Raw genomic sequence first — 288,358 nt, forward strand, 5'->3', positions numbered from 1 at the left:
ATGCGCCCACACCTTTAATATTGTGTCTAGTTCTGGTTGCCCCCTCTCAAAAAAATATAGTGGAACTGGAAAAGGTTTAAAGACGGGCAACAAAGGTGATCAAGGGTATGGAACGGCATCCATTTGTGGAGATACTAAAAAAGTTAGGGCAGTTCAGTTTAGAAAAGAGATGGCTAAAGGTGGGATATGATAGAGGTCTATAAAATCATGAATGGTGTGGAAAAAAGTATTACTTACATTTTCATGCAATACAAAAAATGGGTCACTTCATGAAATTAACAGGCAGCAGGTTTAATACAAATATGAGGAAGTACTTTTTCACACAGTGCACAACTAACCTGGGGCACTCATTGCCATGAGATGTTGTAATGGCCAAAAGTATAACTGGGTTCAGAAAAGAACTGGATATGTTCAATGACTATTAGCTAAGATGATCAGGGACGCAACCCTGTGCTTGGGGCAACCCTAAACGTCTGACTACCAGAAGCAGGGAATGGAAGATGGGTGGATCACTCCATAATTGCCATGATCTGTAGTCTTCCCCTAAAGCTGTGTTGGTGACAGGATACTGTGCAAAATGGACCATGGTCTGACTCAGTATGGCAGCTTTTATGTTCTTATGCCAGGAGCTAGTCAAGCAACCGGACAGCCTCAGAGTTGAGTGCACAGTTGTCTTCAATTCACTGTGTACACCACCTCCAAGTTATGATGAGCATTTCCCTGACATGGAGCAGAATCTATCCCAGAATACAGAAAAGCAATGAATTTCTCTGATATTGTCAGGCTCACAAAGAGCAAACTCTGTGGAATTTTCTAACAGAAATAAGAGAGCAATAGCTATTGATAGGCCTTATGCAAAACAATTTTGCATTAATTTTTCAAATTTCTACTAAGGTTGTAGGGGCTTTGTTGCCCTCCTTTTGATTACTGAATTTTATGAACGTCAGAAGAGCTGAAATATGTAATTAAAGGTATAAATTGGAAAAATAAACTAAGTAAATATAATAACTCGCAAGTTCTCTGCTTTTGCTGGTTTTGTTTTAGCCCTTTGTCTGACATTTAATCTTTGTACGGCTGTGAGCTGTTTTCTGTGTTTTAGCTAGTAAATGTCATTCATTCTAGTACATTGTTGCATTCACTTACACTAAAGCAGCTTTCATTTGCAGTGGCTGCCATGTGTCAGAGTTCACTCTGTGCTAGTTTTGGGGAGGGGGAAACTACAGGTCCAGCTTGATGCCTTTCAACAGCCATAGAAAATGCCGAAAAACAGGTAAAGCAGTATTAAGTCAAAGTGTTTCGCTGCTGCCCTTAGGATTCTGAATAGCAGAGATGAAATTGACCAGATTATGCTGCTGCTGCAGTGCTGTGGGCTAGTCTACACTGGCAATGCTAAAGTGCTGCTGTGGCAGCACTTTAATGTGGCTTGTGGGGTCGTGGCGCAGCGACGGGAGAGAGCTCTCCCAGCGCTCTAAAAAAATCACCTCTGTGAGGGGCATAGCTGCCAGCACAGGGAGCGCAGCTCCCAGCGCTGGGGCACTGTTTACACTGGCACTTTACAGCGCTGAAACTTGCTGGGCTCGGGGGGGTGTTTTCATACCCCTGAGCAAGAAAGTTGCAGCGCTGTAAAGTGCTAGTGTAGACAAGACCATTGTCTGTGTGCAGACTCAGGAAGAGAGTATCAGTTTACACTTAATTCACATTTGGAAGATTTTCTTTGTAACCATTAGGGGGTAGAATTTTTTTTAAATGAAAGCTTAAGTTCTGCAGACTTCAACATTCATTCTCAAAAGCTTGGAGAGTGGATTTTCAAACCCTGGCATAGGTACTCAATATTTAGCACAGCAGCAGTTTTGAAAATACCGCATATTATTTTGATTTTAAAAATCTAATATGTAGAATTGTTCTCAACCGACTCTCATCTTAACCAGATTTGGGCTAGTATGAAAAGAATTCCACTGTAATTGTATTATACAAATATATTGGTATTTTGTTACTGCTTACATGTAACAAAAACATTTCATGGTTAATTGGGGCAATGCATAATACTCAGTACTTCTGACTTATTATTTCAAAGATTAACAGAGTATAAAAAGTGTTACCCATTAAACTGTCTTTCCCCACTGTAAAAGTTAATGAAACTCAAATGTGAATAATTAATTTCTGTAAGAACCACACTAAAAAGTGACATTAATTTATTTTGCATATAAGCTTGGTGGCTTATTTTTTCTCCCACGAGAAAATGTTGTCCTAAACTGTGTCATCCAAAGACTCCCAGATGTCTCTCAAACTTACTATATGTAACTTTCTACCCAAAAAAGTCTTTAAGAGTTGGAGAACTGGAAAAACAAAATTTAAGTGCCTAAAATAAGTATATTTCACACAAACTTTAATGGTCTGATCCTGAGAGTGCTGAATTAATGGGAGTTGCGTGTGTTTTTAATTAGTTTTGCTGACTGGAGCAGGGGACAGGGAGCCAAGACTCCCAGGTTCTGTGTTCCTGGGTACGGGACAGCTGTTCGATCTTAGCTAAGTCACTTTTGGCCAGAATTTTTACACGTGAGTGCCTAAAGTTTGGCACCTAAATATCAATTTAGGTGCCAAACTTTAAGTACTTAAATAAAAGCGGCCTGTTTTTAAGATGTACTGAGCACCTGTAGGTGTGAGAAATGCAGGACTGAGTCTATAACACAAATTATGTGACCCTATTATCTAAAATTATTCCTATTTTATATTACATCCCAGGGAAATAAAGTTGTTTTAGCCATAATAAAACACAGTGTCTCCATTATTTACCAAACAATCTGCAACTGTTCCAAATGTGCTGATAACAGTCTCATTCAGTTTGGTAACCCTGACCCCTGCCCCTGGAATCAGGCTACTTTTACTTAGGAAACTAATGGCTAGCCTACACTGGCAACGCTAAAGCCACCTCCACAAGAGGCGCGGCTCCCAGCGCTGGTGCACTGTTTACATTGGCACTTTACAGCGCTGAAACTTATTGCGCTCAGGGGGGTGTTTTTTCATACCCTTGAGCAAGAAAGTTGCAGTGCTGTAAATTGCCACTGTAGACAAGCCCTTAATGTGGGTTAGATGGCTAAAGGCATCCTAGTTTGAAAATGTTGGCTTAAACCTCTCTGTGCCTCATTTTACCAATCTGTAAAATAGAAATAATCTTTATTTCATTACAGTAATTAATGTTTGTAAGGCACAGAGCCTCTGATGACAAGTGCAAAGCATTGTTATTAATTATATGCATGTAGCTACAAAAGAGCATAATGGTAACAAGTTTTGGTAAAAACTCCCAAGTGCTTACTAGAAAACCCCCAATAATTCAGCAGATCAGCTAAAAAGCCTGATAAAAGCCCCAATTCAGCAAAACATTTAAGCATGTACTAAGTGTTTTGCTGACTCAAGGCCAAAATTCAGGAGGTTTATAACTATATTGCCAGTTTCAAGAAATCCTAATTAAACTCTTCAGGCTTTATTGTGCCCTAAGCCCATGCACGGAACTCCTGTTATCATCAATGAAAGCTCTGCCTGAGGCCAGTATTTGACCCCTATGTTTTGCTAGTAGTGTTCCTGAAAGCTATTGAATTTTGATCCCTACACAAAAAAGTCCCTTCTAGGAAAGGAGCAACATCTCCCACCTTACCACAACATTTGACATTTAAAATATGTTTTTTGGCAGCTGTTTGTTTTCTTGTAAGCCCTACTGTAAATTTGCCTTTTCTTTTTGTTTAGTTTTAATAAATGTCTAAGTTTTATACATGTAATAGTTTATGGAAACATCTAAGGTCTCTATACAGTATAAGAAAATCTGATAATTGACTTTTGTTCTTAAATATTTTGTTTCTCTTAGATATTGTGCAATGGACCAGGAACATGTGTTCCTGTCTGTATATCTGCCCTTCTTCTTGAGATACTGGCGCTAAAGAAAGTTATCATTGTATATGTAGAGAGCATCTGCCGAGTGGAAACTTTATCCCTGTCTGGAAAAATTCTTTACTACTTTTCGGATTACTTCATTGTTCAGTGGCCTGCTCTGAAGACAAAATATCCCAAGTCTATATATCTTGGTCGAATAGTGTGACAACAAAAGACAAACTTTCTTTGTAATGAATTCACATTTCTGCAGGTAGCTCCTCTTAATGCTTAAAGGAATATATTTATTTTTTCCACAGGTACTTGATTTGAGATTTACTGGTTGTTGCAAACCAAATGTATAAGTCAAACAGCCAAGACTTGAAAGCCGACTGCAATAAAGAGTTACATTAAAAAAGAAAAAGTTATTTCTGCATACACATTTGTTGCCATCATGTGGATTTATTCACCAGCTTCCCTTCACACTTGTAAGGGAATAGCATTGAATCATCTCAGTCCCAGGTTTCAGCTAATTGTCTTGTGACATAAACAGGAAGATTTGTCTACAAATAAATATAAGAGTTTGTCTGAATTGTAACATTTCCTATAAGGAAACTTTCTGTAGTATTCTAAAGGGTAAAAAACATGGTCTTCTTGTAATACAACAGACTGTTTCCTGTATGCAAGCAGCAAAGTGCCTAGCGAATCTTTGGAATATAAAGAAAACAGTTATATTAAGTTGGCTTCATTACAATTAGCACTCTACAGTCTTCCAAAACTCTGGACATTAAATCAGCATCATTTTTTCTCTTGATTTGTCAAAGCTGCTTCTGCTATCCAAAACATACCTCTTGTTTAAATTAAGATAAATAAGACGGTGACAGATATTCTGAGACAGATGCAGTATTTGTATAGTCGAAAGATACACACTTCAAAATGTACATAAAAATATCCTTTGCAGCTTTACATCATAGAGAAAACTGTCACAGTGGAGTATTGAGCTGTTTGGCCCAGTTTGCTGCTACGTGTATTAACAATGGCAATAGAAATGGGGAAAAATACCTCTCTTGCTTGGTGAATTTGATTTCTGTATATTTTGTTTTGTCTGTTTAAGAAAAGAATCTCTTTATTTCAGCAATACAATGCACATTTAATAAAAAAGGTTTTTTTCATGGAAAATGGCACTTCATATCCGACAACATTTAAAAAATTATTTTGTGGGAGAATGAAGTATGTGTAAGTGTACTTTAGTCTTTCAAGTTCATCTGGCAAAATGTAGTCCTATACAATGTTCCATGCATAAAGCAATATAAACACATCTGTCATCTGTAGATATACACACACGTATGTTTCTGGCTAGAAAAACACATACAGAGAAGAAAGCTCATAGAAGAGTGGAAATGCTTTATAGAGAATGTATGAACTGACTACAAGGAGGCCAAGCAGCAGCTCCGCAAGCAACCACGTGAGGATAAAGTTCTGAGGCCTTTTCCGCTACACCAGAGGTCAAAAAAGTCATGGAGGTTATCTTGGTAACTAGAGCAAGGATTGGTTTATTTCCACAGAAATAGTGGTGCCTGCTTTTTGGAAATAAGGGTGTGAGGAGACATTTAACCTGTTCCCTGGAAAAAGTATCCTGGTATGCTAAGTCCTGTATGAGGGCCAGGTGTTGCATCCCATCTGCAGGTTTAATAATTCTTAGTGGGGGGAGGAACATAATTGCAAAGATTCCATTAATTTGGTCACTAATGTGTTTCAGAACCCTATATATTTTACAGGGTCTTAACACAGACAGTGACTTAACACAAAAGGAATGCTAATGGATTAGAGTTTTGTATGAAGACATCTTTGTGCAGTTTGTATGGATCACCACTTAGGTCCTTGAAAATGACCTGATGTGAGTTATGATGATATGTGTAAGTTTTTCCCTTGGTAACTGGAATGAGGACCATGTTATCAGGACTTTCTGCACAGTTGTAGATTGGTAAGAAGGGAGACACTGTTTTATTATGGCTAAAACTACTTCGTTTTATAGAAGCGTTACCTAACTTATTCTGTGAGCTGGATGCCGCCCTCTACTGCAGTAAGGCACTCGAGTTGAGGGGGGAGAGGGCATAGGGACCCTCTTCCCCTGCTCCCTGTAAAAGCAGCAGTGCAGGATCTCTCCCTAGAGCAGCAGTCCCCAAACTTTTGAAGGTTGTGCCCCCCATTACCCATATCCAGCTCTGGGGTGAGTGGGGGGAGACGATGGACGGGGTGAGTGGGGGGAGACGATGGATGGGGCAAAGGGGCCAAGGCTGGGGCCACAGCTGGGAGCGCGGCTGCAGCCATGAGTGGATCTGTGGCTGGAGCCAGGCCAGGAGTGGTAACATGCCGAGGCTGGGGACGGGGCCAGGCGTAGGGCTGGGAGCCAGGGACATGTCTGGGAGTGGGACAGGAGCAGAGCTGGGGAAGGGAGTGCTGGGTAATGGTCCTCCCTCCTTTGTGGGGGCTGGGTTGGGCCCTGCTGTGCCGCTGCATGTTCCTTCATGCCCCCCTGAGGGGGACATACCCCACACTTTAAGGGTCCTTCCGCCCTAGAGCTTAAAAGCCCACAAAAGGACTCAATGAGTGTTCCCTTTTATGCACCATGTCCTCAAGGCAGTATGGTCTGTTGATGAGAGGGTATGTCCAGTTCCCAGGCTTACTAGTATATATATACACCACAATCAGGAACATGCACTGCTGGGGTCACATGCTGTTCCTATTTAGAGCAGCAGAAAAGTGTATACCACCACACCTCCTACAAGCTCACCCCATGGACTCCTTGGGTAAGTAGGAGTTGTAGACTGGTGGGTGTATTATGAGCAACCTTGTTCCCGTTTCCAGCATGCCCAGGGCAGGATTTTACCTTCTGTATGGATTATCAAATGCTGTGTGGATGAACTGTGTCTTTGACGGAAGCCTTCAACAAAAATTGCTTTAGTAATCATACCGGGTACAACAAAGAGGAGAAGTGTTCCTGGCTTTAACTGTGTTAAGGGAAATTTTGTAATCAGTTAAATCTTTTCAAGGAAAAAAACAAACCTCAAATGACTGTTCTAGTTCTCAAAAAACCTTGCAGAGCTGAAGTAAATTAGCATCTCACCTTTTGTTTGTAGTAGGTGGGTATAACCAAACTATCATTTTAAAAGAAAATCACATTCTTCCTGCTTTCAGCAGTGAAACATTGTGCTAATGCTCCACTTCAAAGACTTAAAATTAAGTGAATGTGTGAAGTGATTTTACTTGATTCTCTTTTGCTGTATTTATTTCCCCTTAAATAAACCTTGACATTCAGACAGACAACTTTGTACCATATACACGCCTGAGCGTGATAAAATTGTCATTAAGCTCTGAACCCAAATTAGTAGTTGTTACTTGATTCCAACAGGAGGAGAGAAGGGAAGGGAAAGGGTCGGTATTTAGTGAAATGTAAGTATTTAGTGAAAACACAGAATAATTTTTTAATCCCTCCCTGCTCTCTACCTCAGTTAAGGCACCAAAATCTGCATTTTTGCCTACAGTGCTCCTATTGTACCTTTTAGTACATGAGTGTGGAAAGTAGATCACAGGGAAACCACAACACAGTTGGGTGGTGTTAGGGAGGGTTATTTAGATGTAGGGATGCTTCCCTTCTTTCAAAAAATGAGAATATAGATAAATGCAGATTTGAAACAAAATGGAGCAGAAAGTACATTTTTAAAGAAAAATATGACTTTATGGAAATATCGTTCCCAGAGTTGGCAAAAGATTCAGAAAGGAATGAAAAGCATGCAAAAGATTTCTTCATTCAGTTTGGGCCTGGGAGCCAAATTTGAAAGGAGGCATAGTTTTCGTGGTGGGTTACCCAGAGGTTTATAATCCGACAAGTATGCTAGATGTTTAGAATGAATGATCTCTGTTTTCACTTGGTTGTCATCCTGCAGGAGCATATGCTAGGAGCAGCTAGAATGCGCCGCTCATTCCAAAATGCAATGAACTTTCTAAAAATTCTTGCTCTGATCCTACTTCCCCTCTCTCCCCACCCACTGCAAAAGCTAGGTGCCACTTACATCATAATAAGAATGATAACAAAGAAAGGATGAGGAGTTATAGAGTTTGAAAGATGACTTCTGAGATGTGCCCCAAAAACTCGAAACAAAATCTCATGGCATTCAGCCAGTGAACCCAACTATTTATATTTCTTGTGTAAGTATTCTGAGGTAAGGTTGTTCTATATTACAACATTTCCCAACCCATTAATGATTTTTTAGGGCTTGAGTCTCAGTTTTGAAAGTGACCTCTAAAACTGCACCTATAAAAATATTCATATAGGTTTTTGCATGCACTAACACCCTTAATTTCTGATGCAGAGTTCAATGTATAACTACCCCAAAAAACTAGATTGTGACTTGGGCTACATGCGTGCCGTGGGAAGTAAGAAGCCTCTTGCATACCTGTACATGGACAACCAAAATTTGCATAGCACCTGCTTAGTCCCAACAGAACAGAGTCAGCCCCTCAGGTGAGCTGGTCAATGCACTTGACTGAGTGTGACAGAAGTCATAATTTGTTACTGGTATAAGCTGGGGCAATTATTACTCTTTTCAAGCAGGGAATTTTGTCTCAAAGGAGTGCCTGAGATATTCTCAGGGATACTCATCATATGCACAAACCCTTGATAAAGGCACAATCTAGTTAAATATATTTTGCCCTGTGTCTTTTAGACCTTTGATAACAGCATTAAATGTTTGCTTTACCACTGTTTCCCTCTAGAGACTTCCTCTCTTCTTTGTTCATCATCATGTTTTCTACAGCAACTTACTAATGCCTTCACAGTTGGCTCAAGTACATTGACTACACGGTTCTTGGATTTTCCTTTTGTTCTTCTTGTTCACGGAAAAATCTCATGTATTAACAGTTTGTTACACCACCAGTCAGCTTGTAGACAGAGAAAGAAGTTACAGTAATAGCAGACATGAATTGCTGACTTTAGTGGCAAATTCACATGTGCTAGTACATTTATCAAGCTTTAGAGTAACAACAGAGGCCCTTTGAGAAAAAGACGTTTCACAAAATAATTGATCTTGAACACGTGACTTGAACACTATTCCTCTAGTGCTACTACCAAGTGATGGTGTGGCATGCCACAAAACCAGATCTTCCTTCTCTAGGAGAATTTTTTTGAGATGCTGATCCACCTAACAAGTATTTGAGACCCATCATGGTTTAAAAAACAACCAACCAACCAAACAACAACAACAAAACCCACACACCTCAGATTTTCTGTTTTGCACTGAACTTCTGACCTGGAATGACATTGCTCATCTGGAAGATGAATTAGCCACAATTCTAGAACACTAGTGATGTTCAGACACTCAGATTGTTTGTTTGATTTTTTAAAATGTTCTTTATGTAAAGTAAATTTGTCCCTATGCACAAATAGCTCCATTGACTTCAATGGAAGCTATGGAACACAGCCTTTGCTGGTGTAACTCCATTGGAAACCAGTGGAGTTTCACCAGCAAGAATTCGGCCCCATTGGTGTGCATCCAAGGGTAAAATTTAGCTTTTAACCAGAAAATACTAAGTGAGGTGTTACACTTTAAAACGAGATGTATCTTTATGCACTCTCCATGAGAAGACAACTCAGTACATTAATAATAATATAGCAATTATTCAGGAAAAACATTACAACTAGAGTTCTCAAATCTCCACACAAACTGTTTAAAACAGAAAAATAAATAGCTTTTCTTACAGTGACTTTTGGAAAGATAAGATAAGAATATTCTTCACCTCTCTTAATTTAACTGGGCAGAGAAGAAAGTTGCACAGAAGTTCAGAACTATTCTTATGGTTTTCTTGCCTTCTATCTTGTGATTAAGAAATTCTGCATTATGCCATACCACTTCATGGCCAGGGGAACGATGTGTAAATTACAGCTTCTGGTGCCCCAGCAAGGCTAAATTGTAGTGCTTGATACAAGGTCAGAGCCAGGAAGTTCATAGCACCTGTGAGTAGTTTTTCTGGCCCTGATGTCATATGTAGCTGCCTATTTTGAGTGATAACATCTCACTGGAGGCATTGGTAGAACCAGTGTTAGTTACTCAAACCATTTACTGAGGCCAGCAGTGACAGTCTTAAGTTCCTTATATATATTTGACATACACAAACTACGTATGTGCCTATTGTTTGTCCTTAAAAAAAAAGGCATTGCTTTGATTAGATAATGTTTCTAGCTTCAAGGTTAGTGAGAGTGTACCACCAAGAATGATGCTAAGAGGTCAGAATGATGTGATTACACATCCTCTTCCATGAAGAAGCAAATGTATTTCAAATCTAGACAGTATAAAGCTCGCCGACATCCAGATGCCCAGCAAATGCAAGAGAAAAATGGCATAATAGGGTATAAAAATATTGTATGGTGTCAATCTTAAGATCCAGGAGGTTAAAGTAGGTCTGTCTGTGTAGATATGATTATTGGTATTTATGGGGGGAGAATCTTAATGGTAACAACAACAATGAGTTGAAAGGCTGGGGCCAATTTGAGAAGTGAGTCTGTGTGGACATAAGCTGATGCAACTTCCTACTTCCTGACTTTTCATTGTCTTCTATTCATTAAATTAGACAAGTGGTTCTCAACCTGGGGTCTGCACTACCATTTGAAATTTTTTTAGGGGTCTGCAAATGGAAAAAAAGTCTGAGAACCACTGAGTTAGACCACCTTAGACTTCCCTAGACTCACCTTTGAATTTGTCTCATGGACTTCCCAAATCACCCATTTCTTCATTTTTCTTTCCGTTCCTCTTTCTTCTTTTCTGCTCTCATTGGCACATTTTGCATCACAGTTACCAGTTTGAAAACCTTCATTGCTCTTTCCCACCATTACTGGAGCTTGCTTTTTCTTTTTTAAATCGTTTTAAGAGGGTGCCTTTCTTTAGTGACAGATGAGTACCCGTGATGGTATTATATGATGGGCCAGTGCTTGTTTTGTGCTTCTCTACTAAGACGCCAGTTGGTTTAGTAGAAAAGTTATTTTGTGGCATTTTAAGGGATCATATTGGCTACTTAATTTAGTTTAATCATTAACTGAACTAATACATTTTAGAGTTTATTCTTTGCAGTATTTTCTAAAGTTCATGTCAATGAAATTAATACTGATTTAAGTCATCAGTCATTAAAAGCAGACTTGTGTGATGGTTAGTTTCCTAGATATGTTTTTATTCTTTGTAGTGAAAATGAAATTGTTCTCAGTGTAATATTAATTAACAGTTCTTATGTGCATTCTGGATGGAGTATTGGCTAGGAAGGTGGTGGAGTGGAAACGCATAGCTTCAGCAATGAGCCTCCAATAAACTTAGTGCTCCCTGCAATGGTGTGGGCAGGGCCAGGCTACATCATTGTTAGAAGCAGCACTTCCTTAGCCCATTTCTGTATTGGCAATTTTCCTCCATGTCATTACTCCCTCTCAACTTGAGGAAAGATAAAGAGCTTGGATCAGTGGAATTGAATGAATGTAACAGAGGAAAGTGTGACCTATTTTATCTCATCTTTATAGAAAACAAGTATTCTTTTCAATTACTGTCTTAAATGGCTGTCTCTGTTTAAAATTACTTATCTGCCTATATGCTTGCTGGTTAGTAACCATCTCTGTAAGACTTCTGCATCTTCTCTTAGGGATGGGAGGGAACAGTAAATTACTATATTTTGTTTTAGCTAATGGGTTACAGAGAAGCAGACACAGCACAATTTACATTCTGTTATAAATTAAGTGTGGGTGATGGTATATGCTTAGTGGCTGAAGCCGGTATGTACGATAAATCAGAGTTAATAATATGAATAGCGGGTTTTGGCATGAAGTAATAAAAAGAGGGAGAGAGAGCGCAAACTATAACAACAACATTTAACCAAACTGGAAAAAGGCTATTTCAGATCGTAATTATACTTCCAGTGAGCTGAAGGACAGGGATTTCAATAGAGAGTTTGGTATATTTGTAAAATGGGTGTCACTTTCTCACCATAAACCCCATTTAAAAGAGTTTATATGCTCTGCTTGGGGGGTGGGCGGGAAGAGAGCTCTATAGTGAGTTTAGCCTTCATTCTTCAGTCAAGTCCCTTTGTGCTATTTGCAAAATTCATCCAAAACTGAAGACTTAATTCTACTGTCCTTACTCAGGCAAAAATCCCACCAAAAATTGAATTGATGAGCTTCAGAACTTTACTCAAAAGTGTGACCAAGCTGCAGTCTCAGGCAAGACTCCAAAGGAAGCCAGTGGGAATTTTGCAGAAGTAAGGGCCTCATAATCAAGCCCTCAGTTTGATCATCAAAAACGGATATGCCATCTGCATGTGTACATTACTGATTATCAATGGACTGTTTGATTTAAATTTCCAAGGCAAGATTGACAAAGGCTGCTTTAAGAAACCCAGTGTTTCAGATTACAGTTCTGTTTCTGGTATTACTTAGCAAATCATTGGCAAGTAAAAATACTTCACACCTATTCCAGGGATTATTTTTCTCTCTCTCTCTCTCTCTGTGTGCGTGCACGCGTGCAATTGCCTAGATTTGTATCCTGAGGTAAACCAGGTCAAAATGGAGGCATCTAAGAAAAATTAAGTGAATATGAATAATAATAATAGTGAATGAACTTTCACTGAGCCTCTTAACTTGAAGTGCTGTACACAGTAAATGCCTGAAGGACATTAAAATCAGACTACACACTTCATAAAATCTGTGTGTTACATTTTGTAGCAATCCAATAAAAATAAAAAATAAAATATCAAATTATTCCTTTGTTTGGAGAGCTGTTGCATATTTTAAAACAAGTGGATATATGCAGTAAACATTTTTCATAATTTTTTAATATGGATTCTGATCAGCACTATAATTGTTCTATAGCATGGATTATGTTAGTGTTATTTCAGTGATGAGCTACTAGTCTAGACAAATGGTTGAGTCTTCCTCATCTGAGGGAGAGGCAAATGGTAACCAATCCAGTTGTAGGATTTTCACATCTAGTCCCTCCTCCTCCTCTTGACATTCAGGCAGGCTTCCTCTCTTTCTTCCCATTTAATCTTTCTCTGCTAAAATGCCAGTCATGATGCCAATTATTGCTCTGAATTTTGGGATGCAGATCCAGAACAGCAGAGTTCACTAGAAATTAGAGGCCACTGCACCTGTGGCACCAAACAGCCATATCAAATGGTAATGATCTTCAGTCACTACTGTCTTGGACTGGATTTGAATTTAAGACCTAGAGGTAAAAGGCTGGATCCCCCATTCTGAGTTCTGTAAGCCATCCATTCTTGAGGGTGAAAATTTTTCATTAAGCTTACAATTCAGGGAGAATAGTATTTAAATTGTGGAAAAGTTGTATGACATCAGGGATGTATTGTATGTAGTGAATACAATAGGATCACTCAAGTTAAGCTAATTAATGGAACAGGATCTGCATATCATGTGACAGGAGGAAAAAACAAACACCAATTCAGATACTTCACTATGGAAAACAAAAGGGTTTTCAAAAGTGTGTGTTCAAATAACAAATTTTATTCTTTGATGGATTTTGCACTCTTGGAAATTAAGAACTTCTATACTGGTTAAAGCAAGTCAGCACAAACTGCAAGCTTTCCTAATGTAGCTCTGACTAACTGTTTCTCATTCATGGTCTTCAGTATCCTTGATATCACAGTTCTGGCCCTGTTCTGTGTTGAGACTACCTGTTGTATTGATGATGATGGAGTGGTGTTTGAGGTGGGTAAAGTTAATCAAATTCACTTCCATTTTGCTGTCAGACATAAGGATTTGAACCCAGATCAATTCTGCTCTTCATTGGTTTTCTCACAATAAGAATAATAATCCTCTGACGGGAAGTGTTCGCTCAGTGTCAGTACTTTGCTGTCTCTAAGATGAATTCTGATTTAGCACATCCCACCATGAATTCTTGTTCAACATCCAGTTTCTTGTGAGCCGAATCCATGATCTGTTTCTTAGAATTATTCATCTCCAGCAACACAGCTTATACACTGCAGTGAGTATTGAACGGCCAAGAGCAGTCAAAGTGCAGTATAGATTCAAAACAGCTCTTAGCTTAGACAAAAAAAAAAAAAAAAGAAACCCCACCAAAACACCCTCCCCAACACACACCTTTTCCAACTCAAACATTGCACAGAATACATTCCATAATCCTTATTAGTCCAAATATGATTTTCAGTATAATATTATTTGTTCTATAAAGAACTAAATTCTGAGAAGGAAAAAGTATATATTTTATGCACACCCCCCTCTCTCTTTGTATATTCACCTGTATTTTTGTTATTAGTTATTTTTTTATTCTTAATGATGTCAAATGGACATTAGATATCCACAGATTTAGGGTAAGCATTTTTGGCTCAGTGAAAACATGGGATTATATCAGTTTCCTGATACACAAATTTAGAGCTGGAATGAAAGTATCTGAGGTACCCATCATTTCTTTGAATGAATTTGGAACGTGGACACAGAAGTGATATTTTGTGAGACATTCTGGATAGTGTTACTTTGGTGAGTAATATTTTGGACAGTGAGTTGGTAGTACTGGCCCTATTATTTGGCATTTCAGCGGAATCATAATGCAATCCTCATGGGTAATATAATATGCATTGAGTGAATCTATTGCAGATTGATGTCAAAGGCTTTAGCCTCTGATATTTCTGTATCCACGTCCTTGTGCCAAGCCTGTGGCAGATTATATATTTCATAGGGAGATATAAAAGTTGGAAATCAAATGTTTGTGATATTTTGTATATTGAAGGTATTACTCTATGTCTGTTGTATGAAATCAGACTAGACAGCTGGATCAAGATTTGGTGTAGAGTCTCTTAATTGTAGGGACATGTGAAATTGCTTTGTTTCTGTACTGTGCAGTTGATCAGAGGACATAAGAATATTGAGTCATTCAGGATTATAATCCTTTTATGTCAGATTTTTTTAATATGTATTTTCAGCTGCAGGGTGAAATTGAGAAAGTCTAAAAGGAGCATTTTAAAGAATCACTCCATAAAGGACAGAAGGGGAAGGACAGATATGAACATATAGTCTTATCAGTGTGTCTCAGATGCACATGTTCCATCTACACATTAACTTCCAGCGAACATAATGAACATCCAGGTGAAAAACTGAAGCAGTAGGACATCTGTATATTTGCAAGTCATGTTGCACCTTACTTCGTTAAATCTACATGGTATTTATATTATAATAAAAAGAAGAGAACAGATCTCTCTGCTTGTTTGATACTCATTAAAACTGTGCAATGTATTTTAAGTTCTAATTTTCTGCTCACAGTGGTTCAATGATTAATACTTCCAGCTTTATTGTTATACTTTCCAACCAAGTTCTGTTGCCTTGAATTTTACTACTTAGTTTGGGATACTAACCCAAATCCAGCTTCTAGCAGTGAGAGGTTTAGGGACACCTGGAGCATAAGGTTGCATCCCTGACCTCAGCCAATAGCCATTGATGGTCCTATCTTCCATAAAAGTATCTAATTCTTTTTTTAACCCAATTATACTTTTGGCCTTCAAAATGTCCCCTGACAACAAAGTTTGTTATGTAATACATTATGTATTAAAACTAGGGCTTTCAAATAACAGTTAACTCATGCGATTAATTGCACTTATAACAATAGAATACCAACTGAAATTTATTAAAGATGTTTCGATGGTTTTTTACATTTTCAATATTGATTTCAATTACAAACACAGAAGTGCACCGTGCTCACTGTATATTATTTTTATTATAAATATATGCACTGTAAAAATGATAAACAAAAGAAATAGTATTTTTCAATTCACCTCATACAAGTACTGAAGTGAAATCTCTTTATCATGAAAGTGTAACTTACAAATGCAGATTTTTTTGGGGTTAGACACTTGCACTCAAAAACAAAACAGAGTAAAACTTTAGAGCCTACAAGTCCACTCAGTCCTACTTCTTATTCTGCCAATCACTAAGACAAACAAGTTTGTCTATATTTTACGGAGATACTGCTGCCTGCTTCTTATTTACAGTGTCATCTGAAAGTGAGAACAAGCGTTCTCATGGCACTGTTGTAGCCAGTGTTGCAAGGTATTTACATGCCAGATATGCTAAACATTTGTATACCCCCACCATGCGTTGGCCACCATTCCAGAGAACATGCTTCCATGTTGATGATGCTCATTAAAAAAAATATAATGCATCAATTAAATTTGTGACAACTCCTTGGGGGGAGAATTGTAAGTCTCCTGCTCTGTCTTACCCACATTCTTCATATATTTCATGTTATAGTAGTCTCGGATGATGACCCAGCACATGTTTGCTTTAAGAACACTGTCACAGCAGATTTGACAAAACGCAAAGAAGGTACTGATGTGAGATTTCTAAAATAGCTACAGTACTCAACCCAAGGTTTAAGGATCTGAAGTGCCATCCAAAAATCTGAGGGGGATGAGGTATGGAGCATGCTTTTAGAAGTCTTAAAAGAGCAACACTCTAATGTGGAAACTACAGAACCCAAACCACCAAAAAAATCAACCTTCTGCTGGTGGCATCAGACTCAGATGATGAAAATGAACATGCATCAGTCCACACTGCTTTGGATCGTTATCAAGCAGAACTCATCATCAGCATGGACGCATGTCCTCTGGAATGGTGGCTGAAGCATGAAGGGACATATTTACATGCCAGATGCGCTTAAGATTTATATCTCGCAATGCCAGCTACAACAGTGCCATGCGAATGCCTGGTCTCACTTTCAGGTGACATTGTAAACAAGAAGCTGCAAATTGTAATCAGCCTTGTTTGTCTGAGTGATTGGCTGACCAAGAAGTAAGACTGAGTGGACTCGTAGGCTCTAAAGCAGGGATCAGCAACCTTTGGGCACATGGCCCGGCCTGGCCTGCCAGTGGATTTCTTTGATGGGCTGCATGCCAAAGGTTGCCAATCCCTGCTCTCAAGTTTTACATCGTTTTGTTTTTGAATGAAGGGTTTTTTGTACATAATTTTACATTTGTAAATTCAACTTTCATGATAAAGAGATTGCATTACGGTACTGGTATGAGGTTAATTGAAAAACACTATTTCTTTTGTTTTTTTACAGTGCAAATATTTGTAATCAAAAATATAAAGTGAGCACTGTACACTTTGTATTCTGTGTTGTAATTAAAATATATTTGTCAAGGTCAGGCTTGACAAAGCCCTGGGCTGGGATGATTTAATTGGGGATCGGTCCTGCTTTGAGCAGGGGATTGGACTAGATGACCTCCTGAGTCCCTTCCAACCTTGATATTCTATGATTCTATGAAAAGGTAGTAAGCATCCAAAAATATTTAAAATAAATGGTATTCTATTGTTTTTTAATTGCTTGACAACCCTAATTAAAACCAAGGTTTTAAATCAATTAGTTGCTGTACAGAGACTGCACCATAATTAACACTGACTAATCTATTGTTAATGGTTTCTGGCATAATCTTTGAGAATCTAGCTGATAAGAGGTACTAAGGACCACATTTAAAAAAAAAAAAAGGCACCTAAAGTTACGGATAGACACTTTTGAAAATGCCAATAGGGGTGGGATCAATAGAAGTACTTAGGCGCCTATGTCCCCGTTTTGGCTGCATTGAGAATCACTGAACTCCTACCAAACCCTGTAGGTGCCTAAACTCTGTTGGCACATATGTTTTTCAGGGTAAAAGTTCCCTCAGCACCCATGTTATTGCCTCTGCAGATGAACAGTGCTGCCTCTCTCTAGGCATCCACACATTTATCTCCTACCTAAGGCCCAGAGCGATCCATGAACCAGCAGAAGATGGGTATAAGTAGCCTTATGATTAATTTGGATGCACAATGTACTTGTCACCAATAACAGATTCATTCATGCCCAGCTCAGGCAAACTCTGAGCCAGCACTGGCCACTGCAGAAGTCATAGAAAGTCATGGAATCCGTGACAGACTCACAGCCTTAGTAATGAGTCATTCTCTCTTGCCCAGTGACTGTTCCACTATGGATAAATACCTGAATAGTGATTGGGTGAGAGAGACATGACATGTGGAAAAATTGGAAAACGTCCAGTGGAGGGCAACAAAAATGATTACGGGACTGGAACACATGACTTATGAGGAGAGGCTGAGGGAACTGGGATTGTTTAGTCTGCGGAAGAGAAGAATGAGGGGGGATTTGATAGCTGCTTTCAATTACCTGAAAGGCGGTTCCAAAGAGGATGGATCTAGACTGTTCTCAGTGGTAGGAGATGACAGAACGAGGAGTAATGGTCTCAAGTTGCAGTGGGGGAGATTTAGGTTGGATATTAGGAAAAACTTTCACTAGGAAGGTGGTGAAACACTGGAATGCGTTACCTAGGGAGGTGGTGGAATCTCCTTCCTTAGAAGTTTTTAAGGTCAGGCTTGAGAAAGCCCTGGCTGGGATGATTTAGTTGGGGATTGGTCCTGCTTTGAGCAGGGGGTTGGACTAGATGACCTCCTGAAGTCCCTTCCAACCCTGATATTCTATGATTTTATGAAAAACCCCTTTATTCACATTAAAAAAAAAATCACATTTAAAAACCTATTTAAAATGTTATAAAGTTACAATACATACACAAAAATAGGAATAAAGTAAAACACAACATTAAATATGGATCACTAAAGCACTATCACCACCAAGTTCACTCAAAATATTGTTAACACATCAATGAAAAAGTTTGCAAGTCAAGTCCATTTATAAAGGTCTGATCAATCTGCAGCTAGGCCACAGTCAGTGTGTGGAACAGCCCTACCACATTACACCCCTCTACCCTAGCTACTCTGTTCTGGTGAGATTCAAAGCTGCCAATTTCGCCTCACTCAGCAAAAAGATAGGCAGGAAGACAGCCAACTGCCAGCACTGTATCTCACTCCCAGAGCAAATAGGAGTGTGGAGAAAACCAGTCCCAACCTGAAAAGCTGCAAAAACAAAAAAACAAAAACAAAACAAAAACAAAAAACCAACCACCAAATGGGGGCAACAGAGGTGAAAATGGAACACCATGTCTGAAGCCAAACAAAAGGGGCACTGTGCAGACACCTCAAGGGTAATATAGTTCACAAAACAATTAGTTGCTATGATAATATGCAGGATCCTCCACTGTAAGTCACCAGAGCATCTAGGAAGAGGCTTGTACAATGTCCTCCAGGCCAGGGACAGTGTCACTCAGAAACATAAGCATCATCCAGGCTGTCTCAGGGAGATCAGAGAGGGTTGGTTGGCTGGCCTGGGATGACGGATCCTCCTCACTCCCCTCCAAGAGGTGTCGGGAGGGGACCGTGGCACAATTCCACACATGCCATAGAGCCGCTTCTTGGTCATGGTTGCAAAAAACATTTACCAAATTTTCAGGACAACAATCTACCTGGATGCATAAGGTTCTCATCCACGGAAGAGAAGCAACTAGTGAAGGCAACACAGGATTCTCCCCTGGAAGAACAATCCCTGCAAAGACTTTCTGCAAATACTGATCAGCCCCGTGAGGCAGCAATGTCTGGACTTCAGCGAGGACCTTATCCAAAAAAACAAAAACAAAACAAAACAAAAAAACCCACCACAGACTGGATTCTAGTCTGAACAGCAAGAGCTGTTGCCAACTTCCAGCTTGACCAACTGGGAACAATTAGGTGGGACATCTTGGTCAACCTGGCCTGGAAAAAGACCATTATAGAATGGAGGCAAATTAAGGTCCTGTAATCAATCAGGTACCAACAAAAATAGGTGAGGGTCAAGCCCATCCGCAGCACAATGAAGGAGAGAGAAGGCAAGGAATTTTCTGGCCAGCAGGGAGTCAGAGTACAACAACTGCTGAACAGACCAAAGGGAAAAGGCTGCTACCCTGCTGACTAAGGCCACATCTACACTTACAGCTGTGCCGTGGTAAGATTGCTCATGTAGCTGTGTTGTGCCCACAGGAAAGAGCTCTCCTGTCGACATAATAAAACCAGCTCAATGAGTGGCGGTAGCTAAGTTGGTGGGAGAGCATCTCCCTCTGACATAGCACTGTGCACGAGTGCGTATGCCAGGTGTGACGCACTCCATATGATTTTAAGAAAATATGCTAATGAGTGTGAATATAATATAACTGGAATATGCTTCATACAAAAGGTCTCTTGTAAGGTATCATTAGAAAGCTTATAATCTACTGAGTGTGGTCATCCTATCTGTGTAAATGCATCCTTGTATCTGAAACTAGAAATATGAAATATAACTCTGAGGTCCTATTGTAATTATGCAAAGTGTAGGCCATTAATGATAGTTTGGAATCTTGATGGCTCCCATGAACTAGGACAATTGGTTGTAAATGGCTCTGTTTACTTGCAAGCCTTCCTGTGAGTCAGGCCAGGAAGAATGAAGGCTTGGGGTCTCACAGGACATGTGACCATGTCACCTGGTACTGGAATCCATCTTAAACCTGGTGCTTTTCCATTTAGAAAGAGGGGTGGGGACCCAGAGAGACAAAAAAGATTCCTGCCTTGTGCCAAAGCTATATAAGCGGGTGGAACAGAACAAAGGAGGTTCCAGTCATGAGAAATCTCCTAGTTACCACCTGAGCTGGAGCTAACAAGAACTGTACCTGGGAAAGGGTTGGGCCCAGACTAGGAAGGAGTCCAGTCTGTGAAAGAAGCTTACTGGAACATCTCTGAGGGTAAGATTTTATCTGTGATCAGTTTCTTAATGTTTTGGGCTTAGACTTGCATGTTTTGTTTTATTTTTCTTAGTAACTTACTTTGTTCTGTCTGTTATTACTTGGAACCGCTTAAATCCTACTTGTTATATTTAATAAAATCACTTTTGCTTATTAACCCAAAGTAATTAATACTTGGGGGAGCAAACAGCTGTTCATCTCTCTCTCTATCAGTGTTATAGAGGGCAGACAATTTATGAGTTTTCCCAGTATAAAGCTTATACAGAGTAAAACAGATTTATTTGGGGTTTGAATCCCATTGGGAGCTGGGTGTCTGGGTGCTGGAGACAGGAGCACTTGCTAGGCCATTTTCAGTTAAGTCTGCAGCTTTGGGGCATGTGGTTCAGACTCTGGGTCTGTGCTGGAGCAGACTGGCATGTCTGGCTCAACAAGGCAGGGTTCTGAAGTCCCAAGCTGGCAGGGAAAACGGGCTCAGGGGTAGTCTCAGCACATCAAGTGAGAGTCCTAAGGGGGTTTCTGTGACCCAACGTGTCACACCACGAAAACTTATGTTGCTCAGGGGTGTGTTTTTTCACACCCCTGAGCGACAAAAATTTTGCTGACAAATGCTAGTATAGACATGGCCTTAATCAATGAGCCCCTGAGCCTCCTCATCTATGGCAGGAACAGTAAAGCAGGGCGCAATAAATGGTAACTATTTTTTAAAAATGGTTAATATGCCTCTAAATCTGATCCAAGATGCCTGACACACTAGCCAGTGCCACAACATTGAGGCCACATGGTTGTTAGCAATCAGAGCCACCCCCTAAAAAGAGAATCTAGGAAGGAGCCAGTCTCACTTTTGCAGGGGACCTTGCACCTTTTCCTCAGCCCTCTCCCAGTTCTATAACATATGTTGTTCAGATCTGAAAGAGAGACACCCCCCAATCCCAGAGGTGCCACATTGCACTTGTTGGGGCAACAAAGCGGTGCTGCTATGTTGCCAAGAGCTCAGTAAGACTGACTTGCTCTTAGCCCAGTTAATGCAGGCAGAAGATGCATGTTCAGACACTTGTAAGCAAGCACAACGTGCTGACACATTACTGTCAGACATGATAAATGGAGATATCAGCATAGGCTGAAAGACAAATCAGGAAAGCATCCAGCACCCCTGCCACAGAAAGGCCAGTCAGGCAGCTTCTTAGGAGGTATGGGAAGAGGCTCCAAGCTCAGAGCCTACAACATCGCAGACAGAGGGCACCCCTCACGAATGCCTCTGTGGACTGGGAAGCAGCAGCTAAGACCCCCACTAATCTTTAGGATGCTAAAAAACCTTATGGTACAATAAATATATGAAGAGAACAAAAGCTTCCAAGGTTTTTAAAAGATAACTGTGGTTAATGCTACCAAAGGCCTTATCCTAGTCCACTGAAATAAGCCCCACATCCAGATCCCAAAGTTTGCTAACAGTAAAATCACAAATTAAAGTTATACAAATTATTAAAAAAAAGAAAATAGAGCACCTGGGAATAAACTATTTTTGATCAGGGTGTATCAGAGTCCAGCTCCTTCAGTTGGTTAGCTAAGGCACTGGATAAAATCCTAGAACAGAGAAGGAAAATAGGCCTCCAGTTCCATAAATCACTTTTTTTGTGCAGCAGGAGGATACCTGCCCTGCGGCTACTGAGGCAGCTCTTTTTCCTTGATACACTCCAGCACCACTGGAAAGAAGTCATGTCTGATAAGATGCCAGAGATGCTTATAGAATTCAGATGGCAGCTTATCAGTAGCTGAGGTCTTGATTGCAGAGAGCTGCTGGATGGCAACAGAGAGTTCCTGCAATGACAGCAGGTGGCCAGCCACCACTTTTCCTCATCGGTCAGATGGGTAACTTTTAGTGCAGCTCCTCCATTGCTGTACAAGGAATACTGTACAAGGAAATAGCTGCTTTCCAGATCTCATCAGGGTTAGCTGTCAATGACCATCCCGCAACTGGAGGTGAAAAAAAAATAAATCTGTCAATGGTCCATGGTCTTCTCCAACCCCCCAAAAAATCTTTTAGGAGTATCAGTTTCATGCAGCTGAGTAAAACAGGCCCAAACCACAGCTGCTTGCACCTTCTCTTCCAACAGGCACCCCAGGAGCCAGTACTTCTCAGTTAAGGCTTGGTGAATCTGCACCAAGTTTCCCACATCAAGATTGCCATGAAGGCCCAAGATGTCTCATTCCAGGGCTTGATGCAAGGACTGCATGGCAGGCTGTACTTCTGGCAAAACAGTTAGATCTGAACAATTCTGACATCTCAGCACTGTCTAAAGGGCTAATACAGCAGCTTTTGCTGATGTCAGCACTCCCAAAACACAGCAAACATCTACATGAAATTCAAGTCCTTAAACAATTTGGTATTAAGCGCCAGTGGGAAACACATGCAGGAAGAGGGAGAGATATTGATGATCAGACAAGTGAGTGGGTATTGGATCATATTAAAGAAGTTCTGTATTAAAATCACAAATGAATTTGATTCCCCATAGTTTAAATTCCAGGGTATTACTAATTAAGAGGACTCTTGGTTTTTGGTACTGTTTCTCTCCCTCTATGTGTGAAACTTGCAAGCTGCTAATTGTGTTAGTACATTCTAAGACAGAGTCTGTTCTTAAAGCAATTCACAGAGAGAGAGACTCAAAGCAATACTCTAACAACAGAAACAGCACCCAGAGATTCCCCGCCCTTTTGTTGTATTAACAATTGTGATTAAAATAGAGATAGAGGATGTATGTGGATGGATGCTTGGTGTGGATAATAACTGAATGATCACGGAGGTGCCAGCCTAAGAATCCAGTGTCCATCGGCTGAAGAAGGCGTCAAGTGGAAATAACCAGAGGACCCGCCCCCGCCCTCGGAGGTCAGACTGGAATCCACCCAACAGCCTCAAGAATGGGAGAACCAAAGAACAAGATAACATCTTGGAGCCGTCAGGAATGTGCTATCTGCTGACTGATTCAGCAACAGCATGAAGCAGCAATTCCCATAGACTGGCATAGGAAGAAATTCCTATAAAAATAGACTCTAAAAAGTGAGAACTTTGGGGTCTGATTCTGCAAACCAACTTCCAGGAGCATCAGATGAGCATCTGACAAGGCCCTGCTCCCTCCTCATGTCCAGGCCACCTGGCCAGTGGCTTGGCATGAGCAACTCTAAGGCTGGTAACTATGATAACAACCTTGCTGGTAACTATGATAAGAACCTGTGTGTGTGTGTTTGTATGAATGAATGTGTGAATAAATATGAGATTGAATGGAATGTTATAGCTATAACTAACTGCTTACTATGATTCTTTCTGTATTCACAATAAATGTGGTATTTTGCCTTTTTCCCTTTAATAAGATCCTGCTGGTTTTTATTTTATTGGTATAACATGGGAAACATGGAGAACAGAACAAACATATTCAAACTGGCCTTCATGGTATAAAAGCAACCCAGTCTAGACCCGGAGTTATGGTTGTGAGTAACCTTTAGCCAAGAGTACCGCCCAACAGTGGGATGAGAGAACCTCTGAACATCTACTATCCTAAAGGTCTGCAGGAGACAATAGAGTTCCCTGGCTCACTGAGGGTGTGGCTCCTCGTGGTTCCCATCTAAAACATAATTTACAGTTTAATTGAAATCCCCTACCGGAACAGTAACATCAGGGTCACAGCTAAGCATGGCGTAGGCAAGTGTCTACAAAAAGGAGGCATGGTCTCACCCCAGGGTGGGAGGCATACACAGTAAAAAGATGGGGAGGGGTATGAAACAGTCCCAACATGTATCTCCACCTGGAGGAGCCAGCCCTGTACAGTTTCTTTCAGAGGGGATCTGTGCCCTTGCACCTGGAAAAAGAGAACAGCTACCCCTGCAGTGACATTGGAGCCATAGCTCAAGAAAGCTTCCCCTTCCCTCAACCAGTTCTCCTGATTATCATGGGCTGAGTGAGTCTCTTGCAAAAGGACAACTGCAGCCCATTTTGGGCTGAGAAATTCAAAGAGTTGTGCACTTTTATGACCATCCTGGCATCCATTAATATTTAGAAGTTGATCTGCATCATAGAGACTAGAAGGAGAGAACCAAGGAGCAGAGAGAAACAATGGAAAGTAGAAATACTTTGGAAAAAAAGCCACAGGGAAGCCCATAGGTGCCAAATTTTACTTTTCCCCAGGGATGCTCCACCCACACTCTACCCCAAGGCCCCACCCCCACTCCACCCCTTCCCCCAAGGCCCTACCCTCGCTCCACCTCCCTCCCCCAAGGCCCTACCCTTGCTCCACCTCTTCCCGCTCCCACTCTGCCCCTCCCCAAGGCTTCTGCCCACCCTCCACTCACTGGTCTTCACCCTCCCCCAAACCCCTCTCAAGCCGCCAAACAGCTGTTTGGCAGTGCCCTTGATTAGCTGATCGAGGGTGCTACCAAACAGCTGTGGATGGTGGGTGCCAAGCACCCATTATTTTTTCCCCATAAATCCACCTCATCTGTGTGTTCATACCCCCATCTGTAGAGCAAGCAGAGACAGGTTCTAGAAAGAAGTGCTCCTCAGCCTCCAGGACTTGCTTCTCTCTAGGCACAAATGACAGAGTCACAACAGAGGCGTTCTCTGGGGGTGCTGCTCCCTGGATAATGGCAGACCACATAAGGCATGGGGCACGGATAGAATCTGGCAGTGCAGATGTAGGCTCTGTCTCCTGCTGGTCCCTTGATGTCCCAGCCTCCTACCCCGCTACCCTGGGATCCCACATTCTTACCAGATACCCCAGAGCCAGTAGTACATAGGTAGAAACCCCTCAAGTGACCAGGGTCACCACACAAGAAATATTTAAGATTTTCAGAGATAGCACTGTATTATCCACCACATCCATGAGGTCCTTTACTTCCAGTTTCAAGGGCTGTTCAGGGTTATTGAAAACCACGTAAACCTGGCACCAGAATGACATAACATGCCTCACATTTGGGTTCTTGCAGCTTAATGAATCATCCCTGAACAGCAGAAACTGCCTTCTCATAACATGGGAGAGCAGACATTTGTGTCTCATTGTGAAGGGGGGAATTGGAAAAGACCTCTTTCAGTAGCAGAAGTAAACAAGGATAAAACTGGAAAAGAAAACTCCTTGCCCCAGAGCCCCTTCTGTACCAAACAATTCACAAACTGCTCCTGGGCCAGGAAAAATCATCCCTATAGATTTGCTCATTTGAGAGTAAGATTTATATTAGCACAGCCAATAACTTTGCTTACATTCAGCAACACATCCTCCACAGCTTGAGAGACAGCAGGTACATACTGAACCCCATGCTTGACAATCACTAAACCCACCTGAAGTGGACCCCATGAAGAAGCCCAACACACTTCCCTCCTCCCCAAAGAAAAACAGGAGAGAAACAGCAATTAACAAAACAAGACAAACACAAACACAGCTAGTATACAGCACATACCAAAGATAGCCTCACTCTCAGCCAGTCCCACAATCCAGAGAGACTGACTCTGTAGTCTAGTGGTGAGAGCACCCACCTGGGAAGTCAGAGACCCCGGGTCTAGTCCCCCTGCTCCAACCACTCTTTATTTATCCAGTGTGTAACAGCTTCAACAGGAGAGATTGAGGGAGCCCCAGATCAGAATATTTCATAGCTCAGTGACTGGAAAACTCTGAGAGGTGGTAGATCCCTGTTTAAATCCTCTCTTCCCCTCTGGTAGAGCAGGGTGGGACAGGGAGGCAATTCACCCTGGGTCTCCTATGCCCAGATGGGTCCTGTAACCACTGGGCAAAAAGTTGTTAGAAGAGGAGTAGCACCACCACTTCCTCCAGCCATTTTGTGTGGAGCAAGGCAGGCACCCAATTCATTCCCACAAGAAACACTTTAGGCACGTAAGCTATCTGACTCTAGGCGGCTAGTTCCTGTTTGTGAATCACTAAGCAGAGCTAGGCGTCTCCCTGCAGCCTGGATTTAGGAGCCTATCCCTCTTATCAGCAACTCTCATTGGCTAGGTTCGGTGGCTACATGTCTAGCTTGCTGGCTTTTGTGGATCATAGTCTAAGATTCCTACCTGTCCTCATTCATTGTATAGGGAGTCTAGGCACCTAACTTGGCTTTGTGGATTGCCATGTGTTCCTGGATTCTCTAGGTGCCATGATACTCAGCATTACAACACCTATGTCCCATTTGTGGATCCCACTCTAGGCACCTATCTGTATCTTTAGGCACCTGAATACCTTTTTTTGAAATCTATCCCTAAACGAATAAAGAGTGAAAAACAATGCAATTACAATGCTGCCAGTGTACTTTTCTGGTAACTCGGGACTGAATAAAAGCACAATAGTTGCAAGTTAAACAATCTGAGATGCAGTAGTTAAATCACTCAGGATTCTGTACTACACTGTAACCTAAATTATCAGATCAATTATTCTTAAATCTCTGTGATCCAAATTTGGATCATGCCCTCCAACATCTATTACATAAATTGAAACTTCTGTTGATTATCTGAAATTTATTTATCCAAACAGACTCAATCTCTTTTGAGATTTGAATAGCTGAGTCTGTACTGTATAGGACAAGGGTGGCCAACCTGTGGCTCCGGAGCCGCATGTGGCTCTTCAGAAGTTAATATTGCGGCTCCTTGCATAGGCGCTGTCTGTGGGTCTGGAGCTATAGATGCTAACTTTCCAATGTGCCGGGTGGTGCTCACTCCCCCTGCTCTGCCCCCACTCCATCCCTTCCCCCAAGCCTGCCATGCCCTCACTCCTCCCTGTCCTTCTCCCGGCCCCGGAGCCTCCTGCGCATGCGAAACAGCTGATTGCGGCAAGTGGGAGGCGCTGACTGGTGGGGCTGCCGGTGGGTGGGAGGCGCTGGGGGCTGGAGCTGATGGGGGGCTGCTGACATATTACTGTGGCTCTTTGGCAATGTACATTGGTAAATTCTGGATCCTTCTCAGGCTCAGGTTGGCCACCCTGGTATAGGATTTCCAGCAGGACTGTAGCAAACCTGACTGAGTCAGAGGCAAATGCTGCTACTTCATCTCATCCATTCACTCATCATGGGTGAAATTCAGCTTTTTATCCTATGCAGCAGTTCAATCTCACATAAGCCCCAGTGAGAATTTCATCCCTTGTGCATTCACTCCTTTATTGTTGAAATACCTTCATCGCCTCAAGACCAACATGTGAGTTCACAGGGGGAAAAAAAAGGAATAAGAATTGAAAACATTAAACGAGTAGTTACTAGAAAGTTTTCCCTCAGAGTTTTTGGACTGCCACCTTTAAGTGAGGTAAGTCCCTTTTAAATCAATACAAGCCACGCAATTTTTTTGGCAAGCTAAGGAAAAAGAAAAATGTGGTTTCTTTCCTAATCCTAATAGTATTTTTCACATGTAGCTCCCTTTTCACTAGCATTACACCTTTCTTTATGCAACTTGCAATGCAACGTAACTAGACGCCCATTTTAAGTTTCTTCGCCAAAAGTAATGTGCTTTCAGTAAACAGGTGCAGAGAAGGCTTAAATGTGATCAGAGAACATCCCTCTATTCTCAGCATCTTTCAACCTCCTGTAATTTAGACCATCAAGGAACTGATTTGCTGATTTTAAGTGGCAGCTATAAGGAATTATGGTTTCTTTATAGAATTATTTTACACTGGATATCCAATTTAAAGATGAAAGAATTAACTATATGACATAATTTTGATCCCATCTGAATGGTTTGCATCCAATTACAAAACATCAGTTGTTAAACTTAAATCTCAGATATTGAATTACCTATTAATAGGGGGTTGGAGTTGGGAACTGTATTGCTTGAAGGATTTGTGATGGGATGAGAGACTCTTCCCTCTAAGGCCCTGATTCAGAATAGCACTTATGCACATTGTTACAGGGAAACCCTGACATAGGCATTCTTCTGCAGCCAACCTCAGCAGCACAAACATGACCTACCTCAGTTTCCCCTTCATCAGCCTGTACAAAGAATATTGCATGTCTCAGCAATAAATTCAAACCCTTTGATTTGCATAGATAGCCATAGTCCACAAATCCCTCTTGGTAAAAACAGTTCTTTCCAAAACACTAAAGTAAAACAAAATTACAATGCAGCAGCTCTTCAATCCCATTCAAAGGTCACCATTCTCAGGCCACCCACAAGTTATTAACTATTCTGTCCCAGGGCCATGTTAGGGGGCTTATTCCTTCACCTGCTTCCTTCCCTGGTCCTTCTCGCATGAACAGAGAGCAACAATACCCGAAGTCCAAAGGTGCAAACAATTCGATGTTTACTGGGGTGAACTTCCAGCAAGCATGATTCCAGTTTCCTTCCTTAGTATCCTCCTTCCCAGCTCTGACAACACAGAGCCTTACACCTGTGTCCCTGTTCCCATTCCTGCCCTTAGCCAAACATGATTCCAATTTCCCCAGCCCTATTCCCTGTTCCCATTTCCCCTTTTAGCACAACATGATTCCAATTTCCTTACCCCCATTCCCTGTTCCCATTTCCCCCACCCGCATGCCCACCCCCACCCCCCTACTTCCTGATTGACTGCAGACTATATAGTAAAACTTGAGTTCTGCTTTGCTATACCTTAACCAATCATTTTCCTGAAATTTAACTAACCAATCCTAACATATTGTAGCATGATTATGTAACCAATTATATCCCACCACCTTAAATAGTTTACACCCAGCAAAATTAATTATACAGTAGACAGAAACAATCACCGAAACAGACAGAGATTATACAGACAAACAATAGCAAAGTGGGAACTATAATGACAAAACAATACAGAAGTGAGGATTTCACATCCCAGCTATTGATAAGTGAGTTCTTGCCAGACAGGATGCTATCAAACTAAGTTTCCTTTTACATTTTCTAGGCACTTCCCATTCTCTGGAGGTGATAGGCATTATCAGAACAGGATTGTATTCCTAACAGCCCAATAGCACCTTATTTCAATGTGACTAGTTTGGAATGTGAGGATGTGACCGTTCAATTCCCAGCTTATGGCTGCCTCTGTTGCTTAGCCAAAGGCCTTAGCCTAAGAACAGGGCTTCAGACTGTCACAGTAAGAGAAGGCCCTTACACCGGCAGACAGTGATTTTGATTCTTTCTTTTGTACCTCTATAACTAGCCAAGTGATAAGAATACACCTAAATTCTTAAAGTATCGGCCTTTACAGACAGGCCTGAATATCTATATCCTAACAGGCCACACCCTCCAACCTATCTACCTGAGAGTTCCAGGAGTCACATCTCTCCCATGAGCTGTCTCCTGAAGCCCCATGTCAGATCTCCCACAAGAGGACTCTCTGCAGCATCGCACCTTCAGCCTTCTTGCCTGTAAGTCCTACCCCTACTCTGGGGATGCTCCCTCTGGAGTCAACCCCCATCTTCTGGGCTATGCTTTCGCTGACCATGCTGGTTCTTCCCCGCATTCTTAGAGGCCTCTACACAAGCCTTCCTGCAACGCAGCAGCATTCCCAAGATCTAGCCTATCCTCCTAACATTTTCCCTCAGAACTCATCACAAGCAGCTCACAGTTACTGTTGTCCTTCAAGACTTCTGGCAGCTCTTTCTTTCTCACTGCTGTTCTCAAGTATCTCAACTACCTTACTTGATTCTCTCATGGTTTGTTCACAGGGAGCCCCTTTATATGGTCCAGGTGCCTTATCTTAAGCCCAATTGGGAGACAGCTGACCAGCCACAGATGCACTGGACCCCACTCCATCTTAAAGGGAGCAGTCACAGAGTGATACACATGCTTAACTTTAAGTCTGGACTTAAGTTTCAGTGACTTCAGTGGGACTTAAGCATGTGCTTAATTGCTTTCCTGAACAGGGATGCTTTCCTGAACTGGGCCTAAATCACCTGTTCAAATCAAGCCCAGTTTGGTGCTGACTAGAAGTTATTACCATCTGATGGCCTTTGGTAGCTTATGTTATGCTGTCAGTTGGATGGCATAGAGACCACCAAACCTGTTATGTACCTCTGTGATGTTCTGTCCTGAGCCAAATCAAATCTGGCACTTTATGAAGTAGAATGCCTGTGAGGGATAGATAGCTTTTGATGCCATCCAATTGTGTTTTCGCTCTTCTGGGGTGGCAGGCGAGGGAGATGCTCTTTTCCATCCTGCTTTAACTGGGTCAAAGTCAAAGATGATTCTCCCAGGGAAGTTGGTAGGCATTTGGAGCAGATGACCATATCACTGTAGGGAACACTGGGGGACCACTGAGTGTGCGGGACCTGTTTAGTTAGAACATGGATCTCTTCCTTTGATTTTAATTTGTACCATTTGATGTCTTCCATCATTTGGAGACGCTTCAGCTGAATTGTGTCTAATTTCTTTTCAGTCTTGACTGTGAGGGGCCATGTAGTAGCCTCAGTCCATTTCCTACTGGAGACCGAGTGATACAACAGAACTATCACTACATTAGGCAGCAAATTAACCTTTTTTGCAGTCTCAGCAAATGTAGGATGCCAATGACTGTAGAAGCCATGGAACCTAAACTGCCTCCACCCTTTGAGTAGACCCTCCAGAACAGGGCTGAGTGGGGAAACAACTGATCTGTGGATAAACAGGTACTATGAGGCACCTTCCAGACAATTATTCTCGTCAGAAAAAAGCACATGTACTTTATTGTTGCTTTTAGATACATTCTAGTCAATACTAGAAACATACAACAATTAAACAATTTAAAATAACTGCAATTTGTACAGGCTACATATCCTAAATAATTAACTCTAATTTTAATCTTAGCAATGAAATTGGATCTTTGAAAGTTAGTTAAGTGGCTTTGATATCAAAATGAAAGATGAGAGTATCCTGTGGCTTTAGAAATTCCAAATGTGTAAACTTTCCCTCTACTTTAGGAACAGCCTGTGAAAAGAGACAAAGCAAATGCTGACATCATCTGGGCTACATTTGTTCAAGACCACATATTTCTATTTATGGTATACTCATTCCAGTTGAAATCCAGGATTGTTTGTCACAGTCATGTAATCACAGTGGTAAATACATTTAAAAAAATAATGAATTATAATTTTTGCCTTCTCAGTGTGAAGTTAATTAGGGTCAACTGAGGACACCATGAGCCTGCTCCTATTGCAATCGATGGCAAAAGTTCTATTATTTTCCACGAGAGCAGGCTCAGGCCCTATGTCTAATTAAGAATATGTGCATTTGTACAGAACATCTACTTAAAAGCTCCTACAGTCACTTTGGAATTACAACCCAAATGGAATTTTAAGAATGAAGTCCTACTTTCCAGTGGATTATTGTAATGCTCTTTTCCAGTTAAAAGAAACGTCTTGTTTAGAAGATTGTGCAGATCTGCTAGTTACATAGATTTTTTACATTGTCACACTTTTTAACAGCTGTAACGACCTCCATCACATACTTCCTGGCAGTTAATCCCCCCCAGAAAATAACTGTATCAACAATTATTGCTTAAATTAAGACTTTTTTTTAACCTCTGTGATGTGTCTCTCTTGTTACCGCCTTTTCTTTTTGACACCTGAGCAGACTAAATTCCATTTTATTCAGCACAGATGAACTGATCTGACCTTTTAATATGATTTCTGAGGTTGGAGATTGTTGGGTCTGAAAACTAGGTTCTATTCTGCTCATGTATGACATTCCTTTTTTTGTGTCCTCCATGAAAACAAAGCTGGAAGATTTCACAGGCCAACAACTGTATTTTATATCTATTGGACATTACTTATGGCACACAGATAAGAGCATCCATTTATATTACACCTGTATCTCCTTCACTGAATTTATTTCACTGGCTTGAGCCAAATAAAAATAATAAGACTGAATCCAAAAGAATATGGGTTTTTAGCCCTTCCAAATGTCAAAACCTCACCAATGGATGGTATTATAGTCTTTTCAGAACTATATTGAATATGCTGAGTGTCTGTGGTCTCTTGGAAAAAATATTTTCCCTCTCTTTTTAAAGGGATTCAAAGTCAATATTTACAACTTCTTCTCACACTGCAATTTTCTAGAAGAGGAGTTAGATTAACTGAAAGAGAAGTATGATGGGGCAAGCGAATCATGAAGTATGCTATGCAGCATGTCTAGGTCCTTAAATGTTTCTCTTTTTCTGAAGAGAGCAAAACTAACTTCTTTGGACTTTTAAGTAGCTTCTCTTCCTTTTAGTTTGTTGTTCCTAAGTTTATAATGTGATGGTTCCCGCTGTCCACCGACCTTTGGAGAACTATCCTTCTGTGACAAACTCATGAACCTGCTTACTATGATTATTATGTTTTGAGGGAGTGGAAGGTTTTTTTGTTTGTTTTTTTAAAACATTTTAGACAGATTTTGATTATGTTACAAATGATAAAATCTAAGCTATTACTATTTTTTCCTGTTTATTGGTTTTGTCTAGTTAAAAATAACTCAGAAGAAAGGGACTCACTCTGTCACTTTTCATGTACTCTGAACACAATCAGTCTGAACTGTTCCCCACTTCTGAGTTAGATTGTCTGCGCATGTGTGTTTCTACATTTGTTATTTTGTTTTTTCCTTTTTGATTGATTGAAACCTCTCTGGCACCCACTATGCCAGCTCTGGTTACATTGCTGCTACTGGAGATGTTGCTACAGTATCATCTTTCAAAGGAAGGCAACTGTTGTCTCATAATTTAAGAATAAACTTAGACTTGTGCCATAAATTGTCTTTTTACATTAAAAAAACAGTTTAAAAGAATTATGACTTATTTATCCATAAAAACTACCATTTTCCATCAACTATGCAGGAAGTAAGCGAAATCAGGACAAAGAAACATCTTATGTACTGGAATCAATGTCAGGGGAAAACAAACAAAGCACTGAACTGTGAATGCTGATGTAGATAAGTCTTTCAAGTTTGGGGTAAATGTAGTTTTATTTTCACTTAGGCCTCATTCCTGCAAAGACTTACACACATGAATAATTCCATTGAATCAATTGATTTACTCATGTGCACACAGGTAAGTCTTTGTACGATCAAGACCTTATGCCTCAATTCAGAAAAAACAGCAAAGACCATGCATCCTTCCTAAATAGGGACCTTAATTTGTATTTTATTATTCTATTGTCATATCATGGCCCTAGTCCTACACCAAAGTCTATGTGAGTTTTGCCATTGTCTTCAATAGAGCACAAATAGGCTCCATGTGCAGGAATTCACTCACAAGGTGTGAGTCCAAAGCCATTGAAGGTAGTTACAAAATCAGGCTGAATTTGAGTCTGAATTTGGCCCTCTGTATTTCAGTGTATGGTGTCTCTTTTGCTTAGGTTTTCTTGATGATGATTTTGAAATGCTAGTAAATATCATTATGTCTATTTTACGAGGTATTCATGATTACCAAGAAAATCTATCTTCTACAATCTGCTAGAAAGAAAGATGACTGTGATACAAACACTTTATAGCATTAATAATTGTTCTACAAGGCAAGAGAAACTCTTATGGGATGAGAAGATGAGAGAAATCTGTTAAAGTAGTTCAGAGAGATACAGCACCATACACACAGTAGGGTATGTTTAATTATGGCACGGAGGGCATTTATTGCTGAGACTGTATGCACCAAGGAATTGTGAAACTAATGATCAGATTATACTAAATTATATGCTTGGAAAATTGTAACAGATTTTTAGGTAACACATCAACAGAAATTATACAGACTTGTCTGGAGAAATATTAAAGACATTTTCAAAATTAGTTCAGATAAATTAAGTAACCAGGTGAAAGCATGGGTTCTGGTACTATAAAGCTTCATGTCTGATTATTTTGTAAAGATTTTATCCTTTTTCTATGCTTATTATATTGCTGCATACTAATATTTATTCTTAATTTGTGTTGACGGGCAAGTAATCCCAAAATTTGTTGGGGACAGACCCACAGGCCCCAATCTTGCATTGAATTCAATGGGTTTATTCATGTGCTTAAAATTAAGCACGTGCATAAGTCTTTGCAGGATTGGGGCCTAAAATAACAGCACTAATACCTTGTGAAACATTTTCTACAGCTGGGATTCTCCCCGAAACATGGGGTTGGTTCATCCCTGGAGAAAGGCTACTGAGCTCAATGGAGTTTGTCATGGTCTTTCTCCCTCTATCACACATCCTTGGGGTGTGACCTCATCTTATATTGAACCCCTTATCATACATATCTGGGATGGAAACTCAGCTCTCTGGCTGGATTCTGCTGGAGTTTCTCTCTTCTGGGGTTCAAGAAAAAAGAAAATGAGGAACGGAAAAACAAATGAAGAAGCTCAAACATACCACAGGCTTACCTTCCTTCTGCTTCTGATAAGATGAAGTTTGGGCTAATGTCCTCGGTAGGCTACCAGAAAGTGTCTTGAGGCAATCACTGGGGGTCCAGTCCACTTTTCAATCGGGGGGACTCGGTCCATCTGTAGCATATGACCGGGTTCCATGCTCAGCCAGGCTCCTACTCTAGAGAGGGTATTACAGGTCTGTCTTCCTCCCAGAGCTCTTCCCCCCCTTCCCGTTGCCAATCTTGGGGAGTATGAGTTCCCAGCCTCCAATCTTCCATACCCAGGTAGTCATCAGCACAGGTTTAGGGCCTGGGAGACTCTGCCCTCCGGAGGAGGCCCACAGGAATCTACCCCTTCCAGGGTAGTCATAGTTCCCAAAAATGGCAAAGAAAAACAAGCCAACTAATCAAAGGCAGTATTCGGGCTCCCTTCTGGCAAGGGGCCTCCAGCAGTCTGTAACAGTTCAGCACAAGGCAGGGGGGAGCAGAAGCTTGCTGTAAATGGAGAGGGAGAGGGAGGGGAGCTACTGAAACTTGGGAGTGTGGAGAAGTAAGCTCCGGGCTGGGAAAGGACATCACAGCAGTCTTAATACCGATCCTATGGCAGTTCCTCAGCCACTGGTGTCCAGTCCTTCGCCCTTCCATCAGCAACTAGCATCCTGTATGCCAACAGCCCCCGGCCCCTCAGTCAGGTGCCAGTGCCCTGTCCCTCACCCCACCAGTAGGCACACATGCTCCTGCCCCTCTCCTGGGCCAGGTGTCTCTGCCAGGACCTACAGTGGCTGGAAGGTGGGATGGAGCTGGGTCAGGGAGTCATATGACCATCCACTTCTCCCAGCCAGCTGGGAGCATACACTGTGTCATCCCTGTGCAGTCCCTGCACACCTCCCTGGCTCATTCAGCCATTGCAGCTGGCTGAGTGAAAGAAAATGGACAGAGGAGAGCTCTTCCTGTTGCCCAGCAGCTGGTCTGTGCTCATGCACTGCAGCAGTCCTTTGGAATCTGCTCTAGCCGCCGCACTCCAACACATGCACACAGGGGCAGAAAAATAGCCAGGTTCTTCTCTTGCCTCCACAAGATATTGTGAGGGCAGAAAACATTGTGGTGGTTATGGGTGGGGCAGGAACAACCATAGCCCCTCCTCACCCCAGGTTTCCTGGCATTAGACTACCACACTCGCCTGTTCTGCACCCTCAGACAACTCATTCACAGAACTTCTAAAGCAGACATTCAGAGTTGAGCCCACCTGCTACTTCCCAGTTGGGGTCAGGAATCTCTTTACGACTTTACAAATAGTTGCTGAAGAAATAATTATGATGTCACAAAGAGGATTCTGAGTTCATGTGGAGAATAACTTTTACTTTGTACAAATCCTTTCCTCACACAAATAGCCCTAGTAATAAAGAATGTAGATAAATGATCAAAAGATAAGAGATTTACATATAATGAGCCAGATTCCCCAGTATGCATCAGCTGGTTTGTACCACTCTGGATGGATTTATAGGTTTATGAGGTTCTTAATACAGTGTTTTCCAAAGTTTCCCATGAGGCATAAGCACACTGCTGATCACAAAATCAAGGACAATTTGATTGATCTACAATTTGATGTCCAACATGAAAATGTTTGTCTTTTTACGAATTAAATAAGAAATTTGCATAGCAACTCATGAGAAAAGTTTTAAATGTCATTTTAAATGTCATGGATTCCCGCAGCCATTTTTGAGTCTAGAAAGGATGGTTGAGAGCATTGTTACAGAAGGGCCTAATTCAACTTTAGTTGAAGTTAATGGAAACATTTCCACTTACTTAAATGGGTGTTGAATCAAACCCTTGGTAATTTGTCCCTTGAGGTGCCTGAAAACCAGTCATCCCAAAATCAATGTCCAAAAAATTAACTGACCTACCTTATCCTTGACCTAAGTCATCATTTCCCTCCCCCATTCTTCAGTTCTCTCCCTTCTCATCTACAGTACAGTCTCTCTAAGATGTCTGAAGGGGTAATTTGCCTGATGAGTAGCAGAGATGAGTTCTGCTTTCCTTTAATTATGAACAACTCCTGCTGTTTTCCATAGAGGCTTTATAGAGTTGTGCAGTGGTTTAGGTTCAGCTGGTTCATGACACCACAACAAAAAAATCTTTTTGGCTACCCATTGTCTCTCTCAAGACTCTTATGGCCTGATCCAGCTACAGCTGAAACTTTACTGAAAGATTCCCATTGATTTCAATAGGACTTGGACCAGCGTTTATTTCTGTTTATAATGCCATATTTACAACACAAGACCCAACAGAAACCAGTCTGTCTTGCCAGAAATCAAACAGAAAACGTCTCAGCCTGGGCTACTGCCTCTGGGCCCAACCCTGCAAACCTTTATGCACCAAGGTGTACCATTAAGTATTCACCTTTTGACTAACATTTTCTAACTTATTAAATCTGAAATGTGTTTAATTTGATATGTATACTATAGATTTTAAGAGCTGTGAAGAAGATGGCAGAAAGGCCAGATACAAGGCAGAAAAAGATTTTGAATAGCCAATGTGGTATCCTGGGTGGATCAAAAGGACTACTCATCCACAAAGAGAGTAGCAAAGGATTGTACGGAATGAGCTCCCCTGGTTGCACACCTCCAGTAATGGAGATGCTACATAAGAAGAAGAAATGGAAGTCTATTATTGGGGTAAATATTCTGCACAGTGGGCTGAATTTAGCCATGTGACTGACTAATGCTAACACTGTAGGGTGAACAGCTGAATGCTTACCTCACTGCATTAAGCTGAACAAGGAGTGACATCGGTGAACGTTATGTGCGCTGAATCGTGCAATACCATAAGCACTGCACTCTGTACAGGGGCATGTTCACCTCTGAAACTCCCCAAATTCTTATTCTTTCTTAATCTCATTGTAGTTGTTCTTCCTCTTCAACTCTGTCTCACCTGCTTCTGAAGTTTTACTTGAGTGTGAATTCACTTATTGAAGTTTCAAGATGCCATAGTTACAGAGTGTAAAAATATTTTGGTTTTGTGAGTGACTAGTAGTGCTTGTGTAATGGTTTATGTCCTTTTAATTTGGTACCACTGTCCTATTTTGGATGGCATATCACACCTACTAGGGTCTCCTCCAATGGCTGAGCCAGTGGAATTATTCTTTTAATTTAATAGTTAGAAGCCCAGGTTTTTGTAGTCAGGAGTAAGGGCTTACCTCCTTGGTCATGATGTCACCCAAACTGCAAAATATCACTCTCTTTCTTTTCAAATTTTCTCAATTCTTTTGTGCTTTTTTTGACATTTTCCTCTTGTTGTGTTGGGACTTTTCAACCTATTAGCAACTGGGGAACGGGGAGAGAGGAATTTCTACTTAGGAGGGCTATGGTGGTTCAGGAACTAGAAAGGTGGGAATGAGGTTGTTTGCTGGAGAGGTTGTAGTAAGGTTGGCAACTTGGGGAGTCAGGTTACTCATCAGAGATGGGGACCTGGTCAGGTTGCTCCTGAGAGGATGGGGTGTGCAATACTCATGAATCCCATGACTAGTATTGCACACTCACTTCTTCACAAATCCATGAATACAGAGATGTTGAACTGTGACTGTGTAGGTCCTTAGTCATTATTTCTATTCCTTTTACATACAGTTGGTGGGCTACCAACAATGTTAGTTGCATATGTAGCTGTGAAATATTGCAATGGCTCAGCAGAATAGCACTGGCAAAATACAGGTAGTGACATACAGCAATCATCATAATTCCAGATGTGAAATGGTTTGCTTAGGAGAGTGAGGCGTTTGGTAGGTCTTTTGAAATAGCCAAGATTTGTCATGGTGGTGAGAGGTACAAGGAGTTTGGCAGAAGATAACAGAATTAAGGCTCCTATTACTCCTCCCTTGTAGCTTTATATCCCTTGAAGACTTTCTGGGGTCTCATCAAAGAGAGTGATCTCAGACAGCAGACTATGATTTCCGATTTGATTAGTACGTCTCTTTCTCTCTCTGTAGATAGATGTAGCATGTGTTAAAAATTAGTGGCCGCTTCAGATTCCACAGCAAGGTTCCAGGGCACTGAAATGATTTTTCCATAATGCTGCTGCTGCTGCAAGGTTTGAGCGGCTGCAGATTCTTTCCTGTTGACGTTTCCCCCAGGCTCGGCAAAGCTGCCGAGCAGACCGCTCTCCTGTTACCAGCTCCCAACCTGCCACCTCCCCGCGCTCCCCCTGCCGTCCCGTTCCCAATCCCCCTGCTCCCCGGCGCTGCCCTCTCTCCAGCAGGTGCCCACGCTGCACCTCCCCCAGCTGCACCCAGTCCCTGACCCACCCCCGCCTGCCAGCGTCTCCCGCGGTGCCCCACGCGCCCTCACCTACCCCGCGCCCCTCCCGCTCCCCAACCAAGCCCCCCGTCCGGCCTCGGGATTGGCCCGCGGGCTGCTCCAATGGCGGCGGCGGCGGGGGTGGGGGCTGCGCGCGGGGGGCCGCGGGGCCGCGGCCGGGGGAGGGACTAGAACTTTCCGCCGCGGCCGGGCCGGACTTTCCCCGCAGCAGCCCCAGCAGGAGCGGCGAGCAGAGCGCAGGGAGCGGCCGCCACCCGCCGGGGACACGGACCCTCCGCAGCCGCCATGACTCACTTCAACAAGGGCCCCTCGTACGGGCTCTCCGCCGAGGTCAAGAACAAGGTAGGGGTCCGGCCCGCGCGCCCTGGCCTCGTCCGCGCGGGCGCGGTGGGGCCGGGCGCCCCCTTGGGGGCGGGCTCGGGCTCGGGCTCGGGCTCCTCGCTAGCTCGCTCGCCCGCCCGCCCGCCGGCGCGCTCTTCCCGCTCGTGGGGGCAGGATCCGTCGTTGTCTCCCGGGCGCGGAGTCACTCCTCGCGGCGCCTGGTCTGGCCGCCTGTGATCGCCGCCTCTCGCTCCCTCCGCCCGGGTAGGGGTGCAGGGCAGCGGTCGCCGCGCCTCGCGGCCCGGCCCTCGCCCACCGTCTGGAGCCGGGCTCCCTCCGCGCAGCCTTGCGGGGCGCGCCAGACAAAGGAGGATGAGGCTCCTGGTGTACTGGCCAGGCAGCCCATCGGGGTGCGGGCGTCCCTCTGGTCTCCGCTCCGCGAGGCCGTGACCCACCCCGCCCCAGAGATGGTGGCCGCAGCGGGGAGAGCGAGGGATGCTCCGGGCTGCGTGGCTGGAGCCTGGCTCCTTGCTGGCGTTTGTGGCGTGACTGAGGTGCGCCTCGCCAGGGCAGCCCCCTGCTGAGCCTTCGGGCAGCCCAGCGCTCCCCCTCCCCTCCCCTCCCCTCCCTTCCCCTCCTCCGGGGGTAAGCGCAGGGCTTAATTTGTAACGAAGGGGGCCTGGAGCTCAAGCAATTAGGTACCAGGGCTTAAGCAATTGTTTTACTTTCACAAGTGATGCGACAAGCCCGGAGGTGCCTGGGCTATGAACTGCCAAGCCTAGAGGTGCCAGGGCTCCGTCCTGGCAAGCTCTGGAACAAATTAAGGACTGGTCAAATGCCTGACTCTGCCCGACCACTTGGGGCATATTGGTCTAGTCAGTAAACGTCGTTGTCACGCTGAGGAATACGGTGTTTTCAAAGTTAATGTTCCCTCCTAGAGTTTCCTAGGAGCAGCCGACTTATGTAGTATGTGTCTGTTTGTATCAATGTGTAATATGCCAGCACTTTCCACTACATCTTCCTTCTCCCCCAACATTGCGACTCATTCCTTCTACCAGGCTGCATCACTGCTAGAGCCCCCCACCACAACCATGCTTATCCCTTCATGTATTACTAGCTGCTTCTCCCCCCTCCTCCCCCCACACGCCCTTTGCACTCTTGCATATACTGTCCCTCCCATAGCTTTCTAGTCTGCAACTTGCTAAGGGGATGAAATTCCTGATTCACCTTTGTAGCTTTTAGGATTTTAACTCTCTCCATTAGATTTGCATACAAACAGACTGTGTGAAAGGTGGTGGAGGAGCTGGGTGGTATTTGTCTCCATGTTAATTAGTGAACCCTTTGGTCTGGGAAACAGATGAGAAATTCCCCCCCCCCCCCCCAAATAATTCCAGCTCAAGCTCTGATACATTCCAATCATATTACATCATGGGGTACTGAGGAGAGACCAGCCAATCGCGTGGGCGCTGTGCACAGAATGCTCATTGTCTCCTCTGCTGCTCCAGCCAAAAGGGGGTGGGTAGAAGAGAGGCACAAAGGAGGACTAGGGAGGGTGAGGCTGCGGCTGCAGCAGCTACTGCTGCTGGGGTTTTAGTTTCCATTAGTCTCCTGGGGAAGTAAAGCATTTCAGGATTGCCACCATCACATTAATCTCATTGCCTAATGCAAAAAGGCATGCTCTGGTGGCACCGAAGCCACAATAAAATATGTTCCTGCAGTACTACAGTCATGGCAGAGACACATGGTACAGATAATATTAATTCAGCAATTTCTTCTCCTTTTGATAGTGATTTAAATCTGTTTACAAAATGTGTGTGAAAATACCTCCCAAAGTACCTATTTTTTGATATTAAAACAGTTCTAACATTAGTAGCATAGCTGCTTCTGTACATCCTTAGACCTTTGAGCATCGTTTCACTGGTTTTCTTCTGTTGTTTTTGATTTGGTTGTTATCTCTGTTCCATTATTCTGCACTGTGAAAGATGCTTTTATTAGTATCCCATTATATCAAATCTTAAATGATAGTATTCAGAGCTGAGAAATTGTTTTGGCACAGGCAAAAATCTTTTCAACACAAAGTACACTACTAACACAACATAAAAACATAAGAATGTCTATACTGGGTCAAACCAAAGGTCCATCCAGCCCATGTCCTGTCTACCGACAGTGGCCAATGTCAGGTGCCCCAAAGGGAGTGACGCTAACAGGTAATGATCAAGTGATCTCCCTCCTGCCATCCATCTCCACCTTCTCAGAAACAGAGGCTAGGGACACCATTCCTTACACGTCCTGGTTAATAGCCATTAATGGACTTATTCTCCATGAATTTATCCAGTTCTCTTTTAAACCCTGTTATAGTCCTAGCCTTCACAACCTCCTCAGGCAAGCTAAGAAGTCCTAGCCTCTTTAATCTCTCGTCATATGGGACCAGTTCCAAACCCCTAATCATTTTAGTTGCCCTTTTCTGAACCTTTTCTAATGCCAGTATATCTTTTTTGAGATGAGCGGACCACATCTGTATGCGGTATTCAAGATGTGGGCATACCGTGGATTTATATCAGGGCAATAAGAGATTCTCTATCTTATTCTCTATTCCTTTTTTTAATGATTCATAATATCCCGTTTGCTTTTTTGACTGCCGCTGCACACTGTGTGGACGTCTTCAGAGAACTATCCACGATGACTCCAAGATCTTTCTCCTGATTAGTTGTAGCTAAATTAGCCCCCATCGTATTGTATGTATAATTGGGGTTATTTTTTCCAATGTGCATTACTTTACATTTATCCACATTAAATTTCATTTGCCATTTTGTTGCCCAATCACATAGTTCTGTGAGATCTTTTTGAAGTTCTTCACAGTTTGCTTTGGTCTTGACTATCTTGAGCAGTTTAGTGTCATCTGCAAACTTTGCCACCTCACTGTTTACCCCTTTCTCCAGATCATTTATGAATAAGTTGAATAGGATTGGTCCTAGGACTGACCTTTGGGGAACACCATTAGTTACCTCTCTGAAAATTTACCATTTATTCTACCCTTTGTTCCCTGTCTTTTAACCAGTTCTCAAGCCGTGAAAGGATCTTCCCTCTTATCCTATGACAACTTAATTTATATAAGAGCCTTTGGTGAGGGACCTTGTCAAAGGCTTTCTGGAAATCTAAGTACACTATGTTCACTGGATCCCCCTTGTCCACATGTTTGTTGACCCCCTCAAAGAATTTCTAATAACTCTAAACCATGTTGCTTACTTCATAACTGGTAGTTTCACCTGTTTGTAAAATACCAAATCCAGCATCAGACTTAACAGATTCTAATATGCTGTTTCATACTGATTTATAGTCAAGTGTAAAATAAACATGCACCCAATGATTCCACTAAAGACTAGCCCAAAAATATGTAGAGGATTTTACAAAACATCCAAAATATAATTTTCTTCCTTGATATCTATTGACTTTTTAACATACTTATGTTTAGTTACAAACCTGGGGGAATCTGGCTAAGCAGATGCCTATTTCCAGGAGTTTCTTTTAGATTTCTAGAATTGTTTGTCTAGTAAGGTTACAGTAAAAATGTGTAAAATATTTGAGCATGTTAATTAGAAATAATGCCTTTGTGTTTGATTGAGGTTCTTAGCTGTTAAAAGAAAAATAATTTTACAAGTTGTGAATTATGTACATGGAGTAGTAAAGAAGCTTTGTGTTCTTTCTTCCACTTATTGTCATCAACTTACTTAAACTACTGGGCCCCATGAATGTCTGACAGCAGTCCATAATACTAAAATAGTAAATAAAACCGTGGAACCCATTTCCATAGAGACTGAAATGTTTCACCTTGCTGAGTCCTTGTTATCTGAGTAATGAACTGGTTTCTCTGCTTTCTTCAATAGGATTGTCTTTCCAAAAAGATTCCCTCCATATGCAATTTACGGTTGATTTCTATCCTGTCTTGTGGCTTCACCCAGTATCATCTGTCAACTCAACACCAACATAAAGGATTTTAGAATGGAGTTAATTTCTCTTTTTGTAGCACTGAGCATCTGTTCTCAGAATTTTGTCCTTAATGCAGAGATCAAACACAAGATATTATAGTGCAGCCAGACTTGCAGCTTATTTCCTAATAGGACTCTTGTGTGTGAAGTACAGTAGAACCTCAGAGTTATGAACATGACCAGTCAAGCGCACACCTCATTTGGAACCAGAAGTATGCAATCAGGCAGCAGCAGTGGCAGAGATTCCCCCCCCCCCCCCCAAAAAAAAAAAAAAGCCATACTGTGTTAAACATAAACTACAAAAAAGTAAAGGGAAAGCAGCACTTTTCTTCTGCATAGTAAAGTTTCAAAGCTGTATTAAGTCAGTGTTCAGTTGTAAACTTTTGAAAGAACAACCATAATGTTTTCAGTTACAAATGTTTTGTTCAGAATTACAAACATTTCACAGTTATGAATACCCTCCATTCCTGAGGCGTTCGTAACTCTGAGGTTCTATAGTAGGTCTTCCCTTCATGTAAAGTTCCAGAAGATCAGGAAGAAATGGCTCTACTAAGGTCCAGGTGATCCTTTCCCAAAACTACTTGTGTTTTGAGAATGGGCTTTGTTCATCAGTTGCTTGATTGATCTTTTTGACTTTAGTGACCCAGTTTTGTCACACCTTTCTAAAAATATTCATGCACATGGCAAACATTCATTTTTTCCTTAAATTTTGATACTTGTCACTATCTATCTGCCCTCTGCTGAGGCAGGTAGTCTTTATCAGATTGAAATACTCAAAAAAACAAAACAAAACCCAAAACGTTTTCCTCATGAAGTAGCAATGCTACTGCTATGTCTTGATAAGCATGCTACACTAGGTCCAACTGAACTGGGTAGAGATGTCTCTTGATTTTGTTTTATCATCTCATTTGGCATTGTAACAGTTGTCAAAGATATTTGTTACTGTACTATTGTTTGTAAGAATTTTTTTTTTTGAAAAAAAAAAACAGTCTTGGTGCTCCAAAAGCATTATTTGATTTTTTTAAGAGTAATTTGGAGTGTCAGAAGCTCCATCTACTTTTTGCATTACTAAACTCTAATTCCATGTTTACTCTGAGAGAACTTATCTTTTCCCTTTTGTTCCTAACCCCTTAGTCATTATTAGTAAGGTGCGTTGCCTCTTCTATGGAAAACATTTCTCCCCCCATTCAAACAGATGTCTATATATTTGGTGGTAGCATAGGTATTCAAAGGTCTTATCTACACAAGAAAATTGTATGGACTTAGTTAAATCCATGCAACCCCCTTGTGTGGATGCTTTTGTTTCAATTTACAAGTACCTTCTATCAATTTAGGTTAAGTTGATTACTTACTAACTTAAGTTAAACTGATAGAAAGTACTCTAACCAAAATGAGTGCATATATAAGGGAGTTAAATCACTTTGTACCAATTTAAATCTGTTTACAACTCTGTGTAGGTAAGGTCTCAGAACAAAGGTTGATTGATTCCATATTTTGTGTTTCCTTCAAAAGACTGGACAGAGTTTTATATCTGTGGTATCAGTTTTGAAGTGGGGGCCAAATAAAACTACCTTCAGTCAAGATACAGACTTTGCCTGAAATTTGACTTCCCCCTCAGTGTACTATACTATTACAAATGAAATGGCTTGCAGTTGGCAGGAGTCTGTGCTTCCGTCTTGTGGAAAACATGAGGTGCCAGACAGTGTAGGGGGAAAGGGAGGAATTATTTTCTTGCTGGACCAGGGCCATGTGCCCATCTCTTTCCAATCTCTCCTCTCCTCTCTCCCCCACCCTCTGCCTCAGCAAAAAAGCAAGTCTCTTCCCCATCCTCGGTATCAAAAAGGCATGAGACCTCTGGATGTATGGACATTTTACTAATCTACGTTTTTAGGATGTGTTGACAGGCCCCAGCAAATGCCATTCTCAAATGCTATATCTGCTGCTCCTTTCTGCTGGGGGTTGTGGGTTTTTTTATACTTGTAGATTGTCTAATTTTTCCCACAACTGGAAAAGGAAGAATAGACACAAAGGGTGTTGAACGTATTTGGGGGAGGGTGTCTGTAAATTTGGCATGGTATTTTGTTCCCTATGTCTTATTGCAGGGATGAGCAAACTTTTTGGCCCGAGGGCTGCCTTTGGGTTTGGAAATTATATGGCGGGCCGTGAATGCTCACAAAATTGGGGGTTGGGATGCAGGAAGTGGTGAGGACTCTGGGGAAGGGGGCGGGCTCTGAGGTGTGTCCAGAAATGAGGAGGTCAGGGTGTGGGAGGGGGCTCTGGGCTGGGACAGGGAGTTGAGGTGAGGGCTCTGGCTGGGGGTGCGGGCTCTGGGGTGGGGCTAGGGATGAGGGGTTGGGGGTGCAGGAGGGTGCTTTGGGCTGGGACCAAGGGGTTAGGAGGGGCATCAGGGTTGGGGCAGGGGCTTGGGGCACAGAAGGGGGTCAGGGTGCAGTTTCCGGGTGGTGCTCACCTCAAGCAGCTCCCGGAAGCTGTTGCATGTTCCTCCTCCAGCTCATATGCGCAGGTCCAGCCAGGCAGCTGTATACGCTGCCCTGTCCTCAGGCACCACCCCTGTAGCTCCCATTGGCCCTGGTTCCTGGCCAATGGGGCTGCGGGGGTGTCGCTTGGGGCAGGGGCAGCACGCGGAACCTCCTGGCTGCCCCTACATGGAGGAGCTGGAGAGGGGACATGGCGCTACTTCCAAGAGCCATGTAGAGCCATGGCATGCAAGGAGCAGGGCAAGCCCCCGACCCTGCTCCCTGGCTGGAGTGCCAGAGCAGGGCAAGCCTACCACCCTGCTCGCCAGCGGGAGTTTGAGGGACTTGTCTGAAGGACTGGATATGGCCCCCGGGCCGTAGTTTGCCCACCCCTGTTTTATTGCCACATTCCATACTGTGCTTGGCAAAAACCATCAGCTCCAGCAGGAAATTGACACAAGAATAGTTTTTCTGACCCATGTGAAGCTTACTAATCTTCAGTTATTCTCTCTCTGCAGCCCTGACCTTGAAAGGGAAAGTGCAAGGATGCATGGGCAGGGGAGTGTGTGAAGTGTTTAATTTTAAGCTGGAGAGAGCTAGCTAAAAGAAGCTTGGAAATAAAACACCTTCTCCATTTTGAAAGTGTGCAGGAGTGGAACATTGCCCCTGCCTCTCTCCCAAGGAGAAAACTTGAAGGAATTTAAGTGAAAATTTGTACTGAATAATGCCAACAAGTTTGACTTTTTCTCCTGCAACAGCTGACAGAGAATTTTTTAGAGTGTGATATCTTCAGTTATAGTAGGGCAAACAAAATCTTGAATTCAGTTCTTTGCCCACAAATGACCTTTTTCTGAATATTTAAACTTACAATTTTTATTTCTGTTACCTACTTAAGAGTTTCCTTTTAAAGCTTTAGGGTTAGTGATTTAGGAGTGTGTTAGAGTCTTGGGTGCCTCCAACTGGACAGGTTGGCCCTCTGTCCTCTCCCCTACCTTCACCTAAACTCAAATATTGTTGCCCTACTTATTTAAAAAATAAACTATTCACTCCTGTATATCTTTTCCTTCTTCTCCCACACTGTATATACTTCTGCTTCCATGCTCTATTTCAGTTGCTTTGCCTAATTTTCTTATAGCAATAGAGGATTGCACATGTGCTGCTGCACACAGTACATCTCAAGTAGCATCACCTAGAGGAGTGTAATGAAAATGAATAATGTATAGATCTCGCTGTGCTCATATTGTATCTCTGGATGAGTTGTGTGCAAAGGTATAGGAGATCTTCTGCAGTGGTGATCTAAAAATGTAGGATTTCTGCAGTCTAGTTTTTCCCTCATTGTATGAGGTAAACGTATACGTTAACACCTATAAAACATGCAAGAGATCTTAATTACACTGTTAAAATTCAAACATTTTCAGTTTGAATTATAGTCAAAGTCTTTGTTTCCTCTATATGGAGAATAAATTAAATCTGACATTATAGTAGAACTCTTTGTAAAAGAGATTACAAATTAAGTGCAGTATTCCCAGAGAATTTACCAGATGGTCACTTGTATTTAAAACCCAAAGATATTTCAGAGTATGTAATGATGTGGTGATCTTATGCTCAAATAACAGTACTCAAGTCTCATTATTTTCACCTGACTGTAGCTCTTTAAATGGATAAACATTTGCTAGTTAAACATCAGTTTGATTGTGAGTAACACTAAAAAAATTACTTCTTGTCTTAATTCTGTAGTTTGTTTCCCAAGAAACTATGAAACTCTCTGGATCAATATGTGAAAGGAATTGAAATACTTAAACTCCAGACTTTTTGGTAATAGGGGACTGCAGTGGAAATAATTCTGTAGTTGTAAAGTATCTCTGTGGTTTGTTAGGAGACTTCTCTAAATCTAATATTTGTATATATTAATCATAAGTGTCTCCATATTGTCCCTATTAGCAGTTACTCCTAAGCGTTCTCTGCATTAACTGATATATAGGGATTATGGAATATTGACCAGAGGATTTTTATTTGCTTTAGTAGAAACTTAGCAATATGCAATATTTGGGTGCAGTGGACCCAGTGCAGGAAGAGGTGGTGCATAATTATAAGCATATTCTTGGAGAGAATGATTCAACAAGAAACAAGTTACAAAATGTAGATAACGTGGTGGTATAGTGACTCCATACTTAAGTTTGCATTCTATTAAAGCAGTTAGCTGACACTGTCCAAAGAATGTGATTAATTATATACATTTACATCACTAAACTTAAAAGTTTATATATATTTTCTGACTTGAAGTTAAGATGAATTTCCACAGGTCCATGTAGGTAAACAAATGAATTGTCAAGAGTAATGTAGCTTACATAGAATATTCTAACTAGTCACTTTCACTGTTTCTATACTTGGGCTGCGTGCACGCTACAGCTTAGGTTGGTATAAGGTACATCGCTCAGGGGTGTGAATAAGCCACCCCCCTGAGTGATGCAAGTTACACTGACTGAAGCGCTGGTGTGGACAATGCTGTGTTGGTGGGGGAGCTTCTCCCATTGACTTAATTACTCCAGCCCCCTCAAGTGGCTGTAGCCAAGTCAACGAGAGAGCTGACACTCTTCCGTCGGCTTAGAGCAGGGGGAGTCAAAGCGTTATTGGAAATTGGGGATGATTTAGAATAGTAGGTCTAAATCAGGGGTACAGATATCCATGGGAGTATTCAGAGGTATGCCAGGGGGTACATCAACTCATCTACATATTTGCCTAGTTTTACAACAGGCTACATAAAAAGCACTAGGTAAGTCAATACAAACTAAAATTTATACTGCTCTATATACTATACACTGAACTGTAAGTACAATATTTATATTCCAGTTGATTTTATAATTATATGTTAAAAATGAGTGTAAGCAATTTTTCAGTAATCGTGCACTGTGACACTTTTTTGTATTTTTATTTCTGATTTTGTAAGCATGTAGTTTTTAAGTGAGGTGTAAATTGGGGGTATGCAAGACAAAGACTCCTGAAAGGGGCACAGTAGTCTGGAAAGGTTGAGAGCCACTGATTTAGAACAATCACAAGATTCTTGTCCTTGCCTTTTAGGCCTTCCTAACTAACTCCCATCTTTCAGAGATGCTCTAGTAACTTCTAATTTTTTTTTTAACATAGTGCTTAGACTAGCAGCCCTATTCATGGATCATCCTATTGCTAGACACTGTACAAACAGAGGGTCCTTACCCAAAGAGCTTACAGCTTAAACTATAAAACAAGAGACAACAGATGTATACAGACAGATAGCTGGAAGAGTACAAGGAACCAGTGAGACAGTATTGGTCAGCTTGATGGGAAATGATATCAGTGGCCTATCCATTGTCAAGTTTTGCATAGGCAGCACAGCAAAGGAAAGTTTTTAATTGTGACGTCAACCTTTGCACCACTCAGTTTCTAGTTTTTACTGCCCATCAGTCAGCTTCTCCTTCATACACATTTGTGCTTTCTCTCATGCTGCCCCTCATGCATAGGAAATCCCTCGGGGTAAAAAATGCATCAGGGACTACCTTATTCCCCTGCTCCTGCCATGCTATTTCACTTCATCCTTCCCTTTACCTCCATTAGAAACAACCCCACATCAACACAACATGTAAATAATGAAATCATGCCAATCACCACCATGTTCCTTTGCATGGATATCTCTGTCCCCAACCCATTGTCTGTCTTTGTCTTTTTAGGTGTTCCAGAGAACTTACCAGATGGTCACTTTGTGTTTAGACAGTGGCCAGCACAGCGGGACCCCAATTCTGCCTTTGGGTACTCCTATAAATGTTTAATACTAAAATGTTAATATATGAACCAGACTTACTATAAAGTACTAAGCCAGTTGTAGCAAAAGCCGGTTGGCGTTCAGAGTTGACAGTCCATATTTGTGATTACACTCACGTTGTGACACCCTACTGTCTAGCCCAGGGGCAGACAAACTTTTTGGCCTGAGGGCCGCATCGGGTTTTGGAAATTATATAGAGGGCCATTTAGGGGAGGCTGTGCCTCCCCAAACAGCCAGGCGTGGCCTGACCCCTATCCCCCCTGCTGCTTCTCACCCCCTGACGCCCCCCCCTCCCCCGGGGACTCCTGCCCCATCCAACGCCTCTGTTCCCTGACAGCCCCCCCTCCGGGACTCCCGCCCCATCCCTCTTTCCTCCCCCACCACTCCCTGTCCCCTGACCACCCTTGGAATCCCCACCCCTGACTACCCCCTGTTGCCCCATCCAACCCCTCCTCTCCTTCCTGACTGCCCCCCTGGGACTCCTGCCCCCATTCAACCCCGCTGTTCCCCACCTTCTGATCGTCCCGACCCGTATCCACACTCCCGACTCCTGACCACCACCCCCGCCAAACTCCCCTGCCCTTTATCCAATCTCCTTGAGCTCCTTACTGCTCTGCCTGGAGCACCAGTGGCTGGCAGCTCTACAGCCATGCAGCCTGGCTGGAGCCAGCCACGCCACCGCGCAGCACTGAGCACTGGGTCAGGCTGGGCTCTGCAGCTGCGTTGCCCCAGGAGCTCGCAGCCCCGCCGGCCAGAGCATTGCGCTGGTGGCGCAGTGGGCTGAGGCTGCGGAGGAAGGGAAACAGCGGGGGAGGGGCTGGGGGCTAGCCTCCTGGGTCAGGAGCTCGGGGCCAGGCAGGAGGGTCCCGCGGGCTGGATGTGGCCCGCGGGCCGTAGTTTTCCCACCTCTGGTCTAGCCAGAGCAATGTGACAGTGTTTGTGCTGAGCCAAAGACTAATCCCATTTAAAATGAAATAAATATATACTTAGGAACTTCACAGATTTGAAGAGTACAAAGAACCTTATTAGTATCACACCCTACATTAATTAATAGAATTATCAAACAACTCCTGAAATTACTGAGAGACACTTGAGTTGGACACAGTAAAAATGGTGACTGTAAAGTTCTTAAGGTTGCCAATGTAGGACAGATAGGCAATCAGAATTAAGTTGCTAAACAGTTTGATTTTCCCAGAAAGCTTCAGCCAGTCATTGAATAAACCACATTTTTGGTGTCATGAGGTTTCTTTAACTATTTAAAAAAAAAAAAAAAGTCTCTTGAAGTACTGACCATTTTGAAAGTGCCAGAACACCTATGGGCTCTGATTTGAAATACTGAACTCCTTAAGTACATATTGGTAATCTAAAGTTTTAACAAACTAATTATTTGTCCAATAAGAGAAATTTAATCTTTATTGCAATAACTTAACTATTTGACTAGTCCTCCAAAGTCTTTACTGAAACTGTTAGTAATGGAAGAATATGAAGCTTGCTGAGTCTAGTAACATGTACAGAAAGGTTAGCTGCATGACTTAAGCTTATTGTCTGCATCATAAGACTGTTTGAATTAAGAATGTGGGAAAGACAATTTGCTTGAGTCCTGGTTGAACCAAGCTGAGGAAGTGGGATTGGGGGTCTCTGAATTAAACAAGTTTAACTTGTATTTCAGTAATGATTGCTTGTTAAAATGTACAGCTGAAGTTGTTTTGAATGCAGTGTCAGAGTGTGACTTTATTTTGAAATTTTAGATAAAATTTTGCTATATTCTTGATGCCATATCAACCCCATAAGGGGATGACTCATTCATTATTTCATGCCGATGAAGTTTCAGTGAATTTGATTTTCTCTCTCCTTTATTTGTGAGCACCTTAAATCAAAAGACATCGCTTAATTTTTTGCAGTAACCTGCCTTTGAATATAAAGGATAGATAGAAGCTTTTCTATTTTCAGAACTGTTAGCTTCTGTAGCTATGTAATGCCATATACAGTGTGCATCTAACACATCCTTTTAAGGAAAATTTTTTAGAGATTCCTATCCCCTATGGAACTGTACAGGAAAGGCTTCCAATAAAACAGGCTGGAGGCCAGGACACGAAGGGCAATTTGAAACAGATTTTTTCTAAGTGAGATCATGTGAAAAATCACTTTCTTCCCTTTAAAACCTTTTTGCTAAAAAATACTTTACAAGTAGTCATTCTAAACACTACACACTGTTCTGCCTCAACCCGTCCCTCTTGTGTAACTGTTCGATAATATAAATTTACATTTGGGTAAGTTTGATATTTTTTTAACAGCATGTTTTAAGTTTGTTGTGTGACAATATGTTCACTGACCAATTAATCTGATGAAGTTTCTCTGCAGCAAAATAAAAAATTTGAAATACTATAAATATTTAAAGCTGTACTCCAGTTTATGTTACAATTTCTGAAATCAATGCAGAAACTTCCCATATAGCGGATACTAAAAACCTATAACTTATAGGTTAAAAACCTATAACCTTTGGTTGTTTCCACAAAAACTCATTTTATCTCTACCAGACATGACTGGATTTAACATTTCATAATAGATACCAAAACATAAAGGTTTTAGTCATGCTGAAGGAACTTGGCGGTAAAGAGTTTCCAAAAGAGCATTATGTTGAAGAATGAGTAAATTAAACTTCAAGTATCATATACAGATTTTAATTCCACACAGAAGATGTAGTCTGAGCATACCTGACTAAATGGCTTTTTCTTCTGTTGTGGAGATTTTGTTTTAGGAAACTTTTTATTGCAGCAGTGGTCTAGTCTAAATACAGTTAGTGAAGAATGGGGACTGTCTTCAAGAAAGTAGATTAATAAGATAAAATATCATAATGCTGCTATATAAATCGATGGTATACCTAAACCATGAATACTGCATGCAGTTCTGCTTACCCCATCTCAAAAAAGATGTTAGAATTGGAAAAGATATAGAGAAGGGCAACAAAAATGATTAAGGGCGTGGAACATCTTCTGTATGAGGCAAGTTTAAAAAGACGGCTTTTTCAGCTTGGAAAAGAGATGACTAAGAAGGGATATGAAAGAGGTCTATACAATTGTGAATGATGTGGAGAAAGTGAATAAGGAAGTGTTATTTACTCATTCACGTAACACAAGAACCCTGGGGTCATGCAGTGAAATTAATAGGAAGCAGGTTTAAAACAAACCAAAGGAAGAAGTACCTCATGTAATGCACAGTCAACCTGTGGAACTCGTTGCCAGGGGATGTTGTGAAGGCCAAAACTATAAGGGGGTTCAAAAAAGAATTAAATAAGTTCATGGAGGATAGATCCATCAATGGCTATTAGCCAAGATGGTCAGGGACACAACCCCATGCTCCGCGTGTCCCTAGACTCTGATTGCCAGAAGCTGGGAGTGAACACCAGGAGATGGATCGCTTGATGATCACCTATTTGTTCATTCCCTCTGGGGCACCTGGCATTGGCCACTGCCAGAAGACAGGATGCTGGGCTAGATGGACCATTGGTCTGACCCAGTATGGCCGTTCTTATGTTCTTAAAGTTAAAAAAAAAAAAAAAAAAGACTAAAATGCTGTTTCTCAGTAGTAACCTTTTAAATAAAAAAAAGGTACCCAAAGCACATTAGATGAAATATAAAAACAAACACTGAAATGCAACCCTTCTGAAATAGAATGTACTTTAACAGCACAGCAGCCAGTAACATCAGGTTAGGATGAAGTAAAGAGCTATTCTCTTGAAAGATGGGAAAATTTGGAAGGCAAAATGTAACTAACTTGGAGTTTGGCCAAGATACCAGCACACATTTAATCCTATAAGAGGGGTCATGAAACCTTTAAAGGACAAATGGCGAGGGCTTCTATTTTACGCTTCGTCTGAAATATGGCACCACCATGAGTGTAGTGCTTTCTGCTGTATGGTTTCAGAAGTAAGTTGGGTTGAAGAGCGCCGCTGCCTGTATCATCTGGGTTTTTCTTAGAGGGTTAGGCATGCCCAGCCCCATAGGACTGGTGTAGATGGTTTAATGTAGACCAGGGATTCTCAAACTTCATTGGACTATGACCCCCTTCTGACAACAAAAATTACTACATGACCCCAGGAGGAAGGACTGAAGCCTGAGCCTGCCCGAGCCCCACTGCCTTGGGTGGGGTTGGGCAAAGCCTGAGCCCCACCACCCTGAGCTGGGGGCCAAAGCCGAAGACCAAGGGCTTCAGCCCAAGGCAGGAGGCCTGTAACGTAAACCCAGTTGCCCAGGGCTGAAACTTTCAGGCTTCAGCCTTGGCCCGAGATGGTAGGGCTCGGGCTTCGACTTTGGGCCCCAGGAGGTCTAAGCCAGCTCTGGTGATCCCATTAAAATGGGGTTGTGACCCATTTGGGGTCCCGATCCACAGTTTGAGAACCACTGAGTAGACCATAGACAAATACAATGATCTGTGGTCTGACACTTTATTGTGAAATCAATGATATAGTGAGGTGACGGTGACTACTGACTTTTCATTTATTAGATTGAAAAAGATCAGTATCAGCTTTAGAATTCCTACTGCATCTAGGAGAACTACACAGTAGATTCCACTTATTAGCACCCCCTTAGTGGATGGTTAAAAGTTGCCAGGAATAGGCAGTTGCTAGTTAGTAAAAGGCAGATTTGCCAGGTTGTGTACAGGTATGAAGCACTGGGACATGCCTTCCGTGGCTGCAGCAGTGCAAACTGCTTGCAGCTGCTGCTCATTGTGTTCCAGGGCTTCCTTTTAGGTTGCAGCCAGAGAAAGCAGCATTGGGGCTGTATGGTGCCTCCCACTGCACTTTGGGCTTTATCATGTGCTGGCACAGGGGGCCTGGGCTTGGGAGGTCCTAGTGCTTCCTTCCCTGGCTGCAGCCCTTGCTTTCCAAGGGAACCAGGGGTTACAGCCAGGGATGGAAGTGCTAAGATGCGTGGAATCCTGGCTCCTGCTGCTAGCAGAGGATGCAGCCTGGAGAGCCCAGAGATACCATTCAGTCCCATGGGCCTCCAGTGCCCCCACTCCTTGTAGAAAGCCCTGGCATCAGGGTAGCAGCCCCCTTCTCTGCTGCTTTCATGCCCACAGCCTACCCTGGGGCATGGGCTTGGCACATCCCAGTGCTTTCATCCCTAGCTTTAATGCTGCAGACCTACCTGTGGCCATGCTTTTCACATGGAGTGAAGGTGCCAGGGACCCACAAAGCTGCATGGCACATAATAAAATTGCTAATAAGCAGCAAGCATGTTACCAGTAACTAGACCAATTAACATTCTAGTCAGTTGGATGATTCCAGGTAAAATGTTTCTATTCAAGGAAAGTTAACAAGTTGCTGTTAAGCAGAATCTATTGTATAAGTAAAGACAGGGTATCAACAAAGGAAAATAGTTTAAAATACAAGTAACTAATCTTTCTTCAACTGTTTTCAGGAAATCTTTGTCCTGGGAAGCAGATGTTGCTTATTCAGAATCTATCAGATGATTGGTAATCCATTATATAAAAGGAGTTATTGTCCCAAAAATTAAGTGATGAACCATAATTAATTTTACCTTACTGGTAAGAGACCCTGCTGGTGTCATTTATTTATTTATGTAAAAGTAGTTTCATTTTAGATCATCTTACAGCTATCTTGAGAGAGCTTTCCTGGATGCAGACCTAATGATGTACTGTAATGGGCAGAGCCAGAATATTATCAGGCACTGGACAATGTCTTTAGGGATACCAGGGTTAAGAATATACTTCTTTTCCATTTCCCCCGTTCTTAAACCCTACAAGGATTCACCGTGGGATACAGAGGCAGCAGCAGATTCTTAAGGTGGCTGGTGAACCCAGCTTCCCAAGTCTGTCAGGTGCTGGGGAAGCAGAGTGGGGAGCAAAATGGATCATAAGGGTCTGAAGCAGCTGATTGATAAGCTCTCCTCACTCCCTGGAGAAAGGAGACTACATATCTTAGGCTTGAATAGGCAACTACACTCCCACCAGAAAACTGGCTGAAGAGTGGAGAAGGCGCATGGCTGCAGGGAATTTCTGTGAGTGCAGTTGAGGGTGTGGGTTTTTTCTCCCAAAACCTGCATGGAGGCTTGTCCTAATGGGCAACATTTCCTTACTTTCTCACACCATGTCTTCTAGCTTCCTTGCAATCCTGACCTATGGAGACTTGCTGTGGCCCCAGCAGTTAAGTTGCTCGATCCTGTATTCGGTGGACTGTTTGTTTTTTTTTCCTCCCATCTTTTGGATTCTAGAAGGTGGGGTGTTCTTGACAGACCGTTACAGCAGATGCCTGCCAGCTGCCTGAGAGCTGCCTTGGTCTGCCGTTTATGTGCAGTCATCATCCAAACTTTCGAGCAGATTGTAGAGGCATGGTTTCAAGACAGGAAATCAAATTTTAAGAACCCTGAGTTGGGGTCTACTGTGCAAAGTTTCATAGAGAATGAGGGAGATACCTATTTTTTTTTCCTGGACATCATATGTACTTCAGTTTGCCTGCTTGATTGTATTCTGTGTGACTGCATGCCGTTAAATCAAAGAAAGCTGTCAGGAGGAACCAAACAGGAAATGAAACAGTGACAGAGATGAAGCTACTGCCAGTGAGAATTTTATTCCTTTGCTCGGCCTGTTATGTACCCTTTAGGTGAATAAATATCTGTTTTGAAGAAGGTGTGTTTGAGTCACTTTAATCAGCTGTTGTCACTGGGTCCTGGAGGAAAAGTGATTACAGGTGCCAAACACCATTGGGCCTGTTGTGTTGTCACGGTTGGGATATAGGAAGAGATTTGGGGGAATTCAGAAAAATGGGGATATGAGCTATGGTGAATTTGCAACCCAAATCAGAGGTTACCTGAGGAAATGGTTGGAGGGTTACCATTGGTGGTGATAAGCTTTCTAGAAGTCAAGTGAGCACAATTTATAATTGTACTGCTAATGTAAAGCATACAGATTCAAAGGGGCTGGTGTCTTGGACCATTTTGTATTAGTAGGGCTGTCAAGCGATTAAAAAAATTAATGGTGATTAATCGCACTGTTAATAATAGAACACCATTGATTTAAATATTTTTGGATGTTTTCTGCATTTTCAAATGTTGATTTCAGTTACAGTACAGAATACAAAGTTTACAGTGCTCACTTTATATTTTTGATCAAATATTTGCACTGTAAAAAACAAAAAAATTAGAATTTTTCAATTCACCTAATACAAGTACTGTAATGAAATCTCTTTATCATGAAAGTTGAACTTACAAATGTAGAATTATATACAAAAAAACTGCATGAAAAAATAAAACAGTGTAAAACTTGAGAGCCTACAAATCCACTCAGTCCTGTTTTTTGTTCAGCCAATCGCTCATACAAACAAGTTTGTTTACATTTGCAGGAGATAATGCTGCTCGCTTCTTGTTTACAATGTCACTTGAAAGTCAGAACAGGCATTTGCATGGCACAGCTGTAGCCCGCATTGCAAGATATTTTACTTGCCAGATGTGCTAAAGATTCATATGTCCCTTCATGCTTCAGCCACCATTCCAGGGGACATGTATCCATGATGCTTACAAGTCCTGCTTGATAACAATCCAGAGCAGTGCGGAATGATGCGTGTTCATTTTCATCCTCCGAGTCAGATGCCAACAGAAGGTTGATTTTCTTTTTTGGTGGTTCATGTTCTGTAGTTTCTGCATTGGAGTGTTGCTCTTTTAAGACTTCTGAAAGCATGCTCCACACCTCGTCCCTCTCAAATTTTGAAAGACACTTCAGATTCTTAAACCTTGGATCCAGAGCTGTAGCTATCTTATCTCTCATTGGTACCTTCTTTGTGTTTTGTCAAATCTGCAGCGAAAGTGTTCTTAAAACGAACAACGTGTGCTGAGTCGTCATCTGAGACTACTATAACATGAAATATATGTCAGAATGCAGGTAAAACAGAGCTGAAGACACAATTCTCCCCCACGTAGTTCAGTCACAAATTTAATTAACACATTATTTTTTAACGAGCGTCATCAGCATGGAAGCATGTCCTCTGGAATGGTGGCCGAAACATAAAGTGGCATACAAGTGTTTAGAACATCTAGCACATAAATACCTTGCAGTGCTGGCTACAAAAGTCCCATGTGAACGTCTGTTCTTATTTACAACGTCACCAGAAAGTGAGAAGTGGGAAGCATTATCTCCCATAAATGTAAACAAACTTGTTTGTCTTAGCGATTGGTTGAACAAGAAGTAGGACTGAGTGGACTTGTAGGCTCTAAAGTTTTTTGCATTCTTTTGTTTTTGAGTGGAGTTATGTAACAAGAAATTGACATTTGTAAGTTGTACTTTCACGACAGAGTAAAACGCTACAGTACTTCTGAGGTGAGTTGAAAAATATATCATTTTTACAGTGCATATTTGTAATAAAAATATAAAGTGAACAGTGTACATTTTGTATTCTGTGTTGTAATTTAAATTAATATATTTGAAAATGTGGAAATATATCCAAAAATATTTAATACATTTCAGTTGGTATTCTATTGTTTAACAGTGCGATTCAAACTGAGATTAATTTTTTTAATTGTAGTTAAAAATTTTTTTTAGTTAATCATGTGAGTTAACTGCTTTTTAAGGGCTTGTTTATACTTAAAACACTACAGCTGCACAACTGTTCTGCAGTATCACTTCAACATAGACGCTACCTATGCCAATGGGAGGGGTTCTCCTGTCAGTAGGTAATCCACCTCCTCCTAAGAATTCTTCTGTTGTCTTAGTGCTGTCCACACAGTGCTGTCAACATGGGGACTTAAGTCAGTTTAATTACACCGCTTGGGGTGTAATTTTCCCAGCCGATTTTAGCTAATCTGACCTGATTTTCTAGTGTGGATCAGACCTCTGTGTAAGGGAGTGTTTTAGCATTAGACTGCTTCCGCATGTTTTCTATCAACATATTGAAGCATTTCTATTCTTTATATTTAAAGAAAAGTGTTCTTGAACCAGAGCTTGCTTTAGTTTATGGTTGCTATTTTTTTTTTTGTAAAGTACCTTTTTTTTTTCTTGTTGGTTTTAATCAGAGGTCAAAGGGGGTTGTTACAAGGTGACCCTGACATGGCTGCCTTGCAGCCAACCTCAGTAGCACAGGTATTAACTATTTCAGTTTTCCCTCCATCTGCCTACAAATGGGAATACGCTCAGCAGAAAAGTCAAGCCCTTTCATTCATATAAAGGCCCTAGTCTACAAATCTCTTGGGGGTAAAAGCAGTTTCTCCCAAGTTTCCAAAGTAAAATAAGGTAACATAGCAGCTCTTCAATCCTATTCAAAAATTACTACTCCCAGGTCACCCACCTGAGAGTCATTAAACCAGTGTTTCTCAAACTATTGTACTGGTGACCCCTTTCACATAGCAAGCCTCTGAGTGCAGACCCCCCTCTCCCCCCTTATAAATTAAAAACACTTGTTAATATATTTAACACCATTGTAAATGTTGGAGGCGAAGCGGGGTTTGGGGTGGAGGCTGACCACTCGTGACCCCCCCCCCTCGTAATAATCTCGTGACCCCCTGAGTGGTCCCAACTCCCAGTTTGAGAACCCCTGCATTAAACTCTTCGTCCCAGTTCCTTTTGCTCCCTATCAAGGGCCCCACTTTCTAGCTCATCTACCAGAGGGGTCTAAGACATATTTCCCCCTCCAGCGTTTTCTCCTGTAACCTCAAGTCAGATCTCCTGTAAGAGGTGTCCCTGCAGTGTTCCACTCAGAGTCCTCCTTAGCTGCAAATCCTATCCCTGCTCCTGGGGACCCCCCCTCCAGAGTCAACCCCTTGCTTCTGGGCCTAGCTTGCACTGATCAAGGTCTCCTGCAATTCTTCCCTCTGGCAACTCTAGTGCTCCTTCTTTCTGTTCTCAGACAGCACTCATTACTCCCACTAACTTTGTGTCTCCTTTATTTGGCCCAGGTACGTTCTCTTACGCCCAGTTGGGAGGCAGCTGATGAATCACAGGTGCACTTGACCTTGCCCCCTCTTAAAAGGGCCAGTCTTGCTGTGACAGGGCATTGTGGATAAAAGACATGACAGATCTTCCTTTCTTTTTCTCCCTGCTCTATTTTGAAATTCACTTGTAGGCTAGGGAAGGATTGTGTTGATGTTGCTCTCAGAATCATTCAGTTGCTTAAGAAGTTGATCTTTTTTACTTCGCTGCTCGTACATTGTGTTGCGTTTAAATGTGCTGATATACATATGCAGGCGAAGTCGAGGCACAGATGTGGTCTTTTGCTGCTATTGGTGCAGAGTGGAGGAGTACAGCTTTTCTCTGAGTTTTCATTCCGTTTCCCCCCTGGGTTTCTCGCCCTGAGGATATTGTTGCCTCTACACACAATAGATACTTAGCCAATCTGTAGTATGAAACTCACGAAGAAGACTACGTTTATAAGCAATTGCTGCTGCTTAGTTAGTGGGTAATATCAAAGGTGGGACAAGAAATCCTAGGAGACTAGAAGGGCAAATTAGTATTAATTTTAGGATAGAATGTATATTGGAATTTCTTGCAGCTGTCTATCTGAAGTTCACTAGATTGGTAGCTGAAAGGAAACTATTAAAACAACCACTGACACCTGATCATCTTGTTATTGTCTCACTTCTTTCTCCAACCCCCAATAGATAAAAATCAAATCAAATCATTGTGGTTTGAGAAAAAACGTAAGACACAGGAAACTTTGAGCCATGTAGACAGCATGATCTCTGGTAGTATAATTAAAGACTACACTTCAAGATTTCTTTTGTTCTGACTCAAGAGAAGTGTTGCACTCAAATATTTAATGGTTCCTTGTCTCTCCCTCCTGTTAAAGCTTTGATCTACACGATTTTCTGTACTATAAGATTTCCACCATGATGTTTAAAATAGAAAATTCTGTTTTAAAAGCAGAAAAGCATGTCTCATAATTAGAGGGCAAAGCAGTAGAGATTAAGTGAAGAGCTTGTTGGCATGGCAGGGTGTTAATTTCTGTGATGGCATGTCAATTTGCTCTAGTTAATACTATCTTGGTAATGTATCAGACGCATGTGAAGACATGGTCTGGAATGGTCTCTGCTACAGTGGCAAGCTATTTGTAACAGAAAAAGGGTAGATTAGAGTAGATAAAAGTAAAAATAAGATTCTGAATAAATCACTTTCTGCTGCTGATAATTGGGTTTGATTTCTGAATACATTTTCTATCAGTTTTTAAAACTTTGTATGGAGCATGGTTTGAGGATGGCTATCTTACTTATCCCCAGCTCTTAGCTTTGTTACATGTAATGTTGCTCATGACTTGTCTGGGAGAATCTTTTGAAGCTTGTATCTTGTCTCAGTCCAGGTTCCTCTGAGAAACTGGGCAGAGCCTTTTGTGGCTTCTGTTAAGACTTGCATACTAGGCAAGGATTTTCATGAACTCCCCTTCACTCTACTGTTAAAAACTTGAAAGAGAGTGCGTCACTGATCAGGGCAACAGCATCATTATTTCCTCCTTATGGTCCAGTAAGGGCCCCCACTCTTAAGCGACGACGAAGGAGCCAGAAACCTTTCTTGGGCAAGTCTCTCTCCCTCCTGACGGGGGTATTTTCAGGCTGCACAGATTCCTGCCTACACTCTGAATTCCTCAGCAAAGTCAGACTATCTTAAGCAGGCCTGATTTACTTCTCTCCTCAGAGATTATAAACAGTGTAATTACCCACAGTTAAGTTACCACACAGCTCTTTCTAAGCAAGCACACTTGTTTTTAAGGTGAAAGCATTACAGAATAAACCTATTACAAATAACAAAAGAACCCACATGCATGCTAATAAGCTTACCAGAGATCATCCCAACTCCAGCAAGGACTCTGGCCGGTGAACAGTCCTTGTGACCAGAGAAAACCCTCTTTGTGGGGCCTGAAGTTCATAACAGCTTTTGTTCAGCACGTGCAGCCCCATGTATCCATGAGTCACTGTTTTATCCAGTCTGAGCGTCTGATCTTAACTGGACCTCAGTTAATCAGCAGATAAAAGTCCCCTCCTCAGGGTGCAGCTTCAAAAGGTTGAGTCAGGAGGTGAGAAGTTGCCTTCCCCTCCTCTCAAGTATTTCCTAGGAGTCCCATTTTATAGTGTTTGTCTGCTCTAGCACATTTGTTTCCAAGAGTCCTTTGAAGCTCATAAGACTTCCCAGGGTTTACATTAGCTATATCTCCTCCCTAGAGATATTTCATACAGTCCCACAATAATACATATACATTTGCATTTTAATAGACGTCTAAGATACTTGAAACTTAAATCAGTATAGTTTAAATTAATTCAGTAAGGTTCGTCCAGGATATTGCAGGAAATTTCTGTTATTACAGGAAGAATGAGAAAAGAGGCTCCCAGCAAAGACTATAGCAAAAAAAAAAAAAAAAAAGACTACTGCACATCCACCAATGTGATATATGCCATCATGTGCCAGCAATGCCCCTCTGCCATGTACATTGGTCAAACTGGACAGTCTCTACGTAAAAGAATAAATGGACACAAATCAGATGTCAAGAATTATAACATTCATAAACCAGTCGGAGAACACTTCAATCTCTCTGGTCACGCAATCACAGACATGAAGGTCGCTATCTTAAAACAAAAAAACTTCAAATCCAGACTCCAGCGAGAAACTGCTGAATTGGAATTCATTTGCAAATTGGATACTATTAATTTAGGCTTAAATAGAGACTGGGAGTGGCTAAGTCATTATGCAAGGTAGCCTATTTCCTCTTGTTTTTTTCTCCCCCCCCCCCCCCCAGATGTTCTGGTTTAACTTGGATTTAAACTTGGAGAGTGGTCAGTTTGGATGAGCTATTACCAGCAGGAGAGTGAGTTTGTGTGTGTATGGGGGTGGGTTTTTGGAGGGGGGTGAGGGAGTGAGAGAACCTGGATTTGTGCAGGAAATGGCCCAACTTGATTATCATGCACATTGTGTAAAGAGTTGTCACTTTGGATGGGCTATCACCAGCAGGAGAGTGAATTTGTCGGGGGGGGGGTGGGGGTGGAGGGTGAGAAAACCTGGATTTGTGCTGGAAATGGCCTAACCTGATGATCACTTTAGATAAGCTATTACCAGCAGGACAGTGGGGTGGGAGGAGGTATTGTTTCATATTCTCTGTGTATATATAAAGTCTGCTGCAGTTTCCACGGTATGCATCTGATGAAGTGAGCTGTAGCTCACGAAAGCTCATGCTCAAATAAATTGGTTAGTCTCTAAGGTGCCACAAGTACTCCTTTTCTTTTTGCGAATACAGACTAACACGGCTGTTACTCTGAAACCTATAGCAAAATAAATGGTGTAAACACCCATTTGCCTGTTTCTTGATTTGAAGAGGCCAAGAATGCCTTTTCTGAGCACAGTGTCTTTCATGGCAAATTGTATGTTTGTGGGCCAATACCCACTAGAAACCAGCAAACTCAACTTCATTGATATAAGTCAGATTGAGAGAATGCATTTCCACTGTCCAAGTGAAAAGCTGCTCTGCTAACAAACTTGTTAAAACTTAACCCTGAAACTATACAGTTGATTTTTTTTTACCTTTATATTTGTTTTGTAATAGTTTGAGACTAAATGTGTGAGTAGAATATTGGTATTAAAAAAAAAATCTTAGCTGATCTGGATGAAATTTGGTGTGAGGTTAATATGTTCCTAAACTTCTCCCACCAGACTTGAGCCTCTGCTTCTCTTTTAGCAGAAAAACTGTAACTTATGTGTCATTTTAAACAAGGCTATGAACCCTGCCAAATTTTCCTATCACATATAGCACATATTGAGGTGTGTGCATAACCTCAAACATTATCCTTTTACTCAAAGAAAAGTCCTGGCCATGTCTCCAGTTCTGAGGTGTGTGACAAAGTTCCTCCTCTGTCTTGATGGGTCCTGCGCTTTTTGGCGGATTTGCTCACCTCAGAGGTTCACGGCAGCCCTCAGTTTGGCTGCTTCTGCTAGAGGCTCAAACCTGCCCATACACTCAGCTAACCTCATCACTGACCAGCATGGGGGAAAAGGAGAACAATCTCCACAGTCTCTGTTGTCCCACATAGTGGGTCGGGGACAGGCCAGATCCCTTTCCAAATTAGATCTTCCCTTCTGGTGTTGCTCACAGAGCAGGTCAACTCCTCTTGTGTCTGATCAGGAGTTGAGGAAATGGGGGGAACCCAGGCCCACCCTCTACACCGGGTTCCAGCCCAGGGCACTGTGGATAGCTGCTGTCTATGTCTCCTGTAACAGGTGCATGACAGCTACAGCTACAACTCCAACTCCCTGGGCTACTTCCCCATGGCCTCCCCCCAGCACCTTCTTTATCCTCACCGCAGGATCTTCCTCCTGAAGCCCGATCACACTTGTACTCCTCAGTCCTCCAGCAGAACGCCTTCTCACTCCTTGCATGCACTCCACTAACTGATGGGAGGTTCTTTTTAAACCAGGTATCCTGATCAGTCTGCCTGCCATAATTGATTCTAGTATGTTCTTAATTGTCTCCAGGTGTCTTAATTAGCTTGCCTGTCTTAATTGGTTCTAGCAAGTTCCTGATTGCTATAGTGCAGCCCCTGCTCTAGTCACTCAGGGAGCAGAGAACTATTCATCCAGTGGCCAGTATATATGCCTTCTACCAGACTCCTGTAAGCCCACTGCTCGGGTTTCTCTTGACCAGGTCATGCAAGAGGGCACGCCCTGCCCACCCTCCACCCCAGGCCCTCTGGACCTTTTCATCGGGCCCCTGCCCCATGGGCCTTCCTGAGTATCTCGCCCCTTTACCATGAACCAGCTGCACGAGTTGCAGATGGTTTGGTTCCAGACCGCATCACGAAAACATCTGTACAGGCTCGTGCTCCACACCCTTCACGTCCTCACCCTTGCGTCCTACCTGACGCAAAGTGGCAGGACCTCCTGCCACCTCTAGAGGATGAGGAGCCCCAGTGGGCCAGCCTATACTCTACTCTGCTCCTGAGGCCCGCTGGGGATATCAGTTGGCGGCTCCTTCACAGGGCCGTGAGCACGGGCGTGTATTTAGCGCGGTTTACCCCTGTCCCAGACACCTGCCCCTTCTGTGGCGGGAGGGAGACTCTGGCGCACATTTACTTGGAGTGCGCCAGGTTGCAGCCCCTATTCCTCACAAATATTTTGTTACGTTTCTGGCTACACTTTTCCTCTCACCTCCTTATCTATGCACTCCGTATTGTGGCCCCACAAAGCCATGGGACCTCCTGGTCAACCTCTTCCTGGCCCTGGCTAAAATGGCCATCTGTAAAACCAGGGAGAGGAGGTTGGAGACTCCTGTGACCATGGGGCATATTTCCAATCCTCCATCCATTCATACATCCTCTGGGTGGTGTCTGCTGGCTGCCTTTGAGGAGCAGTGGGCACTGTCTGGGGTTCTCTGTTCGGTGTCCCCGTCAGGTTCCCTTCGTTTAGCCCTGTAACAGGAACAGGAGTGAGGTTATGTCATTAGTTGTCCCCTGCAATTATTTGGTATACTGGACCTGTGGATCCTGCCCTTAGGCAAGGGGGAGGTCCTTTAGAGGACCACTTCCTGGATACCAACAGGACCAGACTCCTGTACCCCACTGGTCTGGGTCTGTCACATGTGGCATGCAGTTAGTTGCCTTCTAAGGAAAAAGTGAAAATGAAGTGAAATGAGAACAAACTCCTTTCAGGGGTTGTCAAGGTTCCTCCCCCACTCTGAACTCTAGGGTACAGATGTGGGGACCTGCATGAAAAACCTCCTAAGCTTATCTTTACCAGCTTAGGTCAAAACTTCCCCAAGGTACAAAATATTCCACCCGTTGTCCTTGGACTGGCCGCTACCACCACCAAACTAATACTGGTTACTGGGGAAGAGCTGTTTGGACGCGTCTTTCCCCCCAAAATACTTCCCAAAACCTTGCACCCCACTTCCTGGACAAGGTTTGGTAAAAAGCCTCACCAATTTGCCTAGGTGACTACAGACCCAGACCCTTGGATCTTAAGAACAATGAACAATCCTCCCAACACTTGCACCCCCCCTTTCCTGGGAAATGTTGGATAAAAAGCCTCACCAATTTGCATAGGTGACCACAGACCCAAACCCTTGGATCTGAGAACAATGAAAAAGCATTCAGTTTTTTACAAGAAGACTTTTAATAAAAAATAGAAGTAAATAGAAATAAAGAAATCCCCCCTGTAAAATCAGGATGGTAGATATCTTACAGGGTAATTAGATTCAAAAACATAGAGAACCCCTCTAGGCAAAACCTTAAGTTACAAAAAAGATACACAGACAGAAATAGTTATTCTATTCAGCACAAGTCTTTTCTCAGCCATTTAAAGAAATCATAATCTAACACATACCTAGCTAGATTACTTACTAAAAGTTCTAAGACTCCATTCCTGGTCTATCCCCGGCCAAGATGACTACAGACAGACACAGACCCTTTGTTTCTCTCCCTCCTCCCAGCTTTTGAAAGTATCTTGTCTCCTCATTGGTCATTTTGGTCAGGTGCCAGCGAGGTTACCTTTAGCTTCTTAACCCTTTACAGGTGAGAGGAGCTTTCCCCTGGCCAGGAGGGATTTCAAAGGGGTTTACCCTTCCCTTTATATTTATGACAGGGGTCCTGGAACAATTTGTATAATGGGCATAGGCTCTGGGGCTGGAATACCCATGGGGGGAAAAAATGGCTAAGCACCCAGTGGCAGCCCCCCAATCAGTGCCTCTCCTCCCCAGCGCCTCCTGCCCACCACAGTCAGCTGTTCCATGGTGTGCAGGAGGCTCTGCGGAGGGAGGAGTGAGGGGGGGGACGCATCCATGGGTGGGGTCAGAATGGGATGGGAAGAATCGGGGGCAGGGCCTTGGGGGATGGAGTGGAATGAGGGCAGGGCCTGGGGCAGAGCTGGGGGTGGAGCACCCCTCATTCACAAATGAAACAAAAAAAAAAAACCTCCAAGCTGCTGGTGTGGCAGCTTCTGCACCATTTACATTTGAAGTAGAATACTTATATTAAATAGTTAAGATTTGTGAATACAAGTAGTAACTGTGCTAGATCTATGGATCAGGATGTTTGAATTCAGTCTGACACATATTCTAGCACAGGGGTTCTCAAACAGCGGGTCGGATCCCTCAGGGCGTCGCAAAGTTATTAGATGGGGGGGTCGCGAGCTGTCAGCCTCCACCCCAAATTCCAGTTTGCCTCCAGCATTTATAATGGTGTTCAGTATATAAAAAAGTGTTTTTAATGTATAAGGGGGGTTGCACTCAGAGGCTTACTATGCGAAAGGGATCACCAGTACAAAAGTCTGAGAACCCCTGTTCTAGCAGATAAAAACATCTGGCTCACAGAGCACATTCTTCAGGTGAAAATTACAGTTTATTGATACATATTAAATTCCTTTTTGAAAGAGAAATCAAAGCACACTAGACTGAAAATCAGTTGCAGACACTGCTTGTGCTCTGGTAACGTGCTCTCCATGTAAGACTAGCATGATCTAGTGGTTAAGAGTACAGAGCTGAGAATTGGGCATTACAAGTTCAGATCCTGACTTTGAGGCTTAATGTATGAATCTTAAGTAAATCATTTTAATCTAATTGTTCCTTAATGCCAACTTGTTGGGGAGTTTTGAGGCCTAAGCAGTTAATATTAAGTGGTTTTAGACAAAATACTATGTAAATGTTAAGTATTATGGCATCGCAGACAAAGAGCATCAAAACAATCTCCATTATAACCCTGCTTCCATTCACTGACAACTCTGAAACTCACCTTTGGATCTTAAATTTCCATGCTTGTATCAGGTTGGGAGTTGAAGGATTTTGAATTCTCATCATTCCATTTCTATAGATGGATGGGTTAGTCATTTGAAAATTAGCTGTCTGTGATATGAAGAACTCTGGGGTGAAAGGTGCTATGTAATAATTCAAATATGTAAATTACTCAAGAATACTTCATTGGACACAGTATATTGGTATTTCTCCAAATAAATCAATTTTAGCCTGTCATTGTAGTTTTATTGCACTAAACTTATTGGCATAAATTCAGCTAGTGCCAAGTTGTCTAATGGTCATTAACCAAGTATGAAATTCTATGTTAAGATTTAGAATGGAAAATATTTGTTGCCAAGCACAATAAAAGGTGGATTTCTTTCGTACCCAGGAAGCCTGTGCTTCAGGATAGCAGTGGTTTGGTGGTGATTGCACTACTTGCACTTTTTGCCAGCCAGCAGAGCATTGAAGTCCTGGTGTTCATTTCCCTTGCTCCTCCTACCGTTCCTGGTTTTTGTTTTTTTTTTTAAGAAACAAACCAAGTGCAAAAAGAAGATAAAGGGACACCATCTTCACATAACATCGAGTAAAAATGTTTTACACAAGAATACTATAATGAAATTGGAGGGTTTTTTAGTTTTATTTGTGAACTTGACAGCACTGAACATAGGTAGTGTCACTGCTTCCTTTGTATTGTTAGACAGTTTCTCCTTTTGATTGTGTGGGTCTTCTATACAGCATCAGGGATAGTGGGGAAAAAAGCCTTTGCAAGTTTTAGCTCTTTTTTCAAGTTGGTGTTTCTTTAAAGCAATACTGAAATTGCATGAATGTGCACAAAAGTCAGGAAAGGCCAAAGTTAAGTTTGCGTATGTAACCTGAACACTACTTCCTTATGTATTATGAAGCACTCTCACCATGATCACACCTTTTCTCAAATAATACAGTAAAATAGCATAAAGAATGTATTTCTGCACCCTTGGATACGCATTCAGAGTGGCTTAAAAACCCTCTTGTTACTCCTGGGGGAATTCTGTGCCAAAAATTCGGCGTATTTTTATTTGTCAAAATAACACATTCATGACAGTTTCAATTATTTTTGGTCTTTTATTTCAAAATACCTGTCCGCAAGTATGTCTAACAATACGGACAACAAAAAAGATTCAGGAAATGTTTTTTTGACATTTTAGATTCCTTCCTAGGCATATTAATACAGAACTGAGTAATTCATTTAAACTACACTATAGAACCATATTTCCCACCCCCTCAGAAGCAGTGCAAAGGCTTGGGGGAGTCAGGGGTAACGGAGGAGCTGAGGGAGAGGGAAGTAATTGCTGGGAACTTTGGAGGGTTGTTTGGTATGGGTGGGAAAAGTATAGAATAGCTTTTTTTGGGGGGGGGGGAGGGATTGTTAGGGACTTCCCCCATGCAGACCCTGGCTGAGCCCTAGCCTCTACCATTCAGTGAGGCACATCTTCCCTGTCCCCATGTGCCCCTCTACCCCCACACCTACTCTTCCCCCATCCTCATGTGGCCCTGCACCCCCTACCCCTGTGTCTTGGTGCGCCACTTATCCACCCCACTGTTCCCCTTCCTTCGTCACCACGTGGCCCTGCATCTCCCTCCCCGTTGTGGCCCTGTGTCTCCACTCCCATTCAACCCCTGCCTCAGTCTGTCCTCCACCACTAGTCCTTATGAACCCCCTGTCTGACACCTCCCCTCCCCCCCAGCAGTCCCATGCTGTCTGTCTCCCCATAGCCCATCTCCTGACCTGGCCTGACAGGCACTGTGAAGAAGGCAGGCTCTTTCTCTTCCCTAGCTGGCTAGGAGCTGCTGCTCTATTGCCTTAGCACCCTCTGGTGGGCAAAAGGCAGAACTCAGCAACTTTCCGGCCAAAGCCTTTTTCTGTGCAAAAATTTAAATATGCATGACTCATTAATTATGCACACACGCAGTGGTGCAGAATTCCCCCAGGAATAACTTATTGACTAGTAGGGAAGTTTCCAGGGGAAGTGAGTTGGAGAAGGGCAAGACAAACTTTATTTTTCAAAAAAATAATTAGCATTTCAGATATGAAACAAAGGTGGACAGTGATTTCATTCTGAATCTGCCGACTGTTTGTGTGTCTTTCGTACCCGGTGTTATGAAAATGAAAGTGTTAATGTGCAAGAATGAAAAATTACAAAATTCTACATAAAGAAAAGGCGTACTTGTGGCACCTTAGAGACTAACAAATTTATTTGAGCATAAGCTTTCGTGAGCTACAGCTCACTTCATCGGATGCATTATATCTAACATTGTAGAAACATTGTAGAAAGTGTTTGCAGTATTTAAAAAATAGCATGTTCAATTAAGGACTGTATCATAATGCAGATGCTCAAGGGACCTAAGTACTTAATTGTACAATGTTAATTTAAATATTTTTAATTTAATTATGAACTTGTTATAAAAGGGTCACTTATCTGAAAAGGTTCCTGGAAACAATAATTTATAGCAGCATTAACACAAGTACTGTGAATGAAGCTGTTTAAGTAGTTTTTCTATCTTCACTGGAACATGCTTTCTTTTGCCACAGATGTAATTGTAAAGGCTTTAAAAAAAACCTTCTGATGCAACTACAGCACTTACAGGATCGGATTTTGCCAATGAAATTGTCACTTGGCACATAAGAGATTCTTTTTTCCATTATTACTATTTTAGTACTTCTCAGTATATTAAAGCTTCCAATTTTCCCTCAGATAGCCATCAAAAGAAAATTTGGAACAGGTCTGGCAGATTACTTAGGGAAAATTTGAAATATTCCCTAGTTTAGTATGTTAGGTAACTTTTTTGATCCTGTCATTAAGACCAAGAAATTGGGGGAGGGATAGCTCAGTGGTTTGAGCATTGGCCTGCTAAACCCAGGGTTGTGAGTTCAATTCTTGAGGCGGCCATTTAGGGATCTGAGGCAAAAATTGGGGATTGGTTCTGCTTTGAGCAGGGGGTTGGACTAGATGACCTCCTGAGGTCCCTTCCAACCCTGATATTCCATGATTCTGTGATATTATACACTTTTATATCTTTGACTCCTGCATCTCCTCACTCTATTTTCTCTTTTGCTTAACACTTGTCACATGTTTGAAGTTAGATTGTAAGCTCTCCAGGATAGGGAGTCAGTTCCTTGCTGTGCTGAGGTATTGTTGGATTCTATAAATTATAAATCCTTGAAGCAACTTCCACCAATTCTTTTCTTGGACTCTTGACAATCAAGTATTTCACTAGTCCAAGGAAGTTTGTGTTATGTGCCATGAGTGCATCATCTAATCCCAGAGCAGTAAAAATCACGATAATCTTGCATTATCGTGTAATCACTGAAGCTGACAATGAAACAGATTTTAGTGCTAATAAAATAAGACTTTTTCCACCAGGGATTTGGAGCAATCAGATTTTTGAATTGCTCCACTCCAGCACCAATAGTGACTGTTCCAGCTCCGCTTCGACTCTGCTCTGCGCTCCGACTCAAATTAATTTTTAACTAAATAAAAAAGTGCATATTGTAATTTTGAAAAAACTTTTTATTCAGACTTTTAAAACAATTTAAGTGTCATCAACAATTATACAAACTAGAATAATTCATAATTCATTCTGTAAAAAATTATTGCAGCAATCAAGTTATCTTTCATAGCCTGCCGCAAATCATTTTAAATGAACTTTAAGCCGAAAACAGTCGCTCTACATAAGCTTGAGTTGTTGGCATGCTTAAAGGAATTCTACAGGCAGCCTGAATGCGGTGTGGGTAGCTTCGAATGGCCTCAGAAACAGACTTAAATTTTTAGCTTACCAGTAGACTCCATCGCCTCACAATCTTCCTGAAAGTTTCTCTTGAATAATGCTTCATTATAATTATGAATCGCAGAAACTCACCGGCGTCTGTCTTATTTATCCAATTCCTTTTCGAAGGCGTCATCTTCTGAAGAATCGGTACTTGAATTATCTCCATTTCCCTGTGATGGTTGAAGACACTCGAACAAGTTCAGAGTGGAGACGGAAGTTTGAGAACAATCTGCTATTTCTGAAGGATGTGAACTTTCTGAAACCGCAAATTTTGTTTGTAGATGACTCCTTTTGTTGTGTTTCGTTTTCTTCAACCTCTTTCACCAAGTTCAAATGTAGCAATAGATTTTGTTTTTTCGAGTCGTCAAGCAATATCAAGGAGCCCTTCCTTTGCCTTTGGTATTTCCCTTGAGGTAAGAAGAAGCCGATACCGTGGGTCAACATAAACTCCAGCAAGGACATGAATATTGTCAAAAGCTTCTCTTCGCGTTTCTGCATGGAGGATAGAATTCTTTCTGCAATTTGTCCACCATTTTCTTGCAAGAATTTTGACGGTTTTCACCATTCCTTCATTAAAACTCCCGGGGTTACAGCGACAGCTTGAAGATTCATGGTTGTTTGGTTTGGCTTTGCCAAGAGGTCTCCCAGGTTCTTCACTTCATCCCATTCAGCTTTTGTTAACTTGAGTTCTCTTGTTCCAGCAACAGCCACTTGTTCACAGTAAGATTGAAAAACGAGAAACCGATCAATCATAGCGAATGTTGAACCCCAGTGAGTCACAGTATACAGTGATTGAGTTACCCCATGTAGATCAAGCAGAACACTTCGAATACTTGGGGTTCATAGTTTGACAACAGCTTGTTGAATTTTTGCCAGTAATTGCATGTTTTTTGTTCAGTCCATCCCAGATTGCCAACTGAAGAGTGTGAATACCACAACTCATCAGTTGGATTTCTGAGTCATCCTCATTCAGCCATGATGGAAGTATGAGGCTAGGGTCATTGACCCATTGCGCAGCAGCTTCCATGTTGAGTTCGATTTCACCCATTCCTTTAGTTCCTTCATCAGGCAAAATAGCGTCAGTTCTGTCCACATCCCTGTTCTCAGAGGTAGAAATGGTTTCATTGTTCTCGCTCAGATTTTTGACGGCATATGTCATGTTTGCTGCATTGTCAACGCAGATGCTCAGCACTTGCATTTCACTGATCCCAATTTTTTCTAAAATAGTTTTTACTTGACTTTTCACGTATGAAGAATTGTGACGCCCTTCAGTGTCGATTATGTCCAAGGTTTTTACCACAGCTTTATCTTTTCCTTCTTCGTAGTACTGAGCATTGATTGCAAGGAAATTTCTGTTTCTGCGAGATGCCGCATCCGTTTTCAGGTAGCACAATTTTTGCTCCAAAGCTTTCTTGAGCTCTTCACAACCAGACTCAGCTGTGCTGACAACTAAATGACGAACCGCATTTGCCCCATTGAAACGCCAACCTGCTGACCCATTTCACCTGCAATTTTTTGGAATCTTTTGTTCTTTAGCCTGAAGGTAGTGAGTGGTGTTGAACTCAAGCAAACCATTTCCATCAGCCCTTCACAGAAAGTATTGGCATCCATGGTGACTGTAACCTTTGAGGACTTCAAATATGAGTCAAGTTTTATTTGCTCAATTTTGGATTCCTTTTCAGATGAAGCTCTGCAAAAAATCTTTTCTCCAGGAGTTTTCAAAGAGCCAGATGAATGTCGTTTAACCGTGTCAGCTTTCTGTTTTGCCTCCTCTTCCTGGTCCTATTTTGTAACCAGAGCTGCATAGTTTTCAGGATGGTTATGTTTTACATGCCGCTAAAGGTTGAAACTTTTCACGGCACTTACTTCACTTGTCTTGAAGCTACATGGTTTGAGCTCGCCATTCACTTCCTATTCCACCTTGCACGTTGCCGATTTCTTCTTTGTTTTTCCCAAAAGCCCAAATTTGGGCTTTTCAAATTCAAAAGTAAAGACGTCGTTGAGATCCTTTTCCGTAAATTGACTATTAATCTTGGGGGGCAGATTTGATTTTTTTGTTGAAGCCATGGCCAAAACTACTTGTGCTGCTACCGCATCCAAATGTTTCTTATGATCTTCGAAAAGCAATGAACAAAAGTATTACTTTTTTTATAATGTACCTGCTTGTGATATCTTAACCATTTCAGGTACTTCAAATTTATTTTGGATTTTCTGGACAAAAACTATCGCATTTTCTTTGTACACAAAATTATTAAAGTATATTTTAATATTTTAACATGTTTCTTGCAGTTTTAATAAAGTAAGAAGTATTTTAATATACATAATATAAATTTTTATTTATAAATTGCAAGTTAGCTTTTCATATGAAATTTTGCGGTAAAATATTTGAAATATTTTCCAAGTTCTTAATTAATATCCCAAAAATGCTTTAATATAGCTATATCAGTGAAATTTGGTATGTGCCATAGCGTTAGTACGTGCTATTGCTGTTCTACAACTGGTTTCAGAGCAACAGCCGTGTTAGTCTGTATTCGCAAAAAGAAAAGGAGTACTTGTGGCACCTTAGAGACTATGCTCAAATAAATTGGTTAGTCTCTAAGGTGCCACAAGTATTCCTGTTCTACAACATTAATTGTTGGGAGGTAACGAGGCTACATGTTACAAGGTTGAAAATAAACTTTAACAGGAAACGGATTCAAATTGCAAGCTGTCCTTTTAGTAAAGAGAGCAAATTTTCAGAAATATGTTTTTTTTCCTTCATCAGGCTGGAAACAGAGCAAACAACAGGTTCTATCTTGTATAATGTTTCCAGCCTGATGAAGGAGAAACATATTTCCGAAAATTTGCTCTCTTTACTAAAAGGACTGTGCTTGCAATTTGAATCTGCTTTCCCGTTAAAGTTTATTTCCAACGTTCTATCATCAACATCATTCAAATAAAATTATTTAAACTGCAGGCGTCATGAACTAGGGGACTGGGCCAATTTTATTTAGTATTTTTTATATCTTCGACTATTTAACAGATATGACCCTGGAATATGATTTAATGCTAAAACATGTATTAAAATTGTATTCTTAGTTTATTTTGTGTAATTAACTGTTTCCGAGAAAACTGTTTTACAAATTTTAATCCGCTTAGAATGATACAAACAATTTTACTTATTACTTATTTTTCAACTTTGGGACCATAAATTTTAAACGTAATAACCAAAAATTATTAACTTATGATGGAACATAATATTACTGCTCGTAGCCAGGGGCAGTCAACGACAAGGCTTTCTTGAAATATGAAATAAAAAATGACCAACCGCCAGTTCGGGACACCTATGGTTTAAATAATTTTGGATGATGTAATATGGTAGCACATACTAACGCTAAGACACAGATATAATTTCATTTCTTTATATTAAAGCGTTTTTGAGATATTAATCAGAAATTAACTTTTCATCACGTCCTTGAAGGGACTGTAGCTCCCTTAGGAAGAATTTTAGGACACGTGTTCACAGAAATGTTTTTTCTTACAATGACTAGGGATTCAACCTCAAAGTTGTGTTGGACATTTTACAATCACTCTGGATATATCACAAAAATCACTCCTAGTTTATGCAAAAATGTTTACTGTATATTTATATGCCTGCTGCACGCGACTTTTTCAGTAATTTAAAATTACAAACAACGCTACCAAAAGACCGTTGGACAGATAACATAAAATAAGTCCATATGGGAGCATGTACAAATGAACAAATGTACCAGTAACGGCAGCCCATGTGAAAAATGAGCTTAAGTGGTTAATATCTCTTGTGATATCTTTATATCAATAAACAAAAACATTATTTTTTTGCAATGTACCTGTTTGTGATATCTTAAATGTTGCATCTTGTGTCACATTTTTCCGTAATCACAGCGTCTCGTTGATCAACCGTTACAAAAGAAGTATGAACACACTTATCTAACTAATCTATGCGAGTACGCCTAACCTTGGCACAAGGGTGGGAGCAATTTGCAGTGTTGCCGGATGTCTGATAATTATCTGATTCTTTAATAAAACGTATCTCCAGAAAACTTGGTAATTTTGTATCTGTACATTAAATCTTGATTCGGCTGAATAACTGTGACATATTACGTAAAGTGGTAAAGTAGATGTTAATATCAATTGTTATGTAATCTGAAACTTTTTGTCACCTTTAGGACTTTCTTGCTAAATATCATTCATTTTGGATTGAAAATGGGAAGAAAAAAAAAAAAAACTGAAGCAGTGGAGCAATCAAGATTTTCTGTGCTCCGGCTCCGCTCCACCTCCGGGCAAAAACCTGCAGCTCCATTGCCCCAGGCTCCAGCTCTGGGCTCCGCTCCAGAGCCCTGCTTTCCACATGTACGATCCATTATTCATTTGCATCTTTAAGCACAGCAGTTACAGTTGAGAAGGCACTTTCATTTTATCCTCTTAAAATATTTTAAGACCTGTTTTTTTTTTAAAAAAAAAAAAAAAAAAAAAGGCAGATCAGGCCTGTGCTTTTCACTTATGCATTAAACCCAAAGTAAATATTTTTTCAGTAGAGTTTAGTAAAATTCCATCTGGATATTTCTGAGTTATGAGAGAATGGGGGTAGGAGGAGAGGTATTTCGTGATCTTTTGTGGTCAGCTCACCACTTCATTTTAAAACATCAAACTTGGAATGTGCTTAATATACAATGAGGAATGTGTTTGCCAGCAAGTGTGGAAAAAATGGTTGAGAAATCAGCTAGACTTAATTTTTTTTAAAAGTTTTTTGGAGTATTAAAAAGCAGGTGTTTTATCGAAGTGCCATGAGTCAGTCCAAATCTAAGTAGGTATAAGAGTGCATGACCGTCCCTCCCGATCAATCTCAGAGGGAGGCCATGCCCCTTTCCTCTCGGGCCTCTCTTTAGGCAAAGATTGGTACAGGATTAGCAGTGTCTAAGGCCCTGGCCCTCTAAGCGGGGCCAAGTGGCAGGTAGTCCGGAGTCCCAAACAGTTCGACTCCCTAGCTCTGGCAGACAAATGCAGGCCTTTTGACCTAATGTGGGGAGGCTGCCACCCCAGGGGTGGGGTTGGGGCACCCAGGCCCACCCTACTCCACTGGTCCCAGCCCAGCGCCCTAACAGTGGCGGAGTGTTCCGCCACGGGATCATTGGGGATCTGTCTGAAACATGGTGACCTGGATTGAGGCAACAACCCAACCAGACTATAGTCTAGTGTCCCTGGGCTTCTTCCTATCGTCGTTTGGTACCTTGACTCCGTTGGTGTCCTCCCTCTCCCGGGGGTATATAGCCAGTGGCAGTCCCCCCAGCTCCTCAGCATCTGGATTGGCTGGCAACTCTGGCAAGGGATCCTCTTTGGACTCCAGGCCCAGCAGTGGGTGGGAGGCATCTGTCTCCTCCAGAGGCTCCAGCCCAATTGAGCGGCAAGACCTGCCTTTTATACTTCCTGTCCTACCCCTCTGCTTCTGGTGGTCTGAGCGTGGCTGGCTCTGCCCACCAGAGGGTGGGTGGGGTTTCCTCCCTGTCAATCTCAGAGGGAGGCCATACCCCCTTGCCACAGTGGGATTGAAGGGGAATCCAGCATGTATGCTGGCCTTTCTGCTCATCCTGCATCCTCTATTGGGATGAATATTTTAGACTGCAATGTGTTCTGGAGGCTAAGTCCCCAGACCCAATATTTATTTTTAACATTTGTTTGCACCTTTCCAAAATACCTGTCTACAATCTGACAATACTTAATACATTGAAGTTCTACTGTAGATCCAACCTTTAAAGTAACAGACACCTTGGGAATGCAGGTTGTCTCTAACTCTGAAATGTTTGTAACTGAACAAAATGCAGCTTCGGCTCCAGCAGTTCACACTCTGGGTCAGGTTCCAGAGGCAGCTAGGCAGCTTCTTTCCCTGGCCTGAGCAAGCTTGTCCCCTTCCCAGCTGGGGTGGGAGGGGTGAAAACAGCATGTTACCTCCCCCCTCTCCCCCCCAAGAGTGTATGTGTGTGGAAACAGCACCCCCCAGCCAGGGGAGGGGGGTGAAAACAGCACCCACAAACACAGAGCCCAGTGCTGCTCCTGTTGCCTTGGGCTGGCGCTGGGGGCTCACAACTTTGCCGGCAAATCTGAGCATCTTCAACTCCTAGTTGTAAGTGGGTGCCCTGGCTGTGGGGGTGCGTACAGGCAGCCCAGATGTGCCTACCTTTAAGATGCAATACAGGCATAGTACAGTAATTGCTGTTTGGTTTTTTTGGTCTCCGCTGCTGCCTGATTGGTTACTTCAGATTTCACATGGTGTTCTGTTGACTGGTCAGTCCGTAACTCTGGTGTTCATATCTTTGAGGTTCTACTGTATATAACTAGCAGAGTTGGAGGGGGCTTGTACAAGCCCTTGTTAACAGAGCAGGCCATTGGGCCCAATGGCAGAAAAAATAATTAGCCTTGGAAATATAAACAGGTGTAAATGGATCACTAGGGCTGAAAGGAGCATGAGACTTGGGACAGGGCAACTAGTCATTGTTTCTCCCTCGCACTCGCAACCCCCTCCCCCCCCGCCAGTGTAAAACGAGTCTGTTGTATCTAGAGTAAATTCCAAAGAATGATCTTCTGCGGAGCTGTATGATCATGGTGAACAGGAAAGTATGGTGGGGGTTATGTTACCTGTAAATAGATGAAAATATATAGAACATTATTGTTGTTTAACAATGACACACAGAAGCATTTTTGGATTAAAATCTCAGCAAATGTTGAAATGTAAGCCCTGAGAGCAATCTCGTGTGTGTGTGTTTCGATTTTATTGAAGAATAAGTTTTGAATCCACTTTCTTTGCATTGGAGCTGAAGGGTATTGTGTTTTGCCCGTGATCACTTACTCTGGCAGTGTTCCTAATAGTTTTGTAAAGACGACTGCAGGATGTCAGACTAGTTTGCTTCCTTTAGTCCCCTACTATGCTCATTTCTGCTTCCCCTGATTTTCTCAACTAGCTGAGTCTTGGTTGGTGGATCAGTCTTTTCCAGGCTTGCCTGTCCAGTCTCACTCCACAGCCACTCCATCCTCCCTTAAAGAGTCTACCCACCGTTATGTTGGCTGTCAGCTTCTCCACCTGCAAACTCTAGTCTCAAATGCTTCTTACATACCCATACCATCTCAGCCTCCTCTCTTGCACGTTCTCTGGTATTGTAGACCTTGGTCTCACTCTTGCTGACATCGTTCTGCACGTGGTCCGGCATTGCCACCCCTCTGTGCCATCAAACATCTCATTTCAATGGCATCTAGTCTTAAGTGCCTCTCTTTGTTCATCTCTGTCTGATCCAGACAGATGTGGCCTCACCCTGATTTTGTAGAGTTATCCCTTAAGTAGTCTGGTCATAAAAGTGGCATAAATCGCTCCACTCCGCTCATGTTGCAACTGACTTCCGCTGCACTTAGCAGATGCTTGGATTTCTCTGATTTCTCCATTTGCTGTTAACTACCCTGAAGTTACCCAGGGCATCCACCTAGGATCGCAGCTTCTCAAATCAATACATTCTTGAAAAAACTCCACTCTTCTGTTGTTCTAATTTGTGTACCTGTTGGCTCAAATTTTGCAGTGGTCTCCTAAACTTTTCTGTGCAGTCACCACCTCTAATGCGTGACTTAGGGTATGTCTACACTACGAAATTAGGTCCAATTTATAGAAGTCTGTTTTTTAGAAATTGTTTTTATATTGTGTATTGTGTGTGTCCCCACACAAAATGCTCTAAGTGCATTAAGTGCATTAACTCGGCGAAGTGCTTCCACAGTACAGAGGCTAGCGTCGACTTCCGAAGCATTGCTCCCACAGTTCCCACAGTCTCCACTGCCCACTGGAATTCTGGGTTGAGATCCCAATGCCTAATGGGACAAAAACATTGTCGCGGGTCGTTCTGGGTACATGTCGTCAGGCCCTCCCTCCCTCTGTGAAAGCAACGGCAGACAATCGTTTTGCGCCCTTTTTCCTGGGTTACCTGTGCAGACGCCATACTACGGCAAGCATGGAGCCCGCTCAGCTCACTGTCACCGTACATCTCCTGTGTGCTGGCAGATGCGGTACTGCATTGCTACACAGCAGCAGCTCATTGCCTTGTGGCAGCAGAGGTGCAATAGGCCTGATAACCATTGTCATCATGTCCTAGGTGCTCTTGGCCACATCGGTGAGGTCAGTCAGGAGCGCCTGGGCAGACATGGGCGCAGGGACATAAATAGGAGTGACTCGACCAGGTTATTCTCTTTAGTCCTGCCAGCAGTCATATTGCACCGTCTTCTGCCAAGCAGCCAGGAGGTGAGGATGGCTAGCAGTCCTGCTGCACCGTCTGAGACCAGCCTAAGATGTAAACTATAGCTGGAGTGGATCAAAACAAGAAATAGACCAGATTTGTTTTGTATTCATTTGCTCCCCCTTCCCTCCCTCCATGAAATCAACGGCTGGCAATCGTTTCGGTGAGGTCTGTCAGGGGCACCTTGAAAAGTTTAATGGAGATTCAGTCCTACCTGGAATAGCAGGGGGAAGGATAGCTCAGTGGGTTGAGCATTGGCCTGCTAAACACAGGGTTTTGAGTTCAATCTTTGAGGGGGCCATTCTGTGTGACAGTTGTTTTTGTTTCTCCTTGATGTAAAGCCACCCCCTTTGTTGATTTTAATTCCCTGCAAGCCAACCCTGTAAGCCATGTTGTCAGTCACCCCTCCCTCTATCAGACAAACGTTCCGTGCCTTTTTTCCGTGCAGACGCCATACTACGGCAAGCATGGAGCCTGCTCAGATCACTTTGGCAATTATGAGCACATTAAACACCACGCGCGTTATCCAGCAGTATATACAGCACCAGAACCTGCCAAAGCGAAATCGAGTGAGTAGGTGACATCAGCACAGTGACGAGAGTGATGAGGACAGGGACACAGTACGGGCCCTGGCAATGTGGGCATCGTGGTGCTAATGGGGCAGGTTCATGCCGTGGAATGCCGATTCTGGGTCCAGGAAACAAGCACAGACTGGTGGGACTGCATAGTGTTGCAGGTTTGGGACGATTCCCAGTGGCTGTGAAACTTTCGCATGCGTAAGGGCACTTTCATGGAACTTTGCGACTTGCTTTCCCCTGCCCTGAAGTGCCAGAATACCAAGATGAGAGCAGCCCTCACAGTTGAGAAGTGAGTGGCAAGAGTCCTGTGGAAGTTTGCAACGCCAGATAGCTACCAGTCAGTCGGGAATCAGTTTGGAGTGGGCAAATCTACTATAGGGGCTGCTGTGATCCAAGAGGCCAATGTAATCAAAGATCTGCTGCTATCAAGGGTAGTAACTCTGGGAAATGTGCAGGTTATAGTGGGTGGCTTTGCTGCAGTGGGATTCCCTAACTGTAGTGGGGCGATAGATGGAACCCATATCCCTATGTTGGCACTGGAGCACCAAGCCAGCGAGTATATAACTGAAAGGGGTACTTTTCAATGGTGCTGCAGGCACTGGTGGATCACAAGGGACGTTTCACCAACATCAACGTGGGATGGCTGGGAAAGGTACATGACGCTCGCATCTTCAGGAACTCTGGTCTGTTTCAAAAGCTGAAGGAAGGGACTTTCTTCCCAGACCAGAAAATAACCGTTGGGGATGTTGAAATGCCTATATTTATCCTTGTGGACTCAGCCTACCCCTTAATGCCAGGGTTCATGAAGCTATACACAGGCAGCCTCGACAGTAGTTAGGAGCTGTTCAACTACAGGCTGAGCAAGTGCAGAATGGTGGTAGAATGTGCATTTGGACGTTTACTGACTCACTTAGACCTCAGCGAAACCAATATTCCCATTGTTGCTGCTGCTTGCTGTGCGCTCCACAGTATCTGAGAGAGTAAGAGGAGATGTTTATGGCGGGATGGGAGGTTGAGGCAAATCATCTGGCCGCTGGTTACACGCAGCCAGACACCAGGGCGGTTAGAAGAGCACAGGAGGGCGCACTGCGCATCAGAGAACCTTTGAAAACTAGTTTCATGACTGGCTAGGCTACGGTGTGAAAGTTCTGTTTTTCTCCTTGATGAAACACCCCCCCCACCCCCTCTTGGTTCACTCTACTTCCCTGTAAGCTAATCACCCTCCCCTTCCCCCTCGATCACCGCTTGCAGAGGCAATAAAGTCATTGTTGCTTCACATTCATGCATTCTTTATTAATTCATCACCCAAATAGGGAGATAACTGCCAAGGTAGCCTGGGAGGGGTGGGGGAGGAGGGAAGGACAAGGCCACACAGCAGTTTAAAAGTTTAAAACTTTAAAGCTTATTGAATGCCAGCCTTCTGTTGCTTGGGCAATCCTCTGGGGTGGAGTGGCTGGATGGCCGGAGGCCCCCCCACTGTGTTCCTGGGCATCTGGCTGAGGAGGCTATGGAACTTGGGGAGGAGGGCGGTTGGTTACACAGGGGCTGCAGTGGCGGTCTGTGCTCCAGCTGCCTTTCCTGCAGCTCAACCATTCGCTGGAGCATATTAGTTTGATCCTCTAGCAGCCTCAGCATTGAATCCTGCCTCCTGTCATCACACTGCTGCCACCTTTCAGCTTCAGCCCTCTCTTCAGCCCGCCACCTCTCCTCATGTTCATGTTGTGCTTTCCTGCACTCTGACATTGTCTGCCTCCATGCATTCGTCTGTGCTCTGTCAGTGTGGGAGGACAGCATGAGGTCAGAGAACATTTCATCGCGACTGCGGTTTTTTTGCCTTCTAATCTTCGCTAGCCTCTGGGAAGGAGAAGATACTGTGATCCTTGAAACATATGCAGCTGGTGGAGGAAAAAAAAGGGAGAGTGGTTTTTAAAAACACACAGTTTATAGAAGAATGGGTACATTTTCACAGAAAACTTTGCTGATAACATTACATACATAGCACATGTGCTTTCGTTACAGGGTCGCATTTTGCCTCCCCCCACCACGTGGCTCATCCCTCCCCCACCGCATGGCTAACGGCTGAACAGAAATGTTCCCTGCCACAGACAAACAGCCTAGCAGGAATGGGCACCTCTGAATGTCCCCTTAAGAAAAGCACCCTATTTCAACCAGGTGACCATGACTGATATCTCTCTCCTGAGGATAACACAGAGATAAAGAATGGATGTTGTTTGAACGGCAGCAAACACCGGGACCACATGCTGCCATGCTTTCTTATGCAATGATTCCAGACAATGTGCTCCTGGCCTGGCGTGGTAAAGTGTCCTACCATGGTGGACAGAATAAGGCTCCCCTCCCCAGAAATCTTTTGCAAAGGCTTTCGGAGTACATCCAGGAGAGCTGTATGGAGATGTCCCTGGAGGATTTCCACTCCATCCCCAGACACATTAACAGACTTTTCCAGTAGCTGTGCTGGCCGCGAATGCCAGGGCAAATGAATCATTAAACACGCTTGCTTTTAAACCATGTATACTATTTAAAAAGGTACACTCACCAGAGGTCCCTTCTCCGCCTGGCAGGTCCAGGAGGCAGTCTTGGGTGGGTTCGGGGGTACTGGCTCCAGGTCCAGGGTGAGAAACAGTTCCTGGCTGTCGGGAAAACTGGTTTCTCCGCTTGCTTGCTGTGAGCTATCTACAACCTCGCCATCATCCTCTTCCTTGTCCCCAAAACCTGCTTCCGTGTTGCCTCCCACTGCATTGACGGAGTCAAAGCACAGAGTTGGGGTCGTGGTGGCTGAACCCCCTAAAATGGCATGCAGCTCATCATAGAAGCGGCATGTTTGGGGCTCTGACCCGGAGCGGCCGTTTGCCTCTGGTTTTCTGGTAGGCTTGCCTCAGCTCCTTAAGTTTCACGCGGCTCTGCTTCAGGTCCCTGTTATGGCTCTGTCCTTCATTCCCTGGGAGATTTTTACAAAAGTTTTGGCATTTCAAAAACTGGAATGGAGTTCTGATAACACTGATTCGTCTCCCCATACAGTGATCGGATCACGTACCTCCCGTTCGGTCCATGCTGGAGCTCTTTTGTGATTCTGGGACTCCATCATGGTCACCTCTGCTGATGAGCTCTGCACTCACCTGCAGCTTGCCATCCTGGCCAAACAGGAAATGAGATTCAAAAGTTCGCGGACCTTTTCCTGTCTACCTGGCCAGTGCATCTGAGTTGAGAGCGCTGTCCAGAGCGGTCACAATGGAGCACTCTGGGATAGCTCCCGGAGGCCTATACCGTCGAATTGCATCCACACTACCCCAAATTCGACCCGGCAAGGCTGATTTCAGCGCTAATCCCCTTGTCGGGGGTGGAGTAAAGAAATCTATTTTAAGAGCCCTTTAAGTTGGGAAAAAAAGGGCTTTGTTGTGTGGACAGGTGCAGGGTTAAATCAATTTAACGCTCCTAAATTCGACCTCATTTCCTAATGTAGACCAGGCCTTACTGGAGAATAACTTAATGTGGGTCTATTTGCCAGTTACAACCATTACCACCAGTGGTTTGTTGGGGTGTGACCATTTTGCTTGGGATAATCTTACAATCCTTAACCATCTTCTGACTTCTCTATCTACTATGCAGTGAGTATGGTAAACTAACAAAGTAACCGGAGGTGATGCTGCCCTGTTTAAAAAAAAAAACAAAAACAAAAACAAAAAACCAAAACCACCTCAGTCAGTTTCTCTCTTTTGGTTTCTCTTAAATGACAGAGAAGGTGGAACACACAGATTTTTGCAAGAGCAGCAGTTATTCTGCAGGGTTGTTCATTGTACTGGTATACTTTTCATTTTGTGCTGAAAATGAGATGAGTAAAATCTGATAGTTTATACTAAATCTAGATGAGAGAAAAGTGAAGACTATAGTCCTGGTTCATGACTTACTCCTGAGAAAACTCTGTACCAAAAAAGTAAAATTCTGCACATTTTATGTCCATAAATAAATGTGGAGGCTCCAGCATGGCAGTGGGGAGCACAGGTCACTGGCTGCATGGAGGTGGGAGATCACCCTGCAGCCCCCTCCCCGGGTGGACTCAGTGCTGAGGCTGCACCCAACCCAGTGCAAGGGCCGGGCCTGTCCCAGAAACACCCCAGGGTCCTGCCCCTCCATGCCAGGTGCACCAAGATAGCAAGCAAGAGGGACACACTCGTATACATGCCCAGCCCTGGCCCCTGATCCAGGTGAGGAGCAGGCAGGATCCAAGTGTAAAGGGGTTTGCTGTGAGGGGATCCAGGTGTAGAGTGAGAAGGTTCTGTGTGGGGAGCTTGGTCGGGGGGGGGGGTCTGGGTGCAGTGAGGGCTCTGGATCTGGGAGTTCTGAGAGGGGGAATGAGATTCAATGGGGGGATTTGGGTATGGGGGGGTCCAGATGCGTGGGAGTTGGGCAGACAGCGGAGCAGCTCCCAGTGTACAGTGACCACTGACCCACAGCTGAGGAGTGATGAGGCAGGAATTGGGGGTAGGTACAGAGGTTTCTAGGGTGGGTCTGACCCAAACCTGGCCCTGGCTGCTCCTTGCAAGGGAAGAGGAAGTCCTGTTCTCCTCATCCAAGCTGGGACTAGCAGCTGAACCTGGTGCAGGTTAGGAGTCACCAGCCTCCTCTTCCTCCTCCTCCCCGCCCGTGATTTCTCTCTCCACCAGCTGCTCTGGGCGCCAGAAACATGTCTGTGCTGCTGGGGAGGGGCATGTGACTGCTTTTGTGACTTCCCTGTCAGAAGATATTTTTCTGCAGGGAAGCAAAGAAATCTGTGCAGGACATGAATTTTGCATGCACATCCCCTTAGACACCAAGATCTAATCAGAATGATGTGATTAGTGTTTAGTTTGGTTTTAGGCAGTTCATGTTTGTGGATTGTATTTGTTTCTAGTCTTAGTAGTTATTCATTTCTAGTCCTGGTAGTCTATCGATCTGATCAGTGCCATACCTTCTCAAAGTGGTCACTGGTCTCTCTCTGACCACAGGTTTTTTTGGGGCTGCAGTCTAGGAATGAATGTGACAAGTCTTAAGTAAAAACATATGTTACCTGGTAGGTATGACTTCCTTGTTAAGTAGTGTTTTGGTTCTATTCTTTAGCTGAATTGTCTTTCCATTAAACAGAAATATTGTGGGTTTATTTTCTACACTTGACTGTTGGGTTTGTCATGGCAATTTGTTCTTATGTTTGTTCATGGAAGCTGTTACACTTAAGCCTCATCTCACAGTTTAGCTGGCATAGCTATGTTGGTTAGAAATATGAAGAAAAAAAAAAAACCCCTACATGATATAACTGTGCTGCTCTAGTGTAAAAGTACTACTTATGGCAAAAAAGTTCTCTTGACAGTATAGATTGCTTTGCTTTGATTGGGGAATTGGTACAAACTATACTAGTGTAGCAAACCTTAGTAGTACTGAAGAAGTTGTTGGTGTAGATGGAAGGAATGTTTAACTGATCTTCAGTGTGACCTGCAAAGGAAAACAATTGGATTTTTGCCTTTTATGTGATAGTTTTAACTAGTTGTTTTTAATAATAGAAATTCTGGTTCTGCCTGTACTGAAGGCCTCTGGTTACTAGAGAACAAATACAATGATGACCTCAAATGTCAGAGTGAAATCTGTGTATTTGAAAGGGTCAGGAGGATATTTAGTCAGACCATTTAAAACCTTGTTTTTGTTAAGACCTTCTTAACTTCAAAGAATAACATAGGCTTCCTCCCTCTGAAGTATGAGTCAGCATGCTGACCCTTTAGTTGAATTATGAGGTCTCATAATTCATACCGTCTTAGGCATCCAGACAATCCTCAAGCAAGCCAGGTTTGGTATTCCTGATATTTAAGGTAAAAGACAAGCAAGAGAACTCTATTGATGTGGGGAGGAGGCAGCAACTCTACAGTCTTCACAAATCATAGTCAAGAACGGGCATAAACCCAACTTAATCCTTTCTTGGTTACCTATAAAACACTTGTATAATGGCCAAAAGTGTCTAATTCATTATCTGAGCAGTATCGCCAATGGTGCTGGAACACTTTTTATAGTGGGGGTGCTATGAGCCATTGAACCAAACTGTAAATCCTGCATATAATGGAAACCACTTCAAGTCAGGTCTGCAGCACCCGCCCTGTACCTTTAGTTCCAGCACCTATTAATATCTCAGTCATGGTGCAGGATCCAAAAACCTTTGTTCTCATAAGATGAGAACATTTATTCATATGTTGCTATTTCACTTGCTGCTATTGTAGAGCTTGACTAACCGATTTCTACTGCATTGGGAAATTATCAGAACACTGGTATGTCTGAGAAATGTTATAGAATATCCTATGATACAAATTAGCTTTACGTTTGGACTAAAATATTTCAGGGGAGAGCACAATGCCATCTCTTTTTAAGTAACTAATTTGTATTACAGATTGCCCTGAAATATGATCCACAGGCAGAAGAAGATCTACGCAATTGGATAGAAGAGGTTACGGGACTGACCGTTGGTGCAAACTTTCAGTTGGGCTTAAAGGATGGCATAATCCTATGCGAGTAAGAAACAAATTTTCTTTTTATCTTAGTTAGTTTTGCTCTTTCCAGGTTCTAGAGAGCACTAGCTGAGGACTCCCTTTTGAATATATCACAGTTCTCAATAATCAGAATACGGGTACTACCAGGGAAGAGTCTGCTTCCATGTCTGCTTTCTCTTCCTTGGGCTCAAGAAAGACTGAGAATTGAACCCAGATCACCGGCACTTCAACAACATTTATCAGAGATATGACACTACAGTATGAAACTGGCACATTTTTATGGATTTGTGTATGAATTAAGAGACTGATCAGATTTCTTCGAGCCTAAAATAGGCCTTTACATAAATCTAAATCTTTTAACCATGACCAGACATGTTTTGCATCAAGTCACTACAGCTATGGTAGTATGAACAATAAAGATTTTTACATAATGCCTGTACAAATAGTGTGAAAATGAGATTCACTATTTACACATTTCATTAATTTTTTCCCAGACTTATAAACAAACTGCAGCCAGGATCAGTGAAGAAAATCAATCAATCAGAACTAAATTGGCATCAGGTAAAAAAAATAAAAAATCCCACCTCCCTTGTTTCCAGAACTGACGTGAATGGGATTTTACTGCCTCTTTACTTAAATCTTTCCAGTGGTTGATTAACTATGTGTATGAAGTCTTAAGCAAATGGGTAGACTTGGTTGTCCTCTAAATGCTACTTCAGTACAAATGTTTAACAGCAGCTTTAATTACTAGCAGAAATTTCAGGTATTAGACAAATAGCAAGACTACTTCCTTAGGAGGAAAAATTTTTAAAATGTCTGTCTTAGTTAAACTTTTAACTAGAACTTTCCACCCAGCCAAAGCTGCTAGATACCACAGTCTATGCCATATGAAGTTAACAGCCCTGTATGCCATACTGTTCAAGGTTATTGCATGAAATGTCATTCTTCAAAATAGGAATAAATACCACTGAAATCCTTTCATTACGCTTTTTTTAAGCGGTGTTGGACAAAATATTGGTATATAACTCAAAAAAAGATTAAAATGGCAAAATGCACAAGCAGTAATTGTATCTCTGATATCCAGATTAAAATTTAAATTAGGCTACAAATTTGTTCTTGTACATAAGGATTGGTCTATCTAGTACACAAGACAAGTTATGCTTGATAGTCCCTTGTAAATGGTCTAGGACTGCTCTAAACTAAACAGCCTTCAGAACAGTTCTTCTGTCATGCCTCTGAAAGAAAAGGCCAAATTTAGTCCTTACTTATGCTCTATGCAACCCCCCTCATCCTGACTGGGACCTAGAGGCACTACCCAAAAACAACTAATAAATAGTACCTGAAGTTAGGCTGAATATGTCCCAGTAAGATGCACAGTAAAAACAGGTATTTCACATTTGACAGGTTATTAATGGACCAGTTTAAGTTAAGTTGGACATTAAGTGCCTTCTGAAACACACCCGTTATTCCATAATTTCTATAAATTGTAGTTCTTCCTTCAAAAAAGTATTTTATAACACAACTCCGTGGAACTAGACTATTGGCACAGAAATTTGACTTTTTTTTGCAGGGGGAGGGGTATTATTGAAACCAGTGGCTCTCAACCTTTCCAGACTACTGTACCCCTTTCATGAGTCTGAACTGTCTTGCATACCCCCAAGTTTCACCTTGCTTACAAAATCAGACATAGGTGTGCTGTGACACATGTATTTCTATTGCTGAAAAAATTGCTTGCCTTTCTCATTTTTACAATATAATTATAAAATAAATCAATTGGAATATAAATATTGTACTTACATTTCAGTGTCTAGTATATAGAGCAGTATAAACAAATCATTGTATGAAATTTTAGTTTGTAGTTACTTTGCTTGTACTTTGTACGTAGCCTGTTGTAAAACTAGGCAAATATCTAGATGAGTTGATGTACCCCCTAGAAGACCTCAGCGTACCCCCAGAGGTATGCATATCCCTGGTTGAGAACCACTGATTTAAACTAGAACATCTCTGGGGAAAACAGACAGATGCTGTGTAGTGCCTTGTCAAAGACATCTGCTAGGGATGTCAGCCACTAGCCACTGTTGGAGACAGTGGCCAGACTAAATGGACCCCAAGTCCGATCGGGTATAGCAGTTCTGTGTACAAAACAAAAAATCCAAATGCAGAATGAATGATCGTTATGTTAAGCTTTACCACCCATTTACTTTGCTCTATGTTGTATCCCATCTGTATTACATCTTGGCTAAAGCCTTCAAGGCAGGGAGCTTGTCAAAGTTCCTACTGTACTTTTGAAGCTATAAATATTTTCCAAAATGAAACATTTGCCTCGACATGTTTTATTTTTCAGTTGGAGAACATTGGGAATTTTATCAAAGCCATCCAAGTCTATGGTATGAAGCCACATGATATTTTTGAAGCAAATGATCTTTATGAGAATGGGAACATGACCCAAGTTCAGACTTCACTTGTGGCACTAGCTGGTCTGGTAAGTATTTACCTACACAGAATATACTGTACCACACTGAACTGGTAGAAATCCATGCATTGGCCAGAATCATTCCTTCCACTCATAAGCATAGAACACTTGGCAGGCAAGTCCTTCTGGTATGCTGCTCTCTCCCCCACGGGTCGTGCAGAAGCCACACTTTGGGTGCCTTGGTTTCTCCCTTGTCAAAGTAGGGGGTACAAGGATTGTGGGTAAGAGAGGGTTGGGATTATGAAAGTGCTGTCTTTAACAGCATAGTCCCCTGCTTACATGTGACAACCCAGGAAGGAGTTTGATACAGTATTAACTCATGCTAAATCTTCTCCACAACAGCTGTTGAGCAGCCACAGAGTAACTTTGCTAATGGTGGCTTGATATATACTAAAGCTATTCTTGCAGGGAGCAGAAGCCAAGAGGGTTAGCTGTCCGTACAGGACAATGTTTTTTCTGTGGACTGGGGATGTCCTAGGTCTGTGAGGTAGGAAGATCTTGTGTGTGTTCTGAGTACAGCAGCCAAACCCCATTCACTAGAGGAGAAGTCTGAGAATGTGGAGGTTAACCTCAGAATCCTTAATATCTTTAGACCCTCCCCAGCCCATGGTTTTTTCAGGGTGAATACGACCAGTGAATCACATGTATTACTCCTTTTGAATTTCACAAGGCTATATGAATAATTACTATTGTGGTTGGCCATGTAAACAGTAGAAAAAATCCTGCCAAAGAACACTTACCTCATTGTACAGGATGACTGTAGTTGAATATGAGAAAATGTTTCTAGCAGTAAAAGATATACATACTAAATGTAAGGTTTCAGAGTAGCACCCGTGTTAGTCTGTATTCGCAAAAAGAAAAGGAGTACTTGTGGCACCTTAGAGACTAACCAATTTATTTGAGCATCAGTTTTCGTGAGCTACAGCTCACTTCATCGGATGCATCCAGTGAAGTGAGCTGTAGCTCATGAAAGCTTATGCTCAAATAAATTGGTTAGTCTCGAAGGTGCCACTAGTACTCCTTTTCTTTATACTAAATGTAAGACTTTGTCAAGTAATACTTTCTCTTTTCAAGCAAATCAAAAACTTGCTGGCCAATATTTTAAAGAAGTGACTAATGATTTTAGGTGGTGGTTCTTTAGTTCCCATAGTGACACCTTAAAGGGACTGATTTTCAGAGTACAGAGATGCAGCACTTTCTGAAAATCAGGCCCACATAAGGCATCTTAAATTTGGGACCCAAAAGTTGAGGCACTCAACTATTAGTCACTTTTGAAAAGCTTAGCCTGCTGTCCTTGGATGGGGTGTAATTCCTTCAAGAAGTTCTAGTGGCAAGAAGTATGATTTGAAAAGTGAGTGTTCACTTTTTGAATGACTTATTTCTACTTAGGCAAAAACCAAAGGATTCCATACCACAATTGATATTGGTGTCAAATATGCAGAAAAGCAAGCAAGGAGTTTTGATGCAGGAAAACTAAAAGCTGGCCAAAGTGTAATTGGCCTGCAGGTAAGCATGAGATTAAAGTTTTGTGTATGGTAAACCAAATTGAGAAACCATCCTCAAATGTGATAGATAATTTGCTGTTTGAAAAAGCAATTGATTGTAAAGTGGTATTCACTTAAGGGCTTGTCTGTATGAACGTTTAGTGCATGGCAAACATAAATCTACCACACGCTAGCCTGCTATGTACGAACTGTCCATGTGGACATTGCCATTGCAAACTACAAGTTCTCTAGTGCACTTTGTAGTATCCAGCAGCAGGCTCGCATGAGGTAGATTTATACCACAGCTTGCTGCGTGCTGTTTATGTAGACAAGCCCTAAAATGGGTTGCTGGTTTCTCACCTAGAACAAGTTCTCTTTCTGCTGTTAGTGTGCGGTTTGTTTTCTGTCTTTTTAAACAATTGATAGGATTTCTAAAATTGAGTGACAGTCAGTGAAAGGAGTTTCTTCCTCTACTGTAATCTCTAAATTAGGCTTAGTAGAATTAGATATTTATCAATAAATGTTAATTTCACTGTACACACACAAGTAGATAAAAATATTTCCATTCCTACGAATGAGCAAAGAAAGAAAAATGCTGTTTGAGAACTTGAATCCCACCTTACTGTTTATAAAACATGTTGTTTTACCAGCATTAGAAGAGCTGGAATAGGGGGTGCTGTTTAGGTAGCTTTAAACTTTTTGAATTGCAGCATCTGCTATCATTAAATAATTATTCAGTGACCCCTTTCATCTCCCCATATGTTCCTGCAACTGTGAAAATTTAAATTGGCAAAAATGAAAAAAAAAAAATGCATAACCTTTAATTTTACACAACTGAATATTTAAAAGCAATGATCATGCTTAAAAATAAACATTGATCTGTCAAAACTATAAAAAAATAGAATTCTGCCAGGCCTAAATATAATAGGGATTCAGAAGTGGGCTTAATGGTTCTTGTAAACATTGTTGCTTCTAAACCACTATTTTTTGGGATAGAGAAAGTTAGAAGCTTGCTGGATGCAGTGCTACTTTGAATTTTGAGGGGTCTGTTCTTTCCATTTTCTGTGCTAATCAATCAGAACAAGACAATAGCATCAAATGTTAATTTGTTGTACCACACAACTGCAAGTACAGTAGAACCTCAGTTACGAACACCTTGGGATTGGAGGTTGTTTGTAACTCTGAACAAAACATTATGGTGTTCTTTCAAAAGTTTACAACTCACTTAATACTGCTTTGAAATTTTACTATGCAGAAGAAAAATGCTGCTTTTAACTATCTTAATTTAAATGAAACAAGCAATTTCTTTGCCTTGTCCATTTTTTTTAAACTTTCCCTTTTTTAGTAGTTTACGTTTAACACAGCAGTGTATTTGCTTTTTTCTCTGATACTACGTGATTGCGTACTTCTGGTTCCAAATGAGGTGTGTAGTTGGCTGGTCAGTTCGTAACTCAGGTGTTCATAACTCTGAGGTTTTACTGTAATATGATATGAATTAGCCTTTCCATCATAGCTAAAATATGCATTAGTGCACAAAATGAAATTAGGTTTCTCTCTCTAATCAGCACCCTATTGGACATAGCCATTGAAATATGGCATTGGATTACTTGTCATTCTTTGCTCAAGAGAAGCTCAGTATCTGTTTAGAAGTGAACATTAAGGTCAATGGCCAAGCTGTAACTGCTTTCTCTATGTTAAGGTCCAACCAATGCAATTGTTGTTTGGATCTCTGTTCTTGGACTAGGTCTCCTTGAGTTGCTATATCACCCTTTTTTGTGTTTTTATAAAGATGGGAACCAATAAGTGTGCCAGCCAGGCAGGTATGACTGCTTATGGGACCAGAAGGCATCTCTATGATCCAAAAATGCAAACTGATAAACCATTTGACCAGACAACAATTAGCCTACAGATGGGTACTAACAAAGGGGCCAGTCAGGTAAGCAAGGTTACATGTGATACAGTATTTCAAAATCAGCTATTGTCATGACACTGCAACACTCCAGGGGGCAGGCAGATAGGTGACAGGCTGAAGGGGTGGATCTGCATCTTGCTAAGGAAGTCTTCAGTTGAGACCTTGGGTGGGCACAATACCAGTAGTGCATCCTTGCAATGATTCAAGAGCTGAGTCTCTTGTGGGCACATGATCTACTTCCTGCTGAAAAGAACTAGAGGGAACAAAAAACAGTGCCTACAGCCAGCCCCTTTTTCTGGCTGTATTGTCAGAAAAATAAGGGGAAATTTCATTTCACATACTCACTAGCCAAAACCAAAATGAAAGACAGCTCCCTGGGCAGTATCCTGGTTGAATGTCCACCATTCCCTTTGCAACATCCAAAAGGGGGGCATGCTGGGCTTCTCAGCAGGGCCTTCCTACTAGGGGTTGTAGAACTATAGCTTAACTTTTTTCACTGCTGTGTTTAGTAGGTGTTAACTGTTGGTCCTGTAATATTACTGTATTTTAAGTCACTTTTTCCATTCAGCTTGTACAAGTGGATGCTGTACATACAGAACTCAGTGTCAGGATTCTTAACTGAATTTTAGAGTATCCTTACCATAATGCTTACTTTATTATCCTGTTTCACTAGGCTGGGATGCTGGCACCAGGCACCAGAAGAGATATTTATGACCAGAAGCTCACATTACAGCCAGTGGACAACTCTACTATTTCACTACAAATGGGTACTAACAAAGTGGCTTCCCAGAAGGGAATGAGCGTGTATGGGCTTGGACGACAAGTGTATGACCCGAAATATTGTGCTGCTCCAACAGAACCTGTAATTCATAATGGAAGCCAAGGAACAGGAACTAATGGGTCAGAAATCAGCGATAGTGATTATCAGGCAGAATATCCAGATGACTATCATGGCGAGTACCAGGATGACTATCAAAGAGATTACCATGGTCAGTACAGTGATCAGGGCATTGATTATTAGATCTGAACCACATGCTCAGTATATTAGTCCATTATTTTATTCAGTAAAAACAAAACTAGCCTTGTGGAATTGTTACCCGTCTTCCTACACACTATGCTTAATGTTCCTAAAGAAAGATTGCCTTACATACATTCCTTTTTCCTTTCTCTGACTTTTCCCTCTTCTAGTTGCCTTTAGTGCTGTAACAGTTGTAATCTACAGCATAACCAATAACTGCATATGAAGTAAAAAGGAATACTGTGAAAGGGGAGTACTCTTGTACAGCCAATTCTTTTAATAAAGATCTATGCATCTTCACAATCCCCTACTTAAATAGGTATTTACACACCACATCCACCCCTCCTTTTACTTATTTAGTACTTACCTAATTTCTGCATGGAACACTGAAAAGACTTCCATGCTTATGTTAAATGCTAAAAGTTAAGCTGCAGTATATTAGTAAATAATTACTTTATTTCTGCAGTATGGTTTGCTTTTTTAAAGTCAGACAGTAGACAGGATAAATGTGCATTTGTGATTGTGTATTCATTCCATTATCTAAACTGACCAAACTCCTAGAATAGTTGTCTTACTAAAAAGGGAGCTTGTACAAAGTCCTTGAGCCCACAGAAGTCCCATGTTTTGATGGTGCATTTATTTTTATTGTATGTGCCATAATATATCCATGTAGAAATGCTTTTTCTTCCTTGAACTGTATTTATTGCCACATTTCTCATCATAAACTGATCCCATTGTATTTTTATAAATATTTTTTTCTTGAAGGTGCATGACTTTGATGTCTCATTTATTTGTTACATTACGATGCTTAGAACGTTAGTTACCATAGAAATTATTCCCAAATCTTACTCTTGGCTATGTCAAGGTAATCTAGAACCCCCACAGCTCAGGAAATGTTCTGAAAAAAATTCTAGTGGATCTATGTCAGGCCAGAGTATGAAATGTTCTTTTCAACATTAGAGTCCTAGAAAGGGAGGGGATCCCCTGCCCCTGCAGATCCCAACTGGGAGCAGCATACAGAAGAGAATACTCTCTCCAATCCCATGAGCTACTGGGTGGAGCATCTGTAGGGTTTCACTAGGTGGTCCTCCCTAATGTTGAGAGCAATATTGTCTAACTACACATTCTGCAGGAATCTGCTCTGCTTACCCTCGCTCATTCCCCCTGACGCCTCTAGGTATGAAGCAGACATCAACTTGAAACATGGAGTTTGTATTGACCCCTATGAGAATAATCTGTGGAGGGGAGAATAGCAGTTTATGATGAAAATGCAATTACAAAATCCAGAATCTTACAATTTGGGAATAGGAGAGTTCATTTCTCAACACAATGAGGAGTTGCAGAATTACAACAGAGCCTCTGGTTTGGCCTATACCCTTGACATGGCAGCATGTATATTCATACTATATCTGCTACTCAGAAGTGGTGCTTCAACTAACGCTTAACAAATTGCCAGAGCATTAAGTGTAGCATTCAAAAACTACAAGCATACGAATCTTAGGCAGCTGCCAGCAAACCAAAAAAAAAAGGGCATTATTTGTGAGTGGAACAGAAGGCTGTCTCCCTCTGTGTAGACTACTGAGAAGCAACACTAAGGGTTTGTCTACACTTGAAACGCTACAGTGGCATCATTGTAGCATTTCAGTGTAGACATACTTATGACAGAAAGGCTTTGCCTGTTGTTGGTGTAGGTAATCCACCTCTTCCATCAACCTAGCACTGTCTACACCAGAGGTTAGGTTGGCCAAACTGTTGCTCAGGGCTGTGGATTTTTAAAACCCCTGAGCAAGGTAGCTGTAGACCAGGCCTATCTTATTTGCCTTCTCTAACCACTTTAACAATAGCCTAACACTAGGGCTCCCAGGGATGCTAACAAGGCTGTGCCAACATTAGCAGTGGAAGGGGGACAGTTAAAAAACTGTAGATGGGGTCTTTGATGTGAGTACTTAAAGAGTCATGCTAATAGCAAGCAGCCTGAGCTCGTGAAGGGCCCTTCCTTGAGGAAGAGAGAGAAACTGCTTGTTTGTTACAGAGTTCCTGCTGTTTGCTTTTGATATGGTTTGATATCAGACATTTTCAGCTGGCCTGATGACTCTAGCTTAGCTATTTATGTCTAACAAATCATCCTGAAGTAGCTGCTTGAGTCAACAGAATTAAAAATAACCATTTCACATATTAAGGGAGGAAAAGAACTGTCCATCAAACCTGTGAACTATATTTTTACTGCAGTTAGTTCTGTATAAGACAGCATAGGAGTTCAATCCCTATGAAAGTAATTCATCTCAGTGCCCACCTATCATGTTAAACAAAATGCTTAAAAGCAGTATTATGACTACTATGTCAGTTATATCATATGGATTAGTTTCCTGGAGCTTGCTTTTTTTTAAAATAAACTTACCTTGCTCATTAGGACCACAATCCTGGTCCAGCTGAAGTCAATAGTACAGGATCAGACTCAAATACATATAATTATTTTCCCCATTATGATGCAACAGGGAACAAGTTAATTAGCAATGTAATATGCAAATCACTTTCCTCAATCTATAAACACAAGTTTTCATTTTTCAGTAGTTTAAGGTATCATGACTCTGAATTTAATGGACAGTCCACAGTAGGCATGAGGGAATACCCACATAGTGCTTAAAAATAAACTATAAATTTCGTACCAACTAACTAATTGGTACATACATACAGTCACAAATGTCATTACCTGTTTTCTTAAAAGCCCATGCTTTGTGTACAATTGTATTTCAAATTCATGTACTTTGAAATACACTAAAATTGATTAATACACTAATTCTGATGTCAGTCACTTAATGCTGTACTGTCATGCGCATGACTTCCATGTGGCAGACCTGTACATACCAGACTAGTGCTGTACATCCGAAACAGACTCCAGTACAGATTCTTACCTGCAACATCCCTTCTGATTTTAGAGTTCCCCACTACGAAGTGTGATTGCCTGTCAACTGCCAAATTTTAAAAAGACCTTTGTTCACAGGAAAGGTACTGTAAGGGCAGTGGCATTGCAGCCTTCACCACAATGTCTTAAAGCTGGTCTTAGATGAGAAGGTATGTTTTTCAAAACAGACCTTCCTTCCCTCTACCATTCTAGAAAGACTTATTGAGTCAAGGCCCTTACTCATCCAGACTCATGGAAATTCCATTTAGCAGCACGGGCCTTGCATTGAGGAAAAAGCTATTCTTCAGCAGTAACTGATACCCTCCTAACTTTGTGATTTAATTCTTAATCTGGCTCCATTATGCTCTGTAGACTGATAAAATTAAGGGAACGTTGTTATAACTTGTTTATCAATTCTTAAGATAGTCCTTTTGGAAGTGGTCTCTCTGAAGAGTTCTTTAGAAGGGAAGCCCAACCCCACTCTAGCCACATGCAACAGGTTTGGTCCTGCCTCTTAATGTAGCAGATCAGAGGAATGGAGAGCCAAGACATATATCGGGATCAGATTTTACTTTTAAGAGCCTGCAAAAAAATGAAACTGACCAACCTAGTTTTACAGCAACATGTAAACAGCATAAATGGTGAAAAGTAAGTAAAGGCAACGGAATATAGGACATCAAAAGACTAAAGGCATTAAGTTGGCAGTTGCACCTGACAACATTTGATATTCAAGTGCTCTCAAGTACCTTTGAAAATGATCAATTTGGCATTCTTTGAAAGATGTAGTTAAATGTATTCGGGAAGTGTATCTTTCACACAAAAGCTCATGTTCCTATTTAAATGCTTAATCTCTAGAATTGTCCTTCCTTTCCCACTTCTAACAGATGTAGCCATGGAAAGATGACACAATGCATAACATAAACCAAAAACTCAAACAATAGGAAACCATTAAAAGACGTCTGTGGGAGAACATGGAGATGAAACAATGATAGAGGACTGCTGTTAGCTTAGTCTGGGAATTAAATGCAATATAGCTTAACTGTCCTCCAACATATTGGAGTGAGAGAAGGTAGCTAGTCAGTAATCCCTCCACACATTTTCTTAACATACTCAAGTTCTTCAGGGTAAGGAAAAATCTTTCCTTTGTAATAACACTGTACAAGTTTAAGGGACTATCCACATTATTATAAGACAAGAACTGAAAATCCAGGACTTTCTTTTGAGAAGAAACGATATGTTGTTTGGTAGGATACTGAATGGCCATGGATACTTATCAGGTTTCTGAAGTCTTAAGATTTTCTGAATTTTGGTAGGGGTTAGAGCACTCAATTTTTTAAAATAGGAATGTACACAAGATAGGTAAAATGGTATCTTTTATTAAACCAACTTCTGTTGGTGGAAGGTACAAGCTTTCAAGCTAGACAGAGCTCTTCAGGTTCTGAAGAAGACCACCTCTGCACTGCTCGAAAGCTTGTACCTTCTACCAACAGAAGTTGGTCTAATAAATTACCACCTCATCCATCTTGTCTCTCATACATCCTCTGACAAATATGGCTACAACTCCACTGCAAACAACTATGGAAGATACTGTACTTAAAGATCATGTCTCCTTTTCTTTGGCTTTAAGGTCCCTGCACGGCTTTAAATTTACCATTATAAACTATACTCCAGTTTCTGACATAGCATCTTTTAAGTGGGAGGTCATAAGTTTTTTTCTATTTTTAAATTTCTTGTAAAATAAAATTTTATAAATGATTTTCTACTTTCCTATTGGTGTTTAGAAGTCTTTTCAGCAACAGAGAAACTGATTACACATAAAGTGCTATTAAATGCACACAACAAACTTACATGACAGAAAAAAAATCTATCAACTTCTTTAAGTTATAGTCATACTAGGGGTTGCTTGCATCTATCATGGTCACTAAGTTTTCAGTCAAGGACTATTTTCAAGATGATCATGTACCTTTAAAATAAGTCTGTGCTGTTTAATTAGGAAGGACTCTTGAGTGGGTGAAGTACAGTACATGCTGTCCTCTGTTTGGCCTGAAGGCTGCTGATCTAACAATGAGGACATTGGGTCAACAGGACTAACCCTATATGAAGTTGTCCTGACACCATCTAAAGGTAGGGTAGATACTCAAAGAGACAAAGATAGAATACAAATGAATCATTAATGATATCTTATCAAAGATAGGTGAGAAAGTCTGTTAGCCTTTGTCTTTGCCAATTGGATAGAGCAGCTATTAGGGGCAGGCTCTCACATAGTAGGAATTCACTTCTGGGAGCCTGAAGTGAAGTAAATGAACTAATTTTAGGCCACCTCACAAAATACCAGCATAGTTTGATATACTTCTGCTGAACATAGGTATAGACATGACTGGAGAAGCTTTCACGGTGTCTGGCTGAGGTATGTGCCACTTGGGTCATTCTCCTTTTACAGCAGAACCTCAGAATTATGATCACCAGAGTTATGAACTGACCAGTCAACCACACACATCGTTTGGAACCAGAAGTGCACAATCAGGCGGCGGTGGCAGAGAGAGAGAGAGACAGACACAAAAAGCAAATACAGTAGAGTACTGTGTTAATTGTAAACTACTAAAAAATTAAGGGAAAGCAGCATTTTTCTTCTTCATAGTAAAGTTTCAAAGATGTATTAAATCAATGTTCAGCTGTAAACTTTTGAAAAAACAACCATAACATTTTGTTCAGAGTTACAAACATTTCAGAGTTACAAACCTCCTCCATTCCCAAGGTGTTCATAACTGTGAGGTTCTACTGTACTAAACTCTCCCAATGCTGGACCCAATTGCCCTGTCCCAAGGGAAGAACCTCAGTAGGGGGCTAAAGGGGAAGAAATCTCCACAGTATTTCCCTTGTGGAATTTTCTCCCCAGTGCATGGGTTTTCAGGCCGGGCTTGCTGCCCATATGGAAAAGGCTGCAGGGCCTGCCCCCAAACCTTAAGTTCTCCTAGGACAAGCAGGAAGCTGGGTCCATCCTCATAGAGGACCTGTGTCTCTGACCACCCCAGTAGCAGTAGGGCTTTCACAGCCAGTGGCCATCCCTGCAATCCCTTATATACAGCCTCTAGGAATGATCCCACCCACTGCGTGCTCCCCTCCCCTGTATGGATCCCCAAACCTATAGAGAGTGTTAATGTCTGGCTGAAAAGGTGGGAGATAAGGAAATGCTGACACAGAAATGTCTAAGTCTCCTTTTCACATGGTGGGGGGAGGAGGGGGAAGAATCCATAGATTTCAGTGGAATGGTCTCACCAATTTTTATTAGAAGACAAGAGAATTGCCACCAATTGCCTTTGCTGCCTCTGATATTTCCTCAGTTACTAAACAAACTGTCCTCCTCCACCTCTGAGTTTGTTCTTTAGGGCAGCAAAGACAGGAACTTTCTCTTACCTGCAGAAATGTTCCAGCTCATAGACTGAAACCATCTGTACTGCCTGTATATTTCTGCTAGAGACACCTTCTGGTCTCCCACTCAATCCTGCCCTCAAACAGGAAGTTCAAGCAGCTCTGGGGAAGAAGCGGGGGGGGGCGGAAAAAAAGGATTGTGTAGCACTGAGTAAATATCGACATCAGATCTAGATCTACGTGAATTTAAAAAACTCACTATAATATCCTGATCTTTTGAAATCTTCTCCAATTTCCTCCCAAAAGAGAAAAATTGATCCATGTATCTCACAGAATGAGAAAATTTTGACCTCATGAAAATGTATGACATCCAGGACCCAAACCCAACCCCAGAGCTCAATGAAACTTCAATTGTGCATAAAAAGACATTCCCTGATGCTCTTTGAGGGTTTTATTATTATTTAAAACTTTTTGTCTACTCCTTCAGCATCTCTTCTGGAGGCTCCTCCTCTCTCTCAGAGTCTTCTTAGGACTCCATCCTTTGTCATCTTTTCACTCGCTCCCCATGAGGTAATTTCCTTCACTCCCCAAACTACCACTTCTATGCCAGAAACGTCCACATCTACTTCTTCACCCTAGTACTCAACCTCTGTCCAATCACGTCTGCCTCTCTATGCCATTTAATCCTATGATCTCAGATCAACATAAAGAGCCCAGCTTATTTTCCCTGCTTTCTGTCACATACAAAATGTCTGTTCATTTTTATTTACAAACATTGGTATATCTAGAGGATTTATCCCTCATCTGCTGTGCAGAGAGGAGCCAAAGTGCTGTTCATAATTTTCCTCTATTTAAAACCATTCCTCACCAAAACCACCCATCCACCTGCACAAAAAACCCCTCCCCAAACCAAAAAACAACTGACCGACCTCCCACAAACCCCACATACCTCGTAGCCATTGTCTTGGCTGAGGGAAACTGGAGATAATTTCCCTCCAATAGCTTCAATGTTGCTCCTTAATTGGGTCTACAATGGGGAGGGGAGGGGGGGTTGGGTTATTAAGGGATATTAAATGGTCCAAATGGGAATGATCTAAAAGAACCTTCTTTACAATTCAGTGCATCAACTGACCCAGGGACTACTGGCCAATATTTTCCATATAGGTGCATACAGAATTACTGGTGGGTCACATCAGCTGACTTATCAAGAGGGTCCGATACCAAAAGGATAGCTCTTAGACTTTGTCAACTTAACGGTTTTTAAGCAGCACCACAAACCTTAGGAGATTTGTTTATTAATTCAACTTTTATAAAACATCATAAATACTTTTACACTAAAATCAGATATGCTGGAAAAATCCATTACTGTACATAAAAAAATTAAACAATTAAATCTCTAATTTTTTCTTCAGTGCAAGAGGTACAAACCAGGGTTTACACATCTAAAAATTACTTTGTCCCAACGTATCTGTAACCTTCACTTTGTTTTGTCTGAATTTCTGCTATTACTGCTTAGCCTGCATGCTTTCAAGGTCAATCTCAAATTCAAGTCTACAACGGGGGGGGGAAATCAAATATGTAGCACTGGCCCAGATAACTTTGTCAAAATATTTGTAAAATGTGATCTTTCAAGAAAATAAAGGGGGATTGTGCACTCTTGTATCTGTGTATCCAGGATTTTCTTTGGTGGGGAAACTATTTTGTATTCCACTTTTGTGCTTTTCAATAGGTTTTGACTAAATTCACCAAAAGTACAAAGAATGAAGACACCAAGCACAGACATTCATAATCAGAACAATAAACTTAAAACCATGAATTCTAACGGAAGAGCTTAGGTTATTTCTCTGTACAACAATGTCATGAAAAAAGTGTAAGGGCCTGAGGCCTGGTCTACACCTAAAACTTAGATCAACCTAGCTACATTGCTCAGAGCTGTAAAAAATTTCACACCCTGTGGGAGGTTAAGTCGACCTACCCCCCACGTAGATGTAGAGAGGTGAAAGGTACCATCAGCCTAGGCACCGTCTCTCAGAGGGTGGATTTGCTAGAGTGACAGAAAACCCCTTTCCATCGCTGTAGTGTCTACACTACGATGCTGCTGCAGTATTGCTGCAGCCCTGCCGTTGTGCCTCTGCAGCAGCTGTAGCACAGACCTACCCTGAGTCTGCAACCTCTGAAAATAAATCAAATAAAGTCACCCAAATATATGGTTATGAGCTGGACAAAACCTTCCTACGGGTGACTGGAAGGTTTGCCTCGGCATTGTGACAGGCAGACAGAACACACAGAAACTGAGGATAGACTCAGGCGATGTCTACACTATCACTTATGTTGATCAGGGGTGTGAATAAGCCACCCACTGAGGACCATAAGTTACACCGCCCTAAGGCTGGCGTGGACAGTGCTGTGTCGGCAGCAGAGCTTCCCTTGCTGGGGGTGGATTAATTAAGTCGGTGGGAGAACTCTCTCCTGCTGGCTGTGAGTGGCTCCACTAGAGACCTTACAACTGCAGAGCTACAGCGGTACAGCGGTGCTGCTGTAAGAGCTCTAGGGTAGCCGCAGCCTGAGTGAGTGACACTGACAGGCTGAAGAAGCAGATGAAAGTGGGCGCCTCACCCTGGATGACACGTGGGGAGAAGTTTTTGGGTCAGGTGCAGACTGAAAAGACTGCTCTTGGTGCTGTTAGCAAAAGAAGCTGTTTCCTGCATGTTCAGAAAGACAGGACTTGGTACATTCGTTGTAAATAACCAAAACTGCATCAAAGAAACACTTGGCTTTCACCAATTTGTACTCCCACCTGGAACACTCACCAGGCCCCAAACTTTGACTAGTCACTTGGGTCAAAAAGGGGCAACAATACTGACTTTCTTTCTGTGCATGACACAATTTAGCAGGACGTGGAATGGGTGCTGCTGCTGCAGAACATTTATCAGCCAACCCTGGCTTTACTGAGAATTATATTTTGTGCTTGGGTGACAGTCGTGCTGAGTTCTAAACACACGGAGTCAGATTCTCAGCTGATGTAAATTGTCATAGCTCCATTAAAGTCAACTGGCAACCTTTTTCTCTGAGAGCTTGTCTTCACAGCAACATAACTCGAGTTTGTACACTCAAAAAACTGCATCTGAGCTAGCCTACCTCAAGCAAGAGCAACCACACTGCAAAAAAACCATGGAGTTACAGAGTGATTTGATTAGCAGTACAGAGTAATTGGATTAACAGAGTGATTGGATTCGCTGCTAATGACTTGTAACTCAAGCTGTTACATCCCCACAACATTAGGAGCTTGAGCTTCAGCATCACTTAAGTCTCAAACTATCCCATCCCTTCCCTGCCTAAACAGGCTTGAGCATAAAGCACCATTTAAGGCTAATGTCTACACTACAAAGTTAAGTCGCTGTGATTAAACAGCAGTTGCACGTCCACACTAAGCTCCTTGTGTCGGCGGAGTATATCCACAGTAGCAACTCTTGCATTGACACAGAAAGCAGTCACTGTGGGTAGCTATCCCACTATGTAACTGGTCGCAGGGTGTTTTGGAGAGAGTTTGCAATGTCACATGGTGGCAGGTTCAATGTCACATGGTGCAGGTTTCTCAATCCCATCATTCCGTGGGCATCCTACTAGGTTTCCAGCTGCTTTTCAACTGCCCTGGTAACCTGTGAGCCAGCCATCTGTGGCAGAACGCTTGGATCCTGCACTGCTCTTTAGTATTGTGCTGGCCTTATAACTACAAGGCTATAAGAGGAGCTCAAGGCAGGGAGCTATTCACCAACACCCTGACCCCAGCCCCCTCCTTGTAGAAGCAGCATGTCTGCAGCTCCGCACCAGAGGTGACTATTTGCCTTTTTATGCCTGCCACAGCTCTTTGAACTGCTGTACGTCCCTATCGGAGCCCTTCTCCTCCACTCCCCGAGCAAGTTTCTGAGGCTGGAGCAGAGCTGCATCTACACAGCCTCCTCTCCCCCATCCAGGAGATCCACCACCGGGTACTCAAGGCAGGGTACTGTGTGGAGCCAGCATGCTCAGGTGGGAAGTTGCTATGTGAGATCTTCACCAGGAGCAAACAGGAAGAGCAAGTTCAAAACTTCCCTGGGCTTTAACAGGTGAGGGGCGTTCACTTGTATACTAGGCTGCAGAGCAGAGGAGTTCAAAATGGTGACCAGAGCTGTCAGGGTTGGCATTGTGGGATACCTCCTGGAAGCCACTTAGGGTGACGTATGCAATGCAGTGTTTACTCTGACACTGCATCACTCTAACTATGTTGCCCTAAGCTCTATTCCTCTCATCAAGGTGGTTTTATTACATCAGCGTAGCAGGCAAGTTAAAGTGGCGGGAGGAGCATTGCAGTATGTACACTTCTATTTAGGTTGACATAAGCTGCCTTATGTTGACAAAACTATGTAGTGTAGACATGGTCTAACTCAAGCTAGAGATCTGTGAGTGAGGATGGGAGTCTAGGGGTAACACTGAAATTATAACTTGAGTTAATTGTGCTTGAAGTCAGACCCTTAGTCTTTAAGTCTGAAACTGCATCTTGAGGGGGCATCTCCCTTCTTTCACCTCCTAATTTTTAAACAGTGTAAAGCACAATCAAACAAAAATGTCAGCTTAAACCATGGCCAGAAGTGAGAAGCTCTAGCCCACTGACTGGTATCAGCTGGTCTTTCTTTCATTTGCCGGCCTAGGTTGATAATGTAGGCCCTCCCATCCAAGCATCCCAAAGTGCCTTGTACAGAAACAGGAAAATGCATCTGCTATCTTTTCCTTTGGTGATTTTTGTTTGCTGCCTAACCCTTTTTAAGGTTGTTAATGTTTAGCTTAAGGGCCAATTGATCTGACTGTGACACGGTTCTTCCCCCAGGATCAGGCTACCCAGAATTCACACTATGAAGTTCAATATCTTGCGGGGAGTCTTGGGGTAGATGACAGGAACCCTCACACTGAGGGCAAAGTAAAACCTTAAATACCTTTAGTACAATAATGGATAAAGCTAGAATAGACCAAAGCCACATAACATGACAGAGATAATACAGGATCAGGGGATATGAGTCAACAGTGTGCCCCTGTTGCCAAGAAGGCTAACGGCATTTTGGGATGTATAAGTAGGAGCATTGCCAGCAGATCGAGGGACATGATCATTCCCCTCTATTCTGCATAGGTGAGGCCTCATCTGGAGTACTGTGTCCAGTTTTGGGCCCCACGCTACAAGAAGGACATGAAAAATTTGGAAAGAGTCCAGCGGAGGGCAACAAAAATGATTAGGGGGCTGGAGCACATGATTTATGAGGAGAGGCTGAGGGAACTGGGATTATTTAGTCTGCAGAAGAGAAGAATGAGGGGGGGATTTGATAGCTGCCTTCAACTACCTGAAAGGGGGTTCCAAAGAGGATGGATCTAGACTGTTCTCTGTGGTAGCAGATGACAAAACAAGGAGTAATGGTCTCAAGTTGCAGTGGGGGAAGTTTAGGTTGGATATTAGGAAAAACTTTTTCAATAGGAGGGTGGTGAAGCACTGGAATGGGTTACCTAGGGAGGTGGTGGCATCTCCTTCCTTTGAGGTTTTTAAGGTTAGGCTTGACAAAGCCCTGGCTGGATGATTTAGTTGGGGATTAGGTCCTGCTTTGAGCAGGGGGTGGACCAGATGACCTCCTGAGGTCCCTTCCAATCCTGATATTCTATGATTCTATGTACCAGATTCTCCACCACATCTGAGCACTGCTCAGTGCAGGGAATTGGGAAATCTACACTAGTCCCAGAGTGAATTAGAACAACCTAGCACTACAGTAATTTACACTTAAGGCCTTTGGTCCTCCATTGGCATAAAGGCTCAAATGTGGCTGCGAGGAACCCTGCAACATGCTCTCTCTGGGCCTCTTCATCCCTCTCTATGCTTGGGATGGGAAGGGTGGCTGGCACAAAAGCCAGTTCTGCCTGCTTTATACCAGCAGAGTTCACTGCTGGCCATGCATGGCCAGAATCTGGCCCTGAGCTTCCAGTGTCAGTAACAGTGATTAGTATGAAGGGATGAAAGCCCTGGGACTCAACAATTTGGCTGCTGCGAGAAATCACAAAGTAGAAAATAAATATTTACAGTCTATCCCCATTCTTGTAGTACACCTGGGAGACATGTTATTTGAGGTCCTCATCACATCGTCTTTGTTCCTGTTTCACCATAGGCTGTAGCTCTGTACCATCTTCATTGTTTCGGGGGGTCTTTTGCTTTCTGTTTTTTCCCCACTCTGTTAGCTTATTGCTGTGATTCACAAAACTCTACAAAGCAGAAATAGAGGATGAGGTCATCCAGAAATTTAAACTGTTATATAAATCAACAACCTGGTGAATCACTGAAAAGGAGTACAATTAACATGGAGCGTTAAACCCTTTAACTAGTTCAAGTGGATGACATTGGAAACTGGCTATGTCAGTGGGATGATTACAGCTGTTGAGGACAGGGCACTCTCTCTACAACCCCCCTTACTGGAAAGCTTCATTTCCCTCTGGCCCCAAGGGCATGGCAAGTTTGCCAGGGAGTTAAGGCCAGAGTTGGAGAGTCTGGCAGTAGGGATTAGGAAAGAAAGTAGACAGCAGTGCAGTGCAGGCAGGGAGTGGCTATAAACTGCCTTCTTGAGGCAAAAATTAAAGTTATACACATTCTGGCATTTGGCAAATAGTTTCTGGTTGATAGAAGGAGAAGTCTCTCATTTGAAGAAGGAAAAGTTTGGAGGGCCAGACTCCAAAGTTTCCACACTCAGGAATGTATCACGCTATTCATGACAGAACGTAAGCATGTGGTTAAGTGCTGTCCTGAAGTGGGGCAAAAAAACCAAACTGTCTTCTTTTGGCCAAAGGTTAAATTCATTTATAGGAAGTTTGGGTGTTTAAAAAAACCCAAAAAACCCTGAATTCTGTGAACATTACAAGGAAAGTAACAACTACCATTTCAAATCAGATATTATGGCATTTTTTCTGATGAAATCCATCGAGAGCATCCATACTGTATGGGTTATTCTGGCTGCTAAATTTATTTTTCATGGACCAGTAACACTGTCTTTGTCACATGGCATGTGAGGAAAAATGCAAACCTGTCCAGAAAGCAGCATGAACGGAAAGAACATCTGTCTCTTTAACCTTCCTCTCCATATGAAAGGGAAGGTATATGTACATTTAAACATTCCACATGCCTTTGTAACTAAAGCACCTTTTACCATCACTAACTACTGAACATTTGTTTAAACTAAAGCTGTCTTCCTAATCCTTCTAATGATTCTCCATGTAACATCAGGAGTCTGACACAGGAATTCCCATGGTACAGATAAACAACCCAGTGGAAAGAGACTGATTAAGTTTGCCAGACATGGATGAGGCTTGTTCAAAATTGTAGTGTCTTCAGGGCTCACCATAGCTATCTGAACAACTGCTGAAAACTAGAAGGAACATTTCTGGATGCAAGTTAAGATACATTACATCTACATTTCTAGTTTTAGGTCTTCATGATGTAGATGGGGACTCTACATACTGGGTCACCTATTAATTTGTTAAGCCCCAATAATGTATTTAACCTATGCAAAACACAAACAAAGATGGTCTTTATCCAGAGAGGCTGGGTGTAAAAGACTGAAGCAGATGCACTGGGAGACCCAATGGGAGGTGTTAACTTTATTACACAATTTGTATCCTTTTGTCCAAATCATCTAAGGAGCTGGAGAAGGCATTTATTGTAGGTTAGTTTTTAAGGGGAGGGAGAGTTGGAGGAAGAGTGAATCTTAGGCACTAGATCGACACTTGATCAATACACTATTAAAACATATTACTGAATTTATCTGCCTGCTAAAGTGTCTACGTTACTGTCAAGAGTTTACCAGTAATTCTTGATCCATGAAATATGGCTTCTCTGGAGATCCATCATTTGTTTCCATATCAACAGCAAAACAAAAAAACAGGGCATCCATGACCACTTCGAATACCGACAAAAAGCTGTGGGCTACCAAGCAGGCAAAAAGTGCAACTAGCAACAGAGGAACTACCCATACATGGAACTCACGATGGTAGTTAAATGCCATTAACCCTCCAAAAACTGTGAAACATACAACAAACACCTGTATAAAGGGGAAAAAAAGGAAGCAGCTATATTACAATATGCACCAAAGCTACAGCAAATATTTTATTGGCTGATGTTTTAAAGACAATTTCTTTCATAAAGGGGAGAGAAGGCTTGAGATCAATCAATTTGAAACTATCTACCTGTTCACACAGGACACATGTGGGTACACAGATTTACTATCATTGTTATTCTTGTCCTCCCATCCATGTCCCTTCCATATGTTTGTTATACCCACTTGTCATGCCTTGTCTTAAGTTCTAAGGGGCACTAACTCTCTCTTACTATGCATTTGTACAGCATTTAGTGCAATGAGGCCTCTGGATGCTTCTGTAATACTAATGATAATAATGAAGTAAATATAATAAGCAGTGAACTAAGTTCCTCCAACAAAAATGCAAGAACCTGATTCTCCTCTCACTAAGCCCATTTTACATCAGTGTAACTCCATGACTTCAACATGACTACTCCTGATTTAATTGGTGTACGTGAAAAGAGAATCAGTCCCTAATCTTTGTCTTCATTATTACAGAATTCAGCCTATAGTTAGTCTATAATTAGGAGTTTATTCATGGACTTTGTAAATTACAGTCTCTTACCTTTCCTAGAAAAATGATGAAGTCTCCAAAGCAATTAATGAATGCTATATTAGCAGAATTCTTTGCTAAAATAAAGAGAGCATCCTTTGCTGAGGTACAAAAATTTGTCCCATTTATGGCCGTTGTGGTGTATACATGCTGAAATGAGAGAATAAAAAGATAAAGTGATTGGAAAAAAACGTAGAAATCTTTTAATCTGGAATTTACTATAGGAAAAAGAAAGCCTTAAAATATCTTTGGAAATACTGATGTTGTGCTTGCACATACAAGAGTTATTTTGCATACTCTTGCAGTTTAACTTCAAGCAAGTATAACTATGCCTGTAACTTCAAACTGACTTTTCACATAACTTTTACGCTGGGTAAATAAGGACAAAAGTAAAATCTGTATTTCTGAAACTACCTCTTTCCAATTTCTTTTGGACCGATGAAGAGCCACCCCCATGTCCTTTGGTAATGAATAACTAATATGACATGTAAATTACAATGAAACTCGTATCTGGACATATGCCATGCTGGCAGCCTTTTCTATGTATATGCTAGCTAGAGTGTTGTAGTTGGTAGATTGTATAAGTGAAACAAAAGGTAACCCTTCTTATTACACTTTTCATATTAAAAAAATCAATGATTAAACAAGTTTTATGTGTGACCCTTTCACTTACTATTGAGCCTTTGAATTTTCATGGACCCATAACCATAAAAAATACCGCTTCACAGAAAGACAAAAGAATAATGGAAGAGTGGCAGGGAGTGTCGGGACTAGATCAGTTGGTCCTATGAGGGGAAAACTTATGTTGATTTCAGTGGAAATTGCGGGCACTCAGGATTTTCAAGTAGGTACCAAGAATTTTGCAAGATTAATATTAATTGTCTTCGGGTGGAGTTTTGCAAAGGCAGACTGGAGGATAGGCTTATAATCTACTTCTATAGGATTCTTCTAGCATTTTTCAAAATAGCTTATATCAACATAATGGATAGAAATCATCAATGAGGAGTTGAATTAGTATCTGAATAAAGAGCAGGAAAAACGTCACTCTTGATATATAAAACATAGTTATTCTATACTAGTTTTTGAGAAAAAAAGACAGATTATACAATATTAAAAACATTAGTTAAGTTTGGCATGCTCACTAAGACTAACAGCATGCAAGAGTTTTTGTGCAAAAGGAATTTGACGGCCCCACCATTTATTTAGGGATTAGAATACCTTCTGCTTTGCTTGTGAGTGAAAAAAATTCTCCGCGTCTGCTGAAGAAAATATTTATTTCTGGTCCAACTTTCCAGTTTTTCTTATTATAAATCAAAATGCAGAAATGCCCAGCACAGCTTCTATCTCCTTTACATATTCCTGCGATGCCCAGTTATGTACCATAACTTGATAACTAACATCTAGGCACCAAGTCCTGCTATAATATAAATTGATATGACAGTACCTTAAAATATTTTAAAAAGGGAATTCATAAAAGCAAATTAAGACTTTTAGTATAAATGTAGTAGCAGAATATTCATTTTTTCTGATGAGACAAGGGAAATAATTTCAGTTCCTAAATCAGTGAAACTACACAGTGGGGACATGTAAGCAATGATGCTCTTTCACTGGGAAATTATTATATAGCACCAAATGTGTTCCAAGTGCTTCCACAGAGCTTAAAATAATTAATATCAAGACTGATTTCTACAGCACTGGGCAATACATACTTAAGACAGCAGAATGGACACAGTCCACTATGTGGAATGTTTGCATGAATATCTGCTTGTTCATATTATTTAAATAAGTAGGTTAGAAAAACAGACTCCTGTACTAGACAGTTTCATTTGTACTCAAGCTGCTCCTTTCCCTTGCCAGTACGGTAACAATGTCTGTGCAGGGTATAAAAATATTAGCTAACTTATCTATTAATAATAATAATAATAATTAGCAATACTATGGGCATAGCATGTCTTCCATCTGAAGATCTCAGTGCACTTTACAAACTTGGATGGATTTACCTAACACTGTGACACTATGTGCCTTCAGTATCATAAGCGTAAAGGCTATGTACCTGCTCCTGCTCCACTGATGTGGATGTGAGTTTTGCCATTAACTTCAACGAAAGCAGGATTGGACCCTATTTATATAATTGGCACAGTCTCTTCTCTTGAATATTAAAAGAATAGTATGCACTTTTCATTGTACAAACCCTATCTCCATCCTTCAAAAGACAAACAAGCAGGTTTCAGCTCTGTTGGGTTGTGAATACCACCTGCATGACGATTTGTGGTTCTACAAGCCACCACAGCAGACACAGAAGCAGCAGCAGCACCATTTACTCAACACTTTGAAATCTCAAAGAACCGTATAAACATTAACTGAATCACCACAACACCCAGCAAGGCAGACAGGTAAGTAATGATGCAGTATTACAGGAGTAAAAAGAGGCACAAAGCGATTGAGTGAGTTGTCCAAGGTCACAAAAGCAGTCAGTGACTGAGGCAGGATTAGAACTCGAGAGTTCCTGGCTTTCACAGTGCAGGCTAAATCTCACAAACCAAGCTATCTCCATGCTTTGATCAAATTTATAGTTACAAAATAAAATGTATGGTTTAGAGAGCAATTCCATGCATTTTAATCACATTTTACTAGTTTATTATACAAACAATGAAATAACACATTGGTCCTACACATATAAAACCTCAATCTCACAGTTCAGGTCTCTATGGTCCTAATCCATTAAACCACTTATGTACCTGCCTAATTTTAATCATATGAACAGGCCTACTGAAATAAACAGGACTACCTGCATGCTTGACATTATGCACATTACTGGAGGGTTTTGTTGGATGGTGGCCTTAGCCACTGTGAAGAACTGGGGTCATTATGCCTGTACAGTTTAAGAGTTCTGGTTGGTATTGTGAAGTTGATTTAGGAAAAACTGCTGTATCACAAGTGTCTATATGCATGTGGAGCCACCACTGCTGGCAGGTACACACCAAACTGATACAACGTGGGTGCTTAGGACTCAGTGACCGTAGTCAGGTATCAGAGCAGCAGCCGTGTTAGTCTGTATCCGCAAAAAGAAAAGGAGGACTTGTGGCACCTTAGAGACTAACCAATTTATTTGAGCATGAGCTTTCGTGAGCCACAGCTCACTTCATCAGATGAAGTGCATCGGATGAAGTGAGCTGTAGCTCACGAAAGCTTATGCTCAAATAAATTTGTTAGTCTCTAAGGAGCCACAAATACTCCTTTTCTAGTCAGGTACAAACACCTGGGTACAATGAGTGAGCTGCATCTTTACAAAACCAGTTTTGGCTTAATCCCCTGAAGAGTGGAAGAACGAAGGAAGGAAGGAGCAGTGGAAAGTTACCTGAAAGGTAGAACAAAGGAAGTCAGCAGGGTTTAAAAAGCAAGCCACACAGGAATATAAGAGCCAGACAGGAGGAAGAAGCAAGGGGGAGGAGAGAGTAAGGTCACCCAGCATGTAGCAGCCTCATGGGACAAAGTGCCCTGACCACTTTTCTGAGCTCAGATGGCCCCACGGCCTCTGAAAACCCATGGGACTCCGACCCCAGCCCAAAAGAATGCCCTGGAGTGATGAGGAAACTAAGACAGGGACATGAATTTAGTGATTATTATTTTATATGAGCTACACTCTAATGTTTTACGTGATCAAGTACAAAAGAGAATAAATGTGTTAGACATGCAGACTCTGTGTGCATGTTAACTGCTTCACAACCGCTGCATGCACCTTAGAGAGTTAAACTATAAACCAGAAGCTTAACCCCTTTGGGGTGGAGTTCTTGGAGAGGGTGTGTTTAACAACAATGTAGCTTGAGGGGTCACCACTGCACTCAGAGGGATTAGGCAGCTGGACAGCAAGTTCCAAATCACAAGGAGGTGCCAGATGGAAGGTCTGAGCCCTGAAAATGTGCCTAGGGACCCAGAAAAGGAGAAATGGCTGGACTCCATTCATACTCCATGGGCTTAAAACACACAGGAATCTAGAGCGAAAGAGGCTTGGATTCCCCTCAAAACAGTATTAGTGAGTGGCTGAAAAGGGGAACTTGCTAGGATCTGCGACAATCACCAGCAACCAACACAGACAGAGACAGCCAGACAGACAGACAATAGTTAAATCAGTGTCCCCAAACTGAGCAGTCAAATTAGTTACACCCCAGAAGAGCTCTCTTCCTTTTTGGACATTCACATTTACATTATGCTCAACCTAACAGCTATTTGGAAAGAGCGGCCCAAATCCTAAATCACAAGGAGCATTTCCAACATGTTACGAAACCTTAAACGTTCCACTGTTTTCTAGTTATTGGGAGTATTCACCAACTCATTTCCTTTCAGATATATTTGCTGAGTAAGAGAAGGTAAATCACAGTCAATTTAGAACTTGCTCTCATTTGGAAACAGGCAATATAAATACGTTTTTCAATAGATTTTAAACTTTTCCCTTAGCTTCTGTTTAATATACCAGTGATTTTGCATTAGCGCAGTCCTTCCAAAAGCTACAGGCAAGCAGTTATGACATCAGAGTTGCGCCATAAATCAAAGGGCCTGGGATGTCGTAGATAAGACACAACCTCACTCCTTCACTAAAAAGAGTTAATGTACCACCACCACCTTTGTGAAGAACACAGCCCTCTTTGCTTTGAAGCCTGGGAACCAGACATATTTCTCAGTATCAGGACAGATAAAGAAGGAATGTGAAAGTTTACATATTTTCTAATACCACAGTATGCAAGAAAACTATTTAGAAAAACATCCTTCTATACTTCACAACACAGAATGTCAAGGGTCTTGGAAAAACTGACATGCTAGCTTCAAGAGAAAAGCACTGTGGCAGAGATCCAGGCTGTAAATTCCCTGTTTGTTGAGAATAATTGCTACTTTGCGTAACAGCTGAATGCAGTCCTCCATTGAAGGACTGGCTATAAAGAAATGAGCTCAGTGAAAAAGAATTGCCATCACAACAGAGTCATCTTAAAAAAGAAGCCAAAACCAAGCTGTTCAGATATCCCACTTCAGCTTCTTCTGCCCAGCCTGGCCTGATTTTCTCCTTGCTGCAATAAAGCCACAGAGTCAAGAGGGCTGGCCTGAAATGTGGTGGATCTGAGTTTGAATCCTGCGTGCCATAGAGACATGCTCAGAGAATGAAAGCTGGATAAATAAGAGACTATGATGTCACTCTGGCTAGCGTACAGAGCAGTATCAGAGCAGACTGTGGAGGAAGCCATGTCATGCCACCTTTGAATAGAGGGAGGAAACAGAACAACACAGGGCCTTTGAGAACCACAACAAGGAGGAAATGAAGGACTCCTTTGGAGCCTTGGAAAATGCCATCTCTTGAAGTCTCAGGAAATTAAAAAGGGCTACTTATCCAAAGGGCTGCATTAAAACAACCAGGCCACCAATATTGCGGCCCTCCAACAACTTTCCTGATGTGCCCCACACAGACTCACAGGCCCCCCTTTCTCAACTCCTTGATCTTCAACCCTTCCCACCATTGAATCCTTGCCCCGCTCAAAGGACTACTCATGCCCCTCCACTGTCTTCTTGTTCTTTCCCATGCATGTAATCTAGTCCCTCCCCGGCTATCAAAGACAGACCAGAACTGATAGCACATTCTCAGTCTCAGCCCCATCTCTCTCCTTCAGCAATTCACTGCTGCATCTGGGTTTCCTCTCAACCCTGGGACCTAACCATAAGGATCCTGCCTCTATCGACCCCGTAGCCATAATATATTTCTATATTAATTACTAACAATGTTCTCTGTAGTTAGTGCTACATGGATTTTCATTTGAATGTTCTCAAATAAACCTGCACTGAGCCCCAGCGTAGTTCAGGAGCTACCCTTCTGAAAAGCACCATTTCTGAATTCCTTGGCACCTGCTTCCTTGTTTTAAAAAGGAAGTCCAATTTGGCAGACGCTAATGGACATTCACAGATCACAGTCAGGTCTATGAACTACACTTGCTATTAACTGAGAGCTTATTATGGGGTCAAAAGTTCAGTTCAACCTGCATCAATGGAAACATAGGCCAGTGCAGTATAATTGTTCTCTGCTCTCCACATAGTAAACTATACAATAGAATATATAAAACTGAAGGAGTTTTTATTTCCTGTTGAGGCATTTATGAAGGCCCTTAGAGAAAGCAAACAAGCTTTTTTTTTTTTTTAAATGATTTAACTGAAACTATTCATTCTTTTATTTGACTCTGTTTTTTGTGAAGCCTGAAAACTCTAGCCTACCATCTAGTAGCAAATCTGCCAGTGACATTAAATACAGTATTTTTGGGAGGATGGGGACGGGAAGAGGTATTTGATGAGGTAAGACAGTAAGAATGTTTGGCAGTCTGCAGAAGAAAGTGTATTTACATTAGCGTTTCTGGATTTTGTCTGCATCCACATCACTTTTGCACAAGGTATTTTAATCCCATGACCACAAAGCTCTTGCCAGACTGCCACCCAAAGGTTTAAATTACAGAAGAAAGCCCACCAGTAGACATGAACATGATTGTTAACCAGGGTTACTATTACTTTTATATTTATACACTAAGGCAGTTAAAATAATTTCATAATTTTGCTGAATTTCAGTGCCAAGAAATGGTGAGCCATAACACTGGCTATTATCAATAATGGCCACCACAAGGTTGTATATGACATTGCAACCTCAAAATCATGGTACTGATCAGAATAAAGAAACCACACACTTCTCAGCTATTCCTTCAGAAATCTGTGTGCTGCACTTTGGAATGGGTGCTTGCCAGTTGGCTGCAGATCAACCCAAACCGGACACAGAAAAGCAAAATTATACTTCTGGTGATGTACTGTAAAATAAATTTACTGAAACAAGACTAAGGAAAGAGATATGTCTTTGAAATACCCAAAGTTAAGGCACTGCCACAACTATTTAAGAGAGGAGACAGAAATTATGACTACCAAACCAAAAAAAAAAAAAAAAAAAGAGGGGGGGGATTATTTTTATGGAAGAGAAATTTCAATCCACCAGATTTTACTTGACATGATTTGGATAGGTTTCTCTGGGCCTTACTGAAACCATGAATGCAAGATGATGAAAAAATCTATGGTAATTCTAACAAATGTTGGCAAACAGAAGGATAATGATTTTGTATTCATAATGCACCTTTCATCCAAATAGATCCCAGAGAGTTTTTACTAATGTATTATACACATGAAAATCAGAAATACAGCAGCTTATTGGTGAACTGTTTAACACAGTAACGTTACGCCACACCACAGAACCCAGTTGCAAGTACAGAGGGAATTTAGGCAGGCAGAATGTAATTACCCAAATTGTAGTCCAAACAGGACATTGGGTTAATACTCCTGCTCATGCAGAAAATGTCATTGGATCTTTAATGATTATAAGCGGCCACTGCAACAGAACTCTATAGTCTGCATATGTTGTAACTATTAGTGACTAAGGAGTAAACCAGGTAATGGCAGGATGTCTTTGAGAGTATGTCTACATTGCAATTAAAAACCCACTGCTGGCCCATGGGGCTGTTTAACTGCAGTGCAGACGTTCGGGCTCAAGCTGCAGCCTGAGCTCTGGGATCCTCCCACTTCGCAGGGTATTAGAGCCTGGGCTCCAAACCGAGCCTGAACATCGACATCGCAATTAAACAGCCCTTAGGTTAAGCCCCGCAAACCCGCATCAGCTAGCACAGGTCACTAGGTTTTTTATTGCAGTGTAGATATCCCCTTGGGTATCTCTTGAGCAAGGTCCTGAGAGATCTGAATGAGACTCAGAGGAGTGCTTTGGGATTATGATTCACTTCAAGGAGGCTGTGTTTGAACTGAGCTGGGGGGAGAAGAACATAGACATTACTATATACCAGCTGTTTTCTAGCCTAGGACCTGATGCTTTGAGTTAGTGAACTAAAGGCAGAAGAGTGGAGATACTGCAGTGCAGATAACCCTGAAAATCCACAGACGGGACATTTATTCAGTGAACAGGCCTTAATGGAAGGTTTAGGGAGAAGGTAATCAGTAGGAGGTTCTTATTGCCTGAGCCATTTTTTAAATCTGTGGATGAGTGAAAGGGCAGTTATAATCTCTTTCCATTATTTAGAGATATAGCATACTGTTCATGTTTTGGTATATTTAATATTAATATCATGTTGTTCTGCACATCCAAGCTACTGTTTCTATTCCACATGCAGGTTTTTACATATTGCATGTGAACAAATATATCTTTTGGACTGTACCATATAGATAAAAGGAAAGAAAAGCTGAATAAGAAGCCTAAATGGATCCACACTTGAACAACATTATGTTGTAACAGATGCTTAAGTGGGGGATCACCAAATCCACACAGCACTGGACAGTTAAAATAACATAGTAAAATACCCCATGGCTGGCAATGGGCTAATTCTCCACCTGTAGGAGATGCACATGACAATCAGGGCCCAAGTTTAAAATCTCATCTGAATGATGGCATATCCAACTGCACAATGCCCTCTGACAACATAACGTGCCACTGGGTTGATACTATCTCACAGGTAAGAGTGCTATCATCTGAATTACCAACATTACTTCCTGGGGCACCTGCTATTCCTCTGCAAGTTTCCCATCCAAGTACTGACCCTTTCAACCCTGCTTAGCTTGCGAGATCAGAATTTGTGTCATTCAGATTATTTAATTCCTCCTCAGAGACAGGAAGGAGAAGAAAATATCAGTGTTGGAATGATGGGGAGAGATTTGTAATCATTTTTTAAAAATGTGATTTCTTCCCACCTATCAGAGTTCCCAATAGATTTCTTTTTAGAATTCCCAGGTAACGATGCATTTGGAAAGGGAATATTATCGCTGATAAGTAAGACTGGGACAAAGGACAAACACAGAATGGAAAATGTCAGTACACACAGTAACTCTAGGGTCAACTTCAATGACAACTGTTCTACATTTGAGTAACTAAAACTCCTCTAAAAAAAATCTGAAAAGTACTAAAAGCTTTAAAAATATCAGAAATATACAGACAGACCAAATTTTTAAAAATGAGTGCCTAAAGTTAGGTTCACACCTAAGTCCAAATTAAGGAACTAGATAGGTGGCACTCAGCAACTTCCACTGATTTCAATGAGAGTAGCTGAATGTTCAGCACTCTTGAAAATCAAGCCACTTATTTAGGTGCCTAAAATTGGGCTTATATTTTTTAAAATCTTGGTCACAATTTTGTGAACTTGAAGCCTGGTTCATATTTACTTACCTAATCACCCCCCCCCCCAAAAAAACGTGCATACACCTTATTTTGTTGGAGGAGGGGGGGAAGGATTAGACAAATTGCTTATCCTGCATAATACACTAACCTGTGCTCACTCTTACTTTTCATACAGCTATAACTTCTATAGGTTACCTTACAAAAGGTTTGTGGTTATCTTCTTTTCTAACCTTCTCCTATATGCTATGTTGCTGTGGTTTTCAAAGCTGAAGCCATGGTCATCTTTGCCAAAAACATACCCAAACAAACAGTTTAACAACAGGCACAGTAATATGATCTTGAATTAAAAAAAACCAAAAACAAAACAAAAAACCTTCAGTTTTTTATTTTTTTTTTTAATTCTATTTTTTACTACAATGGCCAAGGAAAATAACAGGAAATCTTTTAACAAAGTGAGAACTGAAGCACAAGCCTTTGACCCAAGCAAACAGTATTACAATAATTAGGTATTCTTGTAACAAACACATAAATAACATACAACAGCAGCTGGAGAAAGGAAATGCTTTTATATTGGCTATCATCTTTGAAGGGCAGGAAGCCAAGGTGAAGGGTGACAATAACATGCTTGGAGTCTAAACTAACTACAAGGCTCTTAACCAAGTCAGTGACCATGAGATCTAACCCAGAATGTAAGCCGAGAAAGTTCACCCCACAGAACTAATGATTTTCTTGAACAAGAATTTAGTGTGGTCTGGACTAAGACATACCCTATTTCTTCCAAGCCATTCAGCATTCATTTTCATTTATGCAGCCACTTTAAAACAGCAAAGTGCAGCTCTAGCAGAATCTGATTTAAGAGTTATCAAAGCTCAACTTGTACTGCCCAATGGCATCTTCAGAACTGTAGCTTTAGAGGGAACTGGAGTAAAACTAGAAGATGTGGAAGAAAGGACCAGGAAGAAAAGAGTAGAAGTCAAGTATTTTAAAACTGGCAGTATGTAGAAGATCAATAATTTCCAATAAAAACACTTCGGAAAATAACAGTTAAAAAAGTTGTCTTTCTAAGAAAGGGAATACTGTATTCTGTGGATGCCCCATTTTGGTTTATCTTCCAGATATAATAATACTGAAAATCAGAAAAGACCAGTGAGAGAGTTTTTTCTTTTAGTGGAAGCTCCCAGGGTGGACAGTTATTTATCCATCTAGATTGTATTATAAACTCTCCAGGGCAGGCACCATGTATTTTGCTATGTTTGTATAGTGCCTGGCACAATTAGTTCCCTAAACTGAATGCATAAGGCCTCTAGGTACTGTTTATCCTACAAACACAATAATAAATAATAAGCCACACAGTGTCCATGAGCCAGCAGGAAGCTGGACATCAATTAGGCTTCTTGCATCCTCTAAATCCTCTATTTGGGCCTCCTGCATCTCAATAGCCTGTCACCTGACTGTCAGAACTCTCTGGTTTTCTAACCCTTGAAGAAGGGAAAAGCCCACTGTAGCTTTTCTAATAAGATCTTTCTAAACTGGGGTTCTAAACTTGGGGTCAGCACCCCCCAGAGGGTGGCAAGGTTATTACATGGTGAGTCATGAGCTGTCAGCTTCCACCCCAAACCCCATTTTGCATCCAACCTTTATAATGGTGTTAAATATATAAAAAAGTGTTTTTTATTTATAAGGGGGGGGAGGGTTTGCACTCAGAGGCTTGCTATGTGAAAAGGGTCACCAGTACAAAAGTTTGAGAACCACTGTTCTAAATTATCAGATCTGCTACACCATCCGTTACACCCAGCTACTTGTAGCTGATTGTAATCTCCCTGTTGCTTTGCCACAAGCACCTCTGGATATGCTAGTGAAACAAACAACCCACAAAAGCCCTCAAATCTAGTTGGAGAAATGTTGCCAACACCCATCTTCAGTTTGTCTACACAACTTTGTTTTTAAAACTCAAGTTAATTGATTGCCAGTTGACTGGGGTTAAATGTTTGTGGTGCATCCAGACTCGCATGGACAAATGTGTTAGCTAACTCAAGTTAATCAGCAATCAATTAATTTGAACTAAAACAGTCTGATCACTCATCTGGCACGTCTACATTAATCTTCCTGATTTTACACACCAAGATTGTGCCTGTGTAGGACAGGATTCTCCCATACTGTAGACAATAGTCTATAACATTTAAACTAATATAGCTAGACACAATGTGGACAAAGACTCAGTGTGAAATGAACTCTATGACACAGAGTACAATTCATTTATATACAGGCTTCGCTATATTGAATCTAACTTTACTTGTCGATTACTTTAGATATGCACTTGATATAATGTATTGTACCTGGTTAAAGTATCTGAGGCACCTTTCTAGACACCAAAAGCAGCAGAAACAGCATTTGAACATGCATCTTGCACATGCGCTCTCCTGCAAGGAAATGAAGTAACTAGTTAGTGCAGACAGATTTTATATAAAACTGACATTTTACACCAACTTGCTTAACAGGACACTGCAGTTCTTCTCACAAAGCAGTCATGTAAACAGCAGAGATTTCCTTCCTGCTTATGGGAATTGTTTTTATTTCAGATCCTACAATACTAATGATTGATGAGCTGAACATTTTTTTCCTTTGGATGGAAGATTCTACTCTGGAAGGAAAATAACTGCCGTAAGCAGCTTTGGTTTGCTAACAGCTGCATGTAGCACAAAGCACGCAGGCAAATCAGTAACTGTCAGTGTACTGATCAATGACCAACAGAGAGTCTATTTACAAATTATTATTTTTTTAAAGGTTTCAGAGTAGCAGCCGTGTTAGTCTGTATTCGCAAAAAGAAAAGGAGGACTTGTGGCACCTTAGAGACTAACCAATTTATTTGAGCATGAGCTTTCGTGAGCTACAGCTCACTTCATCAGATGCACTATATATATATTAGAGAGAGAGAGAGAGAGAGAGAGTATTTACATTCTTTGTAATTTAAACAAATGTTAGTTTTATTTTTGGGCCGTTTTTCAACTTTTTGAAATAACTGGAACCCTGTCTGACAGAAATATAAAGAATAGAGAGATTTACACAAATGTGCACATGCACACACAGGAAATGTCTACATAGCAGCTGGGAGCATGGATAGACATGCTAGCTCTGCTTAAGTTAGTGTGCTAAAAATAGCAGCGTGGGCATGGCAGCGGCTCAGGCTACCCACAAAAGTACAAACCTGCCTAAACCCCGGGGTACATACTCAAATGGCTAGCCTGAGCCACCACCCAAAGCCACCACAGCCACAATGCTATTTTTAGTACGCTATCTCAAGTGGAGCTAGCGCATGTCTTGTCTATCTGTGCTGGGAAGCACACTCCCGGCTGTTGCTATGTTGACATACCCATGGAGTACTTTAATTTTATTAGGAAAAGCGAAAACGGCAGGCTTAAATTCTCAAGGAGATCACTCCTTTCAGGAAACAGTTTGAATTCTTACAAAGACTTTGACGAATATTAGCTTTATATTAAACAAAACAAAACAGGGAAAACATCTAACATTACCTCAAAAACCAAAGTTGTTAATCCTACAGGGTATTTTAAAATATAATTATGAAATCCTACGTCTTGAGGGCCACTGTGGCATGGCCATTTTCCCCAGATGGTATTTAAAGGCAAATTCCATTTGGTAATATTTGATCAAAAGCCTTTATCTTCTGTCTTCAGGGCTCAGAAAGGTTTGGTTTTGTTTTTTTAAAAGTAAAGCTCTTAGAATGGCTGCGTGACATCTTCAGGTCATATGCATAGCTGTGGAGTTGTATGGAAGCAGTGAAGGTGAGAATTTTTTAATCTGGAGTTTAATATCCTTGCAAATTTTCCAGCATTCAATATTTTTTTTAAATATCACCACAGAATAATACCCTGAGCCCAACTTAATGGAAATACTTTGCGATGTCGTGCTGGAGAGCTGCGTTTATTAAAAAAGCAGCATGCTAATTTCCCCACAGTGGACAATACTCATCCCCTTCCACATTAAAACCCAGAGGAGGAGACTCTGCAGGCTGCAATTCCTCCCGGTAATTCTGTCAGGAGGGAGGGAGGGGGCTGCCTGGTAGGAAAGGCCCAGATGTCCTTCTACAAACCCATGAAACTCCAGGGACACCTGTGCAGACGCTCTGGCCTCTAGCAGTACCCTCTCCTCTCCCAGACAGCATGACTGCAAAGGAGCCAAGGATCCCCTTTCTCCAGAGGGAACAGGGACTTCTGTGGAAAAGGTAATACAGTCTGGGTAAGTCCTGTGAGACCACAGGAGGGATGATTTGCATCCCATCCAGTCTGCCCACTCCCCAACCACTGCCACTTTGTGGGCCCCTGTACTTTGTGGAGGGGAGTCTGCAGGGTCCAGGAATATGGTGGATTGTACTCTGGTGTGCCAGAACAGAGTGGTATCACTGGGTGGGGGATCTCCTCCATGGATTTGGGGGAACAGTCAGGAGCTCTTTAGGAGCTGTTTAGCAGCTGCACTGCCTAACTTCAGAGGAAGTCCTGTCAAGTCCTCCTCAGCTGGAAGGCTGGATGCTGGGCAGCAGGGTCATGGAAGGTAGAAAAGATGGTGACAACATATAGGATATACCTAGGATACAAATAAACCCTCTTTGCTAGACAATATTGGCTCATTCAAAATTTATCCAGAATTTCCAGCAACTAGCAAATCTGCTTCAGATGTACAACAAAAGCAGCAGACCATAAAGTTTCTGGGTAGTTTAATCTTGTGATTAATCTGTAATCTCCCATTTGTTCTTATGCATTATTTGTGACTTTTACACAGACTCCAGTGAATGTCTTGTATGCTTGTGGTTTTATGAATGCCTTCACAAGTGGAAAATAAAACATATATTCTTCCTAGTAACAAAACCCTTCTTATCCATCATATTTATTGGCAAAAGGCAAGCCTCAAAGTGTTTAACTGAACCAAACATCCAAGGTTTAAGGGCAAAATTTTCCACAAATGGGTGCCTAAAGTTGAGCAACTACATCCAAGTTTAAGCACCTAAAAAGAGTAACTTGATTTTCAGAGGCGCTGAGCACCCACAGCTCCAATTGACTTCAGAGAACGTTCTGAGTGCTCAGCACATCTGAACATCAAGTCCCTCTTATTTAGGCATTTATAGGGTGCCTGCAAGTGGATTCCTGCACTCATATGGAGCCCCAGTGATGTCAGTGGAGCACCACACAGACGCACTACTGCACCTAATTTATTACAAACTGCTGATTTAGAAATAGAGCTGGACACCTCATGAGAACCAGCTCCTCCCATGAGATTTCCAGAAATAACCACCATTCGCATTCCTGTGTTATTATGGTACTTCTGTTTCCAGCAGAACCCTGGACATGCAGAAGTGCATGAAAATTAAAAAGACAAACAACAAAAACACTTAACCACACTTCTTTATGCTTTAAAAGATATGCTGAAATTCTGGACAAGAATGTGGGCTAGTTCTTATTTTACCTATTCTTTTTATATACTCTTGAGCATCCCATCACAAGGCAGGTGAAATCACCTAGAAAGGAGAGCTTTCATGCTGAAAATAAGCCATTCTTGGTAAGTTGGATTGTTTAAAAAATGATTATGATGTGAGAGTTTTAAAAAATCCTTCTGTCATCTCTAAATTGTTCCTTACTCCTCATACAAGATTTTACATTAAAAAAGTAAAAATAAATCACCTTTGATTTTCTTATTTAAAATTAAAAAAAAAATCTGATCTGAGGCAGAAAGGAGTAGATACAGACAAGGAACTATTTCATGAAGAAATCAAAATAAAACACACTACAGATCACATTTCTATTTCTTACACAGAGGTTAGTTTTTCAGTACATTTCTTTCCTGAACTTCACCCCTTAACCATTGTACTACTGTGTTACACAAGTATATACCCACCTTTTCTTTCAGGGCATCATAAAGGTACATAAGAATAATTCTTGGAATTCTCACTATTGTGATTAAAAACGACCCTTTTACAACTGTTCCTTGATGATAGCAAAAAAGTACTGATATGGAAGACAGGATCAGGTGTCGTGGTGAGCTTCTCTTATTTCTAGGGGGGAAAAACAAACAGCATTTTAAAATGTTATCGAAAGAGAAAATACAGTGAATTCTACTGCTGTTTAAACAATTAATATCTTTTATTGTTTCACTTTCTTGTAATACAAGTATTACTGGGAGGGCATATCTAGTGGAATCCCATGGAGGTCAGTCCTGAGTCTGGTGCTATTGAATATTTTCATTAAATGACTCGGATAATGGAATAGGGGGTATGCTTATAAAGTTTGCAGATGACGCCAAAGTGGATGGGATTGAAAGCATGTTGGAGGACAGGATCAGAAATCAAACACAACCTTGGCAAATTGGAGAATTGCTCTGAAATCAACACGGTGAAATTCAATAAAGATAAGTGGAAAGTACTACCCCTTAGGAAGGAAAAATCAAATGCCCAACTACAAAACGGGGAATAACTGGCTACATTGTAGTAGTGCTGAAAAGGATCTGGGAGTTATCATGGATCACCAATTGAATGTGAGTCAACAATGTGATGCGGAGAAAGCTAATATTCTGGGGTGTATTAATGGGAGTGTCATATATAAGTCATGTGAGATAATTATCTTGCTCGCCTCAGCAACGGTGAGGCCTCAGCTGGAGAACTGTTCTGAGTGCCACGCTTCAGGAACGATGTGGACAAATTCGAGAGAGTCCAGAGGAGAGTAAGAAATATTACAAAAGGTTTAGAAAATGTGACCTATGAGGAAATGTTAAAAATCTGGGCATGTTCAATCTTGAGAAAAGAAGACCGAATCTTCAAATATGTTAAGGACTGATATAAAGAGGATGGGGATCAATTGTTCTCGATGTCCACTGAAGGTAATACAAGAAGTAATGGGCTTAATTTGCATCAAGGGAGATATAGGTTAGATATTGGGGGGGAAAAATGTTGTTATAAGGGTAGTCAAGATCTGGAATAGGCTTCTAAAGGAGGTTGTGGAATCCCCATCAATGTAGGTTTTTAAGAACAGGTTGGACAAACACCTGTCAGGGACGGTCTAGGTTTACTTGGTCCTGACTCAGCATAGGGGACTGGACTTGATGACCTCTTGATGTCCAGTCCAGCCCTATAGATCTATGATTCTATGATCAATCTGGTATCTCTTTTAGGGCCTGATCCAACTCCAGACTTTTATTGACCTCAGTTGGGAGTTGGATCAAGCCCTAAGTCCAGATGAAGGAAAATAAGTTTAAATATTTTACTGGATTAATTAAGTGCATAGGCCATGACTATTTTTGTGCGCTCAGTAACAGACATCACAACAGGAAAACTGGCCTGGGGGGGAAGAGGGAGGAGAGGAAATGTTCCAAGTAAACATAAACAGTGAATGAGAATTATTCTTCCTTTGAATGACTGTGTCCTGCTTCTGTCATCTTTCTAGCCCCACTGCACTCCTTATTTGATGATGTTACAATAGGAGATCAGTCTGCAAGACTGGGTCCACTTGCACTGAGACAGTGGTCAAACTAAAAATCAACAAACAGTCTGGCAAGATCTTACATGCAAAACTAAGATTTACTCTCTGATGTCACTGTAATGATTGGGCCAAATTTTGCTTTCAATTTTGCTGATTTAACTCCAGAGGAATTATATTGCATTCAACAGGTTTATTTCAGATTTACAATGGAGTACATGTGAGCAGAATTTGGTCTAATGTGTTTAAAATATTATCTGGCCTACTCGTAACTGAAAATACATAAGTCTACTGCATTTTTAGCCGTGATGTTTTGAGATAATAACATAAATGTTCTAAAATCTAAATATACACATGAAAATTAACTTCATGTTTTATCTTATAAGCGATGTCAGAATCCCACATGCAAGAGGTTTTTTTGTTTGCATTTTAAAGGTCACTTTAATATGAATCAGACACAAGAAATGGCATGACACAGCTCTCAAGAATTTATACTAATTAACGCTCCAAAACCAGGAAATGAACTCAAAAATAAATAAATAAATGACTGAAATCAGTCTTCTCAGCTCAACAAATCCCCCCAAAAACATTTTGGGGACTTCAAATACACAGATTACTATTCACGGTAGTTACATTAGCATAAAAAGGCGAGGAGACCCTTTTATTAGCAAACCCTAAATAATAGGCTCAGTGCTGAAATATTTACTCAAGCGAAAATACATTGAATTAGGAATTAAGAAAGAATCAGACCCTAAATCAGGGATCGGTAACCTTTGGCACATGGCTCGCCAGGGAAAGCCCTTGGCGAGTTGGCCAGTTTGTTTACCTGCCGCATCTGCAGGTTCAGCTGATTGCAGCTCCCACTGGCTGTGGTTTGCCGCTCCGGGCCAATGGGATGTGCTGACTGCCCTTTCCGCAGCCCCCATTGGCCTGGGACAGTGAATCATGGCCAGTGGGAGCTACAATCGGCCGAACCTGTGGATACTGCAGGTAAACAAACTGGCCCACCCTGGCAGGGGTTTTCCCTGGTGGGCCGCGGGCGAAAGGTTGCCGATACCTGCCTTAAATCATAACTAAAATGTTCACTCTTCATAAGGAACTTTTGAAGGATTCATTTATCATCTTTAAAATGAATATTTACAGAAAAAACTAAGAGCATAAAAAGGGTTTGTGTGTATGTGTGTGAGAGACAGAGCAGCTGGGTGGGGTTTGAAAAGGAAGGTCTGCAAACACATTTTTATTAAATCTTCACCACAGCAGGGATTTACATAACTAAGTGAAGATAGGTATCACAGTGCTGCAATAATCCGGAGTATATCACTGCAGTCCTTTCATAACAGTAACTACTTTGCAGCTATAAAGTCATATTTATATATGTCTATGCACCACATTATTTTAAATAGGAAATACCAGCAAAGCGGTTGCTAGTATGCAACAGTTTTGATCTTATGGCCAGGGGAGCAGCTTGAGGGATGGTGATATTTTTATGTAGAGCGAGTGCTTTGATAGCCTTTCTTAAAAACATCATTCTTAGTTTATCAATACATATGTATTTCTGACATATAACAATTTCACCCCTGTACTACTGCTCTTTTCTATTCATGATAGCTTACAGTCAGACCTGGGAAAATTAAAGGTTAAAGAACAGCAAGTTAAAATATTAACCAAGTTTAGAAAATATAGGAAGGCAAAGTTTACAACTCTGTTAATAGTTCATTTGCTGCTGAAGAGATAAGTATAATTTTCCTTCTCTACTTTAACAGTATTGATTAATAAGTTTGGTTTGCATAAACCTCTACAAAATTTGGAGGCTGTTGCAAACCTCCTTGGTCTACCTGAGAACTGTCATGTTCTAATGAGATTTCATTATGGTTCCAGGCATGTTGGAAATTGATTTTCCTTCTAATCATGAATCAAAACAGGAAGTACCAACTGTAAGAAAATGACCAAATTAAGAGAAAACAACCCACTAGTGGTATTTGTGTCTCAAAACTTAGTTTGCCTTGAATCAGTTATTTTATCTTTATGGATTCACACACACCCATAGCTCCAGATCCTGCAATGAGCTCTGTGCAGGTGACCTTGTACTCACATGGAGCCCACTGAAGTCAGTAAAGCTCCAAATGGACATGCATCTACCTGCACAGAACTCACTGTGGGACTGAGGCCTTAGTTTGAATTTTCCTTTCATATTTTTGTTTCATTGCCTATGCATTTCTTGATTTATACAGAACAATATTGCACCAAGTCCCTGTGAAGTTGTATTTAATATCACACCGGATAGCTGTACTTGTGCATTTTATTTCTAATTTTGCCAACTCCCATTATTTTATTGTGAATCTTTTGATATTTTTCTTAAAACCACAGCTTCTGGAGTCAAATTATTGTAGGATAGTTGTAGCTTTCGTTTAAAAAAAATTCTCTCTTTTGGTTGTGGAACAAAGCTTGAAAATGGCTCAGAAACAAAAGGAAAATAAGAACCCAAAATGTTTGTTTTTTAAACAAAAAAAAACCCAAAAAAACTCATGATTTTTAAGCCAATCATGATTTTTTTGAGCCTGACTCATGATTTTTGAAAACTCACAGTTGCAATACGCCTCTATGTTGCGTTCAGCTCATGAAGCACTTTACAGAAGAGAGTTCAAGAGATGGAATGTAAACATAATTTTTAAAAGCTATTAAAAGCAATTACTAATAATTTAGTGAAAAGTATTAATCTCATTTTTTAAAAAAAACTAGTGCAATAAAATATAGCATGTGTAGTAGGGCAGATCGTATACTCAGATCTGTCTGTCTGAGGACTAACACATATGGTTTCTCCTCAGTGCCGAAAAGTTCCCAGAATACATATTTTTCTTGTTATACATAACACTATACTAAAAAGCAAATGTTCAGCTATTAAAAATCTACTATCAGTATTTACACAAGCGTTTGCTTACCTGCTCAAATACACTAGTTTGAGTAACTGTACACTGAATTGTCCTTTTACACGTATAAATGCAAGTTTATGACCATGGAAACAAACATTCTCACAGATATTACAGACATGGATTTTCAATAGGCTGTTGAAAGTTTGGTCCTCGTTGATCCCTATTTGTCTGAACCTACAACGCACTAGCTTACTGTGCACTAACTAGCCATGTGGACCCTGCTGCCAAGTACTAAAAGTTCTGTAGCGCAAGCCACGGAGCCACTTAGTACACAGCATGCTGGTGCGCTGCATATTCACACCCTAGCTCGCAATGCACTAACTCTCCATGTACACAAGCCCCAAGTGCCTGATCCTGAGAGATGCTGAGTACACTCAACTGCTACTGAAGTCAGTGGGAGTTGTGGTGCTCAGCAGCACTTTTTAGGGTATGTCTACACAGCAACTAGACACCCACAGAAGGCCCATGCCAACCAACTCAGGCTTGTCACAGGGCTGGGCTGCAGGGCTGTTTTATTGCTGTGCTTTTGGGCTTGAGCCTGGGCTCTAGAACCCTGTGAGGTGGGAGGGTCCCAGAGCCCAGGCACCAGCCCAAGCCCAGAGTCTACACAGCAATGAAACAGCCCTGCAGCCCAAGTTGGCTGGTACAAGTCAACCATGGGGGTCTAGCTGCTGCGTACACATACCCTTAGAATCAGGTCCTAAAGCCCCACTCCTACAAACATTTACACACACTCTTAATTTTAAGCATACATTACCCCTTGGGGCATTCTGTGCCAAAAAATTAAAAATTCTGCGCACAATATTTTAAAATTTTGCAAAATTCTGCAAATTTTATTTGTCAAAATAACCCTACATAATCATGCCAGTTCCAGTTTAAATTACTTCGGTAATTTATTTCAAAATACCTTCAGCAAATATGTCTGTAACAATACAGACATGCACAAAAATTCTCCCAGGAACAGAGAGTTTAAAAAACACCTGGGATAACCCAGTTCCTGTTTCTCTTCCCTCTGCCCCCAGAGCCCAGCCAGGAGGCCAGACACCCACAACCCTTCACCCCCAGAGCCCGCCTATGGGGGCCCCTGCCAGCCAATATACCCAAACCCCCTTCTCCCCAGCTTTCAACCGCAGGACCCCCCCAGCCAGACACCCATCCCCCTCCCGCCCCAGAACCTAGGGATCCAGAGGGAGAAACAGCCTGATGCTTGGTTCCAGGCTTGCATGGAGTTTCCTGAATGCCACCATCTCCTTCCCTCAGGGCACGCTGGGAACTGCAGCTACCAGGAACCCTCTAGCTCCCTCTCCTTCCTTCCAGCAGTGTCTTCTGTGTGCAAGCTGGACTCTGCCAAGTCCACTGGCCCCTAGTGGTGGCTAGCAGCACTGCAGCCCATTTCTGTGGGGGACAGGAAATTCTGCACGCACAACGTTAATTTCTGCAAAATTCTGCATTGCGCAGTGGTGTAATACATGTAAGCATTTGTAGGATCAGAGCCCTGATCCTGCAAACACTTAAGCATGCGAGTAAAATTACTCACGGAAGTACTATGGGACAATTTGCACGAGAACAGCTATTCAATATGCTTGAGCATTTGTAGGAGTTGGGCCTTCAGTAAATAATTTTGGGTAACTAGTCAAATCCATAAAACCTTTTTCTTTAAATCAGTGACAGGGACAACGTCTGCTTGCAGTGAGGAGGCAGCAGCTATACACTTAACCCCTCAACACATGATGGAAAAAGAAAAGGAGTACTTGTACTTGTACAAAGTAGTCCTTTTCTTTTTGCGAATACAGACTAACACGGCTGCTACTCTGAAACCTGACATGATGGAAATAAATCCTTATTCAAAACAAACCAAGCTAACAAGATTTCCACAAAGAGCTTTCTACAAAAAAAAAAAACAAAAAAACCAAAAACGGGCTGTCAGGAGAGCACTCTCTTTTTGCAAGTTATAAAAGAGTAGCCGTTTCATGAACCACTATTTCTTTTATTAAATTAATAAAGCCTCTTAGGAATTTATCTTTTATCTGAATAAAAGAAAGCAAAGTGTAGTTTCAGTATTATTATTTCAGGTCAAACAGATGTCACCTATAAAGCTAATCCAGCTGAAATAACTCTCTGCCCTCCCCATTTTTAATTCCGCTTATGGACAGTGGCTGCGAAGTGTTTTGTGTGTTGGATTGTTGTGTGTTGAGGAAGCAGGTTTCCTCAGGGAAAGGCTGTTCCATTTCCTGTGGCCATTCACTAGCTAGAAGGAAAACCTCTCCATGGGGTATCATAAACAAAGCACTTGTGACAAGCATTTATAAGGCTGCACCACAGAACACATTAAATTGCAGATTCCTGGTGACAAATTCATTGTTGTCAATAAGAACTAAGATCGTTCACTGCCCTCTATGAGGTCTATAATATTGCTAATTCACCTTTCTATCCCCCTTACCTCACTGCTTTGATTTATCTACTTATCTGTACTGACAGATCGAGGGATAGGAAGAGGGATCACCACCATTAAATATATATATAGCATTTCCCTTCCCATGCACAACTCTCTCAACACAATGGCTATCAGTTGCCAAGCAAATGAAGTACATGTAAGGAGAGAGATTTCAATGCAATTTGGAGCACAGAACTTGTCTACTCCAAGAGCCCAATCCTGGACCTCACAATGGTGGTGGGAAGTAGCTGGAAAGCTGGTAGGTCTGGTCTCTTGAGAATTACCTAATCCTCTGGGGGCAGAGAGCCAGCACAGCAGCTTCAATGTTGCCTTACCAGCCCTAGTTGTAGGAGGCATGGCCAGGTTGTCTCCATGTCCTGGGGATTCCTAGCTTCCAGAATAGTCCTTTGGGTTGCTGGCAGCCAGTGCAAAGTACAAGAGCTCAAAAGCTGCACTATATTTTTCACCAGAGACTGCCTTAGTAGCCCTAAGATCAGTAGAGCCCTGTGCGGATACAAAATTTATATCCGTAGCCGATCCGCAAAAATGATCCACGGATGCAGATATCTGTACATATAAAGCGAATATCTGCGGATTTGCTGGGCTCTAAAGATCAGATGTGTGTGTGTGCAGTATATGAGAGTAGCTTAACGTCACCTTTTCCTCCTCACCCCTGAACTACTCCACATGCACCTTGGAGCATCGTAGTATCTGGGCCAGTGCTTTATGCAGCACTGCGCAAACTGTCCATGCTCAACAAATAATGGCAATTTAATGACTGTGGCCTTCAGTATAGGTGTCAAATCAGAGAAAGCACTGGTGCAGATGCCCCTGTAAAATGTGGAAAGATTTCCACCCCAACCCCCAAGTTCCTGAAGCAATGTGGTTTGGACCAAATCTTTAGCGCCTTATTCAGGCAAACTCCCAATGACTACTGCTACCCAAAATTAATGGAGTAAAAATCTCAGGATTTGGCTCTCTAGTACAGTGGCTCTCATCTTTTCCAGATTACTGTACCCCTTTCAAGAGTCTTATTTGTCTTACATACCCCCAAGTTACACCTCACTTAATAAGTACTTGCTTACAAAATCAGACATAAAACAAGTGTCACAGAAGACTATTATTGAAAAATTGCTTACTTTCTCATTTTTACCATATAATTATAAAATAAATCAATTGGAATATAAAAATTCTACTTACATTTCAGTGTATAGAATATAGAGCAGTATAAACAAGTCATTGTCTGCATGAAATTTTAGTGCTCTGTTATTGAAATCTGAATTTCTCAATCTTAAACAATGAATAGTTATACTAGAGCAGTGGTTCTCAACCAGCGGTATGTGTGCCCTTGGGGTACACAAAGGTCTTTCAGGGGGTACATCAACTCATCTAGATATTTGTCTAGTTTTACAACAGGCTACATAAAAAGTACTAGCGAAGTCAGTGCAGACTTCTTTTACAGGATTGAATGCCATGCTGTACCCTCAGGAGCAAAGGGCCAATTAACTACATACAGCTCTGTAGGAACACTAGTTACCTGTGTTGATCCTTCAGTCAGAGAAAGGAGATTAAGTAGGAAGTGTGAACCGGTGAAATGGTAACAGATTATGTCAGCATACTGATCTTCTCCCCAAACCCTTTAAAATGGGCATTTTAGATTCTGCACTTGGAATACTTTAAAAAAAATGTCCACTGGCTAACACCAGTTCAGTCTCAGCTCTATTGAGAACCCAAGAGCATATGAGCTTCTGACAGTGTTTTAAATGCTGTGTTGATTAAACTTACTTTGAGCAGGGACAGAAAACACAGTGCTTAAAATGGTGGAGGCAGCCGGCAACCTGTCTACTCTAGGGCTCCCAACATTGCTAACACCAATGGAGTGGAATCAGAGTTCCAACAGGGGAAAATTTTTGGAAAAAAAAATCCTGATTGTGGATAAGGTCTAAGCTGGCTTTCCTGTGGGAAGAGTAGAGTTCATCACGAGTTTTCCAAAAGAACACTTTCTATCCAAAAGTGCTGACTTGTCAAAATCAGAATGTTCTGGGGGATTGTTTCGATTTGGATGAAATTTCAACAGGAACCAGGCTGGTTTCCTGACAGCTTACCTGATAGCTCCCTGTCAGCCTAAGAGCCTGGATGCCCTGGGAGCCCCAGCTCCCACACAACCCAGATCCCCAGCTCTGGGGCAGCCTGCCAGGTGGGCTGTTGTGCTTCCCAGGCAAACTGCTACAAACCCGTAGCTCACACGGATACCCATTCCCCAATGGCCATACAGCTTTTCTGCAAAAAAAAAAAAATCCTTTTTTGTTGTTGTTGTTCCACTGTGGAATAAGAATTTTTTCGAAGTCTCAGACTTTCACAGAACAGAAAATGTGTTACCAACCACATTTGCGTGGAATGGAGCAGAGGAAACACAGTAATGTAGTTAGAAGATCAAAACATTCCCCTGCAGTGTTGGAAATTGAAACAAAAACAGCACTGATTTACTGCATGAAACCCATCTTGTTTCACTATCCAATATGAAGGAAGTGCAAAACGTAAAACAGGATAAATAGTAAGAAGTAAATGAGATTTTTACAATTCCTGTACGTCTAGCTAAGGTGGTGTCTTGGTAACACAAACTAAAACACTTCAAGTAAAAATATTTGAATGGCATGACAAAAGATTTTCAATTATCTTCTACAGTAAACTTTAGAGGCTTATTCAGCCATACCAGATTAAAGCCTGGTAGGAGGGATGGAAAGGAGACCAAGTCACACTACTTTAGAATTACTCTGGCGATATATGTTACACTTTTACTTAGAACTACCAACATTTACTGAGAAAAGGTTAAAACTAATCTGGGTTTTGTCAGAGGAGTTACACGGGTTTGCACGAAGGCTTAATTTGGCCCAAAATTTTCTAGGACTTAGAGAGGTGATACATGTCACATGAGATCGTGTTCAAAGCCTTGCAATGAGCTGCTTGACTTTCTAGTCTCACATTCTTAGAATAATTTAGCTCCCAAGATACTACCCTAAATATAAATCCAAGGCATTTTAATAGTGGTTTTCCTAAAAATAGACAAAGTCAATGCTAAGAAAAAACCAACTATACAAGGAGGTAAATTTTGCACATACCGGTTAAAATAGCAAGTAACCACTGCTCCAGCGATAGTCATTTGCTGACAAGCCAGGATGAATTCACTTGTCCAGATAAGGCCGACTAAATGGTACCACCACATGTAGCGAATGCCAGAGAGAATTTTATATTCTACTTGTCCTCCTGAAATGACTTGTGCACTCCCTGAGAAATCAAAGATATCAGAATATTAAATCACAACTCAGCAAACAAAACAGAACTGACACATGTCCCATATATCCCATGTATTCACTTTTCTTCAGTAAAGTTATAAAATAGAATCCAGCTGTTTAGTTCAGCAATATTTACTAAAGCACACAACTAATTTTGAGAAAAATATTCTCATAGGTCCTAATGCCTCAGTTTTAAGTCAGGTCACTTTTACAGTTGCCAGTAAAGTCAATAGGATCTGTGTTTGAGCAAGGATTTAGGAGAAACCAGGTTAAAACTTCAGGATCTGCTCTAAAATGAATGTTTGAGAAATAAACGAAAAATCTTCATTATCAAAATCTGAAATCAGATAAAGGTAAATTACAGAAATGTCTAAAAATTAAGTTTTCACTTATGAGGACAACAGCATTATTATGCGGACAAAGCACAACTGGAGTTGCAGCGAGCAAGGGATGCAAAGGTTAACAAGAAGGGTTTCTACAGGTACATTAGCAATAAGAAGGTGGTCAGGGAAAGTGTGGGACCCTTACTGAATGGGGGAGGCAACCTAGTGACAGATTATGTGGAAAAAACTGAAGTACTCAATGCTTTTTTTGTCTTGGTCTTCACAGACAAGGTCAGCTCCCAGACTGCTGCACTGGGCGGCACTGTATGGGGAGGAGGTGAGCAGCCTTCAGTGGTGAAAGAACAGGTTAAGGACTATTTAGAAAAGCTGGACATGCAAAAGTTCATGGGGCCCAATCTAATGCATCCAAGGGTGCTGAGGGAGTTGCCTGATGTGATTGCAGAGCCATTGGCTATTATCTTTAAAAACTTGTGGCAATCGGGGGAGGTCCTGGACGATTGGAAAAATGCAAATATAGTGCCCATCTTTTAAAAAAGGAAGAAGGAGAATCCAGGGAACTACAGACCAGTCAGCCTCACCTCCATCCCTGGAAAAATTATGGAGCAGATCCTCAAGGAATCCATTTTGAAGCACTTGTACGACAGGAAGGTGATCAGGAACAGTCAACATGGATTCACCAAGTCATGCCTGACCAACCTGATTGCCTTCTGTGATAAGCTAACTGGCTCTGTGGATATGCGAAAAGCAGTGGATGTGATATATCTTGACTTTAGCAAAGCTTTTGATATGGTCTTCCACAGTATTCTTGCCAGCAAGTTTAAAAAAGTATGGATTGGATGAATGGACTATATGGTGGAAAGAAAACTGGCTAGATCGTCGGGCTCAGTGAGTAGTGATCAATGGCTTGATGTCTACTTGGCAGTCAGTATAAAGCAGAATGCCCCGGGGGTCTGTCCTAGGGCCAGTTTTGTTCAACATCTTCATTAATGATCTGGATGATGGGATGGACTGCACCCTCTGCAAGTTTGCGGATAATGCTAAACTGTGGGGAGAGGTACATACAATGGAGGGTAGGGATAAGGTCCAGGGTGACCTAGACAAATGGGAGGATTGGGCTAAAAGAAATCTGATGAAGTTCAACGAAGACAAGTGCAGAGTTCTGCACTTAGGACGGAAGAATCCCATGCACTGCTACAGCTGAGGACTGACTGGCTCAGTGGCGTTCTGTAGAAAAGGACCTGGGGTTACAGTGGACAAGATGGTGGATATGAGTCAACAGTGTGCCCTTGTTGCCAAGAAGGATAACAGCATATTGAGCTGCATTAGTAGGAGCGTTGCCAGCAGATCGAGGGAAGTGATTATTCCCCTCTATTCGGCACTGGTGAGGCCACATCTGGAGTATTGCATCCAGTTTTGGGGCCCCCACCACAGAAAGGATGTGGACAAATTGGAGCGAGTCCAGCGGAAGGCAACGAAAATGATTAGGGGGCTGGGGCATATGACTTATGAGGAGAAGCTAAGGGAACTGGGATTATTTAGTCTGCAGAAGAGAAGAGGGAGGTGCGATTTGATAGCAGCCTTCAACTACCGGAAGGGGGATTCCAAAGAGGATGGAGCTAGGCTGTTCTCAGTGATGGCAGATGACAGAACAAGAAGCAATGGTCTCAAGTTGCAGTGGAGGAGGTCTAGGTTGGATATTAGGAAACACTATTTCACTAGGAGGGTGGTGAAGCACTGGAATGGGTTACCGAGGGAAGTGGTGGAATCTCCATCCTCAGAGGTTTTTACGGCCCGGCTTATCTAAGCCCCCTGGCTGGGATGATTTAGTTGGGGTTGGTCCTGCTTTGAGCAGGGGGTTGGACTAGATGACCTCTTGAGGTCTCTTCCAACCCTAATCTTCTATGATTATACTAAAAGAGCAGGGAGAGAAAGATTGATGGGAAAGATTAAAGATATATATGTACCATTGAAACAAAACAGAATAAAGTATATGTTATAGCTGTGACAAAACTAGGTTTTAGAACATTAAACAGACAAAATTCAATCCAAAAGTGAATGACATTGCTTTTTTTTTTAAACAGAATGTAGATATCTTTAAGATAACAAGAACTCTAAGGCTGTTTGCATCAGATGTGTATTCTTGAACATGAACACACATTTATATCTAATTATGCTAGCAAATTTTATTTCCACTTACGTTGACGAGACGTGAACGTATTTCTTAAACAAATGAGGGCCTTACACAAAAGCCTAAAAGTAGCTACACAAAATTAGTGATGCACCGTCCCAAATGCTGAGTTCGAGTTAGACACTCCTATTTATAATTCCTGAATTTGAACTTTTGTTTGGGGGTGGGAGACAGAGACAGGATACTTTTTGTGGAAGGTCACTGGATCTGGAACTTACTCTCTTTATCACTTTGCCAGGGCTCAAATTTGCTGACCTTAAGGATACATCTCTAAGGGTGAGCTGTGGATATTCCTTGGTACTAACTTCCAGTACAGCATTGGTGCTGTCAATGTCAACTCTGTGAGTAGGGGCACGATAAGGAACTGTCCACTGATGTCCCTGCGGCCCGTGCTGCTTCCCACAGCTCCCATTGGCCGGGAATGGCGAATCCCAGCTACTGGGAGCTGCGGGCGGCTGTGCAAATGTAAACACACTGTCTCACGGCCCACCAGCGGATTACCCTAATGGGCCGCAGGTTGCCCACCACTGGTCTAGTGAGTAGAGCTGAGAATTGGAAGTCAAAACAGATGGGTTCTACCAAATTCAGGTAAACCTTGTTCTCATTGTTCCTTGGATCAAGAGTCATACCCTGCAACATGATGCAGCTGGACTAGACTACTAAAAAAAGTTCATAGGTTGTAACACAGACTAGTTAATTGTTGCCCATGAGGCAATCCTCACTGAAGTGAAGACAGTGATGCATGCACTGGTTATTTCATGTTCAGAAAGATGTCTGAACAGGAAAGCACTGTCATGAGCTGCAGGCATTTGAGAGAGGTTAGGACTGTGCACTGCTGTAAGCATGTTCATTCAGTGGAATACTGCTACTGAAATTTGGTTCTAATGTTTTTTAGACCTGTGAAAATTCAAGTTACTTTACAAGTGGAAAATCCTTTGGTACCATTTCTCTCTTTCCCCCATCCCACCCTCTTTTTTCTTTTTTTTTTTTAAAAAGCAGACCCAAGAGTTATTTTTCTTTCTCAGAGAACTCTGAAATGGAGCACATTTCCACATACCATCAAAGTAAATTTCATCTGATGCACTGTACATTTGTGTCTCATTTTGTATTCTGAACATTTCTCAACTCCATTAACTCTTCCAGCAGTTTTAGGCTCCTATGTTCTTACAACATGTACAACTAGCCAAACATGCTCATATATCAATTGTAATCATGACCAGCAGCAACTGTGCAATACAGTGGATAAGATAAATGGAGGTCTCTTCAGCATTCAATTTCATTTGAAGAGAAGTCATTTCCTTCAGTAGCAGAACTGAGGACTATTTCCTGGTGTTCAACCTTTACTTTTGAACATTCCTATTATGCAAATTGTTAGGATATTTTACTTCTGTGCCAACAGACTGGTTAAAACAATTAATGAATGTCTGCAGCACAAACAGTAATTTCATTGCTCTTAACACCCACTGTCATTTAAAATAATGACTAACAGTAACAGCCTTGGCTAAACAGAAATTGTCATGGGCTAGTATTGTGTGCATGTGTATCACTGCCCTCTGCTGGATGTCATCATGTGTCGATGATCACTTTCTTTGCTGAGTAAGAGGAGCCAAAGATCATGTGTAGTATTCCCTCATGGTGTCTGTCTGTGCCTGACTGATACCCTTTGTATCTATAATTACCAGGCACATACAAATCTGATGACAGAATAATGCATTATATTATGTTTCACATATAAAGATGAGAGTATATTGATAGCATGGATCAAACAGCAAGGATCTCTCTGACATCCTATTAAAAAATACATTTCCTTTCCTCGTCATTCCAGTGTGATCTGGTCATGGAGGCACAAAAAACAGAACAAAACCTCAGAATATGGTTCTACTTTGTCTGCAGTATATTTTTCTTCCAGCAGCATAATCACAGCAGAGAAGTCATTCTCCGAAAATCAGTCCTGCCACTGCAGCCATTTGCCAATTCCAAGTGGTTAATAAGTGACTAAAATCCCCATTGTTGGGCCATGACATTGCAGAAAGCTGCCTAATCTATATATACTTTTCTTTGCATCAGAGTAACAAATCTAATACTTCAAAAAAATGTTAGTCAGATACCAAGATGTTGCCATAGCATTTTCAGAAAGACTTTGAAAAGTTTCTCCATCTGATTCACTAGCCCAATACTACAGCCTTATATCAGTCACAGCCAAAGAGATGCACAATATCAATATCAAACAGTATATTTTGTGACTTGCAGACTTCTGTCATACATTCTACGGGAGTGGCTATTGGGAATTTTTTACTGATGTCTGGAGAAACCAGAAGTTTTAAACGGTTGGAACTCCTAGGAACCGGAAATCATATTTTCCTCAATTAATCAATTCCACTGTGGGCAACAAAGAACAATTGGCCAGAAAGTACTAACTCAGAACTGATTTCCCAGTTCTTGCTACTATGAAAATATTTTCCACTTTTAATGCTTCCTGCTGCAGAGTCGGGAAAGGTTTCACCATTGTTCTATAAAATTTGTGTTTCCTCCCAACTGAATTTACTTTGTAGCTGCTCCTTTTTCACACATGAGAATATACAATTAAGTTAGCTGGATTTAGTTGGAATATCTTGGATCTGACAAGAAATTTACTTTTACCACTGGTTTATCAGCAGCACATCTTTACTGTGATAGTTGTACTCCTCACTATACTCAGAGATACATTTTCATTATGTGAAAATCTCGCCTAGCACTCCTATCTTACACTTATGCTCAGTATCCTATTCCTGATGTGGATTTCACTGTTTCTGCCAAATTCATATATGAGAGAACACACATTACAGTACCACTACTGGAATACCACAAGGCCACTTCTAGTTCTACAATAAAACAACCCTACTGGATTTTCCAAATCCTCACTGAGCTCCATTCTCATTAGAATACATAGTTACAACTGGTGCCACTTGATTTTTGTGCTAACTCCAGTCTCTTGCAATTTGGCATCTCATCTGGCATTTGTCCAAGACATATAGATTTGCAGTACACTTGGCTTCAGCCGCTCTTACAGCCCCTGATTTAGCAAGGTAGTTAAACAGGTGCGTAACTTTAAATATACAAGTAGTCTCACTGAAGTGAGGCTGCTCATGTATTCAAAGTTAGGTATGTGCTAAAGTACCTTGCTCAACCGGGGCTATAGTTATCTGATCCTCCCAAGGAGTTAGCTTCTTCTCAATGTAACAATAGATATTAAAAATTACATAAACAAGGTGATCTGCATGGATGGATAAAGATCAGCTGCATCACAGTTGAAACATGGATCAAGTGCCTCAGAGTTACAAGATGCACAGAGGTTGTAAATATTACAGAACTGCAAGAAGCACAAGGGAAACCTTAACAGGCGCAACACAGTAGCAATTCAATTTCATTAGCCCATCTCCTCAAGCTGCACATAACTAAAAACAGCTATTTGCTGAAAAAATGTAAATATATATGATATCAGAAAATATTTTGAGAATGATGTTAAGTCCAAAGTAAAATTAAGTGGGCGCTTAGCCGAAAATTAGAAACTGCTATGACGGAAAGGTAAAGATTTTACAAACTGAGCCCCTTCTCAGAAACACAGAAGGCTGGAGTTCTCAAATGACCAGCACCTGGAGGTTCAGAGCAGTATTCTGATCTCCCTCAAAAAACCCAGAAACAACAGAGAGCAAGAAAAAGTTTTCTTCCATTTCCACAATCAGTTGATTCCAGAGAGAGTGGAAAATACAAAAGCTGTTCTGATAATACACTATGGAATATGAACCTTGTAAAACCTAGATGAGATTTTATATTAAAGAGTGTATTTAAAACAAAACAAAAAATTATTTTTTTTGCAGACTGTCAAATAAAATACTATTTATTTTAGAGTAGGAAGATTTACCCCTACTGTATGGAGTTGTTTCAGATTCTATACCTCCCCCAGAAACCCCTGCTAACTTTTTGCCATTTTACAGTAAAATTTTCTTTGAAAAAATAAGTGTTTCTCTCCCCCCACATGCAAGAATAATACAGAATTAACAGAGAAAATTGTGAAATTGGCTTGCACAAAGTTTGCCGTCAATTGCACAAAGTAAACCTATTTTACTCTAATTTTAGGTGTTATTTGAATAAGAATCAGAAAATATTAAGCTATATAATTGCTTACATAAATGTATACAGTTAGTGTACCCTCCCAGGTAGCAAAAAATGTACCAAATCTAGTGTAAAGGTTCCAGAGTTAGTTGTAAATCAACATGTTGTAATGGTATCATCAACCAGTGAGAAAGCACTTTAGAAAATAGCTACAAAACAAGGAAAAGTTGATTAAAATCAATTATTTAAATCAAGGCTTTCCCCTTGGTCATTTAAATCATGATTTAAATTGCTGATTTATATCATCTTGATTTAAATCAATACACCCTGTGAAGAACTATTACGTGGCCCTGATCCAGCAAATGACTTAAGCACAAGTCTAAGTGCACTTCTGGATTAGGGCCAACATGAGTAAGAGTGTCAGAAACTGGCTCTTACAGAGCATCATATGGATTTAGATATTTAGAACTTAATAATTTTGAAATATGAACACCTGAACTGTTTTCTAATGGTTAGAGCATGGGATTGGGAGTCAGAATGACTATTATATTCCTCATTCAGACTATCCTCCTGTGTAAAAAGGATTTTGAGAGGCTTAGTTGTTCTCTGTAAAGCACTTTGAACTCCTCTGATGACAGTACATTAATTTTGCACTTATGTTAATCTTAATAAAGTATGACAATTGTGACAATTCAAGCAATGATGAAAGATGAAAAAACGGTTACCTATCTTTCGTAACTGCTGTTCTTTGAGATGTGTTATTCATGTCCATTCCATTCTAGGTGTATGCGTGCCCACGTGCACAGTCGTCGGGAGATTTTTGCCTTCGTGGTATCTGTAGGGCTGGCCGTGGTGCCCCCTTGAGGCCACACACATGTGCTGGTATATCAGGCTCTGCTGTCCCTACGCTCTCTCAGTTTCTTCTTGCCGACAACTCAACAGAGCGGGGAAGGACGGGTAACGGAATGGACACGAGCAACACATCTTGAAGAACAGCAGTTATGAAAGGTTTTTTCATTTTTTCTTCTTCGAGTGCTTGCTCATGTTGAGTCCATTGTAGGTGACTCACAAGCAGCGCCAATGGAAATGGGCTCGGAGTTCACGGTCTTGCAGCACTGCCCTGCCGAAGCCAGCATCGCCCCGGGACTGCTGGGTCAGCGCATAATAGGATGTAAATGTGTGGACAGACAACCAGGTAGCAACTCTACAGATGTCCTAGATCAGCACCTGCGATAAGTCGGCACCAGATGATGCTTGAGCTCTAGTCGAGTGCGATTTGACTATTGTCGGTGGCGGCACACTAGCCAGCTCGTAGCAGTATCAGGGATGCAGGCTGTGATCCAGGATGAAATCCTTTGAGCAGACATAGGCACAGATATTCTGTCTGCCACCGCCACGAACAGCTGCACTGGCTTTACGGAACAGCTTTCTCCTATCGATATAGAAGGCCAACGCCCTCTGGACGTCCAGTGCGTGTAACCTGCACTCCTCTTTGGATTTATGGGGCTTCAGAAAGAAGACCGGTAAGAAAACATTCTGGCCTGTATGAAACTGGGAAACTACCTTGGACAGGAACGCCGGGTGTGGCCACAGCTAGATCTTATCTTTGTAGAATACCATATAGTTGTGGTTCTGATGCAAGCTCTGATCTCAGACACTCTGCAGGCAGGCATATCCGCCGCCAGGAATGCAACCTTCCAGGAGAGAATGAGAAGAGAGCAGGAAACCAGAGGTTCGAAGGGAGGCCCCATGAGCTTCAACAGCACGAGATTCAAATCCCAGGGAGGGACAGGATCCGAGACATGAGGGTAAAGAGACACTCCAGACCTTTCAGAAACCAGGCAGTCATGTTGTGAGTGAAGACCGACTGCACTTGGAATGGAGGGTGGAAAGCCAAAATAGCAGCCAGGTGGACAGTGATCGACGAAAAGGACAAGCCCTGAAGTTTGAGGTGCAGAAGATAGTCTAGGATCACCTGCAGCAAGGCCCGTTCGGCCCAGATGTGCCAATCCGAGGCCCAGCACATTAATCTTTTCCACTTTGCCTGATAGGTCACTCTGGTGGAGGGCTTTCTGCTACCCAGCAAGACCTGGTGCACCTGGGTCGAGCATTCCTGCTGGTCCGGATTCAGCCATGCAGCAGCAGCCAGGCTGTCAAGTACAACGCCTCCAGGTTTGGGTGCAGGAGACTGCCGTGGTTCTGGGACAGGAGGTCCAGCCAGAGAGGGAGCCGCAGTGGCTCGGTTACCAAAAGTTCCAGCAGCATGCCAAACCAGTGCTGGCGAGGCCACTGGGGGGCTATCAGGATAACCCTCGTCCTGTCCTGTCTGATCTTCACGAGAACACTGTGGATCAATGGCACCGGTGGAAAGGAGTACATCAGGGCTCCCGACCACAGAAGCAGGAAAGCATTTGACAGGAACCCCTGTCCATCTCCTGGAGTGAAGAGAACACGTGGCATTTCCTGTTCTGGTGGGACACAAGCAAGTCCACCTGAGGAGTTCCCCACTTTTGGAAGATCATACTGGCCACCTCTGGATGGAGCAACCACTTGTGGTGAGACAAGAAGGTCCTGCTGAGGTGATCTGCTAGCACATTCTTTGTGCTGGGCAGGTGTGTGCCTACCAGATGAATGGCATGCCGCATACAGAAGTGCCAAAGGCTGAAAGCTTCTTGACAAAGGGCCAACAACCTGGCTCAGCCCTGTCTGTTGATGTAATACATCGCAGCAATAATGTCTGTAAGTACCAGCACCACCTTGACCCTCAGGTGGGGCAAGAAAGCCTGGCAGACCAGGCAAACCACTCAGAGCTCCCTGACGTTCACATGGAGGGACAGATTGTCCCGCAACCATCAGCTCTAGGTGCTCAGGTCAGCCAGGTGGGCTCCCCAGCCCAGGTCCGAAGCATCAGAGATCAGGGTCAGCAACAGGGACGGGGTCAAGAAGGGGACTCCTTCCAACACTGACCCAGTGTCCAACCACCAATCCAGGGATGACAGGATGTTATCCGTCACCAGGACCACCCAGTCTAGATTGTATCTGTTTGGGGTGTAAACCAACGCCAACCATGCTTGCAGAGGCCAGAGGTAGAGCCTGACATGACTGACCACGTATGTACAGGTGGCCATGTGGCCCAGCAACTGCAGGCAGGTGCGAGTCGTGGTGAGCGGGTGGTTCTTGACATGCAACATCAGGTCCGACGTGGCCTGACAACACGCCACCGGGAGGAATGATCTGGCTCGTGTGGGGTCGAGAACCACCCCTATGAATTCTACGCATTGGAGTGGCCTTAAGGTGGATTTTTTCTTGTTTATCAACAGACCCAGGTGGTGGCAGGTGGAACGCACCAGATCGAGGCTTCTCTGTACTTAATCCCGAGACCTGCTCTTGATGAGCCAGTTGTCAAGATACAGGAAGACCTGGACCCCTTGACGTCTGAGGTAAGCAGCCACTGGTGCCACACATTTTGTAAAGACCCCTGAAGCCGATAAGAGGCCAAAGGGAAGTGCTGTAAATTGGAAATGGCATTCACCCACTATAAAATGGAGGAAACATCTGTGACCTTGGAATATGGAGATGTGGAAATGCCCTACAAGTCGAGGGCAGAGTACCAGTCTCCCAGATCCAGGAACGGGATGATGGAGGCCAGGGAGACCATGTGAAACTTCGACTTTTTGAGAGACTTATTGAGTAGGAAGTAGTGGGAGAATCGTTTCCCTTCATGTACTGAGTGACCTCCTCCACCACCCCCAGGTGCAGGAGGTTCTCAACCTCCTGAATGAGGAGTTCCTCGTGAGAAGCCTCCCTGAAGAGGGATGGGAGGGAGGGGCGGCCGAAAACTGCAGGGTGTAACCATGAGAATCTATGTCCAGCACCCAACAGTCCAAGGTGACTTGGGACTAGACTGAACAGAAGAGACGAAGATGGTGGAGGAAAGCAGGGCGGATCCTGGAAGGTGACTGGGGCATCACTCACATCCGCACCCTCAAAACGAGCCATTCTGGCCCCTGGGATGTTTTGCTGGGCCAGGCTGCACGGGTGAGTGGGAGGAAGAAGGGTTACAGCAGCTGAAACTAGCGTCTCTGTGTCTTCTTTTTGCAGATCCTTGACGAGAGAGCCACGGTCTAGGCGGCAGGGGCGACCAGAACTACTTTCTCGCAGGCTGCAGTGTATGCACACCCAGTGAGTGAAGGATGGCCCTGGTATGCTTTAGCCCATGCAGCCTTGCATCCATCTGGTCAGAAAAAAGACCATTCCCATCGAATGGGAGGTCCTAGATGGATGTCAGCATTTCTTAGGAGAGACCGGCAGTCTGAAGCCAGGAGCTGCGCCTCATTACCACTGCAGACGCGACTACCCCGGCTGCCGAGTCCGCTGTGTCCCACGCCATCTGAAGTGAGCAACCTGTCAGCCATAGTGCCCTCCAGGGTGCCAAATTGCTGGGCCAAACCCTGTGAAAGGGACTCCTTGAACTTATGGAGGGATTCCCATAAAGTTCTAATGGCCCAAGAGGGCCTGATGGTTCGCCACCCAGAACTGTAAACTTGCCGTCAAATAAATTTTTTCCCCCAAACAGATCCAACCATTTGGCCTCTTTATTCTTGGGGGTCGAACTGGTATGCCCCTGCTTGTCTCTTTCATTGGCCGCAGAGACCACCAGCAAGCCTGGGGGAGGGTGGGTATAGAGGTATTTAAACCCTTTGGCCAGGACAAAGTATTTCTTTTGGGCCCTTTTTGATGTGGGAGGAATGGAGGAAGGAGTTTGCCAGAGGCCCTTGGCAACCTTAAGGACACCGTCATTCACTGGTAGCGCGACAAAGGTTGGGGTAGAGGCTGACAGGACATTCAACAAGGTGTCTGCCTACTCAGCCATTTCCTCCACCTCCAGGCTCAAGTTCTCGACCACCCAACACAGCAGGGCCTGGTGTTCTTTGAAATTGTCCAGCGGGCTGGCCCTCGAGGGTCTCGCAACCACCTCATCTGGGGAAGAGGACATGATTTCACCACCAGGGAAGGCTCCGGGGCATCTTCCCCCGTCTGGGAGGGAGGCTTAGGGGTGGGGACAGTGTCCTCTGTCTTGACCACAGATCATGCCTCATGCACAGAGCCTGGTGCCATCAACGCCGCCAGCTGCTGCTTTGAGGTGGCGGCTGATGAGCAGTGTGAAGGGGGCATTGCCACAACCAGCATTCCCCACACGCCCCAATGAGGCCACTGGCCATGCTGCCAAGTCAGCGCTGTTGATGTCGATGCAGCCTCGGGTGCCCATTCGCACCAGTGCAGTCTAGGTGAGGGGCTGAACTGGGCTTCCGTGCCAGAGGAATCCCCGTCCGGTGACCACAGTGGGGCCATCGACGCTTGGGTCTGTTGGCTGACTGTTGTTGTTGGAAAACAGTGCCCAGTGCGAGGTGATCGGTGCTGGTATCAGGAGAACCGGTGCCGGGGGGACTGGAGACGCAACAGAGAGTGCTCCCACGAGGCAGGTGACCGGGCCCTGCGCCGAGAGGACGATCGGTGTGAGGGTGAGCAGCGTTGGTAGTACGGAGACTGGCGTCTTGCTCTAGGTGATGCACGTTAAGACAGCGGTGACCGCAAATGTGAACGAGCCCCAGAGGGTCTGGGCTGCTTTGTCTAGGGGGATCAGAGGCACTCCACTGCTCCGTTAAGGGTCTTAGCGGCTGGCTTGCCCTCGTGGGGAGCCTTTGCCGGTTCCTAAGGCACATGCTGCATTGGTGGCACGGGCGGAGGCCTGTGTTCTCTCGGCGCTGGGGGAATCTATGAAGGCGCTGGTACCACCAGAGTTTTTGGTCCCATGCTGCTCCCAGGAGTCGGTGGTGGACCTTTCATGGAGCTAAAGGCCTCGACCAGGGAGGTACAAGTGCACAGCTCCAGAGTGGCCAGGGGGCCCAAAGCGGGTCCCTTGCCTGATGACCATGGCCCTTTTTGCCCAGTGCTGCGGAGTCATGCTTTTTGGTCTTCTTTTTGGGCACTGGCGCCAGGGGCGCACTGCGCACCGAGGCTGAGGTACATGGCGAGTCCTGACAGGGCTGCACGAAGGCTGGGCACAGGGTGGACTCCATGAGGAGAGCCCGTAGCCGAATATCCTGCTCCTTTTGTGTGCAGGGCCGGAAGTTCTTACAAATTCGGCACTTGTCTCTAACGTGTGACTCCCCTAAGCTCCTGAGGCAGCTGCAATGGGGGTCACTTACAGGCATAGGCCTGCTGCAGTCTGAGCAGGGATTAAACCCGGGAGACTGGGACATGCCCCTCCTGGGGCAAAGTCCCTGCTGGGACCCTAACTGCTAACTATTAATTACACTTAACAACTACTTAACACTAACTACTAGAAACAAACTACTTACAAGGCCCTAAGGCTCGAAGTCAGTAGACAAAAAAAAAACGCTAGCCCTTGCAATGCAAGGAAAGGTGCTCCGACTAGCCACCATGGGCGGTAAGAAGGAACTGAAAGGGCGTAGGGTCAGCGGTGCCTGATATACTGGCACGTGTGCATGGCATTCAAGGGCGTGCCACTGCTGACCCTACAGATACCGTTAAGGTAAAAAATCTCTGAAGACCGTGCACCTGGGCGCGCACACACCTAGAATGGAATTAACTTGAGCAAGCACTTGAAGAAGAATGAAAATGAGTTACTCAACAGAAAGTTTTTCAAACTACATTAATGGCATCTAGTGGATTATGGGTGTTACTACAGTTTTCTTTTACTCAACTGGTAGTAACAAACAAGTATCACTTGAATTATTAACAATAGCCACTGTTTAACTTTGATGTACGCCCATGCCATGATCTGATTAGAAGCAGAATTAAAGTTCATAAAAGCTCACTTGCAATTAGGAAAACTAATGAACACATGGGTTGATATTTCTGTATCTACTTAACACCTACTTTAACACTCATACTGTCACTTTAGTTTGTTTTAAGTAACATGCACATTCTCACTATAAATATTAATACTTTAACTGGCTAAATGGCTGAAAATTACGACTATTGACACATCTGTTAAAAACAACCCAGGCACAGGACTGAAAACAAACTCTTAATGAAGTATACAGCAATACTCAGGAAACACCCAACTATATCATCTTGCACTTCTCATCAAATTGATCCTATTACACTAGCCAAAATATTTATAACCTCTACCTCTCTTCTGTATCCCGAAGAGACTAATAACCTTTTTGAACACGTTGGACTCACTTGGCATTTTCCGAATTTAGATTCAACAAGGACAAACTTCACACAGTCTTTTGTTGCACATTGGAGACTTACAGTAAAGGTTCCTTTGGGTTTTTGTGCATTCTCTCATAGTCAGCTCTGCTTAAATGAAGAATGTTTGTGTTGTTTCCTCTAGCATTCCTGGCCATTAGTATTTCAAATTTAGTGCATTCTGATTCATTCTAACTAACAGCTACCAGCTTTACTAGAGTTACTGTAGTTTACGTGACTAATACCTTATACTTAGATCTAACCTCTGACCAAATAGAGCTGTTCAAAAACTGCATGAAAAGCAATCCTATACTACCTAAAAATGAGTAGTTACACCCATACAGCTTAAATGCATAAGCTTTATCCAAATTAATAAAAGGCCTTAACCCAGAGGTGGGCAATCTACGGCCCGCGGGCCACATCTGGCCCGTGGGACTGTCCTGCCCAGCCCCTGAGCTCCTGGCCGGGAAGGCTCGCCCCTGGCCCCACCCCCACTGTTCCCCCTCCCACACAGCCGCGCGGGCAAAAGGGCTGCAAGCTCCTGCCGCTCTGAGCGGCATGGTAAGGGGGCGGCGGTGGGGGGGGTTGGGTAGGGGGTCCCGGGGGGCAGTCAGGGGACAGGGAGCGGTTGGATGGGGCGGAGGTTCTGGGGCGGTCAGGGGTCAGGGCACAGAAGGGGTTGGATAGGGCATGGGAGTCTTGGGGGGCCTATCAGGGGGCAGGGGTGTGGATAGGTTGGTGCAGTCAGGGGACAGGGAGCAGGGGAGGTTGGATAGGGGATGGGACCCCAGGGGTCAGTTTGGGGCAGGAGGTCCCAGGAGGGGGCAGTCAGGGGACAAGGAGCAAGGGGGGGTTGGATGGGTCGGGGGGCGAATAGGGGGCAGGGGACAGGCTTTTTGGGGGGCACAGCCGTCCCTAACCAGCCCTCCATACAGTTTCACACCCCGATGTGGCCCTCAGGCCAAAAAGTTTGCCCACCCCTGCCTTAACCTGATGAAAGCAACCCACTACCTAAAGCTCCAATGGCCTCCTGAGCTATACCACTGCACTGACCATTCACGATTCTGAAAGGGGTGCTTCCCTTTCAGTAACAACCACATAGTGCAGCATCTGGCGTTCCCAGGCCACATGTGACCAGCACAAATAAGGCACAAAAATTACAAGCTAAGACGAGTGCTTTGAAGAAGCATCTAGGATGACATCTCAAAGCAAAGTAAATCTGTCCCACAAGAACTGATGTTCAGTTCGGCAAGAAAGATTCATGAAGAGCCTACGGGGGCTGAAAATTTGGTGCCACTGTGCCTAACAACTTTGGAGAAGCAGCAAGTCACCTGCCAGACAAATGCTTCAACCAAGTGCTTCTGAAATACCTCAACAGTTGGGGATGGAAGAGGAAGAAGGGGAGAAAGAGAGAATCTCTCTACAAATCTGCAGAGCTTTCCATCAAATGCTGGGAAGAGATATTCAGAATAATTTTACATCTCTCACAGGAGGGAAGGCACTTTCCTGTTGTTCCCATAGTAGAAACACATTAATTTCACAACTGCTGTACTAAATCAAAGCACTCCCCCCTTTCTGTTATGCTCCCCATTTACAAAAAGCAACAACATAGTTTGGATCTGGAATGACACTTTTTATCAGGGGTGTCCAAACTGCGGCTCTTCAGAAGTTAATATGCGTAGGTGCTGACTCCGGGGCTGAAGCTCCACTGCTCAATCCCAGGCCCTGCCCACACTCCACCCCTTACCCCAAGGCCCCTGCCCCTTCCTGCCCCTTCCCCTGATCCTGTTGCACTCTTGCTCCTCCCACCTCCATCCCAGAGCCTCCTGTACACTTCGAAACAGCTGATCGCGGCAGGCAGGAGGCAGCGGGAGGGAGGGGGAGGTGCTGAGTGGCAGGCCTGCCGGCGGGCAGGAGGTACTGGGGGGAGGGGGACTGCTGATGTATTACTGTGGCTCTTTGGCAATGTACTTTGGTAAATTCTGGCTTCTTCTCAGGCTCAGGTTGGCCACCCCTGCTTTATATTATGAGACCTAAACAAGAAAGAACAAAAGTAAAGTCTCCGTGAGAGTGCACAAATGTGTTTCTCCCTAACATGCTGTATTATCTTTGACTCACAAAACAGCAGCTACTTTTGCAGTACCCTTAGAAATGCGAAGGTGAAGTAAACAGAAAACAAGATCATAACAGATATATTACAACATATATTACACCTTGTGCACTAACACCAACATGTTCTATGTTTAAAGACCAAATTTTAAAACAAGATAGTGTACACCCATGACCATGATAAAATACAACTACTTACCTGCAGTTCCTAAGCTAAGTAGCACAGCAACCCAGAACACCCAGAAGAAAATGAGAATCAAAAAGGTCCATAGTGGCTGGAACAGTAGGGAAGGGACCCTGCTAATTATTTTATTAGCAACCCAAAAGAGCTGTACAGTCAGCTGAATCCTCTTCCTTAGTACAAATATGAGGGAAAGTAGAACCATCTATTAAAAGAGATGAAAAACAAATCAGAAAAATACTAAACTAGGAATTTCTTTCTTAAATTATCAGAAGTCGTCAAATTTTGTAGGGGGAGCATGGTGCAGATTTCACAAAGGGACCGCAGGAGAACATGTCTTTTCATAAAATTATTATGCACTAAATCTTTAACACTGAACTGCAAACAACACCTAAAAGACATAGCACACTGGAAACTATAAAACAATAAACATTCACAATAGAAGCTGCTTCACCACTTTTCTAGTCTGCTCTACAAAGATGCCAGAAGCTCTCAGAAGAGCCACTGGGAGCAGACGATGTATTTGGAATTCTACAAATGGCAAATGTATTGCACCTGAACAAATCTGCATCCAAAGAAACCTTTTCTTATTCTTGTATTTAGCAAGAGAAGAGGTGCAGTGCCCACCGTCTGATAATGTACAGAGAATATGCAAGCAAGCTCTAGTGTATATCACAATTATATTGGTCACTTTAACACAATACAGACTGTTCATTGTGTGCAACCACATTTTCTTTTAAAGAAACATTAATGTAACTGACTCATTTCCCAACAATATATGAACTATTCACACATTCATACTGGGCTACGATGCTAAATAAGGTGAAACATTCATTTCAACAGCATAAAGTCATACTAATCAGGTTGTGTGGTGAACAGGAGGTGGATGACAGGAAGGCAAAAATTTAGCACTACAGCTTGTGGCCAGCAAACTAAACAGCAGCACTGAGCTTCCACCCCACTGCAATGGCTGTTACCTTGTACATGGCACAAAGGAGCATGTTGGGTCCACAGGATTCACATTTCCATGGATCCAGTGTCTCTCTGCTCACTCAGCCCCACCATTAGCTTAACTGAGGATGGCCTATAGACCCACACTGCAGCAGTGTGCCAAGGGCAAAAGTCCTGCAGCACAGCTGCTCTGCTGGCATCGTCCTACAGCCCTAGCACAGGGTTTAAGTTTGTGGAGAGCCTTGTACAGACTCTACATAATACAGGTGAATGTCCCATAAAATGTAAAAAAAGGATTAAATAATTATAAGCAGATCTTATTTGGCTGCAAATGGAAAGCAGAATGCACCTGAGTGCAATCCACAAAGGGATAAACTGACCATGTCATGGTTGAATCACCATCACACAGCCTCAGTTACTCTCTACAGTGGAGTCAAGTATCAGAACGGTAGCCGTGTTAGTCTGGATCTGTAAAAGCAGCAGAGTCCTGTGGCACCTCATAGACTAACAGACGTATTGGAGCATAAGCTTTCGTGGGTGAATACCCACTTTGTCGTTATTCACCCACGAAAGCTTATGCTCCAATACGTGTGTTAGTCTATAAGGTGCCACAGGACTCTTTGCCGCCTCTACACTGGAGTTTCCACTTTTCTATGTCAAGCGTAAATAAAGGAGGGAGCATGTGCACTCACATTGCTATAATATAGTTTTATTTCAAGGTTTCAGATTACCATCTCTAACATTGAGCTCCCCAAAGATCATTCCGTAAAATTTCTCACCGTAATCACGGTAGATAGGATAGCAAATCCAAGTAAAAATTTTACATTTTCCTTTTCAGTTTCCAGTTCTATGCTTGGGTCGTTGGTGTAGTCATAGTAGAGCCACCACAGAACACCTGAGACAACTAGAACAAACACAAATCCATGAAGGTGCAGACAGTGCTTCACAAGTGACTGGCAAGCTAATGCACACAGGTTATGGCTCTGTTACCTTCTCCTCTTCAATTACAAATTAACTGAAGAATGGAGCAGTGTAGCACAAAGTGAGAAACATTAGGTGTAAATCAAGGGTTCTCAAACTGGGGGTCAGGACCCCTCAGGGGATCTCGAGGTTATTAGATGGGGGGGTCACGAGCTGTCAGCCTCCACCCGAAACCCCACTTTTCCTCCAGCATTTATAATGGTGTTAAATATATAAAATGTGTTTTTAATTTACAAGGGGGGTCGCACTCAAAGACTTGCTATGTGAAAGGGGTCACCAATACAAAAGTTTGAGAACCACTGGTGTAAATGCACATATCTGTGCTCACAGAATAAAATGGTGTGGCTGGTTTGCTATTTTGAAGTCAAAGCCAACATTAGGTCTGGTCTTCTTGCAGCTTTGAAGTTACAGCCTCATTGCAAGAGATAAACATAACTTATAAGATAGCTCACATTTCAGGCTTTGATCATTCTTAATAGTTCTTTCTTTATAAAGGATGCATTGTTAAATTCTCTATTTAAACTTTATTGGAAACGTTAACACTGATCATACTCAAATCATTTGTCAAAAGAAATACAATCTACAGACATCTATAAATAATTGAAATAAAACAAACCTCTCAGCACCCTGATACTACAGCTAGATCTGCATAGTCAGACCTTTTCATCCACACAGAGAAAGGGTCCAGCATGGATCCGATTGCAGGACTGGGACCCAATTTAGCTTACTGAAGGATACCAGAGGAGAAACGGGTTTGCTGTTTTTTCCTTTATGTTTTTCCTTCAAATGCGTTACTTAAACATCCATTATAAATAAATATACTTACATAACAATCCAAACACAACTAGTGTCACGAAAATATGGACCAGAAGTGTGGTGATGAATCTGAAGGTTAAAACCATTATTAAAGAGAAGGCTGGAAAATTAAAAAAAATATATAGAAAGAGTTAACTTCAGATGACTGTTATGATCTATTTAATCAGACTAATTATTTTACAAAGAAAATTTAGTTTTTTCTACATTCCAGATTTTTTATACTTGTAAACACTGATCTCAAAAGCAGAGACCAATAGGTTTTAAAACTGAAGAGATTCTGTTTTGACCAGAAATGTTCCAAAATCAGGCCCTAAAATGACCAGAATTAGTAATTATGTAGAACAGTCAGGTTCTTAGGGTAAATTCATTACTGGCATAACCCTTGCCTTCTGAAGTCCATTCTCTCTAGGATGGATTTACCCTCTGTTCTCTCATTCTGAAGCTAGTTTTTGTTAATTTCAACTTACTCACGAAACATGAAATCAAAGCTATCAAACTGCTTTTTTTTAATGCTGAAAATGTAAAATGTAAAATTACAATTACCTATTAATAACTAGCTTAATTACTTTAATACTTATAGGCATATCAAAATTTTTCAGTTTACATGAGTAAGACTGTTACCTTCCTGTACTGTAGCTGTTGCTCTTCAAGGTGCGGGTGCACATGTATATTCCACTCAGGGGTCCATGCTGAGTGCACCAAAGCCAGAGAACTTTGCCTAGCAGTACACTGATGGGGCAGCACTACCATAAGGGCGATCTCCTCAGTCTCTCTGTTCATCCCCGTGGTTCCAATCTACTGATTCAGTATCATAGTCAGATTTCACACCCAGCACTAAACAGCCTGCACCTCACAGCATGGATGCTGCATGGCTAGACAAGGAACAGGAGTGCTGTTCTGAAGCCGTTCGACAGGTTCTACTAAGGGCTACCTATCTGGCTAATGGAAACATTTTTCAATCTGATCCCTAGGCTGCAGGATTCTACCAATACAATCCTGCATTCAGAACATTCTGGAGTAATTGTTGCACTCCAGTCCTCTGGTCCGTCTCTCAGTTTGTGGAGGGTCCATTTGGCAGCGATTCTGGCATTTCATCCTCCATCCAAAGCAAATCAAAGTCTTCTCAAACTCCATGGTAGTCAGATTTCTGAAAGGATCACTTCTCTTCCCACCCGTGCAGGAAGTGATTCCTCAATGGAACCTTAGCACTGTGTTGGAGGACTCATGAGTCGTCCATTTGAGTCCTTGGCAACTTTGTCTTTTGGTATAGTAGAGACAGAGAATCAGTTATTTGTGGCCATAACTTCTTCGAGTTGAGTTAGTGACCTGCAGAGCCTCATGGCATATACCTAGTATAACCAGTTTTTCAAAAACGAGGTCACTTTGGTGCCACATCTTAAGTTTTTATCTAAGGTCGTGTCAAAATTTCATCTTAATCAGACAATATTCACCTGTATTTTTTCCCAAACCTCATTCAAGCGCTGACGAACAGCTTTTTCATTCCTTGGATGAGACACAATGTTTGGCATTTTACTTGAAGGGAACTAAACCATTCCGTTCATCAATTCATCTTTTAGTTTCCTTTGCAGATTGCATGAAGGGTCTATTGGTCTCCATGCAGATGACTTCCAGGTGGATAACTTCCCGTATTAAAACAGCTTATGGGATAGCTCAGACTTCACCTCCCCACAGGTTAAGAGCTATATGACTAGGTCCGAAGGGCATCGGTCACATTTCTCAGTGGTGTTTTCACATTGGACATTTGCAGGGCTTCTACTTGGTTTTCCATACATACTTTAACCATATATTACATTATTACAATGGAGTGCAGATCAGATGCAAATTTTGGGAAGGCAGTATTGAGCAGACTCTGAGCCCCACTTCCTTCTGAAACTACTTGTGAATCACCTGAGTGGAGCACACATCTACAATCACTCGAAGAAAAGACTGTTAGTTACAGTACAGATAAGTGTTGTTCTTCAAGATGTAGGTGCAGAAGTGTATTCCACGACCCACCCTCCATCGCCTCTGCATCTGAGTCTCAATTCTTAATGTTTGGTGAAGGAACTAAGAAGGGTCAGAGTGCTCTTAAACAGCTTGGGAAGGAGCTAATGACCAGAAGGCACCATCCCTGCAGGTACTACTAGGTAAGGTTCTCTGGCTTTGATGTGCTTGGCACATGCACACTCAAGGGAAATACATGTCTGCAATCACTTGAAGAAGAAACTACTTTCTAAGACCTCAATGGCCCCCTAAGAACGGCAAGAAAAGAGGAAATAGTATATATCATTAAAACACACCTCATGCTAGGATAAATTCTGATTTTATAACTTTTTCACCTAAAGTTTTTAATGGAGTCAGACAAAAAACCAAACAAGTGATGCAGAGTAAGTTTCCAGTCTGGTTTCTATAAATCTGAATTTCATTAGTCTACTAAATGTCTTGTGAAAGCAAAACAGCAGTTCTCTCTTAAACAAAACAAATGTTTCTATGCAGCAAATATCAAGCTTCAATATTTCTAAAAATTGCATTATTCTTCCTACAAAGGTTTGAAACATGAAATTCTATTTTAACAATTTTTTTTAAAATCCCTCTTCTGTTCATAACTTTACCTAGTGCAAGGACACTCAGTCCTATTACAGTATCTCTTCCTGCCATTATTCCACTCAGAATACGATGAAAAGCATCGACTTCATTTACCACATTTATCAAGATGGATGCAAACTGCGAATAGCACTCAGGGTTTTGTGGAACACAGCGATTAAACAATGGGAAGGATTTGCTGGAAAGTTAAAAAAACAGAGGTGGGAGAAAAGATTGATTACTGGAGAGTAAGGTTTCAGATACATTCAGGGATCAATCCCGCAGTCCCAAAACAAGTGCAATTCCCAATCAAGTTCCTGAGTTTTGTTTATATGTTATATTATGTTTGCTTGCTTTTTAGTAAAAATGAAATATGTTAACACTGCCACCAAAATAAAGAAACAGTTCCAAATTAAAGTAAGCAGTTTGTGCTGAATTTGGAATATTCAGACTGAACTTTAGGGTTCCCCTGAACTATTTCAGATTGTCTCAAAACACGTTTCAGAACTTAAGCCAACATACAGAGATCATTTCACCCTACCCACTAAACTGCAGCCTTCTAAACTTCTGGGATAAAATAGCACAGCCAATTTAACAATGCACAGCAACACTGCACAGTAGTTTATAACGGAAAGTGAGTATCTCTACCTGATTAAAACGATGGGAGAGATTTAGGAAGGCGGAACATATTCAGCTAAATTGGAATTTGCTCAGGTCATTGTGATTAATACTCCTACTCTTAGGAAGAGAAACACAGGATCTTTCATGGCCACAAATAGTCGGCAGGTCAGTTATATTTCATCTGAAAGACAGCACGTCTATCAGCATAGTGCCTTCATATGAGGTATTGGTTCACTATTGACTCAGGAAGAGTACCATCTACTGAACACCAACAGTGTTTTCTGCTCATTTTTGGGCTCCTATTCAAATATGAACTGGGCTTGACTTGATTAATTTGGGAGAATGGATGGAATCAAAGCACAAGTTAGTACGGCTGTAGTAATAAGTATAGGTATTTTCAATACACACACAAATTTTGCATAGTGTTTAAGATATTCCAACAATCTTTAGGGTGTATTAAGCTAGACCTGACCAGCTTAGAATACAAGTAGCCCAATCAAATATTTACATATAAAAATAACGTTATTTGGCATTGTTAGCCAAGTGTCTTAAATGTACTATCCCTCTAGTCTTGGCAATGCTACACTAAGCCATCAAGAAGGTTTTTTAGATCTCAGACAAACTCATGTGTGTGTCTAAAAGGACACAGCAGTCCATCAGCATAGTATGCCTCCCTAATTAATAAGTAAATGGTGACTGTTACTAGGGAACAGGTTTCAGAGTAACAGCCGTGTTAGTCTGTATTCGCAAAAAGGAGTACTTGTGGCACCTTAGAGACTAACCAATTTATTTGAGCATGAGCTTTCGTGAGCTACAGCTCACTTCATCAGATGCATACCGTGGAAACTGCAGCAGACTTTATATATACACAGAGAATATGAAACAATACCTCCTCCCACCCTACTGTCCTGCTGGTAATAGCTTATCTAAAGTAATCGTCAGGTTACTAGGGAAACTGCTTCGACCAGTTTTGCTTTTATAGGAAGTATCACATACATAATAGAGACTGTTCTCGAGGATTTCATGCTGCGGAGAGGAAATACAGATTGTCAAAGAAATAAGTGTGAGGTGCCCTCTTTTCAATTTATTTCACGGTTCACCTCTGAAAGGTCTCTCATGCTCTTTTCCTCACTTTCCTTTGTGCAGCGGAGTAGGGAAGCATAAAGAGTCCAGTTCTGTGCCTTCAGGAGGCAATGGGACTTCACTTGAGCACATGCTTAAGAATCTCTGCTGAACAGGGGTATGAACAGTGTGTGTGTGTGGGGGGGGTATAAACGTGAGAATTCAAAAATATAAAATCAAAGATATTAAACAAAGTAAAATCATTCTGATGGTTATGCATCAAGTGAAAACACAAAATGGGAAGGACAGTCTTTGAAAAGTTGTCTTGAATAAACAGTGCAGTAAAGCACCCTGTAATTCTTACCTTGGTGGAACTGGCAGTGTGGGACAAAGCTCAGCTGCCTTTGGATTTAGTGTGTAACTGGATATGTTCAAGTTATAAACACAAAGGTAAGAACCTATAGAATAAAAACCCCACACATGGTAACCTGTTATTAGTTCACATCCATTTCTGGGCAGAAAACACACTTCTTAAAAATACTAAAAATCTAAATAAATAGCACTTAATTGCATGGCTGCTCAAATCAATTGCTGTTTTCAAGATTTTGTGCAGCATAATAAATATTAATTAGCAAAACTGCAGTGTTTTTCCTCAATAATTTTGTATTTAAGTAAAAACAAAAACAAAACAAAACAAAAAAAACCCATGATGCTAAACACTGTTCTGTTTAGGAGACAGCTTAAAATCTTATACAGTCCAGATAACAGTTTCATGAATCAAGATCAAACCCCTATCTGTTCTCTACAGAGAGTAATATTTTCAGTTTTTCCCACTTTTATCACTAAATTGTTGTAACTTGTTTTAGGAGAAGCAAGTACAACCAACTGAAACACTGGAAACCCCAAATTTCACTAAACTCAGATGATTATACTATTTTCTTTTCTCTCATTTCTCATACCTCCAGAAGCCTCCCCTTAGGGCCAAATTCAGAGATGTGTAACATGGTATAGATGAGACTTACTTTATACCCATTTGCTGGGCAGACCAAGCTTAGCCTGAGAAATTCGGCAGCTGATCTAATAGAAGCTCACTCTAAAAATAAACTGCAACCAGCAAGTCCTTTAGTTGTTGCGATTTACTTTGCCACTGGAAATGGTCTTGTTGACCAAGAGTACATAAGTTGGTATGGAACTGCTCCTCCACCTTACAAATTTCTGGCACAGTTTAATAAGTCCCAGAGTAATAGGGGAATGGTGAAAGTGACAGGTGATGGACACCGCTGGGAGTCATAGTTGTGAACCTGCACGTGGGTAGTCAAGACTCTGCATTGACTTGGGGTGATACTGTAGTCCAGCAGCATCTTGATTGACTCAGCTGCTCGACTCAGGAATAGCACAGTTGACCTCAATCAAAGAAGGGTGCTAAAAAAGTTCTCCTGAAATTTGCTCAACCTGAACAGCCCACTGAAGCTGGAGGACATCCCATCACGCAGTCAAAATTCAAACAAGCCTTGAAAAGTTTCCTTTGTTTCAATGTTGCAAGGTGGACTGTTTGTAAGCTGCTTTACTGTCCAAACCAAACTAATGGTCCTGCCCGGTGGACTGCTTCAGTTGCTCAAGAGCTTGAAGGATATTGTATCCACATTGCAGCTCAGAGAAAGATGTGACTTGCTGAAGAGGGTCAACTGGCTGAGGAGCATGCTAGGTATACTTTCTTCTGCAAGGGACACCCACAAAATGAGCCAACACAGGAGCTGGCTTTGCAATCAGAAGAAATTGTGTCTCTTCTCTGGACAGCCTACCCATTCTATGAACGACAGACTGAGAACTCTGACTGCCTCAAGAGGTGAATGTTACGCTTCAACAATCAGGTCTTACACACTGACAGTGATTAACTCTGATGAGGGTGTGACATTTTGGAGTTCAACCCAGACTAGTAAGGGATTGTGTCACCACCTACCCTGCACCTCTGGGTGCTTTCAAAGCTATGCTTCTGTGGTTCACAGCCTTGACACCAACAGCTTGCACACAAGCATGCAGGTCACACCCGGGCTTCCACCACCCAGTTACTATTTGTAGAATGACCTTAATACTTCTCTGTCCTGAATTTCCCCAAAATCATCTGCCAATCTGCTGAGGGCCCCAGAACTGAGTTACTGTATTACCCTCTGACTCAACAAGTGAGAGTTTTGCGGCTGCTAAGCTGTATGACAACTCCCTGACACACAAGCTTGTGTGCCTTGCCAGCAAACTCTTCAGGGCTCTGCCAGCCCAAACCTTGCCCTATAGGTAACAAACAGTGAACCCCAACTCCCAAGTTCCCCAGAATGCCTCCCTGCAGGGTGCAGCCCTCTCCTGGAACATTCACAGAACTTAATAAGCTCTTTGCTCCTTCAAAGAGACCATGCAGCTCATTAATTTAACTGGGGTTTGACAAACACACTAATTTCAGTCACAGCTCTCAACTGGTTTATAGTAAAAGTAAAACAAGTTTATTTTAAAAAGGGCTTAGGATTAAGTGATATCCAGTATAAGGAATAAAGACACAAAAGGCTACAAACAAACAAACAAAAGTAAAAATATGCTGAAAATTGTTTTAGTCTTAGAAGCAAGTTACAATCTTTGCCTAAGCAGGTTTCTCACCAAACTAAGTTCCCAGAAGACTTCAACCCCTTTGGCTGAAGGATCCAGCTCTGGCCCTTTGAATCTCCCAAGTGATGGACAACTCACCTATCCTTTTGCCCTCCTTGTATCACCACAAAGTTCACTGTATCTGTCTCAAGAGCCTAGAAGGCTTCCTGCTGTTCTTCCCTTCTTGTGGATTTCCTATCCTCATGCTAATTTGTATTTAAATGGGGCTTCCATTGTTTTCATTCCACACTGCTTAATTTACATTGGAGACAGATAGATAGCTGCCCTTCCTCCTGTCTGGAAGAAACCCTGTTTTTCCCTGTATTTGATCACAGACTTTAAAGCATAATATCAGTGAGTATCCATAATTCCTCCGAGAGTGTTAATACATACATTTCACAATGATATTAATCACCAGAGTGTCACTGGCTTTCATAAAAAACCTTACTAGATACAATTTTAGAATACAGTAATATTGTATACAGTCAGTTGATTCAATTGCTTATCATTTGAGGTTCAGAACCCCGTCTTTATTGTTAAGAGGCTACCTCCCCCACTTGCTAATTTGATACCTTTTTTTAACCTTGCATGTAAATGTACATTCACTGTCTCTGCCTGATGACCAGGCTTGTCAGATAAGGAAATGACAAATTCCTTTGTCTGAGGCAGACTGTGCTTATGTATTGCTTGCCAAACACATTTTAAGAACATATTTCTAGTGCATATTTATAACTTTGTTCACATCCCATACATAAGTCACACAGGAATATTAATGAGGATATATTACATGCCAACTTTGGAGCATATATCACGACTAAGGATACAATTCTGTCACGGAGGTCATAAAGATCATGAACTCCATGACTTTCCGGGACCTCCATGACTTCTTCTGGGGCAGGGCTGGAGCAGCAGACCCTGGAACAGCTAGCGAGTGGCCAGCCCTGGGGCCGAAGGAACAGTGGCCGTGGTAAGCTCTGGAGCTGCTGGAGCAGCAGCCAGCCCCAGAACCACAATTTGGGACAGTTCCTCAGATCTGTCACCCAAGAAAAATGGCTCAGGTTTGGGAATCTCCCTCACATCCTCAACAGTGAAGACCGATGCAAAGAATTCATTTAATTTCTCCTCAATGGCCTTATCGTCTTTGAGTGCTTTGCTGAGGCAGCTAATAACTTTGGCTTCACCATCAGCCCAACAAAAACCAAGCTTATGTACCAGCCAGCTGCTCAACAGCCTTACCAAGACCCATCAACAAGCTTGGAAGGTACCAGGCTCCAAGTCATCAAACAGTTTACTTATCTCGGCAGCATGTTGAACAACAAAGTGACAATTGACCACAATGTGGATGCGTGAATTAAGAAAGCCAGCACTGTATATGGTCACCTCTATCACTGAATCTGGAAGCAACATGGAATATATCTACAGACCAAAAAATCAAAGTCTATAATGCTGTTGTCCTCACTACATTGTTCCACGGGTGCGAAACATGGACCTGTTACCAGTGGTATGTGAAAAATCTTGACAGTTTCTATTTGTGACACCTACAATGATTGCTGGGCAACAAATGGCAGGACCGGATTTCCAACACTGAAGTCCTAGCAAAAGCTGGTTCAGTTGGCATCAAGATTCATTTGATCAGTGCCCAAATGGAGACGGACTGGCCATGTAATTTGTATGCCTGAGACCCATCTATCAAAACAAGTCTTATATTCCAAATTAAGCTCCAGCAATCTTAAGTATGGAGGGCAGATTAAATGCTTCAAAAGACACCCTGAAACAAAATCTGCAAAAAATGCACATTTTGAGTTGAATAGTGAGCAACTGGTGATTGAGCATTCTTAAGGGTACGATTCGGTGATTTTCCAGAACCTCCATGACTTCCAAAGTGGCAGAGCTGGAGCAGCGGCCCCAGGGCTGAAACAGCCAGGGCCAAGGGGGGAGGAGAACGGGGGTTGGGCCAGCCCCTGCCACAGGAGTGTTAGGATATAGAGTATAGGCCTTTACAGACAGGCCTGACAGGTGGGGAAATTGGAATCATGTTTTGCTAAAGGGGGAAATGGGAACAGGGAATGGGGGTGGGGAAATTGGAATCATGTTTGGCTAAAGGCAGGAATGGGAACAGGGACACAGGTGTAATGCTCTGTGGTGTCAGAGCTGGGAAGGAGGACACGAAGGAAGGAAACTGGAATCATGCTTGCTGGAAGTTCACCCAATAAACATTGAATTGGATATAATTGGTTACATAATCATGTTACAATATGTTAGGATTGGTTAGTTAAATTTCAGGAAAATGATTGGTTAAGGTATAGCTAAGCTGAACTCAAGTTTTACTATATAGTCTGCAGTCAATCAGGAAGTGGGTGGGTGGGTGAGAAATGGGAACAGGGAATGGGGGTGGGGAAACTGGAATCATGTTTTGCTAAAGGGGGAAATGGGAACAGGGAATGGGGGTGGGGAAACTGGAATCATGTTTTGCTAAAGGGGGAAATGGGAACAGGGAATGGGGGTGGGGAAATTGGAATCATGTTTGGCTAAAGGCAGGAATGGGAACAGGGACACAGGTGTAAGGCTCTGTGGTGTCAGAGCTGGGAAAGGGGACACTTAGGAAGGAAACTGGAATCATGCTTGCTGGAAGTTCACCCCAATAAACATTGAATTGTTTGCACCTTTGGACTTCGGGTATTGTTGCTCTCTGTTCATGCGAGAAGGACCATGGAAGTAAGTGGGTGAAGGAATAAGCCCCCTAACATCTTGGGGGGGAGGGATAGCTCAGTGGTTTGAGCATTGGCCTGCTAAACCCAGGGTTGTGAGTTCAATCCCTGAGGGGGCCATTTAGGGATCTGGGGCAAAAATTGGGGATTGGTCCTGCTTTGAGCAGGGGGCTGGACTAGATGATCTCCTGAGGTCCCTTCCAACTCTGATATTCTATGATATAACTTTTTTATCTTTTTTTATCTTTTATCTATGATCTTGGTGCTGGTGACTCACTCGGATGCATCGCATCGGATAGGTGAGTGGCAGCCTGTAAGTCCCCTTCCCCAACAGTCCGTGCAGCTGCTTGGAGGGGGTATCACGAACTCTCGTGATGGTAGTTGTGGGTTCTGGGAAGCCAGGGTAAAGGATTTTTTGGATAAATGGATGAGGAAGAACAGGGGCCCATACCAGGTGCAGGGGTCAACCTGGGATGAGATTAAAAAGGAAATGGAGGAAGTGTTAGGGTACCCAGAGGGATGGGGGGGTGGCTGAGGAGCCCCCCCTCCTTTGGTATATGCGTAGTGGAAGAAGGTCCCTACCCATTGGGACTGAATGCCTTCCAGGGAAAGGAAGCACTTCAGTCCGCTTGTGAGAGGTTTGATTTAACTGGGAATTGGTCCTGCTTCGAGCAGGGGGTTGGACTAGATGACCTTCAGGGGTCCCTTCCAACCCTGATATTCTATGATTCTATGATTCTATGAAGTAAGGGCAGCATTATGGGAAGCTGCCAGTAATCTTTCAAGTTTGGTGCTGCTTCAGCAAGGGCTGCTGAAGGGTTGTAAATTAGTTATGGGTGGTTAAAGATGATTTGGCACAACAGGGTTTAAAGTCAAAAGCAAAGTTAACAGACTACCTTTAGAGACTGGAGCTGGGACTTGGTCCTGGGGGAGTGGAGAGAAAGCAGAAGAAGAAAAAAAAAAAAGGTTTCAAAGTGCAAAATGGCAGGGTTTGCAGGAGCAGGTAACAACCCCCACTCTTCTCCCAGAGCCAGAATGAGAACCTGGGGATAAGGGTTCCCAACTGTTTCAACCCAGGGAGCCTACTCTTGCCTCAGAGCTAACTATGTCCTTTTCTCCTTTTCCTTCTTCTTTTCTTCGGTTTACTTAATTTGTTGCTGGTAGCATATACTTTAAACTGACCCGACAGGTTTAATTGGTTTCTTTCCACCTCTCCCCCTGCCTTTCCACACTCTTTTTGTTTTTCTGAAGTTTTAATGGAGTGTACTTTGGATACTTATGTGAGATGTTTTTGGTTATTTTGGACAAAGTATGAGGGAGGTCTGCTGTATTCCACTGGAATTTTTGGAGTAAAAGATCCATGGGCATCCATGGAGACAAATGTTTTACTGCCTCTTTAAACAGCCTCAAGGCAAAGACAGCACAAGTTAAGGCAGCTGTGTGGCAATAATTGTACTTGGTGGCTAAGTTGTTACAGATAAATTGCACTACCTTAAAGAACTAAATATAGGAGTAAGTAAGTGAGTGAAAAGTTACAAACAGCTTTTGCAAAAATTGATAATACAGGGTTTGCAGGAAAGTAAACATTTGGGAGTTGTGGAAATGGTAAAAGGTAACAGTTGTGGTGTTACAAGAAGGAAGTTTTTGTTTAATGATAAAACCCAGTTATATACATGTAACTGTATGTGCAACTCTGTGCAGTCACATTGGATGGAAGCTTGGTAATTAAATTATCCAAGGGGGTCAGGTAGAGTGGCTACTACCACCACTCTGCTTCTGTCCCCAGAAGCCTTTACAGCTATTCTGAAGGAAAATTGGCTCATTTCCCACAGAAATGGTCTATAAGGGACTGCTGCAGGCAGCAGGAGGAGAGAGAATCTGATCAAAATTATCTGACTATTGGGTAATGTAATCAAAATCACTAAAGGAATGTAAGGGGTTTCTATTGGAACTTAACTTGGCTGCCCCTGATTGTGTCTAGTTGTACAAGATGGAAGTGTAATCGGGGTACAGTTGTATAAAAAAGAGTAATCACAGTGCAAGGGATGTTAGGCAAAAGAGAATTTTGTGCATGTGCACAGGTAAAAGAAAAGGAAAAGGGGAGGAATGATGGGAACACTGAGCCTTGGGGTGGCTCTGGGAGATCAGATTGTTACTTTGGTGGGTGTGCATGAAAACTCTGTGGGCATGGGGGAGGCAGTTACACCTTGTGTAAAATGAATATGGCTAATATAATGTGATGGAGGTTAAACTATATGGAAGGAATGTGCATTTTCCCTGGACGTGTGCAGTGTATATTGGAGAAGGGGTAAAAGAAATGCAAATAAAACATGGTACTTCATTAAAATCCTATTAGGGCTCCAAAAGGAGCCACAATAGGTTGTGCTTTCTTTTTCAGATCTCTGTGTGTTTCGGAGCAGGAGATGAAAGTGGAAAGTAATCAGAACTCTAGTGGAAGTGAAATGTTTCCCTTTTAAGACAGTCTCTGAGCTGGTAATAGCTTTGGATCCAGAAGCAAGCTAGTAAGCCTCTCTGTAAAGCTTGGTACAGCAGAGAAACTATTGCAAACATGGTCTGTTGTACAAGAGGGGAAACGGAGGTACACCACCTCATGAATTTCATAAATGACCAGTGAGTGGGGTAATTCACTAACCTGACTATAGAACAAAATAAGGACAGCCTGGAGGTAATTCTTCTGTTTTTCCTGCAATTAGCAAGGAAATTTCTAAAAGAAAGTGATATTATTAATTATTATTATTATTAAGCAATAATCTGTCCCCACCGGGGGGGTGGAAATTTTTTCTTTTGTTTTTCAGACACTCTACAAGCAAGCTAGCGGGAAAAATAACCCAGAATACCATCGATCTGTGTTTTGTGTTTGTCTGTGGTGTTTGTCTTGTTGCTAGCATTGTTGTGTTTTAATGAACAGAAAACCTCATGACATGGGTGGGGGATGGCTTCAAAAGGCTGACCTGGAAGGGGAGATGTGTATGGGAATGCAAAATGCTCAACTAGGAGGCCAGCACCTGTGTAATAGCTACCGTGGTACCTGGAAATGGAATGGCAACTAAGGTGGTCCCCACAAGCCCTATGGAAATAATGAGAAGGGGAGGAGCTCACTGGGAATCAATGGAGGGGTGTGTAAAATAGTGTAAATCAACAGAAGATGTCTGGATGTGCCCTTCTCCTATGACTATGGAGGAGCAGAATCAATGGCCTACGCAAGGGGTGGACAATTGGGTGTACTGTGTATAAGGTGTTTTGCTGGGAATGTACATATTGCTGGGGGTACAATTACACCAGCCCATAACCAAACTACACCCATCCACACGCTGCTGTCTGGACTTTGGTGCACAAATGGATCTGTGAATCTTACTGCTGTGAATAAACAAACCAGTGCCTACTGCCTGATTCCATACCAAGTGGTCAAGCTGGTTTGGACAATATCCCATTTCTCTGGGAACATTCAGTGGACTTATGATATGGACAAAAGCATGCAAAACTTGCAGGAACAGCTTGTTGCAACTGCCAGCAACTGGACACATAAGATCGTGACCCTGTCAAAGGAGGAGAGGCAGTGTTTTGGGGGTGTCTCGGATGTTGGACCATACTGCAGTGGTCAGAACTCGGTGTTGCTGTGGATTTTGTATTGTTAACTGTACTTGTACTGTACTGCATATGGAGATAACCTATAAGTAATGTAATAAGCCCTCCAAACCCTGCAGTGTACTAGACAACCCGGACCCAACCTTCTTGGGCCCACTATAATGGGAAGTCTGGAACACTAATTGGAATAGGTGTGGTATGCCCGTATGAGAGAAGGTGCAGGGCACTATACAACACAAGGGGCAGTGGGACAAATGGAATATCCACACCTTCCACCTTGATGCCTGGCCCTATCAGGAAATGTGTCGCCATATGTCCTATGCTTTTCCAGGGATACCTGGGCAGGAGGATCCCAAAAGAAAAAAAAGGGGTGGAGTGTTAGGATATAGATATTCAGGCCTTTCTTTAAAGGCCTATACTCTAAGAATTTAGGTGTATTCTTATCACTTGGCTAGTTAGAGGTATAAAAGAAAGAATCAAAATCACAGTCTGCCAGTGTAAGGTCCTTCTCTTACTGTGACAGTCTGAGGCCCTGTTCTTAGGCTAAGGCCTTTGGCTAAGCAACAGAGGCAGCCATAAGCTGGGAAGCGAACGGTCACCTCCTCACATTCCAAACTAGTCACATTGAAATAAGGTGCTATTGGACTGTGAGGAATACAGTCCTGTCCTGATAGTGCCTATCACCTCCAGAGAAAGGGAAGTGCCTAGAAAATGTAAAAGAAAACTTAGTTTGATAGCATACTGTCTGGCAAGAACTCACTTATCAATAGCTGAGATGTGAAATCCTCACTTCTGTATTGTTTTGTCACTATAGTTCCCACTTTACTATTTTTTGTCTGTATAATCTCTGTCTGGTTCTGTGATTGTTTCTGTCTGCTGTATAATTAATTTTGCTGGGTGTAAACTAATTAAGGTGGTGGGATATAATTGGTTACATAATCATGTTACAATATGTTAGGATTGGTTAGCTAAATTTCAGGAAAATGATTGGTTAAGGTATAGCTAAGCAGAACTCAAGTTTTACTATATAGTCTGCAGTCAATCTGAAAGTGGGTGGGTGGGAAATGGGAACAGGGAATGGGGGTGGGGAAATTGGAATCATGTTTGGCTAAGGGCAGGAATGGGAACAGGGACACAGGTGTAAGGCTCTGTGGTGTCAGAGCTGGGAAGGGGGACACTAAGGAAGGAAACTGGAATCATACTAGCTGGAAGTTCACCCCAATAAACATCAAATTGTTTGCACCTTTGGACTTCGGGTATTGTTGCTCTCTGTTCATGCGAGAAGGACCAGGGAAGTAAGTGGGTGAAGGAATAAGCCCTCTAACAAGGAGCAGTGACGGGGCTGGAGCAGCTGCTGGAGTCAGCCCCAGGGCTGCCGGAGCAGCAACCAGCCCCCAGCTGCCATAGCAGTGGCCCCCAACAGCCCTCCTGGCAGCGCTCCTACTGTTAGTCTGCTCTGCTCAGGGTATTTTTAGTAAAAGTTAGGGCTTAGGTTGTGGGCTTCTGTGAATTTTTCTTTATTGCCTGCGATCTTGTCCCAGATTTTTACTAAAAATACCTGTGACAGAATCTTAAGCTTAAATCATACTACATGGTACCACACCATAAGGCAATGTGTCCTCGACTTTGAGAGGAATCATGCTAAGCAACTGGAAGCACAGCCCCAGGCACAGAAACAATGTGCAGCTCAATCAATACAACCAGGCAAATAGCTCTGTGACCTGCGCGATAAATGTTCTTCACAAATTGGTCCATGGAGTCACACAAAGACCCATTAGTAAAAACTACGATTGTCACAGTCATCCTGAAAATCCAGGTGACTAGCATCATCACCACCCATTTGCTGATGTGTAAAACAATGGAGTCTACATTGGTATAAATTAAATGCTTTGGGGACAGAAGAAGGTGTATCCATGTGTATGGTCAAGAAAGAGAGGAGGCTTTTTTTCTTGCTAAACACTTCTCTTCGGTGTACGAGTTTCACCCATCTACATTTCCTTAGACTCAGTGGGTCATACTAAGTGGGAATGTAAATTATACATTATTACATGTAAGTCTAAGGGAGCCTACGGAGAATTTAAGTTGGAGCAATATACACGTTGGAGGGTTGGGAAGATGGTGGAATTACCCCAACTTCAGCTCCCTCTAGAGTCACCTCTGAATCTGGCTCCAATTCTCAGTTTCATTAATACTGAATCTTTAAACTGTAGATTCCAAAGCTATGCGAATTTATTAAGGGAAACAAGCACAGCTTTATTTCTGCCTTATCTTCTGCATTTCATTATCATCGTCAATCACCAATCCTCCAGACTGGAGGCACACAAATACTCTAAATACCTAAGTATGGGGGTCTTGTTTTTTCCCATTAAGATAATGGCAAAAACCTTATTCTTGTAAACTGAAGCAGGATTGGGCCCTTAATGATTTACAATGGAATAAAATATCGTCCAGCCTCAGACCTAAGAACTTTAGTCCAGTATCTTCAGGCCCTCTGCTGGTAAAACACTACATTACCATAATGCTAGTGAAAAAGCAACGCTTGGATATACTCAAACCAATTAAAATGCGATATTGCCAGCTCTCTAAAGACAGATATGCAAATTCTTTAAATGTGGATGGAGTTTCATGTAATATAATTCAGTTATGCTGAGATTATTTAAGGAGCATCACTGGGGTACGCAGCTCTCGATGTACATTAAAAATGTATCAAATAATAATCAAATCTCAAAATTACATTAAAAAAAACTCATTGTAAATAGCTATTCTTGCCATCCAATCTATGAAAATCAAAGAGAACAATTCTCAGAGAGCTAGTCATTGCCTGCCAAATGCTAAACACTCTATTCAGCGAGCAGTGTTGGCCAGGTTTATGTAGTTTATTGTTTAAAAAAGAAAAAGAACCAGATTTAGAATCAGAACTTCCCTGCCTTGTGCCCAGAGAACTCAAACCCTGCGATTTTTTACAAAATGCTCTGAATAGTATATAAATAGTTTCTTAATTGTGCGTGCTGGGGTCCTCCAAGGAGCATTTCAGACTTCCACATTCAGCTTTGTATTCTATACATGGATAGCATTGGGTAGAGGCCAGGTAATTTTTTGTCTCGGTTCTCTGGTATCTTGTGTATGGAGTCTTAGCTGTGTAATGTACTGCTGAGGTAGGGATCAATTTTCGCTTACTCTATTTAAATGTTGAAAAGCAATGCAAAAGAAGTAACTGTTTTTGCACAATAGCTATTTGTCTATGTTTATTTAGAGTATCAGAATACAATCAAAATGATTCTACTTTGGCTCTGAAAACAAAACTCATTACATACAAAGGGCTCACAGATCTGATACGTCGATGGAATAACAGTGTTTCACTATCGTTTTAATTGAATTTGAAGGATCCAATTCAAAGTCAATGCAGATTTCTGAAACATACAAATGGCATCCATTCACTAACTCCCCCTCCTCTGAACTAGTTTGTCCTCAATAGCCACCTTTCTGCTGAACAATCCAGTCCTGTGCAGAAATGCATACAACAGTTTTATACACACAAGAGATCCATAAAATTTCTGATAACTAAAACATTTAAATAAGCATGAACTAGAATATGCTTTCCATTGACTTAAATAAATTAATGATAAAGTAAACATCCAATGTAATATATTTCAAACAGGAGTACATTTTATAGGATTAAAAACTGCATAACTCTTCCACACACAGATTAAGGAATCCAAACTCTTTATTACATACCATTGTTCTTTGCAAAAAGCTGGATGTCTTCCAGAGTGTTAAGTTGCTCTTGAGGACAGCTAGATACACACAAGGCGATTGAATTGATTTTAAGGTTTTTAATTTCCAGACCGCACGAATTCAAAAAGAACACATGTCTAGGAAGGAGGGAAAAGATTCTCTTAAGGCAAGCTTTCTATTTTTCATATCATTTTGAACCTGCTCACTATCTTTAAAAACAGTACAAAACATGACAATCGGTAATGTGTTCTTCCACACAAAATTGGAACACCTGGATTTTGAAGCTAAAAGTTAAAAACTGATTCTAGCACATGCTACATTTTACACTATATTTTTACCTCATCTTAAATCAGATTATAGGCCCCAAACATGCAGTCAACCCACATGGGCAGGCCATTACTTTCTGGTGGAGTTTCCTGGGGTACGTGAATCCAAAGGCAGGATCAGAACTATAATTTTTGCAATTGCTACTGTATAGTATTCTTGCACTCTTATTTGTATCTCTCAGCGCTGGTCTACACTGGGGAGGGGGGGGTAATCGATCTAAGTTACGCAACTTCAGCTACATGAATAACGTAGCTGAAGTCAACATACGTAGATCGACTTACCATGGTGTCTTCACCGCGATGAGTCGACTGCTGCTGCTGCTCCCCCGTCGACTCTGCCTGCGCCTCTCACAGCGCTGGAGTACAGGAGTCGACGGAAGAGAGCTCGGGGGTTGATTTATCGCGTCTAGACTAGATGCGATAAATCGATCTCCGCTGGATGGATTGCTGCCCGCCGATCCAGTGGGTAGTGAAGACATACCCTTAGTAAAGTGCCTATATGCACCAAAGTTTTATTTACTATAGATCATTTATCCCTTCAACAATGATCAAATCTCAAGTGTTCGATTCATTTAAAAATCTGATATACTTACTTTTTATTTGTCATATCCTGTCCAGAAAGAGGTGCACCTTCAATATGAGTGTTCTTCCTACCACATATATTCCCATAGCTGTCATACCCATATACAAGTCTTTCTGCAGATCCAGCTGTTACAGCATAGCCAGTTATAAACATCTATTAAAAATATGTTATATTATTTTTTTCTTTTGAATTCATGATACACAGAATACTATGCTTTTTTTCCTCCCCCATTCAATGAATATTCCTTGTTTAACCTATATAATTTTTGTCTAGTGCTTGAAAAACCAGGCATCAAATTTTCAAACATTGTTTACACTGTAATGAATATTTCAGAGTAAAATTCACCCCTGCCTAGAAGGCCAGAGCAAGGCCTTTGGACCACTTAGGCCCCACAGTATGTTGTCTTTAGGACCCTTCCAAATTTATTATAGAACTTGGAAGGTGTGTAGTTAATGAAGCAGGAAATTACAGGAAAAGAAAAAATGGTCTTGTGCTTAAAGAAGCTGAACATCCTGGAAAACTGCATTCTAACCATGGCTACATCAGAGTTCCTGTATAATGCTGCACAAGTCACTTCCACCAAACTTTTCACAGGTGTTCAGTAATTGTGTATTCCTCATTTTCTGGGTGCCCACTGTGAGACACCTGTGGCCAGATTTGCAGAAGCTCTGAGCACTCACAGCAGCAACTGAGGTCAATTAGAGCTGTGCCTGAATATATAAAGTGATGTAAAAATGAAAGTACTGTACTCCTGGGGACACACATTGAACGAGAAAGATAAAAAAGAAATATTGATTAACTAGCGATTCACTGAAGGAGGCTGGGCTCCAACACAAAAAAAAATAGTATGTGATCATGTAACTAAAGACTGTAGCATAATACATATGCATAAAAACACCAAATTAAGGTTGCACAGGCAACATTACTTATGGCATTTCCTAACTTTTGCATGCTTGACTTTCAACTTAAATATTCTTTTAAGGAGTTTGGGTTTTTTTTTAAAAAAAAACGTAATTAGTCTGTGCAGAACTGAGCCTCATCCTGCAAGGAATTAAGTGCGTTCATTACTTTAATCATATGAGTAATCAGATTTGTACTTAGGTGTTCAGAGTCTAGTGATTTATATCAGCAGTTCTCAACTGGGGGGTCCACAGCCCAGTTTCAGGGGGATCCGCAAGCTCCGAGCCCACGGGTGGAGTTGGGGCAGCATAGGAGGCGTTGCCCCACCCAAACTGCAGTGCCAGAGCGAGGCAGTCCCATAGGCAGCTCCATACTCCCCCCACACTACTTCTCCCCCCATCTGAGGTTCTGCCCTCTGGCCAGATCAGAGGCCGGAAGCTAGAGGCGGGCAGTGTGGGGCGGTTGCTGCTCTGGCTGGTCCCATGCAGTGGACAACTGTGGCACTCTCCCATCTCCTCTTTCAGCTGCTGCTGGTGCCTGGGGCTGCAGTTGCTCCTCAGCCCCCTTCAGCTGCTTGCATAGCCAGTAAGAGCTGCACGGGGGGATGAACCCAGCTCTGGGGCCAGCAGAGCCCTCAGGGAGCAGCGACCACAGGAGAGGGGCCCTCCTGGCACACAGCCCCTAGTTACCCTCTCCCTGCATCCTGAGCTACACCTCTGCCTGCACACAGCTCCTAGCTACCCCCTCCCTGCACCCTGAGCTACCCCCCTGCCTGCACACAGCCCCTAGTTACCCCACCCTGCACCCTGAGCTACACCCCTGCCTGCACACAGCCCCTAGTTACACCCTTCCTGCACCCTGAGCTACACCCCTGCCTGCACATAGCCCCTAGTTATACCCTCCCCGCATCCTGAGCTACACCCCTGCCTGCACACAGCCCCTAGTTATACCCTCCCTGCATCCTGAGCTACACCCCTGCCTGCACACAGCCCCTAGCTACCCCACCCTGCACCCTGAGCTACACCCCTGCCTGCACACAGCCCCTAGTTATACCCTCCCTGCATCCTGAGCTACACCCCTGCCTGCACACAGCCCCTAGCTACCCCACCCTGCACCCTGAGCTACCCCTCTGCCTGCACACAGCCCCTAGCTACCTGTCTCCCTGCACCCTGAGCTACCCCTCTGCCTGCACACAGCCCCTAGCTACCCCACCCTGCACCCTGAGCTACCCCTCTGCCTGCACACAGCCCCTAGCTACCCCACCCTGCACCCTGAGCTACCCCCTGCCCGCACACAGCCCCTAGCTACTCCACCCTGCACCCTGAGCTACCCCTCTGCCTGCACACAGCCCCTAGCTACCTCACCCTGCACTCTGAGCTACCCCTCTGCCTGCACACAGCCCCTAGCTACCTGTCTCCCTGCACCCTGAGCTACCCCTCTGCCTGCACACAGCCCCTAGCTACCTCACCCTGCACTCTGAGCTACCCCTCTGCCTGCACACAGCCCCTAGCTACCTGTCTCCCTGCACCCTGAGCTACCCCTCTGCCTGCACACAGCCCCTAGCTACCCCACCCTGCACCCTGAGCTACCCCCCTGCCTGCACACAGCCCCTAGCTACCTGTCTCCCTGCACTCTGAGCTACCCCCTGCCCGCACACAGCCTCTAGCTACCTGTCTCCCTGCACCCTGAGCTACCCCTCTGCCTGCACACAGCCCCTAGCTACCCCACCCTGCACCCTGAGCTACCCCCTGCCCGCACACAGCCCCTAGCTACTCCACCCTGCACCCTGAGCTACCCCTCTGCCTGCACACAGCCCCTAGCTACCTCACCCTGCACTCTGAGCTACCCCTCTGCCTGCACACAGCCCCTAGCTACCTGTCTCCCTGCACCCTGAGCTACCCCTCTGCCTGCACACAGCCCCTAGCTACCTCACCCTGCACCCTGAGCTACCCCTCTGCCTGCACACAGCCCCTAGCTACCTCACCCTGCACTCTGAGCTACCCCCTGCCCGCACACAGCCTCTAGCTATCCCCCCTGCACCGAGCCACAACCCTGCCCACACAAAGCCCCTAGCTACCCCTCTCCCTGAGCTACAGCTGCACACACTCCTAGATGCCCCCTGCCTGCATCCTGAGCAGTTTTCATATGCTCTGAGCTGAGCCCCACCCCCCCTTTGAATTATACATTTTTGGTTGCACTTTCCCCCCAACCCAGACAGGCTGGGTGGCCTGCTAAGGTGAGTCAGGGGGTGGAGGTGGCGCTTCCTCCCCAGGGCCCACCGTACAGACTTGGCTCAAGCCCTGCAGGGCCATGCCTCCCCCAACTAGAAGTCAAACTATACCTATACCCAAGCCCCTCCCCTTGGAGTTTTTATAGCATGTGGGGGGGGGGTCAGAAAGAAAATGGTTAAGAACCTCAGATCTATATCACTTGACTATTGTCATGCCTGAATTTTTATATATTAATTTCTCTTAATATGGCATTGTAGTGACTCCATAGTTAAGGTTGCTGTGTATATGTGCATCTCAACTCTGTCACAATAAATATTTTTAGATCCAGTTTATTTATACAATAAATATACTTCCAGCAATCAGACAGCTACCTCAAAAGTAGCAAAAAGAGATGCAGTAGCCTTTTGTGACCCTACTTCTAAATATGAAAAATTCTGACAGATGGAAGTTATAAGTCCAACAGAACTTTATTTGCTAAGCTAGCCCATACTGCTTCCACATAGATTGCAAACTAAGACAAAAGCTCAGCACACTGAATCTGATCTACAACTACTACTAATAAATGGCTGGCTGCAAACATTAAATGATTACAAAAGGGTATGCCAACGTGTATGCGTCAATAATGTGCACTTCCAGATCATGAAACCACCTGAAACACAGCCAGTGTGAATAAACACTGGATGTCACCACAAATTTGTTTCAAACTAAAGGAAATCATAATTCAAATGTGAATAATAAAATAATATCACAGAGAGTAAGCAATAAGAATAATGAAAGAATAAAATTGCTGGATACCACCATGGTTTGACATGTCTTATATCTACATGTGCATTAAACGCAGGGTGGCATACAAAACTCATCCTGCTTCTCAAGTCAGTTTAGTTTATAAAGTGTGCCAGAGACTTATGCAGAGTTCTTTTGCATTAATTGTAATTTTTTAAAAAAGATGTCAGAAAATTGAATAGGCTATGATTACTAATTTGCATTGTGGTAATGCCTAATGGCCCCACTGTCCTAGACATTGTACATAAACATAACAAAAAGACAGACTCTGCCCCAAACAGATTGTTCTAAGTACAAGAAGATGATCTTGCCATTGGATCCTTGCAAGCACCTGGTTGAAGGGTCTGTGTGGAGCTAAACTGACTTCATTGTGGCTTTGTGCAAGCACAAAGTTCTCCTATCTGACCACAAAATCGAGGCCCTATAATTTCTGCAGTGAGGTCACCTGAATTTTGATTCAGAATCACTTTAAGCTTACAGTAGTTCTACGTAAGATTTCTCTTTCAACAGATAGCATGCTTACCAAACCAGCCCAAAAAAGAAAGAATAAAATCAACCAGAGTACATCTGTGCATTTTCTATAAATTAGAGGTCTCCATTCTCTTTGTCCAGAAATCCCATCTACAGAAACCTAAAATTAAAAATAAATTTTAAGTGTAATTAAAGTTATAGTACTCAGTTTTAAACATCTGAAAAGCAGTGAAAGAGTAACTTAGTGTGCACAAAATGTCAAACATTTGGTAATGTGTGTATTCTTAAGGATAGCGAATTTATTTTACGTGTAGTGCACAATATTGCAATTTTAAATCACCTAACTGTCCTCCAAATAATGGAAACTACTTTAGAGTGCAGGGAAAATGGGACACATCCAGACAAATGATAGCTATTCACACGGACACCAACATCCGGAGACTACTACCTACTCCTGCAGAAGACCTGGCCCACGAGTACCCTGAGAGGTGCTTCTATGTGACTATACTGGGCGAAGAAGAATTGTCGAACAACTTTAAGCCAGCACATTCTCTCCTCCTTTTTTCTAAATACTTTTCCCCCGATGTAGTGATCGAGTTTGCTGCTTCTTAGCATTTGGACTCACTGAAGTGTCATATCGATCAGTTTAGTATCCGACAACAGCTCTATCGAGGGGCTGTATTCTGTGCCAGCCATGGGATGGACTCGATTTAGCGCCAGCTTTGATCTCAATCACGCCAGCGTCAATGGAGTTACTCTGGACTGGCATGGCTGTAGCAGACATCAGAATCCGGCTCCTAGCAGGTCTTTCCCATCTCGAACTACTAGCGAGGAGTTGTGAGAGTCCTAGAGGGGGAGGAAGCCACCCAAAGACCCCGAAGCTCCAGGTAAATGGGATCTCCGTTAGCAAGAGCTAAACCCGCACAGAAAGAAAAAGGGGGGAGGGAAATGCCGTCCCTGGTTGGGGAGCGAGGGCCGCTGCCGAGCCAGCGGCCACGAGACAGGGAGTGCGTTGAGCAGGGGATTCCCGTACTCGCCACCTCAGGGGACGTGAGGTGGGTGCCCCTGGCTCGCAGCCTCCTCCCTGGACCCTGCCACAGACGCTGTTGCAGCAGGAGGGGGAGACTTTACCCCCCGGGCGGGAAAGACAGCAGCTCCACACTGCGGGCGGGCCACCAGCCTGTCGCTCCCCCGCGGGGCTCGCAGCTGGTCAGTGCAGCCCAGGCCCTTGGCGCGTCCCACGGAGGAGCTGGGGAAGTCGGGGGGGCTGCAGCTGCTGCCGGCCGCGGGCGCCCTTCCCGACCGGACAGCGGGGTCTTACCTGGTACTCGCCCCAGCAGCACGCCATGCCGAGCAGGGAGGGGGCGCCGCGCGCGGGGGCCCGCCTGGAGCGGTGCAGGAAGTGGAGGGCCGCGCTCAGAGCCGGCCCGCCCGCCAGGCGTCCAGCGGCGGCGATGCGGTGCAGAGACACGGCCCCTCCTCCCTCCTTCCAGCCCAGCGCGGGGCGGACCCCTGCTCGGCTCGCCTCACCTCGCCTCACCTCGCCTCCTGCAAGGGCCGCTGCTCGGCTCCCAGCCCCCGGGCAAGGGGCACCCCCGCCTGGCGCGCACTGCGAGCCTTTCCCCCGCACCCCTTCCCCCGGGGAGCCAAGGCGGGGAGCGTGTCCCCCGTTCCGGTAGCTGCACAGGTGCCAGCCCGAGCGTGGGTGGGAAAGGTGCCATCTGCGGGCAGAGCTTACTCCCCTGCTGGGGTACAAGCTTCACACAGTCGCTTTCCCTGGCTAAGGGTTTGCATTGTACAGGCGCCGCCGGCGACACCAGAGTCTGGCTGAAATCAGAGCAAAGCCCCAGTACAGACGGGAGTGCTCCTCGCCCCCTTCGGGGCGTATCCGAGTTCAACCCTTTAAAATGAGATGTTAAATTGAGGAACTTAAACCTCTGCAAAAGACCTCTTAAGCCTCGTCTACATACAGTTTTTGCATCCATTTAGAAACCGATACAGTTAAATCAGTGCAACCCCCTAGTGTGGATCAAAACGTGCCTCCCAGTGCAAATACTTCTATATCAGATTACGTGCATCTGCACTGGGGGTTGCACTAGTTTAACCATATCAGTTCACTTTAACTGTAACAGTTTCTAAAGTTACATACACTGTATAGTTTGTATAGTAACATCAGGGTAAAAAACTGTGTTTAGACAAGCCTAGTTTAAACCAGGCTTCTATTAGTTTAGCTTGCATTAGTAAATTTACAGGCAAAGCTAAACCAAATAAGCCACTCTTGAACTGAACAAAGAATGTCCACACAGGACTTTGCGCAAATGGTTTCACTAAACAGTTCAAATGGTAGAAGTTCATATGCTGTCCATGACCTGTTCCTCCATTAAGCCCAACCTGGTCATGTCCCTCCCTGGGTAGGATGTCCTGCCATTTAGAGGATGGTCACCCTCTGGCTCAGACTGACATTGGCTATTTTTGTATTATTTTCTTTGGCATCCTAACATCTATTTGTCTTCTGCAGTGTTCCCACTATCATAATCTTTTTGATTGTAGCCAATCCCATACTGATTTCACATCCTACTCTCCTAACTTCTTCCCTTGTCTTAAAGTCATTCCACTTTATACCTGACATCTTTTGAAGAACTCTCATCTCTACTGCCTCCAGCCTTTTGATATCTGTTTCATTTAATTCAGCTACTTCCAGACCATGGAGTAATCTGTTAGAACATTGGTGTGATAAATTTGTACTTTGGTATCAAATGTTAATTTTTTTCTAGAGTTAAATTCCTTATCTTATGCAGATGACATCCTTCAATTAGCAGACATATTTGAATTAATGATGATATTTTTTGCTACTATGGAAAATTGGTGTCATTGACTTGGACTTGGAATAAATGCCAAGAAGATGAAGTTGTTGCACGTGGAAAATGGACAATAGATAAAGTATTAAAATGTAGTAGTGGTGAAGTCATAAAACAAGTAGAATCTTTTGTGTTCCTAGGAAGCTTGATTAGTGCTGACAGGTTCTATCAGGGACAAGGTTAAAAGGAGATTTACCTTAGCTACAAGTGCTGCACAGAAACTGACAAAATTATGCATTGATGAAAACATCTAAGAATAGGATTATGAAATGAACTTGTCTTCTGGTGAGAAGTCAGCCCAACGCTGTGTTTTTCTCACATAAATGGAGTTTGTCCACTTGTTAAATGTTATTCTTTTATTTCATAATCTCCATTGGCATTACATGAGAAAAAGTGTCCTGTTATTAAAATGAAATTGTACCTTATGCCTGTAAAATTTGAACTAAATTTTATAACAGTATTGTTGGAGGGAAAGTAAACAAAGGAGGATTTTTTCCACAGTTGGTGGTCATGTCCAAATGTACAGAACTACTAGGATAAGATTCAAGATAAATAACTCAGGTAATGGAACTCATGTTGCCTAGCAACCTGCAACTAATCTTGCTGAGTCTACTAATGAATAAATCTTTTAAACAATAACATAATGTAGTACCCCAGTAAGACATTTAAAAGCCTGATCCTGAAAACACCTACACACATGAGGAGTCCCAGCAGCCTGGTTAAATTTCAATGTAAGTAATTATATTCTCTCTACCTACATTACACTGCTAAACTCTAGATTGCATTTTCTTACCCATAGAACTCAAACATCAGGGTCCTATGGGAACAGCAACCAGGAGTTGTTGAGCCAGTACAAAGGCACAGGTACAAAGGTCTTGCAAATGGGAAGCCATCAGATTTTGAGCCAGGGCCTGTAGCCTATTTCACATGGTGTAGGAGCAGATATCACTAGTAACAGAGAGGGAAGAGGTAAAGAGGTCCTCAGAGAATCCCCTTGCTTTTTTTTTCTGCGATGCGGAGTGAACCAGGCCATGGGTATCAATATAATTAATAGATGTTCACAAAAGAAACATAAAAATAATAATAGCTAAGAGGTGAAAATATCTAGCCCAAATGAGATGGCTCAGTCTCACTTTAGTTGTTGCATAGATATAATACCAAAGAACATGCAGCTCAATATCGAGCCTGAATAAGCATTTCTCATAAGAGAGATGGATGCAGTGGAGCTGCTATACACCTGCTATTGAATCATGTAAGTGGACCCAGGATAAGAAGATTGTTAAAGGAAAAATATGCCCATTTGAGAAGGAAAACTATGGGAAATTTCCTGAATCCTTTTGGAATAGCAAAGGGGTATTTCACTTTTCCAAAGCCTCAAAATGGTTTTGTTTGAATAAATCAAATCACTTTCTTGACTAGTGCAAAGACTGGGAATCCTTTTAAAAATTAATTTGACAAGGGAGGTTCTCAGTTCAATCTTACGGCACATGTCTTAACAGTATCCGAATCCAGTATCCAATTTGATATCCAAATGTGACATTGCAGCATTCTGGATCAGTTTATGTTAAAAAGATGCCAGTAAAGTTGCAGAAAGAGTTACTGTCCAGTCTGAATGTGATATTCTGTATTAAACCATGGGATAACTATTAGAAATTGAATGGCTGTTTACAGCAAGAAGCTTGTTCTTTTATTTCAGAACAAGTAACTGATTGGCAGCCTGGTGGCCATTGGAAGTGCAGTTCTGGAGAGCTAAACTTTGAGCTAACTTTGAATTCATTCACAGTTGTGCTTCCCAGAGTTTACAGATGTACACTGGCTAGTCTGGATAGGGTGTTTGAAGTTACAATTAGTTTATTCATTAGTTTAAAACACAGAATTTGTAGAGATATTTGAAATACAAAATGTTTCCTATTTCTCTATGAATAACCCACTTACATACATTTGGTAATTATCTATGTATTGTCAAAATGCCAACTATCACATCAGTTTGATGTGTCAGGCTTGCATTTTGTAAACTAAATGGCATGGAAATTATTTAGGTTATTATATTAGGGCTTGATCCACGGGATGTGAGCCACAGCAGCAGAGTATTTAAGGCACCCAGGACTACAAGACAGGGAGTGATGCAACCTCTTGCTGGTCTGGGTTGCACCCAAAACATTGCAGGTGCATTGACACTTGGTCATGCAGTATTCTTTTTAAACTCTACAAGATTTGTCTACCTGCTTAACTTCAGGATGCTACTAAAGTATTCTGTGAAAAATCTGTTTGCTTTCCCATTGTTTCACTGAAGTAAGCTAGGTTCTATGACTCTACATCAGAAGCTATAGAAATGTAATGAGAGCAGACTCAGCATCCCTACCTTGCTGTGCTGATGTAGGTGCTCAAGGCCTTATCCACAAAGGGACTTATACGGGGCAGTACTCAGTGTTGCAACACCTAATTTTCAGGTGCCTAGAAAATTAATGAAACAACAATGGGGCCCACCAAGCCTGAGTTAGGCACGTAGGCTCCCTACACATTGCATGCGGAGAGATAGGCGCCTAATAATGTGATCCACCAAAGCCAGCACGCTAGGTGGGGAGCCACCTAAGCTAGCCAATGGCAGTTGCAAATGAAAGGGGTATGTACTAAGTTCCGCCCCCTCATAGAAGTTAGGTGCCTAAATCCAGGCTACAGGGAGGCACCTATATCTGCTTGTGATCCAGAGCTGGGAACCCTTCTCTTGGATTCAGGTGGCTTAGGTGCCTAAGCTCTTTCTTGCAAGAATGAGTTAGGCACCTGCCTAACTATACACAAAGGGGATGGAGGAGAAAGTGATGGTGGCTATTACACTTTGGATAAATATTTAAATAGTCATTAGGCCAGAGAGAGAATTACTCTATACTTTAGCCTGTGAGGTGGGAGACTCTGGTTCAACTCTTTTCTCCCCATCAGGCAGAAGGGGCAATTGAATCCAGGTCTTCCATATGGAAGGCAAGTGTTCTAATAACTACTGGGTTAAAAGTTATAAGGGGTTACCACCTCCTTCTTGATTCTGAATGGGCCCAATCCAGTAGGTATGTGCAGAGTACACCTATTGTATGGGCCCAACAGGACTATCTTCCCCTGGTTTGTAGATTGTGCTGAGGCATAGGCATGAGATAGACACCTAGAGTGAGGCAGCAATGCCCATGCCCAGAGGGAGAAACTTAGGGAACTTTTAATTCCCCAAATCAGGGGGACCTGTGGCTGTTGGCTTTGTAAGTCACAAAGGTTAGTTGCTCTGTTAGCCACCAGGCCTGTTTTTATTTAACTCTTTGTGTGTGTCACAACATTTGATCCGATTCATGGTTTGTGAGACTGACTGATTAGTTTCCAATTAAATTAACAGAAGTTGTATTTTCCCAGGCTGTTTCTGAATGTTTTGGGAAGAGGAGGAGCCAAAGCTAAAACCCTGATCTGACTCCGGGCAAACATTCAGGTGGTTTGGAATGCAAACACAGGTCCATGTCTGAATTTTGAAATTGACCCCTATCTATGTGGTAGGTTAAACTAAATTCCTGGACACAGTCACCTGCAAAACATATGGTGTTTGACATATGGATTGCAACCTCATTGCCCTGGCCCTTTTCTAGGGAAAACCAACTTTGATCTAGTAACAGCTCATGAAAGCTTGACCATAGATATAGCTTTTGCTACCAGGTACTACAATCTTGAATAAAGGGTGTTTTACTTTCTAACCATAACTCCTGCTCAATGGAAATAATTTTAATTAAAAATGTCTTACAAATGATGTGCTAAATAATGCAGTTATCAGTCAACAATTCTTATTTTCATCAATTTGTAGTTTTCCAAATATATAGTCCATTTATTGTCTGCTGTTTTCATAATTTGTAAAAAGTTTTATAGTCTTTAAACCACGATTTGAGGACTTCAGTAGCTCAGACATAGGTTAGGGGTTTGTTACAGGAGGAGTTGGGTGAGATTTTGTGGCCTGCGTTGTGCAGGAGGTCAGACCACACCAGGGGTCGGCAACCTATGGCACGCGTGACAAAGACGGCACGCGAGCTGATTTTTAATGGCATGCTGCTGCCTGCTGGGTCCCAGCCGCCAGCCCCGCTGGACTCCGGCAGGCAGCAGCGTGCCATTAAAAATCCTGCCTGCCCCGGCCTGCCCCTCCTCCTCTCCCTCTCTGCCGCCCATCAGCTGATGGCCCTTGCGAGGAGGGGGAGAAGCAGAGCTGCAGGGCGCTCACTGCTCCAGGGAGGAGGCGGAGAAGAGGTGAAGACAGGGCCTTGGGGAAGGGGGGTGGCATCAGGGCATATCCCCTCCAGCCCCTGCCGTGAGCCGCTCTGGGCAGGGAGCACCCCCACGACCCCAGCCCACACCCCCAGCCATCTGCCCTGACCCCTCCACCCCCACACACCCCAGCCTCCTGCCCTGACCCCTGCACTCCCCACAACCCCAGCCCTGACTCCAGCACCCCGACACATACCCAGCCCCCCCACACCCCATGCCCTGACTCCTGCACCCCCCTCACATGCCCCCAGACCTCTGCCCTGACTCCTGCACCCCCCACACATACCCAGCCCCCCCACACCCCATGCCCTGACTCTTGCACCCCCCACATTCCCATCCCCACCCTGAGCACCAAACGGGAGCTGCCCAGGTAAGCACTCCACACCCAAACCTCCTGCCCCAACCCTGAGCCCCCTCCCTCATTCTAGCTCCTGGCCAGACCCTACACCCCATTCCCCAGCCTGCTCCTTCACCCCCAGCCCTGTGCTCAGTGCAGAGAGAGAGGAAGAGAATGGGCTAGAACTAGGGAGAGGGTAGGTACCCACTCTATGTGGGCAGGGCTGGGATCCCAGACCGGCAGCGAGCTGAACGGGACCGGCAGCCAGGACCCTGGCTGAGCGGGGCCGGCAGCTGGGACCCTGGCTGGCAGGGGCCAGCGGACCGAACCCCAGAACCACTCAGTCCACTGCCGGTCTGGGGTCCCGTCTGCAGGCCCCGATCAGCCTGCTGCCAGCCTAGGTCAACGGAATCCCAGGCTGGCCATGGGATGAGCGGGCCGGTGGCATAAGATCAGCATTTTAATTTAATTTTAAATGAAGCTTCTTAAACATTTTGAAAACCTTGTTTACTTTACATAACGGCAATAGTTTAGTTATATAATATATCGACTTATAGCGAGAGACCTTCTAAAAAACATTAAAATGTATTACTGGCATGTGAAACCTTAAATTAAAGTGAATAAATGAAGACTCGGCACACCACTTCTGAAAGGTTGCTGACCCCTGGACTAGACAATCAGAATGGTCCCTTCTGACCTTAAAGTCTATGATTCTATGATACTGGAGAAGACAACAAACAACAACATGCTGAGATTCTAAAATGTAACAGCTTGCTAATTGATAATCCAAACCTCATTACCCTATACCTGTACTTCATCATGATGAAAAATTGTTATATTTCTAAGCAATGAATTAGACCACCACTAGGTGGCATAGAATAAAATTACACATCATCTGTTACTAAATTGATAACACAATAAATAATTTCTCTGATTGTGTTTAAAATTCTGGAAAATACTATAGTTAAAATTTTTCATTTAGTTACCTGCAAATACAAATGTGAGGTCTCATTCTGCAAGTACTTACTGCCAAGTAGAGTATTTGCTACCATGATTTAAGTCAAGTAAGCACTATGTTCTGTAGTGTTTACCAGAGCAGGCCCTAAATGACTGATTTGGGAGTCTTTCCATTGACTTCAGTTAGCTTTGAATTAGGCACTTATTGAAAAATCATTGTTCCATTGCTATTCTCCTTTTTTCACCTAAAAAATGTAACATACTTCAGGAATGTTGCTCAAAAAAAAAAAAGGTCATGCCTGCTATGAAATCTAAAATTGGAACCTGAGGAAGAAAGGCAAAATAAAACATACATAGCTATATCAGACACAGGATATTAGTAACCTTTGTGTCAAGATAAGTCACAAATTGTTATTAACTTTCTCCTTGATAATTTTCCGTTAGGAAATACATTTTTAAAATATTAGCAGCCTCTTAAATGCACACTCGTTAACATTACCTTGTGAACTTTCATTAAAAATTTATTATTCAAAGAGAAGCTAATCTTTTTCCAGGTTTTACTGCTTATTTTGAAAGTGGGAGAGTGCAAGACTATAGACAAGCTATTGTATTTCCTTTAGTCATATTTAATTTGTCCATCTAGAAAAAATAAAAGAAAGACAAAATTCCTTTTGCAAAATCCCTTAGCCTAGAAGGGTGGCCGGTACGTCCCTCGGCCCGTGCCGCTTCCCACAGCCCCCATTGGCCTGCAGCGGCGAAATTCAGGAAAGCAGTGGGGGATACTGTGCTGTAGACGTTTATTTTTTCTTTCCTGTTTCTACATGGGCAAAGGCAAATTCACTCATGAGGTAGCCCTCTTCACCATGCAAACCACTGGGGCACCATTTGGACCTAAGACACTGTTGGAATACATCCATTTTACTGAAAGTGATTTAGCTTTATAATTGACTCACTTCAAGCCCTTTGTAACATTCTAAGGAAGTTAGTGTCTCAGGGTTACTGCTCTCTGCCTTAGATGTCATGTTAATTACAACCCTACACAATTAGAGTGATCCTGTAGCGTTGCAAAATGTCAGATTTAGAGTATATGAAATATCTTTAATGATAAATTACACTTATGGCACCAGGAAAAAAGTGCTTTAATTTTAAGCTTTCCAAATGTTAAGAATATCAATATCCATCTCAAGTCCAGAGAACTAGGCTGGTGCTCTGTTTGCTATTTCTGCCTGGCCATACCAACGGAGATGGAAGTGAATTGTTCTCAGCTTCAAGGAAACTGACCCACAAATACAGTGAAGATTGGGAATTTCATTAGGTTCCCAGTAGGCCACTTTGCTCTGTAAATTATATAAAAGGAGGGGGGAATGGAAGAAGCCCTTTAGAACAAGGGCGATATGGGAAAGTGACTTGGGACAAGGACAAATCGGGCAGCCAGCTAGTAAGAGCAACATTGGTATGATCTAGCCTCTATAACAATATACCTGTGGATACACACTCACATCTGGATGTGTGAAAGGGACTGAGGCTTTCTAGTCCATTAACTGGATGGAAATCATAGCAACCAGCATTTGTACCAATTCTGTGTTCACTTCAAAGGAATCTGCCTGAACTGAGCAAGCTTTAATCAAAATGGCTGGCAGGTGATTACTGAGTAACAGAACAAATTAATCTTATCAAAGATGGGGGAAGCCCTTTGTCCAAACATAAGAACTTTCATAAGTAATTTCCTTCTCTTAAGAGCAATTCATTTTAATCAAGTGGGTTTAACTAATTTATGTGTATCTATGAAATGTAGCTATGTTGAATCCAAAGAGTTAGGTTGGAGTTCTGACTTTGGACTGGTGCACTGGTAGAATCACTGAAATTTGTCTGCCTACAATTTTGTGGTTACAGATTTCCCCCAGAAGGTGTCAGTGTAATGCAGGTTCATCTGTCATATTATGAAAAGAAAAGGAGGACTTGTGGCACATTAGAGACTAAAAAGTTTATTAGAGCATAAGCTTTCGTGAGCTGCAGCTCACTTCATCGGATGTCATATTATGTAATTACAGTGATATCAGCACTAAGGACTAAGCACTAACTCCCTTCAAAGTGGTTGCTTAAATATCACCAAGTGGTTTTAAGTACAGTTTTGCTTGATTTTTAGTTATAGGACAACCGTGCAACTGATTTTTGCTGATTCCTTTGGTGGCTGCTTAGGACCGTTTTCCCTGTATTTATCACATCCCATAGCATGAAGGAATGCATCTAGACTTTGTTTCCTCCATGTGGGGCTTTGGAAGCATGTAAATTACATTTTCACAAAGTGTTTGTTTAAAAAATAAAAGCCCTGGCAACATATAGTGATGTTTTGGTGGCAGCTTGTCTTTTTTCTTTCCTTTCTTACTATAAATACTCAAATTGATACACTGAGAAGACCTATTGAGTTAGATCACCTCGTCCATTCAGGATTCCCCAACCTGTTGATTGCAACCCCCAGGGAGGTTGTCAAGGGGGCTCAGGTGGCTGCGGATAGGCAGACCCTTACTGTGGGGGCATGCAATAGAATCAAGAGGGGAAATAGGAGGGCAGTCTCAGGAGAGCTGTATTGTTGCAGCAACACTGGGCACTCCCTCCCTGTGGACTGCACCCAGGAAGGAGGAACAAAGTGCTTGGACGCAAATGGGGGAGGAAGAGAAAACACAGACCAGCCCTCCCCCAATCCAGGAGTGTAAAGGCAGAGTTTTGAGGGAGAGAGAGAATATCTGGATGGGCTGGAGCAGATGGGAGGGGAAAACAGGTGGGGAGTGGAGAGGATCTTCTATGGCTGAGGCACAGAATTAATTTCTTTTGTGTGGGAGAGGCACACTATCAGCTGGCACAGTACAGCTCTTCCCATCTCCCTTCCCCCTCCACCCCCCAAGTCCCACACCTTTTTTGATCTATGACCCACAAAACAGACGTAAAATTGTCCTTTTTAAATTTCATAGGTTTCAAGATTATTTTTTTGGCTCTCTTGTGGATGTAGATGGGAAAAAAAGTTTAGAGGTACAGACCTAGTCACCTCCTGCCAGCACAGCATAGATCCTCAGCCTAGGGACTATACTAGTTACTAACCTAATAACAGATACTATATATATTAGGTTAACTAAGAAAATATATGTGCTGTTTGCAGATGGGCAGGCTGCCTGTCTCTGTAGCACTTGTACAGACAGATATGATTTCCAACAAGCAGCACATTAAATTGTGCCAAATGGCAATAGCTCCTTTACGATGAGGAATGAGGACATGTTTTGTAATAACCTATGCAAAATTTTAAAATAGTATAGAATGGATGTATGTCTAAATAACTATGTACAACTTGGCACAACTATAGACTATATAATATGGTGCAGGTTATTATAAAACATGTCCTCACTCCTCATTATACGGGAACTATTGCCACTTGGCACAACTTAACCTGCTACCTGTTCTACCCCAGAAGGGTTCCATTTAGGTATTATATTGAATAAATATATAGAAATACCTAACTGGAATCCTTCTGGAGTAGGGAAATGGATAGTAAATCATCTGATGCATTGAGTTTCCCTTTATAAATGCCTGACTTTTATTTGATTGGCAGAACTGTATGAATTGTGAAGATGTTTTGTGCTACTGTCCCTGTTGGAATAGACATCAATAACATTTGAATTTGTACACTAACTTTTATTATGCTTTTGTCCCGGTTTATCTTTCCACAGGCTCAACTGCATAGTTGGTACGAGTTTAAGAAAAATATTAAGTTAAAATACTATAACTTTCTCTCCTGATGTCCCAGTGAGGTGCAATTTCAAGTAATATAGTAACTACAAAATATCACTGCTGCCAATCCCTTTTCTCTTTTGGAAGAGGAAATTATGCACATTCAGAAACACAAAATAAATGTATCTGAGTGTGTGTCCAATCTTACAAGGTGCTGAACACCTAGTATGGGGCAAAGCCAGTAAGAGATATAGGTACTCAGCACCTTAAGGGCCTAATCCAAAGCCCACTGGAGTCAATGGGAATCTTTCTACTGGACTTCAGTGGGCTTTGAACCAGTCCCTAAAGGAGGTATTTAGCAACTTGTAGGATTGGGCCCTTATGAAAATGTGAAGCACATTATCAGTCAGCTTTTTCAAAGCTTACTGATAGCTTTGATACTTCAGATGTTTATTGATAAGGTATAGAAAAACACACCTCTTCTAATTTTATCTCTGACTTCTGCCAAAAAGTTAATTATGAATTAGGGCCTGATCTTGCAAACCCTTAGTCACGTGAGAGGTCCTTAGACAAATTATCCCATTGAAGTCAATGAAACTACTTACATTAGAGCTTGCAGCATCAGGCCCTCAGTTTGGAACTGGTACATTCTTTTTGACTGGGTATAGAGATGTGGTTCTTTGTTTGTGAACATCATTGCCTGGCAAAAGTGAATTTGCCCTATGTCTTTGCATTGTTTCATACTGAACTGGTGTTGGACAATGTATTAATGAGCAACGTATACCTGCCTAGGTAGATAGACCTGTTGTGCTGAGTCGCATATTGGTCTGAATGAGAATGTAAGTCCTCTGGGTGTAGGAACCTGGCCTTTTTGCATGGTCTTTAAAGTCCTGTGGTTTATGGTGCTAGCTAACAAAATTTTCTTTAAGTAGATGAAAGTGCAGTTTTGATCATAAGGGGCCTGTGTCTGCTCTCACTTATGCTGGTTTTACACGAGGATAACTCCACTGATTTTAATTAAGTTACTCCAGATTTACACTGCGTAAGTGACAGACGAATGAAACTCAAATTGTTTTCCTCATATTTGAAAATCCCATCTCATCAAATAAATGGAGATAGGAAAACCTTGTGCAAGGTGTTCCTTTTATGTTTTATAGATTTTATTATATCAGCATTCCAAGTCAAACTACACTGTGAGTTTGAGCCTACAACACTTACTAATGAGTGCAGTACCTCAATGCAGGATACAGCTTTTAGTTTGTGATTTTGGTTTTCTGTATCACTTATGCAAATGAATGTAAAATACAAGAAGTAGATCTAAAATCTCACTGAAGTGGAGGTTAGAGGAAATAACCGGCATGAAATTAGTGCTTGAAACTGGAACGTCTTATATGACATCCTGCTGAATCACTATGTTATTAGCGGAAGGAAATGTGACATTATATTTGTTCAGTGGTAGCATGTTCCCTTTACAAAGAAGTGGCAAGTTGCTTTAAAAATAGTGATGAATCAAGATGTCTGATCAACATTTGCGAAGTGGTTACTCAGTATGAACTGGTTCATGGCCAATAGATCATCCATTTCAGCTGTTCTCAAACTGTGGGTTGGGACCCCAAAGTGGGTCACAACCCTGTTTTAATGGGGTCGCCAGGCTGTTCCAAAGCTGAAGCCCGAGCCCCACCATGCAGGTCCAAAGCTGAAGCCCGAGCCCCTGCCCTGGGCTGACCCAAAGCCCAAGGACGTCAGCCCAGGGTGGTAGGGCTCAGGTTACAGGCCCCCTGCCTGAAACTGAAGCCCTTGGGCTTTGGCTTTGCTCCTGCCCAGGGTGGTGGGGCTCAGGCTTTGCCCCCCACCCCACCTGGGGCAGTGGGGCTCAAGACAGCTCAGGTTTCAGTCCCACCTCCTGGGGTCATGTAGTAATTTTTGTTGTCAGCAGAGGGTTATGGTGCAATGAAATTTGAGAACCCCTGATTTATTTATCTGACTTGTTACCTAATCTACTATGGATTTACCTTGCCAACCATTCTATAGAAGTATTTTTCATAAAACAGGCAGGACGTCTCATAAATTATGCTGCCCCGTCTTTAAAACAAAAGAGGAGATACTGTCTTTCTCCTTAATTACTCACAAGATTTGTGAAAGGAAAAGGAATGTAACTGTGGAATTAACAGAATGGCAGTGGGGCAGAGTGTGAGGGAATGAGTTATTTTTTAAAATGTTAATTCTGTTTGTTCAGAATTCTGCTGAATCGGTGCAAAGGCCCAAAACTACAAGCTCTCACTCACATTAGTAGTTCTATCCACAGGAGACTTCAGTGTGTCTCCTCACATGAGCAAGGACTTGCAGGGTGAGACTCTAATATCTGATATGTCCCCTGTCAGAAAACTATGGATCACTCCTGCAAGCTCTTACTCACGTGTGTTGTTACTCAGAGAGATAATCTCATTATAGTAGTCCCAGCTCTTAAGGATAAGGGCTACTCTGACCCTATGTGCTATTCTTGCAGAGGGATAGGCTCTAGGATCTAATAGGTCTTTTCTATATCTTAACTAATATGATCCCTATTGTCAAATAATATTGTCAGCACTGCTACATTTAAACATCATGCACCTAATGGTGAAAGTTGCTTATCCTCAATTATATGTATCAGGTTCAGCTGGTTATTGCCACTGGGTGGTAGAAGTTTCACTTTAGTGGCCACATGAGTTCTGACTTAATGGTTCTGTTCAGTTGTCCAGGTGTACTCAAATGCTAACAAAGTATTTGTAAGAATGTCACTCATGTAATTTCAAATATAACTTTTATATAGCTTTCAATGTCTGTTAAAAGATCAGTTGAAACATGAATACAACACATTTTAAGAGTGACAGAAAAAAATCAGATTTCCTATTATAGAAGTAAAATTAAAATTTACTATTTTTATGGTATTGTCACTAAAATGGTTTTATTTTTAATCTTAGATTTAGGAACTATATTTCTCTGACGCAAATTTTCAAATGATAACACTACTACTGCAATAATAATTCACTTGTGAATATTGTGGTCATGCTTATTACTGAATCATGCTTTGGCTTATCTCAAAAAAACTGAAAGCTTCATGTTCATTCATATCGGTATTTGTTTGTATTGATAAGTAATTTTATTTAACACTTTCGTGGTATTATGTAAAATGAGGATAATGATACTTATCCCTTTTGAAATACAACTTAAATCTAGAGAAGAAAAGGTGTACATAAGATCTAAGAATTATTATTTGATTTATTATTATCAGTTGCACAAATGTCCATGTGTTTTGTATATCGGGTCATTACTATTATGATTAAACAATGGAACAGTGTAAGCAGCCCTGTTCCAGTATCACTGAAGTTACTGGCTAACTACTAGACTATGTTAATGTTCATGCAACAAAAGGAAAATATAATTCTACTAGATAAAAGAAAATATTCTCTTTTTTCTAAGAAGCAGTTGTGTTGCACAAAACTTTATTAGTTGCAGTGTGTAAAAGTAAAGGAACGACACTATTACATATGATACAAAAAATGTGGAGAGTAAAAATATCTATATCTTTCAGTTGTGTGGCTGCTGAGGAAACACCAGTCTGTAGCAATCATTGCATGTTTTATAAAGGAAAGATGTATTTTTGGAAAACAGGATATTGCTTTTCTTTCTAATGACTAAAAAGCATAAGCGTGGTGTGCAGTGACAGTTTTGCAAGGCAATTTTTGCAGTAAAATACAATTCAGTTCCTGTTCACGTAATTGCCTACTGTTGTGCAAAATGTAACACGAACTGCTTAGGAAAGTTTATAAAACCCAGAGATATACCTATGACTGGGAATTCCCTTGATCCTTCCTGGTGACTACCAGATATGGATGTATTGGATCAGAGGGAAGGAATTAGCAACCATGGACCAAACTATGCAAACCTTGTGATTTAGTCTTTCCTCATCCAGTGAGCCTATCAAACACATTACTCTACAGATTGTTTTATTAACATAGCATGCCATATAGCCAGAAGTAATCAAGTGTTCTCTCAGACTTTGGCTGATAAAATGACATGCCTCAGCAAACAGTGAGCTGAAATCCAGCTTTGGTATATGAACACAGCTATACTAGAAAACCCAGTCAGGTAAGAGCAGACTACAGTTCGAATCCATTTCTGGCTTCCCTCTGAACCCATAGACATGTCACTCTGCAGGTTATTAGTGGCTTTGGCTTGTAGTGCTGGAAGTGTCATTCCAAAGCAGACTCACAGTCATGGAGCATGCTAGTAATTTGCATCTTTCACTGCATATACACCCTGATCTCTCTGCAGTCCATAAATTCTCATTTGCTCAGCCTATTACTGCAAGAATGAATTGCGTAAAGCAGTAGGGCTGTGTATGGAGCCATGAGAATCTGAGCCTTAGATTTTGTCTCAGCTCTGTCATTGACTTACTAGCTGGTGGCCCCAGACAAGTCACTTCACCATTTTGAACTTCTGTATCTCCATCTGCAAAATGGTGTCAAAAGCTCATCCATTCTTGTACAGTTCTTTAAGATCTTTGGATGAAAAATGCTATATCAAAGCTGAGAATTGTTTTTATTATGTTAATCTGTGCAGGCTCTATCATGGAGTCAGATAATTATAGCAAACAATATGCAGAAAGAACATACCCATAAGTAAATTATATTCTAGGTATATCTTGAATGAATGCTGTAAAAGTTCTTAAGTTACCAACCAGTATGTGTTGTGACAAAGTTCCTCCTCTGCCTTGGTGGGTCCTGCGCTTTTTGGCGGATTTGCTCGCCTCAGAGGTTCACGGCAGCCCTCAGTTTTGCCGCTTCTGCTAGAGGCTCAAACCTGCCATTCACTCAGCTAACCTCATCACTGGCCAGCATGGGGGGAAATGGAGAACAATCTCCACAGTCTCTGTTGTCCCACCTTGCCAGATCCCTTTCCAAATTAGATCTTCCCTTCTGGTGTTGCTCACAGAGCAGGTCAGCTCCTCCTGTGTGTGATCAGGAGTTGAGGGGATGGGGGGAAAACCAGGCCCACCCTCTACACCAGGTTCCAGCCCAGGGCCCTGTGGATAGCAGCTGTCTACATTTCCTATATCAGCTGCATGACAGCTACAGCTACAACGCCCTGGGCTACTTCCCCATGGCCTCCCCCGAGCACCTTCTTTATCCTCACCGCAGGATCTTCCTCCTGAGGCCTGATCACACCTATACTCCTCAGTCCTCCAGCAAGACACCTCCTTGCACGCACTCCACTAACTGATGGGAGGTCCTTTTTAAACTAGGTATCCTGATCAGTCTGCCTGCCATAATTGATTCTAGTATGTTCTTAATTGGCTCCAGTTGTTTTAATTAGCTTGCCTGTCTTAATTGGTTCTAGCAAGTTCCTGATTGCTCTCGTGCAGCCCCTGCTCTGGTCACTCAGGGAACAGAAAACTATTCATCCAATGGCCGTATATTTGCCTTCTACCAGACTCCTGTAAGCCCACTGCTCGGGTTTTCCTAGACTGGGTCCTGCGACAGGGCACACCCCCCCAGCCTCACCTCAGACCCTCCGGACGTTTTCATCAGGCCCCTGCCCCACGGACCTACCAGGCCATCCCACCCCTTTACCACGAGCTGGCTGCACGACTTGCAGCTAGTTCGGTTCCAGACCGCGCCAAGAAAGCATCTGTACACGCTCATGCTCCAAACTCTTCATGTCCTCACCCTCGCGTCCTGCCTTGACACAAAGTGGCAGGACCTCTTGCCACTTCTGGAGGGTGAGGAGCCCTGGTGGGCCAGCCTATATTCCACCCTGGTCCCGAGGCCCTCCGGGGACATCAGCTGGCAGCTCCTTCATGGAGCCGTGAGCACGGGCGTGTACTTGATGCGGTTCACTCCCCTCCCAGACACATGCCCCTTTTGCAGAGTGAGGGAGACCCTGGTGCACATTTATCTGGAGTGCGCCAGGTTGCAGCCCCTATTCCGGCTCCTCCTAGATATTTTATTACGGTTTTGGTTGCACTTTTCCCCTCACCTGTTCATCTATGCACTCCCTATCCATGGCCTCACAAAATTGCAGGACCTCCTTGTCAATCTCCTCCTAGCCCTGGCCAAAATGGCCATCTACAAAACCAGGGAGAGGAGGTTGGCCGATAGGGTTTCCTGCGACTGTGAAGCGTATTTCCATTCCTTGATCCGTTCACACATCTTGGCAGAGTTCCTCTGGGGGGTGTCCACTGGCTCCCTTGACACCTTCGAGGAGCAGCGGGCGCTGTCCGGGGTTCTCTGCTCGGTGTCCCCTCAGATTCCCTTCATTTAGCTCGGTGACCTCACTCCCGTTCCTGTTATCTCATTAGTTGTCCCCCGCACTTATTTGGAATCCTGGACCTGTGGATCCCCCCCTGAGGCTGGGGGACAGTCCTTTAGCCCACCCACTTCCTGGATACCAACAGGACCAGACTCCTGTACCCCAGTGGTCTGGGTCTGTCACAGTGTGTATATTATTTTGTCTTTCTACCAGATTCAAAATGAAGTTAACCAAAACTATTTTTTTTTTGTGCCAGAAGAATATGTATCTTTCTCAAAAGGATTTTAATTTGAAATGTGCTTTCCCCTAGGAATCAGCTATAAAGCAGAGAAGCTTCCATTTCATGTACTGGTGCCCACGGATGAAGTGTGAAAGAAGACAATTTCCTGTTTTGTTTTATTGTCCAACAGTAGAAAAACCCCATAGTGATGCATGTCAGTTTTTCCCGGAATAATGCAATTTCCACTCTCACAAAAACTCAATCTCAGGGATGCAAGCAGTGTATTTGCACTTGATGATCTGTAGCAGATCTGGTTGCAGTCCCCAAAGGGACACTAACACTCACAGCCTGCATTACTTTTGACTAAAGTTATACAATTGTGTGTGAAGTACTGTGGTGGCAGGGTCCAAAGTAAATGTTAAGTCAACAGCTGTGTAACTATGTGTATCATGTGTGGGATGTTAACTGGCAGAAGTTCAGGTTTGTGGGATGTGGCTTAACTTATTTTTATCTGTGTTGATACTCTGGACTTTATGCTTCAGCTCTTCTTATTGTGGCATGTTCAGAATCTCTGGTTAAAGTAATAAAAGGCATATGAACATTTACTCTCCAAATAAACTGACAGTGGACAAACCGTCTTTGTTTCTTTATGTTACAGTTTGTATGATGTTATGTTAATATATTTTGCACATTAATACATTACTAGTCTGTCCTATTGCTGCGTGTTTTTAACTCTAATATGGTAGAACCTACATGCTCTCGTGTTCCAAAGGTATTATCTGTGTTTAAGGTAGTCTGAAGGAAATGTTGGGTCTGCCATTCCCTGACAATGCTGTCTGTCACAAATCTTCACAGTTTAAAAGCTCTACAGGTAATGTATACTACTTCCTTTCAGCAGGCAAGGTCATGGCTTTTTTAATCCTCACCCACTTCAAAGCTTTTTCTTTTCCTGATCTGCAACACACCCCAATTAAAGCCTTGAATAACATACAAAGGTACAAATCATCATCCTACAGTGGAGGCCTAAGTCAGAGGAATGATTCCAACTGGAATGTTAGATGGAATTTAGGAACTAGAACAGCTAAAGTCTCAGAAGCTGAAGCTCCAAGTTAGAACATAGTAACAGCTGTACTGGGGCAGACCAATGGTCCATCTAGTATCCTGTCTTCTGACAGCAGCCAATGCTAGGTGCATCAGAGGGAATGAACAGAACAGGCAATCATTGGGTGATCCACACCCTGTTGTTCACTCCTAGCTTCTGGCAGTCACAGGCCAGGGACACCCAGAGCATGGGGTTGCATCCCTGAACATCTTGGCCAATAGCCATTGATGGACCTATCCTTCATGAATATAATTCTTTTTTGAACCCCGTTACAGTTTTGGCCTTCACAACAACCCCTGGCAACAAGTTCCACAGGTTGACTGTGCATTCTGTGAAGTAGTACTTCCTTTTGTTTGTTTTACCCTGCTGCCTATTAATTTCATTGGGTGATCCCTGGTCCTTGTGTTATTTGAAGAATTAAATAACACATCCTTACTCACTTTCTCCACACCATTCACAATGTTATAGACCTCTGTCATATCCCCACTTAATCATCTCTTTTCCAAGATGAAACATCCCGGTCTTTTTAATCTCTCCTCATATGAAAACTTCCATCTCCTTAATCATTTTTGTTGCCTTTCTCTGTATCTTTTCCAATTCTAATATATCTTTTTGAGATGGGTGACCAGACCTGCACACAGTATCCCAGGTGTGGGTGTACCGTGGATTTATACAGAGGCAGTATGATATTTTCTGTCTTATTATCTATCCCTTTCTTAATGGTTCCTAACATTCTGTTAGCTTTTTTGACTGCTGTTGCACATTGCGTGGATGATTTCAGAGAACTATCCACAATGGCTCTAAGATCTCTTTCTTGAGTGGTAACAACTAATTTAGATCCCATCATTTTGTATGTATAGTTGGGATCTGTGTTCCCTCCAAGGTGCACGGCCGCCAAAGAGTCAATCAAGTGCTGCCCACTTGATTAGAGAGCCATGCACATCTGGTGATGTGTGTTCACGTGTCCCTCTCCCGCTGCTCTGCAGCCATGTTGCTCTTGCCCTCTGCCTTGGAGCTCCTGGCCAGCAGCTCCAGGGACCCTCCTGCTTGCTGTGCAGAGCAGAGGGGACAAGGGGGCGCTGATGTCAGGGTGTCCCCCTCTCCCCCCCAGCCGATGTACCTCATCTCCACAGAGTAGGGGAGAGGGGACAGAGCTCAGGAGCAGGACAGAATTGCTGGCAGCTGCTGTGGTCTGAACAAGCCTGGTGAGTACCGCTGTGCTTAAAGAAACAGCGCACAGTCTCTCATAGACTTCCTCAGTAGCCAGCCCACACACACACACACACACTTTCTCGCTCTCTCTCTCTCTCACACACACACACACACACAGAGTCTCTTTTACATACTTGTGGTGTTGTTGTTGCTACTTCTTGGTACTTCCTGCAATGCACGTCGATTCTCTGTAATTTTATTCTTTCAAAGTGCTGTTATTTTAGTTATTTGACTGGTCTATGCATTTCAAAATTTTACTTTTCTCTGATGCTTAAATTTAATTATTTGAGTAGTGAGTTCTAAAATGCCTAACCTGTCCTAGCTGGAGTAATTATCCCTATGGTAACTTTTAAAAAATATATAATATATCTGGTTGGGGGGTGGTTTTCTACGGGTGGTGCACATAACAAAATTCACTCTGCACATGGATGGAAAAAATTAGAGGGAACATTGGTTGGGCTTATGTTTTGCAATGTGCATTACTTTGCATTTATCAACACTGAATTTCATCTGCCATTTTGTTGCACAGTCACCCACTTTTGTGAGATCCCTTTGTAACTCTTCACAGTCGGCTTTGGACTTCATGAACTATCTTGAGTAATTTTGTATCATCTACAAATTTTACCACCATACTGTTTACCCCTTTTTGCGGATTATGTATGAATAAATTGAATAGCACTGGTCCCAGTACAGATCCCTGGGGGATACCACTATTTACCTCTCTCCATTCTGAAAACTGACCATTTACTCCTTCTCTTTGTTTCGGTTTTAACCACTTACTAATCCACGAGGACCTTCCCTCTTATCGCTAAGAGGCACATGAGGAGGTTTGCAACAGATAAGCTCATTCTAACTAGTCCAAAAGGAAGAGAACTGAACACTGTAGAAATAATGTGCCTTGTCTCAGAGCAGGACAGAGATCCTAAAGCTTGAAGTCATCAATCAGGAAATGGAATTTTGAAGAATAGATGAGTGGAGTCATCTGATAAATCTCAGAAACAGTTTCCTGTTAACTTTAGAGAGACAAGGTGGGTGAAGTAATATCTTTTATTGGACCAACTTCTGGTGGTAAGAGAGAAAAGCTTTTGAGCTTACCCAGAGTTCTTCACATCTGAGAAAGGTACAGTGTCACAGCTAAGGGCACATCTACACTGTCAAAGTTACAGCGCTGCTCAGAGAGCACTGAAGGGAAACTGCTGTTGTGTGTTCACACTGTCAGCTGCCTGCCCAATAGCGTGCTCACGCTTGTGGCACTTGCAGTGGTATTCGTGGGCAGCTATCCCACAGAGCACCTCTTCCTCTTCTGCTGCTAAGACTTGTGGGAAGGTGGAGGGGGTCGCAGGGCACGCTGGATCCTGTCCCAATGACCCGTGATGCATTGCTTCGCATCCCAGAAATCCCTGTGCTTCCATCCACATTTGGCGCCATGTTTCAACTATTTGTGTATTGCGCACCCTGCCTCTTCAGGATGCAGGAATGGATCCCAAACTGTTGACCAGTATGCTGCTGGCTCTGACTAACACGTCACGAGTAGCAGTGGAGTTATTCCTTAAACTACAAAGGCAAGAGGAGTGTGACATTGATCTTGCCACGCGTAGTAGCTACAAGATGAGATTGCTTGTGGCATTCACGGAGGTGCTGACCACAGTGGATCGCTGTTTTTGGGCTCGGGAAACAAGCACTGAGTGGTGGGATCACATCGTCATGCACATCTGGGATGATGAGCACTGGCTGCAGAACTTTCGCATGAGGAAAGCCACATTCATGGGACTGTGTGATGAGCTTGCCCCAGCCCTGCGGTGCAAGGACACCAGAATGAGAGCTGCCTTGCTGTTGGAGAAGTGCATGGCGATCACACTGTGGAAACTGGCTACTCCAGACTGCTACCTATCAGTCACTAATCAGTTTGGAGGTGAAAGTCTACCGTTGGACTTGTGTTGATGGAAGTGTGCAGGGCCATTAATCGCATCCTGCTCCGAAAGACTGTGACACTGGGCAATATGCGTGACATTGTAGATGGCTTTGCACAAATGGGCTTCCCTAACTGCGGAGGGGTGATAGATGGCATGCATATTCCAATTCTGGCACCAGACAACCTAGCCACCGAGTACATTAATCAGAAGGGGTATTTCTCTATGGTTCTGCAGGCACTTGTGGATCACCATGGCTGTTTCACAGACATTAACGCAGGATGGCCTGGAAAGGTGCATGACGCATGCATCTTTTGGAACACTGGCCTGTTCAGGAAGCTGCAAGCAGGGACTTTCTTCTGGACCAGAAGATCACCGTAGAGGAAGTTGAAATACCCACTGTGATCCTGGGAAACCTGCCAACCCCTTAATGCTGTGGCTTATGAAGCCATACTTGAGGCAACCTGACAGCAGCAAGGAGTGGTTCAACAACAGGCTGAGCAAATGCAGAATGACTGTTCAGTGCATTCTTGGGTGCTTAAAAGCCCACTAGCACTGCCTCTATGGGAAGCTAGACCTGGCCAATGACAATATTCCTATGCTTATAGCTATGTGCTGTACACGCCATAATATTTGTGAAGGGAAGGGTGAAAGATTCACTCAGGGCTGGACCACAGAGGCTCAATGCCTGGAGGCTGAGTTTGAATAGCCAGAGACCAGGGCTATTAGAGGGGCACAGAGCAGGGCCATAAGGATCAAGGTGCCTTGAGGCAGCAATTTGAAGCTGAAAGCCACAAATATTTGTTGCTATGCTTGGGATTGCAGTGCTTGTAGGAGGTGATTGGTCCACATGATGCTAAAAGGGGGTTTAACATAATTATAAGTTGCCTTGTAGGGCTCTTTTTGTTTTCAAATAATAGAATAAAGATTGCTTTCAAACCAACACAATTTTTTTATTAAAAGGCAACAACTTGAGGAGAGAGTCAAACAAACAAACAAAAAAAAACACATCAGCAGGTAGGAGAATGGGGGAAGGGAAGGTCCCAGGAGGGGGAGGGGTCCCAGGATGGCTAAAGATTTGTATTTGTCCAGGGATCGTATCCAACCTTCTCCTTTGGCCCTGCCACATTGTACTCCAAACTGCAGAGGGATGAGTGCAGTGGGTAGTGGGAGTCCACAGTGCTGGACTCTGCGGGGGGAGGAGTGGAATGCCACGGGTAGAGACTGGAGCCAGGAGGTTGATAAGAATGTGTTAGCAGTGTCTGGGGGGTGCATGGGACAGAGTTTTGCGACAGCAGCTGTAGGGGAGGCCAGGCACAGAGCTGCTCAGTTCGAAGAGCTAGTATTACCTGGATCGTGTCTGCTTGGCACTCCATAACCTTTAAGAGCTGCTCCGTTGCTTCATTCTGGCATGCCACATTCCCCTTTCAGTCCCTCTTCTTGCTGTCCTGCCACTCCTTTAATTCCTGTTTCTCGGTGGTGAGTGAATCATAACATCATGCAGAAAATCCTCCTTAGTTCTTCTTGGCCGCTTTCTAATTCTGCACAGCCATTCAGACGCCGATAACAAAGAGGAAGGCTGGGCTCCCAAGATAATCTTTGTGAAGTTTAAATGTATCATTTTACAGAAGCAGTATTGTTTGCAATACAGACAACACTGATTCATAGCTTTAAAACACAACCAGTACTCACACACTTGTCACTAACTGGCTGACCCCAGGCAAGCACACATGAGCCACAAGACTCATGGGGGCAAAAGATCTATCTTGCTTTAAGATTAAACTCGATAAGTTTATGGAGGAGATGGTATGATGGGATAACATGGTTTTGGTAATTAAATATTCATGGTAAATAGGCCCAATGGCCTGTGATGGGTTTTAGATGGGGTAAGATCCAAGTTACCTGGGAAAGAATTTTCTGTAGTATCTGGCTGATGAATCTTGCCCATATGCTCAGGGTTTAGCTGATCGCCATATTTGGGGTCAGGAAGGAATTTTCCTCCAGGGCAGATTGGAAGAGGCCCTGGAGGTTTTTCGCCTTCCTCTGTAGCATGGGGCACGGGTCACTTGCTGGAGGATTCTCTGCTCCTTGAGGTCTTTAAACTACAATTTGAGGACTTCAATAGCACAGATATAGGTGTGAGGTTTTTTTTTGTAGGAGTGGTGGGTGAAATTCTGTGGCCTGCGTTGTGCAGGAGGTCAGACTAGATGATCATAATGGTCCCTTCTGACCTAAATATCTATGAATCTATGAATCTATGAAGACCCCCAAAATAGTGAGTAGCCGCAGGCACAGGGTAAATCACTCTTCCCAGACCCTGCTGTACACTGGGCATGTGGCTCTTAGGGAGAGCCAGCATTGTAGGCAGTGCCTGATAATCGTTCCTGTCCCCACACTTTCCACAGGATGTGATCATTATGGAAGATACCTCGCTGCTGAGGGGGAGCAGGGAATCAAGGGAGGGTTTTCTCCAAGCCTGCGGCTTCTGCCCTGGCCCCTATGTGGCTCACATGTGTGCAGCTATGGTCCCCCTCCTCCCCCACCCCATGATGGCAGAGTGGCATGGGAAAGTTACTGTTAATGGGGCAAGAAACAAAGCAGCTGTGCCAAAGAACTGAGTCAGCAGATTGCCCAGTATCTCCATGAGAGTTTCCTTAGGCAGATTCCCGTGAAGTGAGTGAGTCAATCAGCAGCCTGTTTCGCTGCTCAGACTAGGCATGCAATGGGAGACAAGCCTGCTTTCTGCAACTCTCCTGCCCCCAACAACTCATTTCAGCGAGTTCCAAAATCAGATCCACTTACCAGGGGCCTCCTCTCCTGTTTGCACTTTGCCAATCTCCAATACCTGTGACTAGCCTCCTCCGGAGTAGAAAAGAGCTCCTGGCTGCATGGATCTCTGGCCTCCAAGTGATCCTCTGCCTCTGGGTCCCCTACCCCTCCCACTCCACATCCTCATCCAAGATTTCCTCCTGGCTTGGTCCACTCTCGACTGACATGCAAGCCACTGAAGTATCCACAGTGGTCTTCGCAGTGGAGGTGGGGTCACCGCCGAGTATCACGTCCAGCTCCTTGTAGAACCAGCAGCTCGTGGGCGCAGCACTGGAGCAGCAGTTTGCCTCCCGTGCCTTGTGGTAGGTGTTCCGCAGCTCTTTCACTTTTACCCAACACTGCAGTGTGTCCCGCTCATGGCCCCTTTCTGTCATGCTTGGTCAAATTTGGGGTACTGTGGACACAGTTAGACAGTATTGGCCTCCGGGAGCTATCCCAGAGTGCTCCATTGTGACCACTCTGGACAGCACTCTCAACTCAGATGCACTGGCCAGGTAGACAGGAAAAGGCCCGCGAACTTTTGAATTTCAATTTCCTGTTTGGCCATCGTGGCAAGCTGCAGGTGACCATGCAGAGCTCATCAGCAGAGGTGACCATGATGGAATCCCAGAATCGCAAAAGAGCTCCAGCATGGACCGAACGGGAGGTACGGGATCTGATCGCTGTATGGGGGAGAGGAATCCGTGCTATCAGAACTACGTTCGTTTTTGAAATGCCAAAACATTTGTCAAAATCTCCCAGGGCACGAAGGACAGAGGCCATAACAGGGACCCGAAGCAGTGCCGTGTGAAACTTAAGGAGCCGAGGCAAGCCCACCAGAAAACCAGAGGCAAATGACTGCTCTGGGTTAGAGCCCCAAACATGTCGCTTCTATGATGAGCTGCATGCCATTTTAGGGGGTTCAGCTACCACTACCCCAACCCTGTGCTTTGACTGCGTCAATGGAGTGGGAGGCAACACGGAAGCAGGTTTTGGGGACAAGGAAGAGGATGATGGTGAGGTTGTAGATAGCTCACAGCAAGCAAGCGGAGAAACCAGTTTTCCTGACAGCCAGGAACTGTTTCTCACCCTGGACCTGGAGCCAGTACCCCCCGAACCCACCCAAGGCTACCTCCCGGACCCACCAGGTGGAGAACGGACCTCTGGTGAGTGTACCTTTTAAAATACTATACATGGTTTAAAAGCAAGCATGTTTAATGATTAATTTGCCCTGGCATTCGTGGCTCTCATGGATGTACTCCTAAAGTCTTTGCAAAAGGTTTATGGGGAGGGCAGCCTTATTCCGTCCACCATGGTAGGACACTTTACTACTCCAGGCCAGTAGCACGTACTCGGGAATCATTGTAGAACAAAGCATTGCAGTATATGTTTGCTGGCATTCAAACAACATCCGTTCTTTATCTCTCTGTGTTATCCTCAGGAGAGTGATATCATTCATGGTCACCTGGTTGAAATAGGGTGCTTTTCTTCAGGGGACATTCAGAGGTGCCCGTTCCTCCTGGGCTGTTTACCTGTAGCTGAACAGAAATGTTCCCTGCTGTTAGCCACAGGGAGGGGGGAGGGATGAGGGGCTAGCTACGTGGTGCGGGGAAGGCAAAATGCGACCTTGAAACGAAAGCACATGTGCTATGTATGTAATATTAACAGCAAGGTTTACCGTGAAAGAGTGTACCCATTGTTCTATAAAATGTGTCTTTTTAAATACCACTGTCCCTTTTTTTTCCCCCTCCACCAGCGGCATGTGTTTCAAGGATCACAGTATCTTCTCCTTCCCAGAGGCTAGTGAAGATTAGAAGGCAAAAAAACCACACTCGCGATGAAATGTTCTCTGAGCTCATGCTCTCCTCCTACACTGACAGAGCACAGACAAATGCGTGGAGGCAGACAATGTCAGAGTGCAGGAAAGCACAAAATGACCGGGAGGAGAGGTGGCAGGCTGCAGAGAGGGCTGAAGCTGAAAGGTGGTGGCAGTGTGATGAGAGGAGGCAGGATTCAATGCTGAGGCTGCTGGAAGATCAAACTAATATGCTTCAGGGTATGGTTGAGCTGCAGGAAAGGCAGCAGGAGCACAGACTGCTGCTACAGGCTCTGTGTAACCAACCGCCCTCCTCCCCAAGTTCCATAGCCTCCTCACCCAGATGCCCAAGAACCCGGTGGGTGGGCCTTCAGCCATCCAGCCACTCTACCCCAGAAGATTGCCCAAGCAACAGAAGGCTGGCATTCAATAAGTTTTAGACTTTTCAAGTGCTGTGTGGCCTTGTCCTTCCTTCCTCCTCCACCCCTCCTGGGCTACCTTGGTAGTTATCCCCCTATTTGTGTGATGAATTAATAAAGAATGCATGAATGTGAAGCAACAATGACTTTATTGCCTCTGCAAGTGGTGATCGAAGGGAGGAGGGGAGAGTGGTTAGCTTACAGGGAAGTAGAGTGAACCAAGGGGTGGGGGGTTTCATCAAGGAGAAAGAAACAGAACTTTCACCCCGTAGCCTGTCCAGTCATGAAACAGGTTTTCAAAGCTTCTCTGATGCACCCCGCGCCCTCCTGTGCTCTTCTAACCTAGTATCTGGCTGTGCGTAACCAGCAGCCAGGTGATTTGCCTCAACCTCCCACCCTGCCATAAATGTCTCCCCCTTACTCTCAGATATTGTGGAGCACACAGCAAGCACCCATAACAGTGGGAATATTGGTTTTGCTGAGGTCTAACTGAGTCAGTAAACTGCGCCAGCGTGCTTTTAAATGTCCAAATGCACATTCTACCACCATTCTGCACTTGCTCAGGATGTAGTTGAACAGCTCCTGACTACTGTCCAGGCTGCCTGTGCATGGTTTCATGAGCCACGGCATTAAGGGGTAGGCTGCGTCCCCAAGGATAACTATAGGCATTTCAACATCCCCAGCGGTTAGTTTCTGGTCTGGGAAGAAAGTCCCTTCCTGCAGCTTTTGAAACAGACCAGAGTTCCTGAAGATGCGAGCATCATGTACCTTTCCCAGCCATCCCACGCTGATATTGGTGAAACATCCCTTGTGATCCACCAGTGCTTGCAGCACTATTGAAAAGTACCCCTTGTGGTTTATGTACTCACCGGCTTGGTGCTCCAGTGCCAAGATAGGGATATGGGTTCCGTCTATGGCCCCACCACAGTTAGGGAATCCCATTGCAGCAAAGCCACCCACTATGACCTGAACATTTCCCAGGGTCACTACCCTTGATAGCAGCAGATCTTTGATCACATTGTCTACTTGCATCACAGAAGCCCCCACAGTAGATTTGCCCATTCCAAATTGATTCCCGACTGACCAGCAGCTCTCTGGGGTTGCAAGCTTCCACAGGGCTATTGCCACTCGCTTCTCAACTGTGAGGGCTGGTCTCATCTTGGTATTCTTGTGCCTCAGGGCAGGGGAAAGCAAGTCACAAAGTTCCATGAAAGCGCCCTTACGCATGCGAAAGTTTCGCAGCCACTGGGAATCGTCCCAGACCTGCAACAGTATGCGGTCCCACCAGTCTGTGCTTGTTTCCTGAGCTCAGAATCAGCGTTCCACCGCATGAATCTGTCCCATTAGCACCATGATGCCCACATGGCCAGGGCCCGTGCTTTGAGAGAAGTCTGTGTCCATGTCCTCATCAGCGCGATGATGTCGCCTACTCGCCCTGTTTCGCTTTGCCAGGTTCTGGTGCTGCATATACTGCTGGATAATGCTTGTGGTGTTTAATGTGCTCCTAATTGCCAAAGTGATCTGAGCGGGCTCCATGCTTGCCGTGGTATGGCGTCTGCACAGAAAAAAGGCACGGAACGATTGTCTGCTGTTGCTCTGACGGAGGGAGGGGCGACTGATGACATGGCTTACAGGGAATTAAAATCAACAAAGGGGGTGGCTTTGCGAGGAACAGAATGGCCCCCTCAAGGATAGAACTCAAAACTGGGTTTAGCAGGCTGTTGATTTCATGGAGGGAGGGAGGAGAAAATGAATACAAAACAAATCTGGTCTATTTCTTGTTTTGATACACTTCATCTATCTTTATAGATCTTGCTGGCAGCAGACTATGCAGTACGACCGCTATCCATCGTCATCTCCTGGGTGCTTGGCAGAAGACGATGCAGTATGACTGCTGGCCATCGTCTTCTGCTGGCTGCAGATTAAAAGACAGTGCACTGCCGGTAGGACTGAATCGCCATGAAATGAAACTTAAAAGAGAAATGACTTGGCTGAATCACTCCCATGTTTGCCCACTCCCATGTTTGACCTCATCGGGGTTGGTTAAAAGAGCACCCTGGACTATGTCGACAACGGCTACCAGTCATACTGCACTGTCTGCTGCCAAAAGGCAATAAACTGTTGCTGTGTAGCAATGCAGTACTGCGTCTGCCAGCACCCAGGAGACATACGGTGACGGTTAGCTGAGCGGGCTCCATGCTTGCCATGGTATGGTGTCTGCACAGGTAACTCAAGAAAAAAGGCGCAAAATGATTGTCTGCCCTTGCTTTCACAGAGGGAGGGAGGGAAGGGGGGCCTGACCATATGTACCCAGAATCACCCGTGTCAATATTTTAGCCCCATCAGGCACTGAGATTTCTACCCATAATTCAAATGGGTGGCAGAGACTGTGGGAACTGTGGGATAGCTACCCATAGTGCAATGCTACAGAAGTCGATGGTTGCCTCGGTACTGTGGACACACTCCGCCGACTACATGCACTTACAGCATTTGTGTGGGGACACACACAATTGACTGTATAAAAACGCTTTCTACAAAACTGACTTCTATAAATTCGACCTAATTTCGTAGTGTAGACATACCCTTAGTAAGGCATTTGGTCAGCTTCTTTAGAAAGGAATTTGCAAAGTTACGTGCCCAATCAAGAAGCATTTAATGAACAATGTATGTTGGAAGGCTCCAATCCACATAAGAAGTCTTCCTGGAGACATTCAAGATACCATGTGGGCAATGGCTGCTGCCTGTAAAAACTCAGTCATGCATGTACATGTGACTGGCCCATGTGATTCCAAAACTCCATTTTGTAAGTGGATTCTACACAGGGGGAGGGAGGGGTGTCCACCCACAAGAGAAAGTCTATTTAAACCCCTGGAAGACCCCCTCCATTTTGTCTTCAGCTGGCTAAAGAGAGAGCCTCTCCACCCCTCAAGGATACCTGAAAGAAACTGGAACAAAGGACAGTAACTACAGGAGGTGAGAGTGACTGCTGGACCAAGACTAGAAGGAGACTAGTCTGTAAAAGGAAGCTTACTGGAACTGGTGAGGTTTTTATCTGTATTCAGTTTTATTACTGTACTAGATTTAGACTTGCATGTTTTATTTTATTTTGCTTGGTAATTCACTTTGTTCTGTCTGCTATTACTTGGAACCACTTAAAAAGTGATTTTTATTAAATACAGAAAGTAGCATTTATCTATTAATTAATCCAGAGTATGTATTAATACTGGTGGAGGGGGGCAAACAGCTGTGCATCTCTCTCTGTCAGTGTTATAGAGGGCAAACAATTTATGGGTTTACCCTGTACAAGCTTTGTACAAGGTAAAACAGATTTATTTGGGTTTAGACCCCATTGGGAGCTGGGCATCTGAGTGTTAAAGACAGGAACATTTCTTAAACTGCTTTCAATTAAGTCTGCAGCTTTGGGACACATGGTTCAGATCCTGGGTCTGTGTTGGAGCAGGCTAGCAGGTCTGGCTCAACAAGACAGGGTGCTGGAGTCTCAAGCTGGCAGGGAAAGCAGGGGCAGAAGTAGTCTTGGCACATCAGTTGGCGGTCCTAAGGGGGTTTCTGTGATCCAATCCGTCACAGTTGTCTCTTATCTTTGTTAAATGTATTTGTACTTGTGAGACAGACAGTGGGAATTCAGAAAGGTGATCACTTCATTTCTGGTCACTATTCCAATGCTAAAAGAAACATACTATAAAACCTCTTTGTGTAAGCAGACCCAATCAGAAACATCCTAGCAACTGTAAAATTTAAAACAAAAGAAACTTTAGGATTTTTTTTTAAATGGGCACATAATATTCTTGTCCTCTGGACATTTCATGTAGAGTTGTAGTAGCAGTAATTTATTCTTTAATTCTTCAGTTGTGGGGTGAGGGAAACACAAAGATCTCAAAGATGCAGAGTAAGGTAGATATAATGTCCCAAGCAAATGATGACACAAGCCAAAGAAAATTATATATGGAACTGGAAAACACACTCTGGGTGGAAAGTCATTGTACATGGAGAAGCAGGGTACAGAAGAGAGTTTAACAGTCCTTCCCTGCCTTTCCTACTACTAAATCTCTGTACAGTGAAAAAGTTAAATACTTTTCTCTTCTTATTTTGGAGCTTTTCCCTGCCATGGAAAGAACATATCAAACATTGATTATTACATTCAGAAGCTTTAGATTTCTAGATCAATGAAATATGGGACTATAGTTTAGTTAGGGTTTATAGTAGAGATGGTCTAGAGCTGCAAAGTTCAGATCTGGATTCAAAGTTCTAAGTTCAGAGACGTTTGGTTCAACTCACTGAAATAAATGACAGGCATCTAATTCAGATCCAAATTAGAACTTTTGCAAAGTTTGTGGGTGTTTGAACATGTAGTTTTGGATTTAGTCCCATCTCTATTAAATGGTATAATCCAATGTTTTAAGGAGTGACACTGGAGGCTCTATAGTAATGGTTACAGAGGCATTGACAGAATGTAAAAAGATATTTTAAAAAAATATAGAGTCAAATATTTTCAACTACAACTAGAGCTGAGCCTCTATTTGAACTGAGCCCCTTTTTCTGCTCATTGACTTTTCATGTGAAGATTTCCTCAAACTTTTTTGTTTAAAATTTATCAAACGAATTTTTGAATTTTGTATTCTGTGAATTGATCATGAATATTCTGAATTTGAGTTGTGCATTTGTGGTTGGACAGATAAACCATGTACTATTGTTTGTTCCCTAATTATATGAATGTGCAAGCTTTTATGGCACTGTGATGGTGTACAAACCCTACCCTGGAGAAGAAGGGGTTAAGGAGCAGCTGTGATTTCAGTTGTCCCTGCTGCACTATAAAGCCTGCACAAGCAGGAGGCAGAGCTTAAAAAGAGAAGCAGAGCAGCTCAGAGGGAGACAGTGGAAGGGAGCAAACCTTGCTCTGAGCTCTTGGTAAGGAGTATCCCAGGAGCTCTTGCTGCCTGAGGCTTGGAGATGGACTCCATGCATTGGAAGAAGTGGGTTTTTTACCCACAAAAGCTTATGCCCAAATAAATCTGTTAGTCTTTAAGCCACGGGACTCCTCGTTGTTTTTGTGGATATAGACTAACACGGCTACCCCTCTGATACTTGATATTTACTTTGTATATTTTGCCTGTAATATTGATACTTTGTGTTTTCACAGTGATAAAGCTCTTGAATCTCAACATCTACTGTAATTATATAATGGTTGTCTAACTCCTACCATAACTTCCTGCAACTGTCAAAATGTAAATCAGTAATAAAAAAAATACTTAAATGTGAGCAACATTTTTAAAACAAATAAAGTTTTGCCAAACCTAAGTATGTAGTGTGTGGGCTGTTATGCTAAATACTGCAATGGGCATTGTGCATGAGATTATAGGGTGCAATATTGCAAATCCTCAATGTTAGATTAGTTCACACTCACAGCAAGCCTGGAAATCAAATAGACGGTTAGACAAGAAACATATTCTCCTGCCCCTTGACTCATACAAATGACTCGGATGTGAAAATCATTATTTTGTTTAATACTTGGAAAGGAGAGCAACTTCAGGAAGAGATGATAGAACAGACTGCCGCAACCTTAACCCAGAATCCCAAGCTCCTTTGGTAACTTAATTCTTCACTCTTGTGTTTTCCTTGATCTTTTCACCACCCACACCTCCACTCCCCAAAAAACCCCACAGTGGGCCCAGAGGTGAATGGGTGATAGAGGCTGCCTCATCCTTAACTATGATTCCATCAGGCTTGAAGCATGCTCGTGGGGTAGAGTGAGGAAGCTCACTGCTATTGCTCATGCTGTTACTGACCTGTGAATAAAGAGAGAACTCTTGTCTGGCCCTTTTCACAAGAGCTACTGTAAATTCACTAAAAACAAAAAAATAAAGGATAAAGTGGAAAAAACCTAGGAAAAAGCTAGTTAAAAATAGAGTTGGGGAGAGCATGTCACTGTATCTGAAGTACTCTAGGCCAAACACTGCTCTAAACAGTGCAGTGATAGGGAGCAGTCCACAGACCAATGTGTCACTGGGTACCAGGCTTCTTCTGGTACAGAGCAGAATTGCACAGGGCAACTTTGCTGCTCCTCTGAGAAGGTGCAATGTGCCCATTCCTCATCTGCAAGTCTGCTAACTAGCAAGGTGGAGCTGTACATGCCCTGTAGCTCACAGACCACAGCCCCTTGAGAATGGAAGGCCAGATCCAAAGCCTTTTGAAGTTGATGGAACGACCATCTCAGGACTCTCTAGTCCAACCTCCTTGCTCTCAAGTGTTCTGTATGGAGTGACCTGCCCTGCTGCTTGTATAGAATGAAGAGAAATCCTATGCCTTTACTCCCCCCCCCCCCCACTTTGTGCACAAACACAAGGCAGGAATGAGTCCTTTGTCTCAAAGGCAGAACAAATACAATGTATCCTGGCCTCCCTAGACAAACACCAATGAACAGCCCAGAGAAATCAGAGGGAAAAAGGCCTATTTGGGCACCATGTCCACTCCCACCTTCTCCGATAAACAGAGAATGCTCCCTACAGTGCATCTTCCAGGGCTCTGTCCAGACCAGTTTGGAAATAGGTCAGGTAATGGAACTTTCATCACTTTCCTTGGGTGAATCTTCCCCTGCCAACAGATCTCTCTACCAATATTCAGCCTGCATATTCCTGCACATTATTCCTGCCACCACCCAAAATAATGCCTGGTCCTCCTTATTTATACTTTTAAATATCTGTTATGATCCCACCCAATTCCAAGAAATAATAAGACCCAGGAGCTAAAAATATGATCTCACATCAGTGAGAATCAAGAGTAATTGTATTAACTTCAGTGGAGCTATCCTGAGTTTGCGCTGGTTTAGCTGAAAGAAGAATCTGGCCTGCTATAAATATTTCACTTTTTAATCTTTCCCCATAAATCACTCTCTCCAGCCCACTCACATGTTTTCTTTCTTAAATTTCCCTATATTTTATAATGAGATGCCCTGGACTGAATGTAGTACTCAGCACAGCTGTATGGAGAAGGACTTTTAGATCCCTGCTCCATGCCATGAAGACTCCACATGCAGGCCAAAACTACACCGGCCAATTTTGTTGACTATAGCATTGCAAACTCATGCAGTTTTCTGTCCACTGTCATTCCAAAGTCTCTTTCAGCATTACTACTTTCTAGGTTTCTCCTCTTATTAGGCTGTTTTTGTCTCTCAGAGGATCAGATCCTCAGCTTGTGTAAACAGCCATAGTTCCATTGTAGCCCCATTGAAATCATCAATTTACAGTAGCATCTGGGCCAGTGACCTCAACCACCATTCCAGCTCCATTTTCCTCTAGGCCAGAAGCAATTCAAAAGTACATACTTATAATCCTTGTGATCTTCATCTGAGCTTTGCATATAGTCCACACCAGAATGGATTGGTTCTGTCAGCCTCCATTCCTTGTAGCGGTTGTTGTTTCTTTTAGGTTGTCTCCTCACTTATTAGGACCTGTTAGCATCAGGGTGCTCAGAGGTCCCATGTTTACAAGTCTCCCATTCACTTTTTTGAAAGTTTATATTCACTAACTCCCATCTTTGTTACATCAGTTCAGTATTCAGCACCCAGCTTCACTCAGATGAAGCTCTCTCATTGATTGGATTCACTTGTTGCTATCCAACTTCCATTGTTAGCTGGCCTCTTGCTATCTACCTTTGCGTACCCTCTGCAAATCACTCACTTCCTGTTCCACACCCAGTTTTCCCAGGGCCCAATACCAACTTCACAAGTAGTCTATTTCATACATAGCCCAAATCACTACAGTGGTCTCAGCTCAGAACCTAGTCTCTCCAGTTCAGTGGGAGCAACGAGTAAATATTCTCACAGCTTCTAATGTCAAACTCAGCATTCTCTAAAAAGTGCTAAATCCAAATACTCATTGAATTTTAGCCACTGCCTGATCCTCTGATCAAGCACTCCTGGCATTTGTCTCTCTCTGGGTACCTCTAGACAGTATGCTTCTACACAGGTACATACGCAGGTAGCCCCCAGCACTGGTAAAAATAACAGTGTAGATAGTGATGCATGGCTTAGGCAAGTAGAGTACAGACATGCCTGAAGGGTGGAGGTATGTGCCCAAGTACATACCTACAGAGCTCTCTACTCACCCAAGCAGAGCCTCCCCAGCTACAGTGCTATTTTTAGCAGCTTAGTGTCCCACTACTTCCCTGTGGTTGGAGCCCTTCCCAAGCATAGGTAAAGGCTCCATCAGCTCCAAGTTGCTCGAGCCTTTCCCCATAAAATGAAAAGACTCCAGCCATGGGGAAAGGCTCTGGTGGGGGGGAGGCTGCCTCCCTCTGCTAGCACCTTTCCTCACTGCAGTGAAGAAGGGCTCAAGCAGCAGGGAGCTGATTAAGCCTTTCCCCACTGGCTCCCTCCACCAGAGTCTTTCACTAACACGTGTAGCTATACACTGCAGAACAGATACAGCCTGCTGTTCCCTTGGCATGTAACTACACATATCCATGTCGCTGCCAGTGGTGTGTAGGGCAGGCACAGCCTAAGTTACAATCTTGTAGGTGAGCCAGCAATTCAGCCAGAGGATGACAGAATCTGGGAGTTATGCAAGCATATCTAAGGGTGGGACTTATTCATAGACTGTAAATAATGCAGTAAGAAACCATGCAATCTTTTAAACATTATTTCACAATATCTAGTTAATGATCATCCTTACTGAAGTCATTTCGGGAACAACCACTTTTGATGTTCACATAACCAGCCAGTTTTGACTGTGTTGTTCCTGCTCGTGTTTATTTTTTTTTAATAATACCAGCCTGGATAAACAAACAGTAGAAGACACTCCCTTGGCTTAAGTTACTCCTGAATACAGAAGCCAACCTTGTTCATTTGGTTTGTTGTTGTTGTTTCTTTACATGTGTGAATGTTTGGTTCATCTTGTACAACTATGGGCCCATTGAAAAACAACAATGACTTTTACCAATGAACAATAATTAATTATTTTAGGATTTATTATAATTATTATTATTAAATATTTGTACTAGGTGCTATACAGACATATAATGAACAGTCTCTGCCCCAAAAAATGTAGATTCTGAAAGACAAGACAATAACTGGATGAGATAAACAAGCAGGTGCAGGAGGGGGAGTTGATACAGGGGTATAAATAAATATAAGAAAACACAGTCTATTCTCAGCCATACAGTAAAGTGATCAGAGCTGTCATCTGCGTAACCCTTAGCAGATTACAGTTTAGTGTATGGATTATGGAAGAAGTGAGGTTTGTTGAAGGACTTGAAGGGGAACAGTGATGCTTTCAGCCTCTAATTAGTTCTTTTACTTCATGAGGGAGTCAGAGAATGTTTTCAAACTGAAATGTTTGTGCCAAATTCATCCCTGGGGTCGCTCCATTAAAGTCAGTGGAGTTGCACAAAGATTGAAATTGATCTCTGCAACAGAGAATTTACAAAGGGCCACATTCCAGTGGGAGAAGGGGGTTGTTTGAACATGATGGCCTGCATCTGATGGGTAAGGGGACTAATCTTCTCAGTTTGGAAACTAACTGGAGCAGGAAAGGAAGGGTGTTTAGGAGGCAGAGGTGGTACAATACTACTCAAACTTGATGTGTCATAAACAAACTGAACCAAGGTGGCAAAGAATGTAAGAGAAGAAATTTTTTCACTTGCTTATATAACTATGCTAGGAGTCTGCATAACAATCAAGAGGAACTGGAAATTCTCATTGATGAGAAGAAGTTTGAAATAATTGGTATTACTGAAACCTGGCTGTGATGGGCTTTGTACCTCATCAACCCCTTTGATTCCAGGGGGCCGAGGTTAACCCTGCCTCCCGGCTTCTACGCTGGTTCTACCACCTCCCCGGTAGTCAGGGCTGTATGGCCCAGTGGCCAGAGTCCCTCTAAATCTTCTTCCTCTGGTGGGATAGCACAGCCTAGCAGCCAGAGTCCCTATAGTGTGCTCCTAAAGCAGCATGACCCAATGGCTAGAGTCTTCCAAAACTTTCTTCCCCTGGTGGGATAGCATGGCCTAGTGGCCAGAGTCTCTATAGTACACTCCTAAAGCAGTGTGGCCCAAAGGCCAGAGTCCCTCTAAGTCCTCTTCCCCTCATAGGATAGTGTGGCCCAGCAGCCAGAGTTCATCTATCTCCTTTGAGGTAAGAGAGGGGTCGGTGAACTATGTGGTCACAAAAAAGGCAGGGGAGGTTTAGAGACTCATGGTAGGGGAGCCTGGGCCCACACACCTTCACCGGGTTCCAACCCAGGGCCCTGTCATTGACGGCGTGATCCACCCCAGGTCAGCGGGGAATCCTACCGCAACACACTGCCCTCATAATGGTGGGAGATACCCCTCCTTTCCCAGGTCACTTCCTACCAGTTCTCCAAACATGGCATCAGGGTCTTCAGGTTCCTCAGCCCCCGACACTCCCTGGGGTCCCCACAGCTGCCAGTCTCTGGTCCCACTTCCTGGCCCCTCGGCTCCCTCCTGTATGAGTTGCCACTGCTCCTGAGCTGGAGCCTCCACTAGGCATCCTTCCTCAGCTGCCAGCCCTGACTGAGCAGCTCTGCAGGCTTTTATACTTGACTCCCTGTTGGAGCATGCCCAGCAGAGCCTCAGGGGCGTGTCTTCCTCTGCCAGCAGGGAAGGGTTGACCCTCTCAGTCCCAGTGCAGGGCCAGTCCTCCCTGTCACACTGCTGCACAATTTGTGTGATTGGAATGTTAAAATCTGTTTAGGAATGACAGCGTAGGTAAAAAGAAAAGGAGTACTTGTGGCACCTTAGAGACTAACCAATTTATTTGAGCATGAGCTTTCGTGAGCTACAGCTCACTTCATCAGATGCATACCGTGGAAACTGCAGCAGACTTTATATATACACAGAGAATATGAAACAATACCTCCTCCCACCCCACTGTCCTGCTGGTAATAGCTTATCTAAAGTAATCATCAGGTTAGGCCATTTCCAGCACAAATCCAGGTTTTCTCACCCTCCACCCCCCCACACAAATTCACTCTCCTGCTGGTGATAGCCCATCCAAAGTGACAACTCTTTACACAATGTGCATGATAATGAAGATCCACTTCCTGGACACTACAGTGCTAATAAACAATGGTCACATAAACACCACCCTATACCGGAAACCTACTGACCGCTATTCCTACCTGCATGCCTCCAGCTTTCACCCTGACCACACCACACGATCCATCGTCTACAGCCAAGCTCTGCGATACAACCGCATTTGCTCCAACCCCTCAGACAGAGACAAACACCTACAAGATCTCTGTCAAGCTTTCTTACAACTACAATACCCACCTGCGGAAGTAAAGAAACAGATTGATAGAGCCAGAAGAGTTCCCAGAAGTTACCTACTACAGGACAGGCCTAACAAAGAAAATAACAGAACGCCACTAGCCGTCACCTTCAGCCCCCAACTAAAACCCCTCCAACGCATTATTAAGGATCTACAACCTATCCTAAAGGATAACCCAACACTCTCACAAATCTTGGGAGACAGGCCAGTCCTTGCCTACAGACAGCCCCGCAACCTGAAGCAAATACTCACCAACAACCACATACCACACAACAGAACCACTAACCCAGGAACTTATCCTTGCAACAAAGCCCGTTGCCAATTGTGCCCACATATCTATTCAGGGGACACCATCAGAGGGCCTAATAACATCAGCCACACTATCAGAGGCTCGTTCACCTGCACATCCACCAATGTGATTTATGCCATCATGTGCCAGCAATGCCCCTCTGCCATGTACATTGGTCAAAGTGGACAGTCTCTACGTAAAAGAATAAATGGACACAAATCAGATGTCAAGAATTATAACATTCATAAACCAGTCGGAGAACACTTCAATCTCTCTGGTCATGCAATCACAGACATGAAGGTCGCTATCTTAAAACAAAAAAACTTCAAATCCAGACTCCAGCGAGAAACTGCTGAATTGGAATTCATTTGCAAATTGGATACTATTAATTTAGGCTTAAATAGAGACTGGGAGTGGCTAAGTCATTATGCAAGGTAGCCTATTTCCTCTTGTTTTTTCCTACCCCCCCCCCCAGATGTTCTGGTTTAACTTGGATTTAAACTTGGAAAGTGGTCAGTTTGGATGAGCTATTACCAGCAGGAGAGTGAGTCTGTGTGTGTATGGGGGTGGGTTTTTGGAGGGGGATGAGGGAGTGAGAGAACCTGGATTTGTGCAGGAAATGGCCTAACTTCATTATCATGCACATTGTGTAAAGAGTTGTCACTTTGGATGGGCTATCACCAGCAGGATAGTGAATTTGTGTGAGGGGGTGGAGGGTGAGAAAACCTGGATTTGTGCTGGAAATGGCCTAACCTGATGATTACTTTAGATAAGCTATTACCAGCAGGACAGTGGGGTGGGAGGAGGTATTGTTTCATATTCTCTGTGTATATATAAAGTCTGCTGCAGTTTCCACGGTATGCATCTGATGAAGTGAGCTGTAGCTCACGAAAGCTCATGCTCAAATAAATTGGTTAGTCTCTAAGGTGCCACAAGTACTCCTTTTCTTTTTGCGAATACAGACTAACACGGCTGTTACTCTGAAACCTGTCATTATGCATAGCGTAGGTAAAGGATGTGCAGAGATGCTGCCTGTGGGAGCCAGCTGAGGTCACTCAATTAGGGTGAACTTCAAACAGAACGGGGCAAAGAAACCCCAAACACTGGTGCATATTCAAATACTTAGATTTACCAAGCCAGCACAAAACAGCTTCTGTAGTACCTCCCTGGTTACTCACAAGTCCAAATAATGCAATTCCCTTAAAGTACCCAGCCTCAGGCCTCCATCCAGACACTCATGTCAAACATATTATGATAAATTCTGAAAATCTTATTTCATCATATAAAAGAAAAGGACCTGACCCCAAAGGACCAAGCCCCAGACCCAGGTCAAACAATAACTTAGATCTTACCCCATATACACGCTTATAGCCAATTCTTATTAACTAAACTAAAATTTATTAAAAAAGAAAAGAGAGAGAGTGTTGGTTATAAGATCAATATACAAACAGACTTGAATTTAATTCTTGAGGTTCAGATACATAGCAGAGATGAGCTTGTAGTTGCAAAAAGTCCTTTTAGATATAGTCCATAGGTTATAGTCCAATGTCCATATGCAGGGTGACTCCAGTCAGTGACTGGGGATCTCAATCTTTATGGCTTAAGGTTTCCCCTTCTTGAAACCCAAAGCAGATCTGAGATGAAGAAGGATCATGTCCCAAGGTTTTTATACATTTCCAGCAGCCTTTTGGCCTGAGAAAACAATAGGCTTAACTGTCCTTCTCCAAAAAATCATGGCAATTAGCACAGGGTAATTTATCCATTAAACAGCTCAGATACAGGTTACCACAACCTTCAAAGAGCCATATAGACAATAATACTATTTCACTCAAAAAGAAAAGGAGTACTTGTGGCACCTTAGAGACTAACCAATTTATTTGAGCATAAGCTTTCGTGAGCTACAGCTCACTTCATCGGATGCATACTGTGGAAAGTGTAGAAGATCTTTTTATATACACACAAAGCATGAAAAAATACCTCCTCCCACCCCACTCTCCTGCTGGTAATAGCTTATCTAAAGTGATCACTCTCCTTACAATGTGTATGATAATCAAGTTGGGCCATTTCCAGCACAAATCCAGGTTTTCTCACACACCCCCCGCACCCCTCCCCACACAAACCCACTCTCCTGCTGGTAATAGCTTATCTAAAGTGACCACTCTCCTTACAATGTATATGATAATCAAGGTGAGCCATTTCCAGCACAAATCCAGGGTTTAACAAGAATGTCTGGGGGGAGGGGGTAGGAAAAAACAAGGGGAAATAGGTTACCTTGGATAATGACTTAGCCACTCCCAGTCTCTATTCAAGCCTAAGTTAATTGTATCCAATTTGCAAATGAATTCCAATTCAACAGTTTCTTGCTGGAGTCTGGATTTGAAGTTTTTTTGTTGTAATATAGTAACTTTCATGTCTGTAATTGCTTAACCAGAGAGATTGAAGTGTTCTCCGACTGGTTTATGAATGTTATAATTCTTGACATCTGGTTTGTGTCCATTTATTCTTTTATGTAGAAACTGTCCAGTTTGACCAATGTACATGGCAGAGGGACATTGCTGGCACATGATGGCATATATCACATTGGTGGATGTGCAGGTGAACGAGCCTCTGATAGTGTGGCTGATGTTATTAGGCCCTCTGATGGTGTCCCCTGAATAGATATGTGGGCACAGTTGGCAACGGGCTTTGTTGCAAGGATAGGTTCCTGGGTTAGTGGTTCTGTTGTGTGGTATGTGGTTGCTGGTGAGTATTTGCTTCAGGTTGGGGGGCTGTCTGTAGGCAAGGACTGGCCTGTCTCCCAAGATTTGTGAGAGTGTTGGGTCATCCTTCAGGATAGGTAGTAGATCCTTAATAATGCGTTGGAGGGGTTTTGGTTGGGGGCTGAAGGTGACGGCTAGTGGCGTTCTGTTATTTTCTTTGTTAGGCCTGTCCTGTAGTAGGTGACCTCTGGGTACTCTTCTGGCTCTATCAATCTGTTTCTTCACTTCCACAGGTGGGTATCGTAGTTGTAAGAATGCTTGATAGAGATCTTATAGGTGTTTGTCTCTGTCTGAGGGGTTGGAGCAAATGCGGTTGTATCGCAGAGCTTGGCTGTAGACGATGGATCGCATGGTCTGGTCAGGGTGAAAGCTGGAGGCATGCAGGTAGGAATAGCAGTCAGTAGGTTTCTGGTATAGGGTGGTGTTTATGTGACCATCGTTTATTAGCGCTATAGTGTCCAGGAAGTGGATCTCTTGTGTGGACTGGACCAGGCTGAGGTTGATGGTGGAATGGAAATTGTTGAAATCATGGTGGAATTCCTCAAGGGCTTCTTTTCCATGGGTCCAGATGATGAAGATGTCATCAATATAGCGCGAGTAGGGGCGTTAGGGGACAAGAGCTGAGGAAGCGTTGTTCTAAGTCAGCCATAAAAATGTTGGCATACTGTGGGGCCATGCGGGTACCCATAGCAGTGCCGCTGATCTGAAGGTATACATTGTCCCCAAATGTAAAATAGTTATGGGAAGGACAAAGTCACAAAGTTCAGCCACCAGGTTAGCCGTGACATTATCGGGGATAGTGTTCTTGATGGCTTGTAGTACATCTTTGTGTGGAATGTTGGTGTAGAGGGCTTCTACATCCATAGTGGCCAGGATGGTGTTATCAGGAAGATCACCGATGGATTGTAGTTTCCTCAGGAAGTCAGTGGTGTCTCGAAGGTAGCTGGGAGTGCTGGTAGCGTAGGGCCTGAGGAGGGAGTCTACATAGCCAGACAATCCTGCTGTCAGGGTGCCAATGCCTGAGATGATGGGGTGCCCAGGATTTCCAGGTTTATGGATCTTGGGTAGTAGATAGAATATCCCAGGTCGGGGTTCCAGGGGTGTGTCTGTGCGGATTTGATCTTGTGCTTTTTCAGGGAGTTTCTTGAGCAAATGCTGTAGTTTCTTTTGGTAACTCTCAGTGGGATCAGACGGTAATGGCTTGTAGAAAGTGGTGTTGGAGAGCTGCCGAGCAGCCTCTTGTTCATATTCCGACCTATTCATGATGACAACAGCACCTCCTTTGTCAGCCTTTTTGATTATGATGTCAGAGTTGTTTCTGAGGCTGTGGATGGCATTGTGTTCCACACGGCTGAGGTTGTGGGGCAAGTGATGCTGCTTTTCCACAATTTCAGCCCGTGCACATCGGCGGAAGCACTCTATGTAGAAGTCCAATCTGCTGTTTCGACCTTCAGGAAGAGTCCACCCAGAATCCTTCTTTTTGTAGCGTTGGTAGGGAGGTCTCTGTGGATTAGTATGTTGTTCAGAGGTATGTTGGAAATATTCCTTGAGTCAGAGATGTCGAAAATAGGATTCTAGGTCACCACAGAACTGTATCATGTTCATGGGGGTGGAGGGGCAGAAGGAGAGGCCCCCGAGATAGGAAAGCTGCTTCTGCTGGGTTGAGAGTATAGTTGGATAGGTTAACAATATTGCTGGGTGGGTTGAGGGAACCATTGCTGTGGCCCCTTGTGGCATGTAGTAGTTTAGAAAGTTTAGTGTCCTTTTTCTTTTGTAGAGAAGCAAAGTGTGTGTTGTAAATGGATTGTCTAGTTTTAGTAAGTCCAGCCACAAGGAAGTTTGTGTGGAAGGTTGGTTTTTTATGAGAGTATCCATTTCTGAGAGCTCATTCTTAATCTTTCCCTGTTTGCTGTAGAGGATGTTGATCAGGTGATTCCGCAGTTTCTTTGAGAGCGTGTGGCACAAGCTGTCAGCATAGTCTGTGTGGTATGTAGATTGTAATGGATTTTTTACCTTCAGTCCTTTTGGTACGATGTCCACACGATCCATTGTCTACAGCCAAGCTCTGCGATACAACCGCATTTGCTCCAACCCCTCAGACAGAGACAAATACCTACAAGATCTCTATCAAACATTCTTACAACTACAATACCCACCTGCAGAAATGAAGAAACAGATTGATAGAGCCAGAAGAGTACCCAGAAGTCACCTACTACAGGACAGGCCTAACAAAGAAAATAACAGAACGCCACTAGCCGTCACCTTCAGCCCCCAACTAAAACCCCTCCAACGCATTATTAAGGATCTACAACCTATCCTGAAGGATGACCCAACACTCTCACAAATCTTGGGAGACAGGCCAGTCCTTGCCTACAGACAGCCCCCCAACCTGAAGCAAATACTCACCAGCAACCACATACCACACAACAGAACCACTAACCCAGGAACCTATCCTTGCAACAAAGCCCGTTGCCAACTGTGCCCACATATCTATTCAGGGGACACCATCACAGGGCCTAATAACATCAGCCACACTATCAGAGGCTCGTTCACCTGCACATCCACCAATGTGATATATGCCATCATGTGCCAGCAATGCCCCTCTGCCACGTACATTGGTCAAACTGGACAGTCTCTACGTAAAAGAATAAATGGACACAAATCAGATGTCAAGAATTATAACATTCATAAACTAGTCGGAGAACACTTCAATCTCTCTGGTCAAGCGATTACAGACATGAAAGTTGCTATATTACAACAAAAAAACTTCAAATCCAGACTCCAGCGAGAAACTGTTGAATTGGAATTCATTTGCAAATTGGATGCAATTAACTTAGGCTTGAATAGAGACTGGGAGTGGCTAAGTCATTATCCAAGGTAACCTATTTCCCCTTGTTTTTTCCTACCCTCCCCCCAGACGTTCTTGTTAAACCCTGGATTTGTGCTGGAAATGGCCCAACTTGATTATCATACACATTGTAAGGAGAGTGGTCACTTTAGATAAGCTATTACCAGCAGGAGAGTGGGGTGGGAGGAGGTATTTTTTCATGCTTTGTGTGTATATAAAAAGATCTTCTACACTTTCCACAGTATGCATCCGATGAAATGAGCTGTAGCTCACGAAAGCTCATGCTCAAATAAATTGGTTAGTCTCTAAGGTGCCACAAGTATTCCTTTTCTTTTTGCGAATACAGACTAAAACGGCTGTTACTCTGAAAACTATTTCACTCAAGTATCTTCCTAAATGTTAATATTCCCTTTTTGATCTTTGAATCAAAGCTATAGCAATAGACCAGACTTGTTTGCTTACATGACAAGACCTGAACAAACATCTACTCTTCTATCTCTAACAATGCAGACTTGCATTTCAAAGCTCTATTCATTTACATATCTTTCTAACCAGTCTTTAAAGTTCGGCCATGGGTCAGGTCAGTCTGTGAGTTAATTAACTCTTTCTGGCCCTGTCACCTTTCAATGAGATATTAAATTACACTCATAACGTCACAAGGTGACGCTCTGCGTTAAAAATGCCATTACCTATTTCAGTGTTGTTGATAACTTAGACCTGAAGGATCTTGAATGACTGACTAACAAAGTCCAGGAGAGAGTACTGGTGGGATTCTGTAACACATCACTGACGCAAACTAGAAAACACGATGAGTTACTCCTTAAGCAACTGTCTGTAATGTGTGGAAGGAGAAATTGTGTTGTTATGGGGGACTTTTGCAGGTGTCATGTTGGAGAGCTCAGGCAGCCAGTAGTAAAACATCATTAGAGCTTCTAAAAATTAGAGATGATTTTTCTAACTCAAAAGGTGTTAGAAACACTGCACATGAATAATTCTGTTATGTACTTCATTACAATGGATAAAGATGAATTAATCACTTGGCTGAAAGTTGGTGGTTGCGTAGGGACCAGTCATCACAACCTGATTAAATTAAACAGAGAACAATCCCATCTCTCTCTCTCTGTATATATATGTGTATATATCAGAGGTAGCCAAACTATGGCCCGTGGGTCACATCCGGCCCGCGGGACCCTCCTGTCCAGCCCCTGAGCCCCTGGCCTGTGAGGCTAGCCCCCGGCCCCTCCCCCGCTGTTCCCCCTCCCTCGCAGCCTCAGCTCACTGTGCCGCTGGCACGATGCTCTGGGCGGTGGGGCTGCGAGCTCCTGGGGCAATGCAGCTGCAGAGCCCGGCCTGAGCCGGTGCTCTGTGCTGCGCGGTGGCGTGGCTGGCTCCAGCTGGGAGGCTCGGCTGTAGCACCACCAGCCACCGGTGTTCCAGGCAGCGCGGTAATGGGGCATGGAGCAGGGGGGGTTGGATAGAGGGCAGGGGAGTTTGGGGGTGGTGGTCGGGGGCAGGGGTGTGGATAGGGGTCAAGGCAGTCAGAGGGCGGGGAACAGCGGGGTTGAATGGGGGCAGCGGTTCTGGGGGGGGCAGTCAGGAAGGAGGGGGGGTTGGATGGGGCGGTGGGGGGCAGTCAGGGGCAGGGGTTCCGGGGGCAGTCAGGGGACCAGGAGAAGGGGTGGTTGCATGGGGCAGAGGTTCTGGGGGGGCAGTCAGGAATGAGAGGAGGGGTTGGATGGGGCGGTGGGGGGCAGTCAGGGGTGGGGGTTCCAGGGGCAGTCAGGGGATGGGGGGAGCTGGATGGAGCAGGAGTCCCGGGGGGGCCATCAGGGGCAAGAAGCGGGTGGGGGGGACAGGGGCCGGGCCATGCCTGGCTGTTTGGGGAGGCACAGCCTCCCCTAACCAGCCCTCCATACAATTTCCGAAACCCGATGCAGCCTTCAGGCCAAAAAGTTTGCCCACCCCTATCTATCTATCTATCTATCTATCTATCTTTGGTGATTCAAAAGGGCTAATTTACCAAAGCTGAGCAAAATTATCAGTGAAATTGACCAAAAGGAAAAATGTAGACAGACAAATGTGAATGAATTCTGGGAGTTCTTTAAGAACAGTCTATTAGATGGCCAAAAAGCCAATGTTTCAGGTCAGTTCAACAAACCAAAATGAAATGTTTGAATATCAGAAAGTTTCATTTTGACTGAAAATGCTAAAGAGAAATGTATCACCATTTCTGAATCAAAGTTGTTCACAACTTTTCATTTTGTGAAAAATTTTGATATTCTAGATTGGGGAAAACAAATGTTGAAATATTGGTATTTCCCACACAATGGCCATTCTGATTTTTGCTCAGCTCTAGTTATCTGATACGGATCCATTCTCTACAAACATCAGCTTGAATAATATATATCGGAATCCTGTATCTTCACGGTTAAAAATTTAATCCAGTATCTTACTAGTAAGGAATTGCAGTTGTTCTCCATATGCTCTCTACAGAGGGAAAATATAATACATACATGAAATACAAATTCTCTACCGCTGATATTTTTCCTGAGTGAATACAGTTGAATGCTGTTTCATCACCCAAAGTCTACACTCCTTGGAGTCTGGCTGGAACCAATTTCTCCCCAACATATCTTAACACTCCAGAATTTTGAGGAAGTTTGGATCTGCAATGAAACTTAAGACTCAACCCCTAGCTTTTTATTGGACCGGATGCAAATACCATCTGGAGCTGGATTCTGATCCCAACTTTGACTTAGTCCCATCTGTAATGCTGATTCAAGGTAACATTAGAACACGTCATACTTCAGGCTGGGAATATAATTTAGAGAGAAGGGATGTTTTTTTTCCTGAGATATGTCAAGGTCAAGGCTACTACTGCCAAAAACATGTTTTTCTTTTTCTTCCCATGATCCAAAATGCATGTGCTCGGCTGATGCTTTAAAACTTTTACTTTATGGTGTAAAATATGAAACTTAAAATGGCCTTTAAGCATTCATTTATTTAAGATGACAGAGCAAGGAATGAAAATATGCTAGGAACACCCACAGCAGTGTTATTAAATGCAATAATAACCAGGAGAAGAGAGAGAGAGAAATGTTTTTTCTGTGATTTAAGATTACAAGGGTGCCAGTGGGATCAACTCCATTGACTTCAGCATAAATGGTGAAAAGTAAACTAGTGGTTGAGATTAATATAATTTAGACTTTGTATTGTTTGCTTTTATTTCTTTCTATAATTTCTTTAAAAAAAAGAAAAGGAGTACTTGTGGCACCTTAGAGACTAACCAATTTATTTGAGCATGAGCTTTCGTGAGCTACAGCTCACTTCAGCTCACGAAAGCTCATGCTCAAATAAATTGGTTAGTCTCTAAGGTGCCACAAGTACTCCTTTTCTTTTTGCGAATACAGACTAACACGGCTGTTACTCTGAAACCTATAATTTCTTTGACTACTTTCTCTGTGATTTTCCACAAGTGGCTCCAAATCCCACAATTTCCCATTGAGCTTTCTGAAATTTCTTAGTGGATTTGAGCTTTATAAAATAAAGTAATATGGGGATAGGATCAGACCCTAAGATATTAGCAGATAACATACCACCTTTCTTCAAAGTGTGTTACAAAGGTGGGCAAGTATTATCCCAGTTTCACAGTTGGGAAAACAGGCAACAAAAAGAAAAGTGACAAGGGCAAAGTGATTTATGGTGGCTTATGTTCTAGAGCACACCTCTTCCCTTGGCTTTCCACTGATAAGATCATTGTTTTTCAGTGTATGATTTTTAATTTAACAATGTTTCTTTTAAAAGCAGTGATCAAAATATGCACTGATAGAAATCTATTAGTTTCAACAGAGTCACCACCTGTCCTGCATTTAACCAATGATGTTGAAGAGACACCATCAATTTGAAATCTAGCTGATTTTAAAAACTGTTAAAAGCAGTTTCAGAAGTACATCGCCCTGTGCCAATTTTTGTGCTTTCATAATCACAATCATAGCCACCATTATGAGCTCAGTGCTGACAAATTTTAGGACATGATTCTGAAAGGTGTGTTGAACAACTACATCTCCCACTAAAAGTTGTGCCCTGAGAAATTAAGGCCTGCTCCTGCTCCCTGTCAATGCAGTTAGGATAGTTCCCTTAACAACTGCTAAACTAAGACCAGTTTCCTGCTTGGTGTTTATTCTACATATGTGTGGCTTGTGGCTATGTATTTTTGTCTTCTATTTTCATAATTTAAAACATATAGTAATTGACCAAAACATTATAGCATTTGTGTATCTGTGGCTTTTTTTTTAACCATGACAAAAGAATAAGAAGCCAAGAGTTTATTATACTGGATTAGGCATCAGACCATCAAATTAAATATACTGCCTCTAGCAATGGCTGATGTGTAGTGCTTCAGAGGAAGGTGAACCTGTTCACAAGACACAAAACAATTGTGCAAAGCTGTGTGGATGTAAGAAATTCTTTTCTGAACCCTCTGGAGATCATCTTATGCCCTGCAGCTTAAGATTTGATCACCTACATCTAGGCTAGTATGGATAATCACAAATATTGTTATTGGTCAAAGTTAAAATTCAACTACAGCATGACTTTATACAACAGTTTTCTTAGTTCACAAAAGTCAACAAACAGCTCTCAGATGGTAGCAATTTTCAGTCACCATCCATCTGGGATGGATTCTTACTTATGAAAGGTTTTTATCCAATTACCAATCTCCTGACCCATGCAGTCTCCTATTTTGTAACCTCTAGGCAAAATAAGACCATGGCTTCCACCTGTCAACTGTTACTTTTACAACTATTCTGTCCAAATTGTTGGACGTGATTTTTTTTTCTTGATGGATGCACAAAACCCTTACTTACCTCACTTTCTACATGTTTCTCTCTCTCTCTTTCTAAATTGTCAAATTTGAAAAGTTAACTTTAAAAAAAATTATCTGTCAATCCCTAACCCATTTTACTAACAAACCAGAAGCAGGCAAAAAATCCAATCGTCCCTGTAAAAAGGAAAACTATCAAAACCATGATCATAGTATACCCAAAGTATAAAGACAGGTTTCAGAGTAACAGCCGTGTTAGTCTGTATTCGCAAAAAGAAAAGGAGTACTTGTGGCACCTTAGAGACTAACCAATTTATTTGAGCATGAGCTTTCGTGAGCTACAGCTCACTTCATCGGATGCATACTGTGGAAACTGCAGCAGACTTTATATATACACAGAGAATATGAAACAATACCTCCTCCCACCCCACTGTCCTGCTGGTAATAGCTTATCTAAAGTGATTATCAGGTTAGGCCATTTCCAGCACAAATCCAGGTTTTCTCACCCTCCACCCCCACACACAAATTCACTCTCCTGCTGGTGATAGCCCATCCAAAGTGACAACTCTTTACACAATGTGCATGATAATCAAGTTGGGCCATTTCCTGCACAAATCCAGGTTCTCTCACTCCCTCACCCCCCTCCAAAAACCCACCCCCATACACACACATACTCACTCTCCTGCTGGTAATAGCTCATCCAAACTGACCACTCTCCACGTTTAAATCCAAGTTAAACCAGAAAATCGGGGGGGGGGGGGGGGTTAGGAAAAAACAAGAGGAAATAGGCTACCTTGCATAATGACTTAGCCACTCCCAGTCTCTATTTAAGCCTAAATTAATAGTATCCAATTTGCAAATGAATTCCAATTCAGCAGTTTCTCGCTGGAGTCTGGATTTGAAGTTTTTTTGTTTTAAGATAGCGACCTTCATGTCTGTGATTGCGTGACCAGAGAGATTGAAGTATTCTCCGACTGGTTTATGAATGTTATAATTCTTGACATCTGATTTGTGTCCATTTATTCTTTTACGTAGAGACTGTCCAGTTTCACCAATGTACGTGGCAGAGGGGCATTGCTGGCACATGATGGCATATATCACATTGGTGGATGTGCAGGTGAACGAGCCTCTGATAGTGTGGCTGATGTTATTAGGCCCTGTGATGGTGTCCCCTGAATAGATATGTGGGCACAGTTGGCAACGGGCTTTGTTGCAAGGATAGGTTCCTGGGTTAGTGGTTCTGTTGTGTGGTATGTGGTTGCTGGTGAGTATTTGCTTCAGGTTGGGGGGCTGTCTGTAGGCAAGGACTGGCCTGTCTCCCAAGATTTGTGAGAGTGTTGGGTCATCCTTCAGGATAGGTTGTAGATCCTTAATAATGCGTTGGAGGGGTTTTAGTTGGGGGCTGAAGGTGATGGCTAGTGGCGTTCTGTTATTTTCTTTGTTAGGCCTGTCCTGTAGTAGGTGACTTCTGGGTACTCTTCTGGCTCTATCAACCTGTTTCTTCACTTCTGCAGGTGGGTATTGTAGTTGTAAGAATGTTTGATAGAGATCTTGTAGGTGTTTGTCTCTGTCTGAGGGGTTGGAGCAAATGTGGTTGTATTTTCTTTGTTAGGCCTAATAACATTTCTTTGTTAGGCCTAACAAAGAAAATAACAGAACGCCACTAGCCATCACCTTCAGCCCCCAACTAAAACCCCTCCAACGCATTATTAAGGATCTACAACCTATCCTAAAGGATGACCCAACACTCTCACAAATCTTGGGAGACAGGCCAGTCCTTGCCTACAGACAGCCCCGCAACCTGAAGCAAATACTCACCAACAACCACATACCACACAACAGAACCACTAACCCAGGAACTTGTCCTTGCAACAAAGCCCGTTGCCAATTGTGCCCACATATCTATTCAGGGGACACCATCACAGGGCCTAATAACATCAGCCACACTATCAGAGGCTCGTTCACCTGCACATCCACCAATGTGATATATGCCATCATGTGCCAGCAATGCCCCTCTGCCATGTACATTGGTCAAACTGGACAGTCTCTACGTAAAAGAATAAATGGACACAAATCAGATGTCAAGAATTATAACATTCATAAACCAGTCGGAGAACACTTCAATCTCTCTGGTCACGCAATCACAGACATGAAGGTCGCTATCTTAAAACAAAAAAACTTCAAATCCAGACTCCAGCGAGAAACTGCTGAATTGGAATTCATTTGCAAATTGGATACTATTAATTTAGGCTTAAATAGAGACTGGGAGTGGCTAAGTCATTATGCAAGGTAGCCTATTTCCTCTTGTTTTTTCCTACCCCCCCCCCAGATGTTCTGGTTTAACTTGGATTTAAACTTGGAGAGTGGTCAGTTTGGATGAGCTATTACCAGCAGGAGAGTGAGTATGTGTGTGTATGGGGGTGGGTTTTTGGAGGGGGGTGAGGGAGTGAGAGAACCTGGATTTGTGCAGGAAATGGCCCAACTTGATTATCATGCACATTGTGTAAAGAGTTGTCACTTTGGATGGGCTATCACCAGCAGGAGAGTGAATTTGTGTGTGGGGGTGGAGGTGAGAAAACCTGGATTTGTGCTGGAAATGGCCTAACCTGATAATCATTTTAGATAAGCTATTACCAGCAGGACAGTGGGGTGGGAGGAGGTATTGTTTCATAGTCTCTGTGTATATATAAAGTCTGCTGCAGTTTCCACAGTACGCATCCGATGAAGTGAGCTGTAGCTCACGAAAGCTCATGCTCAAATAAATTGGTTAGTCTCTAAGGTGCCACAAGTACTCCTTTTCTTTTTCCAGAGTATAAAATGGTACTAGCAGTTCCCGTTATTTGGAGTTTAGAAAAGAAGTAATGAACAGCATAGATAAAAAGATAAACGGCTGTAAAGCTGCTTGTTAAGAACAATCTCCACCACCAATGATAATCCTCTGCACATAGATGGAAATAGCACAGCAAGACTGTAGTCTCAGAACATGTAATAAGAAGAATTATAAATACTAAGAACAGGAAACCAAACATGTAGTACATTTGATGGGACCAAATACTGTTTAGAATGAAAAAAAGCTGAATATAAATACAACCAAATGGCAAGATGCCACCCATGATGATACCAGGCAACGGCTTTGTGAAAAACGACTGCTCCGGGATCTGACGAGGCATCTGGTTTGTACGAACTGGGTGTTCAATAGGCTTTTCTTTGAATCCAAAATATGCACCAATGAAGGTTAATGGGACAGAAGATTCCAAACTACATTGCCAGGATAGCAACCGGTGTGCCAAAGGGGATGGCAGCTGATGATCCCTTCACCCACAGAATAAGATTCATAATGAAGAAATCAGCGAAGACAATACCAGGGCACAACAAATGTAAGCAATGCTAAGCAACTATTTATTTTTTCCCATTTCTGTGGTTACTGCCCAGAGGATCCAATTCACTAGATTACTTAAATATAATTATATGGTATAGATTTGGTAGAAATTATATCTGACTTAAATCTGGTATAAACTTTTCAATAATTGTAACGAGCCCTGCTACTGCCATTGTTCTTAAAGAAGGAAAACTAAAGAACTAAAAGGAAAAACTAAAACAAAAAAACCCCCACAGGAATAAAAATATCTTGTAATACTATCATTTTGATCATGTGTATGTGACTTGCTAAGTAATGTTAGCCCCATAAAAACAACAATGCTATCCTCATTCTTGGGAACTGCTGCTTGTTCATTCAGACCACATCCTCTGCACATCAAGGATCTTGCTGAATCTTCTCCCATAACATCAGTGGCAGTGTTTTTTCTATCACTTCTTTCCATTTCTAAGATTACACATTTTCCAATTTATTTGATTGCTCCAGAAAAAGCTGTGTCACTGTAGCTCGTGTGTGTAGCAAATACTGTGTCAGAAATTGCTTGTAATGGTATGACAGAAGTGGAGTGGATATGTAATAAGGTCACAGGAATGCTGTAGAAATTTCTATGTATTAAGCTATTACTACTGATATGCAATAATGATCTGGACACTGTACGTGATCAGATCAGTGAGGTTATTCTGTATTGGGTAAGAAGACTTCCCCATGTGACTGTATTGATGTAATTTTTATTAGGGTTAATTTATTATACACCTACAACGCTTGAATTCAATGGGAACTGTACAGGAAGGAAATATAATGGCTTCCCAGATAAGGATACTTAAGTACATGCTAGAAAGTCAATGGAGGCTAGCTGTTAGCTTCAGAGATCCTGTATCTTGTCTCCAATATGTGCCAAATCTTACGTCAGGCTGCAACTGAAGATCAAAAGACCACCACACAGCAAATGAAGATGTGAAACCCATGTTGCCATGTCTTCTCTGCTATTGTTATCCATGCTACAATCACTTCTTCATGTACTGTGCAGAAATACCCTAAAGAGTTAAAAAGCCTCTCTGAGGAGGAGAAGAGTGGCTTCGCTTATGAACAGCTGCCGGGGCAGACAGGCTCAGTGGAGGAGGCTGAAGGAACTGGGTCTCCCAGATGCAGGGAATGCTAAGCCTTAGGGAAGAACTAGATATGCGTGCAGCATGCTTTATTATTTTTAAGATATGTTTTCTCTTAAATAACACTTGGCTTTAAGAAGAGGCCACTCAAGCCAATCTGCCACCTTGGGCAAAACTTCAGTGTGCAATCCCATCCTATCCTCTTAGAAGTTCGCAGTAGGGACTCGCCCCACTGCTCCCCATACAGCTGCTCAGCTCAACCACAACAGGACCCAGGCACCCCACACCCTTTTCTGACCCCCTGCACTCTCTCCCCTCCCAACCCTACCAGTCCATCCCTGCTTGCACCCCCTGCCACAACACACACACACACTCACACATACACATACCGTTTCTGGATGAGCGCCTCTCTGTCGTGCTCATAGCATGGGGTGGCCACTATGCGAATCCAAAGTGGTGGAGCAGCAGGGGCCAGGATCTGCTTGGGCACCAGTGTTTGAGGGGGCTGGGTGTGGCATGGCAGGTGCAGGTTGGCCACTAACATGGAGCCAGGCTGGTCATTGTGGTTGTGGCCAAAGCCCCACAGCACTTGCAGTGCCACTAGAAGCAGCTCTGAGCAGCTCAGCGCCTGAGCTGGGGCCAGAAGCCAAATGACTGGGGATGGGCAGCAGCTGCAGAGGGGGCAGGAGCGCTTCCCCAGAGCCCTGGGGGGCCGTTTCCTACTTCTAGGAGCCCACCTGGCATAACCCCCTGTTCCGGGGAGCCCTATCCCCCGTGCCATCCATGGAGGGAACCTGGGAAGATCCCCAGATCTGTCACTTAAGGCAGCTGTCTAGGTTGCCTATCTGCCTAGAGCAGCCACGGGTCTTAAGGAAGCTGTTTGGTCACAAATTGACACTGTTATGTCCCAGAGGGAGAAAAACTGCAGAGGCTGAGCCCAAGTCAGAACTTCTAAAGTGATCATGGCTGATACGCAGGGAACTGCCACCCAGCACCTGGTCTGAGAGTGGGAGAAAAGCTTGATTCAACCCCAAGAAAGAGATGATGGCTCCAGGCCAGAGACCTAAAGCCTAAAGAGATCAGGAGGCATTAGGGGTGAAGTTTGGCTGGTAATTGTATGGCTCATTCAGTTGCTTAAAACATTCCTCCCTACATAATGGTTTATTTGAATGTTTGGCCCTGATGTGTTTAAACTGAAGCAATTTTCTTTGATTGTTCAACAGAATGGTGATGCTTTGTCCAGGCTCCAGCTAAATCTGTGTTTGCTGGTTTCAGGCTATTTACCTAAGACTTTTCCCATTCTCCATACATGTTGTTTTCTTTGTGCACACTAGTTAATGGTTAGTAGAGGTCATATAATGCTCCCTTTGTGCATTTGTGTTTTTGGCTGTTGCCAGGCAAAGGCTATTTTTCTTCCCTGGAAAATATAGTTATTTATTTTCCCATATAGGTAATGTGAGAAGAGATTAGGGTATTTACCACCACTTCTAAAGTGAGCAAACATTTGTAAGAAATATTTATTGGAAAATACTTGTGCTGTACCTAGATTAACATACACTGTAGATAAATGTACCACGTCTATATAAAATCTGATAGAGGCTATTCTTTTTAAAATTTTATTAAACAAACTACTCCTAGTTTAAGGATTTAATTAAATGCTGTTAAGATAAACTTGGGATGACAGAGCAGTCTAGCAGTTACAGTAGGCACCTGAGAGCCAGGGCTCCCAGATTCTATTCTTGACTGTCACGGATTCATAGTTTGACTCTGGCCAAGTCATTTAACCTCTCTGTGCCTCTATTTCCTCATCTGTAAAAGAGAGAAATCTCCCTTTTGTAAAATGCTTTAAGATCCTTGGATGAAAAAATGCAAAGTACTGTTACTATTATGTCCTTGGTTTGCCTTCTCCAAAATGTCTAATATGCCCTTGCTGCAGTGTAACAAAAAATCAAGAATGACATCCTCCTTGTTTGTGGGCTCTGTCTTGCTAGGTGCTGAGCACCCTCAGATCCTTCTGATGTCAGTGGGTCTAGTCTTCCTTTCTCACTGCTGTAATTCAGAATGAACTCATGTCAGAGATAAGGAGAAGGAGGATCACACTGTATATGATCAGATCAGTGAGGTTATTCTGTATTGGGTAAGAAGACTTCCCCATGTGACTGTATTGATGTAATTTTTATTAGGGTTAGTTTATTATACACCTACAACGCTTGAATTCAATGGGAGCTGTACAGGAAGGCAATACAATGGCTTCCCAGGTAAGGATACTTAAGTACATGCTAGAAAGTCAATGGAGGCTAGCTGTTAGCTTCAGAGATCCTGTATCTTGTCTCCAATATGTGCCAAATCTTACTGAAGATCAAAAGACCACCACACAGCAAATGAAGATGTGAAGCCCATGTTGCCATGTCTTCTCTGCTATTGTTACCCATGCTACAATCACTCCTTCATGTACTGTGCATTGAGAGTGGAAGTTCTTAGCATATTACAGGAAACATTTGGCATCAGGCCCAATGATGGGAAAATCTCAAGTGGATGGGAGATAAACAACCCCAAGCTTAGATGTTTGTCCGAATGTTTTAAACCTACTACGATTTCAAAACTAGTATGGAGCTCTCATGAGAAGACATTTTTTGTTGTTTTTGTTTGTATTTTGTTTTTCGCTCTAGGCCATTTCTAGTACTTCTTCTGCTTATAGTAAGGTTGGAAACAACCTGAGCACAGTCTCTCTCAGTGTATATTTTCCCTTTCTGAACTGACTTTGGCCAGAAACCTCAAGCTGAGGTTTAACTGCTTTTTAATAAAAAACATTGTATATTTTTGGTGGGGTCATGCAATGAAACAGCATTAAACCACTGGGAACTGATTGAAGTCTGGCTTGGGTCACAGGCAGAATCAGTTTAGTGGTTTCAGTTTAGTCCAGGATGAACACTTTTTCACATCATAAAACTTAGCACAGAGTTTGGTGTAACGGACAGTCTGTTCTCTGGTGACATCTAGGATTGGAACAGGCAAGCTTTTAGGTCACGATTGAAGTACATTGGCTGGACTATGGCAGGCAGCTTGGTGCTGTCCATGCAAGATTAAATATTGCTTGACATCTACAAAGCTTTGCTAGATGGCCTGCAATAGTGTTACTGTCGTGGCAGTTAGGTACTAAAGACTGTGGAAAAGATTTGTGTTGGCAAAACAACAAGCAGAGGACAGTTTGGTTAAAAAAATGCAGGGTCGTAGGAGGAATTTTACTTTATTTACTTTTCTATCACTAAAAGCATCTTTACTGCCAGTTTGAAAAACGGAACAGTAACAAACAGGCAATTCATCCTAAAGTGACCTTTCCCGGTGCAAATTCTCTTCTCAATATTTCTTCTAGACCGGGGTGGGCAATCTTTTGGGCCTGAGGGCCACATCGGGGTTCCAAAACTGGATGGAGGGCTGGGTAAGGAAGGCTGTGCCCCTTCCCCCTATCCGCCCCCTCCCACTTCCTGCCGCCTGACTGCCCCCCTCAAAACCCCCGACCCATCCAACCCCCAACCCCCCGCCCCCTCTCCTTGTCCCCTGACCACACCCTCCCGGGACCCCTTGCCCCTAGTCAACCCCCAGGACTCCACTCCTATCCAAAGCCCCCTGCTCCCTGTCCCCTGACTGCCCCGACCCCTATCCACACCCCCACCCGCTGACAGGCCCCCTGGGACTCCCATGCCTATCCAACTACCCCCTGCTCCCTGTCCTCTGACTGCCCCCCAGGACCCTCTGCCCCTTATCCAACCCCCCCGCTCTCCACCCCCAGCCCCCTTACCATGCCACTCAGAGAACCAGGACCGGCAGCCGCGCTACCTGGCAGGAGCTCACAGCCCCGCTGCCCAGAGCGCGGGCAGCACAGTGTGCTGAGGCTGCGGGGGAGGAGGGACAGCAGGGGAAGGGCCAGGGGCCAGCCTCCCTGGCCGGGAGCTCAAGGGCCAGGCAGGACGGTCCTGCGGGCCGGTTGTGGCCCGTGGGCCGAAGTTTGCCCACCTCTGTTCTAGACTGTAGATAACATTTTTGAAAAGTCATGTGAGTTTGCAGTAACTATGCAAAAAGTTCAGACGACAGGAAATAATGTCTAATAAAAGGAGCATGTGAAACGTAGGCACAAACACAAGCTTCTGCAGATATTACCAAATCACTTTGATCCTGTGTTAGAACAAAGCACTCTTCAGTTTGGTATTCTTAAATCTCAGTGCTAAGGCAGTTAAGATTTAAGTAATTTGCATTATGTTAAGTTTCTAAGAAGCTGCACTAGCAATCATTAGGGTTTATATAGACAAGATTAAATCCTGTTAACGTCAGTGAGAGTTATGCTCACATTTAGGAGTCTGCAATATGAGCTGCTTTTGGTTCCTTGATTGCTTCCAATTTCCTATGTAGTACGGGGGGCCAAAGTTGCTTTCGTCCCTTTGTATTTGCTTACCCTATTGCAAGCATTTCCCTCAGATGCAGATCTTGTAACAATGATCCATGCCATTGATCTCTGTAATGAAAGACTACAACATCATCTACAGTAGGGGTGAGCAAATTATGGCCCACTAGCCATTTTAATCCAGTCCTTGAGCTCCCGCTGGGGAGTGGGATCTGGGGCTTGCCCTGCTCTGGCGATCCAGCTCCATCAGCTCCCAGAAGCAGCAACATGGCCCCCTTCCAGCTCCTATGCATAAGGGCAGCCAGGGGACTCCACTCTGCATGCTGTTCCCACACCAAGCACTGCCCCCAAAACTCCCATTGGCTGGGAACCGCAGCCAATGAGAGCTGCAGGGGTGGTGCCTGCGGACGAGGCAGCATGCAGAGCCGCCTGGCTGCACCTCCGTGTAGGAGCCAGAGAAGGGACATGCCGCTGCTTCTGGAGCTGCTTGAGGTAAGCACCACCCGGAGCCTGCACCCCTGAGCCTCCCCCTGGTGCCCCAACCTCTTGCCCCAGTCCTGATCCCCCTCTGAACTCCTTGATCCTAGCCTGGAGCACACTCCTGAACCCCAAACTCCTTATCCCTAGCCCCACCCCAGAGCCTGCAGCCCAAGCCAGAGCCTGCGCCCCAACCCCCTGCCCCAGTTCTGAACCCCTCAATCCCAGCCCAGAGCACCCTCCTACACCCCAAACTCCTCATCCCCAGCTGGAGCCCTCATTCCCCCCTGCATCCAACCCCCCAGCCCAGAGCCCCCTCCCGCACCCTGAACTCCTCATTTCTGGCCCCACCCCAGAGGCCGCACCACCAACCAGAGCCTTCACCTCCTCCCCCCACACCCCAACCCCAATTTTATGAGCATTCATGGCCTGCCCTACAATTTCTATTCCCAGATGTGTCCCTCAGACCAAAAAGTTTGCCCACCTCTGATCTATGAAGAATGAAGGATAAGGGTCACTTAAAAGATACAGCTAGTGCATTACAGATAAATCCTGGTTTCAATTACACCAATGTAAATCCAAAGTGACTACAAATTGGTTCACTTCTGAATACAATTTCAGGAGGTGATTGTTGAGATCTGCATGTTTTGGGTTCTGACTACTAAAGAGATCACCTCTACCTTTACACATAGCTGTGACATTTGAGATCAGCTGGCATGCTTTTTGCTAAGAGGGTTTGAGAATTATATTGAGCTTTATTTGGATGGAATTCATTTGAGGTTGATATTTGTCAACATGTTGTGTATTAGTTTTTATACTCTGTACATAAATGGTCAGAGACAGTGGATTATCCAGGTCTTGGTTGCAAGACAAATTAAAGATTTTTAATACTAGCTTTAAAATTTTGCTTCTTTCATGACACTACTTCTGAGTTCTCATGTGCTGTATATTTCTGTATTCCATGAATCTGGAAAAGATTAATATACAAGTGGGAGGGTTGTGGGGGAATAACAGGAGCATCTGACTCATGTAATTAGAAATGCTAGCCCACCAACTCAGCAAGAATGAGGTAAGAATGCCCAGGGAGGGGGAGAGGGGAAGAAAAAATGTGGAAAACAAGAAATAAGGATTGTGTTCAGTATGTACCTATGAATTTTGTAGCCCAGAAATTTTGCTTTAAATGAAAATTTTACAAAACAGACCATTTTGTGGTTCATTCAAATATTTGTATCTTTTTTTTTGTGATTGATACTTTTATTTTCATAAAGAAACAAATAAAAAAATACAAAATGTCTTGTATATGTTTCCAAATACAGCACATTTCACAGGACAACATATAAAATTATGCAATTACACAACTTAACAACTTGTCAAGCTGAAAGCAAATATTTATCTTTTGATATAAAAAATGATCAGTGGAACAAAGTAGAATTTCAAATTTTGACATTCAAAAGCAGTCAGTTTCACTCAGAATGGTTCCTTTTGGGGGTGGGGTGGTGGAACACTTTTTTTCCTCCCATTTTTTGTTTTGTGAAATCTGATCACTTTTACCAATTCCTGTTAAATCCATAATTTTATTGCTAGGTTGTTGCATTTTTTGCTAATATTTCATACAGCCCTAATAGGTATGTGTATGTGTTTACACCAGGGATCGGCAACCTTTGGCAAGCGGCCCGGGCCAAGAGATGTGCTGGCCGCCACTTCCCGCAGCCCTCATTGGCCTGGAGCAGTGAACTGCAGACAGTGGGAGCTGTGATCGGCCAAACCTGTGGACGTGGCAGGTAAACAAACCGGCCTGGCCTGCCAGGGGGCTTACTCTGGTGGGCCATGGGCCAAAGGTTGCCAATCCTGATTTACACTGTGATCTCCCCTAACAAGTTTACTAGCAGTCACCACACAGTGAGATGCCACAGTTTCCTCTCTCTACTTGGAAAAGGAAATAATTGAGATACTGTAACTTTGAGGAATCCATTAGCAAATGCCAAATTTCTAAGAGCAGCCATTGTGCGTGCATGCATGTATGTGCATAAAAATGAGTACATAACGGAGTGGGGTGATATAACGTATAGATATGGGGGGCAGGGTTATTCCACATTTAAGGAGAAAAGGGAAAGGACATCATTGTGGCAGGTTTGACTTTTTTATTTTTTTTAAATAAGCATAAGTCTGAAGCATAGCAGGGATTTAACAATATTTAGTTCTTATATTTAATTAACAATATTTAGCTCTTATACCAGGCTTTTCTTTCATAGATGTCAATTGCTGTACAAAAGGAAGGTAAGTGTTATCCCAGTGGAGGTACATTAGTGAGCAGATGGTGGTTTAAATCAAAGGTGCATGATAAATCCAATATTTATATGGATATCAACACCATATAGTAGTACATGTAATGCATTTTAAGTGGTGGTCTTATTAAAGCCCCTGTCATAGTATATACTTGTAAGAATAATAAGATATGGCAAAAACTATCTGCGAGGGAAGTCAATTCTTCATCTTGAATGTAGTTGTGGGCCGCTAATTTTGAGCATAATATCAGTTCCCTGTCCTGCTTACTGAGATGGGCTGTTATTCATGAATGGATTGTTGGATTTTTCATTTGCTTTAGTTCTCTGAGAGTGCTATGGCAAAGAGGTGTGTTTTACAACATGACTTGAATTTGGTAAAGATAGGATTCTTTTCTTCTTAACTTCCTTATGAGGATGACAGAACATATCCAATATTGCAGGGCTAAACTGTGGGACAGAATGTAGTGAGAATACAGTATCTATATTGTCCATCACAGTACTAGTATCTAAAGTAGCTGTGAACAAATCTAAGAATACTATTTAAGGCAACAGTCCCCAAATTTTTCAGGGTTGCGTGCCCCTTTACTCCTGTCCGGATGCCGCCTCCCCCACTCCCCCGGGCCAGGAGCAGGGCTGTGACTGTGCAGGCGGGGAGTGGGGGGGATACAGACAGGGATAAAAGGGCCAAGGCAGTGACCACAATTGGAGATGGGTCTGGGGCCGGGAGCAGGGCTGCAGCCAAGGGCCAAGGTGGGAGCTGACCCGCAGCCGAGCTGCGGTGGGGGCTAGCAACTGGGTCCGCAGCCAGGTGTGGCTCTGCTCCCAGCATGCCCCCAGCCTCAGCCCTGGACTGGAAATGGGCTGGGAGGGAGTGGGAGTGGAGCCACGCCAAGACTAGGGATGGGGCCAAGTGTGGGGCTGGGGATGCAGCTGGGGGCAGGACCGGGTCCTGCCACACACCCCTGGACATTCCTCTGTGCCCCCCTGGGGGGGTGTGCCCCACAGTTTGGGGACTCTGATTTCAGGCAATTTTTTCATGTATTTTCTTTTTTATGCACAGAACTATTATAATTTTCTCAAATCCACTTTTATTCCTTGTCTCTTTTTAACCTGTTCTAGTGAAACAGTAAAGAAGAGCCAGTAAGGCACTCTTCCTCTAAAAAAAATGCACCAGTGTCTGCGTTACTTGGGTCACACACACAAATGCAGACAGGCAGGAAGACTGAGAGGCTACAAGTGTTACTCATTATACTGACTGCTTTACTTACTCACTACTTTGCCATGTGTGGGTAATGTGGTCATTATAAACCATGGCTCTAAAACTCGTACGCACCCTTCAAAGATATACACATGATTTATTTCCAATAAGTAAAACCTCCCATGTTTTTTTGAAATTATATATTTTAAATAAACACTCATTTTTGGTAGTGCCCTATTCATTTTCAACTTCTTGGTGAAAAATATTATATAATTTCATGGACTTCAGAGGCATTAGTCCTGACTTACACCCGTGAAAGTGTGATGAGATTCAGGAACATTGTCTGTAATTTGCTTTGAAAAGCAGCAACTGCGCCTGAATAATAACTGGATAAATTTGTTTAGAATTCTAAATATTGTGTTTTGGGTGTGCTGCTTACACACTGATCGGGCTTGATGATTAATAAGAGATAGCATACAGTATTTTTTCATTATATAGAAGGGACAGGTATAGTTGGTACTAAATTAGATAATGCACATAATGTTCCTTGACTATGGAAATACATAGATGATTTTAAATATGACATTAAAATCACTCTCTAATATGAGGATAATATACTACTGGGCTAGTTTTTGGTGCCACTGAAGTCTGTACAAAAGGGAGAACTTGGCCCCTTTGTGTTTAGACTGCTCTGGCCGTGCAGTGCTACAGGACTGTTGAAATAATCCCCATCCAGATCCCAGTAATATTCACATAATTAAATCTTAATCGTTAGTCCAATATCTGTGATGGTCATTGGTGTAAGCTAAGCATTTCTAGTAAAAAATCTTTCTTTCAGCCATATGACCAGCCCCATTGAATGACTCAATGATTAACTGAATATTTACTTCTGGGAGTAGTAGGCTGACTTTGGTATTAAAATTTTAAAATTAAAATATCTGCAGCATACCAATGGTCTGTGGGGGGAACCCCAATGTTCCAAAGAACCTGAATTGTTTCCAGATAATGGCCTGACTCTCTCAAGCCTTTTTCTCTCTTACTGTGATCACTCAGAGACCATGTATGCTCTAAACATGGTCTTTCTGCTCAATCTGTGGTAATTACTGGAACTTCCATATGTACTGAGTGGCCTCATTGTCATTGTGTAATGGATGTTGGCGTGGGAAACAAGAACAGAAACTGGAAGTGCTGCAGAATTGCAAAGAATCAGTCTTAATGAAGAAGCACATTTAGTCACCAAATCTGTGGCTGGGGATTCAAATCAATGCCAGTTTTATGACCTGGATTTAGACAGAGGAAAATAATTCAGCAGCAATTATTCAGTAATTATTAGGTTTGGAATGGACAGTTACTAAAAGTTCAAAGTCGGAACCTAGCTGTTTCTATTAAAGCTCTTCCTTGAGTACTATAGCACTGATATTGCTTACATGGAAGCAGGACAGCATCCTAAATGTAACTTTTGAAACACAACCTCTTATAAAATCTGACTAAACTTGTACAGAGTTCCGAGGAAATAGTCTGATAAGCTTTGAGAAGACAGTTTATCACAAGTCACCCTTCAGTAAAGTTCCATCCTCCCGATGAGTACTCTCACTTATCTTTTCTATTCTGGTCCTCCTCTTTATTACACCACCAGGAAATTCAGTCTCTCTACAAGACCCTCCTGTCCCTATAAGATACCATATTTTAATGACCCTGAAAAGAATCATACCACTGGTGCAAGCGGAATCAGGGCCAACTCAACTTATCTATAAAACAGGGATAACAAACTACCACATTTTGGGGTCACATCCTATACTCATTCAGCTCATGGAATGCCTGTTAATTCAGTACATGACAGAATAAATAACCAGACAGCATTCAGTATGCAACTGCTTGACAACTCATTCAATATTTCAGATAAGAATAATCCCCCTTTGTAAACACAAGTAAATATAAATATAATAACATGAGTTTCTGAACTGAATGAAACGCACATTTTAGAGTCTGATGAATACTAAAAAGTTAAAATGAATAAGGATGAGACATTGCTACAAAGCCAGAACGCTCAATGCCCTCGCTGGCACTGTTTCCTTAGATAATGCTATTGTGCTTCTTAAAAAAACAAAACAAAATAATACAAAAAAATCACACACATTGAAGAAAAATGTACGGACATCAGCTGTCAGTTTGATAGTTTATCAGCCTGTGCTTACAACTTTAACATTGCTTAAACAAAAGGAGTTACCTCATTTTCCCCTTGTCACAAAAATAAAGGGAAGGGTAACCAACTTTCTGTATACAGTGCTATAAAATCCCTCCTGACCAGAGGCAAAACCCTTTCACCTGTAAAGGGTTAAGAAGCTAAGATAACCTTGCTGGCACCTGACCAAAATGACCAATGAGGAGATAAGATACTTTCAAAAGCTGGAGGGGGGAGGAAACAAAGGGTCTGTCTGTGTATGTGTGATGCTTTTGCCGGGAACAGATCAGGAATGCAGTTTCAGAAACTCTGTTATGTTAGTAAGTAATCTAGCTAGAAATGCGTTAGATTTCCTTTTTGTTAAATGGCTGGTAAGCTGAGCTGTGCTGGATATAATGTATATTCCTGTTTTTGTGTCTTTTTGTAACTTAAGGTTTTGCCGAGAGGGATTCTCTGTGTTTTAAGAAAAGGAGTACTTGTGGCACCTTAGAGACTGAATGTGTTAGTCTCTAAGGTGCCACAAGTACTCCTTTTCTTTTTGCGAATACAGACTAACACAGCTGCTACTCTGAAACCTGTCTCTGTGTTTTGAATCTGATTACCCTGAAAGTATTTACCATCCTGATTTTACAGAGGTGATTCTTTTACCTTTTCTTTAATTAAAATTCTTCTTTTAAGAACCTGATTGATTTTTTCATTGTTCTTAAGATCCAAGGGTTTGGGTCTGTGTTCACCTGTACAAATTGGTGAGAATTCTTATCAAGCCTTCCCCAGGAAAGGGGGTGTAGAGCTTGGGGGAATATTTTGGGGGAAGACATCTCCAAGTGGGCTTTTTCCCTGTTCTTTGTTTAACACGCTTGGTGGTGGCAGCATAGGGTTCAAGGACAAGGCAAAGTTTGTACCTTGGGGAAGTTTTTAACCTAAGCTGGTAAGAAAAAGCTTAGGGGGTCTTTCATGCAGGTTCCCACATCTGTACCCTAGAGTTCAGAGTGGGGAAGGAACCTTGACAGGCCTCAATGACACAATGAAACCCACTGCCTTCAGTGGGATTTCTAGGGTGTAACTAAAACCAGGATTTGGTCTAGTGAGTGCAATGACCATCCTGCTTTTGGGGATGAGAGAGAGAGAATGTCTGATATCTAGAATACATCTAGTCTTGGTAGAGATAGCACCAGCAATGCCATGTGTCTTCAATGAGAATGAAGATTTAGTGGGATATTGGGAAGTTTGTGGAAAAGACCAACCCTAGTTTCAGCAAAAAGATGAAATGAAGTACTGTGTTGGGCTGCTGCTGTATGGAAAAGTGTAGTTACAAACAGACACAGAATATTAAATGGGGCAATTAAGCAGACACAGGTGCTAAAACAGGTAATATGCTTGAATGTGGGGAAGCACAGAACTGCCAGAAATGATTGTCTTCAACAAGTAACCTTGAAGGCTGGACCTAAAACCTAAATCTTCAGGAAAGCACGCAAAGAAGCAAGGTGAAATTAATTGGGAGACAAGTGTTTCTGACTTCGCCAGTGTGACTTCGTTATTCTGACAACATTTGGTCAGAGAGACAAGGTGGGTGAGGTAATATCTTTAACTGGACCAGTGTTTGTTGGAGAGAGGAACAAGCTTTTGAGCCAAACGGAGCTCTTCTTCAGATCTGGGAAAAGAACTCCCAGCATCACAGCAAAATGCAAGGTAAAGCAGATTGTTCAGCATGGGTAGTTAGCACATATGCATCTGATGAAGTGAGCTGTAGCTCACGAAAGCTCATGCTCAAATAAATTGGTTAGTCTCTAAGGTGCCACAAGTACTCCTTTTCTTTTTGCACATAGAAGTAGACAGCCTGTTAACAGCCCTGCAGTCGGGAGTTCCTTTACATGTTATGAGACAGACAAGGTGGGTGAGGTAATAGCTTTTATTGAACCAACTTCTGTTGGTGGAAGAGAAGCTTTTGAGCTTCAAAGAACTCTTCTTTGAGTGTGGGAAAAATAGCCAGCGTCTCAGAGGATACATCTACACTGCAATAAAAAACCCATGGCAAAGAGTCTCAGAACCTGGGTCAATTGACTCAGGCTTGTGGGGTTAAAACTTGCAGTGTAGATGTTCAGGCTCAGGCAAGAGGCTGAGCTGTGAGACCCACCCTCCTCATGGGGTTTCAAAGTCCAGACTCCAGCTCCAGGCCCAAAGCATCTACCCTGCAAGTTTTAGCCCTGCAGCCTGAGCCCAATTAGCCTGAGTCAACTGACCTGGGCCAGCCACAGCTGTGCTGTGGGTCTTTTATTGCAGTGTAGATATACCCAGAGTGTCACAGCTAAATATAAGGTGAAACAGATTAAGCATAAGGAGTTAACACATGTTGCAAGAAACCATTCAAAATGAAGTGGGCAATTAACACCTCTGTGGTCGTAGGACAAGGAGTTAATAGGTTACAAATTGTAACGAGTCATAAAACCACTGTCTCTGAAACCATGATTTTTAGTATCTGGCAGAATCATGAATTTAAGTTTCCAGGCTTGTCTTTTGAAGGTGTAGCGCAGGTTTCCTTCAAAGACTAGGACTGTGAGGTCACATATGGAGTCATTGCTTTGAAAAGTGTTCACTCATGGATGATAAGAATATTTTTGTCTTTTATCATTTTTCTGTGCAAATTCATTTGAGAGTGTGTAGTAATTGTCTAGTTTCACCCCCATAGTTGTTGTTGGGCATTTGATGTGGTACACCACATCTTATGATAGGCAAGTATAGAAGCCATGGATCTGGAGTGGTGTGTTGTGGGGGGTATTGATTATCATAGGAGTGAAGATATGGCTGCATGTTTTGCATCTGTTTGTTCTGACCTGGTCTGATGCCATTTTGAGTAGGTGTGTCATGATCTGTGGAGAGTTTGCTTCTGAGGATGAGCTTGGCAAGAATGGTGGTTTGTTTCAAGGACAGAAAAAAGGTTGTGGTCCCCTATCAAGTATGGCTTATATTTGTTTGATGCCCCATATGGCTTCCAGTGTGGGGTGGTAGGTAATAATTTTGGGGTGTACAGTCTTTTTGTTTTCCTATACTGAAATAAGCTCTCTTGGGGTATTTGGGTGATCCATTCCATGATGTGATCTGCTTCTCTGATGGTGAAGGGGTTTTTAAGTGTGTTATCCTGGACTTTCTCCTTGGAGCATATTCTGTGGTATCTGAGTAACTGGCTGTAGGTAACAGATTTCTTGGGGTGTGGGGGGTGCTTACTGGCTCTGTGGAGGTATGTGCGGTGATCTGTGGGTTTTTTGTAGATAAAGTCTGTAGGGTTCTAATGTTGAAGCTGATTGTTGTGTCTAGGAAGTTGATGCTGATGTGGGAATGTTCTAGAGAGTTTGATGGACGGTGATGGCTACCGCAGCTGTGGTGGAAATGTAAAAGAATTTAGTTCCTCTTTCCAAAGGATGAAAATATCATTGATGTTTTGCTTTTGTGGTGCATTTTCCCCATAATTCTTCCATGAGTTGCCCCTTCAAGATGTTGGCATATTGGGGAACCGTCCTAGTACACATGGCTGTTTCCATAGTTTTAGACAAAGTGTTTGTTGTTAAATGCAAGGTTGTTATAGGTGAGGATGAAATAGATGAGTTTGATTGTGTTTAGGGTGGATATCTGAGTACTGGCCACTGTCTTGTAGATATTTGAGGCAGGCAGTCAGGCTGTTATGGTGAGGGATGTTGTTGGATAGGGAAGTGACATCCATGTTGGCAAGGATGGTGTTCTGAGGTGGGAGGTTAATGTTGTGGAGTTTCCTCCAGGACACAATCAACTTCCTCCAGAAACTGGCCTTTTATGTGGTGAATGGTTTGAGGATGGTTTCTAGGAGTCCCAGTATTCCTACAATAAGAGTGCCATGCCCAGGTATGATAGGTCTGCTTAGGTTCCCTTGATTATGTATCTTAGAAAGCATGTAGGAGGTCCTTGGAATGGGTTTGTGGGGGATGAGGTTGTAGAATTTATCTTGGAGTTGTTTGGGGAAGGGTTTGATGATATCCTTAAATTCCTATGTGAATTGTGGAGTGGGGTCTTCTTTGAGTTCTTAATAGTAGGTGACATCAGAGTGTTTTCAGTTGTCCTCACTGATGTAGTCATCACAGTTGAGGATTATGATCGTGTCCCTTTTATCTGCTGGTCTGATCACCATTGGGTGATTGGTAGGGCCCTACCAAATGTTTAGTCTTCAGCTGCTTTCAACTACCTGAAAGGGGGTTCCAAACTGACTGTTCTCAGTGGTAGCAGATGACAGAACAAGGAGTAATGGTCTCAAGTTGCAATGGGGGAGATTTAGGTTGGATATTAAGAAAATCTTTTTCACGACGAGGGTGGTGAAACACTGGAATGCGTTACCTAGGGAGGTGGTGGAATCTCCTTCCCTAGAAGCTTTTAAGGTCAGGCTTGACAAAGCCCTGGCTGGGATGATTTAGTCGGGGATCGGTCCTGCTTTGAGCAGGGAGTTGGACTGGATGACCTCCTGAGGTCCCTTCCAACCCTGGTATTCTATGATTTAACTAGCACCTATGTATGTAGTCCATATAGGCACAATATCCCCCAAAGAAGTGGTATTGGCTTTATATAATGTCCTGATTAACATGCATACATACTAGTGTGTGTAAAATTCTTTGATAACTTTCTGTATGCTAAGCCAAAAATGCAGTCATTCTTTTGTTATAAGCATTATCAGACTATACTCCTTGAATGTCTGTTTCCTGGTTTTTAATAACTAAATGAATCTTTCTATAAATACAAAACCCTATCGTCGGAAGAAATCTCACTGACCTAGCACCTATGACCCAAAATGTTTGTGATTATCCAAATTGATGTGACAGATCTGTAACAAAAAAGCCACATCTTGTCTTGTTGACAACTACTACATGCATGATACAGAACAGATGTTTTGTTTGAGTAAGATTATGGTTAAAACACTGAAAGGAACGTGACCAGATAGCATTAATTCAGAAAAAATCAACAACTGTTCTGAAGTTTAATCGAGAGTAGTTTAATCTCCATTTGAAAACAAATTACTGAGATAAAGCAGTTAGTGAAGTTTGTGACTAATTCAATGCCTGAGCAACAATGACAGTGAACAGAACTCAGGAAAAAAGAACAGAAATGAAGTGAAGAGGAAACTCTTTTACTCCCAACTTCAAATTAACATTAAAAAAGTCTAGCTTTTTCCTGTCACTTTCATATCATTCAAAACAAATCATCAGTCTTTCCATCTGAAGTAATTTTTATTCTCAGTATAATCCTATACAGGCAGAAATAGTTTTATGGGGGGTGGGGTTTCCATGAAATTATGCTTACACTTTTACAAGGAAGGGAAATGAATGAGACACTTTTTGATAGGTCTTTCTAAGTAATTTCCATTCATCACAAATCTATAAGCCCACAGTCAAATTCATGGGCCTTATTCTTGCTTACACTAGGGCCCCTTTGCAGCACTCTGCCTTTAAAATCCTTTTGCCCTGCCAATGTAAAAATACTTTTTGCCCATTTTAAGGCCCCTTTACCCTACCAGAATAGTGTGATGAGGCCTTAGGATAATAAGAATTAGGCCCTTTATAATTTGAGGCAATTCTTACGCATTTTGAGTAGTATTTTATTCCACAAGAAGTCCCTCTGGAGTCAATGGGAATAAGAGTGACAGAAAAAGACCCTTTATCTGTAGTGGTGTCTGATCTGAGGAGTCAAGAGAGGGAATAAGTAAAGGTCTGGACTGGTCTGTAAATAGTCCTGTTGACAGTAATAAGTCCTACACTTAGTAGTATTTGCAGAATCAAGCACTGAAGTTCTAATCCTTGACATAAGTTACATGCCAGGGGGTTGAAGCTCCCTGTAAATGGGGTGGGACAGAGGGATAAGAGGGGGAGTTAGGGGAGCTACTAAAAGGGGTGAGGGAACAGCTGGCTCCAGGCTAGAAGGGGCATTCCCCATTGTTCCTACTGCTGGTCCTACAGCAATTCGTCAGTGACTGGTGCCTGGTACCCGTGCCTCTATACATTGGCAGCTGGCACTCTGTTTACTTGTGCCCCCACCCCAGTGGCTGGTGTCCTGGGTGCCTCCACCATTGTGCCTTGTCTTGTCTCCCACCACACCTCAATGGGTGGTTTGTGGGCACCCCAGGCTGGGCATCTCCGCCAGCACTCATGGTGGCTGGAAGGTGGGACCCAGCTGGGCCTGGGTGTCATACCTACTCTCCAGTGGCTGGCCCAAGCATATGCACTATGGCATCTGCTCCAGACCCTCCCCTGGGTCCTGCTCTCACCTCTGAGCTAGTCTGACATGCAAAACACTGTGGAGGCAGAAAGGTTCCATCACCCTGGTTAGTTTTCTGCTGGCTCTCCACTTTCATGGCACAGCACATGCAGTTGCCAGTGTATCTTTCTTTCTTTATCCTCCCACACTCAGGTTCGTAGGACATTCACCAGTTTCTGCCGCTTATTTTGGTCTTGTGCTGCTCTGCTCAGGCTTCTGAGTGTCATGCTGATGGATTTGGCTTTCTTCTCTATTGTTCTGCCTAATGTTTCTCTAGTCACTATTTTTGATCTGTTCAGGTGGTGCCCGTATTATTGATTGACATAGAAGTCATTGGTGGCTCTCAAGCTGTCTGGAGTTGCTCCAACCTCAGAGCCGACTTAAGAAGCAGGGCACAAACCCCACACTGGTTATGAGCTCTATACTTGGATTTCACCTATGATGTATCAAGTGTGAATTCTTCCAGCACTATAACAGCCTTCACAGGAAGTCACAGACAGTCCCCTTGTGTACTCCAGTTGATCTTGCCATCCAGGTAAGCTTGCCTTTGTGATAAATGGTCCCTTACATCAAAAATCACAATAATATTCAGATTACTTCCAGGCCCAAAGGATTGGTCACTTATCCCAGGTAAATTGCACCTCAGAATCTACACCAAAGATAAGGCTTGCAGCCAATCCTATAATAAAATAACTAAAGATTTATTAACTAAGAAAAAGAAACAAGTTATTTACAAGGTTAAAGCAAGTAAACATACACACACAAATGAGTTAGTCTTAGGTTCCAAAAGGTAATAGAAGCTGCTATAATATGTAAGCTCTATAAAAGCTCCAGGGTTCACCTAGGCCAAGCACAGGGGATCTCTTGCTTATGCTTAGAAATCTTGCCCTCTCCAAGGGGTTATCTTCACATACAGCACTGCAGCTGTAGCACTTTAATGAAAACACTCCTATGCCGACAGGAGAGCTTTTCCCATCTGTAGGGCCCTAACAAATTCACGGACCATTTTGGTCAATTTCATGGTCAGACATTTTTTAAAATAGTAAATTTCATGATTTCAGCTATTTAAATCTGAAATGTCATGGTGTTATAATTGTGGGGCTCTAGAACCAAAGAGGAGTTGCGGGGGGGGAGGGGGTCACAAGGTTATTGTAGCGGGGGTTGGGGTACTGCTACCCTTATTTCTGCACGGCTGCTGGTGCCGGTGCTGACTTCGGAGTTGGGCAGCTGGAGAGCGGTGGCTGCTGGCTGGGAGCCCAGCTCTGAAGGCAAAGGCACCCCAGCAGCAGTGCAGAAAGTAAGAATGGCAGCCGCCACTCTGTGAAGGCAGCAATGCAGGAGTCAGGGTGGCATGGTATGGAAGTGCCACCCTTATTTCTGTGCTGCTGCTGGTGGGGTGCTGACTATAGAGCTGGGTGCCTGGCCAACAGTTGCCACTCTCCTGCTACCCAGCTCTGAAGGCAGTGCAGAAGTAAGGGTGGCAATACTGTGATCCCCTCTAAAATAACCTTATGACCCCCCCTGCAACTCCGTTTTTGGTCAGGACCCTCTGGTCTCCCCCCGTGAAATTGGTATAGTAAAGGGTAAAAGCACATAAAAGACCAGATTTCACAGTCCATGACACGTTTTTCATGGCTGTGAATTTGGTAGGGCCCTACCCATTGGTGTAGCTAATCCACCTTCCCGACAGGCAGTAGCTATGTCAGTGGGAGAACCTCTCCTGCTGAAATAGTGCTGTCTACATGGGGGAGTAGTTTGCTATAATTATGTTGCTTGTGTGGATTTTACATGTCCCTGAATGATATAGGTCTGTAGTGTAGACCTGGCCCAAGTCCAAGCAGCATAGAGATCCAATTTCTTCTTTTCAGGGATTTTTATTCCTTTTCTCCCGGCATTCAAGCTGATGGGATGAGTTCCCTTGCAGGTCTCTGCTTCATGCAGGGAGAGGAATGCAATTAACAAAGTCTTTGTTTCACAAGGGATCATTTGGGTTTAGTGGGCGTTCTTGTGTGCAGGACCTCACACCTTCTTTAGGAAGCCAGCCTTTACATTAATTATTGCTTCTTTTCTGTTTGAGTTATGAAGTTATAGGTTTACAATGCAAACACTTAATATAACCTTATAATATGGGGTACAGATGTTAAGTGAGATTAATACATTCAGCATCCTACAAGCATTTCATAAAGTCTAAGCACTAAACACATTTTTATAAATCTAATAGCTATTTTAATAATGCAAACACACAGGTGAACCAGACTGGTTTTCAGCTATGCATTTGTCAGTTCAGGTGGGACCTAGCGGGTCTTGGCATGAGCAGGCATCTGGTCTGCCAGGCTCACAGTGGCATCCTCAAAGCTTGTCCTAAATATGTCCATTGCCATCTTACCATGTCTGATGCTTTGTTGGTTTGCTCTCCTTAGAATATCAGATGTTGCAAGAAGCTCTTTCCAAAGAACTCTAAAGACCTTTTTGCAGGCATTTACTTTGGAAGGCATTGATATTCTTACCAATTTCTGGTGTAGATTTCCATGAGTCTGATTTTTTGTGTCTGTGACAGATTTTCCAAATCTTTTCAAGTTTATGAAAGTTGTTTGCTGCTCTGGATACTTGTTGCTTGACATCTAATATGGTGTCACTGTCATTGCCAGTATATGGTGTAATGCTGGCAGACTAGTTACCAGCTCATGCCAAGGACCCCATCCCTCAAATGAATACTGACAAATAATCACTCAGTATAACATTTACCTGGAACAGAGACTTCCCCCAATAGGGGAAAATATCACAATGTCCACAGAAAGAGGAATTGTAGGAAATACTGCCAGGTTAAAAATCAGAGGGCCAAATCCTGAGACGTGCTGAATAGTTGCATCTCCTAGGTCCTGGAGCCTGCTATATCTCCAATATAAAAGGAATAGCTAAGAGGTGTAAAGCTGACATAGTTGGCTCTGCCCTTCCCCTTTCTCAGCCCACCTGGGAAGGATGTAGCTGAGGCATAATGTGCTCTAGCAAGCTCCAACAGGCAAGTGACCATTGGGGGCTGTCTTAGCCAGGGCATAGTTTGGAGTAGTGTTAAGTTATGTGTTTTAAAGAAAAAACAACCCCAAACATTCACTTAACTGTGCTATATGCAACACCTTAGATCATTAAAGCTAAATGAATTTTAAACATCTAATTTTATTTTCATTTTTCCTACTCCATTTCAATTTCACACCACCAGAAGTTGGTCCAATAAAAGATATTACTTCACCCACCTTGTCTCTCTAGTCCATTTCAATGTTTTTATAGTTCTTTTCACTTTTTTGCTTTCAGGTGCTAGTACAATGCTGTAGGACTTGGGTTGGAAACAGGGGCACATTTAAACAACAAAGAACTATGTACTTTGGAATTGAAAACAAAATTGTGCATATGTTTCGTAAGCACCTTATTTTTACAAGCTCTAAATTACATGATTATTTATTTCCTATTGGTTATAGGAGTGCCCAGAGGCCCCAATCAGTGTTGGTTGGGGGGGGAGGCAGGCCATTTTCCAGGTACTGTACAAACAAAGACATCATTCTTGCCCTGAATAGCTAAATCTCAGGCCCAGATTAACCTTAGAAATGATCCTGTTAAACTGTTAAAGATAAACACCATGATTTACAGGACCAGGAACTACACTTCAACACCCTCCATGCTCAGCCAACTATTACACGCATGCCAAAAGCATAAAGCTATCAAGCAAAAACTTTGGAAATAGCTTCATTAGGAACTTCCAAAACACAGAAATGCTAAGATAGGCTTATGTTTTTCTGTAAAGAATATTTTATACTTTACCCACCAACCCTAATTTGATGTTGTCATTGACATTCCTGTGCAGCCTGCAAAAGGGAGATTTTCATAGTGGAAAAACCTGGAATTCTAAGAAATAAATCACTTTTCATATAAATTACCGGACTTATCATTGTATTCCCTTTGCTATTATTTCACATATTTGCACATGGATAAAATACTACTCATTCATGGCTCAGCTTCTCTAGCTTCATCTTACGTGAAGCTGTGATCATGTCTGTATGACATCACAAAATACTACAAAGATATGAACATCCCAAAATTCAGCACTATGGCTTCACTGAAAGATGAAATGGGAGAGAAGATGCATTGGGGGAGGTGCAAATGTTTGTATAAAGACAGATACTTTTAATAATTAATGGTAGGGCTGTCAATTAATCGCAGTTAACTCATGTGATTAACTCAAAAAAATTAATCTCAATTAAAAAAATTAATCACGATTAATTGCACTGTTTAACAATAGAATACCAATTGAAATTAATTAACTATTTTTGGATGTTTTTCTACACTTTCAAATATATATTGATTTAAATTACAACACAATATAAAGTGTACAGTTCTCACTTTATTTTTATTACAAATATTTGTGCTGTAAAAAAACAAATAGAATTTTTCAATTCACCTCATACAAGTACCATAATGAAATCTCTTTGTCGTGAAAGTGCAACTTACAAATGTAGATTTTTGTTACATAACTGCACTCAAAAACAAAACAATGTAAAACTTTAGTGCCTACAAGTCCGCTTAGTCCTACTTCTTATTCAGCCAATCACTAAGACAGACAAATCTGTTTCCTTTTCAGGAGATAATGCTGCCGGCTTCTTATTTACAATGTCACCTAAAAGTGAGAACAGGCATTCGTATAGCACTTTTGTAGCCAGCATTGCAAGGTATTTATGTTCCAGGTATGATAAACATTTGTATGTCCCTTCATGCTTCGGTTACCATTCCAGAGGACATGCTTCTGTGCTGATGATGCTTGTTAAAAAAATGTGTTAATTAAATTTTGACTGAACTCCTTGGGGGAGAATAGTATGTCTCCTGCTCTGTTTTACCTGCATTCTGCCATGTATTTCATATTATAACAGTCTCGGATGATTACCCAGCACATTTCCATTTTAAGAACACTTTTGCTGCAGATTTGACAAAATGCAAAGAAGGTACCAATGTGAGATTTCTAAGGATAGCTACAGTACTTGATTCAAGGTTTAAGAATCTGGAGTGCCTTCCAAAATCTGAGAGGGATGAAGTGTGGAGAATGCTTTCAGAAGCCTTAAAAGAGCAACACTTTGATGCAGAAACTACAAAACTCGAACCATCAAAAAAGAAAATCAACCTTCTGCTGGTGCCATCTGACTCAGATGATGAAAGTGAATATGCATCTGTCTGCACTACTGTGGATGGTTATTGAGCAGAACCAGTCATCAGTATGGACGCATCTCCTCTGGAATGGTGATTGAAGATGAAGGGACATCTGAATCTTTAGTGCATCTGGCACGTAAATATCTTACAATGCCAGCTACAACAGTACCATGCGAACGCCTGTTCTCGCTTTCAGGTGACACTGTAAACAAGAAGTGGGCAGCGTTATCTCCTGCAAATGTAAACAAACTTGTTTGTCTGAACAAGAAGTAGGACTGAGTGGACTTGTAGGCTCTAAAGTTTTAAATTGTTTGATTTTTGAATGCAGTTATTTTTTGTACATAATTCTACATTTGTAAGTTCAACTTTCATGATAAAGAGATTGCATTACAGTATTTGTATGAGGTGAATTGAAAAATACTATTTCTTTTGTTTTTTACAGCACAAATATTTGTAATAAATTACAGTGAGCACTGTACACTTTGTATTCTGTATTATAATTGAAATCAATATATTTGAAAATGTAGAAAACATCTGTGACATTCCCCTCTGGTGTTGTCTGGACCAGTGATCTGCTAGGCCACTCCAATCCTTGACTCTGGGAGCCAGCCTTACCCTGCTTTGCTGTGAGAACCCCCCACTCCTGGTCTGTTCACGCACAGCCTCTGGCATGTAAGCTGCTCCCAGCTACTTACAAGAGAATGACACTAGCCAATAGCTCTGGTCCCAGATGCAACCCTATGAGCCTCTGTCTTGCAGTGTCCAGTTATACCCGCTGGATGCTGCAAGCTCATATAAGTTCATCAATTTAACGAAGAAATTGATATGTAACAGGCTTGTTATCCCAAGGGGAGTCTCTGATACTTCAAATGCATTGCTTCAGGCAGAATAAACAAACAGATTTATTAACTATAAAGATACATTTTAAGTGATTATAAGTCAAAGCATAACAAGTCAGATTTGGTCAAATGAAATAAAAGCAAAACGCATTCTAAGTAGATCTTAACACTTTCAGTGTCCTTACAAACTTAGACCCTTCTTACCACAGCCTGGCTGGTAACTTTTCAGTCAGGCTCTCTGCTTTGATCAGCACTTTAGTCACTTGGTGGTGGTGGAGTCTGTAGTTGTAGGTGGAAGAGAAAGAGCATGGCAAAGTGTCTCTCCCTTTTCTTTCCTCTTGGCTTTGCCCCTGCCCCACTTCAGAGTCAGGTGAGCATTACCTCATCGCAGTCCCAAACTGCCCAAAGGAAGGGGGTGACTCCCTTGAGGGTCTAACAGATTCTTTTGTTGCTGCTTAAGCCAGTGTCCATTGTTCCTGTGACGCTGGGCTGGGTTTGTCCCATCTATGCCCTGACAAGGTGTGAACTGCCTCTGTTCTTGGAGAGTTTTTGTATGGGCTTGCTTTAAGCCATGAGGATATATTTTCAGTCTCATAACTATACACATGAAATTATAACCTTACTATAACATTACTGTAACAATTACTATAACATCACTATAACGACCATGTTCAATGCATTATGAGCCTTCTGAAGACACCCACCATGACAAACTTTGCATTGGATACCCCACAATCATTTTATAAAGATAAACATGGGGGTGCTGGGTGTTCCCCCAAGGTACAGAGCATCACAACATCCAAAAATATTTAAATAAATGGTATTCTATTGTTTAACAGCATGATTAATTTTTTTAATCGATTGACGGCCCTAATTAGTAGGTATAGGGGGAAGCAGTGTTGGGACATGGATTAGATTTAGGCTGGGATTTGCAGTTTAGGTTAGAGCATAAATCAGGACTATGCGGAGCCCACAGGGGAGTGGAAGCAGTCGACTCACCGTGGTGAAGACACCACGGTAACTCAATTTAAGTATGTAGCTGAAGTTGCATAACTTAGATCTATTCCCCCTACCCCTACCCCCCAATGTAGACCAGGGCTTAGATTTCCATGTAGCTGGCCAGAGGGAATAGCCTATGTAGATGAGATTCTCATAAGCAAGTTTCATTCTGTCTAAGGTAGCATCTGGCTATTATAAATGTAGGGTTTTTTTTTTTTGGCTAATGTACAATATAATGTCTTACAGCTGTGCACCAAGAAAATTGCTTTTAGTCACTCCCACACAGAATACTAGGACTCCCCCCACCAACAGGCTTTTCTTATGAGTATCATAATTTATGTGCTTAGTCACTGGGTTATAAATAGACCAATCACTATGTTTGGTGGAAATGAAGAGCTTAGCTTTGTAGTTAGTTGTGTAAGTAAGAACTGTGCAAAAATAATCTGAATGCGATTCATTGGCAGAAGTAATTTAAATATATTTAAAGGTCCTCTACACATATTTGGAATGATTTCTCACTGAGGGTGAAATTCATTCCCCCAAATTCCCATGTAAAACCCCAACTATTTGGGCTCTGTCTGGGTGGAGTGCAGGAAGGCTGAAGATGCCAGTAATAATTATATAAAGCCATTGCTTTGTATACTCTGGCTTCTGGTCATGAACTTCCAGTTCACAAAATTTCAGACTGTACTTATTGAAAAAATCTGCTGACTGTAATTATTCAGTCCAGTAGAGAACAAACTTGTAATGATGTAAGTTTCCCAAGGCTTGTTGGGGGTATTTCTTATAACAAGATGTTTTCTGTTAGAATTAATATCTCTGTTTGCTTCATTATTCCTGGCATGACATCCCATTATTTGAAACTTCTATTACACTATGGCCTATAGGCTTAGCTGGAGAACAATAAAGAGACTATGTATGGTTTTAAGGCTTAATGATGTGAGTGGAAAAAGACTCCAACTGACTTCAATAGGCTTTGGATCAGGCCCTAAGAAAGATATAGTACGCTTCCCCTCTGAATGACATGACTCCCACGTCTCTGAAAATCTATGAATTAGAAGCGAGCCCAAACCAAAATTCCAGTTCCAAATGCACCACATACTGTGAGGCTGCTCAGCTCACATTAAGCTCTGAACTGTGAAGCTGCCCCTTCTATCTGTGAAGGATGAACCAAAACCCAGGATTCAAACACCCCAAATGCGGAAGAAATTTGTATCTGTATGTCTAGCCAATTCTGCTCTTTACTTGTATAATGGCCCATACCAAAACCCCATGACTAGAGTTTGTTAAAACATTTTCATTGGAAAAATTGGGTTTGGTCAAAAAAACTACATTTTTCGCACACACATAATTAATTTACAATCAAAATACACAAGCTCACAAAAATTCCCCAAAATCACAAATTTCTTTTTTTAGCAAAAAAACCTGACATTTTTAAATTATAAAACTGAGCATTTTTGGTTTTCAGTTTGTTTTTAAACAAAAACTTGAAAATGACTGGTTTTTGTCTAAACTTTTCCAAAAACATTTTCTTTAATAGGTTTTAGAGGGGAAAAGCATTTCATGACCAGCTCTATCCATAACCACATACCTACACAGATTCTGGGTAAGTTAAAATCTCAGGCCATGACTGTATTAGCAAGCATACAGTGGCACAGCTGTACCGATGCAGCTGCACTGCTGTAAGATTGCTCAAATAGCCATTCTATGCCGCTGGGAGAGAGCTCACCCATCGACATAATGAAACCACCTCCACAAGCAGCAGTAGCTACGGCGGCTGGAGAAGCTCTCCCAGCAACACAGCACAGTCCATACTGGCGCTTCTGTCGGTGTAACTTATGTCGCTCAGGCTTTTGGTGTATTTTTACAACCCTGAGCAGCATAAGTTATACCGACAAAAGGGGTAGTCTAGACATGGCCTCAATCTGACTTTTGTGGCCTTTGTTGCTGTCGACTATGAATGAAATAAAACGTTGGGATCTTACACAGTATTATGGTATAAAGGCAAGAGGAAATAATGCCATCTTGTGAAGAGATGGATTTTCTGACTCTATTATTTCACACAGTTTAAAAGAATCACTCAGTAGAACTTCTGTCCCCAGGCATCACAGACCTGACTCATACGCTACTATGGTACTATTGATGAAAATCACTCAGTGCTCCCATTTTCAACTATGACACACATTTGAACCACTACGAAACTCCTTATAAGGCAATCATATTGGCTTTTCTTTGAACAAATGCTAGTCTGTTTGGACTTAATTTAAAAAAAACAACAACAGCTAAGTCTTATTCCCAAAATCTGCAGATTTATGATGGAGAAGGGGATTTCACAAGTTTTTAAGTGATTTGGGATTTGAAAGCAGATGTACTGAGCAGGAAAAGCTAGCTGCATTTTCTTTTGAAATGTGTCGGTTTCTCATTATAAGAGATCCTCTTGGGTCTTTATATTTTGACAATAATATAAACATTTAAGACATTTTAATGGAATTCACAGAGTTACAGTACATCCAGAGGTGGAGCCTTGGCTTTTCCAGGACTGTAAATGTCCTTATAAGCCTTCAGAAATGTGTCTTTTCGCTTCCCAAGAAAGTAGAGTCTTGATTCTGTGTGTCTCTCACTCATGTCAATTAGGGTCTTACTCCATGAACAGTCCCACTGAACTCATTCAGGACTAGTCACAGAGCGAGACACTGCTCAGTGTGATCAAAGGTGGCAGAATATCAGGCCTTTATATTTTGGAGGCACCATCAGTATCCACAGAAACAAGGATGCATTTCCTTGTAGACCTCAGCTATATATGCATTGGTAACTGCAGATAAGCCAGGCCAAACAACACCTACACACACTTTATGCCAATCATATTGTTCTGGGCATGGGGTACTGTTGTAACGATCCCTAACGATGATTAAGGCTCCTAAGCACTATGATAATAGACAAATAATCTTATTAAATTAAATAAGCATTACATTTATGTTTTAAAATGGAATAAAATATAACACGATAAACAATTTGGTTGGATTTTTGTATTCAAAATCTTATTTTTATTTTGTAGAAATAATAAAATAGTTATATGCAGGAGTGAGGATGGGGGTTAGGTTTGGTAGTGGTTGATCATTTTATGTAGAAAATGAGGGTTCAAAATTGAAATACATTTCTGGCTGATGTTTTTGAGGTTAACAACATAGTTAGTGAGATTGCTGGCCAGCATATACAGAAGTATTTGTTCAGTATGATATTTACAAAAACACTCTGGCACACTTTTGGTCACACTTTTAAGAGGAAATCCAATAAACGTAGTGAATGAGCACAATGTACTGCATACCCAAAAATCTAATAGCAGCAGATATTTCCTCTTGAACTTCCATTATATACAGTGGTATTCTCAAGGGTTACTTAGTGTTGTGCATCCAAATATGATATCCAGAAAAGCATAGTGGCTGTACCACAGAGATTTCCTTTAGCTCACAGGGTGTAGTTTTTCCCCAAGAACCACAAGGATTCCAGTATGAGTCCTGAATGAAGTTGTATGTGTACACACAAAGATATGGATCTCTGCTAAATGACTAAATCCAGCAGGTCTGGTCACCAACTGGTGAGACAGAACCTGAACAGGAATTAGAAAAGCGGGAAACTCCTCTTGATGCGACTAGTCTTTAAATGTGAGTAAACTTTTCCGTAATTGTATTTTAATAATTCGTCACTTGCTGTGCTCGTAATTTACAAAAATAAATGGTGACCCAACATCAGACAAGAGCTAGAGAAGAGAAAAGGAAATCTGGGTCTGAAATGTGGCACTGTTCCATACAAATGAAATATATGAATGAATCAGGGCCAAATAAAACATCCCAGACTAGTATATGAAGGTTAGAAAAACATTTATTTATTGGGATTTTCCTATGAATACAATTGGAAACCAGTACAAAAAGAAGGAAATACCCTAAAAACATACTGCCAGTTTCTGATCTCAGTTATACCTGTGTGAATCAAGAGTAATTCCACTGACTTCAGTGCAGTAATTCCCAATTTATACCAGTGTATCAGATCTGAATATGGTCCACATTGCTATCTATCATTATTTATTTAGATTTAAGCTACAACAATAATGAATTACAAAACAAAAAATGAATGTAACTGTGGGATTACTTCTGGAGAGTTATTTCAAAATACTTTCTACTTTTTAAATTTTTTTGGTAAGGGAATTTTTTCAAGGCAAGTATTCACCAAATATTGTAGCAAGGGTACCATAGTCTTGGTAATATTTAATATTAAGAATGGCAAGTTGATAAATATATTCTCTTTCCATTTCACAAATTTTATTATTCATATCTTTCTAAAGTGTGATTCGGTACTTCCACCAGGAGAGTTTAAAACTGAAAAAATATACTTACTAGTGGAATGGATTTAATTCGCACAAAATTGGTGACCACCAATTAGTGTTGGATTCCTGATCATTTTATCATCTTATTCATATGAAGCAACTTGGTGATACTTCTTTTATCATAAAACTCAGTTTAAGATTACCAACACAACCAATACCTATCTGTGAGAACCACGAAAGGCTGCCTAGAAAAAGATGAATGTGTTTCAAAAATCGAGAGATAGGAAAGCAGAACTTGGGTCTCAGGAAGTACTGAGGCAGAACTCCCATTTACTTCAAAGTTAACAGGAAGTTTCATCCTTATTTTCTTGGACAAACTGTACAAAATAAAGACCAGAAACGTATCTACCTCTATTTACTAGTCAATATCTTCTTTTTCAATAACAGAAAAAAACAAAGCATTGCAATGGTCTAGCCAGGATTCAGTCTCGGTTTAAATTCTATGATGATTCTAGACTTAATTAAGATTCAGCAAAAGAAGATTTTTTTGGTCTGTATTCTGGTTGTATGTGTTACTGTCTATTTCTATTTCAGGACTTATCTGCATAATCTGAAATAAATTTTTGAAAGCATTATGAAAGTAATTAAACTCTATTCAGATTTTATACCAGGAATTAAACCTAACCATTCCTCCCTGCTTCACAATACCTTTATTTCTCAGGTGAACTAACCAACGATGAAGAGGTATTGCCATATTGACATCAGTTAACCAAACATGATTCATTCTATTCCAATATTGTTTAATCATTTTCTAATGATGCCTCAACAATTAGACAGTCCCAACCAATATGTAATAGTCATGATTTTAATCATGGCTTTAATTTCTCTCCTTCTTTCCATTGATAAAGACCCTTTATGTTCCAATCTCTGTCTTGTGGGATGCTTTTCATTGCTCAATTTTGAGTTCATTGAACCTGGGCTGGCCCCTGTTTAGCTTTCAAATTTGGTTTAAACTTTGTGTACTAGTACAGCATCTCAGATTCTCTAGGACGAAATAGGGGCTTTAATTACAGGTGCAGATGTTAGTATTGCATATTACCTGGGCAGCCAGGCACTTCCTATTATAAGATCCTGTTTTCAGTTGCTTATAACTTTGCAAAACTTTAACCATTCAGGCTGAAAATTTACATCCCTGGTGTCTGTCTGTCAATTATGATTATTTATTATTTTTTCAATTTTGGTCAATTGTGCACCCATTTCTGAGAACACGGCTTGGGAAGACTATATTATATTGGCCAGCTTAAAAAATTCTGGAGACCTTTTCTTTGAAAAGCTCAAGTCCCTGCTCCAAAAAGCATGGGGTTGCTAGACATTTGGCAGGGTGGCCTTTGTGTCAGGAATGTTCCTTTTGCTGTCCCTGTGGAAATCTGCCCAAATTTGATTGGGGCTGAAAAACTGCCATTTGTTCATGTTCAGTAGAAACTTCTTACACTTTAGCATGTACATTTTTTCCTGAAGATTCCACCTGCTCTGGGCCTGCTTTACCCTGTGGCTAAACAGGACTTTCCTGCAATTGCCACTCTGGGCTGCTGCAGGCCTTGCCAAGTCCGGACACCTGAAATCAGAGCAGGGAGCCTTTCTCTCCTTTGTTCTCAACAACCCTCTGCTGACACCCAGGCAGTGTGGAGGAGAAAGCCACCTGATTCAAATGTTGTGGGGACAAGAACCAGATCTGCTGAGGGACTGGTGGTAGTAGATTGGGACAAGGAGACTGGGAGTGGGGAGGGACACTGGGACTGCAGGCTGGCAGGGGGTTGGAGAGGGAAACTAGGAGTTGGTGTAGATAGGGAGATTGGGACTGGTTGTGAAGGAGACTGGTACTGGGAGGCAGGGAGGGAAAAAGGAATGGAACTGGAATTTAAAGCAGAGATTGTACTTGTGGACTTGAAAGTTACTATAACCTCTGGATATCCATATTAACCACAAACAAAAAATACAGGTTTTTTTATTCTCTCTTCACTTACACCAATGTAAATAAAGGTAACTCCACTGAAGTCAATATTACACAGGCCCTTTGTGTCACAGTCCAACTTCTATAGATTTTTACTCCTGGGGGAATTCTGCTCCACTCCGCATGTGCAGAATGTATGTCCCCCATGGATTTCTTTGCTTCCCGTCAGAAAAATGACTTTCTGATGGGGAAGCAAAGCGTAGCCACAAAAACAGTCATGCAACCCTCCCCAGCAGTATGTTTCAGGTGCTCAGGGCAGCCGACAGAGAGGTAAATCACTGTGGGGCAGCAGCCAGGAGCCCCCGGGGCTCCATCGGTGATTTAAAGGGCCTGGGGCTCTGGTGCAGTAGTGGCGGCTGGGACCCCTGGCCCTTTAAATCACCGTCGGAGCCCTGGGCCACCATCATAGGACCTAATCACATCAGCCACATCATCAGGGGCTCATTCACCTGCACATCTACCAATATGATATTTGCCATCATGTGCCAGCAATGCCCCTCTGCCATGTACATTGGCCAAACCAGACAGTCTCTACGCAAAAGAATAAATGGACACAAATCAGATGTTAAGAATTATAACATTCGAAAACCAGTCATAGAACACTTCAACCTTCCTGGACACTCAATTACAGACCTAAAAGTCGCAATTATTCAACAAAAAAAACTTCAAAAACGGACTCCAATGAGAAACTGCAGAACTGAAATTAATTTGCAAACTGGACACCATTAAATTAGGCTTGAATAAAGACTGGGAGTGGATGAGTCATTACACAAACTAAAAACTATTTCCCCATGGTAATTTTTCCCCTACTGTTACTCACACCTTCCTGTCAACTGTTTGAAATGGGCCATACTGATTATCACTACAAAAGTTTTTTTTTCTCCTGCTGATAATAGCCCACCTTAATTGATTAGTCTCCTTAGAGTTGGTATGGCAAAACCCAGTTTTTCATGTTCTCTGTATGTGTATATATAATCTTCCTACTGTATTTTCCACTGCATGCATCTGATGAAGTGGGTTTTAGCCCATGAAAGCTTATGACCAAATAAATTTGTTAGTCTCTAAGGTGCCACAAGTACTCCTTGTTTTTTTTAAAGGAAGAATTTTACACCAAAGATCTTGCCAGGGGATCCAAATGGCAACTTCTGTGTTGCCAAGAGAGCTGTAGGACTACTACTTTTTTTTCATGCCACATGTGAACTTAATTTTTTTAGTTAGAAAAGAATAATGATCTTTCTATCTACACTGGCATGTTTATGTATTTCTTTCATTTCTAGGGGGAAGGAGTTCAGCTGTTTCACTGTAACTTTCTTTTGGATCTACAACCAATTAATAAATACTGTAAAATAAGAAAGCAGAATAACACTGCAATTTTAAAAAAAAATTCCAAGGTCATTAGCATGAGTATAGAAAATAACCTCTCTGTAAACATGGTGATGTGTTTCAATCATTAAAACAGTATTACCATTAACTACACACTAGATCTTGGGCATGTTGATCCTTATGCAGTATTACATTGCAACAACATTCTGCACAGCAACAAGAGAAAAATATTCAGAAAAAATCCAGCCTGAAAATTTAGGCTTGTATTTTCAAGGATTCCTTAAGGAATCTACATGTCTAGTCCCATTAAAACCTCAGCCTTAAAGTGCAGTTCTCCTCTGAAAAGTGTCCCTGTATAAATGGGGTAGGGATCGTCGAATCGTGGAAGTCAACGAATGGCTACGCAGGTGGTGTCGGAGAGAAGGCTTTGGATTCTTTGACCATGGGATGGTGTTCCAAGAAGGAGGAGTGCTAGGCAGAGACGGGCTCCACTTAACGAAGAGAGGGAAGAGCATCTTCGCGAGCAGGCTGGCTAAAGTAGTGAGGAGGGCTTTAAACTAGCTTCACCGGGGGAAAGAGACCAAAGCCCTGAGGTAAGTGGGAAGCGGGATACCGGGAGGAAGCACGAGCAGGAGCGTGTGAGAGGGGAGGGCTCCTGCCTCATACTGAGAACAAGGAGCGATCAGCGGGTTATCTCAAGTGCCTATATACAAATGCACAAAGCCTGGGAAACAAGCAGGGAGAACTGGAGGTCCTGGCAAAGTCAGGGAATTATGATGTGATTTGAATAACAGAGATGTGGTGGGATTACTCGCATGACTGGAGTACTGTCATGGATGGGTATAAACTGTTCAGGAAGGACAGGGAGGCCAGAAAAGGTGGGGGAGTTGCACTGTATGTAAGGGAGCAGTATAGAATCATAGAATCATAGAATCATAGAATATCAGGGTTGGAAGGGACCCCTGAAGGTCATCTAGTCCAACCCCCTGCTCGAAGCAGGACCAATTCCCAGTTAAATCATCCCAGCCAGGGCTTTGTCAAGCCTGACCTTAAAAACTTCCAAGGAAGGAGATTCCACCACCTCCCTAGGCAACGCATTCCAGTGTTTCACCACCCTCTTAGTGAAAAAGTTTTTCCTAATATCCAATCTAAACCTCCCCCACTGCAACTTGAGGCCATTACTCCTCGTTCTGTCATCTGCTACCATTGAGAACAGTCTAGAGCCATCCTCTTTGGAACCCCCTTTCAGGTAGTTGAAAGCAGCTATCAAATCCCCCCTCATTCTTCTCTTCTGCAGGCTAAACAATCCCAGCTCCCTCAGCCTCTCCTCATAAGTCATGTGTTCTAGACCCCTAATCATTTTTGTTGCCCTTCGCTGGACTCTCTCCAATTTATCCACATCCTTCTTGTAGTGTGGGGCCCAAAACTGGACACAGTACTCCAGATGAGGCCTCACCAATGTCGAATAGAGGGGGACGATCACGTCCCTCGATCTACTCGCTATGCCCCTACTTATACATCCCAAAATGCCATTGGCCTTCTTGGCAACAAGGGCACACTGCTGACTCATATCCAGCTTCTCGTCCACTGTCACCCCTAGGTCCTTTTCCACAGAACTGCTGCCTAGCCATTCGGTCCCTAGTCTGTAGCGGTGCATTGGATTCTTCCGTCCTAAGTGCAGGACCCTGCACTTATCCTTATTGAACCTCATCAGATTTCTTTTGGCCCAATCCTCCAATTTGTCTAGGTCCTTCTGTATCCTATCCCTCCCCTCCAGCGTATCTACCACTCCTCCCAGTTTAGTATCATCCGCAAATTTGCTGAGAGTGCAATCCACACCATCCTCCAGATCATTTATGAAGATATTGAACAAAACCGGCCCCAGGACCGACCCCTGGGGCACTCCACTTGACACCGGCTGCCAACTAGACATGGAGCCATTGATCAGTACCCGTTGAGCCCGACAATCTAGCCAGCTTTCTACCCACCCTATAGTGCATTCATCCAGCCCATACTTCCTTAACTTGCTGACAAGAATACTGTGGGAGACCGTGTCAAAAGCTTTGCTAAAGTCAAGAAACAATACATCCACTGCTTTCCCTTCATCCACAGAACCAGTAATCTCATGATAAAAGGCGATTAGATTAGTCAGGCATGACCTTCCCTTGGTGAATCCATGCTGGCTGTTCCTGATCACTTTCCTCTCATGCAAGTACTTCAAGATTGATTCTTTGAGGACCTGCTCCATGATTTTTCCAGGGACTGAGGTGAGTATGACTGCTCAGAGCTCAAGTATGAAACTGCAGAAAAACCTGAGAGTCTCTGGATTAAGTTTAGAAGCCTGAGCAACAAGAGTGATGTTGTGGTGGGAGTCTGCTATAGACCACCGGACCAGGGGGATGAGGTGGACGAGGCTTTCTTCCGGCAAGTCGCAGAAGCTACTAGATCGCATGCCCTGGTTCTCATGGGAGACTTCAATCATCCTGATATCTGCTGGGAGAGTAATACAGCGGTGCACAGACAATCCAGGAAGTTTTTGGAAACTGTAGGGGACAATTTCCTGGTGCAAGTGCTGGAGGAACCAAGTAGGGGCAGAGCTCTTCTTGACCTGCTGCTCACAAACCAGGAAGAATTAGTAGGGGAAGCAAAAATGGATGGGAACCTGGGAGGCAGAGACCATGAGATGGTCGAGTTCAGGATCCTGACACAAGGAAGAAAGGAAAGCAGCAGAATACGGACCCTGGACTTCAGAAAAGCAGACTTTGACTCCTTCAGGGAACTGATGGGCAAGATCCCCTGGGAGAATAACATGAGGTGGAAAGGAGTCCAGGAGAGCTGGCTGTATTTTAAAGAATCCTTATTGAGCTTACAGGGACAAACCATCCCGATGTGTAGAAAGAATAGTGAATATGGCAGGCGACCGGCTTGGCTTAACAGTGAAATCCTTGCTGATCTTAAACACAAAAAAGAGGCTTACAAGAAGTGGAAGATTGGACAAATGACCAGGGATGAGTATATAAATATTGCTCGGGCATGTAGGAATGGAATCAGGAAGAATAAATCACACCTGGAGTTGCAGCTAGCGAGGGATGTTAAGAGTAACAAGAAGGGTTTCTTCAGGTATGTTGGCAATAAGAAGAAAGTCAAGGAAAGTGTGGGCCCCTTACTAAATGAGGGAGGCAACCTAGTGACAGAGGATGTGGAAAAAGCTAATGTACTCAATGCTTTTTTTGCCTCTGTCTTCACGAACAAGGTCAGCTCCCAGACTACTGCACTGGGCAGCACAGCATGGGGAGGAGGTGGCCAACCCTCTGTGAAGGAAGACGTGGTTCGGGACTATTTAGAAAAACTGAACGTACACAAGTCCATGGGGCCAGATGCGTTGCATCCGAGAGTGCTAAAGAAACTGGCGGCTGTGATTGCAGAGCCATTGGCCATTATCTTTGAAAACTCATGGCGATCGGGGGAAGTCCCGGAAGATTGGAAAAAGGCTAATGTAGTGCCCATCTTTAAAAAAGGGAAGAAGGAGGATCCTGGGAACTACAGGACGGTCAGCCTCACCTCAGTCCCCGGAAAAATCATGGAGCATGTCCTCAAGGAATCAATTCTGAAGCACTTAGACGAGAGGAAAGTCATCAGGAACAGTCAGCATGGATTCACCAAGGGAAAGTCATGCCTCACTAATCTAATTGCCTTCTATGATGAGATAATTGGTTCTGTGGATGAAGGGAAAGCAGTGGACGTGTTATTCCTCGACTTTAGCAAAGCTTTTGACACGGTCTCCCACAGTATTCTTGTCAGCAAGTTAAAGAAGTATGGGCTGGATGGATGCACTACAAGGTGGGTAAAAAGTTGGCTAGATTGTCGGGCTCAACGGGTAGTGATCAATGGCTCCATGTCTAGTTGGCAGCCGGTATCTAGCGGAGTGCCCCAAGGGTCGGTCCTGGGGCCAGTTTTGTTCAATGTCTTCATTAATGATCTGGAGGATGGTGTGGATTGCACCCTCAGCAAGTTTGCGGATGACATTAAACTGGGAGGAGTGGTAGATATGCTGGAAGGTAGGGATAGGATACTGAGGGACCTAGACAAATTGGAGGATTGAGCCAAAAGAAATCTGATGAGGTTCAACAAGGACAAGTGCAGAGTCCTGCACTTAGGACGGAAGAATCCAATGCACTGCTACAGACTAGGGACCGAATGGCTAGGCAGCAGTTCCGCAGAGAAGGACCTAGGGGTGACAGTGGACGAGAAGCTGGATATGAGTCAACAGTGTGCCATTGTTGCCAGAAGGCCAATAGCATTTTGAGATGTATAAGTAGGGGCATTGCCAGCAGATTGAGGGACGTGATCGTCCCCCTCTATTCGACATTGGTGAGGCCTCATCTGGAGTACTGTGTCCAGTTTTGGGCCCCACGCTACAAGAAGGATGTGGAGAAATTGGAGAGAGTCCAGCGAAGGGCAACAAAAATGATTAGGGGACTGGAACACATAAGTTATGAGGAGAGGCTGAGGGAACTGGGATTGTTTAGTCTACGGAAGAGAAGAATGAGGGGGGATTTGATAGCTGCTTTTAACTACCTGAAAGGTGGATCCAAAGAGGATGGATCTAGACTATTCTCAGTGATAGCAGATGACAGAACAAGGAGTAATGGTCTCAAGTTGCAGTGGGGGAGGTTTAGGTTGGATATTAGGAAAAACTTTTTCACTAGGAGGGTGGTGAAACACTGGAATGCATTACCTAGGGAGGTGGTGGAATCCCCTTCCTTAGAAGTTTTTAAGGTCAGGCTTGACAAAGTGCTGGCTGGGATGATTTAGTTGGGATTAGTTCTGCTCTGGGCAGGGGGTTGGACTAGATGACCTCCAGAGGTCCCTTCCAACTCTGTTATTCTATGATTCTATGAAATGGCTTTTATTGTGCCAATTATTTCTATATCAACTCTGCTTATTTTACAAGTAGAAAGAGTTAGGTAAGTCTGAGCTCTAACAGTCACACTGGATTCTTTCCTTCTTTTGCACCAGCACCAGTAATAAAGATTCTGCAAACCAAATTAGGCTCTCAGCTACATGTATGCAGTCTCATTATCTTTACTGGATTTGCACTGGTGTTACTAACTGGAAATTAGTAAATAATTTTGTTGTTAATGCACAAGAAGAAATAGAATCCAGCTCACTCGCTCAGTTGTGTTGCTCCGCACAGCAAACAGGACAAAAAAAAAATTTAAAAATCAGTAAAACTTACTTTTATCATAGAATAAGCACTTACGGCTCAGAATACACCTAAAAAGTTGATCTGGGGCCTGATCCTAAGCCCACAGGAGTGAGAAGAAGCCTTTCCACAGATTTCAATGGGCTTTGGATTAGGACCCTGTTGAGTAAGAAAGTGCCAGTTTTACACAGCTACATTTTAGAATAGGACCACTCTGCATATACTTTTCTTTATCAAAAAGATCTGTTATGTTGGTTGGATTGTTTATGAAAAATAGTTTCTGAAGATTTAAAAAATTCCATTTTATCAAATTTCCATTATTTGGCAAATTTTGATTCACTACACTGTCCTATGATCATGTAGTGTTCTCACCGTCCATGAAACCTTCATTCACAGATCTATCCATGAGCCTATCTAGTATTTCTTAACCTATTGAAGCAGCTTACCTCTAGTTGTTTTCTTTGATTTTTTTGTTTGTTCTAATGATACTACAAAAAGGAAGATGATTTGAGCTGAGAAATCTATTTACTGTAAATTGAGTAGGAGTTGTTTACTTTAACAGTGATGCAATAGAATAATTAATAATTTGTAACAAAGCTCCAAGCCTGTATTGGTGGGTCCCATGCTTCCGGGCAGATTCAGTGGCCTCAGAAGCTTGCTAAGGCCCCAATGTGACCTCCCTGCCTTAGCCTAGCAGCAAAGGCCACAACCTACACAGAGCTACTTTCATCACAGGTCAGTATGGGAGGTGGGAAGGGGGATACCTCACAGTCTCTGTTGCTCCTTTGGGCTTAGAAGGTGTTGTTCAGCCCCTGCCTGGATTGAGGTCTGCTTCCCCTCTCAAGGAGATCTCTGTAGAGTGGGTGGGAACCCAGGCCCACCCTCTACTCTGGGTTCTGGCCCAGGGACCCTAATGGTAGCAGCTGTTGGTAGCTTTCCCTTCACCAGCGGAACTGCTTCGACTCCCTGGGCCACTTCCCCGCAGCCACCTTTTCTACCTTCTCCCTTACCTCGGGCCTTCCCAACACTTCCTCTCCTCCAATTCTTTCTCTACCTTCACCCTTCCTCAGGCTTTAGCAATCACTTCCTCTCCTCTAATCTCCTTCCTCTGGAACTCACTGGAAAGAGAGCTTTTAAGCAGTATAAATGGGACCTTGATTGGTTCCAGCTGTCTATATTAGCCTAACGGCCTTAATTGATCCTTTGCTGGTTAACTGTAATCAGATGCCTGCATTAGCCTCATGGCCTTAACTGATCCTTAGATAGGTTAAATGGCGTCAGGTGTCTTGATTTGCCTGGGGTAGCCTTTGTTTGGCTACCCAGGGAACAGGGACCTGTTCCTCCTGCGTCTGAGCTCCCTGCCTTCCACTAGGGCCTGGAGGGAGGCAGGGGGCTGCTGATAGGCTGTGGCTCTCGCTGCTGCTACTCCAGCTACATGCCCCTTGTCTGAACCAGTCACACCCCCTTCTCTGCTACCTGGTTGCTGGACACCACCCCACCCCCCGCAGTTGCTGCTGCTCCAACTGCATGCCCAGCTCTTCTGCTATGACTACACCCGGCCTGCCAGCTGGCGGAGGGATGCGGCGATAGAGCAGTTGGAACGGGAGGTCTTAGAGCTGGTGAGGCATCTGGCCGCCAGCCCCGAGGATCCATCCCTCTGTTGAGCATGCCGGGAGAAGCAGGAGGAGCTCCAGGCCCTCAAGGACCATCGAGCCTGGGGTGCCTTTGTTCGATCCTGCATCCACCTCCTTTGCGAGATGGATCGCGGCTCCCGCTTCTTTTATGCCCTGGAGAAAAAGAAGGGGGCTAGGTAGCACTTCATGTGTCTTCTGGCAGAGCACGGCACCCCCATCACAAATCCGGAGGAGATGCGTGGGAGGGCCAGGGCCTTCTACGCAAGCCTTTTCTCCCCAGATCCGACCAATCCTGATGCTTGTAGAGTGCTCTGGGATGGACTCCTGACGGTCAGTGCAGGTGACCAGGACCTGCTAGAGCTGCCTCTCACTCTGGCCAAGTTCTCAGAAGCCCTCCGCCACATGCCCACAAACAAATCCCTGAGCCTGGACGGGCTGACCGTGGAGTTCTACCATGTGTTCTGGGACGTCCTAGTCCCGAACCTTGTCATCATCTGGGCTGAGTCCCTGGAGAGTGGGATCCTCCTCCTGGCATGCAGGCAAGCTGTGCTCGCTTTGCTTCCGAAGAAGGGGGACCCCTGCGACTTTTGGAATTGGCGTCCCGTCTCGCTCCTCAGCACGGACTACAAGGGTTGTAGCGAAGGCCATCTCGCTCTGGTTGGGGTCCGTGCTGGCGGATGTGGTCCACCCTGACCAGACCTACACTGTCCCAGCCGGTCCATCTTTGATAATCTGTACTTGGTCCGGGATCTCTTGGAGCTCGGGTGTAGGGACGGTCTGTCGTTCGCCCTTCTGTCCCTGGATCCGGAGAAGGCATTCGACAGGGTGGACCACAGGTATCTCCTGGGCACTCTGCTAGCATTTGGCTCGGGCCCCAGTTCGTGGGTTTCCTCCAGGTGCTGTACGCCTCCGCAGAGTGTCTGGTCAGGCTCAACGGGACCCTGACCAAACCGGTCAGCTTCGGGCACAGGGTGTGTCAGGGGTGTCCGCTGTCAGGCCAGCTGTATGCTCTGGCGATCGAGCCCCTCCTCTGTCTCCTCTGCCGGAGGTTGATGGGGTTGGCGCTGTCAGCGTATGCTGACAACGTACTCCTCATGATCCAGGACCCAGGTGACCTGGTGCGGATGAAGGCTTGCCAGGCCACCTATTCGACGGCCTCCTCCACCTGGTTCAACTGGGTCAAGAGCTCTGGCCTGGTGGTCGGGGACGGGTGGCAGACAAGCTCCCTCCCACCCGCACTTCAAGCGATCCAGTGGAGCGCGGGTCCACTGCTCTATCTTGGCGTTTACCTTTCTGTCATACATTCATCTCCGCAGGAGAACCGGCAAGGTTTAGAGGGCAGGTTGGCAGAGTGGCTCCGGAGATGGAAAGGACTGCTCCGGTGCCTCTCCCTGCGAGGGAGGGCACTGGTGCTCAACCAGCTAGTCCTGTCCATGCTCTGGCACCAGCTCAACACCCTGGTCCCAGCCCCGGGTTTCCTGGCTGATCTCCAGAGGCTGGTTCTGGGGTTCCTTTGGCCAGAACTGCACTGGGTCTCTTCAGGGGTCCTCCACCTGCCCCTGGAGCAGGAAGGACAGGGCCTGAAGTGCCTGCGCACTCAGGTCCACATCTTCCACCTCCAGGTCCTGCAGATGCTCCTTTTTGGTGCAGGTAGTCTGGCGTGGAGCACATTGGCGCATGCCTTCCTAGGCAGTTTCTGAGGCCTCCGATACAACCAGCAGCTCCTTTATCTCCATCCGAGAGGTCTTCCGCGGGACCTCTCCAGGCTGCCAGTCTTCTACCAGAACCTCCTCCAGACCTGGAAACTGGTCTCAGCGACCAGGTCCGTGGTGGCCACCGAGGGGGCAGATCTCCTCGCAGAGCCCCTGCTACACAACCCCCAACTCTGTGTGCAGGTGGCGGAGTCCTGCTCAGTGTGACAGAGGCTGGTCCTGGCAGAAGTCACCAGAGTCGGAGACCTCCTGGACTACGACCGAGGAGACTGGCTGGATCCCCTGATGCTTGCTCAGCGCATGGGGCTCTCTAGCCCTTGTACTCTCCGGCACGTACTTCAGGAGGTGTGGGCCACTTTACTGCTTGGGCCTACCTTGACCAGGTCCTGTGAGAGGGTGCCCCCCGCCCACGCTACACCCCAGGCCCTCCGGACCTTTTCATCGGGTCCCTGCCCTGTGGACCCACCTGGCCACAGAACTCATTCACCGTGAGCTGGCTGCACAACTTGCAGCCAGCTTGTTTCCGGATCGCGCCAAGGAAACATCTGTATACGCTTGTGCTCCACACCCTTCACGTCCTCACCCTCGCGTCCCACCCAGACACGATGTGGTGGTACCTCCTACCGCCTCTGGAGGGTGAGGAACCACAGTGAGTCAGCCTATACTCCACCCTGGTCCAGAAGCCCACCAGGGATATCAGTTGGCAGCTCCTTCACGGAGCTGTGAGCATGGGCATGTTCTTGGAGCAGTTCACTCCCCTCCCAGACACCTGCCCCTTTTGCGGCGTGAGGGAGACTCTGGTGCACATGTATCTGGAGTGCACCAGGTTGCAGCCCCTATACCAGCTCCTCCTAGATATATTATTATGTTTTTGGTTGCACTTTTTCCCTCACCTTCTCATCTGTGCACTCCCTATCCGTGGCCCCACAAAGTTGCGGGACCTCTTTGTCAACCTCCTCCTAGCCCTGGCCAAAATGGCCATCTACAAAACCAGGGAGAGGAGTTTGACCAACGGAGTTTCCTGCGACTGTGGGGCCTATTTCCGCTCCTCAGTCCATTCACGCATCTGGGTGTCCGTTGGCTTCCTTGACACCTTCGAGGAGCAGTGGGCGCTGTCCAGGGTTCTTTGCTCGGTGTCCCCGTCAGGTTCCCTTCATTTAGCCCTGTGACCTCACTCCCTTTCCTATTATATCTTTAGTTGTCCCCTGCAATCATTTGGAATCCTGGACCTGTGGATTCTCCCCTTAGGCTGGGGAGAGGTCCTTTAGCTTCCACCCGCCCACTTCCTGGATCCCAACAGGATTACTCTTTTATAGCCTTCTGGTCTGAGTCCGTCACATATCCCTCCCCCATGCTGAACACCAAGGGGTTCGGCAACTTGGGTCGTCATACAATGCACCCGCGACAGGCCATCTGCGTTGCCATGGTGACTTCCGACTCTGTACTGTATGCGGAACTGGAAGGGTTGGAGAGACAAGAACCATCTGGTCACTCTTGCAATTTTTCCTTGTTCCGCTACATCCACTGAAGAGGGGTGTGGTTGGTCATGAGGACAAACTGCCTCCCAAGCAGGTAATAGCGCAGTGTTTCCATGCCCACTTAACAGCAAGGCATTCCCTCTTGATCACCGCATATTTCTGTTCCCTTGGGAGGAATTTCCTACTGAGGCAGAGGATCAGGTGTTCTTCTTCTCTAACCATCTGAGATAGGACAGCCCCCAGTCCTACTTCAGAGGCATCTGTCTGCAGGATGAACTCCTTAGTGAAGTCTGGGTCTATGAGTACAGGGTCGCTGCAGAGGGCTGTCCACAGATCTGTAAACACCCTCTCTGCTGCATCAGTCCATTGCACCATCTCAGATCCCCAAGCTTTTATTAGGTCCGTCAGGGCACTTGACCTGGTGGCGAAGTGGGGGATAAAGCGATCGTAGTACCCCACTACACCCAAAAATGTGCGGACTTGTTTCTTGTGAACCGGTTGGGGCCAGTTTTGGATGGCCTCTATAGTTTATTGAGTTGGGGTTTCACTATACCTCACCCCACAATATAGCCCAGATATTTAGCCTCTGTTAATCCTATGGTGCACTTGGCAGGGTTTGCAGTAAGGCCAGCATGCCTTAGGGTATCTAGGACAGCTTCCACCTTTTCCAGGTGGGTTTCCCAGTCCGAGGTATGGATAACCACATCATTCAGGTAGGCGGCTGCATAACTGGCACGGGGGCACAATAGTTTATCCATGAGGCGATGAAAGGTAGCTGGGGCCCCATGCAGTCCAGACGGAAGGACTGTATATTGAAAAAGACCTTCCAGCATGGAGAAAGCAGTCTTCTCTTTTGAGTCCTCAGCAAGGGGAATCTGCCAATACCCTTTAGTTAAGTCTAGAGTGGACAGGATCCGGGCATTTCCTCGTCGGACCACTAATTAGTCTGTGCGGGGTATGGGATATGCATCAAACTGGGACAACTCATTCAGCAAATGGAAGTCATGGCAAAATCTTGTGGAGCCATCCGGTTTGGGTACTAGCACAATCTGACCACTGACTGTGGGACTCTTCGATTACCCCTGACTCCAGCATTTTCTTCACTTCTGCCCTGATTTCTTCTTTTTTGGTGCTGGCACCCATTAGGGTCTCATTGTTACCTTGGCCTCTGGGTTTGTAATGATGTGGTGATAAGACTCAGTTGTTCGGCCTGGCCGTGATGAGAACACATCTTGGTTCCAGCTCATCATTTCAGACACCTCCTCCCTTTGGGCTGACGTTAAGTCGGGAGACACCCTTACCTGCTCAGGGTTTTGCTCTCCTGCGGTGGGTCCTTTTGAACAATTGCATATACCTCTTGGATACGCCAGGGTTTCAGAAGGTTGATGTGATGCACTTGTTCTTGTTTTCGGTGTCCCGGTTGTCACACCTTGTAATTCACCTCTCCTATAGGTTCGTAGGGCCCCTGCCACTGGGCAAAGAGTTTACTCTCCACTGTGGGTACTAACACCATCCATTACTCAGTCTCCGGGTTGGAACTACCAAAACCTTTGCTTGGCGGTTGTAGTGACTTTGTTGGGCTTTTTCCAGGTGCTCCCGCACTATGGGGGTGACCCGGGCTGTAGCATCTCTCATTTGTAACACATGCTCAACTATATTCTTCCCTGTATTGGACTCCTCTTCCCAAATCTCCCTAGCTATATCTAGTATGCCCCAGGGGTGGCAACCATATAATAGCTCAAAGAGAGAGAATCCAGTGGAAGCTTGGGGAACTTCATGGATGACGAACATAAGGTAGGGCAACAGAGTATCCCAGTCCTTTCCATCCTGACTTACCACCTTTATTATCATGGCCTTGAGGGTCCAGTTGAACTCTCTCTACCAGGCCATTGGTCTGTGGGTGGTAAACCGAGGTTCGCAGAATCTGGACATGGAGCAGAGGTCCTTCATTAACTTAGACATGAATGGCATTCCTTGGTCTGTTAGAATCTCTTTTGGTAGCCCTACCCGGGCAAAAATTTCCACCAGTGCCTTTGCTATGGACTTGGAGGCTGTGTTTCTTAGGGGAATGGCCTCTGGATACCTGGTTTCATAGTCCAAGATGACAAGCATATATTGGTGACCTCGAGTTGTCTTTTCTAGAGGCCCCACCATGTCCATGGCTACTCGCTCTAAAAAGATCTCGATGATTGGTAGAGATACCAAAGGGGCCCTTAGATGTGGACGAAGGCTGTGCAATTGACACTCAGAGCAGGAGGTGCAGTACCACCAGACATCCTCATGTACCCCCAGCCAGAAGAATCTGTGCAAGATCCGTGCCTGGGTCTTCTCAACCCCCAGGTGTCCCCCAAAGAGGTGACTATGGGCGAGACTTAATATTGCCCTCTGATGTTTTTGGGTACCCGGAGCTGGTTTACCGCTTGTTCCTGCATTTGTACCACCCAGTACAGGAGGCCCTTCTTAATCTTGAAATAGGGCACTGGCCCTCGGGCCTTTCCCTCCACAGGCATCCCATCTATCTCAGCCACCTCTTTTCTGACATCATATCTGGGGTCTGTTAGGATATAGATATTCAGGCCTGTCTGTAAAGGCCTATACTCTAAGAATTTAGGTGTATTCTTATCATTTAGCTAGTTATAGAGGTATAAAAGAAAGAAAGAATCAAAATCACTGTCTGCCGGTGTAAAGGCCTTCTCTTACTGTGACAGTCTAAGGCCCTGTTCTTAGGCTAAGATCTTTGGCTAAGCAGCAGAGGCAGCCATAAGTTGGAAAGCGAACAGTCACATCCTTACATTCCAAACTAGTCACATTGAAATAAGGTGCTATTGGGCTGTTAGGAATACAATCCTGTCCTGATAATGCCTATCACCTCCAGAGAAAGGGAAGTGCCTAGAAAATGTAAAAGAAAACTTAGTTTGATAGCATCCTGTCTGGCAAAAACTCACTTATCAATAGCTGGGATGTGAAATCCTCATTTCTGTGTTGTTCTATCACTGTAGTCCCCATTTTCTTATTGTTTGTCTGTATAATCTCTGTCTGGTTCTGTGATTGTTTCTGTCTGCTGTATAATTAATTTTGCTGGATGTAAACTAATTAAGGTGGTGGGATATAATTGGTTAAATAATCATGTTACAATATGTTAGGATTGGTTAGTTAAATTTCAGGAAAATGATTGGTTAAGGTATAGCTAAGCAGAACTCAGGTTTTACTGTATAGTCTGCAGTCAATCAGGAATTGTGTGTGTGGAGGGGGGAATTGGAACAGGGAATGGGGGTGGGGAAATTGGAATCATGTTTTGCTAAGGGGGGAATGGGAACAGGGACACAGGTAAGGCTCTGTGGTGTCAGAGCTGGGAAGGGGAACACTAAGGAAGGAAACCGGAATCATTCTTGCTGGAAGTTCACCCCAATAAACATTGAATTGTTTACACCTTTGGACTTCGGGTATTGTTGCTCTCTGTTCATGTGAGAAGGGCAAGGGAATTAAAGCGGGTGAAGGAATAAGCCCCCTAACAGGGTCTTCTGCCTGGTCTCTCCCGAATGTCTCTCTTCCGGGACCTATCAACCCAAACTCCGAGGGGCTGGCCTCTACCCCCTCGGTAAGTTCAGTGGTATTGGGGTTGGGACCAGCTTCTGCTTTCTCCTCCCCTTTGGGGGACTCTCCCTCAGTTTCCCATGCCCGTCGGCCTACCAGGGCAACATTCTGACCCTGAAGCAGGATCTGGGTGCCCAAAACCTTTGCCACCTTCCTTTCCCTCTTGGTTTTTCTGCCCGTCTTGAGGACAGGGAACAAATCTTGGGATATTTCAATGAAGAAAGGGGGGTGACTTTCTGTTAGGGATGATTCCTTAACTTCAGGGTCCTCTACTCTCTCTCGCCCCTCTGGCAGGAGCAAATTTCCAAATCCTGGGAAATCCCTTCCAATGAGCACAGGGTATGGGAGTTTAGGAACCACTCCTCCTTTTACCCCGGTGATGTTTCCCTGGATTTCAATCCTCACCGGGATGACAGGATGATAACTAATGGTCCCATGTACATGTTACTCATGTACGCATAGCCTCTATTAACTGGCTGCGTTTCACTAGTTTCTCCGAAATCAGGGTGACAGCACTCCCAGAGTCCATGAGCGCCATGGTCTCTACCCCATTCACTTTCACCGGCTTTGTATATTGATGTGGGGTGACTGTGACCCCCACAAGGTTGATTAGGGTGCATGAGTCTGCCCAGTCCCCCAGATTACACTGGATGGGCTCCTCAATATTGGGACATTGCGCCACTAGGTGTTCCAATTCCCCACACATGTAACACCTATTAGGGGCTCTAGGAGCTCCTCTGTCTCTTGGGTTAGGGGTCTTTGCCTCATAGTTCTCCCCACTCAGGCTATTCCTCCCCCTGCGGGTTCCCGGCTGCTCTGTGGCCCCTACCCTCTTCCACCTGGGGCTCCCTGGATGCTTGGTTGTCTGACCTTCCGGGGTTGGGGCTGGGTACTTGTTTTTTTTGGGGGGGCGCTTCTCTGGGTAGTTGGGACAGCTCTCGAGCCGCTATCTGTCTCTCCACCAATGTGATCATACTGTCCTAGGTGGAGGGGTTCTTCTGGCCCACCCATGCACAAAGATCTGGCGGCAGTCCCCTCATATAGTGGTCTATGCCCAAAGTTTCCAACATTTCCTCCAGGTTGCATGCCTCAGGTTGTAACCACTTCCATGCAAGGTGGATGAGGTTGAACAATTGGGACCTTGGAGGCTTCCCTCTTGGTACCTCCACTCATGGGACTCTGGGCCTGTACTGCAGTCATTACCCCTGGTCGCACCAGGATCTCCCCCTTCAGCTGGGGGTAGTCAACAGCAGCTTCAGCGGGCATGTCATGATAAGCTTTCTGGGCTTCTCCACAAAAGAAGGAAGCGAGAATGCTAGCCCACTGGTCCTGGAGCCATGCCTCTCGCAAGGCGGTCTTCTCAAAGGAGAAGAGATACGCCTCTGTGTCGTCATCTGCCGTCATCTTCGGTAGACAACCGGCAGCCCTCCACACTCATGACCCTACAGACCCTTGGTTTTTGGCAGTGAGGGCTTTCAGCTGGTCCACCATCTCCCCCAAGAGGGCTTGATCCTGGGAGGCCTGCCCTATCAATAATTGGTTAGTTTCTTGTTGTAGCCACATGGATTCTTGTTGCGCCATCGCATGGACTCGGGTGGCCTTCTGCTGGGCTGCAATGGCTTGCATCAGTGCTTTTATTACGTCTTCCACTGTGGTGAGGACACCCAAACCCAGTGCAGTTTTTTTTTTTAAACTCTCCCCTTCTTCCGCCGTGCAGTGAATGATAAGTCCAAGATCCCACTGCTAACATGAGTTGTGACAAAGCTCTGAGCCTGTATTGGTGGGTCCCGCACTTCTGGGCAGATTCAGTGGCCTCAGAAGCTCGCTAAGGCCCCAATGTGACCTCCCTGTGTTGGCCTAGCAGCAAGGGCCACAGCCTACACCCAGGGCCAGTGCAACCACTAGGCGAACTAGACAGTCGCCTAGGGCACCAAGTGGTTGGGGACGCCAAAAAGCGGTGCCCTGGCTCGGCAGGGAGGAGCTGCCTTCCGGAGGCACCGGAGAGCCAGAGTGTCGGCTTGTGGGGGCGGCAAGCCCCAGCCATGGAGGAGCCAGCGTGGCGCAGGGGGGCAACAGCCCTGCAAAAGCGGCAGTGCTGCTAGTGGGGTGCAGCCACGCCCCCTGCCCCTCCTGCCCAGGCTGCGGCCCGGTGCCCTCCCCTCCCCCGGGGGCTATTGCAGGCTGCAGCAGATGCATGCGGGTGGCGGCCCCCGTGCACCCCCCCGGCTCCCCCCTTGCAGCGCTCGGGTTCTGTAGCTCCCAGGCGTGTAAGCCCCCGCCTCCTCTCCCGTTGCCTCAGCTCTCTGCGGGGTAGGGGCTGTGCGCGCGACAGCGTGTTTTGCCTCCACATGGAGCCAGCGTCTGACCGGCATGGGCGTGGTAAGGGGAGTCCCAGCTGGTGGGCAGTCAGGGAGCAGGGGGAGGTTTGGATGGGTCGGGAGTTCTGGGGGTGGGGCCTGTCAGGGGGCGGGGGTGTGGAGAGGGATCAGAGCAGTCAGGGGACAGGAAGCAGGGGGGGGTTAGATGGGTTGGGAGTTCTGGGGGTCCTGACAGGGGGCGGGGAGTGGTTGGATGGGGCGTGGGAGTCCCGGGGGTCTGTCTGGGGGTGGGGGTGTGGATAAGGGTTGGGGCAGTCAGGGGACAGATAGGGGGTAGGGTCCTAGGGTGGCAGTTAGGGTGGGGGGGGTCTCAGGAGGGGGCAGTCAGGGGACAGAAACAGAGAGGCTTAGGTAGGGGATGGGGTTCTGGGGGGCAGTTAGGGGCAGGGGTCCCAGGAGGGGGCAGTCAAGGGACAAGGAGCAGGGGCGGGGTTGGGGATTCTGAGGGGGGCAATCAGGGGGTGGGAAGTGGGAGGGAGTGGATGGGGGTGGGACTAGGGTGGGGCTCCCCCCCCCCATCCTCTTTTTTGATTGTTGAAATATGGTAACCCTAGGCGAGGAGGGAGCCCGGTCGCGCATAGCGGCCGGTGCCTGCATGCATCCGCTGCAGCCTGCAGGAGCCCCCTGCTCTCCTTAGGTTGGAGGAACAGTGTTCTCCTATAGCTTCCCGTTCTTCCTTGGCTGGTGGGGTGAGAGTTGCCTACGTCTGAACCAACTATTGCCTTGAACCAGGTGAAAACAGCAAGAACAGTGGCATTTATTGGACCCATGGTGGGGATAAAAAGGAATTTATAAAGCCAAAGACCACATGGGTACCACTGGTTACTACAGTGGACAGCTGGCATCCTGATGGGCATTTTAGTATAACACGCTGGCTTAATGTGTGTGATCACATCTCACTTTATTGTCTGGTCTGAATGCCTACAACAAACTACTACCTCCTAACAGCTAGAAGATTTTTCCATTAGCTCAACGGGTAGAGGTTTTGTTTTCTGCACAGAAGGTCCCATTTCAATCCCTGCTTATCCGTGTGGTATGTATATGTATGTATGTGGCCATGATCCGTTACTACAGCTGCCTCTTGTGGGTCGAGTGTGCTGACTAACTCACTACAAAAACAAAACAAAAAGCCCACAGCCACCCAGTATGGACTATATTGTACAAATAAACATACAGTGTATAATATTGTAGTTTTGCACACAATGTTTTTTACAGTTTGACACACATTAGATTTATCTGTGGAATATGACAAGTCAGCAACACTAGTTCTGGGATGCGAGCATTTTGGTAGATAAACCCATAAAATGACTTTTCATTCACAATGAAAATGCTTCATTTTATGCAGTATCAAAATGATCTGCCACGTCTTCGTACAGACATCAAGTCTCATTAGACCAGGTTTTCCCTACTCCTCTGCCTAGTCAAATTAAATTTCAGGATTGTTGTACTTGTTCACCTCAAAGCTTTCAACAGTAGAATCTGCCTCACTTATCTACTATTGTTCTGCAGAACATTCATTTCCTGAGGAACAAACGTCAAATGTATCCTAAAACAAATCTTAAACCAGCAGCTTAGTTATGAGAGGTCATTGTGCAAAGCATTTGTCTCTGTGATGGCTTTTGCTTGCAGACCAGAATATTGGATGAACACAAAAGGCTCGTGATCACCCTAAGCCTGTGGTTCTCAACCTATTTATCATTGTGGGATGCATAGGCAGCCCACAACGTATTAGCTGGGCCGCAGGTTGAGAACCACCATGCTCCCCACTTAACTCCCCCCACAAACCCGTATGCTTAGCACCTTCCGCTCAGAGATCCCTCCACAGCGTGGGCCAGGAGTGGAGAGCTGGGCGGGGGGCAGGGATCCTAACCCCGGACCCTGCTATGAGGGGACCTTGATCCCAGCTGTGCGGGGCAAGGGGGCAGCCAGGATCCTGACCCTGGACTCCACCATGGGGTGCCGGGGGGCAGCCAGCTGCCCGGACCCTGACCCATAGTGTGCAATAGGGGGAACAGGCAGCAGCCAGATGCCCAGACCCCAAGCCCCGCCCTGGGGGCAGCCAGGACCAGGACCCCAACCCCAGACCCTGTCAGGACCCCAACCCCGGGAGCCCGCCAGATGGCAGGGGAGCCTGGGCTGCAGCTGTGTGCTAATTGGGCCGCATGCGGCCAGCGGTTTGAGAACCGCTAAGCAGGTACTTGTGCTGGCCCAGTCCAGTCTGTGAGACTCTTTCTATTGACTTCAATGGGAGTTGATTTGGCCCTTAATGATCTAACTTTCATAAGTGCTCTGTCCAATATCACTTTGTGTTTCAGAGTTTCTGGCAGTCTATCCAACTTAGACTTTAGCTTTTCCCCCATAGACTTTTGCATCAAACTATGAGTTTCAAAGGTATTCTCTGGCTCTCATTAGTCAAGTGATCAAGTTGCATATCAAACTTTTATAATTTATCCATAAACCAGGCAGTAAATCCTGTGTGAGAATGCCATGGCACCCTGACCTGGCCCCACATTTGGAGATATACTTTTATATTTATTAAAACACTGCAGTTTTCTCAACGAATTTAATTAAGAGTCACAAAGGATTGTGATACTTTATTATTTGAATGGAATCATAATCACAAGGGATTCTGGTGTAAGGGTTTTCAATTAACTTGAATGAGAGTTACAATGTGTTCAGGAAACTGTTTAATTACTGTCTAGAAAATTTAATTAATAGATTTCAAGGCCAGAAGGAGCATTTTGATAATCTAGTCTGACCTCCTAAATAACACAAGCTAGAGCACCTCACCTAGTAATTTCTGCCTCAAGATTATCACTTCTGTTTGAGTTACATCATATCTCTTATATAGATACCCAGTCTTGAATTTCTGACTGCAAATGATAGAAAATCTACCATGTTACTAGATAAATTGTTCCTTCAATGGTTAATTACCCTCACTATTAAAAATGTACACCTTATTTCTACTCTGAATTTGTCTAGCTAAAGCTTCCAACCATTGGATCTTATTATGCCTCTTTCTACTAGATTAAAAGACCTATGATCAGAATCTCTTCCCCATTTAAAGTACTTGTAAACTATGATCAACTCACTTCTTAATTTTCTCTTCAATAAACTACATAGAAGGAGCTTTTTAAGTTTCTCACAGTAGAACATGTTTTCCAGGCCTCAATCTCTTTTCTGAAATTAGGAAAGATTAGAAAAAGTTGAACTCTCAACTTTTTATTTTGTTTCAAAGAGACACTTTGTATGGTGACTAAGCAACAGTAGGACAATTGTGAGTAATTTAAAAAAGAAGATTCCAAGAGAGAGGACTGGAAAAGATCATCAGTATCCTGACCCTATCTGAGTCAAAATTAGTTTAACCTGTCTAGCCAGGAAGAAGGGTAAAGGGTACAACTAGCTATCGAGCAGGGGTGGCCAAACTTACTGGCCCCAGTTTTGAGCACCAGTACCACACTTTAAGGTCTGGACAAAATGGAGAGAGTCCAGAGAAAAGCAACAAAAATAAGAGGTTTAGAAAACATGACCTGTGAAGAAAGGTTGAAGGAACTGGGTATATTTAGGCAAGAGAATAGAAGACTGAAGGGGGGCATGATAATCTAATAAGTAAAAGGTTTTAATAAAGAGGACAGTAACCACTTGTTCTCTACGTTGACTGAAGATAGGACAAGAAGTAATCAGCTTAGTTTACAGCATGGAATATTTAAATTAGATATTAGGAAAAGCTTTCTAATTCTAAGGATAATTAACCTCTTGAGCAGGTTACCTAGGGAGGCTGTGGAATCACTGGAGGTTTTTAAGAACAGGTTAGAGAAACACCCTTCAGGAATGGTCTAGGTATACTTAATCCTGCCTCAGTGCAGGGGATGCACTAGATGACCTCCTGAGGTCCTTCCAGCCCTACATTTCTTTGATTGCAACTGTATATCATACTTTGTCATATCAGTCTATACCATATTGTAGAACATCCTGAGGGCATTCTGCACAAAAAAAAAAATAAAAATTCTGTGCACAATATTTTAAAATTCTGCAAACTTCTGCAAATTTTATTGGTCAAATAAATGTGTAGGCTCCAGCATGGCATTGGGGAGCACAGGCCACTGGCTGCACAGAAATTGGAGATCCCTGTGCAGCTCCTCCCTGGGACATGGACTCTCCCACTGAGCCGCCTGCACCCAGATTGCCCCACACAGAACCCTCTCAACACACACCTGGGTGCACAGGAACTTGTTGGGGGGTTTTGGGTGCAAAGGTAATGGGACTCTACTGGGGGGTCTAGGTGAAGGTGGTTGGGGCTCGGGTGTGTGTGTCTTGGCATCAGGGGGATAGAGCTCGGCGGGGGGGTCTGGGTGTGGGGGGTCCGTGAGGTGTCCAGATGCTGAGGGAATGGGTCTCAATGGGGTGGGGATCCAGGTGCAGCTGGTTGAGGCTCAATGGGGTGGGGATCCAGGTGGCTCATCGGGATGGTCCAAGTGCAGGGGGAGTGGGGCTCATCAGGGGAGTTCTGAGTGTGGGGGGGTCTCAGCGGGAGGGTCTAGGTATGAGGGGATCTGGTTGTATGCGGGTTGGGTGGATGGGGGAGCAGCTCCTTGTACAGGGATCCCTCCACCTGCAACTGAGGAGCTATGGGTGCAGGAAGCAGGGTCGGGATGAGTTTGCAGAGCTTTCTGCAGCTGGAGGAGAAATCCGGGAGTGGGTCTGACCCAGCCCCAGATGCTATGCAGGGGAAGAGGAAGTTCCGTCCTCCCCAGCCCAGCTGGGACCAGCAGCTGAGCCCGGCACAGGGTAGGAGCCATCAGCCAGGCCTTCCCCAGTCCCTTCCCCTGCCCCACAGTGATTTACCTCTCTGCTGGCTGCCCTGGGCACCCAAAACATACTGCCGGGGAGGGCTGCATGACTGCTCTTGTGGCTTCCCTTTGCTTCCCCCCAGCAGAAAGTCATTTTTTTGCAAAGAAGCAAAGAAATCTGTGGGGGGGCATAAATCCTGCCCAGTGGCACAGAATTCCCCCAGGAGTAAACATTGAACCTTAAAAGAACAGTGTCTGCTTAGTCAACTACATTAACTTACAGTATTGCACTTGTTTATCCCACATTAGTTGTCAGTTATGCCATTCGGTTTTTTTTAAATGTTACCTGTTCATTTGCTGGTAAACAGGCTTTAAGGAATAGTTCTTCTTTCATTTAAAAGTTTTGAAGTATTGCATCTTGTATGTTGACCCTTCTTTTAGGCAATAAAACAACAGAGCTGCCAGCAGCTGGTCTGGTAATAGTAAATCTCAAGGGACTGCAAGATATCTATGTATCTCATTGGACACAAGAATAACAGACTTCTCAGAATAATTTGGAGAATACTCACAGTTGGCCAGAAACTCAGCTGGTATAAATTGGTGTCACTCCATTGAAATGAATGGGGCTAAGCTGATTTACACCAGCTGAGGATCTGGCCCAATTAAATCTATGCAAAAATCTCCATCTGTTTCTAAAGGCTGAACCATGTTGCTTTATGAATCCCACAGTATGACTAATGCTTCAAAATGTGAGATCCCCCAAAATGTTCATCTGTTTGTGATTTTCTAAGAAGTTTGAGCAGTAACTATAAATATCCATGGACTAGAACCAGGTCTGCAGAGCTTGGGATATCTGATGTTCCCACAGTGCCATTGCAAGCATGGGCACCAGCTTCCTCTGGGCCCGGGGGGTGCTTTGCCCCCTGCTCTGCCCCCGGCCCCGCCCCCACCTGCTTCCTTCCCCCAAGCCTCCACCCCCACCCTGTCTCCACTCCAGGCCCTGCTCCCACCCCTTCTCCCAAGTACCCACCCCTGACCCACTTCTTCCTTGCCCTGCCTCTTTCCTGCCCGGTTCTGCCCCCTCCCCTGAGCACGCCTTGTCCCCGCTCCTCCCCCTCACACCCAGAACCTCCTGCATGCCACAAAATAGCTGATTGTGGCAGGCGGGAGGTGCTGAGAGGGTGGGGGAGGAGTTGATCGGCGGGGCCGCTGATGTGTTGGAGGCGCTGGGGAGGAGGGAAGAGCTGGCTGTCAGTGGGTGCTAAGCACCCACTAATTTTTTTAGCCAGTTCCTATGACTGCAAGACCATGCTGTGTTATAGCCAGGGAACACTGTGGTAAGTTAGTGCCGCAGGACGTACCGCCCAAGGGAGTCAGAATGACAGTACCCTGCAGCCTTCTGATTGGCTAAGCACACCGTTTAACCCTGGAGGGTTGCCTAGAAAGTTGACTGGGTAACCATGCATACTTTTACCTTATCTCCTGGTCCTAGACCGATTCTGACCCCGACTCTTGCCTGGTACTATCGCTGATCTCCAACTCCGGCCTGGTTCTGACCCTGATTCCTGCCTCCTGATTCCAGCTTGGTGCTATCTCTGATCTCTGACCTTGACTCTTGTTTGCTGAACCTGGCTCTTACAATTCCTCTTACTCCAGCTCAGCAACTACTGTCACTGACATGCAGATTCCTGCCCAGCTGTGACCGCTAGGTCAGGCCACCAACACCCTGGACCCTTACAGTAGTAGACCTTGAGATTTAGAGGACTATGTCTTTGCAAATTCCCCAAGCAGAGAATTGTGTGTGTTAGTCTGTGATGGCTTGTCAAGTCACATGTGTCACACTGCAAAACTGACACACTATTAGTTTTCTGAACTCACCCAGGCAGGCAAATGATAACGCACACAAAAAGTATGTGTTTCAGAAGACTCTTAGACTACAGAAAGAAAGAGGAAATGGTTTCACAGCTTGCGGACGATCTGGTCTGGGTGTCATCACGACCTCCGTTTTGACACAATCAAGATTAACTGCTAGAGTTAGCTGAAAGAATTAGTTATTCAGTTGCCTTGATTAAAGTGACATGTTGGATCCCATCTTCCATTATCTCTGTTTTTAGGGTAGTACTGTGAATTCAGTTACCAACCGCATGGAATAGTGACATATTTAATTCACAGTACTAAACAATTTTTTTAAAGTATCAGGTTTATTTTTAAAATATAGTGAAAGACTTTGAATAATTCATAATTGTGTTTGTCAAGTTGCCAACCTAGCTCTCTAGCTGGAAGAAAATATATGTGCAATAACTTATTTACAAAATATCAAACTCTTCAAAAAAACTATCTGATAAATATAATTTGAACAGCTCTCTGCATCTGCCACATTTGTTGGGCTAAAATAAAACCTGAAAACATCCCAAGAAGTGAAGTTATCCCTACTGTCTTGCCCAGATTTCAGCTTTGTTTCTTATATTCCGTCTATACCCTTTCAGTTTTGGCATATACTATTCTTCAATTCTGCTTCTCAAAAAAAAACCAAAAACCCTGCTCTCTGTTGTTGCTGGCACAAAATGGCTGCCACGTTTCAAGTCACTTAAATTTTTCAGAAGAAATTACTAAATGTGTGTTCCTCAGTTTTTTGGTTGCCTGTCTGGAGATCCTGAAGTCTGATTTGCAGAAGTGCTGAGCATTCACAGCTGCAATTGAAGTCAGTGGGAGCTGGGCTTTAAACATATAAAGTGCTACATAATGCTAAGGACCCTGAAAAACCAGGTCCCAGGTGTCTTAAATGTTGCACCCAAAATTAGTGGATACTTTTGTCTTAATCTCTTTGCCTCCATTCCCCATCTGTAAAATGGGGATAATCCTCTCATTTCACAGGAGTGTTGTGAAAATAAATTCATTAATGTTTATGAAGCACTCATTGTCTACAGCCAAGCTCTACGATACAACCACATTTGCTCCAACCCCTCAGACAGAGACAAACACCTACAAGATCTCTATCAGCCATTCTTATAACTACAATACCCACCTGCTGAAGTGAAGAAACAGGTGGACAGAGCCAGAAGAATACCCGGAAGTTACCTACTACAGGCCAGGCCCAACAAAGAAAATAACAGAACGCCACTAGCCATCACCTTCAGCCCCCAACTAAAACCTCTCCAGCACATCATCAAGGATCTACAACCTATCCCGAAGGATGACCCATCACTCTCACAGATCTTGGGAGACAGGCCAATCCTTGCTTACAGACAGCGCCCCAACCTGAAGCAAATACTCACCAGCAACCACACACCACACAACAAAAACACTAACCCAGGAACCTATCTTTGCAACAAAGCCCGTTGTCAACTGTGTCCACATATCTATTCAGGGGACAACATCATAGGACATAATCACATCAGCCACACTATCAGAGGCTCATTCACCTGCACATCTACCAATGTGATATATGCCATCATGTGCCAGCGATGCCCCTCTGCCATGTACATTTGTCAAACTGGACAGTCTCTACGTAAAAGAATAAATGGACACAAATCAGACGTCAAGAATTATAACATTCAAAAATCAGTCGGAGAACACTTCAATCTCTTTGGTCACTCGATTACAGACCTAAAAGTGGCAATATTACAACAAAAAAACTTCAAAAACAGACTCCAATGAGAGACTGCTGAATTGGAATTAATTTGCAAACTGGACACCATTAAATTAGGCTTGAATAAAGACTGGGAGTGGATGTGTCATTACACAAAGTAAAACTATTTCCCCATGTTTATTCCCCTCCCCCCACCCCCCCAAATGTTCCTCACACGTTCTTGTCAACTGCTGGAAATGGCCCACCTTGATTATCACTACAAAAGGTTCTTTTTTTCTCTCTTGCTGGTAATAGCTTACCTTACCTGATCACTCTCATTACAGTGTGTATGTAACACCCATTGTTTCATGTTCTCTGTGTACATAAAATCCCCCTACTGTATTTTCCACTGCATGCATCCGATGAAGTGAGCTGTAGCTCATGAAAGCTTATGCTCAAATAAATTTGTTAGTCTCTAAGGTGCCGCAAGTACGCCTTTTATTTTTTCAGATACTACAGGATGAGTGCCATACAAAAACCCATGAGGACATTAACAATTCTGTATTCAGAGCAGGGTTTGAATAGTGTGCAATAAATTCATTGAACAATGAGGACAAAACAAAATATTGAATAGCTGCTCAGTTAGTGAGCACCATCTATCCTATGAGCTGAATGAGGCAGAGGTCCGGTGGGGGGCGGGGGAGAACATGATTGAGTAACCAAAGACTGTATCTTTACATATACATATCTACAAGGAGGCTGAAATAAGGTTGAACAGGCAAACTTCCTTCTGCCTTTCCTAACTTTTGAGTGCTTGACTTTGCAATTGATAGTGTTCTTTAAACATAGTTAAATGTAGTTGTCTATGCAATATAGATAAAGGCTGAAATATTCAAAGGCACTTACAGGAATTAGGCACATGAATTTCATTGGGAGTTGCCTTGCATAATGACAGGTTTCAGAGTAACAGCCGTGTTAGTCTGTATTCGCAAAAAGAAAAGGAGTACTTGTGGCACCTTAGAGACTAACCAATTTATTTGAGCATGAGCTTTCGTGAGCTACAGCTCACTTCATCAGATGTATACCGTGGAAACTGCAGCAGACTTTATATATACACAGAGAATATGAAACAATACCTCCTCCCACCCCACTGTCCTGCTGGTAATAGCTTATCTAAAGTAATCCTCAGGTTAGGCCATTTCCAGCACAAATCCAGGTTTTCTCACCCTCCACCCCCCCACACAAATTCACTCTCCTGCTGGTGATAGCCCATCCAAAGTGACAACTCTCTACACAATGTGTATGATAATGAAGTTAGGCCATTTCCTGCACAAATCCAGGTTCTCTCACTCTCTCACCCCCCTCCAAAAAACCAACCCCCATACACACACAGACTCACTCTCCTGCTGGTAATAGCTCGTCCAAACTGACCACTCTCCAAGTTTAAATCCAAGTTAAACCAGAGCATCTGGGGGGGGGGGTAGGAAAAAACAAGAGGAAATAGGCTACCTTGCATAATGACTTAGCCACTCCCAGTCTCTATTTAAGCCTAAATTAATAGTATCCAATTTGCAAATGAATTCCAATTCAGCAGTTTCTCGCTGGAGTCTGGATTTGAAGTTTTTTTGTTTTAAGATAGCGACCTTCATGTCTGTGATTGCGTGACCAGAGAGATTGAAGTGTTCTCCGACTGGTTTATGAATGTTATAATTCTTGACATCTGATTTGTGTCCATTTATTCTTTTACGTAGAGACTGTCCAGTTTGACCAATGTACATGGCAGAGGGGCATTGCTGGCACATGATGGCATAAATCACATTGGTGGATGTGCAGGTGAACGAGCCTCTGATAGTGTGGCTGATGTTATTAGGCCCTGTGATGGTGTCCCCTGAATAGATATGTGGGCACAATTGGCAACGGGCTTTGTTGCAAGGATAAGTTCCTGGGTTAGTGGTTCTGTTGTGTGGTATGTGGTTGTTGGTGAGTATTTGCTTCAGGTTGCGGGGCTGTCTGTAGGCAAGGACTGGCCTGTCTCCCAAGATTTGTGAGAGTGTTGGGTCATCCTTTAGGATAGGTTGTAGATCCTTAATAATGCGTTGGAGGGGTTTTAGTTGGGGGCTGAAGGTGACGGCTAGTGGCGTTCTGTTATTTTCTTTGTTAGGCCTGTCCTGTAGTAGGTAACTTCTGGGAACTCTTCTGGCTCTATCAATCTGTTTCTTTACTTCCGCAGGTGGGTATTGTAGTTGTAAGAAAGCTTGACAGAGATCTTGTAGGTGTTTGTCTCTGTCTGAGGGGTTGGAGCAAATGCGGTTGTATCGCAGAGCTTGGCTGTAGACGATGGATCGTGTGGTGTGGTCAGGGTGAAAGCTGGAGGCATGCAGGTAGGAATAGCGGTCAGTAGGTTTCCGGTATAGGGTGGTGTTTATGTGACCATTGTTTATTAGCACTGTAGTGTCCAGGAAGTGGATCTCTTGTGTGGACTGGACCAGGCTGAGGTTGATGGTGGGATGGAAATTGTTGAAATCATGGTGGAATTCCTCAAGGGCTTCTTTTCCATGGGTCCAGATGATGAAGATGTCATCAATGTAGCGCAAGTAGAGTAGGGGCGTTAGGGGACGAGACCTGAGGAAGCGTTGTTCTAAATCAGCCATAAAAATGTTGGCATACTGTGGGGCCATGCGGGTACCCATAGCAGTGCCGCTGATTTGAAGGTATACATTGTCCCCAAATGTGAAATAGTTATGGGTAAGGACAAAGTCACAAAGTTCAGCCACCAGGTTAGCCGTGACATTATCGGGGATAGTGTTCCTGACGGCTTGTAGTCCATCTTTGTGTGGAATGTTGGTGTAGAGGGCTTCTACATCCATAGTGGCCAGGATGGTGTTATCAGGAAGATCACCGATGGATTGAAGTTTCCTCAGGAAGTCAGTGGTGTCTCGAAGGTAGCTGGGAGTGTTGGTAGCGTAGGGCCTGAGGAGGGAGTCTACATAGCCAGACAATCCTGCTGTCAGGGTGCCAATGCCTGAAATGATGGGGCGCCCAGGAGTTCCAGGTTTATGGATCTTGGGTAGTAGATAGAATATCCCAGGTCGGGGTTCCAGGGGTGTGTCTGTGCGGATTTGATCTTGTGCTTTTTCAGGAAGTTTCTTGAGCATATTCTGTAGTTGCTTTTGGTAACTCTCAGTGGGATCATAGGGTAATGGCTTGTAGAA

The 288,358-nt window shown here is 43.2% G+C and overlaps 3 protein-coding genes across 3 annotated transcripts in view; 2 read left to right on the forward strand and 1 right to left on the reverse strand.

Annotated features, from left to right (window-relative positions):
• ALG14 (ALG14 UDP-N-acetylglucosaminyltransferase subunit) overlaps window positions 1-5,003 on the forward strand; it is a 20,754-nt gene extending 15,751 nt beyond the window's left edge. Inside the window, exon 4 of the mRNA XM_077824312.1 lies at window positions 3,860-5,003. Coding sequence (XP_077680438.1) covers window positions 3,860-4,090 — 231 coding nt within the window. The 3' untranslated portion in view covers window positions 4,091-5,003. The remainder of the gene's footprint in view (window positions 1-3,859) is intronic.
• Window positions 5,004-39,219: 34,216 nt separating this feature from the next.
• On the forward strand, window positions 39,220-94,232 carry CNN3 (calponin 3). The gene is made up of 7 exons (XM_077825005.1): window positions 39,220-39,441; window positions 86,478-86,599; window positions 87,072-87,138; window positions 88,922-89,059; window positions 90,440-90,556; window positions 92,324-92,470; window positions 93,120-94,232. The coding sequence occupies exons 1-7, from the start codon at window positions 39,385-39,387 to the stop codon at window positions 93,465-93,467; spliced, it is 996 nt and encodes a 331-aa protein (XP_077681131.1). The 5' UTR covers window positions 39,220-39,384; the 3' UTR covers window positions 93,468-94,232.
• Window positions 94,233-105,867: 11,635 nt separating this feature from the next.
• On the reverse strand, window positions 105,868-176,213 carry SLC44A3 (solute carrier family 44 member 3). Its single transcript, XM_077824495.1, has 15 exons — window positions 176,187-176,213; window positions 174,918-175,025; window positions 170,491-170,633; window positions 169,572-169,708; window positions 157,256-157,349; window positions 155,238-155,407; window positions 152,636-152,725; window positions 151,608-151,732; window positions 149,896-150,082; window positions 133,569-133,734; window positions 123,512-123,668; window positions 119,944-120,027; window positions 108,436-108,573; window positions 107,598-107,834; window positions 105,868-106,008 (listed from the first exon to the last, which is right to left on the reverse strand). Exons 1-15 carry the CDS (start codon window positions 176,211-176,213, stop codon window positions 105,868-105,870), a joined length of 2,004 nt encoding a protein of 667 aa, XP_077680621.1.
• Between the last annotated feature and the right edge of the window lie 112,145 nt (window positions 176,214-288,358).

This window comes from Eretmochelys imbricata, chromosome 8 (assembly GCF_965152235.1).
Source record: "Eretmochelys imbricata isolate rEreImb1 chromosome 8, rEreImb1.hap1, whole genome shotgun sequence".
Classification (NCBI taxonomy): Eukaryota; Metazoa; Chordata; order Testudines; family Cheloniidae; genus Eretmochelys; species Eretmochelys imbricata.

Coding starts and splice junctions, on each gene's coding strand:
- CNN3 (XM_077825005.1), top strand. CDS start 39,385: ATGACTCACTTCAACAAGGGCCCCTCGTACGGGCTCTCCGCCGAGGTC. Junction 90,557..92,323: donor AAAGTGTAATTGGCCTGCAG/GTAAGCATGAGA, acceptor GTTTTTATAAAG/ATGGGAACCAATAAGTGTGC. Junction 92,471..93,119: donor CTAACAAAGGGGCCAGTCAG/GTAAGCAAGGTT, acceptor CTGTTTCACTAG/GCTGGGATGCTGGCACCAGG.
- SLC44A3 (XM_077824495.1), bottom strand. CDS start 176,213: ATGGCGTGCTGCTGGGGCGAGTACCAG. Junction 120,028..123,511: donor ATGATGCCCTGAAAGAAAAG/GTGGGTATATAC, acceptor ATTTCCTTGCAG/GAGAGCGCATGTGCAAGATG. Junction 106,009..107,597: donor TCATGGATCAAGAATTACTG/GTAAACTCTTGA, acceptor TCTGCTTTGTAG/AGTTTTGTGAATCACAGCAA.